General features: G+C 44.5%; 6 protein-coding genes across 10 annotated transcripts in view; 2 read left to right on the plus strand and 4 right to left on the minus strand.

Moving 5' to 3' along the window:
* The window catches only part of LOC310909895 (interleukin-8-like), a 3,303-nt gene extending 1,868 nt beyond the window's left edge, over positions 1–1,435 (minus strand). The window contains exons 1-2 of the mRNA XM_083862212.1: positions 1,243–1,435; positions 321–456 (exon numbers count right to left, since the gene is read on the minus strand). Of these exons, the coding sequence (XP_083718338.1) occupies positions 321–456; positions 1,243–1,303 (197 nt within the window). The 5' untranslated portion in view covers positions 1,304–1,435. The remainder of the gene's footprint in view (positions 1–320; positions 457–1,242) is intronic.
* Positions 1,436–4,012: 2,577 nt separating this feature from the next.
* BMP2K (BMP2 inducible kinase) lies at positions 4,013–140,674 on the plus strand. Of its 2 annotated transcripts, XM_083861581.1 has the most exons (16): positions 94,104–94,446; positions 113,201–113,319; positions 113,662–113,767; positions 115,758–115,900; positions 116,179–116,300; positions 117,307–117,388; positions 118,009–118,141; positions 120,338–120,441; positions 121,840–121,919; positions 122,729–122,889; positions 124,172–124,332; positions 124,936–125,031; positions 125,707–125,888; positions 126,687–126,844; positions 129,815–129,928; positions 139,243–140,674. In XM_083861581.1, the coding sequence occupies exons 1-16, from the start codon at positions 94,296–94,298 to the stop codon at positions 140,667–140,669; spliced, it is 3,339 nt and encodes a 1,112-aa protein (XP_083717707.1). In that variant the 5' UTR covers positions 94,104–94,295; the 3' UTR covers positions 140,670–140,674. The 2 variants fall into 2 exon arrangements, with proteins under 2 accessions (XP_083717708.1, XP_083717707.1); XM_083861582.1 differs by lacking the exons at positions 94,104–94,446; positions 113,201–113,319; positions 113,662–113,767; positions 115,758–115,900 and adding an exon at positions 4,013–4,016 and having other exon boundaries at positions 116,176–116,300.
* Positions 7,205–9,888, minus strand: LOC310910066 (interleukin-8-like). The gene is made up of 4 exons (XM_083862512.1): positions 9,808–9,888; positions 9,012–9,150; positions 7,964–8,047; positions 7,205–7,334 (listed from the first exon to the last, which is right to left on the minus strand). Exons 1-4 carry the CDS (start codon positions 9,869–9,871, stop codon positions 7,259–7,261), a joined length of 363 nt encoding a protein of 120 aa, XP_083718638.1. The 5' UTR covers positions 9,872–9,888; the 3' UTR covers positions 7,205–7,258.
* LOC310910095 (interleukin-8-like) lies at positions 12,866–14,739 on the minus strand (the record flags this gene model as incomplete). The annotated part of the gene is made up of 4 exons (XM_083862546.1): positions 12,866–12,896; positions 13,514–13,597; positions 14,367–14,502; positions 14,676–14,739. 4 exons carry the CDS (start codon positions 14,737–14,739, stop codon positions 12,866–12,868), a joined length of 315 nt encoding a protein of 104 aa, XP_083718672.1.
* RASSF6 (Ras association domain family member 6) lies at positions 35,740–51,490 on the plus strand. Of its 4 annotated transcripts, none has more exons than XM_083862335.1 (11): positions 35,740–35,866; positions 35,980–36,085; positions 44,410–44,488; positions 44,830–44,981; positions 46,747–46,838; positions 47,286–47,470; positions 47,575–47,676; positions 48,881–48,932; positions 49,435–49,553; positions 49,643–49,740; positions 50,433–51,490. In XM_083862335.1, the coding sequence occupies exons 2-11, from the start codon at positions 36,012–36,014 to the stop codon at positions 50,506–50,508; spliced, it is 1,029 nt and encodes a 342-aa protein (XP_083718461.1). In that variant the 5' UTR covers positions 35,740–35,866; positions 35,980–36,011; the 3' UTR covers positions 50,509–51,490. The 4 variants fall into 4 exon arrangements, with proteins under 4 accessions (XP_083718461.1, XP_083718463.1, XP_083718462.1 ...); XM_083862337.1 differs by adding an exon at positions 40,496–40,585 and having other exon boundaries at positions 35,787–36,085; XM_083862336.1 differs by having other exon boundaries at positions 35,856–35,870.
* Positions 140,675–146,688: 6,014 nt separating the features above from the next.
* On the minus strand, positions 146,689–151,775 carry PAQR3 (progestin and adipoQ receptor family member 3). The gene is made up of 7 exons (XM_083861583.1): positions 151,502–151,775; positions 151,256–151,418; positions 150,042–150,197; positions 149,118–149,315; positions 147,629–147,719; positions 147,199–147,347; positions 146,689–146,801 (listed from the first exon to the last, which is right to left on the minus strand). Exons 1-6 carry the CDS (start codon positions 151,684–151,686, stop codon positions 147,205–147,207), a joined length of 936 nt encoding a protein of 311 aa, XP_083717709.1. The 5' UTR covers positions 151,687–151,775; the 3' UTR covers positions 146,689–146,801; positions 147,199–147,204.
* Positions 151,776–227,637: the final 75,862 nt, after the last annotated feature.

The raw sequence follows: 227,637 nt of genomic DNA on the forward strand, positions 1-227,637 counted from the left end.
CTCCCTAATAAATGCAGGATTCAAAGTACATCATTAGGTTGTGTACTAAGAGCTGACAAGTCCATGAAATTCACATTCTACTACTAGAAATATTTAATATGTCCCCTGACAGACAAACAGTGGTCAGTTCAGGAATACATAAGGTCATAGAGACAGTGAAAAACATGGTGTTTCTCTTAAAACTGTCCCTCTCAAAATAAAAACCATGTCTGGCTGCATGAGGTCATCATGCTGACTGTGGTGCTTGTGAAGCCTAAAGGCCTGGCAGCAGTGGCAGCAGTGCAGGGGAAGAGGAAGGAAGCTCTTACTGAGGTACTTACATGACTTCAACATTCTTGCAGTGGGGGCCGCTCTGTGTCAGCTTCACATCCTGAATGGATTTCGGGGGAATGAACCTGGAATGAGTGGCTATGCACTGGCACCGGAGCTCGGTTCCCATCCTTGCCAGGGTCTTACCTGTGAGCAGAAAAGGCAGATTGGGGTTTGACAGGTAATATTATGGCCAATGTATAAGACATAAAGCATAGCTGTTATATTGTAGCAACATTCTCAGTTAAAACGTTGCATTTGTCCAAGCTGCCTAAATCCTCGTCCTCCTTGTAGGGAGTTACTTAGGCTTCAGGGAAGCTGATGCCCAAGTACTTTGGGAACTAAATTAACAAATCTTTTAAAAATGAACCCACATATTTTGTGGTTACTAACCATACTGACTACAGGGTATGGTTAATTGCACTGTTTTAATATCTGGATAAAAAAACTTTGCCACTCTGCAGAAGACAGAGCCCTAAATTTGTTCATTAATTGGAGATTTGCCCATGTTTCTGTGTTTATATTGTTTGCTCTCCCTTTCCAACTGTGTATTACTTGCTTGAGGCAGCATGGTCACTAAGCAACAAATAGGATAAACTGTTACTTGTGTGGGAAGGGAGAGAAACACTAAAACACTTCAGAAAAAAAATCTGTCTCCAGCCACTGAATAACCTGTTTCTAGACACAAACACTTCCATTGAAACAAAAACAAAGCAAATGCAAGTTGCATCCTTAAATTTTTTCCCACAAGATGTCAGTAACTCTTCAGTCCAAGGTCTACATGGTAGGTTTCTGACTGAAGAGAGGTGCTAAAAATCTCTCAAAAGAGACTAATCTGGTGAGACAAATAGAAAGCTACTCTGCAAGGACAAGCATCTCAGTTAATGCCCTGGCAAAACTGCACCAAGGGGACTTTTGGGAAGCTTTACTTACCTTGAGACACAGCTACTGAGATCAGGAAAAGAGCCAGCACAGCTACGAGTTTGCTGTTCATGGTAGGACAGGAGTTTTCTCCTGGGTCGTTTCGGTTAGTTCTGTGACCTTGCGTCCCAAAGGATTGTTGATTCCGGCTGTGTGTGAGGATTGTCGATTCCTGCTTATATACTGTTTTGTGCCCAGCCTCTGTACTCTGCTGGCACGGAGATTGCGTTAGAGGAGTTTCCCAGATGAAGAAAAAATGAGTCACATGACTCTTGTGAAACTTCTTCCTAGATGACAACGAGTTATTCTGCAGATAATGACACAATGTGTTAATTTATGAAAATATGTCCATGATAGTCACACATTCCAATTATTTCAGTAGATTTCTATATGTTGTGGTTTTTTTTCTGAAGCGTATCCTTATTTAATAATAGAACTTTGGAATGGTTTCAGTTACATTTACGTTATCACTTATAACTATTTTCTTCAGGGTTATAACTGTTCTTTGTAGATATATCAGGTCTTTACTTGAAATACTGAATTTCTTATTCCCGCTCACAGTGACAGCTTCTGCTTATCAGATATAAGCCCTCCGAGTGGAATTCAAGCAGTGCTGAAATTACTGAGAAGCTCTTTACTGGGTCAGGATTTTACCTCACTATTATTTTGATGTAAAAGATGTTGATTTTAATTATTTTTTCCCTCTGTTCAAGGGACATGATACAAAGTAAGTTCATCACTAATTCTTTGTTTCTAGTAAGGAATCCAGGCTGCAGCAGTCAAAGCTTTCTATGGGAAGTAGATCTTGAATTCTGAATGGATTTGAAAATCATGCCTGTACTTTTCATGTTACACATGTTAATGAATGGTAAACAGAGGATGCTTTATATGCAAACTAAACAGCATGACCTGCTGAACACAACTGACTGTGTTTCCTCTGTAAGTCCAGACATTTTTAATAAGTCTTTTTTAAATTTTTTTTTTGGTGACAGCAACCCTAGGTCCCAGCAAAGGGACACAGGAGTGAGAGTTAAGGCACTGTTACAGACTTCTGTTAGTGAGCCTTGTTGCATGAATGCTGAGCTTTTATTTGCTGTGGTGGGGGATAATATCTTGCAAGGGAGACAATTCCAAGAGAAGATGGGCTCAAATGCTGAACTTCTGCTAAAATGAAACCCAGCTGGAATGTGTGTGATTAGGAGAAAGCCTTCTGTTTCAGTGCAGTAAAAACATCATCCTTTTGACATGAAGACTTTTGCTGCTTGTTGTCTTCAAACTCAAAGCTTTGTGATTTTGGGATCTGTGGATTGAATGAGGTACCTCTCCCCAAATCTGGGGACTTCATAAAAACTCAATCATCTTTAGCATGTAAAGCATTTCAATTTATTTACAGTAAGAATGGAATACTTTGCCCATAATTTATTGTAATTTCCTGTGTACCATTTGCCATTAACTTGATAAAAAGAACTTTGTCATAAAAATTCCTTTGTTTCCCATATCTGTGTGGGCTGTCCCAGGAAGAGATCCAGCAGCTTTGTCTCTCCTGCCTCTTACTGAATATTAGACAAAAGATACTGATTCTAACTCCTGATGGTGCTGCTCCTTAGCTATGTCTCTAAGAGAACTTCAATAAAAAATACATTTAGTTCTCTGAAGGTGTGAACCAGGAGAAGGTTTTGCTAGGAACTTAAGGTTATATTTTATTGCTAATGTTCTATTATGATGTATATGTTGTGTTATATTAACCTGTGGTTCCAGTGGTGCCAGATTGTAGATGCTGGAGTATTAACCAGTTTACTTGGAAGGTTTTGCTGGTTTTTTTCTACCGATTTCTCCCCGTGTCTCCACATATGTATGCACACACTTAGAGGTTAAGTTAACATTTGATTAGAGATCCCACTTCTCTTAGTTACTATTTGCAGCCTTATTATATAATTTTGATGTGTGCTGAAATGTTATTAATATCTGAGGAAATAAAAGAGAATTCCCCTTCAAATTCCCAAGTGAAATCAGTGAGTGCTTGTGCTCCTGACCACCAGGCTCAGCTATTTCCTGCATGTGGCAGTAACGGATCTGCAAAATTCCCCAGGGCAGAAGTGAAGCCAAGAGCCTGCTCCACCTACGATAAGCACTGCCCCTGAGCTAAGAGTGAGTATCTGCCTAAAGAGCAGGATGTTTGTAATGGAATATAAATCCCTTTATGCACTTTTTCACCAATGTTACAGTTTCATTGGGATGGTGTGAAGGGGGAGTAAAAGACAGTTCAGGTGTGAAAATGTCGAGGGATGAGATCATGCCCAAAGACCAGGCACTCCTAAGCTGTGTTTCTGGGAGTGCCATGTTTTGCCCAAGTTCTCCCTACATCCCCTCAACACTGTGCCCAGGATCTAGTCCAGGCTTTTGTAATGGGAACTGCAAATCCCTTATGGAATTCTGGCAGCTTGTTTTCCTGCCAGCCATTGGAGATGACTGGTGCAAATGGAATTGCTGCTCCTTTTGAAGGATCACGTCACTGAGTGAGCTGATACTGCTGCGAGCAGAGACCTTCCATGCAAAACCCTGTAACAACCACGCTGGCAGTGAACACAACACTTACACAACAGTCTGGTTACTGAAATATTGCTGAAAAGGAAGCAAATACCTCCCATGCCTATGTTCTAAGGCAGGATATAGCTTGTGTTCTCCATGTCGCAGGATGGAAACTAGTGGTTTTATCATGACTCATCACATTGTCTAATGAGCACAAAAGTCAAAAGGGCATCTTTTAGGATCTTGACCGGGATCTGTTAATCTTTGCATGTAGCAAAAGATGCCCCTGCACAAGGGACACACTAAGGGAGATTCAGGTGTACTGAGGCTGAGCTTCAGTCCATTACTGGTTTGAGTCGCTCCAGGTCCAGAGGAATACTCCAGCTCCCAGGCTGTTAAATTTACTCTAAAAAAAATTAATATGTCTTGTTTTAAACAAATTCCATCCTCTCCCTTGAGAAGTTGTGCACACAAGACCCAAAAGCCCAGGAGGGAAAGCTTTTGCTGGAAATAAGGGTTTAACCCGTCTGTCAGTGCCTGCCTCCTATGTGTCCTCTATTCCAGCTACTCTCGTATGCAGGGAAAATCTCATTCTGTCTTCTGAAACCACCTCCTTTTCCCTACAAATGCCTTGGCATTCAGCTGCCATTCTACTCGAGTTGCAGAGAGCTGAAGGGACAAATACAGGAGCTGGGAAATAATCACTTCCGCTGCTCAGAAGCTGTGCCCAATATTGTGCAAACACTTGTGGAAGTCAGCAATGAGGCAAAGCTTAGGGAACAGACACGTAAAAAGCAAAATATCTGCTAGACATCAGAATTGCTATAGGAGGAAGTGTTAGCAAGGAAAGGAGAAAGGCTTAGGTCAGCTTGTGGGATTTTTCAAACTTCAGTATTTATAGGTGGTTATGTAGGCTGAGTCAGATCACAGCAAGTGCTGGACTTTCCTGAATCCCTCTGGAATCACAAAGTAGCAGTACAGCTTTTGAGTTGATTTACCTTTTAATATATGTATTTATAAAAACAGTAGCATAGTAGTTACTGCATTTTTTTTTTGATACATATTTCATCTCTTCTTGAAAATAGTTGATTCTGTATTGTAGCTTCCGCTTAAAAATTGTTATGGATTAAATGAAATTATTAATTTGCTCCAGCTCAATATGAAAATGTATTGAAAATATTAATATAAGGTATCAAGTAATATTAGAAAAGGATGCATTAATATTACTTGTAGTGTTAACAAAAGCGCTAGAAAATATTAACAAATAGACATACTACAAATAAAATTTATCCATCTGATATGAACAGAAGAGATACTAAATCCACCTAGAGAATTGTTAGGCACCAGCACCTGGGCTTTATCTGCCCTATAAGGCTGTATTTACTGTAACTTGCATTTGCCTCTCATCAGCTTGGCCAGAAGCATTTTTTGACTATGCAAGTAAGACCTGAAAGTGGGAGGAATTACAAGGTAAGTTTTAAGAAATTAGTGCCAAGAACTTTTGATTAAATTAGAAGTGGTCAGTGGCCATAACACACATCACACCTTCATCTCTGACTCGTGTAAGTGAAATCTGTTTGACATAAAAACTGTAATATGTAAATTTGATGATCCAATGGATCTCAAGTTGATATGCAGGTCAAATCTTGCTGTGCACCAAAATTTTGTGGTGCAGCTGCAGGAAGGAATAGTGGATATGTTCAGTCAGCTCATGGATTCAGATTTGAGTCCAGAACTGCTTAGGTGAGAGTGCTGCTGGGGGTCAAACTTCAAACCCCACCTCTGAACCCCACAGGGCACTCATGGCAATTTTGAGTCCTCCATCACTCTCACCATGTGTGTCTAGTCTGATGAGTGCTGCTAGAGTCTGCACTTCAGCACTTACTACCTCAGAAATTATATTTGTATGGCCAGCCATAAACAGCGTGAAGCAAATCACTAAAACAAAACATCTTTTTGACTGTAGAAAGAAAATAACAATAAATCAGTGGGAATTGACACATTAGCATTAATGTTTACCCATATAAGCCTTCCCCTGGACCCTGGAAAAACAAAACAGAATAAATATGCAAGCTGCAAAATCCTTTTTTAAAACAAAAAATGTGGTCTATTAGGGTATCAGATATAACATGGTATTCATAATGCCAAGGTCACAGGTTCAATCCCCGTAATAAACCTTTTACTTAAGAGTTGGACTTGATTCTTCTGGGTCCCTTCCAACTCAGACTAATCTGTGAACTAATGTGAGAGAAAAAAATTGACCTAATACTTTCTATTGTATTGAAATAAATAATGTGTTATTTCCTTTGGAAATATGATTTCTAAACTTGTCTTGGTATATATGTGTCTCTCTGCCTTCACCTTCCTGTCTGTGAGAGGAAACTGCAGCACAACAAATAGAAGTAACACAGGTGAGGTAGTCTCTGTTTTTATCTGCTCCCTTCTGAAAGCCGTAAGCTCCCAAATTTTACCCTGAGGCTCGGAACTGTTGATGAGACAGGAGGTAGTTTAGGTATCACCCTGTGCTTGCTTGCACCTTCCTTACACCCAGTCAAATACTTTTTAGTCACTTGTAAACACTCTTCATTCCCTGATCTGATATTCCTGTCATACACCTAGCATCATCCCTAGATTTCTCTCCTATGTGCTGATTGTCAGCCTAGAATGTTTTACTTCTATAGGAGCTTTGTAATTTTTTCCTATGTCAATCACTTTGGCTACTTCCTGCAGGGAATTTCACCTGGTAGTTTGTTGCCTAATCAACAAATCTCCTAAGGTCCTTCTGAAGTTCTTTATAGATGAGCCTTGTTTTCACATCTTCATTTAGTATCACCAGAGTACTTCAGCTCATGGCAAATGACCTTGCCACCTTGCCAGATCCCTTGTGGGACGGCCAAACCAAACAGGACCCCACACAAGGTAGTGTAAGAATCCATGGCTGATGTTCCATGTTCCAATGAAAGTTGATCTTTTCATTCTGCCCTTCATCTCTACGTATTCACCTGTTCCTTATCCATTGCCAAGACATGTTTCTTAGCCTCATTATTTCCAGTGTTTAGTGAGGGCTGTGAAAGTATTTCAGAAAGGCAGTTTGACTCTACCTGTGAGAGCTGCCACATCCATAGTCTTGTTTTCACCTTCAAACAACTTCAGCAAGTGCATGAGAGATGACTTCCTTCAGAGCTACAGATGCTTCCTTACTATGTGTTTTTCATGTGTTTGCTAATTTTATCCATTCTGTTTCTGTTTTAAGTAAGGCTATTTAGGGATAACTAATTTAATCTTGTTTATTCTTATCCTCACAATGCTTAAACACTTTTATTAACCTTGAACTCCTTGATCTATTGCAGATGGAAGTTCAGAGAGAGCAACAGCAAAGAAAATAAGGTGAATCAGCAACCACCTCAGGGAAAGAAAAATAATCAACTTTAGTAATGTAGCAGAGGGGCCCTTCTCATCAGAAATGATGGCATTCTCAGCAGCAATGCTTTCTCTCATTTCATATGCTTGCAGAAATCCAAGGTTTATTCTTCCTTGACTTTTCTTTGACTGGTGACTCAACATTGTCTCCGGCCCTGTTATTAGATTAAGTATAAAGTGAATTCAGAAATGAATTTAAAAAACAATTACTATTAATACAAGTTAAGGGAGAGCAATACGTGCTCACAACCCATTAATGACTTATTTTTACTGTACCAACTAATTGACATTTGTGCAAAGAAAAAAAAAAAAAAAAAAAAACAAAAAAAAAAAAAAAAAAAACCAACCAAAAAGTGTTCCTGCATGAACTGCTCCAACATAAATAACTTCTCTCTTCCTGTGTGCATACTAGGGATTTGACTGTCCCTGTCTACAGCAGTGAAAGCTCTTGAAAATGCTAGCTGCGTGTCTGAATTATACCCAGAAAGAGGAAGTGAGTCTTTGAGACCTTGAGTTTTGGAAGTGTCAAACACACAAAATGTGTTGTCTCTCAGCAGAGGTTTAGGGGCACCACAGCCATGGCCTTTTGGGTGGTTTAACACACCAGGATGATATCAAAGGAAACTATTTCACTCTTCAGGCATGTAGAAATATTGCTTTAGAGAGAACTGATGGAAAGAATTACTAAGGCCTGAAGAGGGTGAACATTTGCATGCCAAGAATTTAAGTAGCCTTTTAAAATGAGCTTTTAAGTGCAGGTGTTCTAGGAAAGGAAACAGCTTACCTGGCCAGCAGAGCCTTTATAGTGAGCTGGATCCAGGGTGCAGTGGGTTCCACACACACTTCCCTACCATTTTTCAGCATAGCTCTGCCGGGAAAGGAGCAGAAAAGTTAAGGCCAGGTGTGTCCCTCACACTTCTCCTAATAATTTCTGGAAATTTCTCTTATCCAGTAGATGAAGGGCCTGTTTGGTTTTGTCTTTTGTGTTTGGGGTTTTTTATGAATTATGTCAGTACAAGTGTTTATGCTGTAATCTTATAATGACCCTACTGGATTTTCTATTTGGTTTCAGTTCTCTATCTGGCTGCACTTTAGCAGATCTTTCAGGAACTTAATTATCTTGAGTTTTTTTTTTTAAACTAAATCTGGTTTAAATTACCAATTCCTGGTGAGGTGGAACGAGATGCCATGCATTGCTGCACAGAGGGTGTGATTGTACCACCATTATTTGCTTAAGTAACTATAGCAAAAGCAAACAAGCTTGACAGAGCCCTTCTGTTTACTGACTGCACTGGTCTGGTTCCTGTGACTAGCTCCAAGAGTGGTTTTAAATTAAGCTTGCTGTATCTTTTATTTTGTACCCACATGGAGTATCATCCGAATTCCCCACTCAAACAGGGAAATGCTCCATGTGCAATTCTGACACAGGAAATAACTTGGGGCCCTTCAAACTTTGTCACATGCAGGCCAAGTCAGAGGAAATTGTTTTAATTCGTGTCAAGAGGATCAAGTTTGTATCTTTGATTGATTCTTCATTGTCTAAGTCATTAATTGTGCCCTGTGTTGTGGGAATCTAATTCTCCCCTCTGATGTTGTTCATAAGTAAGATAATGGCAGGAAGATATTTAAAATACTGTCTGGAAGCTGCTCGTAAAACTGGCTGGGAATTAGCTTATTCCTTAGGATATAAGGCCTCATTCCTGATACTTGATGTCTCTGAGGCTTTGCTAGGGAAACATCCTGCCACCCAAAGTACATAAGTAAATAGGATGAGAAATGCCAACTCAGTTCCTCCTGTAGGAAGGAAGATAGTGTTTAGGAAAAGTACTTACATGATTTCCACATTTTTGCAGTGAGGTACTCTTTGGCTTAATCTCACATCCTGAATAGTCTTGGGAGGGATGAACTTGGAATGAGTGCTTATGCACTGGCAGTGGGAGCCTCTTTCATTTGTCTTCTCCAGGGCCTTACCTGCAGAATAAAATTCTGTTATGTCTAGGTAAATAATCATGAACAATCTCTTTATTTGCTCCTCTGAAGCAAACTGTATTCCCTCCTGTAGCCTCATTCTTGTTCCTCAGACACTCTGATTTGCTGGATGCTGACATAAAATCACCTGCATCTGCACAACACAGCAGCTGCATTTCCAGAGCAGTTGGTGTGCAGGTGCATTTGAATTTAAACATGGATTGCCAAATTTCTGCCATGATCATCTGCTCATATTTCTTATTCTTTCTTGCAAACAGGGTATTTCTTGCTCTGTCATTGACCTGTTTACCAAGAATAAAATCACAAAAAGGATAAAATTGTCATTTGTAAAAGAAAAGTTATATGGACATATTTAGGGGAAAAGGTCCTGTTTTAATTCAAACACTTTTTAAAATCTAGAGACAAGCATATATTGTGGCATAGGAATAAACTCATTTGCAGACAGAAGCGTATTTTACTCCTGGAAACATCCACAGCATTCTAACAGGTACAAATGATCCTTTTTACTTCCAAATGACAGTTTATTGAGGATGCTATTCTATTGCAAAAAGTCATCATGGACATAGTGTAAACCCACTTACATTTGCATGTGTATACTTATTAATTGCTTACATGAGTTTTAAGAAATCATTTTCTTACCTTTTGACCCTGCCATTGAGACCAAGTAGAGAACCAAAGCAAAAGCAACAGATTTGCCATCCATTGCTGTGCACGTTTTCTTCTTCTTGACAGAAGTCCTGCTCTGGTGCTGTTTCCCATCAGGTTTTATACCTGAAAGGTGCACTTCCAGCAGCCTGAGTGCTGAGAGGTGGGCTCTGCACATGTAGGTTTCCTAACACATGAGAATGTTGCATAAGAAATCCAAACCTCTGTGCAGTCCATTCAGTGGCACTTCAAACTTCTATAGTTTTTGCTGCTGTATATTTTCAATTATTCTTTAAATTGTTATTGTTAGGCATCACTTTCTGTTTGTACTCCTTCATGGGATATTTGCTTTAGCCAATAATGCTAAGCTTCCACTTGGAAATCAATACATTACCAGATATGCCTAGGAGCTAAAATAAAGGGACTTTTTTCCCTCTTCTGTGAATATCAAATTTCTGTTCAGCTCTTTGCATCATGCTTAAGTGCCTTGTGCAAAAACATTTACCCAGCATAATTATAAGAACTTTTCATCCCTTTCTTACACACTATATTTTGATATGAATCCAATGAAGTTATTTAGTCAGTGTTTTATGAAGACAAGACACAACTAGTTTCTCTTGTTCTCTGAAACGATTTTGTCTTTTTCAGTTTGGATTTAGATGTTTTATTCTGTACTGAGAAGTCTCTCTAGTCATTAAGCAGGAAATGACTGAGGTATTGTCACCAAAGTCACTTTAAACTCTTCTGAAACTTTCATCTGTCAGAATACAGAAGGAGAAAGTATCTGGCAGTAAGGGCTCTAATGGTACTGATTAAAATAAGCCCTTAGGAAGCTGCTTGTTTTTCTTTCTAACCTCGTGCATTTAGAATAACCACAGGTGTTTAAGACAGCAGATAAACATGTCATAAGTGACTTCTACTGACAAGGAAGAGCAGCTCAGTCTGGTGAAGGTAGACGCCAAGTCAGAAGAGGCACAGTGCCTCTCTTAGCAGTCTCCAAGAGCACTGAAACACATTTTTGGAAGCATGAGGGTGGTCATGGTGCTTCTAAGGAAGGTATTCTGTGACTGCACACAGAAGAGAGGTGTGATATGTTGTCATTTCTACCCTTGGAATCACATCTCACTGATGAGCCTGCAGAGAAAGCTGCAGATGCCTGGGGTGCTACAAGTGCAGCCATTTCTGACATTTTGGACAAAAGAACTGAGGAGAAAAGTATTTTCTTGGCCATGGTTCAGTTCCCAAGAACCTGACTAGGATTTTTCTGGTGGCAAAGGTTACGTGTATCCATATTACACTAAAACTGATGCCAGTCTCTTAGGATACATCCATACTTTTACGGCTGTGCAGATTGAGTGGTCCTTCCCTACCTCTCCCCATTCTTGGCTGATACTTGCAACATCCTCATCTCCAAATTACAACTCTGAAAGAAGGCAGCTTATAAAAATCCCTCAGGAAACAGGAAGGCTTAGACTTGTAAGACAAGTCTGAACAAAACCTGTCTCCTTGAGAAACTTCGACTCCTTCCCATTCTGAGGTCTAGCAGGCTGTGCAACGCTGTGCATTGGGACAGGGGCAAATATGGGGACAGGGAACAAAGTGTGGTCAAAACAGCTGTCCTCTTGCACAAGAACTTGCTCAAGCACTGCCAAAAACTTCCTCTATGTCTTGCACCATGAGCAAACATGAGCTGATTGTGCAGTGGAGTGGCTCCTTGTTGGAAAAGACCAAACCTAAACAAATATCAAAGTATTTGCTCAACTTTCCCATTTCTCAAGTGCTTGCTGCTTGAATTTCAACATTCCTCTGTAAATTGCTGTGCTGCAGGTGGATGTTAGGCCATATAATTGGAGCTCTGTTTATTAGGATTTCCCCTGATGTAGTCCTCCCTCCTGACTGGAATTAGAGAGAATGCTTAGTGATTTCCTTAATGTTTATCAGATTTCCCCGTTTATTTAAGTTAATGAAAACCCTTGTTCATTGCCATGTTCTCAGCTGCTGTGCTGTCAGAGCACCACACTACTATGATCCTGCAATTTCTGTGACTAAGTAGTATTTGTTCATTACTATCTGGGAATTTTATCATCCAGACTTCTGAAAACACTGAGTCTGACAAGAAAAGAGGAAGAAAGTAAATAACTTTCATAATTCCTGTGATTGTTAATTATCTACGCTTTACAGAGGCAACAACTTTCTGTTTTAATTTGCTGCCTCCCACAACTCAGACCCCCCTGTTGCCCATCTGGGAACCCATTTTGTGATACAAACCGTAAGAAAATGCTTCCTCTTTTTTTTCAGTTCTCTGTTCCAACAACAAAATTAATAACAAACAATATTGGAGTGAAAACATTTCAACAAGGATTTATTAGGTATGTAAACATAAAAATCTGCAATAAATAATCAAATAAATAAATAAATTTCAAATAAATAAATAAATAAAATTATTCTATAAATACATAAAGTGTTTTTTTATAACAAAAGATGGCATTAAAATACATGTTTATACCTTCACCACACTCATTCACAACAAATAATATCTTGAAAATTATGACACAAAACCTGATGCATCAGAATTTTGATATGTTAATTCTGGAAGTTCTCCTCTTCAGCCAGTAGCCCACTGTGAGTGGCAGTGACCCAGGTACAGTTGAAGTTACCTGTCTGTGCTTTGCTGGGAAGAAGTTATTACTGGTCTTTTCCTAAACTATTAGCAAAAAGGGAAGGAGTCATTTAATGAAAGCTCTGCTGGGCATGCACTGCACTGTTCCAGTTGTGTTTAGCAAAAATTATTCCGGAATCATCTCCATATTCCTTCACAAGACATTTTTTCTGCCTTCTTGTTGACATGGCAGTGGTTTCCTTCCTACATAATGAATCCTGTTTAAAAGACTAAAAGCACTGTTGTCAACTAACTACAAACCAGGGAATACATATTCTAAAAACTGTGACATTGTGAATGTAGAAGGCAGGAGGAGGTGAGCTGTCAGAAGTTAGGTAAGTGTCTTCCCTGTTTTGCCTCGCTGGAGGAGTTATGACATTTTTCTTCTTTGTTTTAGGACACTGTCTCAGGTTTGGTGTTGGCCCTAGAAAGAAAGAAGATGGAAAAGAAAGAAGATGGAAAAGAAAGAAGATGGAAAATATCAACCATACAACAGATAAGACTTGCTGGTGTCAGCTGAAATCCACTACTTTGTCCTTCTGTGCCCAAGTCCCTGAAAAGCTGTGACAGAACCCAGGAGATACTGGTACGTCATAACATTCCCAAAATGGTTCAAGAGCTGTGAACTTCCATAGTTTGATGCTTCACTTGACAGCTGGAGCCTGATTTCCCCCCTTCTTATCTATATGCCATTAATTTGAAAAAACTGATTGCTGCTTTCTAGCACTGCAAGCATGAGAAAACCAGTCAGTTAATGCTTGGATTTTCCGAGCAGTTGGGCTGCAGGTTTTCAAAATGCCTGTGCCTTAGGGGAGAGGAAGGTAACACATCCCAGAGATGTGTGGCACAGTAAGGCTTCAATAGCAAATGCTAAAATTAAGGCTCAAAGCAGTCACAGTGTCTGTCACAATTAGTGAACACAGAAGGTAATACCTGCCTGAGGAGACAGAATTTTGGAGCACTTCACACTATGCGTGTTTGGTAGTTCAATTAAAATACTGGTTTCCAATAAGCTGTGCTTATTGAGGAGAAATTACTCACTTGTCCAGAATTGCCTTGATTATCAGCTTCACCCAGGGAGCAGTGGGCTCCAGGCACACTTCCCTGCCATCTCTCAGGGTAGCTCTGCAACAGGGAAGAAAGGAAGGGAAAAGGGCTATTTAGTGAAATCCAAGGCAATGTCACCTTTCTCTCGTAACATCATTCTAGGGATACACTGACATGTTCCACTTTAAGCTCTATAAATTGAGGCTGTAGCCTAATATAAAGGGATCTTTTTCACTGGTTTTATATCTTCTCATATCTGTTTGTTTAATGCATTAAACTATCTGCAGGACTCTCTCTCTTTTCAAAACTGCTTTTTTTTTTTTCCCAAATGGCTTTGTATTTGTATATTGGTCTTTCGCTGAAGAGTTAAATCTTTCCACCTTGATTCAGAAATTGTACTGCCCAGTCCATAGTTATTTGGTTACTTACAGTAAAAGTTTTGGAATGCAACTGGAATAATTTGTATGCTAATGGTTGTTTTTCATTGACTTGAGTAGAAGTGTGATAATGTTTTTGACCTAGCCCTTAAATACTATGTTTTGATCTCTTGCTCAGCATGGCTCCGTGCATTTTCCCAAGCCAATAGAATTCAGAGTTCTAGAAAGTTCTTTCCTGTCTGATGACTGTGACTTTAGGTCAAAAATATTGCATGTGTTTAAAAAGTAGAGGCTGGCGAAACAACACACAGTTCACATTGTCTGTAGGAGCAGGGAATGTTGCTGTTCTGCTTTCTGAGCAGCTGCTTCTGCCTGCTGCTCACACTGCTCACAGAACACTTACACCCTCTCTAGAACAAAATCTGCTTCCTTCTTGTTAAGTAATCAGGCAGCTTTTGTAAAACACTTACATGAGTTCAACATCCTTGCAGTGAGGTCCACTGGGAGTGAGGTTCACGTTTTGGATGAACCTGGGATGGATGAACTTGGAATGGGTGCTTATGCACTGGCACCGGAGTTCAATGGCCGAGCGTGGCACTGCCTCACCTGGAAACAAAAAAAGGTGGAGTGTTTCACTGTTTTCACAGGAAGCACAACTTGGGGTTTTTGCTGACAGCATTAGCAGAGTCCTTTGCTACACTGGTAAGACAGCACAGTGTCTCCCCATCAGCATTTGCTCTGGCCATTAGTCAGGAGAGCTTTAGGAAAGGTTTCTTTACCTTGTGTTCCAAGTGCTGAGATCAGGAGCAGGATCAGGACAACAGCCACAGTCTTGCCAATCATGATGCAAGAGTATGTCTTCCTTGTGTGGTCTGGGCCTGGCTGTGTGGTGGAGGGAGCTCTGGCAGATCCTGGGGTGTCAAGTGCCTATGCTCTGGGACAGGCTGTGTTTATATCCTGCCTGGGCCAGCTGGGGCACTCCAGCATCACAGGTGGGTCATGCCCACGGAAACTCCAAACCTGTGAGATGCTGCTGTGCACTGAGTCACAGGTCAGTGGGTAAGCCCCTTTCCCTTCATGACCACAAAATTTCTTCTCATTAATAGAAAGCACTTTATTAAGTAATGACATGTAGAGTTGTCCTGCACTGAGCTGTGTGGAGTCTGTAGAGAGTTTGTAGTTTCTTGGGATAATTTTAATCTGTACTATGTCTCCCTTGTGACTTTCCACCACAGGTCAAAGGCATTTACTCTGTGATTTTCCATCTCTGTGTCTTTGGACTTCAATTTTATTTTTTTTCCATTCTAAGACATAATAGAAGTAGGAGCCAATAATCCTAGAAATTATAGGTACTAGGTCTCCTTGTCCTTATATTTATGTACATTAAAAAACCCCTTCATTACATGCTGAGATAACTTCAGCAGAAATACTTACAGTATTCTTTTGATTAATTCAAATCTAGCTTCATTGAAATAAGCAATAGTCCCATTAAGTCTCTGTAGTACCATTGAGAACACACAGAATATGTAAATATGATATGATGAGTTTCTTTGCCTAACCTAAGATGGATTTTGGTCTTCGACGATGAGTGCTTCTTCTGAAGCAAAAACCTCTTACTTATTTGCTGCTTTGAATTTGGGTAAAGGAAAATTCTAAAAGCTGCTGTAGAATCCTGCTTCTGAAATAAAGTGAGGTGCTTTTGCAAATTTAAATTTGACCCTGTAAAAAGAAGATTTCTTCTGATTATGATGAAAATAAATAAAACTGAAGATGGAATCATGAAGAAGGATTATTCAAAGTGTTCAACCATTTCTTTTAACAGTAGAGACAAATACCATAATACAGGTTGGCCTTATTTGTGTCAAACACTAAAGACTCCCATTACCATTCCTCTGCCAGGTAATTAGGAAGTCAAAGGAGAAAAGCATGGGGCCAGATATGAATGTAGGTTATTTTTCTCTGCCTGATTATGAAGGTCTCAGACTCCCATTACCATTCCTCTGCCCGCTAATTAGGAAGTCAAAGGAGAAAAGCATGGGACCAGATATGAATGTAGGTTATTTTTCTCTGCCTGATTATGAAGATCTCAGAGATTTACGTATGCTAGACTAAATTCCACTTACTATAACCATATCTATCGCTGTCCGTGGTTTATAAATGGCCTTGGAGCATATGATCTGAACAGTAGCTACTCCAGAAGCTATGGAATTAAGCACCTGGTTTTCTGTCACTTTATAGCTGGATTAACTAACAGATAAGCAGATAAACTAATTACAGCCCTTGCTTGTCAGATCTGAGGTCTGCCTGGGGATTGTCCTCTTCAACCATGGCAATCAGGTGTCTAGGAATGTGTAAGAAAAGATTAAGTGCCTTTGAGACTTATCCCTAGTAGTGTGAATCTGGTTTTATTTGCTGCCTTCTGATTATTTTACAGGATAAGAAGAAGTAGATATTGATCTTTATCCCTGATTTCCACTGACTTTATAATTCTGTAGGCCTTTACCGTGTCTCCAGGTCAATCTCTTTTTACCAAGTGCTGTCCTGCTGCCTGACAGCAGCACAGACTGGGTTGTTTGTTTCTAATTCTGGACTTTTTATTTTCTCTTCACACACTATTTCCATGCACAGAAAGCTCTTTACAGAAATGCAAGCTAGAGCATCAATGGAAAATTCTCCCGGCCTGCATACAAGGAGAAAATGGAAGGATGAATTGCATTGCCAAAGGACTGTGGCTTTTTTTTCAAAATAAATCCAAGAAACTGTTATTCTCCTTTAATTTCACTAATGATTTTCAGTATCTCAAAGAAAATGTTATTCTTTCTATGCTCTATATGCAACGAAGCTTTTATCCTTTGTCTTCTTTGTGCAAAACTTTCTGCTTGTTCGGTTTTAAGGAGACGTCATTTCTGCTTTCTTGGTCCAGACAGACCAAATGTTTGTGGCTCTGTGTGTTTCTACTCAAATATAAAGAAAGGGCTTAAGTGTTTTATGTTTATAAGAGACGACATAATTACAGCATAACAAATCTTGATATGGAGCAGTGGGAACAACTGAGTAGTGTTCTGGACGCTGTGCTTTGACTTGTAATTTAGGATGTAGGGAGCAGAGTGCTCAGGAGTGGCCTGCAAAAAAACTCAGAGTTGACAAAGATAAAATCTCTCTTGTGATTACAGAGAGAAGTCAGAAGAGATGAACTCTGAATGAAAAGGTCACATGTTTTACTGTAAACTGTGTGATTTGGGGCAAAGAGAGCAGCTGCTGTTCCAACTGATTTAAAAGGACCTTGTTTTGGAGACATGAGGCAGGTGAATTAAAAGCTGCTAGAATTCTAGTTCATCCACACTGACAGAAGAGAGCCATTGGTAAGCCTTAACTAAGAGTGTCATAAACGATATCTGGTAGCCTTCAGCTGTATGAACACTTTTTCTGTCATAAAAGTCATAAATGCAGTTATTGAGAAGCTTCAATTTTCTTGGCATGAGAGTGCCTTAACAGCTATCAAGCAATACGATTTCTGAATATTGATGCTTATCAGCAGTACACGACACACAGGAAGCAGAATGTCCTGTGTCCTGCTTTTGACACTGATGTGTGGTCCAACAGACCCTGTCCAAATCACATGGTAAACTGGTACATGCAGGATGTGCTACAGTAGGTATAAGATTTGGTAATTCCACTAATCAAGGCTTTCACATCAGTTATACTATAGAAAACAAAAGGCAGGAGTGAGGCTGAGGTATCCAAGTGAAAACACTGTAGTTTCTCAGATAATTATCTGTGTGCTCCTGCTCTTCTCTGACTTGAGTGCCCAGGAAATTTATGCTCGCATGAGCAGTAAGGAATTTCTTTCACCTGGGGGGCTCCTTGCAGTGCCCTGTCATCATTTCCTTCAATGATTGTTCATCAGTATCCTTAGTAATCCTGCCTCCTGCCTGGAATTTTACATTCAAACATGTAAAAAACGATTTAAAAATTGCTGAGCAGCTGAGTCGTTCCATGTGACCTGATGGGTTTTTTTGAAAGAGTGTTAGGTTTGACAGGAAAGGGTAGTCCTATTTTGCTTTAGATTTCCTTTAGGAAAACTATTCCTCTTAATTTCTTATGCTTCTGTGACCCTGTATGCAAAATCTCTTCATATTTTTGATCTGCAATAGGAAAATACCTCAACTTCTTTGTGGTTCTTTTTCCTGGCATTTGGGGTCTTTAGTGTCATCTGTGTTTTGGCAGTGAGATGGTCTCTACTGTGAACATTTCCTGAGGCAAGTTGGCTGATTTGAAAGGGTCAAATAGAGAATTAATTACAGTTACAAATGCCATAACTCTATGTTTCTGCCCTTCCCCTCCCCCCCCCCCCCCCCCATTCCTTACATAAATATCAACAAACTCCCCAATATTTTAAGTTTGCCAACTTTCACACTGGATGACTTTTACATGAAAAATATAGAACAAAGGGCTGCAATTAGAAATGTAACCATGAGATTCACTTTTAGTATCTCTTTTCTGATGAGCTTATGCAATGTCTGATCGGTCCTGTCCAAAAATATTAATTCTTTGTTTAGTTAATGTTTCTTGTTTAGTTAATTCTGCAAGCCTAACTTGTTTTGCTGAGTGCTCCATCTCAGGAGAGGCTCACTGAAATTTGTGTGGCTGCCTCCTCTCCTCTTCTGGAAACTGCTTGTGTTTGATATTTACCCTCATTTTAAAAAATGAAGCAGCATTTGTTCATTTTTACAAGTGCTGGGTGTGGAGTGGAAGGTCTTTGCCAAATCAGTCCTGCACTGGGCAGTTGTTACAAAGGTCACTATACAAATGGTTTAAGAAACGAGTATTAAGTAGTCATAAAATTGTACAGTCTTCTGAGTACGAGAGGCAGAGCTCTGCAGTACCACAGCACTACTTCCTCACAGCACAGGAGATGATGATCCCTATTCCTGTATTTTCCATGCAGCCCATGCTTCTTGCTGCAGAGAAGCACAGTTACAACATCTCTGCTAGTGAATGGTTTTTTCCACCTGCCCTGCTGGTGAAATCTCTGGTTCAGAGGCAGGAGAAGTGCTTTGGAGTTCTGTCTCGAGAGCATGTGGATGTGGTTGCCCCTGCTGCATAAGCAGCTGCTCCAGGAATACACAATTACATCACACACCTAAACCCATTGCTAGCACTTTTTTTTCTCTCTCCTGAATTTTCTGTTAGCCAGCTTGATTTGCCAGTGTTCATCCTGCTGGCTCTTCTGGGTCCTAGTGCTGTGCATTTAATACTCCATACTTGCAGTTGTACATCTAAAATTCACTAAAGGTGATGCTGAGCTTTGCTTCAGCAGTCCCTGAGCTTCCAGCAGAATTTTTCTGGTTGACTCAGAACTTGGTTCATATTTTTCAGCAGTTTGAAGGACTCCAGGATTGCAGTCCCTCCTTTCTGTGCCCTTTGGCAGATTCACAATACAACAAAAGGCATTTACTGATGGAGTTTGATGGAAAATATCTGTCTTTGTATATTCCTGGGTTTTCCCCATGTATGTAGTGACTGCATAGGAAATGAAATCATCTCCAGAAAGGGAAGTACTATTGGAGGAAAAAAAAGAAAAAAAGGAAGAAGAAGAAGAAATGGACAGGATGCTGCCTGAAACATTGTTAGGGTGTTCAGGCTACTCAGCATACAACGACTTTTTCAAAGAACAAAAGAGACCAGTTTAATTACATTAGTTGTGTTTTTAAGAAAAAAAACTAATTGCAGTAGGATTACTCAGGGACTTTCCAGTATTGCATCGGGTATCACCATGTATTGTCTTTCCTATTAGATAGATACCTTTTTTCATTAATCATCATATGTAACTGAAAACCTATTACAATACATAAACAAAAGAGTTACTCAGAAAAATATTTTATTCAGTGTGACAAAGCCAAGACTTCCAGGACTGAGCAGAAGGAGTAGTTGAGAATAGGGAAAGGACTGGAGAAGATACTTAGGAGCATCACTTGCTTATGCTTCCTCCCTAAATCCCCAGCCTCCTCTTTGCCTGCCTATATCCATCCCTTCAGCTGTCCCAAAAGTAGAAGACTGCATTCTAGGGTTTACCTCCCTGGGGGAGGAGGATAAAATAATGACAGCTTTTCCAAAGATACAGTATTTTCAAGAATTTAAGCCAAGCAGAATTAAGAACCCTATGGTACATTCCATGGGCATTGCAATTCTAATCACCCTCTTACTGGTGTAAATCGGGAATAAATTAAATCAGTGGAGACACATTTCAGCATTGGATATAGATCCAAAGAGAACAAGGTCTTGAACTCAGAGGCACTGAGACAGAGCAAAGCACAACAGCTATGAGGAGACAAAGAGGGTGCATTGGCCTCAAATTCCAACATTTACTTTTCCTTCTTGGGAGCACTGTGCTGGAAGGTAATGATTTTCAGGGAAATCAAACTGATTTTTCTTGTCATTGGATTTTCTGCTTCTTTCTTTCATTTCATGTTGTTTCATTCCTATATGAAATGGAAAACCTCAGAGAATAATTTACATTATATTGATCTGTTGGCAGTTCCTGCCATAGAGAACTTCCTTAAACTCCAGTGAATTTTGTAACACTGATCGTGAGTTTTCAGCAGGTTGAACAAATGCTTCAGGCATGACTTGTTTGCCTTCTAGCTTTCCTCACAGGTATGTAACAGCAATCCAGAATACTTGTGTGACAGGGAGAGTTTGAGAACTTGCACCTTGGATTTTCTTCAAGCACTCACAAGTAGCTCTTTAGATTTTTAAAGGCCTAGCGGTACAAAGACAGAATTCATACTTTTTTAAGCCTCCATAGATTGCCTGTAGAATTACAGCACCTTTGGAAAGCAACACTATATATGTATAAACTATCTCAGTTTTTATGAGAAATTTGAAATTTAAAATACCATTGTTCAGCAGTGTAAATATCTGCCTATTTATCTTGGTATTTATAGCTGAATCATATCTCCTCTGCACACTAATATCCTAATGCACTTGGGAGAAAAAGATGAAGCTAATCTTTAACTCTTAAAAAGAAAATGACTGGACAGTTTAAAGTAGTGATTTGTAATCACGTCCTACCCAGATCAATCTTCTTCATCAGAGGTAGATCCTATCTCTGTATGACTGACTTATGTCTCTGGGCCTGGTGTTTACTAAACCACCATCAGCCGAGATCTGAGATAGCTTGGACAGTCACAGTTAGAACTGCAAGTGTGTTTATACCTTTAGCAGTTCCTAAGGTGAGTTCTGAACTTCAAAAATTCCACTCTCCTTCTGCCATTCCCACCCTACCCTCTCTTCAGTGTTAGGCTTCAGTGTTTGCTATTCCTGAGCTTGGATTCTCTTTGCATTAAAGGCATAGTCTCCTCTTCGTTTGAGGAAAAGTATTTGTCATTTGGATTCAATAGAATGTGGAAATTACACTTGTATGTCTCTGTTTCTCCTACTTTCAGCACAGAGCTTATTTTCTCTCATAGGAGGTAATGTGCTTAGAACCCAGGCACTGACCCACTTTTATTTAGCATAAACAGGTGAGTTGCTGTTTGACTCAGAAGATCAGTCGATACCAAACTCAAACATCAGAATATTTAATGTAGACCATTGATATAAACCTACAGCAGGGAGTTTGGTTTTCCCCAGCATCTTTTTCCTGAAAGTCTGACAATACCTCTTTGTTAGGTCCAACCAGTTGAGGTATCCAATTCCAGTAGAGTTAATCAGGAAACTATCCATTATGAGCACAGGGCATGGAGCCGAATGTTTAATCACCCACAGAAAACCATATCCCTTCCCCATTCCTTTAAAGTGTAATAAACACCGGAGAGCTGGGAAACTAACACTCATTATGAGCTCTGATTCCAGCCACTGTTTTATTATTTTCATTTCCGAAGTGGCATGTGTGACTGCACGCCACCTGGCAGCCTTCCTTTCATAAGGTTCATCCCGTAAATCACGCATATTCTTCAGAGGACGTTTCTATTTCTCCTGCAAAACCCCCATGATTTCAGCAGCTTTAGAGGATAGAAACTCCTTGGCTAGTAAGATGTCCTCCAGAAGAGTTTCTTGTAGACTGTCAGAGAGTAAATATGAAATGCAAGACACCTAGGAGCATTTCTTCTTGGTTATACTACATGCTTCATTTACTTTTTGCCTTACATGAAGTTTTAAAAATTCTCTTCCAAGAAGATTTTCCCCATGTATTCTAGTTCTACTGTTCTACTTGAGGCATTTGGCCAAGTTCTGCTCCTCGAAATCCAGTAAGACTCTCAGAGCATGTTGACACAGCAGCTCCAACTCTTCTCCTACTGCACAGGAGCTTTATTGATACTCTTGTGTTGAGTGCACCTCTGGTGCTAATTGCACATGGAGTGTGATAAGTGACAAAAGTCTGCATGAGCGTAGCAGGCCTAGGAAGCTCCTACAGCTGGGACACAAACAGTTTTCAGGCAATAGTGTTTTAAGCAACCATTACCAGGTCTGCAGCAATGGTGGTGCACAATAATTAGTACATAAGGATTTGATTTCACTTTAGTGAGAGCATTGTGACAGTGGTTTTGATCAAAGAACAGTTACTAAACTACAGTTAGAACACAATTTCCTTCCAGCTAATGTTGCAAGATGAGCAGGATGTTCACTTGTTAACTTGAACGTCACTGTTCACCTTTCACACAAGTTCCTGAAGTACATCAGCGAGATGTGGGAAAGGGAATAGCTACAGATCACGCCTGAACTTGCAGCCTTTCTTATTATAAACTTTAAGTAATTAAGTTTCATTTTTAAGGTATAGAATTGGACAGGAGGCAGAAAATGAGTTCTGGAGTGCATCTGTGCAACCTCATTGAATTTTTTTGTCTTTTATGTCCACTTTCAAGATAGGGTCCATTTATCAACATTCAAAGCCCTGAAATACACACTCAGAATGAAAAAGCTGCTGTATTCTTTGTTGCTCTGGCATAAACAATCTTGTCATGATGGATAGTCAGATCCTGTCCAAGACTTTCTGTCACAGTAGAATTTTTCATCATGTACTTTCTGGATTGGGTGTTTTGTGATCTCTGTTTCCAAAGTTATGTGTCATGGTCTGAACTCATCCCAAGCACTCTGAAAGTAGTGCTGGTGATTCTGTATAAGCCACTGCATGTCCTATCCTTTTCACAGCCCATTCCAAAAGGAAATGCCAAATACCATGGTAATCATTTATCATGATTTCAAAAAGAAATTCCAGATGGAAAACATGTGTCTGGAGCAGAAGGCGTAAGAGCAAAGAAATTTGGTTTTTAAACACATTTTTTGAGTGCTTATGTGATTTTTTTTTTTTTGACAGTAAGAAACATAAACCAAGTGTCAGAAGTTCAGACAACTAGTTGCCTCCCTTTCTGAAGATACCAATAATCACATTTTATTCTTTAAGCATAATATTAGGAGAAGTTATGTTACACTGTTGTGAGCTCCTCGGAGTCCTCCTTTATTTGTTTGCCTTTATTTCTTCTCTGAATTAAAGATAGTTCCCATTCTACAGCTATTGTGTTGTTTTACTATGTTTTCAACAGATTAACCCAGAAAGGAATAGTGCTTCTCCTTAATATGCAGTCAAATGTATATCAAGGAGAAGCAGTCAGTGGAGGACTTTTGGGACTGACTTTGAGACCTGGGAATAGGATGGGCTGAGATTTCTGAGGTGCTTGTCATTACAGACAGGTTTCTTTCATTTCAATGCTGGTCGTTTTGCTTTTAGGGTGATTCTTCTTTTTTTGAGGAGGTCCATTTTGTAGTCAGACTCTAGGACACTGGTAGTGAAATAACTGATGAAAAGGTGCAAAGCTGCACTGCAAAGGTGGGAAGAAGAGGCCAGGACTGGAAAAGAAATAAAAACATCTAAGTGGCTTAGCCAAAACTGTATGTCTCAAGTAGTGTAACAGAAGAGCCTGGAAAATTATTTACTGTGATTCATTAGATGAAGCATCAGAGACACTGTATTAGCTGGCAGAAAACATTTGAAGGATTAGTGGCAATGGCTCTACAGCCTTTACGAATCAAGGCACTATGAATTTAAATTATACAACACAATGGAATTTCAAGGCATAATGCCATTTTTATCACAGAACTATTCTTACTAACATATAGGTCACTTCATTTTATGACAAGTTCAGTCATGTTTGCTCTTCCTACTAACAGCAATGGGTGTAAATTAAAGAACTGCTGGATATCTCCGAAGACATGCTGGATCCATGAACTTCAGCAGCAGTCAGTGAGGGTATGAAGCACTCAGTGCTGCTCAGGAAGCAGTCAGACCATCCCTACTGGGATGATTTCCAGTGCACATCTTCTATCCCAGCTGGAGCATTGCAGCTAGAGCATGGTGCTGCATGCAACTGTAATGGTACAGAGGGAGAACAAGAAGGCTGGAGGCACAGGAGCAGTTGCTGCCCAGGGGAATTGCAAAAGGCCAGTACATTGCACATGTGCTGTTTTTCAGGGCCTCATCCTCAAACCTGTGAACAAGCCATTGCTCATTTCAAACTGATTAATTGCTGGGATGTCCAAAAGGCCATTCTCATGTCATTCCTGTTCTTGGAGGCAGGAACTTGATAATGAGTTCCAGCAAGACAACCAAATCCTCCCCACATCCTGTCACTATGTCCTGGTATTGCTGTGTCATCCCGGGGCTCTGTGTGCAGCATCACCTCTGCACTGATGGCACGCACACAAGGACACTGTCATGCTGAAAGAGCTGTGGTGGTCCCTCTCTCAGCCAAGCAGGGCATCATCCTGCCCAGGAGCAGGAATTTTCTCTAAGGCTCGACCCAAGGATATGAAATCACTTTGAGATATGCCTATTTTCTAGCTAGTGTTACCCGGTATGGAATGTGATGATAACTTTCCACAGGCAAGTTAACAGTCTGGCCTTTCACATTTAAAGTTGTACCATTGAATAAATGGCCTGATTTTCCCATTTTTAATTACAGTTGGAGTTGTTGGGTATCTGGGAAAGCAATAATCAAGAGAAGTTCAGTATTTTACTTTCCAAGTGTGTCTGTGGAAGCATGAACCCATTAGAAATTTTCAGCCTTAGGGAAGTTCATTGTGAAAGAAAATTATAATGACTACCCAAGACAAGTTCAGTAAATAAATTATATATATTGCAGGTAGGTGATTTGGAAGAGGGATAGATTAAAAGAAAAGACAACCACATGCCTAAAGTGTTAACCTGGAACCACGGAGATTTCAATGCAGCTCTTGGCTTTGGAGCAGAGGTTTGTGACTCTGGGATAGTTGATTCAGCCAGGATTTGCCAAGTCCTCATCAAAGCTCTTACCAGAGCAAATTAATTACTGCTGAAGATGGAAGTTTTATTTCTTTGTGCCTGACTTCTCCTCAACACAATTACGTGGCTGGACAGATTGAAGGTACATGTCTCCCAGGAGATGGATTTGAGTTACTGAGAATAATTCCAGAATAATTTCTAGAGGTTCAGAAAAAGAAACACTAAAATATACACTATGGAGAAAACTTAGCAGCCTTAAGAAATTAATTATTAATATTTCAATATTTATATACATATATATGCATTTACAAAAAACAGGAGTAGAAGATTGCCATGGATTACATGGATTAAATCAAGAATTTGCACAATTCACAAACACAAGCAGTACAGATCTCAGGCAATATAAGTGATACTGGGTTTTCTTTCTTTCAAAAGTAGGGTTTGGGAGTTACCAAGCATACTTGGAAGTATGGATTTAGAAGAACTTTGAAAGAAACATCAACTTTATTCTGTATGTTTTGTGTGAAACAATACAAATTATGGGTACATTATCTTATCTGTAATGTTTCAGGCATTTTAACCCTTTAAAAAGAAATCGTGTAAATCTGTGATTCAGAAAAACAGTGTCTTGCTTTCTTCATTTCTGGGACAGATCTGCCTTATAATCCTTTGGAAAGGATTCAAGAAATATATTTCACCCTCAACACATTCCACAAACAAATAAACTATCACAGGAAAAAGGATTTGAGGGGGATTATCATTTCGCTCCACACCTTAGAGCCAGGAAATTCAGTCTCCAATGACACACTGGTTTCAGTGCAGCCCATTTTGTTTTGACAGAGGTGCCTGAAAGCAGAACTTCCTGCTTGAAGCTACACAGATATCAATCCTTTAATGAAGGATTTGCATGATTTATCTCTCTTCTGCATTATTTGACCTATTGTTGGGGATTGCACCCCCATCTTATTCATCCCACTGAAGTCACTGAGGTAATTTCCCTGTCTCACTTTCCTCTTCTGTAATCTGATAATTTTCCTCCCATCCCACACGCATTAACAAGATCCCTGAAGTAAAAACACGATCAAGACTTCCTGTTGGCATGTGATGCATTCCTTTCTTGTGGGCATTGTTTGTCATTCTTCAGGCTTCAAAGGTTTAGTGATTCTGTTTCAGAAGGTGTGAAAGAGGTGAATATAATAAGCATATGATCATTCAATGATCACGACAGTCCATGGGAATATTTCATTTCAAAAGGTTGAGGATGAAGCATTAGATGACCAGATACCAGTAAGAAGGGAATGGTATTGCAGGGTACCAATTGAGAATGTTGCTACTTACAGCAGAACTGAATTCACAGCATCCACTTGAAAGCATCTTTATGTGTCTCCCCTGCTCTTACATGAATCACAATATTTAAAATTTTCCACATTTATTTTCAATTGATTTTATATCTTCAGTGAGAGAGCACCCAAGAAATACTACCAGGAGTCAGTGCTCAAGTTTGTAGCAAGTGGGCAAATTCCAGCAGGTGGATATTGGGGCCTAGGAAGGACCAGCTGCTCCCTAAGGGACTGGGAGCCAAGCACCCGAACCCAGCAGCCTGGGCAGGCACCCCACTGCCCAGGCTCCTTCCCACAGAATCTGAGCAAGGAGATCCTGGAAGGCCCATAGAACACAGCCAGGATCAACTAAGAGCCTACATCACCAGGAAAGTTCAGGGCAATGAGGCAAGTCCCAGGTCAAGCCGGAAAATCAAGTTCCAGGTCAGGCACCCGGATCAGTACCATCCATGGCCAGGCAAACTCGAAGCTGAGACTGAGCCCAACACAAGCAGGCCTCCAACAAAGTTCAAAACCAAGAAAATTGCCAAAGCCCAAGCTGAAATGGGCTTCTGGACCCATCGGCTAGAGGGGATGCATGGAGAGGTCCCAGGAGTATGAAGATAAATTGCTAGAGGAGTTTGAGGGGTCATGAAAGGATTTAGCTGGAAATGCTGAAGGAGGAAAAGACTCAACGGACTTTCCTACTCCAGCTTCCTTCAGGTACAGACTGCAAACAAGTTTCAGCTTGTGATACCTTCTGTGACCTGTCTGCATGTCTGATTTCTTCTGAAATCTTCAGAACAGAAATAAAACTCAATCATTTCTGAACAGCAAAGTTAAAATACAGAAGTTTTCCTTCAAGTTACAGCACAGAAGAAAACCCTTTTCTGAATCTCCTGGCCTTCCATCTTTAAATGACAGCTGAGCTTTTAGAGAAATATCCCTGATTTTTTTTTTTATTGTCTCCAATACATGCCTCAATGTCAACAGGCCTTTACTACTTTCCTATGTGAGGTTCCTTGCTCAGTGTGAGACATGGAACAATTTTAAATCACATGTTCTTGCTCTAGGCTTGATTTTCTATCCCTTTGAAGTAGTGGCTGAAATTTTGTAGTGTGCTTCCCGGTCCATTTGTTGGCTGCAAATGCTTTTGGTCTTCCTGAAAACCTGGACGTGGTGTGATTTTCAGAGTGAACCTTCTCTTCTTTTTTGTAAGCCAGGTACATTTGAATCTCAGGTACTCAAAGTCATGTCAACAAGGAAAAACCCTTGTCCATGGATTTCACTATTCCTCAGGTTTTTAATATTAATACTTCAGTCACTAATGGGGAAGTTTTAGACTAAATTTATTCATGTTCCTAAGTGAGAGGTGTTACATAGAGGCAGCTCCTTACTATTAATAGGTACTGCACATTTTTTTCCTGGGAAATTGCTTTTACTACTACAGCAAAAAAAGGAAAAAGAAGTAGTTCCTCCTGTAATCACACACAATGAGATTACATGTTTTCCCACACATTTTGGTCTGGTATTTCTTTTTGAACAAGGTACGATACAATAGCAGGGCACATTGATAACAACAAGAAGTGTTGTCAGTGAAATGCATGAGACATGTATAAAAACATCAAAAATAAAATGATTGCATCTTGTAGAGGCTTTGAACTGCACATTTAAAAGTTTTCCCATTTATTTTCAAGTTCTGCCCCAACAGTGTCCAAACACGGACTTGAATTGTGTTCTTGAGGATTACTTTTTACAGAAATAGAACAAATTGATGCCCACGTGACTTTCAGAAATGATGACAAAGAGGTACTCATGATTTATTTTATGAGAAACAGATTAATTTCTGAAGTTACACTGGAAGTGACCTGCAGCAGCAAGTCCCTGCGTGCACGCACAAACCACCCAGGAAATAGCAAGCTGCTGACTGACTAACCAGACCTTTTCTCTTGAAGACAAGTGCTGCGTTGTGTTGTTAGTCTGTTTTGAGGTGTGTGCTTGTAACATTTTGCTGTGTCAGTTTCAGACACATCAGCCTGAACCCAGAAATTGTCAGGTTATCCTAATGGGTCATAACTGGTCAGAAGCTTAGTTTTTAATTCAGTAGCCAATGCAAACAGCGTCCAACAGGCAGGGAAAGCAGCAGCTGGGAAAAAAACCAGTATCTACACTTCCTGGAGATGACCCAATGCTGGTATGCCTCCCAATACCCGTATCTCAGACACTTTAGATCCAGTTGATAGGACCCCTGTTTATGTGATTGCAGTATTTGATGGGAGAGGACACTGTTTCCCATCTAGGAATTCATAAATCTGCAAGTGAAAAGGAAGGATATTTTCCTGTTCACAACAAGGGCAAAAGCAGCATCTTGTCCTTAGGACAGAATAGGCTACACTGGCCATGTCCATTTCTTGTTTTGTCCAGGGCAGCTGTACCTCCGTCCATCCTTTTCTGTTCTGCATAAAGAACAGAGTGACTGCATAAAGCGCAGCACAATAAAATATAACAACAGCGCTTCTTAGGGCGGGCTGGTTGCGAAGTTAAATTCTCCCCCGTGTATGTTTGAGCGAGGAGGTGTAGGACAGACCTGTGAGGCAGGGGTGTTCACGCTCGGAACACCTTTCTCCCGGGAACACCGAGGCTCATCCCGCAGGCACGGCGGGAGCGGTCCGGAGCCGCAGCGCGCCAGGCGGGTGAGCAGCACCCCCTCGTGTCTGCGAGGTACAGATAGCCCGACACCACAACCAAAATCTGCCCGTCAGGCTGGCCCCGGCATGCTCACAGAGCTCACTCCACCCGAGATATGTACGTACTTACCTACGAGAAGGTTTTGCTCTCATCTGGGAACCTCCTCTGGCATTTACTACTCAATGCACTTCATGTTTCTGCAATAACTTAAGACATAGCATTTTATGCCTGAAACGGCTTCCATTCCTGCACCTGGTAGAACCTGTGATCTCTGCACAGACCAGGGCAAGCACAACTTCCAGGTAACAATCCTAAAGACACTCTGCAGCGTTTCAGCTGATTGACCATCCTCTTGTTGGAGATGGGCTCTGTCACCCAGCATTCTGTGGTTTCCTGTGTGCTTTTTAAAAGCTAGGACAACATTATCTCAGAGGCTGAATCTGCATTCCCAGTGGTTCAGATTCTTCACTTGTAAGGACATGTGTCCTGGCTAGAATCAAGGTTTTGCCTATGGGGCTGAGAATGACAGTTTCAGACGGGTCAAATTACAAATTAGAAGCCACACCCTCCAAACAACTGCATAGGAAAGAATCTTTCCAGAATTTCAGCATCTCCTAAACAGATATTGACCTGTTTATATTGCCTTACACAGGCAGAGGCAGAGCTTGTAGTCCAAATCAGATAGTGGTTTGATATTCCACCGCGTTCCACGGGCCTCTCATCTGGATTTGTTTTTCCAAAGCACTTCTGTGCCAGAAGACATTCAGATGTCCTCAACAATCGAAACAGAATTTAGCCCCCTTAATTCCCATCAAGCCTAGCATAGTTTGGTAAACATGTGAGCCGAGCATGAAAGAGGGTTTGGCCCTTCAGATTAGAGACACTATTGTTTCTTCCAATGCCACTGAAATGCCACCCCCTCTGCCCTGGAGGGGACATATAAAAGCCACCATAAGCTCTAGGACCCTAAGAATTTGGGCCTTGAATGTCTGAATGAGAAGAAAAATGTGATCCATACAATCAGACACTTGGGAGAAGAATATGAATGTGATGCAGTAAGTATATAAATGAATTTATTCTTGGTAAAATGTGCTCAACGGCACAATGCTCCAAGGGGTTATTTGACACTGTAAGGGAAAAGCAGCATTATGGAAGGCCAGGAGTGACAGAGCAGGCAACTGCAGTGTCTGTGGGGTGATTTCCAGTGATTTCTAGTGAGAAGACTGAGCTGAGTTAAGGAGTGTCTGTGTCAGAGCATGAACTTTCTTAGAGACGAGTCACAATCGTCTCCACAACATATCCAGCTCAGGGCAGAACCTAAGTGAGTCAGCCTGGTCTGTTCTGCTTTGTACTTTTCCTTCCCAGTGCCCTCTGGGCTCATGTTTTCAAGACCAAATTAATAAATAAGTGCCATGCATGCTTCTAGATCATCTGCTCTAGTGTCTGTATCAATCTCTAATGCAGACATTACATAGTTCTCTCCATGAACAATTTTTCTAATGTAATGCTTCAGGGCTGTTGCTTGCCAATATTTACTACAGGAGCATTTTTTAGGTCTCAGATATGGCTGGTTTCACAGCTTCCTGGCAGTCTGAGGTATCAGTGGAGGAATTTGTGCTGAGCAGAAATCAACACAGAGAGCTGTGTGCCCTGCAGAGCCAGGGCACACAATGTGAAGAATGCCTGCAGTGCACAGGGGCTGTGAGCACAGGAGTGCGGGCTGCTCAGGCATCCTGCCACTGCCAGCATTCCCCAGTGCCTGCCAGCCTCTGGTCCCCTGTGCACAGTCAGAGCTAAAACAAGAGAGAGCTGTTCATTATTCTTTTATTGCACTGATTGTTACAAATGTAAGGATCACTGACACTTACTTCAGTGTGATTTGCTGCAGGGACAAACTGTCCTCTTGTCTGTTCAGGAGAAGCTTTGATGTGTGTAACATGTTTCAAACTGAAAATGTGTATTTATACCTAATCTAAATGGAAGTATCAGAAAAAAATTGACAGGTTATTTTGCAAGGATGTCCCAGATGTAGCAGCTGAGTCTGCCTTTCCAGGAATGATGGTAACCATTTCAGTTCAGGATTAAGATCCGAATCTTCCCCAGAAGTCTAGGAAGTGACTGGTCAGTTGAAGGGAGTTCTGGACAGGCATTTTTTTAAGAAATAGAAAACAGGAGACAGTCCACATGATGACTCACCTGCTTTAAGAAAAAATTGAAGAAAAGTCTTTGTAGATGGGAAAAGGGAGTCAGGGGCTACAGTCACATGGCCTCAACTGGTCATTTCAAAGGAGTGAGTGAGCATAAAAGGATCTTGTAAGGCATTGGTGGATGTTTGTTGTGTTGGGAAAGTCTTGATAGCGGCTGTCAAAAGAAAGAGAGACCAAGAATTTATATCTTGAAGACAGGATAATCCAGATATACAGCATGATTTACAGAAAAAAGAATCTGAGAAATTATGTTTTATGGACTTAAGAAAAATGTACATATGAAAACCTTGAGTGTGGCCAAGTCACATTTTCTAAGTGCTGTGCAAGGTGGCTGGGTGTGATGAGGTGGTGATTTAGTGATTCAGCTCCCGGCTGAGCTCTAATGAGAGTGACAAGCTGTATTACTGTAGCTCTTTGGGACAGGGCAAAGTTCTGCCTCTGGTTCTGCCCTCTATGTTATTTTGTAGCTCCAGGCAGTAAAAATCCTTGTGTGCCTCTATGAAGTCTTGTAGTATTAAATGGATGACTTCATGGGTGTGGATAAGCAACGACAGCCACGAGACATCACAAAAGCTGTTTCAGATGCTTAGGTCAGGCCTGCCCATCCAGTGGTGGCTCATGAGGATAATAACAGTGAGACGTGCAAACTGCTTTCCCTGGAGGCAAAGATCACTGTTTGCTAAGTTCCAGTTCTTGATGTGATATTTAAAACCATAGCCTTTAGTACGTGTGCTACTGCCAACTTCAGCTCTGCTTCTTTTCTATTCCTTAAAAATTTGTGGCCCTCAAATCCATCAAATGGTGTGTGGTGGGTCTAATGTTGTCTGAATGCCAAATGCACCCACTAGATTTATTCTGTTTCTGCTGTGAGATAAGAAGTAATAGGAGAGCAAAGCAGGCTTTAACTTTAAAGGGTATAAAGAAACCTTCTTTAAACAGAACTCAGTGTCTCATGTTGCTCTCCCCACGTGTCCCCAGCCCCTTTTCTGATTCGGGAGAGAACTGGTGTTCGCAAGTCTGTCTGTTGTCAAGCTTTATCAGTTAAAATAGTCTTTATAGAGCTCTGCAACGCCGAGAGGTCGGTCTCATCCAGGCTCTGAACAGAGAGATCGCCCGCCGTGTCCCTCGCTGTGGTTACGTGTTCTGTGCCGGCCCCGTAGCAGCCGTGCGGGCCGCGGGCTTTACTCAGCGCCTGCCTCCGTGCGGGATGCGAAACAAGAAAAGCCACTGCTGCTGCTGCTTTTGTCCTTCCGTCCGCAGCACAGCTGGCTAAAAAACTGGCTAAGCAGACAAAGTCCATGGCGAGTCGTGCCGAGGCCGTGATCCCGGCCGCCCAGTCCTGGCCATGGGGCCACTCCCGGCCCCGGCGGCTCCTCTCGGCGCTGGCCCCGGCTGTGACTGCTCCCGGTGCCGGTGTATCCCCACACGGACCGGAGGGCTGTGCCGGGGAGAGCCCAGCACCGCAGCAGAGCCCGGCCCGGCCCGAACTGACCTGCTCAAAGGCCGGGAGCTCAGAGAGCTTTTCCCGGGCTTTGTTTGACTCTAAACATGCGTGTTCGCAGAGGCGTATCCAGCTCCCCAATTGGTTTAACAGTATTCAATATTCAAACGAGCCCTGTCAGGCACGGAGGGCACTGCTAGAGGCTTCTTCTCCGCTCACTAAATGTCAATCAATGCAAAACCGGCACAGAGGGATTATCGCCTATGACCGGGCATGAGCCTTTGCGTGCACTGCGTATTTCATTATCTGAGCTAGTGTCTGTTACCCAGTTTCTGGTTTCTGTGCTTATCAGTTGTGCCTCTAGAACATGTCCTGGCACACCAGTATTGCTATTGGCGCTTGGGTGTGATGACAGGAAATAATCTTGCTAAGGAGTGGTAGGCTCTCTGCAGCCTAAATGCAGGTTTTAATTTCTTGGTTTGTTCCTATGATCATGCCACCCCTCTGGTAGCATTTGTAATTAGAATGAAAGAATCTATCACTTGTTTTTTAAGTTAAAGTCAGGGAGTTTCAGATGAGGCTCTCCTTTTGCATTAGAGTATTTAGCTCAGAAAATCCTGGAAGAATTTTCTGTCTTTGAAATTAATGAGTTATCTAGAAATAGATGTTTGCAAACAGGATTAGGGATTTTCCTTCTTATTGTAAAACAAAGGAATATTTTTGTGTTTATCAAAGTCCTTCCACTGAAGTGCAGCACGTGTGTGATGCTGCCATAGCAGTCTGCTTATTGTGATTGTCTACTGCAAAAATAGAACAGGAATCTCTGTTTTTCCCACTAGATGTTCTCTCCTATCTTTAGCAGTGTGTTTGTTAATGATTTGAGGCCAAGTTATGAAGTAGCTCAACTCCAACTTCCAATTACTTATTAACCTAAAATTACTCAGTTATTAATCGTGCAAGGAGCAGAAGTGTAATACAAGTCTCTAAAGACTCCAAGATCATCACATTCCCTGCCTGTTCTAAGGAAATTATCGTTACCCTTTCTTTCAAGAAGTGAAATAGTATTACCAAGTTGTGACTTGTTCATAGATTTCCAGGACATGCAAACTATGCTGATTATGAAAGACAAAAAAATAATTGTCTCTGCACATTGATTATTAAATTTCTATTAAAGAGATTGAAGCCTTCTGTTTCTTGGAGTTGACAGTAAAGTAGCTCCTGCTCTGTGGTCCTGAAGACCTGTTTCCCCATCCCATACCTGTTCCCAGCCTGACCAGTCCTACCCAAGTACTCATCAGGTAATTTTGTGTGACTCAGATGAGGTCAAAACTTGTCCATTGGTTGGAAGAGTTCAAAGGTGAGAGAAAAAATTAGAAACAAACCAGAGCCACGTTGCTCAGGCCAAGGTAAGGACCAACACACTTGGTTTTACTGGAAATGAGAACTTTAGGTTTTATTATAATTAGAGGCTTCATTGCTTTATTGTATTAATTTCTTTCTGACATCTTTGCATGAATCTAAGTACTTTAAGCATTGGGTTTTCAAAACTTGGTTATAAACCTTAAAAAAAAAAAAAAAAGAAAAAAGCTATCCCTAGAAACCTGAGGTTTTGAGGTTTTGTTTGTTTTTTCAGTTGAAAAGTTTAGGGTCAGGATGAAGCCTGATTTACCCCTGGGGGGGGGGGAGGGGGCGGGGAGGGGGGGGGGGGGATGGGAAACACATTTTGCTGTTGTAAGCCAGTAGTGTGGTCTTCACTCATAAAAATACTTGGGTACCTCCTGGTGCCCAACAGCTTCATGGTGTGAGTGTCCAGCAGGGTGGCAGACTTGTCAAAAAACAGATGTTCAATATTATCTTGGGTTAGAGATTTGAAGGGGTCAGGCTACTATTGCTCTCTGTTCCAGCTCTCTGCTCCCATCAGGCAGTGTGCTCAAGTATCTGAAGCTGAGACAGGAAAAATCAAACCTCTGGTTTTACAGCAATTGGGAAGCAATTGTGGATTTGTTCTCAACTGTCCTGGTTGAGATGGGCAGCTCCAGAGATGGAGCTTGGCATGAAGCTCCAAGCCTCAGCACGGAGCTTCTGTGCTGTTGTGAACTGAGTAAAAAAACCTTGCATGTTGCTTCCCTCCTGTTTTGAGTGATTCTCAATGTTGTAAATACCAATTAAATCCTTGTTCAATATTTTCAAGGTGCAAAGCCAGAAACTACAACACAAACTTTAATTCCAAATACCAGGTTTACTGTGGTGTGTCTTTGGCAGTGTGTCTGTCTCTGGAGAGAAGTATACCACAGGATAGGATGTGATCAGGAGTCAAATATTTGAGTATGTGAGTCTGTTCTGCCTCTCCCTAACATCAAATTATATCAGGCAAAAGTAACTTGATATAAATCAGTGCAATAAAATGGTTGTGAAGGCAAATTTAGGTTTGACATTTTTCATGCTCTTCTCCGTGGCCCAGTAACTTCTTGGTTTGGGGTTGATCTGATGAATGAATTATTTGCTGGAAACAGATGGGCAAACAGTAGGAACTGGGAAGGTGTGTCTTGGTTCAATTCTTTTTTCTAGCTTAAGCATCTGCTTATGCAATTTACTGCTGAGCAATTAAAGTAAGAGGCAAGGCTTTCCTTCTTACAGATGCAGCTCTTACACAGTAATATTCATAAGAGTATTATTATACAGTTCAGCAAAAATAACTGGGTGGGGTTAAGGGATCAAGCTGTGCTGTCACAATTTGTCGTGATATTCTAAATCTGTTTATCTATGCTGGGGCATGATCTGATGGACTGTACCAGTTATTCCCCCAAACACCGAAGATGGGCATGTATCTGAGGGAAAGCATACTTTATCCAATGGATTAGGAAACGGAGTAGGTTAAAGCCTAACAAGTGCTTTGGGCACAGGATGTTTCGCGGTGTGTCACCAGATGATTTCAGGCAGTCGGCAGGTTCCCTCCCTTTGTAAAGTTAGTGATTAAAGTGTTAACCGGAGCCTCCTGGAGGTGGAACCGTGACTAAAGGGCGGACTCCTGTCAGCGCTCGGAGAAAGGAAAGTGGTAGGTAAATATTCCCGACGTGCATCGAGGTGCGGGGAGTGTCCTGGGCTTCCAGCATTCCCAGTTTGTTGTGCAAAATACTAATTAACAGCTCTGTGGGTCCCGTGCGGCAGCAGAGGCAGCTGCCCGCCAGGGCCATGTTGCCATGCCTCTTTCAGGGCTCGGGGAAAGGTGTGTGAAACTCCTTCTGTGCTTCTCCTGCGCGGATCGCACGCCCAGGTAAGTGCAAAGGAAGGCTGGAGCTGTTCTGCTCGCTGTGTGAGCTGCGGGAGCGGGGGAAACAAGGTCCTTCGCAGCCACGCGGAACTCCGGTCGCACTCCTTCTGGGAGTCATTTGGGTGCCGGAGGGAAGGAGAAATTCTTGCTCAGAAATGCTGGACAGAAGTTCCTAAGCGGTTTGTGAGAGTCACCTGAGATGGGAGCGGGCGGCAGCAGGTAGTGCTGCTCCCCGGCGTGCCCGTGGCCACCAGCCCGCGGTGCCCTTCACTCCGCACCGGTGTCATTTAGAAGTGACCTTGTGCGCTCTTTTCAGCGGCGAAAAACGGCCTATGCCGGTCGGCTGCAAACAGAAGGGCGCTTCTGCTCCTAAAATGGGGTGACACTGTTTGGAAGGGATGTGTGCGAGCCCCGCTCCAGCAATGCCTGAGAGGAGGGAGCGTGTGCGTCTCCTGCGTTGTGCCTGGGAAAGTTAAGGAGCCATAGTCACAAAAACCAACTTACTGTTGTTTTTGTCAAATCCCATTCCGAGCCTGACTGAGCAGAGGGGTTATGCTGTGATTTGTACTGAAGGAGTGTTCTTAATGCTCTGTCCTGAACAGCTAATTATTAAAATAGGTGTGAAGAAATCTGAAAGCCCAAGAAAAAAACAAAGCCCCTTTTTTTAATGGGGAAAACACAGTTGTTCAGAGCAAGTACTTTATTTTAATTACCACCTTTTCCCTTGGTGGCGGGGACATCCCACACAAACAAAAAGAACAAAAAAAGGGAACATGAAGTCCCATAACTAGAGTATGTGACTAGTAAAGTTATTCTGCTGATACTGAGTCTATCTATCTGAACAAATCTTATATTCATCTTTATAGAAACCAGTCATGATTGAAAAATTTGGTAAATACCAGACACTTGTGAGTTTAGAAGATGACTTAGCTGGATATGGTGGTGTGCCTATGGTACAAACTTCGTGCTGTACAAAATATTCTATGTGTGTGTAGTTGATAGCTGGGTTAACAGACAGCTGAGCCTTCTGGTTTCTATAAGAAAAATGGAAGAAGTTGGCCCTATCCTGACTTCCTATGGATTTGGAAGAGCTCTGGGAAGCACTAGGTCAAAATACCTAGGGATCTTTTCTGAGGTTTGGGGTTTTAGTTTCTCTAGCACTGGCAGAGGTTCTGTGTAGCACTCTGCAGGCCCTGTCTTAATACATGGACGCACTAGAAAGCACATCCAGGCTGTTACACAAATTGAGGTGCTGCCTTGCTGCTCCTGCTTGGCTCTGGATCCCAGGCATCCCTCTCTTTCCAATCCTCCTCTGCAGTTGCCTTTTTTTATCTTGCCTTTGTCTAAAAATTTGTGTAGCCATTTGCTCTTAACTTTTGCTTTGTCATTCCTGCACTCTACTGTCCCTGGTCTGTCCCCTTAAGTAAATGACTTTAATATCACTGTACTCAATAAAAGGGACCAAGTCCTCTTATCAGCCTCTGCACTGACACTTGGACTTCTTCTTTGGGGAAGAAACCCTACATTTCAGGTAACATGAACCTTACAGACAAGTACAGCTCATTACCTTTGTGAGATCTGTCTTGTGCCCTGATGTATTGATGCTCTTGCAGCTTTGAAATGTGCACTGGTCTGTTTTCCCTTTGCTTTTCCTAGACTCCTCCAATACTTGCAGTCCTCCTCTAGAGATGCTCAGTTTGCAGCTGCCCTGGTTTTCATTTCCTCCTGACTTTCCCTTTGCTTTCCTTTCCTTCCATACTATGTATTTCGTGCTTCAGTCAGTCTTCCTGCAAGCATTAGGCTTCTACTTGGTTAAGTCTCAGGCCAGCAATTTAGTCTAGCCAAGATCCCACTTTCTAGGTGTAACCTATCTGAGGAAATTCTGCCCTTCTAGTCTAGTTTAAGGTAATGGTAGAGACACCAAGTAAGTCAGGAGATGACTTTGAATAAATGACACAGGCAGATACATTTGGAGTGTCTGGAAAATTAGCATGGTTTGGTTGGTTCAAATGAAATGGGAGCAATAGAAAAGGTATTTCACTTCTGTTTGCTTCCTCAAAAGGACTACAGGGAAGTGACATGGAAAGCAGCAAGATAGCAGGAGGTGATGGAAAATCTAACAGCTTTGTGGATTTAGGGAGCGCCAGTGCAAATATCGTGACATCTGTTGTGGCAGGTACTGGTGTCAGGGAAGTCACTGTGTGGTGGCAACCCACAGGTTTAGGGCTTGGTTAAAAATAAGCACTGTAAGAGGTGTACAGCCAGAATGTGCCCATGGGAAGGGTCCAGGGAGAGGAGATTCATCTCTGGAGTGAGCTGGTGGTGTGGAAGTGTTTAGTACAAGGCTGATAAACACAGCAGATCACATAAGTGAGGAAAACATAGTGAGAGTTGTGCTTCTCTGCCAGCCATAGGAGAGAATGCTTTGTCCTGGATGTTAGGCCTGTGAGGGAGAGAAAGAAAAAGGCATTAGTGAAGAATTATTCCCATCACCACCCACTCTTCCAGTTAGCTTTATTTTCAGCATTTTTACGGCACCCGACTGATTAAAATCTGTTCAAGGTGTTTAAGGCAAATAATTTACTAGGAGCCATCCACTGCATAGCAAAACACAGCGTTCATCTCTTTTTTTGTGTGTGTAAAGGTCACTTCTCTCCGTGTGCAGAGATCAGCTTTTTCTTTCAGATGAATCATTTTAGGGCCAAATACTGTAGAAAAGAGTGCAACAACAAGCAGTGAACCGGTGCTGGAGCTTTCCAGTGTCACTGCTCTACAGCTAATAGAGGTGACTTGGCTATCCACTGCTCTTAACATGTTGTTTCCTGACAGGTGGGAGGAAGCTGAGGTGTATGTTCAGTTATTCAGGTGCCAAAGTACACAAACTCCTCTGCATCTTGTAAAAATGGTTTGAAATTACACTGACAGAGGCAGCTGCTTCACTTAGAGCTCTTAAGTAAATGGCATAAAATCAGATTTCAGGGTGTGGCCAGTGGTTACTAAAGTAATTTCAGAGGGGTGGTATACAGCAGTGTATTCCTCACACACAAATTCATGTCTGTACAGAAGTCCCTGGGCTTGTTTGGCTTTCAGGTATGTTATTGTGTTGATGGATGTCACCCAAAGGACAAAGGGCGTGCTGCTCCTTTCAGTGAGCTCCTGACAGAGCACTGCTAGAAACACCAGCTGTTCAGATAAAGCTCATTTTGGTAGTGCACTATGGTTTTAGGAGTTATGAAATAACTTCCTGTATATTTTGTAAGGTGAAGATCATGATTTTTATATGCAAAGCTGCTCATTTGTCCACATACGTAGTTTTTTAGAAGATATTTATCTATGATTATGGAAAATTGCTGACATCTAAAAAAGCAGCTCAGTAGTGCAGTACACAGAGGTGAGATGATTACTCTTTGCCCAGCCATGATCTGTTCCCTAAATCAATTTTTAGAAGGCTGCTTGTCATTGGGACTATAGACAGTCAACTACTTTGCAGATATCTTTGACCAGGCCCTGTCCAATGCTGTCTGAAATCAGATTCAAGTCAATCCCCTGGCATAAGGGACAATGGACATTGAGTGCTGTGAGCCAAATTCCTTTGTCATCATGCCCAAATAAAAGAAATGGAAGTGGAATGATCAACTTCCAGTGCAGTCTTTGGAGATGTTACTGCTTTTCATGGGATTCTTTTAGGGTTTTTCCCCACAACGTGTGATGCCACTTGTTCAGTTAACTCTTCACTCCTCCTTTTATTCTGATACCCCAGGGTAAAGGAAAGAGCCTAGATTCCATAATTAAGCTTTATTGAGGAATGCAATGTTGAAGTCTTGTGGGTCTGCCTCATTGCCTGCATAATATGCTCAAATCCCAGTGTGGAAATCTGTAAATTGTATTTCCCCCTCCCTGGAATTACCATCTTGTTCTCTCTTTGCTATTCCACTTGGTTTCTTGGTGTGCTGCAGGACACTGCTAATCATCAACACTCCTTCCCTTGCCTAGTTTTAGGAGTCTGGATGAGAGTGGTTTGCTGAGTCACGGGGCGTTTCGGTGACCCTGGGTAATGCCCTGTCCACAGTGGACACACGGATTCTGGTACATGGGCTGATGTCTCAGACTGCTAACATCTCCAGCATAATCCTGGAGTTGAAGTAGTTTTAAAACTGCTTGAGAAAGTCCTGGTAGATGTATCACTTGGGGATTTAAAGTACTGATATATACTTGATGGGAACAGCTTATGGCTTTTTTTATTAGGAGTGGGAAATACTTTGGTATTAAGGCAAAGTATGAAATAGTCAAAATATGGTGTAGTGAGCCCCCAGCTTGAGTGTCCTAGCCAACTAAAGCTTTGTGCTTGGTTACTGTTCCATCTTTTGTAGTAGCAGTAGTGAATGTATTTACTTTTTTTGCCCTTTTGCTTAGATTCATCTCCTCTGAGTAAATGAAGAAAGTGACTATGAAGGCACAGCATCTGCCTTCTGTTTTCATCAATGAAGAGAAGTTTGTAACCAGGTAAATTACTAAAGCCCTGAATATTTAATGACTTTGCTGCTTTCTTTCAAGTTATTCCATATTTATTCCTTGACAGGGAATCCCGTAGGGAGCTGAGTCTGTAGCAACAGCAATCCATACCATTTGGTTAGTTTAACCTGTCTACAGAACAGAGGTGGCCTTTACCATGGAATTAAAATAATAGAGCATTAAACCTTTGGGTCTGCAGTTTTTGCTCTGTAAGGAGAACAGCCCTTCTACAGGATTCTGAGATAAAATTCCAAGTTAGGGAAGAAGACCTTCCTGTCTTGGAAATCTGTTGGAATTGACCATAAGTTCCAGAGGTGAGCTCTGCTTGTCTGCAGCTTGGAGTTTGGCAGCCCCAGATTGCAGGGGGTCTGCGCAGAAAGACTTTTGGGCTGCCAGCTCTCAGCTGTGGTCAGAGGAAGTGACCTACTTGTAAAAAAAAGCTTGGAATTGCAGTCTAACTGTCATTTGTGGGATGCTTCTCCACAGTTCAGTCTCCCTGGGAGGAATTTTTCCTACTGCTGCCCCAAACTCTGAGCCACCTGGCATTTAGCTCCATTCCCTTTCTTACAGGATTGTTTTTCCCCTGTTGGCAAGGGCACAGGAGCTGGAAGAAGAGCCTCTCTTCTCTCTTCATTTCCACTGCTCTTGGTCTTCCCATGGGAAAGAAACTACTTGTAGACCCAGCCTGGGATGGGATCTGCAATGGAATTTATTGTGCTGCAGTAGAGATTTGTTCCTGAATCCTGGTACTTTCCTATGTGGCCTAAGCAATGCTGTTTTCTCCCTTTCCAAGGAAGGGTGTCAGGGCTTTGCCCAGAGCCCACAGGCAGCAGATGCATCACTCCCTTTCTCTTCAAGAGTTGTTCCCTTTATACTGCTGCTAATTTGGGATGCAGTGCTTTTGTGTCAGAGGTAATTAATGTGTGTGAACTTGGCATGCAAAGGTGTTTGGAAATGTACCAATTGAACCAGTGTCTCTGGGGCTTTATTCCCCTATATGCTTGCCTGTTCATGTGATGAAATGTGCATCCCAGTTGAGACCTTTCTTCATGACAGCCATGGTTTAAACTTCCTTTGCCTTGCAAAAAGGGAAGTAAGTGTTTCAAGAACCACTGACATTCCATATACACTTAGGCTTGCTTCCAATGCAATTTCCAGACTGTCATCCCTCATCTGTACTTTGAATCTGCTGTTACACTACTTCTCTTCCAGTTCTATCCTGCAAATCTTGCTGATGGGGCAAGCTTGCTGTTTGGGAATTGCACAATGGCTGGATCAAAAGGCTGACCAAAGCTTGTGGGATGATTTGGCTGGCTGAACTGCTGCATCTCCAACATAACTGCCATAAATATTCACAGACTGTGTGTAGGGCTTGGGCAGGAGAGGGCACAGGTGAGCTGGGTTAGTGTTTCCAGAGAGCAGCCTGGGTTCTGTTGTGGTTTACCACTGGGGCACCTGATCTGGCAGCTCCTTTGTATTCTGCTTTTGCTGCTGAAGAAAGTGGTGAATCTGCAGTGCATGTTATGTTCCTGGGGTGAGTTGTTCTGCCAACAATTACGTGGGTTTGGTTTCTCTTAATGGCTGTATTTGGCTGTTGTCACAAAGCTGCTTGCAACACAACAGCTGCTGATTTTCTAGACACCAAACTCAGCAGAGATGGCATCTGTCTCTAGGTTAGGGCAGTAGGAAGATGTGTTACAGTAAGACTACTTCTAGAACTAAGCTGGTGCACATATTCCCTTCTGGGGCAAAAATAAGGATTTTTTTTTTTCTTATGTTACTACTACACAAAGATAAACAAGTCAGAGTTAGCTGCTGTTAATCACTCCCTCAGGGCTTTTCTAATTGCTTGTGTGGTTTGTCACTGTTTGTTCCACTAATGTAAGGCTGAAACCTGAAGGATTTACTTACCCGAACTTCTGGGGAAGGTAAGGGCAAGTTTTTCTAGACAAGGCAAGAAACTGTGAAAATCTTGAGAGCTTGCTCTGAGAAATAGAATCTGCTTCAGAAATGACCCTTACCACACCACTTACTGCTGTTAGTCTCTTATTTTATTTGCCTTTGCAGTCAGCGTAGACTAAGAGTAATAGGTGAGCCTCAGAGTGTGACCCAAGTCCCTTATGTATTTCTAATCCATCTTCAAGGAGCTCACCTTCCCAACTTCCTACTTGGAAAAAAACTTGTGAAATAACAGCTGTCAATAAAATGGTTGCCAAATGCTGTGAAATGCAAAAAGACTTGAGTTTGAAGCACCCCATGAGCAGGATCAGCAGGTCTGTCACAATACCTGTCAGACAGAGCTGCCTATCTGCTGCTTGTCTGATAATCATGAATTGCATCTGGAGCTTGCCCGTGTACGAGGCCAAGACGTGCTTAATCTTGCTTACCTGTAGCCAGCATGATCAGAACTGGGCTTGGATCTGATTTCTTACCCAAATCTGTTTGCATTCCCTTTTGGTGGGATGACCTGAATGTGGTCACTCACAGCTCACAAGACAAAGAACCTGTAATGAGCTATTTCTACCCAAAGCAAAGAAGGGGTTTTGCCACCAGTATTCCAAGGATTTAAGAGCAAAGTAAGTCAAAGTAGATGTTGAAAATCCTTGTTTAGATTCCAGTTAAAGCTGGATAAAGCTGGTTAAAAATATTTTTGTGTGTGGAATTGGAGTAATGTAAAGTAAATAATGTACATCCACAGGGAATCCAGTGAACCTTGAGTTTAGGAGTGCAGCCCTTGTCCTCATGTTACCTGCTAGGTAAAAACCTGGTTGATCTTTTCCCTTCTCACCATGGTAAAAAGCTCTCTAAAGCAACAGGACACTGTTCTTTTTATTAAGTGGAGAGGGGAGGGAAAGATATGCCAAGGAAAGCTTTCCATGTTCTGAATAGCTTCAGCAGCTCTCTGAGGAACACGTGGTGTAGAGTTTGCAAGTGCTGTGTGTTTGATCTGTGGGCCTAGAGCTCACACAAATGTGGAAATAAAAGGCACTATTTGGAAGCAAACCTGGTGTCTGCACACATCACTGCGAGGCAGGACATGAAACCACTGTAATCATTAGTCCCTAAGGAAGAACTTGTACACTTCCATGCAGTTGTTCCCCATGGTTAACCACCTTTGCTGGTGGGAATTGCTTGCTTGAATTACAGTCTCAGTCATCTTTAAATGCTGTGGGGAAGAGTGTTTCATTCTTGATGGCCTTGAAATACATTTCAATTAATGCTGTCATTGCTCAGCCCTCCATAGCCTGAGCTGCAGCTGGCTTTTTGTTTCCATGACTCCTTGCTTGTTTGCAGAAGTTCTCTTTATCTTCCTTCCTTTCTCCTGTCAGCAAAGATGTGGTGCAAATCTATTCTGTTTCAAGCAGAGAGAAATAGAAATGTTAGACATCCTGTAGGTGTTTGGAGATAAGAAAAGTATCTGCAGCAGTATTAAAACTGAATGAAAGCCATCATGCCGGGAAAACCAAGCGCAGCCTAGTTAAAATAACCTCCAACATTTATGCATGGCGATGTTGTTCTGTTTGCTTCCTCCTCATGACTGCTACAGAGGTGCAAAGTACAAGCTATTCTGGGCCAGTGTTATTAAGGTCATGTGGGACTAACTAATTAATTTCCTCTGGGTCTTTCAAGAAGCAACTTCTGAGCAACCCAATAACTTGACAAAACTTTACTCTCAGAAAGTGATGTATAGATCATTAATAAACTTGTACAAGGATGATGTGAGGAGCACAGTTACGGGGTGCTACTCTGCCATATGCCACCTGCATTTTACAGACATGTTAAAAATATTTTTTTCATTGTGATCTTTATTCTAGAGAGCAGCTCAGTTCTCTTCTGAAGAATTATAACTCTTACTATTCAGATCAAGAGAATCTGCAGCTGACATATAATCAGGTAAGGATTTAGGGATGAGAAACTCCACTAATCTGGACATCACAAATCAGTGCTCTCTTCTCCTCACAGCACTGGGCTCCAGCACTTGCTGTGGTGTTTTTATTGCATGACACATTCCATCTGATATAATAAACCAGAGCTGGTTTCCCGAACTGATCAGGCTGTTTTGGAAATTGCTTAAAACTGAGGTTACATGTTCTCCAAGTAACCTGTTCGAGGGCTGTGTCAGCCTCAGTGATTTTACTGTATTCCTGTTACTTAGAGGGGAGATAGATTATTATTAGTTGATTATTTTTACTCTGTTATTATGCAGCACTAACTATTTCACTGTTTTTCTCCAGCAAGAAGGAAGCACACCGTTCATTGAAGGAATCCTCTCAATATTCTGGGGAGTGCGACATCCTATCCAATTAAAAATTCAGGATGAGAAGCAGATACCCTCTTTTGTAACCATGAAGTCAACGGAGAATGTGGGGTTTTTCCCAAGTAAAGGGTAATGTATGAACTTCCCTAAGGAGGCTAGCTTTGCGAGATAGCTCATGTTGTGGCTTCAATGGATGTGGCTGGCTGCACTGGATATCCCAGATTCCCCAAAGGTCATGGTGGTGGCTGGGCAGCAGAGCCTTTCAACAGCTTCTGCTGAGTGGAAAGGTGTGTGTTTGTAGCATCTGTGTTTGGCCCTTAGGCTGAGGAGCTGGAGGAGGCTGCTGTTTTTCATGGGAACTGGCTATTCCTATATAAGGACTAGGAAATTGACATATATAAAAATATTGGAAAAGACCCAAACAAACCCTGCTTGTTTCCACGTACACCTGATACTGGTAGCCCCTGAAAGGCCTCATGTTGGTGCATACACTAGAGCATGAAGCCAAAATCTGGTAGGTAAGTGCTGAGGGATTGTCTGTCCCAGCTTACATTCCCAGGTATGTGAGATGTGGAACCATTGCTGCTCAGATGAAGTTCAAGTCAGGGAATGAATACTGGCTTTGTCTGTGCAAAATTTACTGTAAAAACCCCCTTAAAATGCCCACAGACCAGCTGTTCCAGCTGCTGCCAATGACATTTCATATCCCAGTGTGTTGTGCTCAGCTGATAGAGGTACTCAGTGTACTTTTTCTTTGTTTTGAACACTGTTTCCCCAGCCTTGGTTGGTGAATTTGATGAGCTGAATCTTGTAATACAGAGGCAGAGCCAATGTTCCCCCTGAATGACTCCCTGATAAATTTTGTATTGCAGAATTTATTTTTTAATTACTTATTTTAGATTGCATGCGGAACATGTTGGAAGTAGGGATTTAATTCTGCCACCTTTGCAGCTGTGGAGTTCCAGTAAAGTCTTCTTCCCCATTCTTGGCTGTTGAAATTCAGGGATGAATTTTGACAGGAGTAACTAGGAAAGAACCTGAACTTTAGGCAAATCTGGCTTTTGATTTACCTTCACCAGGTCTGCTGGTATGGGGTGCACGTGGCCTGCAGGGGAGTTCTTGAAAAACTTCTGACTGGTGGAAATCTGTATCCTAAAGTAAACATTTTAACTCATGATCCCAGAAACGTGGGGCTGCCCTGACATGCTTTAAGGTATGCAGAGCAGCTTGGCTGTCTGATCTTAAATGAACTTGGTAAATGTGTGGAATACAACCAAGATCTTGTTTGGCATGTAAATTGGGGATAGCTGAATATCGTTGGCAATACACACACACACACACACACACACACACACACACAGATTCATTTTTAATATTGAGCTACAGATTCCTTTAGCCTCAGAGCAGTAACTGGCTGAAGACCTTATGCTGAAGAGTTAAGGCAACGATTTATGGAAATATTGACATGAATATAGTTTTTCTGAAAGGCTGGATGGAACTTCCTGCTCCCTTTCTTAGTGCTGGTTTGGACAGCACAAGGGCCTGTATGTAATTTAACCTGTGTAACAGACCTGTGTTCTATAACTATTAAACAACAATATATGTTTTGTGTGCCTGCCTGGTAGTCTGAGTGTGATTCATCCAGGGCGTTGATGTAAAACAGATCAGGGATTACTTCACGTTGTTTAAGTTATGTCCTGGTTGATGTTCAACAGGTTCTGAATTGGATGTGCTACATTTGGGATCCTTGGTCATACCATATTTTCATATCTGATTTTTTAATGATTTAAACTAAAATTACCATGCTGAAGTCTGTAAGTTGAGCAGGGATAGGAATGTATTACATCACTGAGTTAATGAGCAGTCAATGATAACTACATGTTTGATCTTTCAGGGGACTGACTCGCTGGGGAGAATTTGATGACCTCTATCACATTAGCGGGGATACACTGAAGTCTCCTGAGGAACAGACAGATCTTGAGCAAAGTTAGTATTGGTGCTGTCATGTTAACAAAAAATTCTGTGTTCTGTGACAGTGCAAAAGGAATCTCACACATCAGGCCTTCCCTGCCAGCAAAGGGAAATCTCTTTGCTCTGTGTAACATGAACCACAAGCTGAGGAAACACCTAGGGTTGGTTAGAGCAAACGGTGCTGTGCAGGTGACTTGGTGAACAGCCTGTGATAATGGGCTGTTTCTTTTATCAAAGAAATCATTCCCAAGGGAACAAAACAGCAAACTACAACCACTGCAATCAGCCTATTCTTCACTGTATGCCTATGCCTTGTTCCTCTCCTGCTCCACCCTCCTCCCACCTCCCCAAATGATAAACAGTAAATAAAGCCCTTCACTGAGAGCCTCCTTCCTCAGAGGGTGCTGGCAGAGAGTGGCGAGCAGCTGAGCTGCACATGATGTGTGGTTTTATTCTGCCCAGGTTATCCGTATTACGAAAGTCACATACTGAAGTCCTGGAGGGAGCAGGAGCTCAACTGTGCCACCCTGCCCCGGACCAGCAGCGATGCCACAGCCGTGCGCAAGAGGACCAAGTTCCCCACCATAACCAGGACAGAAGTGGAATCTCACACGTTCTCAATCAATGGCCACTTCTACAACCATGAGGTAGGAAATTTTAGGCTTGGCTTTGTCACCTGAGGGATAGGGAACCCTGTCCAGCGCGTCTTTCTTTAACGCTCACGCCGCGGTGTGACTGTTCTTGTTCCCAGACATCAGTTTTCACTCCAGCTTTTGGATCGGAAACCAAAATAAGAATCAACAGCCAAATGAGAACCAGACAAGTGATAGAGCAGTTGCTTCGTAAGTTCAAGGTAAGTCTGCTGGCAGGGGGAAGTGTGGATGTGTTCTGGAAATGTTAATTCTGATGTGCACTCCAGCACTGCGGTAAAGATGGAAAATAACTGGGCGGGGGTATTGCATGGAGTAGCGTGTAAAAAAACAACCCACATGGGCAATTTTAAATGCTTGGGTTGGGTTTTTATGTTAGTGTTTCATGGCCCTCAGAGGCCAGAAAAGTTACACGGTGTGTGGCGATGGGAGAAACTGCAGAGCCGCTTCTCTCGGCTCCGCGCTCCCGGCGCTGCCCGGGCCGACAAAGGCCGCGCATTGCCCGTGGCGGTGCTGCCCTCCCGCGGACAGACCCGGGAACTGCGGCTGGCGTAAACCAGCACCAGTGTCTGGGACGTGCTTTCCCTTAAAGCCGGGCATATGGAGCCATGCGGAAAGTTAGAGTTAAAGGTACTGCTCAAGGTCAGTGCCATAAGTGTCTGAAACTTGTTTGTAGTGGTTTTTTCCCCCTTGGAATTTCCTTGGAACCATCTCCCCCCAACAGAGCTGTATGTGGTCAAAAATAGCTTTGCCCTTACTACTGCATATTTCTCAAATATCTTGACTTTGCATGGCTGCTTAGTGTTTAATTTGTACTTTAATGGTCTTAAGCGTCCCATTTAACTTGTCTAGAGACTTCACTATTGCAGAACTACTTCATGTAGTTAGTAAGACTTGGGAGTGTCTTGGAAGGAAAACTTAACTTCTGGGAGTAATAAGGAAGGAAATTACAGAGCAGAGTGTGAAGTTGTAGGGAATAAATGGCAAAGTTAGGGTTCAAAAGCTCCTGCTGTTTTCTTAATGTGGCTGTCAGGCACGAGGGTAGGTCACAGGGGTTTACCTTGATGGCAACACAAACAGCAGATCTACATGTGATGGGAGAAGTAAGCTATATGAAGTAGTTAAGGATGCTGCAAGTAAACCAGGCAGGAAAGATCTGAGGTTACAGTGTGTTGCTGATTTGGGCAGCATGGGAATGCAGGGGTTACAGCTGGCACAGGGACAGTGAACATGGCAGCACAGGTTCCTGTCTTATCCAGGTGCAGGATCTTTTAACTCTTCTACAGATTGGATCCCTGTCTTCGACTCTGATCCAAATCTCTGAGCGGATACACACAGGGAAAATGTTTTGAGAGGGAAGTGCTGGGAAGATCTGTGAGTCTGAATTGATTCTCTTTTTATTCACAGATAGAAAACAGCCCCCATGAATTTGCACTTTACGTTATCCATGCGTCTGGAGGTAAGCCAGCCACTGCTGCCTCATCACTTACTCTCTAATCATTCTCTGTGTGTGTGGGTGGAATGTGTCCCTTGGAGTAACAGGACTTGTTCCAGGCCTCTGTCCTTGTTTGTGTACTGTGTGTGTGGGGTGGTATTTTGCCTTCTCAGGACCCTTCAGAGATGTCTCCTCTGGAGAGAAAAAGCTGAATAATTGTATTGGGGGCCTTTCAGCTGTCAGCTTTGGATTGCATATGCCGAGTACAACAAAGTACTCATTGTTCAGTGGAAAAGGTTCACTTCCATAGGAGTTTACTCCTACTTTTTCAGGAAAAGGGAGATTTTATCTTTATTAATGGGAACTGAGGGAGAAGGTAAAAGGCACAATATTAGGAACTTGTTGGTATCTGGTAATTGCACTTAAGCCAGTATGGGATCCGTGTCAGGAAAAAAGGCAGATGACTGCAGGTGGTAGAGCCCCTGTGGGATATTCCATGTTTCATGTCATTGCTTATAAATTCCAGAAAAGAAGCAGTTGAGGAGTGGAGATGTTCCCTTGCTGCACAGGCTGCTGCAGGGGCCCTCTGAGAAGATTGCCAAGTTTTTTCTCATGGATGGGGATGTGGAAGAGATCAGCAGTGACGTACGTACATCCTCACTTCTTACAGTAGTTCATGGAACTTTTCTCAGTGACCATAGTTGGTAGTGCCTTTCTTGTCTTCTCCTTGTTAGGTTGCTCAGTACATTTCATTTCATCTTCCCTTTTTGGAATCGATTCTGCGCAGAATAAATGAAGAAGAGAAGCAGGAGATTCAACAGACAGTTGCAAGGTAAGCAGACATAAAATGAGGTGTCACAGAGTCCAGGGCAACCTGTACAATTGTGGCCTGGCTCATGAGTAGAACATACAGATGTAGCAGAGTGCAGATAGAACACTGTGATGGCAAGGCTGAAGGGAGTGGGAGGGTTTGTAATCCTTTCCCTATCCTGTTGCTCTTAAAGAGTCCAGAATTACTGACTACACACAGAGTGAGGTCTTCAGAAAATCTGGACTCTCAGGGTAACTTCTCTTTATTTTGTTTGCTGTTTGCTTTCTGAGCCTTTGACTGGTTCCTCAGTTTGTACTTGCTGCTGTGTATTCCTTTGGAAAGAATAAATGCAGTACACACATGGTACTGTTTTGGTTCTGTAGCATTTAAGCCATATCAGTGCCAGATGTCCCTTTAAAACTTGAGGTGAATGACAGGAATCCCCCTGCAGTAGCTCAAAACTCCCCACAGGTACAAGCCAGAGGGGCTCCCTTATTTGTGAGCCCCTGAGTCCTGAGTCCAAGAGGCTACAGCAGCCATAGATCTGTTACTGGATGATGGGCTGATAATCATGTTGAATCAAAGTGTCCAGAAGATGTTTAGAAAATACCAAACTTGCCTGCATTGGGAAAGTTTTCGTTGCCATTTGACCAGCTCATTGGAATTTGGGTTGAAGGTTTGCAGAGGTTATTTAAATGCATTCTCCCTCTCAGGTACGTGAGAGAGAGGAGATTGATCCAGCAACACCTTCACAGTCGAAGAGTTAAAAAAACAGAGACTACGGTGTGATGGGATGGCCCCTTGGGAACACCCGGGAATGGCCCCTCCTAAATGCCTGGGCTGCTGAAGGGCAGTCCTTGCTGGGCTGGGATTGAGGAGTGCTTCAGCCTCGGGGAGCGCAAACTGGGGAAGTCTCTCTTCACCACTAAACAACTGCAGCTGCCCCCACTCCTGCAGCACTGGAGTGCAGGCTGTAACCACCTAAGGAGATGGACTACAACACCTGGACAACAGATGCTGAATCTGACTTGGAACTTAGGCAAAAAAAATCCCCTGGAAAGCCCAAGGCTTTATATCCTGCTGATGTGTGACCTGGTACCAAGAGGCTGGCGTAGAAAAATACTGCAATAACCAATGTGCTGATAGAAATATGCAAATCAGGAAAATGGTTATCCCTCTGTTAGAGAAATACTAGCATTAATGTATTAGCAGAAAGCTTTTCAGTAGAGCCAAGTGGCAGAAGATACTTGTGTATTTAAGATTGCAGGTAGAATTTTCATTTAAGTTATAAAGTATCCATGCAAGATGCCTGAAATCCACTGCCTTCCGCCTGGTGGATGCTGAAACTGCCTAAGCTTTGAGCTACTGTTGAAAAACAAAAAACCATAACTGGGTTTCCCACTTAGGAACTGCTCAGCTCTTAGCAATGACAGGGAATTTATCACTGAAATACCTTGTGAGCTGCAAAGTAAGAACTGACTAAACACTGTTGGGTCCTGCAAGGCATCTCAGTGATTTTTGTAGTTGGAATAAATGATCGTGTTCCTTCCTATGTTTTCTGTTTGAAAGGGAATTGAGAAGTGCTCAGTGAGAGGCTGTGAGTTACAGGCATGGAGGGTTGGGCTCATGGCCTCCCTAGGGATGCAGTTTGAGTCCAGTCCAGCCCCACACAGGGCACAGCAGCCAACTGTCATATCCTTTCTGGCTGAGTTGTGTTGAATGTTAGAGCTCAAATTATAGAGATGTAAATAAATTAATTCTGTGCACAGTTCATTGTCCTCCTGCAGTAGTTGGTTGTTTTTACCTGATATCTGTGGCTTACCTTTGCTGCCTTTGTCTTATGCAGGTAACAAACACTTGTGAGGAAGGAAAGGAATGTGCAGAACATGTTGCCTAGAAATTGTGTGGAGTAAATCAAATTGTAAAACTTTACACTGCCCAAAATCATGTTACTGGGATGTGAATTCAGAAAGTAAACGTCAAGGTGCTGACTGAAGCTCCTCGGGTTGGAGCAAGTGTGTTGTTTCAAAGTTCAGTTTATAATCCTACCTAGGAAAATGGTTAGGGACAAGGGAGTACAGAGGGCAGAAATAAAAATAATTAATGGTTAAGAGTTAGGAATTAAATGACAGTAGCCTCCCAGCTGCAAATGAAAGTTCCTTGAAGCAGCAGAGCGTGCCTTGAAGTGGAAGTATTGGAATATTAAATAATTTCTTGCACAGCCTATATGGAAAAGAGGTGTTTCCAAGCAGGTTCTCCAATATTCTTTGTATGTCCAGTCTTCCTAAAATAAGCCCTTTTTTTCACCATCTGATGTCCAAGACTTGGATCCTTTTCATTTCTTTCATCTTGCTGAATTGGGACTGAAAACTGCTGGAAGAGAGGTCTGGGATAGGACACAGACCTGATGCTGTTGGCCAGGATTTTGGGGTGAGTGAAATCATGCTGTGACTGTTTTGTGGTTTGTTCTTTGTGTGTGCTGTGCTGTCTAAATGAACCATTTCTGAAATACAGATAAGAGCAGGGGAAGAATTTATTCCAAAGTATTACGGGACATTCAGGGAAACACAGCCAGGACACACAGGTGACAGAGGAAATGGGGCTCACTCGAGTTTGGACCCGAAGCCATTAATCCCAGAAACAGTGATTACAGTCTGTATCTTACCCGAATTTGTGTGTTTCCCTGCTGACCAAGTGCTTCAGCACTGTCCTGTCCTTTCTGTGACGTTTTACTTTTTTTTCTTTCTCACCTTATTTGAGGTGCCCAAGATAATCTTTCTCTGTTTAAAGGCAATGTTACAACAAGCCAGAGCAGCCTTTATTGTTGAGTTTACATGCTGTAGTTCAAGGCCAGCATTACAAAAATAATTATTCAGTGATTGAGAAGTAATTTACAAGTGGCTACAAGCAGATTTTTTCTAATTTCATCTCATTTGCACTTACACTCCATAAGCTTAGGATTTAAAATGCCTTTCTCTGTTTTGGTCTGTGACTACTCAGGATAATAAAATAACATTGCATACCAGAAGATGGTGGCCACAGCCAAACCCTGAATTTCCATTTCCTTACAGCCTCTCTTTGAATTAAATGAGGCTTTTTGTCACTTGGCTTGGTTTAAATGCTCCCTGTGCCATTTGTGTCAACACTTCTCCAGCGAGGGCCTTCCCATGAACTATGAAGCTCCTTATGCCAATAGCATTTTCTCACTCCTTTTGATGAGTTCTGGGCCCTGGAAAAAGGACAATATCTGGGAGCAATAGTGTCAGGAGGGTGATTGATATGCTTGTGACATGTTCAGTGAGGTGGCAGCAGCAGGTCCTGTCCTATGACCTTGGCAAGATGTACACAACACGGTGTGCAGAGCACAGACACATTTATCCCTGTGGATGCACATTTGGTTCTGCTGTTCAGCTGAGGTGGCCTTAGATTTGGTATTGGTTAGAAAAATACTGACATACAATTCTGGTAGGAAGAGTCAGTACAGTCCTTTGGGGATGTGCTGTTCAGGCATATCCAGAGGTGAAAAATGTTTTATTAATAAGAGAGAATTATTTCTAGTTTATCATTTTTAAGCCAAAATTTGGGGAAAAAAAGATAACAAAGCTTACAGGTCAGGAGTGGTTTGTTAAAGAATACAATAAAGAGAGGGACATGAGAGAAGCAGGGAAAAGTGGATTTACTGGAGGGTAAAGAGAAGCCGAAGCAGTTTTGGCATATGAAGTTCATCGGGCTGAAACAGAAGGGAAGGCAAGAGGAAAACAGAGGCAGGAAGATAAACAGGGAAAATGCTTTGATCTAAAAGCCCATCACACGCGCTCATTAGTGGTCACGAGAGCAGGAGGCTGGGTTCTGTTGGATGGAGGGAGACTGACTCAACCGATGTTGATCAATCAGGCTCAATTTTATTTGTTTTCTCGCTTACATTTATATTCTAAATAATTAGTTCATACATATTGCAAAAGCCAAGCTCCTGATTGGTAGTGACTACACAATAGCTTACTTCATGCTATAACAGCATATTGCAACAGTTGTATCGCCTTGTAATGTTGAGTTCCTCTTTTCTCATGATCTCAGTTTCTCTCCCTCATCCTCATGCTGGCCTTGTCCTAGCTTCTAGTTACAATATTAGTCTACGAGCTATTGTGTCCCTTATCCTCTACCCATTCCTCAGCTATCTTCTCCACAGGGTTCAGCTGAGCTCGGTTCGGCACAGCAGGGCTCGGTTCGGTTTTCTCCTCTGTTCGGCCGAGTTCGGCTCCCTGAGGGCAGCGCACGCCGGGCTCAGGCTCTGGGGGAAAGCGGCGAAAGCAGCGGCCCCTCACATTAAACCCCGGGCTCCCCTTACGGCTGTGTAAGCCCCCGCCCTTCCCTTTGGGCTCCCTGGCTGCCGGACGAAGGGATGGCCGGGGCCGTGAGCTATCAGCTTCCCCGAGGAGGGTCCAGCAGCGGGGCCGGCACGGAGAGGAGCGGGAGCGCGGCCCCTCCTCTCCCGGGGCAGCACCGGACTTGGATTCTCGTACAGAGGCCCGGACGGTGAAGCCGGGACGCCCGCACAGGTGTTCGGGGACCGGGCGGGGCAGGTCAAGGGGCGGGCCGGTATCGGGGCCGGGGCGGGACCGGCAGCAAGGCGGGCTCGGGCCGGGGCGGGCGGCGCCTGCGCGGGGCCACAAAAGCAGCGGAGGAAAGAGAGGTAATTATTTTTTCAGTTCCGCGCTCAGCATGGGGAGTGGCAGCGGCTACGCGAGCAGGTGAAGGGTGGCGGGAGTCGAGAGCCTTAGCGGGGGCCGGGGCAGTTCACGGCCCGAGCCTCCCCGGGCCGGTGGCGGTAGAAGCTGCCGCGGGCCAGGCAAGGAGTTCCGGGAGCGAGGGAAGCGGGGACAGTCCCATCCCGCTGCTCGGGCCGGCGGGTCCTGCCGCTCCCGGTGCAGGTTGGGCAGTGGCGGGGGTTCCTGCGGCTCTGGGCGAGTCCCGGAGGCAGCACGGGCTGGGAAGAGCAGCAGCTGCTGCCGCTGCCCCGGGGCTTTCCCCGGGGGCAGGTTTGGGAGCGGGTGAGGGAGTTTCCTCTGAGGGTGGTTGGGGACAGGGGGGAGGTTCCTCCTGGGGCTGTTTTTGGGATGTCGGGGACATGGTACCCCTGGAGGAGTGTGAGGTCTGAGCGAGGGCTTTTCCCCTGGAAACAAGTGTACCTGGCCGGGCTGTGTTCCCGGGCGGGGTGGGAGGTGTTGCAGCTCTTTCTGTCTGGAGGTGAAATAAACTTGAATAAAGTGATTCCCCACATCTGCTTGTGCTGCCCCACAGAGACACAGGACAGGACCCACCGTGCATGGAGGATGCCTCCATCCCAGTTCCCAAGCACTTCCCGTAGACTGGATATGAGGTGGTGGGTGGGCAACGCTCCATTCCAGCTGCCCACTACTGCATCACACATGGGCTCACGGAGTTGCCCAACTGCCAAGTGCCCTGTTTTGGATGCTTGGAACATGCTGAAGGTTTGGAGCCCAGAAAGGGACTAAGTCCTGCATTTTCCACAGTTGAAAATGGCGACTAAGTCCTCTGGGTTCACGTCTAAAAGCAAAAACTAAGTTTTTTTTTTTCTGAGCTTCCCAAACATCAGGTTGTGCTTTTGGGACCCAAAATCATCCCCCAGAACTTGGTTGCAAGGCCCAAAACTGCAACACTTAGGCTCTGTTCTCAGAAGGTGAAAACACAGACTAAGTCCTGCATTTTCTTGAAGGTGAAAGTTAAGTCCTGCATTTTCCCACTTCAAAAGAGAAAGACACTACCTCAATATTCTGCTTTTGGGGCTCAGAAGCATGGGGTGGGCAGTGCCTTTTTGAAGCTCAGAAAAAACCTAAGTACTGCATTTTCTCTTCTTGAAAATGGAGGTCCAGTCCAGTGTTTCTAGGACTCAGAAAAACGATTAAGTGCCACTTTTTGGAGACTTGGAAACAGCAGCTCAGCTGTTTTCAGCCCCAAAACAGTGGCTTGGGAACTTTGAGTGGGAGGGCTGGGGATACGAACCCTCCCCAGAAGAGGGGGTCCAGTTGCCTCAGTCCTCAGACTTAGGAATGCTGGCATGCACCAGGCTGTTTCAAGCATCTGAGATAGTTTCAGGAGCAAAAAGCACTTTTCAGCCCCTTTTTCCATGTACAACTGTTTAATGTGTACAACCACTACAACAGTTATGACTTAGATTTAAACAATAACTTATGACAATTAATAGTTATATGCAGTTGATGACAGTGAGTGATTTACAACTTGGCCAAAAGCCCAAATAGTTCCAATTAGCTGCAGCTTTAAATTGGCTTGTAACAAAAAGCAGCTATTAAGCCAGAGCTGGAAGGAACTGGAGCAGCCATCAACTGGAGCATCTCAGAGCCAGAGCTGGAATAAAAAAAACGCCATAGCCAGAGCTGGAGGCTCAGCAAGTTGGACTGGGTAATACCTGCAAGTGAAAGAAGGAATAGAAATCACCTGAGTCCGGACCTAAGCCAGCAGGGGGGGGGTCCATCAGCAGGAGCTGTGACAACCAGGAACAGTTCTTGTCCAGAGTGTCCATCAGGTGGAGCTGTAACAAGCACAGGCGTCCCTGAGGGAGAACTGAGTTTAGCTGCAGCAGGAACGTCTTATGGCTGGATCCGGAATTAGTGCACTCCGGATTCCGAGCCAGGCGCGGATGTCTCTAATCAGGAGCTCAGAGCAGCAGGGAGCCCAGCCTCTTTCATCAGGGATTGAAGCCGTGTCAAGTGCCACTCTCTGTGTGCAGGTGTCTCCCAGTCCCATCCCTGAGGGCAGAAGTGAGGCAGGGGCTCTCCTGGGGACGTGGTACAGCAGTGTCTCCTCTGTCTCTGCAAAAAGGGGGTCAGTCAGCATCCCCAGGGGGCACAGCACAGCCCCACAGGAGACACCTCTCGCCTCCCAGGCAGGGACAAACCTTCCCTCCCTGCTGCCCCTTGCTTTGGGCACAGACTGCCAGGGCTGTGCCCTGGGGAGGGGAAGGAGAAATGACAACGGGAGAGCTCAGGGCTCTGCCCAAAAAAATGCACATTTCTGCCCAGAACAGCAAAGGAGGAGGCACAGATTGCTGCAGCCCCTCTGCTCAGTGAGGGGCATTTTGGGAACCAGGCAGCAAACTTTACTGGGGCTGAGGGTGGGTTGTGGCCAGCACTTTCCCCTGGCCACCCTCAGCCTGCCCCAGAGCAGGAGTGGGGAGCCACGGACTGTGCTGCACATCCTGATAAACATCACTGACCCCAGCACAGCACAAACTCTGATCCCAGCCAGAACATGCCAAAGGGCACATTCATCAAACACAGCTGAGCCAGGCCCAACACTAAATATCAAATGAAACAGGCCACAAAGGGCCCAGAACAACCAGAAGCCCTCCAGGAGGGCGAGCAGGACAGGATCTGTTGAGGTGTCTTTCTCTGCCTCAGCTAGCCCTGACACCTCGACAGTATGAGGGTACGGCTCGGTAGCAGGATGAACCTCACTGACCCCGTGAGTTCTTGTCTTGCTTCAAGGAGTGAAGCAATGATGGCAGGAAAAAAGAGGAGGCTGTTCTGGGTTAACTGCTGGCTTTATTCATCAGGGTATCTGCCCCAGCAGACACCCCTCAGCAGAAGCAGCGGGCGGGGTAGAAGCGAGGGAAAAGAATCTTTTTTTTTTGAACCCCCGAATGCAACACCTTTTATTGGGGGGAGGAGCTCAGGGCTGGGTCTAACTGGGGACAAATCAGGGGCCAAAGGGGCATGGCTCTCTGGATAAATGACATACACAGTAACAAATTAATAACTCAGGTGGGGAGACAGCTGAAGTCTTGTCCAATCACTTGGGGTTTTTCCTGGAACATTCCAGACTTTTGGGAGAGACCCCAAAGTGACAGACAAGGCCCAGGGGCTGGATAACTTCTGATTGACATATAACTGGGGTTGGGATGAAACCAATGAGGATGGAACATGGGTGGCATGGGGCAAACCATTATAACTTATAAAAATGAACTTAATACAAAGAACAAATACATACATAAAACTGATAAAACCAAAACCACACCACTACAAGGATCGTCCCCAGCCTGTCCGCGACCAGAAGCCAAAGCAGCAGAAGCAGCACGCAGTGGGTGGTTGCTGATGGTGTGGGGAGAAGCCAACCTCGGGCAGCTCTGGTGCAGCACCTTCTCTCAGCTCCCTTCCCAGCAATGGCTCCCACAGTTGTTGGGCACAGCTGAATCCGAGCCCCCATTCCTGTCCTGATCCCCCTGCAGCCAGGGCATTGTCCAGGAGCACTGCCAGCACAGCCCCAAACCACAACAGAACAGGCCACACAACCAGGAACCACAAGCACAACCATTTTCTTCCCAAGGAACAGCTAGGCACAATGCAGAAGCAGGGCACAGCCACAACCCTGGCAGTGGTGCCAGCCCCAAACTGGCCAGCACCAGAGGCTGAGAGCACAGCACATTCTCCTCAGCCATAGCCTGGCACAACTTCCTCAGCTCATGTGCATCTGGGGTATTCCTTCCTTCCTGATCCTGACGCATTCCCCAAGAGCACAGCAGAGCTGCCTGGGTCAGAGCACTCACCTGGGCTCATCCTCCTGTTCCAGCCTCTCCTGGTGCTGTGCTGAGGCTGCCCTCCTCACCTGGGCTCATCCTGCTGTGCCACTGTGCCCAGGGCTGCTCCTGCTGGGGCCGTGTCCCAGGCTCAGCCCCTCGGCCAGTCCCCTGTGCTGTTTCCTGCATGGAGACAGTCCCTGGTGAGGAAGAGGCTGCAGCTTTGCCTCTTGGAAGATGCGGCTCTTGGCCCAGCAGGAGCTCCCAACTCACACCACAGGTCCCTGCAGGCAGCAAAATGCAGGGTGAAAGCAAACCCTGCTTTTAAGGACTGCAGTCAATCCCTGTGGGCCATTACCTGCCCCTTTTCTCTGCAGTGCTGGGCCACCTCTCTGAGCACACACCCCCCCCCCCCCCACCCCCCACCGGCTGCAGCTTCCCGGGAAAGCGAGAGGCCGCGGTCCCTCTCAGAAGCTTCTCCTGGGTAGGCTGGGCCCAGGGCTGGTGTAGAGGCTTTGCCTCCTCTCCTTCCCCCTGCTGTGGCTGCAGGCTCCGGCTGCCCCTTTCCAGCCTTGCTGCCCGTTCCCGAGAGAAAACACAAACCAACAGAGTGTCAGTTTATGCGGTGCTTTATTCAGGGCCCTGGGGACCTGAGGACTAATGTCTCAAAGTCAGCGCCCCGAGTTGGTTACAAAAGATGCTCATCTTTTATACCTTTGTTACAAGTCTTACTTCATCAGCCTACGTGCAGTATCCCACATACTTCACTCCAAACATTCACATTCATCTTCCAGGTAACCTTTCTAACGGCTATAAATTTTGCACGCTTGCTTTAGCTAAAATAAGGTTAATTTTCTAAGCTTAACTCCCACCATAGAAAACATTTTATTGGTAACCATGTAATCATATTTCACAAGTAATTTGTATACCTATATGTACTACATGCTCTACTGTCTTTTAAACATTGCTCCTTGTATCTGCAGATTCTCAGGCCTCATTTCTCAGGTTTGGTTCCCATGGGCCTGCACAGGAACCAACTCCTTAGCCTAACTACTGCTAACGGAGGCCTTATGGCAACAGCCTGACCTGCACTTTGGTGGCTTTGCCTCCCTCCGGGGAGCCTGGGAGCAGGAACCGAGCCGGGCTACTCAGGCAGAGCCTCTGGACAACAAGGCTCGACTTACCTGGAGACAGGGACAGTCAGGAAACCCTTCCCCAGAGTTTCCTAACTTCACAGGAACGACCCGGTGGCTGCAATTGCCCCATCCTCTGCGAGAGTCCAATCGGGGGAGGCCCATTCTGGGGAGCTGTGCTGAGCAGCCTTCTCTGCAGCTCCCCCACAGCTGAATCTCTGCGAAAACATTTGGAAAACACTTGTGTAGGTTCAAAGTTCCAGAGCACCGCCTGACTCCCTTCTCTACCGTGTCATATTTTCCTGCGGGAGAGGCCGCAGGCCGGGATAGCCCCGCGGTGGGAGAGCACGTACTCACCCTGGGCTCGAGCTCCGGAACGCCTCGTCCATCCCCGCAGACATCCAAAGGTCTCTCCACGAGCACAGTGCAGCCTGCAAAGGGGAGGAGGGGGAAACCGGCTCACAGCACAGGAGCCCAAGCCCAAACCCGGCCCCTTTGCCCTAAGCGGCGGCCCCAAGCACGCGCCCGAGCAGCGTCCAGCTCCCCATTACAGCCCAGCACCGCCGCGGGGACCGCGCACGCCTCTCCCGGGGGTAGCACAGCTCCAGTCAGAGCCTTCCCACCGGGAAGGCCGCGGGGTGGGCACGGCGCAGGCCTCGAGCGGTGCCTCGTCACCGGCGCTCCGCCGCCGCCCGGCACCGCCCGCTCCCCAAGTGCAGCTGCGGCCCCGAGCTCCCGCCGCAGCGCTCCCTGTGGGACTCACAGCGGTACTGCGGGGAGCGCCCCTACGGCGCATCCTGATAGACCCGAGCCGGGACCGTGGAAGGCGCCCCTAGAGCAGCCCGATATGCCGGGCCTGCCCCCCGCTGCGGACCTGGGGCCGCTGCCACGGCTGAGCTGCCACACCTACGGCTCCTTCTTGCTCGCTGGCCGTGGCACCTCTGCCTGTGACGAAGCCGAACACGGCGGCAGAGTGGAACAGCCCCTCCCATCCCCAGCCCTGTGTCGCCGTAGGGCCCCGCCAGCTCCCAGAATGTCCTTGTGTCAGCCCACGGTGGCACCCAGGTTTGGTCCCTGATCATTCTCGGGGAGAAGCAATCCCACCTCTTCCCCGAACGGCCGCTGCTGGCAGAAAGGCTCAGCTTGGAGACGGGGCAGCTGAGTGGCATTTCACACGCATTTCACAGTTCATGGTCTGAAGCTGAGCCGAATCGAGCCCTGCTCAGCCGAACTGAGCCGAACCACGCCAATCTCGGCCGAACCAAATCAAAACAGCCAAACCGAGGCGAACCTTACGAGCTGGACCAAACTGAACTGAGTTCAACCGAACCTTACAAACTCAAGCGAACCGAACCGAGCTCAGCCGAACCCAGCCTCCTGCTCTCGTGACCATTAATGAGCGCGTGTGATGGGCTTTTAGCTTTTCCCTATTTATCTTCCTGCCTCTGTTTTCCTCTTGCCTTCCCTGTGCTGTTTCAGCCCGACGAACTTCATATCGCAAAACTGCTTTGACTCCTCTTTACCCTCTAATAAATCTGCTTTTCCCCGCTTCTCTCATGTCCCTCTCTTTACTGTATTCCTTAACTTCGCTCGGTTCAGCTGCGCTCGGTTCGGCTCCGTACGGGCAGCGCGGGCCGGGCCGGGGCGCAGCGCGGGAAGGCGAGGCTGCGCTGCCTCACGTTAAACACCCAAAGCTCTCGGTGTTTTCCCGCTGCCGCGTCCCGCGGGCGGCCCGGCCATCGCACGGACACCAACGGGGGCGCGGGGTCGGGCGGGAGCTCATTAGGCAGTGACTGCATTCAGGCTAATTAATGGTCAAGAGAGCGGGATGCTGGGTTCGGCCGAGCTTGTAAGGTTCGGCTAAACTCGGTACCACTTGCTGGGTTCGGCTGAGCTCGGTTCGGTTTGGCTGAACTTGATGCTGCTCGCTGGGTTCGGCTGAATTTGGTTTGGTTCTGCCGAGTTTGGTTCACTCACGATTCCTTATGAGAGGCATCGCTGCTCTTCCCTGCTGCCTGGGGAACGGAGCATCAGCCAGGCACAAGCCTTGGAAAAACTCATGAGCAAGTGCTCCCCTAAGATGGCCATCAGGTGCTGGGAGCAAGAACCACCACACCAGGGTGGGTAATTCTTGTGGGGACAGGAATTACCCCAGGCAAAGCCTCCCCATCATGCCCTGGGGGAAAGGGAGCTTGACCACGGCACATCTGGGGACACAGAGCTGGACCTCATCCCCTAAACTCCCAGAATGAGGATCCCCTGGAGACCTGCACTGCAGAAACTGCAACAGAAACCAAAGCTACCTTTAAGCTAACACTAACAAAACCTAGAAATACAGGCAAACAGACAAACCGAAACCAAAATAAAAAAAGGCTGGAGGAAAACTCGAATCTCCTGGCAGGCACGGACCAAATTGACAAGCCCGAGTTTCCCTCATCCCAGCTGTGCCAGCTTCCCCAGCTTCATAGGGATGACAGCGTGCCAGGGCCTTCTGCAAGGAGCCTTCTGCAGTAGGCACCAGGAGAGAGGGGCAGGCAGGACACCTGGCATCACGGAGATGTGGGAAGCCAGGCCCCAGCAGGCAACAGTTATGAGCTGGGCAAAACCTTCCTCCTGGAGGATCAAAGTTTCTCTCAAAAAAATGGAAGTAATCCAGAGCAATCTGTTCTTCGAGGAGATAAGGAGGGGTGGGCACCCACATGGGAAATGGGGAGCAACTGGGAAGTCTGTGTGTCTCATCTCCTGCCTTGGTCATGGGAAGGAGTGGGGCTTGTCCTGGCAGTGGTGGTGTCACAGACAGAGGGGCAAATGTGGCTGCCTGTACTTGGATGGGACATAGCCCTGCTGTCCACAGCAGCTGCCCAACAGAGAACTGCAACAACTGAGAGTTGCAGAAGCTCAGAGCCAAAGGGAAAAAGTCTCCTTTAACTCTGGGAAGGACTGTGTGCCCTGCACATCTCCAGGAAGGTCACAGCCACTCACCAGCTGCCTGAGAATCTGTGGCTCTGTCAGACAGCTTCCCAGACAGCACAGCTGTCCTGGTTTGGAAAGACAGGTGTCTGCCAGGGAATGCTGGAGCCTCCCATGAAATGGAGAATGTAACCCCCTTCCCTCTGAATTATTATAGCTTTGATATTTAGGGGCTTTCAGGCAAAGATATGGGAATAGTAGTAACAGATCTTTACTAGGAATAACAAAATTAAAAATGTAATAGTACAAAAAAGCAAACAAACAAAAAAGAAAACACTGACAGAGTCAGAATACAACCTGACACCCTGTTGGTCAGGGTGTTGGTAGTAGTGCAATTAAGTCCTGCTGGAGTGACAGAAGTGGTTCTGTTGGAGCAGTGATGATCCTGTAGAAGGGTGTAGTTTTCTCTGAAGGTCCAGTGGTAGTGAGATGGGTCCGGTCTTCCTTTGGAAATCCAGTGGAAAACAGGCTGTCCTAGTGTTCTGAATCTCAGGTTTTATTCAGGTGGGAATGCTTGGCTTCTCTCACTGTGTGGAGCATTTCATAATGGGATGATGTGATTTTATCAGTCATGTGGTGAGCCTTAATGGCCCCTTAACAGAAGATATCCCCCAGAGGGAGGATGGGTTGTGAGAGAGATAAAGAACACTGCCCTACCTGGTTTTAACAGCTGGCCGCCCCCTCCCCCCAGAGTTATGAGGAATGGGTCATAGAAGAAATAAAGACAAATACTTCCCCAACTGGTTTCAACAGATGGCAATAGAATACATACATGTGCTTGCATATTGCATTGCAACCCAAGACAGCAGCAGAAAGGAACTCAGTGTGGCTGTGCCAGGGGTTGTGTGTGCATCTCCACAGCCTGGAAAGAAATCAGAAACAGGAGAGAACAATTCTGGCCCTTCAAAAAGAAAGGAAACTCAGTTGTGATTGAGGGACAGCCAGTTAGTCCTGGAGGGTGTGAGTCTTTAAAATCCAGCTGTGCACATAAGGCTTTAGTAGCTGAGACCTGGGTGTTTCTCTCTGGTTCAGCCCCAGAGTCCAGCTGGAAATAGGAAGCAGAGCCACAGTACCAAGCACCTGCCACATCCCTGCCACGGGTAATGAGGGCTGTGCCTGGGCATCAGCTGGAGCACCAGCGGGGCACTACAAAGCAGAAATTCACCCTTCTGCTGACAGCTGCAGCTGTGGACCAGTTTGGGCTGATGGATATGGTGCTTAGGGATATTATGAACTTGTTGGCAAGAAACTGCCACTGATGTGAAAAAACCTGGATATGAAATTGGACACGGTGACCTGAAACCGGGGTGGTTTTACTGTCTTGCCAAGGAGGTGTGGTGCACCCAGTCACAGGAAATCTCTATTACTCTGACCATCCTCTGAGACAGGCAGTCCCTAAAATCTCTGGGAATCAGAAAGCACAGGTTGGGAGGGAGCTGCCAAGGCCCAGTGGCCGTGTGCAGTGTCTGTGTTTCCCCCACTCCCAACGTGCCAGAGGGATGAAAAGCACCTTCTTTTCTTTTCGTGACGTAGGTTGTCAGCTCCCCCAAGCTCTGAAAACACAAGGGTGCCTGTGACCGAGAGCTCCCCGACTGACCCGACCCTGGGCTTTATTTCAGTTCGCGGAGCGCGGCAGGACCGCTGGCCACGCGAGCCCTGCGCACGGCCGGGGAGTCCTGTCCCCAGCGGTCCCTGTCCCCTGCAGTCCCTCTTCGCCGCCCAAGGACACATATCCGCTCCCGGCTCTCTGCCGGCTCCCTTCCTTCGCTCCCGGCTCGCTGCCGAAAAACTGCGCCCGGTCGGAGGGCCCCGGCTCGCCCTCCCGCCCGAAGTGCCACTGCTCCGGGACTCCCCGGGTCGGGCGGGTTTTACTGCTATTAAAACAAGTGGTCTTGTCGCTTCATCTCGCTGATGTTAAGTTTCGGTGATTTAGATCGGGTTGCCACGTACGAGACAGCAACAACTTCCTCCCCTCCAAACTCTCCGCAAGCTCTGCAGCCCCAGGAATGTTTGCTTTATTGCCCCATTCAACAGCCCGGCAAAGCCACAGTCCTCCGTTTCTGTGCTCCTCTGCAGCGTTTGCCGAGGCAGACCCCGAACGAAACAGGCCTGAAAATTAAATGTCCATGCCTGTACACAAAGAATCAGTCTCTGCACCAGGACCCCAGTACAGCCAAGGGAGGGAAAGCAGCACTGCTGGCTGCACCTCTTCTGTGACTGAGCAGAGGTTTGAGATAGCAAAAGCTGTCAAGCAGCAATGAAAGTCTCACTGTGTGTGCTAGAAATCTTTCAGTGCTAAATGCACATCGAACCAGCCTACTTTTCATGTTTCTTCTAATGAAGCATTAACATTAGTGTCAAAGCTTGTTAATGCAATACAGGAATGATCCAGTGAATATATATAATCCAAGCTCAGTTTGGGTGTGCTGTTATACTGAAAACGTGGGAGGGAACAGTGGCTGTCAGTTCTCCTGCTGCTGTCAAACACAATCACTGCAGGGCCTGGACTGGCCTGGAAATTTTCATTTTCATAGGAAAATTCCAGGGGGAGAGACAGAATATTTAAACAAATGAAATATTTGCATTGGAATTATTATTTCTAAATATCTATTTCTGATACATTTCTTGGGGTAATTACTCTGGATAGTATTTTTTACTTCAGGCAGTAAGTTAAGTGTATAAGCTTTGGCCCTGAACAGGTATCAGCACATTCTCAGAAAGAGTGTTAGCTTCTGTGCAACCCACTACAGAGGCCAGCAGGAGTGGTGCTGGTGCACATCTGAAATGAAGCACACTTTTACTCAGACTGCTTTGTGAATTTTTTATTGAGATGTTTCTGCACACCTTCTTGTGACATGTTGAATTTAGAGACGAGCTCATACAGGCAGGAACACTCTTCTGTCGTCACTGTCTGAGCCTTTGAAGATTTCAAATCCCTTAGTATTAAGTCCTAAAATTGTTACCATTACTTATGACATGGATGACACTCCATCAATTTTTTTAAGGAAGCCCTTAATACCACTGCAAACTGAAATAATTTCTCCAGAGCACAGTTTGCCCCAGCTGAGTGCTTCTGAATTCAAAAGTACTATGACTCCATAGAATGGCATAAGTCTCTTCTTCATCTTTGCTGAGAAAGAACTGGATGCCTGGTCAAAAATCCCACAGTCAATGTTTTTTCCTCATCCTCAAAGACACCCTGGATTGTAGCAGAGTTCTAACACAGTGGTGTCAACACAGAGCATTACAGACCACATACTGGCCAAACCTCTGGATAGGCAACAGGATTAGTGCTGGGCACCCCCACAGCTCAAGAACACACTGCTCAAAACACACTCTTCTGACCAAAAGAAGCCTCTCAATACAAAATTTGCCCTGGATGAAACCCTTCTCTGCAGAAGTACTCAAGTGGTAGGTAAACTGTCATGCTCACAGCTCACTCAGTACCTGGGTTCTCTCAAGTGGTGCTCACCTGAGGCATCAAGAAACAGCAAGGTCAGGCAGCTGTCATGGTTGTGTCCTACACCTCATTCCTTTTCATGTTCCCATTAAATGTTAACTACTCAGAATGGTGCTGGTTTCTAGCCTTGGCTCACTCAAGCCTGACTGGCGCGATCGAGACAGAGTGACATAGTCCTCATGTATGCACAGATGCTGTAGACCCACTTCAGACACCGATGAAGTATCCTCTGGGATCTTCCAAGTCCCCTTCTTGCCTCAAGAGTTTGGTATCATGGCATTTATTCCAAGTGCTGATCCTCACATCAGGATTTATTTGGAAATTCTGCAAATATAAGCAGCTTTTATGTTAGCTACATATATCCTTTAATGAAACTCTCCATTATGCATCATATCTCCTTAAGGAAGTTGGCATTGCTAAGATAATGAAGTTAAATTCAGGTGACCTGGGGCAAATCCTTTGACAAGTATGTGTTTTCATTCCTGTAGTCTAAATGAGAATCTTTTCAGGGTAATCTAAAATACCCCTGGACCTCACTTCCTTAGAAAAGAAATTGCAGTTGGTATTATAGTGACCTTAGGAAACAAAGCTTCATTTAAACTTAAAAGCATCAGCTACAATTAAAGCACTGCTTCATTTTGCTAGGATCTGTTTAAGCCACTGCCAGTCAAACCATAACAGGGGCCTCTGACCTGACATTTCTACCAATCAATTAACTCCAGCAAGCTTCTTAAGAATTTAGTCCTTTAGTAAATTAGGGGGGAAAATACCCAAAAACCAAACCAAAACAAAAAAACAACCAAACAATCCAAACAAACAAACAAACAAACAAGAAAACCAACCTCCAATAGCTGTCTGAGCAGGTTCATTCTAGAGCACTTTCATTATTATGAATTCCACTGAAATAATTACAATTATTACCCAACCCTCATCCCCTAAACCCAAGAACTTTTTTTTTTTTTTTTTTTTTTTTTTTTTTTTAAGCAAGTATCTCTACTTCTGCACATCAATTTTTAGGTCAAAAAAAAAAAAAAACAAACAAACGAGGGGTTCCAGGCTAACCCCAGCAAAAACTGATGTTAGAACAAATGCCCCCCCCAAGCTTTACTGTCTCGTGGTTTGACTTGTTCTCCCTCTAGGGCAGTCTCACACTTCTGAGCTCCACATGGCTCCTGTGCTGACAAACTCTAAGGAGGTACCTGAAGGTAAGATCTAGATAAACACAAGACTTATATCACCACAGTTTACTGTCATTTCCCTTGAAGAGCTCTTAAATGTTTCAGTAAGTGTAAAATTGCAACACTCTAACTGCTTTTTCATTAACCATCAGAATTAACCACTGCTTATTTTAAGGCGTTTCTTCAGGCAGTTGCTAACAGTTATTTGCCACATGCTGTGGTCTGTGCTTAAATATTATCTGAGGCTGTTCTGCCAAATACTGTCTGTGTCTGCCTGCAAGGTAAACACATCTTTGAAAGCATTTACCAGCCCTACGGTAGCTGTATGGCATTAAAGAACCATGACATAACTTTGGAGCCATGGAACTGGTAAAGCTTCCTCCGATCCCAATTTTCTAGCTGAGTTTTGCCAGCAAACTGCCTAGACCTCGGATTCTTCTTCAATAAATCCACTCATATCTGTGTATGACATTTTGCTTCTGCTTGCTTATGTGTTTGCCTCATGCTAGGAACTGCCAGTCAGATTTCACCAGCCCTGGACATGCAGTTGGACATTTAAAGACCAGTTTCCAGATTGTCCCAATATCTATTATCAGAGTAAAAAGAGGTGGAAAACCTTACAAAGAGATTTTGAAGCTGCAGGTAGAAGTCACAACAAACTGGCAAGCTAATGGCAATGCATTACTCTATCAAACATAAATCAAAGACTGTGGAGATGAAGTAAAACTGCCCACAATTCTGTCCTTGCCCACAGAGCAGCTCCCCAGCTGATGATGAGGGCAGGTTTTTGTTTCTCTCCTGTGGACCAAGCTGCAAGACCTAGCCTCTCACGGCTGAAGATTCGGTATGGTCACTTCCACTTCAGCTTGGGTGTTTATGCTCACAGAAATTCTCTAGAAATAACAATAGTTTTTCAGAGCTTCTTTGTTGCCTGTTTTTATAGCAACCTCGAGTATCTGTTTCTGATTTTATGCCTCAGGGTTATTTAAGTTGCTACTACACTGATGCTTTCTATAGCAGTTAAGGATGTAGGCTGTAAAGGAGCCCTTTCCAACAATGTGTTCCAGAAAACCCCTAAATCATCAGGCTGCCACAAAAGGGAAATACCTGTTACTGTGGTGGGAGGACATTCGAGTTATGAGGTTTTTGTTGTTGCTTGGTTTTGTTTTTGCTGGTGGCCTTTTTTTTTTTTTTTTTTTTTTTTTTTTTTGTTTTGTTTTTTTTTTTTTGTTTTGGTTTTGTGGGGTTTGTTTGTCTTCCCTTTTTTTTTTTTAACAAAACAAAACAAACCCAAAAAAACCCAAACCAAACCAAACCAAACCAAACCCAAAACTATAACAGTTACAATAAGAAGTCATGAAGTCTTCCACACCTTCCCACTTCCCCCCCACACACCCACCTTGGCATAATTTTATATCTCTGGGGTTTGGAATCAGTCATCTCCTATTTTCTGGTGATCTTATGACCATGTACAAAATACCAGACCAGATGCAGAGCAGAGAAGTACTTGCTTTCTCATCTCCCACTTGCCAAATCTGGTCAGGATTTCATGAAGGCACTCAGCACATCTACATAAACCCATACCCTGTGTGCAACCATGCCACCCAGACATGGGAATACTAAGAGAAACTCGAGACTTTGTTGCCTGAATTTCCCTGGCCGAGCTTTAGTGCACTACTAGCACAGGCTCTTTAGCAGGTGGCTGTATCCAGGGAGAGAAAGAGGCAGCTTTGCAGGCTGGCACCAGGTGGTGTCGCCTCACTAGAAGAAGCATGCTGGGAATGGAGCATGAGGCACTGCATCAAACTAGGAGAAACAGCTGTCTGCCAAAGCTCCACAATACTCCTCGGTGCAAGCCCCAGTTTCTCTCCTAGGTGAGAACATGTGCCTGCCCTTGACCATAGGAAGCCAGTTACAGAGCTCATGTCTACCACACCAGATAAGGAAAAGGATCAGCACTGCTGTCACTCTTAATCAACATCAAACCAATGCACTTACTTAAAAACAAGGGCAGGAGAAGCTCATCTAGTGATTTTTGTCAATGAAAGACTGCTTAGGAACTTCAATCATCTTCCCAGCTCCACCTGGGTAGCACAGTTTTTCCTGGTTCCAGTGATTTTCCAGTGGAGCCGAGTTACTCAGTCCAGCACTGCCCACAGCCTGCTGCCAGGCACACCCTGATGTGTCCCCAGAGTGCTGCTGGCAGGTCCTGTAAGCTCCTCTTGAACATAAAGAACAGCAAGGCACCAGCTGTGAGTCTCATTTCAGACACATGGAGCCCTTACAAGGGCAGGGCTGCCTGCTGGCACACAGCTGGGAAGCCCCTCACAGCATTCCAGAAAATACTACCAGCAGGAGCCAGGAAAGACTTGCTGGGACAGGTACCCATTTGGGCCAGAAAACTGCTGTCACAGGATGGCATGGCCATGGCCCCACTTGACAATGCAGGGCTTAATCCACACCCTCCTGTTTTAGCCTCTGCCTTGCTCTGTGGGGTGGCCTTTCAATTAAATCACAGCATCCTTCTAGAGGCTTTTTATTAAAAGCCATCTCCATTAAGTTCCCTACAGACCAGGTCTGTAAAACAATTACCTTCCCTTGTAGCAAGGGCTCCTGTATTTAACTCTGGACAAGATTTAATAAAACAAAATAAGTCTTGAAAAATCAGTGACTGGTCTGACTTCCACCTTGACAAAAATCCTTCCATATAGGGAATAGATTAAAAGTAACCACTGGCAAGAAATTGGCTGAAATCTATAGGCAGCAAGTGGGAAGATTAACATACTGCCTGCATTTTCCTGGGACAACTTGTTGGTTATACTGCAACAGAGATATCCTTTCTACAACTTGAGTGTGATTTAGATTTCTGCCTACATGCATTCTCTGTTAGGGCAATAGCTTTGGCTACCAGCATTGTCAATTAACTTCAGCTTGCAGAACTCAAGATAACAATGCTCATAAAAGAGCCATGAAAGGCAGTATGCACTGAGCTGCACAGGAAAAAAAAAAAAAAAAAAAAAAAAAAAAAAAAAAAAAAAAAAAAAAAAAAAGAGGTCTACAGCAAGTCTCGGACTATTTTAAAAACCTTCCATTCCTGCTGCTTTATTGGCTATCTCCCTAAATGTTCACCAACAGGTATCTTTTTAGCAGTGTTTTTCCAGCCATACAGGTCTATTTACTTCTGTATTTTCTCTAGCAAATCCCACTTACAACCAGTTGCAGTGCAATATCAAAGAAGCAATTACCTGGATTATCAGGGCACCAGGATGCAGCTCCCAGTTTCACTCCTGAGTGGACTCAGTGTTACAGCATTTAACAACTGTGTAAACATCAGTAGAATGCACTCATGGAATGACCTAGAGCAAAAACCAAGTGCTGTAGAAAGCTTACAGATGCAGAATCATGCTAGCTAGCCCGCTTCAGGAAAAAAAAAAAAAAAGGAGTTTCCTTAACAATTAGATATGATATTCTCCAAGCAAATAAATCCCAAATCTTCCCCCTTCCCTTAAGCACTTGACTGCTGACAGACTGCATGCTCTGTCACAGCAAATCATCCCAACTTGTGTGTGCTGCTTATTGAATATATGAGATTTCAAAAAATTTTGGCCTGTAAGGTAAAATGAATCAAAATTCCCTCTTTCCCACACCAAAACAAGGCTTCATGCCATTATTGGGTGGCTGTCAGCAACTTTTATAAGTGAGCCCTTTAATAAGATTGCAGAGCTTCCTGCTACTATTCAGCATAGTATGTTCCATTCTCACAAGGTGATGGGAATCTAGTGAATTTATCACTGAAAAAAAAAAGGGGAATTATTCTGCTTAGTGAATACTTTTGCTCCCTGTGGGCCAACATCTGGATTGTATTATCACTGAAGCCAAATCACAGTTCAGCCTAGAAAAACATAAGGGAGCTACCAGATGGATGTGTTTTGCAATCCTCTGCTGTGGTGTGAACTTCAGAAAACATGCAAATCATGTTTTCTGAATGTCACAGACAACCTTTACATAGATAATATCCATAATTTTCCACAAATTTTCTTTCCATAAGTCATCTGTTGTTTATAGTTCATGCTAAGGGAAATACAGCCTATCAATAAACAGAACAACCCACCAGCTATTGCTCTGATTCTCACCACATTTCTCCATCAGATAACTCACCAAGTTCATGTGTACAACTTTAAATGAAATAAATCAAGGGATCAAGTGAAAAAAAAGTTATTGCATCAAACAAAACTGTGAACTAAAAAGCTTTCAATATGTAAATAGCAACAGGATAGCTAAGTCCTCTGGAGTGATTACAGACTCATGTTGCATGCACCAGTCAACAAAGTGATGACAACTTACAGAGCAATCAAAACCTCACTTACAGCTGCACCTAAGCTTACAGTATGCTAAGGGTAAATACAGTGGTACCTGTGATGCCTTGTGAAAGCTGACCTGGAACAGAGACTAGACAGAGCTAAAAGAATAAAGTAGATATTTATTAAAACACCTTAAAGGATACACCCTGGGCAGTACAAGAGCCTGGCCAGGGCTACACCCGAGATGGACCCAAAATGGTCACAAAATGGATGACCGGTCATGAGGTCTCACACTTTCATAAGTTTTGGTCCATTTGCACGTTGAAGTTAATTATCCAATTACAGCTTCAGATTAGGAACTCCCATTCTTTTGTTTTCTCTCTTCAGTCCACCATTGTTTATGCTTCTGGGCCTGAAAACGTGTAATGGTTGTCCTTGGTCTCAAGCTGGAAAAGGATTTGTTTTGTCTACCTACTTTGTGAAGAGAGCTGACTAACACCTTAATGTGAGGCACAGAACTGCACACCTAAGCAGCACAGAAACTGAAAAACACGAAAGCTAAAACTTAAGGCTTCACCTGGCACTTTGTGCCTGGGATAACCTGGTTTTTCAGGGGTTTTACTGAAGCCTTTCTGTTGTTACCCATTGCCAGGAATGGGTGGCAGGTCAGCACTCAGCACTGCTGTCCAAAAGAGCAGCAGGGGCAGGTGAGCTGGGATGTCCAGCAGGCATGGATCTGCAGGCATGGCCATGCCCTCAGCAGGGAGCCCAGCCCACACTACTTCAAGAGAGCAGGTAACTGCAGCACCTAAACTGTAACAGGTCATTCAGCAGCAGTAAGACAACCCTGAAAAAGAGTCAGGACCGCAGGACACAGACTAAAAAAACGAAACAGCATAGCACTTACAGAAGAAGCCAATGCCTGAGCCTCAGTAGGATTGCTGGGCCAATGGGCAGAGGGTGGTTTGGGCAACTAGGGCGACCTGGTGCCCTTAGTGCTCTGACAGCTTCCATGTCAGTGTTCTAGTGCCAATTCTTCTTTTACTTATGAAAAGGAATGGAAATACAAAGATGTGAATTTAAGTCAAACCACCTGACCCAAATGAACACTTTCTGTATCCTAACAGTATGCTGCAGACCTCTAACATGCCATTCTTTATGTTTCCTGTGGAAAGGCAGCACCAAAATACAGCAGATGTACTGCCCTAGCCCTGTAATTTAGCCATGCTTCAGGAAAAAAAACAGGGCTACTAACTGAGCTGCAATCCAGAAGAATGGATTAAGATTTTCCTCTGTGGAGTTTGTGATGTTCTTTAATGCCTGTCAAGTTTCCACTGTGTGGAAGTAGCCCTTGATTTTTTAGTAAAAAGAGATGAAAATATCTTTATGTATCTTTGGACCATCATTAAGCTGCTACATTTAGCAAGAGATTTTCCCAAAGCACCTCAGAGGATTGGGAGATTCAGTTTCTCTTGGTTTAATTGAGTAGTCAAATCCCCAGCCACCTCTGAAAATTGTGTCTTTAAAGCTTTGATCGTGCATAGGTATCTCAGCTAAAGAAATGGTAACACTTTCTGAACTTAGGAAAAGAAATTACTCTATTCAAACCTCACTGGCAATCCCCTGGGATGGGAAAGGAAGCACAACCTTGTCTAAGTATGAAAAGAGGAAAGGTCTATGTAAAGAATATAAAAAAGCTGCAAGTGGCAGAGCACAGTAACCATAGATTTCTCTTTAAAGTCCACAAGTGTAATGCATTTCCATAAAACTCAGACTTCATTCACAAACCTTCTCTTCAGATTCCATCTCAAAAACAGAGCAAAACCATTTATGGAGCTTCTCTTTTATAATCTTGCTTTAGACATCCAGTGGGTGTTCTCGATCTTTCATCAGGTGTCCTGGGTTGCAGTGTAGGATGTACACAAAGTATTTATTCTATCACCATCTTCATGAACTGTTGAAACCAGGTGGGCTAGTGTTTTCCCAAGCCCCCTGCCTCTTCTGCTAATGACCTTTGGAGTGTCTTCTGCTAATGACCCATTAACGCCTGGCCCATGAGTCACAGGTAACTCTCTCCAGGGGTTATCTCTGCTTAATGGGCCATCAAGGACCCACTTCACACTTCTCATGCTATTGTGAGATGCTCTGCCCAGGGGGAGGAGCCAAGCATTCTCACCTGGATATAAGCTGGTATGTGGGACAGTGCAAGAGCACTTATCCACTGGATTCCCAGAGGAGCAGGGCTACCAGACCTTTCTACAGGATCACTGCTTCAGGAAGAGCACCTCACCTGGACTGCTTCCACCATCTTGCTCAGGTTGTATTCTGACCTTGTCAGTGATCCTTTGTGTTATTGCATTTATTTTATTTTATTTTTATCTTTTTACCTTTCTTCTTATTAAATTATATCTCTGACTTGGAGCCTCTCATTCATTTTGCTTTCAAACCACAACATCAGGGAAAGGAAGGTTTGCCTAATATCCCAAATAAGAAAGTGATAATAGCAACAACAATTAAAAAACCCCAGACACACAGTGTTCTGTTCTAAGATTTACAGAATGGAGAAGAATGAAAAGAATGTGTTATTTTCCTCTTCTGTCTTAAGAGGTGAGATTCCCCTGTGAAGGCACCAGAAAGTTTTCAGCTGAAAGACAAATGAGTGGAGAGTCGAGACTGGAACTATTTGACTTTTCAGATCTCTGCCCTTACAATGAGCCAACATAGCATGGATGGGTATCCTTTTAGCTCCTGCATTTATCTGACTAGAATGTCATGACCTCAAGCTCACCACATTCTCACTTAGTAGTAGGGAACATGAATATCTCCTTGAGCATGGGAACATCTTCCAGGTAGCTCCAGGAACTGCCTACAGGGTCTCCCGAGGGTGAGTGGAGTTCTGTACACCATGCTGGCTGGGGGCACCTCTCCTTTGGGCTCAGCAGCTTAGTGTCTTGACAGGCAGTAGCCATAACCAAGGTCTAAGTTTTGTTGGGGAAGGTCATCTCTCTTAAAGATAATCTGGGCACATTCAAGTAGTTCTACTCCTTGGTGAATGTTAGTGGGTAGAGACTTCCTCTAGGCTGTGTTGACATGCAGGCCCTGGACGGAAGCTAATAGCTATCTGAAGTTTAAGTGCCCAACATGCCAGTGCTGTGCTCTCCGGTCTCACTGGCTTCCCAGAATCCCCTTCAGATTTGTTCTTACATGGGGAAGTTTTCTGTGACTCACATCATGTTCTTTCATTTCCTTTTTTCAAAAGGAAATCCTTACTGTCAGTATTTAAGCAGTTTGATAATGCCCTGCTCCACTCAGGAGGGCTGACAACTTTACAGCAAAGCATTTATTAACCGGAAGTCACAGATAAATGGAAGGAAAGTTTTGTGTGGGAGGGTTTCTGTGACGAGAAGGATTTGTCCATCACCAAAAGAAAATGTTTCGATCTTGTATTTGGGAATCTGCACTTTCTTTGATCACAAATGAAAGAGCATTAACAAAGCAGAGCATGGACAGGATATTTCAGTGTTCATAAAACATGGGATTTTAGTAGTAGTATTCATCAAAGTGCTTTTTCCCCCCTGCCATAAGCCAGCTGTAAAGGAGCTAGCTGTGCACTGCCTACTCTGCTCACTTGGCTGTCTACTCTTGCATAGTGTGAATGCCCTTTCCTCACTGTCCCCCAGCCCACTTGGTTTTGTTTGGCCAAGGTGTCTTCTGGGCATTTAGTGCTGTTCTGTAGCTAACTTCTGGGCAGAATGACTTCTCTTCTCCAATACCAAATCACTGCCCCACAGCTCTGTGAAATAAATAACTGGTTTAGAGGATGTGGGTTTTCCAGCACTGGCAAATATTTCAGCCTTCCTGAAAGCTCAGAAGAAACCAGCAGTGTAGCACATGGGAAAAACTCTTTTGCAGTGGATCCTGTTCTGCCAGTGTAGAGTCACTTGTCAAGGACAATAGCTCTTGGCTGAGCATTAATATGATAGAGTTGGGCATGCTGCCAAAGAAAACACTCCTTTGTGGTCTATGCAACATTTCGCTGGCCTGTCATTTTGAGATCACCACTGACAGCAAACTGAAAACTGCCTTTCACCATTATTAGAAAGAAAAAGAAGACTACTCAGCAAAACGGGTAACAGGCTTTGCTGAAGCCCCAGAGCAACAAAAGCAGTTTGGGTGGATCATGCATGTGTGTGTATGTGTGTGTCTGGGCATGTGTGAACCTTACCACAGCTGCCCTCTGTGCTGGAGGAGCCCTGCACAGTAGGCAAGAAAGCTTTACCCTCTATAGAATGGAGGCTGGAGTGAGCTTCTTTACGCTGGCTTCTGAGAAAACTCAGAGATGATACTGGTTGCACAACACAAGGAGTCTTTCAGCTTCAGCGATGTTGACTACAGGGCTATCTTTGTACTCAGAAATTCTGCCTGTTTGTTGTCCATTGGATCATGAGATTATCTAAATTGGCTTTAAGAGGCTGACTTGCTTTTGCACAAGAGGCATCCTGGCATTTAACAAACTAAATGGGAAGTTACAACTGAGGTCCATGAGGTTTCAATTATTTCTTGAGATGTCAGAATTAGGAAGAACAGTGCTTATTGTTTCTCATCCTGTGTTTCATTCATGGGGAGTACCCTTGAATGCTAAGAGAAAGGCTGTCTGAAGGCATAAATGCCTGTAATGATTATAATTCACAGAGAAAGGAGCTGTGTGTCTGTGACCATGCAAGGCATTAGTGATATCTGTGCCTTACCTGACATCACAACCTGATACACAAGGATTGTTCTTGTCTCTAGACACTTGCAACTTCTGGTCTTTTCTTACTGCTCACACTTTTCATCTCCTAGCCCTTAAAAAGCAGTCTGCTTCCTCTCTAGTTACACAGGCACTATAAAATATGGTAAAGCAGATGAAGAGTACATCACTTCTAAATGGGACTGTTCAGATAAGTTCACTGTGATCCTGTTGATCCATTTTTTCTTAAATCCTTTACGTCAGAAGACTTTCTGAGAGCTCTGGGGAAACTAATCAGCTGATGAACTGAAGTGTTGCTGGGGCTTTTGAGGCTGCTGCCAAATCACATTCCCCTGTGTGGGATCCTGACAGAAAAAACCAGACTGGGAATGATGCTGCATGATGTAGCTGATCTGGTCACTGGACAAGCTGCTTCTAAAGTAGAAGAGTATGTGCTACTGAAGGACTATGAGCATGCCTCAATTACTTCTAGAAACCACCCAAAAGGACATAAGCACCCTGCGCACACAAAAGGAAAGTGTCTGTGTTCGGACTGCCACTTGGGAGCCTGGTTCCTCTCTCCAGCTGCTCATACAGGGCAGCACAAGCTGCAGCCTGTCTTCAGGGAAAGGGTCAACAGCCCGTGTGTGGCAGGATGTGAGCTTCAGACTGCTGAATCTGCAGAGAGCTAGTTTTCTTTCACCTCTCTAGAGCTGCATGGAGTTTCATAGCAAAACGTCTTTAAGATAGCATTGAAGCATTTCCTCTTCAGCCAGAACTTCCTGTTTTGCCTATGTGGTCTGTCCCCATGCTTCTTACTGCCCCGTCCTTTCCCTTCCCTGTCTGAAATGGATCTTGCTTTTTGCACCTCTTGTGTCCATGTGCTTAAGTGCATGAAGGGAAATGCAATTCCCTCTCTGTCACCAAAAAAAAAAAAAAAAAAAAAAAAAAACCACCAAAAAACCACACCCACCCAAAACCAAAAAAACCCCACAAAAACAAAACAAAACAAAAAAACCACACAAAAACCACGAAAAAACAACCCCCCCTCTCAAACACCAAATTCTCTGCATGGTTGAATATCAAGGTGGTTTCAAAGGATGAAAATAAAAAAATTCTGTGGCTTCCAGTAGATTTTACGATTTTGTTGTCAAGTCATTTTTTCCAGATATTTGATTGAATATGGGAAATCTATCATTATGAAGAGAACTTAATGAAACAAGCAGGTATTTGTGTCTCTTGGTGCATGTGTAACATCCTTCACCCATGCTTAACTGGGCAACTTTTCTTTTAGAATAAGTCGAAACACCTCAATGAGGTGAGACATAACATGCTAACTTGTGTGACCAGGAAACTGCCACTGAGGTTGTGCTAGTCAGTTTGTTTAGCCATGTCCTGTCCAGAAAGCATATCAAAACCTTAAAATGGAAGATTGTGTCACAGTCACAAAGAAGCTTTCCTGCTCTGATAGACTCTATGGCTCAAGAAAGGTGGCTACCTATGCAATGGAGCCCCAGTTCTGGGGAGGAATCACTTAACTTTGGCTACAGCTGCTTGTTCTTTAGCCCAAGTACCTTGGAATAGGAATCACTATTGTTACCCCAGTAACCTGTATACAATAGTGCTTGGGAGATCCAACAAACTGTTATGAAGGGATGAAAGATAATGATTTTGTACTGAGAGCGAAGAGCTCCAGGAATGAGAGCAGCTGGCACTACCAGTTATACAGGTGTGTTGCACTAGGGGGACTCAGTGATGTCATTAAGTTCTGATCTGTTCTAAATCATTAAAAATAATGCTATTCTCCAGAGAAGAACTCTGTTGGGGGGGCATTGCACTAACAGACTAGTGAGGTGACACTCCAGCCATGGGCTGGGTGACTTGTACTTCAGAGCAGGGTGGCTGTTCATGTTTAGAAGAGATTATGGCATGCTGTTACTTCCAGGCTCCAGGCAGAGCTTTGCTGTAACTGTTCTCTGGCAGAGGGACAGCCCGACTGCACCTAACACAAGGCAGAGATTTCCCTGAAGGACTTATGTAAGTGGGGAGCAAATGACTTGCACTTCAAAGTAACAATGCTTCAGGGACAAAGGTAAAGGAGCTCAGAGAGGCAATTGGAGAGTTAATCATAGCTTTGATGTGTCCTTATCTTATCAGGATATGCAGATATAAAGCCTCAGAGAGGCTGGCCAAGTAGTAAATTTTTGGTTGTATAAAGACTGAGTCAATGAGCCTTAGTCCCTTAAGGTGAACAAGTCCTGGAGGACTTTAATCTAGAGCAATAAAAAATTTAAATGACATTTCAAACTATGAACTGTAACTCCCCCATAAAACAGCAGACATAAGCAGAGGGGACCAAGGCTTGGGATACACATGTTGCATTCTTGGGGATATTTCAAGTCCTCCCAGCTTCTGAGGTTCAATGTCACTATCTCCAAACTCAAGTGGCTGCTCTTTGTAAACAAGATCCTGATCCACTTGCTTCAGTTCCTACAGAAGAGCCAGCTCTGAGGCTGCCTGCCTCCTATTCCTGCTACGCTGGAATTCAGCAAAGCACTTTTTCAGTACAGGGAGGCTTGTCTTTGGGTTTTGGGAGGCACATGCCCTTGCATCTGTTTGCTTGTTTCAGCCCTCCCAGGAAGAAGTGTTTAATGGGGAGATAATCATTGGAAGGCTTGAAGGCTTTACTCTTTTTTTTTTTCATTCCCTCTAAATTATTTGCTTAGCAGCTGAAACGAGGAGGTATAGTCTACCTTTGTAGCTTGCCGATGTTGCCACTTAATCTGAGCCTAGGTATGGGCATTGTGAGCTTTGCTGCCATAGAAGCCATCTGTCAAAAGTGTAATTTTGACAAATATTGCGGGCTTGGCAGCCTGATATGGAAGGTGCTATCACTTACCCTCAGACTTCTTACTTGAGCAAAAGAAAGGATGACTGAGCAGAACACATGTGAAAAGAGAATGTCCTAGTTGTCTGAATTCTTTCAGATCAGCTGAATCTTCCAAGTGCCCTACAAACATGGCCCGAGTGACTCTTAAAACAACTGTGTGATCAACTCCTGAGCATACAGTGCTTTCTCCAACTGCCTTGATCCTTGGCAGCTGAACTGGAGTGGCAGCTATCAGTTCCCCTGGGCATTGTGTTCTTTGCTAATCACTAAGCCCAACCAGTTCTGGTTATACAGGGCGTTGAGAGGGAAAGGCTTGATTCCTGTTGCAGTGCAAGGTACAGAGTCCCTGCCTCATAGCCTCTAGTTTCAAGATTTCTATTTCTGTCAGCTCGGGCTACCAATGGGCTTCACCAATTTATTCCCCCCCCCCCCCCCCCCCCCCCCCTTTAAATGATAAGGGAAAAAGGCCTTTCCTTCCAGTTTGCTGCAGTAGTACAGGCGGAATGAGTGGTATGGCACACGGGTGGTTAACAGTCTTGTTTTCCCATCTGCATGGGAAAATAACTGTTCCTCTCAAGCTATTGCTGTGTGCAATAGGCTGCTGTCCTTCCTGACTCTGCATCCAGTGGCAACTTCCTCCCTTCAGATAAAGTGAGTTTATCTACAGAACTCTTAGCAACTGGAGGAACAAATGAGAGGGGCAATCATGAGATCTGCTGATATGAGCTAGGCTCACAGCCTTGAAGCTGAGCATGCCTTCCCTCACAGGGCCCACAAGAACAATTTCCCCTTCTAAATGGCAAATCAGTGTTCTTGCACACAAGGCTGGCATGCAAAGGAGCTTAAAGCAGCCCTTTAAATGCAACACAGCAGAAATGTTAACACTGCCCTCAGCCTTGGTTTGTGTACTGATGGAGGGAAAAACAAATAAAGAATTTTGGGGCTTATGTTCTGCTTATTACATTTGAATTTTGTGACACATTTTATAGTACTTAAACTGCATTACTTTAACTACATATATAAGCACAAACTATATACAGATGAACTGTGCACTAAGTATCCAGGCCTGTTTGGTGAGGAGTCAAAGGACAGGGTTATGGATGATGGGACCTTAATTTAAATGTAGCTTTAAATTATGCTCTCAAAGACTTCCCTCTGTGTGTGTCTATTTAGAGGCATTTCAGCACTAGGTAAAGAACACTGGTTTTTAATTACAGAAGGGAAAAAATGAAATGGAATCTAGTTTTGAAATGCTACATCAGTAGGATAAATGGACAATGGATTAGTTTCTGAATCTACCTTTCTGACTGAAGAGTGAAGCTAGCAAGCATCTGTTCATATGGAGTTCAAATGCCACTGGTATCTTTAGGAGTATGATTTTAGGCCTCACTAAGCCAGGAATTTCAGTTTGGTTTTGTATTTCTAGAACCATTGTATTCTCTGTGCAGATCTTTAACACATCTTATGTCATTTAGCACCAAACTGATTCTGCCACCCCTTCTCTGTGAAGACTTGAGATGACAGTCCTTGAGACAGCTGTTTCTTCTGCTGTGCTAGAGCCTCAATGTCCTTCTAAAGTAGTAAGTTGTCTTACTTACTACTAAAAGATAACATACTACTTACTAAAAAAGGTAACATAATTTACTTGATGGAAAGAGGATGTAAATCCAGCGCTTAGTGGCATTCTGGCCTCACTTTGTCCGTCTAACAGACAATAGAGTGCCCTGATCCTCATTTTCTGAGACTGGGATCAAAAGTCGCACATGACATTTAGTGTAGTAGAGTGGATGACCAGTCTCTGCTCCATCAGGTGCTATAGAAGACAAAAAAGTAATTAGGTAGTAAGTAGCTCTGAGATTCCTGTGGCTGTGCTCCAACACTATCAAGTGTCTGCTGTTCTCCAGTGCCTGACAAGCTGAGAGCACTTGGGAACTACTAAAGCATCTCTCTTCATTGCCCCTAATCATAACAAAAGTGCAGGACCCTCAGGTCTTTGGGACACCTGCAAGTGTGAGTTCACCTTTTGAGCCATGCTTCATAAGGATCTTACCTCCGCTGGCAGTTGGAATAGGGACCCCCATGAGGTCAGTGTCAATTCAAAGTGGGAAGGAATCTAACAAGCGGCTTGTACTTGTTCTTTCTGTCCCGAGGTAAGACGGATTCATGAGTTATGGAAGAGGGAAAGGGAGGAGGAGGTAAGACATGCAAGCAGCTCTAACCAGCTGGAACTAGATCTCTCCTAGCTGGACAGTTACAATTTGTCAAACAGAAACAATGCTCAACTGTTTGCCCTGCGAGTAAACAGGACCTGAACAAAGCCTCAGCTGTATGTGTGTGTGCTTTTGAACCTCCTTGCATTTACTTTGCTAGCTGGTCAGTGTGTGGCTTGTATCTTTAATCAAAGACAAAAGGAGAGGGATGGGCAGGCAGTGACAGGCAAACAACCCTTCCACACACAAGGGGACCTGCAGTTAATCTGTGCCAGGCCTATGGTCTGTCTCTGGTGTATCTGAAAGATTTTGGTATGTAGTTCCACATGTTCATAAAAGCAGAGTAGGAAAGTAAGTTCACATGAACCAGGACAAGCTACAATTACCTCAAGGAGCTCTACAAACAAAATAGCCATGAGTGAGGCTTATAAGCACAGCTAATTCGGTTTACTAACATGGTCATTAGCACTGCATGGTGAGAGAGGGTGAAATGAGCAGCTTGGTGCTCCCCATGCATCTTTATGTGCATCTCAACACCACTCAGCTGCACTGCATCACCTGGCACCCTGGAGAGTCAACGTGAGTGACTGTGTAGTCTGAAATTCTCCCTCCATTTTGTACAAGGGAACATCTCAATTATTTATCTTCAGCCTAGTAAGTCATGGAGCTGGGATTGCTGATAGAAAATCCACTCTTGTGCTCTTGGATCACAAGACAGCTTCCTCTGTTCACATTGTGAAAGCTGGAAACAGTGAGGTTGATGCTTTATTTTCCAATGTCCTTTTCAACTGTGGAGTCTCAGAAGAGTAACAAGATACAGCTCATTTGTCACTGCTCCTAGTGATGGGAAGGAAGAATGAGGGGAATGTGTCCCATAGTTCCAGAGTGAATTGGAAACAGAACAGTGGAATTCTGGTGAAATGAAATAAATTAGTCTAATTAGCTTGTCCACTTAATTTAAATGATTCTCGTTGTGTCAGTTCGTCTATGTTAAATGATATGGAGGGGAAGAGCTGATGCGTGTCTGTTTAAGAGCATTTGAAAATCTCTGACATTAGAGAGGGAAAAGAGGTGGGATAGTGAAGTAGCAGTAGAGAAAAGGAATGCTGGAATTAGAAAAAGAAGTAATGGAGTGATAATGATTGGACAGTCAGTTTAATTTACTTGCACACATGAAGGATTTCTCATCCAGGTAGAGACAGGATGATGCTTCAGTCTGGATGCAGCTCTGAGAATAATAGGCAAAGGAATTGCCCTCCCCACAGGCACAGCGACAGGCTGTGTCATTAAGTCCCTGCAAACAGCACATTAAAATCCCCACTCATTTTCTGTCTGCTTTCCAAGATCCTCGAGGAAGCTGAAGTACTAGGTTCTCCAGTTACGCCCTGGCCACACTGTTGTGTTGGAGCCTTTCAGTGCCAAGATCTCTGTCACAACAGCAGTCTCCTCCTCAACTGCCACCTTTCAGTTTGTTCTGTCCACAGAAGATGATGCCAAATGGCAGCATAAACTGATCCTTGGCTCACAGTATTTGGCAAACTAAACCTGGAACTGATTAACCTTTATCTTCACTTACCTGCTTAGCAGCCCAGCTCTCTGAAGCAAGAGATTGGCACTGGCACCAGCAGACTTGGAAAGCTGACGTGGTATTGGCCCATATGGAGTCTATACTCAAAAGGTTTCCTTAGGGGTACAAGCGAAGTGCCTCAGGAAGGCTGAAGAATGAATGGCTTATTTTCTGATGTGCATGGGACTAAGCTTGACAATATCCAAAGGCAAGAGAGTTTTCTGAGGCCTTATATGATCAAAAAAGTCTGGGAACATTTAAATAGCCAAGGGCATGCTTTAATGGACTATAGAAAGTTCCCAGCACAAGTGAGACTAAATGGAACTTGTGTACTTTAACCAGGCACCCAAACTTAATACCTTGGACTTCAAGAAAGACAACCAAGGTGCTCATGCAGCAAACAAGTGGTCTTCACAGTGTACGTCACTTATTCCCCTTCAGATCAGCCCTACCCTTTAATGCAAGGTCGTTGCAAGCTGGAGTTGTGCAGATTGGGGATTTCGCTCAGCTAATTACTGCAGAAAAATCAAAAAGCTTTTGAAAACTTTCAAATTAAATTAAGTTATTGTGTCAGCTGAGAAACAGAGCATTGCCAGGCTTCTGTTATTGCAGAGAGCAAGAGTAAGACAGGGGAGGAGGGGAACACAGAGGAATAGCACAATGGCACCCAGTGGCGAGTCCTCCTGTGGAGCAAGACTGTCTCCTGGCAACGTGTGGCAATTGGTGGATGGAGCAAAAGGAGCCTGAATGAGGTGCCAGGGTCCATTTCAAGTGTTTTGGAGAAATTCACTATTATTGCAGACCTGTCTAGCTTATTAATAATGCCTTCTTCTGCTGTAACCCTGGCTGCTACAGCAGCACTGACAAGATGGGTATGCAGGGCACAGATCTGCCCATGGAAGAGCTGGGCAGTGCTTTTTGCTTGGCCCTCTTTTGGACCCATTCCTTGGCCTTTGTTGCCAAGCATTTGGTTGCCATGCCAACTTTTTAGCATTAAATCATAATCTAAGCACAGCAGGAAGTCGAAAGCCTTCTTAGGTCTAGCTCCTGTCCTCTCCCCTATGATTGTCCAACTGGTTGTGTAAGCAGGACTGGCTGGATGCTTTGATGGCTTGTCAGCAACAGCCCAGATGAAAACTTACCAACAGGGAAATGACAGCTCCCTTTGGAAACGGGTACAGAGGTTAATGGGAGTTATGCCTGGAAGATTTCTGCCTTCCCAGCTCTGCCACCTGTCTGAAACTAAGCCCTGCATGTCACTCAGCTTGCAATGCTCCACTGGCACAAGGTGCTGGTGAGTTGAAACAGGCTTTCATGTTTCAGGCTTGCTTTGCACTGCCTCATTCCCCTCACAGTAGGACTGTTTCTGGGCTATTAAAGACATACTAAAGGCTGTCAGGGTCGAGGTATTAAAACAAGAAATATGCTGTTGATAACAATGTGTATTAGCTCATTAAAATGGTGAAACGTATTGAGTGCACAGATCATTTGTATTATCCTCCCATAACAGGTCAAAAACAAGGTATATACTAATGCTGAAATGGCTCAAAATAAATGAGAGAAGTAAGGCTGTGTTTTGCAGAGAAGAGATAAGGCCTGAGTTCTCCCTCCCAACTGCTTAAACTGTTTTGCAGCAGAAAGTTTTTTGTTTGTCCCTTCAGTGAAGCTGAATACTCACAGCTTGCAAATTATCATTACATGAAAACACAGAAAATGGAAACAGAGTTTTAGACAAAACTCTCAAAACTCTCCCCTTTGTCAGGACAAGCAATTTGACTGATCTTGCCTAAGCCTTAGGATTCCCATCTGGGGTGTCAAGCATCACTGGGGAGCACTGCATACCAAGTCTATATTCTTTAAATACTTCAAATCTCACTCTTAATATTGGTGGAGGTTTTTCATAATTTCAAAAATAAATGGAAAACTTGTCTTTGCCTCCCTCTGGCACTGCAACACTGGTGTGAAGAGCATCCCAACAATACAATTACATTAGGTTTTAAATTTTGCTGTAGAGATTCCTTTTAGTCAAATATGGCTTGGGCTGCTCTTTACCTGCAGTATGGGGTGAAAGAGCAGCTCTGCTTGCTGTTTTCCTATTTGCTGCAATGCAGTTCAATAGCAATGAACATGATCTTCATGTCAATCTGTTGACTCCTTCCTCTGGAGCTTCCCATGGCTTTGATTGTGGATACTTAGAGAGGGGTGGGTGGAAACGTGCAACAAAACACTGTGTTTGTTTCCAATCCCAGTGAGTAAGCCCATGGTTGACCTTAAATCTCCTCGGAACTAGGGCTGTGGTTTGGAAATTGCCTTAGGATCTTCTGAAGTACCAAGAACTCAAAATCCAAATAAAATAGATACTTCTCCAGCAACACACATTACCTTTGGTCTCGTAAGAACACAATGATTTGTTATGCTTCTCTTTTGTCTTATCTTTATGTGACATTCTTGGAGATTTCTATCTCTAAGGCCTAAAAGAATCTTGATGGTTGTCTGCCCACACCTCAGGTAACACAGGAGGGAGACTACTAGGTGATTTCCATATCTGAGGTAAAAGGTATTGGCCTCCCAGGGAAGGCAGTATTGGCCTTTAATTGGAAGGCAGACAGCTATGTTATCTAGAGTGACTGATATTGCTTTCTCTTTCTGGCAGCAGATGGTCTCATGCAGCTTTCACTTCAGTTTCTGGAGGATTTTGTGCTTTATGGAGGAAAAATATCCTTTGTTATGTCAGTTAAAGAATGTAAGCTAGAGAGGTTCCACAGGTTGGTATTACTGACTCTTATCACTACAAACCACAAATCTCATGTGGGCTGTTCCTTGTGAATAGCTGCTCTGGAAATCTTATAATTAAGGGAGAGTTTTCTGGGCAATTATAAATAGTCCTCTTATATGACAGCAAAGAGAAGCTGAAGAAGTGAGTCCTAGAAATACAAAATTGGGTAAGCTAAGACATTTCTGCTTAAATTTCAGACATTTCTGAAAAAAGAAAAACCACCATCTTTTGGGATTGACTTCTGACTTGCTGTCTTAATAACAACTGTATACAGAGTGTGCTCATTTTAAGCACATTTGAGCCATTGATGTGGGGCTGTGGGCATCTTGGAACGGGAGGAGTAGGCTGATGGTGTAATGCTGAGTAAATTCTCCCATTGACCTGCCATTTTGCCTTCAGATCAGCAAGGATGCAACAGAGAAGACAATCTCTGCTTTTAGGAGTGGTTAAGTTCAGATAGGCAGTATTATCAAGGCTTTGGATGTAGGGTAAAAGATGTGATTTTTATTTTTTTTTTTAATAATAAAAAGAGGTTGCTCCTAAAGTAATTACATAACACTTGCCACAGAAGTCAATCAGAGTATATTACATTTACCCATCTGTTGGTTGAACATTTCTGCTCTGCTACAGTCCTGAATGCAGAAAATGTTGTCCATCCCTTGGGAACACTTGAGCATCCCAAATTACTTGGCTGAGGCTGGGTTCAGAGCTGAGTTACTGCTCTGTGACTATACTCTGTGCTGTCCCACAGCTGAGTCCAGATGTCCCTTGAAGAGAAGGATTGCAATGCCATTTCCAAGCTGATGGGCAGCTGGGGTGGTCAAAACAAGCCTTAGACCCTTATCATGTTCCTTATCCACAGTGGGAGTTTCACACTGTGCTTTATTGAATAGTTTCTCAAAAAGCCTATTTTAGTCAAGCAGTTGTTAGAAGGTTTGAAATGCAGTCCTAGTACTAAAAGATAATGTTTTTTAAAAAGGGAGGGGGGGGGGATGGGACACACACCCATGTGGAACTGCTTTCTATGTATCCCTCAAGCAAACCTCAGCAGCTGACAAGCAGAAAGTTTTCTTTCATTTTCTTTTAACTGTCAGGTTTGAAATGTGGAAGCTGACATTTCAGCTAGGTTTGCTCACATACATCCTGAAAAAAAAATCTTTCTGAATTAATTAGTATCTCTCACAGCTCAGATGACAGTGGAATAAAATTCGACATGCTGTTGAATAACAGTACCATGACCCATTCCTCGACAATGGGAGACGTAAAGTCTCACTCCTGTATACTGTGTTTCTTCTTTGCCTCCAGAAGGAGGGAAGCAGGAGACTCTCCTTTTGATTAGTCAGTGGCTATGAACACCCACAGAAAAGAAAAAAAAATAAACCCTTCATATACGGACTCTGCAGGGTGAAGCTTCCACTCAAAATTGCATAGAGAGCTTAGGCAATGATTTTGTTTGGAAGCAGGTGCTAGACTGAAGCTAAAGTTCATGGCCTGAATATCTCTTTAAGAAGTTATGCACATTACAAAATGAATGAACAGCTGACATGTTTCTGACTGTGGCTGAACTCTTTTGCCTCCCACATGTTGTAGTTCAAGGAGTTATTTCTGATAAAATAGTTGCTCTAACTTAAAACTTGTTTCCAAAACAGTATACCACATGCAAAGTGCTTTAAGATGTGAATCTGTCCACTTTACACTTGATGTAAAATAAAATTTCCCCATGGAAATGGTGTCTGGTTCATTTTAAAGTTTTTATATTCACCAGTGTGGACTTGATTACTGATGAAGGTGAAATGTGCTAAGTGTTTATGGAGATGTTTCTTTCTGATGATCGCTAGAAAAGTCCCAAAGGAAATGAATCTGGCCCTATTTCTTTTTGTGCCTTTAAGCTAAGGCAGGAAGCAAATGCTTTTCTTCTTGTGAAAAGTTATAAAACAATTGTGAATCTTTCCAGGGGTACTGAGCTCTGCAACAAGACCATTCTTTATGAAAGAAACTTTAATTGCATGTCACCAGTCGTAGCAGCACTGCTTTAGCTGACCTTCAGTTTATCTTCTGCCCAAAAGTGACATATTGATGTGTTGTGCTTGGCCCCACATTTACATTTGCATGTGTTCTATAGGAATAAGCTGGTTCTTTTCTCCCTCCCCCTTCATTCAGTGTTTAAGCTTCTGGATTCATCTGCTTCCTGTCCAAACACACAGAGTAAACCTCTGCAGAGCATTCTAACAGAAACAGGCACCTAAAAATACTGTGGCTCTGCTGCCTTCCCAAGTGTTACACCTCCCAGTGCACAAAAGTTCCAAATTAGCTGATCAGATGGTGCGTTGCTATTTTTCAACTGTTTTTGCTGTGTGTCAAGTCTTGACACTGAGCCAGTCTGAATTGGCAGCAGATCTCTGGAATAAGCCACAGGGAGAGCTGCAAAACAGAGTCATTTATCTTTGAAACAAAAGTCTTGAGGATGGAATGTCTGCTTCCCTTCTCTTTGGACTGGTGTAAAGCAGCCATAACTCCTCTGAAATTGAGAGCAGAATTACAGAAGGAAAGAACTCCTTCACTGTATGCTCTGGTACATGTGAAACTGCAATTTATGTGGTATACAAACATCTACTACTTCACTGGTGAGAGAGGATATGGTGAAAAACAAAACCACAGCATTCCTTGGGAAACTTTTTTAGATTGATTTGGGGTTTTTATGGTGCATGCTCCCTACATTGCTGGTGCAATTCCATGATCAGTGAGAGCTTCTCTAGGTTTTAGATGGTGACACTGACAGAGCTTGGCTAATGCAATTCCATATTCTTGACAACATGCTTTCTTGTCTCAAAAAGTAAGAGTTCAACAATTTGCAGGATGCTGTGTTATACTTTTTGGAAATTAGTCTGGATCATCTTTTGCCCCTTAGTACCCTAACAGCAATCCAGAGAAACTGCTGACGTAGTGATGTTTTGCTGGCTCACTGCTGGTGTGAGATCAGGCCAGGTGCTGAGAAATCTCCTGTGTCCAGGGCTGTTTTGAAACAATCTGATCAGGACTGCCAGTACGTACAATGCGGAAGCGAGAAAATGCTGAGGAAGTAAAATGAGCTGCTGAATGACACCGATCTCATCAGATCTTAAAGGGAAACTCCAAGGTTTCCAAAGAGTTGTTTTGAGCAGCTGCTGACTCAGAATAATACCCAGTCATCTAATATAGACTGATGCAGGCATGAAACCTACATTTATTCAATGCTTTGTCAAGCACAACTCCCACTGAAGTCAGTAAATGGGACTCCAGAGATACGTACTGCTTTCATTTTACAGAGAGGCAGTCAGAGGGATTTTTCCCAGCATCACCCAGTGAATGAGCAGCAGAGCAGGCTGTGCTGTGTCTCAGTAACGCGAGTGCAGCATATGCTGCTCAGAGATTTATAGCCCGAGTCTGAGCACGATGCTGTCTGATCTTCAGGATCAGTGTCAGCTCTGCTCCTTACTTTTCTACGTAAGAAATGTAACTTTCCCTGATGGGTTTATACACACCTGTGTGTTCATATACACACCCCAACAAACTGAGTACCAGAGGAAACGAAAAACCCCAAAGGCAATTCAAGACAAATTCACCCATAACCAAACTTTTAGTTGAAACATGTTCTGTATGTTAGACTAAATGTATCAGACATTAATAAAAGCAACTCTTGACTTTCTGGGGGCTTTATGTCATCTTTTGATAAACTTTAGCATTACAGGCAAATTCTGGTGACAATGCTGCATCATGTATTTAAAAAGAGAAGCACATAAAAATCTTACCTTCCTGTGCACCTGAAGGGACCTGAGCCAGGTTTACAGTTTGCTCTGAGGTGCTGCCATCTGTGTTAAAGCCTGGGCTGTGTGGCCACAGCATCCCGTTAGCACGGTTGTTTTGCCAAGTAGACGGGAACCAACAGGACACAAAGCACGACCACTGACAGGTGGCTGTGTTTTCCAGCAGGTAACAGTTTGCTCACCTCCTGCATGAAGAAACTGGGGGTTTCTTTCCACTCTTGAACAATTTTTCTTAATTTACAATATGAAATTAATCACTTAAGCTGCATGTTTTTCATTTTGATATGTGAAGGCAAAAATAATTGTGCTTTGTATTAGCAAGCCAAGATGGTAATACACTTCTATTGCCTGGGCTCATTTTTAGTTCAGGTTACAGAAATTTGTTTGCACTATATTGAATGGGTTGAAAAACTGTATTACAGATTTATCTCTGTCTCCATAACAAGTGTCAGTCTAGGCTGAGGGTAAATTTGGCCATGTCTAGACAGTGGTGTAAGACATGTCGGCATGCACTGACAACGTTCCATTCGGCAACATTGTTCAACAGGACAATGTTCCATTTGGATACAACATCAGTGAACGCATCTGGCATTGCTACCTACATCTAATTATCTATCTGAATGCTGACAGCAATATCAACAGACAAAAGTTTTTTAATATAAAGTGTGTTCATTATGAGGATGTGATTTAACCATCTGTTTGTTTGTTTTACTTGGTACTCCTTCCAGGGAAAAAAGCAAAACCTGGTTTCTCTTAGTCCGCAATGTAACTAGAACATCATTTCCGTGCCAATAGGGCAACTGAGTGGTATCCCAGACAAGAGAAAATAGAGTATGTTTTCTTTAAGAAATATCTGGCATGCTAAACAGAAGAACCTCTGTTTGAAAATCTGGCAGCTCACCTTAAGGCATTTCAAACCATGTGAGCAAGCACATTAGCAACTTCCTCCTGCTGGCAGTGCTGTGGAAGCGTACCCCAACAGTATGGACAGATAATGCAGCGCCCATCTGGAAAGCATGTAACAGCCTCTTCAGAAAACACTTTGCCTTGGAACAAATCCTATTGCTCTCAAAAAGCAGAAGACTCTGAGAGCAAACTGCCTTCAGAGAGTCTGTTCCCATGGCAAGAAAAGGAAGACCATTTGCTAAATGGTCTAATGACTAAATGACTAAAACAACATGATCCTTCTTTATATTTGCAGATTTCATGGTAGAGAAGTAAAATGATGCATACAATATTTTTTCAGCATAGGCAGCTGGATCATGGACCTGACAGTCTCACATCTCTGCAGGTTGTCTGCAGAAGCTGAAGAGCACCTGCATCTCCTCCCTGTGAGTCCCATCACGTTTCGCACTCCAAGCACATGTGAAGTATCTGGTGTTTCATGTTCAAGCAGTGTTCCCAGCTAGAGCTTTCCTCCATAAATCTTTAAAGACTTTACAGTGGTCCAGCTAAACACTGCACTGATTCTATAGATGAAAAAGCTCTTCACACATGGAGGTGAATCAGTCAACACAAAGCTGCCTTACTCTGCTCCCACGGACAGGTCTGAGACCTGTGGAAGGCAGGTGCTCAAGGCTGCCTGTGGGCCACGAGTCAGGCAGAACCGAGACTTTCAGTGCTCAGAAATAAAGCTATGGATACACTCTCTGACACAAGCAGTGGCTCTTGCACTCTGGGCATAGAGAAAACAATTATTCCTCTATTAAAAACCCCTCTGGACCTGCTCCAGTGACACTAACTGGGACGGAACCTTCAAGATGTGAGCTATGTGCTGAACAGAGCCAGGAAGTGGATCATTTATGTGCCATGTAGATCTGCCATTACACAGCTATTTAAACAGGAGGAACATATCTAGGCAATTTGACTGTGGAGCCAATGCTGAACTTTTCCTGCATGAAAACAAAGTCCCAGTCACCTGCTGTGTATGTCTCCACCACAATATTGGAACATTTTGCTTCTTCCTTCCTTTTATTCCTAGGAAGGAAGAAGCAGGAAAAGTTCAGTATTGGCTCCACAGTCAATTTTTTTTTTTTTTTTTTTTTTTTTAATGAAAGTTGAGTATCTCCTACGGTCTCATGATTCATCAATTTGAAGGTTTAAGAAAGAAAACATTACATAGGCCATCATCCTCGTCCCCAAATGATCACTGATATTCTGGCCTCGGTGCAGCCTCTACGTTATGATTCCCCATTTTCTCCACCTTTGTAGCTGATCTCTCCTAACTTCAGGATTTGTATTTCTGATTTTCTGTTATCACCATATTTTTCATCAGATCATCTACTGTTTTACATCAACCAGAAAATAACTGCTTGTGAGTACTTTCCAGGTATTAAAATTTGTTTTGTTTGTTCTTTAAGTAGTGCAAACACCTTTCTTATCTGTTTGTCACACTGCCAAACACGTGTTGCATTAAATAGTTGGGGTTTGCTGCACACTTTGCAGATGCAGGAGACCAAAGCATCCCTGCTCTGCCTGAACCAAATGAGAGGTTTCATCTCAGTAAGGGAGAACAAAACTGACTTTGGGTTTCATACCTTTAGTGAAAAACAACTCACAATTCTTACTTTCTGGAAATTAATATAGCTTCTAGAAATGTCACAACGTTGTTCTGCTCAGGTGAGAATTTAAATAAAAGAGAGGAGGCCTATTCACATATTAAAAATTATCACTCAGTTACCTGCACGGAGGGTCAGGCCTGTGTTTTTAAGTGAGTTGTCAAAATCCTCTCTATTATTGAACTTTTTGGCCTAACAATTAAATAAAAGAGACTCCTTAACACGAAGACAGGGTGCTAAGCCTGAGGTGAAAGGTGCTGTGGAACACTGTAAGGGAGTGGTGGCTCCTTGGAGATTCCTGACAGGAGACCAGTCAGCCCTGCAACCACTACACGCTGACAAGTGCAGCTCAGTGTGCACTGCTGAAACACTTATTTGCCAGCTGTGCCCAGGAATGGACCTCCATCTTCTCCAGGATGCCAAGACAGAGATTAGCAGTGTTAGTCCCAGTGTAACAAGAGGGCCTATAAATAACTCTGGTAATAATTCAACCTCTTACTTTAAAAAGAACAAGAACACATGAGTGGGAAGGGGATCCCAAAGCCAAATAAAAACTCACCGGGTAACCTAAAAGCCAGTCATACTCTGAAAGTCATCGTGGCTTTTAGCAAATGCATCATTTTTACTGAGGACCAGCAAAATCATAGTGGTCAGTGGCATCAAAGGTACATGCTATTAAATCTAGCTGCATTTTTTCTCAAAGAGAACACAAAATATCTAAGAGGCAGAGGCATATCTCACTGTAGGAATGCCCTCATTACTGCAATCCTTCTGCTTATGTCATCCCTCTCACAGAACTCTCTTCCTTTCATTTGCACTGAAAATACCTTTCTCTCCCAAGGAAGACTGCAAATTAATCTCTGTATGCTGTTGAAAAACTGATCTGCTGTTACTGAAAGGATAGCAGTGACCTCAGAAAGGGGACTGCTCATGCAAACAGCTTATCAGTGCTTTCCATATGTGACAGCTGGTCCCTTCAGTACAGAAACACTGTCATTTTCTTACCAACTAAGAATGTGGCAACACGATTTAAGTTGAAACTAATTTGGTTACCAAAACATCATCCTGAAGATTTGCACTTCGGACCTCTCCGAAGTTTTTACTGAACCAATGGTTGTGTGATATCCATCTAAAACCTACATGTTCTGTGGGAAAGGTTGTTTTGTTAAATTACCACTGTCAATGCCAAAAATTCAGCTTTGTTCATTCCTATGAGAGACTGATAAGAGTGTCCTTTAGCAGTTTTGGTCTTACTGTTTTCTTTGGTAAGGAGAACAAACAAACAAACAAACACAAAAGTATCACATTTTTATTTCGGGGGGAGGGGGGACTCCCAAGGTGTGAAATCAGTCTGGGCACTGTGAATCAGGGTTGGCAAATTCCCTGTTTTGTCAATGCCTATAAGGACACTGTACCTGATCAGTACACTTCAGCAGTGGGGAAATGTACATTTTAAATTACATTGCTGATGATTTCCTGTCCATTTTACCCCTTCTTTTCAGACACCCTCAAACCTCTGCACAGAGTATATGTGGAGACACACCACTGGAATTCATACTTGTCATCAATGTTTTTTCCACATATTTCCCAGATAAAGAGATTTTTAGGTTAGGTTTCTGAGGGACGTCTGAAGATCATGCAGTCAACCCCCTCCTGCCAGGGCAGGGTCACCTCGAGCAGGTGACACAGGAAGCACCCAGGTGAGTTTGGAATGCCTGGAATCGGGAGAGGAGACTCCACCACCACCCTGAGGTTTCCCTTCTGGAAGCACTCCACAGACGAAACACGCTCCACAGCCCCGGGCGCGCAGAGCCATTTTTACCATCGCGATCCTTACTACACTGTCTCCAGACCGCTTTGCTCCCCGCAAACTCCCTGCCCAGGGCATGTCCCGGTCCGGGCTGGGTGCGTGGAACACGATCGGCGCCGTGAGGGCGGCGAGGGGCCAGGCTGAGGGGGGAGTTCTGCGACGTGCGGGTGGCCCGAGACACGACCTCCTCCCTCATCGCCCCCCGCCATTCGCCCTCAGGCAGTGCGCGGGGTCCCAAGGGCGGGAAACCACGGCTGGGGGGCGGGGGGGGGAGGGGGAGGTGGTAGTGGTCGGTCTCGCGCCGCGCCTCGCTCCCGCGGCACGTGCAGGGCCGGCCGCACTTCCGGCCGGGCGGGCGCTTGTACGAGGGGCGGGGCTACGCCTGCGCCGTGAGGCCGCGCGCCGGCGGGGCGACCGCTCCCGGCGCAGCGCGCGGCGTCCCCTTAGCCGCCCCGGCCGCCCGGCCCTGTGGCCGCTCCTTCCTCTTTTCCCCTCCTCCTTCTTCCTCCTCCTCCTCCCCTTCAGGAGCCGGCGGCGGGCGAGGAGAAGCGGGTTCCGCGGCCGGCATGTGAATCGGGGCACCTCTTCGCCTTCGCTTGCGTCCGGTTCCTCCCCGGTTCTTCCTGGGGCTCCGCTCGCCATGAAGAAGTTTTCCCGCATGCCCAAGTCCGAGGGGAGCGGCGGCGGAGGCGGCGGGACGGCGTGCGGCGGCTCCGGGAGCGGCGTGGCCTTAGGCAGGACGCTGGCGGTCGGGCGGTACCAGGTGACCCCCGAGGAGCCGCTTGCCGAAGGTAAGAGCGGGCCGGGGGCAGCGAGGACGGGCCGGAGCCGGGCCCTCCCGGCCCCGCGGAGTCGCTCACCCGCGGCGAGCCGGTTGCGGGGCTTTGGGCTGTGCAGCTTCGGCCGCTCCCTGGGCCAGGGGCTCCTTAGGGCGTTCGGAGTTCCCCGGCTCTCTGCCTTGGGTGAGTGAGGCGGGGTGAGGTGTCACCGGCGCCTCTGTCAGCCTGCGTCTTTTGCTTTTGCCCCCTAGTCTGAAAGGGAAAAAAACCCCCCAAAACAAAAAAAAAAAAAAAAAAACCCAAACAAACAACAACAAACCCGACGGAATAAAATTCGTGGTCTTCCTTGGGGTAAGGCGGCAGATGGGTGTCACGGTCACGAGTGGAGCTGCAGTGCTGGCACGTTGTGCTGTGGAACCTCCCCTCGCTGCAGGGTGCGCGGCTTGTGCTTCGTGTGGTGAACTTGCGCTTTGTGTCGTCGGACTTCCACTGGGACCGAAGGAAAAGTTGTGTGAAATTTTGTAGCCATAGGGCTGGCTGGACTTTCTTAGCTATGCTGCTTCGCTAGATGCTGGCATGGGACACCATCAAAACAGCTATTTTTGAGTTTTGCTGTTTGTGTGTGTGAAACAGTGTGGTGTTCATCTCCCAGAGCTGGTAATTGATGTGATGTGTGCAGCGTAATTCACTTCCCAGGTCACTGAGCTCAGGGCTAGTCCTGTATATTTTACAGTTACTGCATGTTTACAACACGCTGCTTTGAATGTTGTGGGTAAAGTAATTCATCTCTGTCACTTTTGTCTGTGTGTTGCTTAGTCTATGCATAAGTATATTTGCATAAGTATACTAGTAAGCTTTCCCTGATCACGTGCATTTCTTGGTGGAAATTTAAGATATGGTTTTAACAAGTGCATGCAGAAAATATTACTAATTGAAGTGGAAACATATAAGTGGCACTTACATTTTCATTGCTGTCTAGAAATGATTTTCTTAGAAAAGTGGATTTGGTACTCAGTATTTAGAATGCAGTATTTTGTATTTGGGATGTGAAGATGGTGGCAGAAATTAGCCAACTGCATAGCTGGTTGCCTAAAGTCTGGCTGGTCCTTGCTGGGAACTACTTCTAAGTCATTATGGTATCACAGAAGATCATGTCTTGTGGGGGCTGATGGCAAGATAGAGACTTTAAAATTTAAAAAAAAAAAATAAATAAAAAATAGGCTCTTGAAAAAATTGGGGAGGTAACAGAGATGTATGTAGTGGAAAGGAGAGAAATTGCATAGTGCTTTGTTTAGTGTAGCACATCATTAAAAGTTTTCTCATAATGCTCTGTGTTTAGAGTCACTACAGATGATGTTTTTTTCCCTTCTGGGGTTGGCAGAAACAAATTGATAGCCCTTAAGGGCTTGGAGGCAGGGGAAGTCCAAATTCTAACACGTGACTGGTGTGTGGATTAACTTCCTACTTTTTAGTCTGAAAGATGTTTTCTACTCCTTTTTTTTTTTTTTTTTCTTCAGCTTTTATGTAGCCTCTTGAATATGGATGCTTAGGACGAGAACTGATAAAAGGTTGGAATAGTGCAAATCTGCTGCGTCTTGAGAAAAGTCTCCAAGCTATCCCTGGAGTGGGTCAGTAGGGAGGACCCAAAGGGGCCTGGAGGATGGGAAACTAACAGGTGATAGAAGTGCAGGGTTGGGGAAATAGGGACGTCAGGGAGGACAGGCCGGTCACTCACAGCTCCTCCGACTGCCAGGGAGCAGCTGGGCTGTGACAGGGTGTGTGTGTGCTGAGGGCGTGTGCCCCGCACCACTGCGGGGAAAAGGGCACCATGATTGAGTGTCCAAGCAGCACTTGGGTGCTCCCCACTGACACAAAGGTCTGTGGATCAAGAGAGAGCTTTTTATCCAGGAATGACTTGTTGACAATCCTTTGCCTCAGTAGCAATTAGTAGTAAGAATTGTGTGTTTCTGCTGTGTTTAATGCTGACATTAGTCATATTGGTACCTGTAATTAATGCTGAACACTTTACAAATCCCCTGCTTAATAATATTTCTCTTGGAAGGGGAGAGGAGAAAACTTTTTTCCCTGTCCTCTATGCACAAGGCATTTTTTTCTTTCAGTTTCTGAAACCCAGTTTAACTGAAGCTTGCGAACTTGTCAGGTAGTTCCTATTACTCAGTGTTGATGAAATAGCATTTAAAATGCAAATATCCAAGTTAGAACTTGCGTTATGAGGCATTAATGATAGATTTAGTTAATGAATCTAAAGAACTTAAAAAATCTATTTAAGAGGAGATATACAGTCTGTTCTGTATATCTCCTCTTAAATAGATTTGTTAAAAAGTCAGTGCTCTTTTAGCAGAGGTGTGGTAATATTGTATTTTTATTAGCTATTAGAATTAATAGCATTATATGTCTGTTTTATGCAAGCTTTTTAACCCCCACTCTCTTTGCAGGTTTTGCTCTGAGGAGTTTTAGAAGGGCAACTCCTGGCATTGCAGAGGATTGAGGCTCCTGGTAAACAGGACTGGCAGTAGTGATACTGAAAAGCTCGTGTTGTAATGACCTTCCTGGGCTGCGATGGTGGATATTTGGGTACATTTCCCATGTTGATACAGATATTGCTCTCAAGATGCTTTCCCGTAGTCTTTGACAAAATGGTTTTGTTGCAGTATTCTAAAGGCAGACGTGTGGAGCATCATAATCCAGTTGTTTGGATAAAGTATAATTCTATCTAAAGGAAATGCATCTTTTTGACTAAAGAAGCTGTAAAGTTGAAGAGATGTAGTTATTAGGCTGCTAGATGGTTTCTTTTGTTCTAAACACACCAATTCTGTGGTGACTTCTTGGCCTCCATAACCTAATGGTCAGTAGGTTGTTGGATGGAGCTATGTGTTTTTGCTTTTTATTTCTCAGAGATGGGGAAAAAAACAGTTAATTTGGTTTCAGGTTTGATGTCGAAAATTAATTCCTATCCATTTTGAGGGCAAGGTAGAAATATGTGGAATAAATGACTTGTCTTTCTGTCTTTCTGACCAGAGTATTTTAATGCAGCTGAAGTTTGGAAAGTAAAATCTAATAAAAATATGGGGGGTTTTCTGTTGAAAGTTACAGGTGGTGCATGGGGAACTCCAGTATTGCAAAAGACTTTACGGTTCAGAAATTGCGGTGAACTGGAAGTGGCCAGGTATGAAACATGCTTTAAAATTTATGCCAAGTGTCAATGCAGAACAGTTTATGTTGTGAAGAGTGAAAAGGAAAAAGAAAATTAGCAACTTCTCAAAATATTTTTGTCGTACATGGGGAAGAGATAGAAAGTTGTGGCTTAACATAGTGATGATACTAACTTAGTTGTTTGCCTTGACTTGGACTTCACTAAGTCCTTCTTGCTTAATAACTGCAGTAAAAGTGATTTTTCTGCCTACTTTAAAGGTAGGCATCAGAAGATGCTCATTTGCCTTACTGTCTTGATTGCTAGGCAGAGTTTGAGATGTTTAAACTGAATAAATAAAGATTTGCCAGGTTCTAAGTTGTCTTTGTACCACAAGCAGACCTAAGAGGTTATGGGAAGTGTTGTAATTGAGTATATGGGTATGTTTTTACAACTGCAGATGAAGCAAGAAGGAGAATTACAGCTGTTAAAAAAAAAAAGGGCAGCGGACTCTCCAGCTTGCTTCTCAAACTCAACTGCCTTGGTTTGGAAGCTGATTTGTGGAAAGATGGTCATCATCTGCTTTTTGTTTTCATTCAGAATTGTTTAATGGAGTCGTGGGGCATGTGCTGTTGCATCTTACAAAAGCAGAACAGTTCTGTGTAGTGTTCCCCCACAGCAGTACACTTGCCAGCTAGTGGATTGCTGAGGAGTGTGGAGGTGAGATGCTAGGCACCTTGAAAGAGAAGTGAGTAGTTCTGTGTGCCCCTTGCTCTCAGAGGTACCTAGAGGGGATGAAAGGTAGCTCTTCAGCTCTGGGCAGGAAAGAGTGAACACCACACATGTCTTGTGCTGTGACTTTCCTTCACCCTGGTGTATGTGGAAAGCAGCTGTGTGATAGTGAGTACAGTGGTTTGTTTTTTGTTGTCTGGGCTGATAAAGTGGTGAGTCTGGAGCTGTGTGGTGTTGAGCCTCTGCTGCTGTAGGTTAGGAGGCCGTTGCTTTTCTAAGTGACCTTGTGTCTAGGACTAGAGTTGCAGGGGAAAAGCCACTCAAGTGGTGTAAAGTTCATTTGTTAGGTGCTTCATTAAGTAGTTACAAGTTCATTAGTTCATGTTTGTATAATAGAATGTTTGCTTTGTTTAGTAAATATGGTGGTTCGAGTATAGTTTTCTGTGAGAAGGGGCCTCAAAGTAGAGAAAGCAAGTAAAAAAGCTTGATAACATTGGAAATGGCATGCTCTCTTTTATAATTTTTCTTACAGTGCAACCTCTTGGAGTCATTACTGGTGAACCACTTACAAAGCCCTGGCGCACTGGACAGGCTTGGGGGAAGGTGGCTTGATTCCTTCTGGGTGGTGTGCAGAGAAGCAAACAAATTCTCAGGAGGTTCAATAACAAAATGTTCATTAACCCAGAGAGGGTCAGTGGCTTTCTCCCCATTTACCCACTCCAGGGGTCAGCTTGACTTTCTCCCAGAGAAAACCTTTCAACAGGTCTGGATTACCACAGGTCAGTCAGCACCATTTTGGGCAGGAAGGAGGTCAGTCACTGCTATTGTAGTGTGGACCAGAGACTGACAGAGCCTCAAAGGGGCAGGGGGAGAGCAGAGGCTGCCCCAGTTATGCAGAGCTCACCCTGTTACCCAACACACTTCCCACCTGGTTGTTTTGAGCCAGTCAACCATTCCTCCAGTCTCTTATACCAGTGAAGGAGTGAGCTTCTTGTGAGCTCTGCTGTCCTACTTTAATTGTGTGTAATCTTTGCAAGTAACTTGGCAACTCTTATGATTTGGTTTGCCTCTTACATTCATACTGTTCTAGTCGAGGCCTAAGAAAAATGTCACCTTAATGGAAAGGAAACCAGGTCCTGTTTTGTGAGCTCTTGTGCTGTGTGATAGTTGTGCTGTTTATTTAAGTTCTTCCAAACCTCTCTTGAAATTAGGGTAGTCTTGAGTATTCTGTTGTGTTTTTTGTTTTTTTCTACCTTACGTCTCAGCAATAGCAGTTCAGTTTGTAATCCAAATAAACAAACTTTGTGTTGTGCATAAGATTCTTTGCTTTTTAACCTCCACCTCAATTAACCTCTCATACCATTATTTTTAGTCCCCAGAGTAAGGTATTGTGAGGATTTGCAGCTCCAGCAGCTGCTGTAAATTTGGAAGCAGGCTGGGCTGCTGTATAGCCAACACTGCTTCATCTCCTGTCAAGGTGGGGCTTGTTTGTTGTTCTTTGTTTTGGAGAGGTAAATACAGAAAGGTACCATTGTAATGGATCTGTGAACTTTAGTACTTCCAAGTGTTTCAATGTGGTGTGACCCCAGTTTTTAACTCTGGGAGAACTTATTTCTGTGGCAGATGTTCTGAATATACCTAGTGCAGTATTACTTCTGTTGTGACTGTGGTGTGCTAGTCTTCTCCTGTGAGGCAAGGTGACGTGTACAGTACTGGTCCTCATTAATTGGGTTGTTGCATATGACTTGCTGCTCTGTGGAAGCTGCTGTTTTATTTTCAGTTGTAGGCTAGTTCTGTTGTTTAGGTGGATTATGAGCTGGAAGGCTGTCTGGAAAGCTAACTTGTGGAATTTGGGTTGGGTTTGGTCACATCGACTTTTTTTCCAGAGTGTAAGATTTCTGAATCTGTTTGCACATGACTATAAAGGTCAAGCCTGTTATTCTGTCTCAAACAGTTGGCTTTGCTAATATTGGAGTAGCAGATAAGGTTTGTTCCAGTGCAAGATAAAAGGGAGAAAAAGCAGAGTGAGTACTTGAAACTGACTTTTGTTTTGGCTGAAAGTGTAATACAATACACATGAAGCTCTTCTACACTCCCAAAACAGGCATGGCTGCCTTACATCAAGTGTATATGCAGACTGGCAGGTGCTGAGATCCTAGACCAGCTTTTGATTTGTGGGTGGTGGAAGATGGGGAGCCTGTGCTGCCATCTGTGGGGGTTTTCTTGGGACTTCCTGAGCCTCATGAAGGCAGCTCACAGCGTGAAAAAAGAGCGTTGTTTGGCTAGGGCAGCATGGAGCTGTGTTCTGTGTAATGAGCAGGCAAACCAAAAGCAGTTTGGAGATTTGTATGTGATCATTGTCTTCCACCAGTATGCAGGTGTCTATTTTCATATAACATAGTGCACAGAATGAAAACTCTAACTCAGTTCAGTCAGTCACACATCTGGTATGCTGACAACTGTGGTGGCACTTGGACAGAACAGTTGCTCTTGCTGTGCTCTCCAGAGCTCCTGTGTGCCTCTGGGACATGGGCGGAGAAATGAACAGGTTGAGAAACATCTGTAGGCTGACAAAGGCATCTATTGTACGGCTAGGGCCAAGTTCAGCTCTTAGGATGCGTGGTCTAATGCTCTTTGATTATCCAGTTATTAGTCCTTGCATGCCCTGCGGACACTCCTTCCTGCATTGTGTGTCTATGGATAGGTTATGTTACACCTCTGTTAACTGCACACAGTTACGGTTTTTTTTGAGGATGTTATCCCTTTAATATTTGTGTGGCCAGAACTTGTTAAATAAAGAGGAAGTACTTGGGAATCTAGTAATTCTGAGCTAAGTTTTCAGGCTAGTGGCTGAGAGACAGGTGGTTACAGGAGAAGGAACTTGATTTGTAGCAGTATCATGTTAATATCAGACACAAACTCTAGCCATCTTTCCTTTGCCAAATTTTGAGGAAAGACAATGTGCCAATGCATGTCCCATTTACCTGCCTTTTTCCTTGCAGATGCATTTTGGTAAGGGATGCTAATGTTACAGTAGTCATAAGGGGAGGGTATGTGTGCAGATGTGTTGCAGGAGAAAGCTCTTGGACACCCTTAGAGGATAAGGCAGCATGGAAGAATGGAGTTTGTTAGCTGTGTCTGAGAAGGACATGGCATAGCTTTAAAAAAAAAGCTGTGCAGGATCTTAAAGATTTTTTTGGAGTGCTTTACTGGTTTAACTGAAAATTTATTTTTTCTTTTTTTTTTTATTAAATCTCAGTGTTTTGCACATCAGCATGGAAAAGAAAAAAGGTTGGATAAAAGAATGTTGTCAAATTCCTTTTCAGACATACATTAACTAGGAACCAGTAATTGTGGGAAGAGGTATATATATCTCTGGACTGTTGTAGTGTAGTAGCAGAGCTGTCAGTCAGTAACCCGTATATTACCCACAGGGAAGGGGTTCTCCAGTGGTTCTGTGCATGGAGAACTGAAGCTAACAGCAGGGATGAGGCTGGGGAGTGTCTAGGGAGCAGCACAGTCACTGGCTCGCTTGGCTTCTGCAGCAGGGAAGAATGGGCATGTTGTATTGCATAAGCAAATTAACTGTGTGAGCTCAGCTGCCGTTCCAGCTGTAGATGTTGGTTTGCTCAGAAAGTGTGCACATTGGATGGGTGTCTCACTTGCAGCTGAGTAGATGTCACTCTTGATTCAGAAGGGAAGTGTTGGAGGTGCTCAGGTTGTGCCACTTGCCTCTGGCATTGTTTTGGTTTATAGTGTTTTGTTTGTCTTGATTCTCCTAATTCCTTAACCTTGTGCTATATTTTACTTGCTGTAGTTATTTTTTGCCTCTGTAATATCCTAGCTAAGCAGGCTGCCACAGTCAAAGGAATTTGTGTTTGTAAGCTGAGCTGTGTTAACAGACTCTGTGAATGCTCTGTGCCTGCCAAAGGGCAACGTGAGAGTTGGGTGACAGCTTGGAGACCAACTCAGAATACAGGTAGGGTCAATCACTTGCCTGATTGTAACTTGATTGCTTCAGATGCTATACTTTTCCTAAGAATCAGTTAGATTTGCAAGCACCTATTACAAAATGGAAGGTTTCCCTCATTTGTGTTCACAGGCTCAGTTTAAAAACTAAACTGGATGAACAGCTGCTTCCTGATGTGTTTGAGATGTTTGCCTGTTAGTGGTGCCTGGAGCTGGCAGTCTAAGGGTGGTGGCAGATCCTGGTGGTGCCGAGCATGGTCACGTCAGCTCTGGGCTGTTGTTGCACTGCAGCAGACAGCTCGTCCCGCGTTTTCTCCTCTGGTGGATGGAGATGTGCGGTGATCCTGAAACCCCTGCTCTCCTCCACGGAGAGAGTCCGTGTTTCTCTGCATCGCTGTCAAGCTGCTGACAAGAAGGGAGTGTGAATTCCTCTTTTTCTGCTTTCATGGTTGTCTTGGAAATGGATTTCAGTCTCTTTCAGTTTTCTGTCTCCTGGTTAAGAAGGTAGGAACCTTTGCCTTCCTTTCCATATTCACATGTTCCTTGCTCACGCTTGTCTAGTTGATTACTTCTTTCTAGTTCCAGTGGGATGTCTTGGGTGGGTTCATCTGTGAAACTGAGTCTGACATCTGTGAAACAGAAGCAGGGTGACGGAAAATAGAAAAGTGAAGGTTGCCAACTGGAAATAAAAAACCCCCGGCTTTGATCCTAGGGGTCTGTCTCAATGAAATAGAGAATACTTATTTGGGTTTGATAGCAGAAAACGTGCTGCTTTGTCCTTGAGCATTAGGTGTTAAAACACTCTTGTCTAGTGGAACTGAAAATTGGCACACTTGGAGTGTTCTCCCTGTAAAGGTAGAAGAGACTACTGGCCTTACTGGTCTTTAGGTCTGCTTTGCTTCTGAGGCTAGTGGTGAAAGTACTGAAGAAATGGTTATAGACACTCAGGTGAGGGCGAGCATCTGAGCAGTCCCTTATCTTGCTCTTCAAGAGGTGTCAAAGATGGCATTGCCGTGAAGGGCATCACATCACTCTTGGGATATTCATTACTCCACAGATGGAGGAACAAAGATGAAAGGATTTGCTCTGAGTCACGAGTCTGTAAAAGAGATACAGGTAGAGTTTGGAACATCCTGGCTCTGTGATGGATTCTTCCTCATCCCTTCTGTAACTGCTGTGCCTTAATTGCCACATGCAAAACTAAGATAGGAATTCTGATGTTACAGGGCTTCAGGGGATTTTTTTCAGTCATGTATGTGTTGGGTTTCCTTCCAAACTTGCATGTTATTTTAGTGGGTGGATTTGTTCCTGTGGTGCCTAGAAACTTCAGCAGGCAAGTCTCTACCAATTATATACCAAAACATAGGCATGGTCCAATTCCTGGTTTATTTCAGTTCTGTTGAACTGACTCATTTTTTAAAATTTGTTACTCTGGCTGTGACTTTTATCTGTGCATCTTGTCTTTCAGTAGCAGTTGTAATGAGTAATTGTTGCAGAGTTTTTGCTTCTTATGAAACAAAAAATAGCTTTGAAAGTCAGTGATTAATATGACATTTTCTTATGTTCTTTTGCAATTCCTGCAGGTTGAAAAACTGAATGTGCTTTTATTTCAAGAAATGGTTGCTAAACAAGTTTTTTCTTGTTCTGGATAATTAACTTGCATATAACTATGAAAATGGTGCAGAGCAGATAGATCATTAAAGAATGTAAAGCACTAAATTTTACTCTGCTGACATTTATGTATGAGAACCTGACCTGAATACAGTGTGTGTTCATGAGACTAGAATAGGAAGAGTATGAAATTTAGTGTGTCAGCATTAGACATGGGATCAGTTCTGGTTTGTGTGTGATTTGCAGGAAAATGAATTGTTTGGAGAAAAGCAAATGAAATAATTGCATCCTTTGAGCCATGCTGTGTCTTTATAGAGCTCAGTAGCACAGTCTGCATCTATAGAATTGAGACCTTCAATTTGCAGTGAGTTTAAATGGATTATCACTTAACTTTTACTTCATGAGAACTTACGGAAGCAACAGGAGGAGTATTTGATCCCAGAAGGAGCTATCCAGAGTTGTCTTAGGCAATCTGAAGATACAAAAGCAAGTTTATGTTGTTTTGGCAACTCAAAAGGAAGCAGTATGCTGCATCTTATTTGGTTTAGTCTTGTAGTCTTCAAGTTCCATGCATCTTTGTGTGACTTTACAGTATTATCCTCCCAGCTCTGTGCTTTCTTCAAACTTGATTTCTCCATAAAACATTTTATGCTTTTCTTATGACTTGCTGTTTTGTTAAACTGACATAAAATTGTATAGCTGCGTTTTAAGAGGAGGCTTTTACTCAAGGACATTTTTGAGTTTAGATGGTAGTTGGGTCCAAAGACTTCCGTTTTCTGAGACTTTCCCAAACCCAGGAGTTTCCAGATCAGTTCATTTAATAAATAATTGCCTTGTTCTCAGTTATCACTATTGACTGTCTCCTTGAAACATGGGAGGTGTATGAGAGATATTAAATGATTTTGGTAATCTTGACTCTGCTATTTGGAATCCTGTTGCCATTGCAGCATAGCTTGTTTATTTAAAATTATCAAGCTGCTTGGACTGCTATGAAATTTCAGTGTATCTTTTAAAATTGTTAAATGTTACAGTGTGAACTTTGGAATCCCAAGCACAGAAGTGCTGCAAAGTCTTGAGAGGTGCTTAATATGCAATTTGAAGTATTCAAATGTAATCAGCATGTACCAGATAGAGGTTCAGGAACTGCCTGTCCTCATGCAGGTGCCAAGGCAGTATTGTTGTCTAAAATGGCTTATAATTCTATTTATTGGTGTGAGCTAGTTGGATCTCGGATGTTGTGCTCTTAAAGTTTTCTGGTCTCCTGTTGTTCTTATGCTAGGTAAGTCTGTATCTCTGCATACTCCTTTGGTATGCCTCAGTTTAAACATGCACCAGTATTTGCAGAAAGATAAGGAGTATGAGTTAAGTTAATGAAAATCCTTCTTAATTATTTATATTAGGTGTTACAGCACTAATTCCAGTCAGTCAGTCTAATTCTAGTCATGCTCCTGGATGAAATGGTCAGCAAATTGATCTCAGATGTGAAGGTGAGTGGGACCATAGGATCTTCCTAGCAGGAAAGAGATGGTCTTCATCTGGCTAATTTATGTGTGTAAGATGCCTTAGAAAAGGAGGAAGGCAGAGGATCTTGCTGTGACATCTGCCTGAGTGTGAAGTGGCGCTGGCATTGCGAACGGCTGGGTTTGTGTCTGCACAGTCTGGTGGCTCTTGTCTTTGTGTGGCAGCCAGCAGTGGCACTGCTCCAGGATGCCTGAGCCAGCCGTGGGCCCAGAGCTGGGCGCTGCTCTGGGGCCTTGTTCCCATGCCAGTCACTCGTGGGGGAACTTACAGAGCCCTGCCCTGCTCTGCCTCCCTGGTCTTCCACATCCAAATCACAATTAAATCAGCCATTTTAAGGAAAATGAAACACTAACTAGTGAGCAAGTAAGAGTTTGGTAAGGTAACCTTTGTTTCCTTAACTGGTTGGTAACTAATATGGTATGACAGTTAAGTTCAGTTACAAAAAGGTGAGGGTATTTGCATATTGGCCATATAATATCTACCTACTGATTTAACTAATTTGTAACTATGTTTGATTTTTTTTTTTTTTATTATACTGGACTTAAAATCAGGCTTTATTAAAAAAAAAGTAGCAAATGACACTTGAAATTCATCTATAAAACGAAGTAAATTCGTGCTCATAATTTCACCGTTGTAGAATGGTGAACTCTGTGCTTGTCAAGCTTTTATGCACAGATCATGTAATTGTTGTGGTTTTTCAGCTCACTCTTCTCAGGTCAGACCAAACTGCTGCTGGAGTTGAGTTCAGTGAACAAAGACGCGAGATGGGGAAGACATATAGAAGACAAAACTGCTGCTCAAAGTTTTAGGGTTTGGGATTTTTTTTGTACACTGTTTTAGTGGGTGCTTATTGTAGATGTCTTACCAATGTCTTGGGTAAGTTGAAAAGCTTTCTCATGAAAAGCACAGATGAGTAAGTAGAGGTTAACAATAATTTTCACAGTCAATAAATTGAACTATTGGTGATCTGCTGGTCGTGTTTTGTGGTCCTTTCCTTATAGACAGAAAGGAAGTATTACTTGACTTAAATACAAGCTTCCATTAACTATAGTTGTAGAGGTAAATGCATTAGGTTATTCTTTTCCAGTGAACAGAAAGAGGCAGTGATGATGTAATACATGAAAGTACTACAGTGGTTGTGAATAACTCTCAAACAGCTTGGTTGAAGATGGAAATACAGAGAGGTTTCTGGTATTTTTCCAGCCAGAGTATGAGAAGGCATCAGCTTTACACTAAGAAATAAAATGTTTTGGTTTGGGTGCATAAGATGTATTCCTTTCAGGATGTATCAAGTGCTTGGTTTTTTTGGTTTTGTTTGTTGATTGTTTTTTGGGTTTTTTTAAGCATGCATTAAATGAGCTTTTTAGTCAATCTGCTTTCATCTTCCTTAAACATAGATGACTGCAGGAATTGCAAGTGTGTTAGGAAATTTACCTGCTTTAAGAAATGGGTGTTTTTTGTTTCTCTAGCAGCCAAGTAGCCAAGGCTGTTGTGCAGAAGATGCCATGGAAGCAATAATCAAAACGTGGCTAGCAAGTCACTTGGATGTGGAGGAGCAGGTGGGACAATGATGGGCTGTACTGCAGGACGCAGAGCTCTGTTCTTTTTGCTGCTCACTAGGCCAAATCGTAAGCATCTCAAGTTTGGCCCTTGGGCATGTCTGGTGCATGGGTGTTAATAAATACAGAAACTTTTCACAAAAGTTGATAGCAGACCTTAGTTCAGTTTTCCCAGCTTACTCAGTAACTTCAGTGTCTTGGATCCCCCAGGCAGTCTCTGGTGCTTCTGTCAAAGTGTTTTTGTGAGATTGGCCTGCAGCTGATGCTGGGAGAACTGGAATCCAAGTGTATGTGGCTGTGGCAGGGTAACAGTGCCATTAGCAGAGGTGCGTGTGGCAGACCTGCCTGCTGTGGCTCACGGTGATGTCCTGCTGGGATGCGATTCACAGCTGTTTTTTTCCCAGTGTTGCTGTAGAAGCGGATGCTGATTTCAGAAAAACAGTGCTACTTGTCTAAACTAGCCCTGATAGGCAGCTTGTTACATGGTGAGAATTTGTGTGGGCAGTGGGAAAGGGAGCAGTGTCCCTTGGAATGCATTGTCTGTGTGCTTAGAATAAACTGGAGAAATACTGAACTCTGAATGCATGTGTAGGAATGGAGTATTTTAGAAGTAGGGAGCTATTTCTGTTCTTGGTTTGGGGAATGCTGAGCTCTTGAGCTTGGGAGCAACATCTGTCAAATGTTCTTTTGGGTGGAGCTGTGTCTCAGAGCCTCCTGTTCATGACTGACACTGGTGGGGTAAACTTCCTGAAAATATCCGTGCCCATGTGCGCACACACAAAAGCACAGATGTAAATGTAGAGAGAGGTGGGTGTATATATATGTTTGGTGTTAATGAATGCCGCCTTCATTCAGCAAGAAGGCCACTCTCCATTGCTTTCCAGGCAGTGAGCACACACACAGGTGTTACAGCTTGGCTTGGCAGCCACACGGCAGGGCTGGGGACAGGTCACGTATGGCACCTTCCTGGGCTCTGGAATGCTCAAGACTGCTGTGACTGGGGCACTGAGGCAGAATGTGGCAGTGTTCTGGGATGGTGAACACTGGATGCTCCTCAGTCTGGAAGCTGCCATGTGGCATGAGGTACCCACCAGCTGCTGCAGGAATTTGTGTTGCACTGCTGGAAAACAGACCTCTAGTAATGGGACATCCCCATATCTTTTCTGCAGAGGTGCTTCAGGAATGGGAAGATAGAACTGTGACTTCCTTCTCTGATGGAACTTGTGACAAAACCTAAACATTTCATCAAAAATTTTTCATAAGGTTTGAAAAAGGCATTTTAAGTTTCTATTAAAGGATACTCCCACAACAATCACACAGTGTTTGGAATCTGATAAGAAATTAGAATGTTTGAATTCTGTGTGTTTTTAAAGGTTTTGCTGTCAAAAACGGATAGAAAGCTGCACAGCTTAAAGAATTAAATTAATATTTTCTATGCAAAACTCAGATATTTCTTGTGTATGCTTTTAGTCTGCCACTCCTAAAAGTGCCTGCAACACAGCATCAATGCTAGCTGACAGAAGGCAGTGCCTCTGGGGGAAGGGACTGCTGTCCTTTGTGGGGAGGAGGGGGAGGTTCTGATAATTTGTACAAGTGAAACTATCCCAATAGGATGCCAATGGACATGCAGAGTTATGTATGTTGTAGCAGCACACTGTGAGAGAAAAGGAGAAGCAGGGTGGAGGAGGGGGCTCTGTGGCACCATAGCAGCTTATGAGGGTCATGGAAGGACTCTCGAGAGACAGAATGCTGGTGTGTGTTATACACGACATGAGGATGGGATCAAAACTGAGCTGCAGGAAACAGCTCTTGACATGGGTTTGTCTGCAGCTGTGGCAGAAGGTTGACTCCAAATTCCTGGTAAAACAGCACATGGATATATTGTTTGATGCAAGTTGGAAAAGGGCCTTTGCTAGTGCTCCATATGAAAGTGGATGGGAAATGAAGAGCTGTTTTTCTTGTGGTTGTGCTTTTTTGGTGGAGATGGACTAATTATTTTTGGAGTTTCTTCTTTATGTCCTTTGCTTTTGGAAAGTGGTTTCTTTTGTGTCTGAGTGCCACATAAGTTATCGAGGTCAGAGTTGGGGAGAGGGGGGATGTTTGTGGGTGTTTTTTTTGAGATTGGTTTGTTTTGGTGGGTTTTTTGTTTGTTTGTTTTTGTGCCCCCCCCTCCCCCCCCCCCCCCCCCCAAGAAAGATGCTTAAAACATTTGATAAGGTCTTACTACTCTCTGTCATTACAGACTTGCAGTAAGGTTTTATTTATTCATATTGCTGGGAGCCTGTTTCAAGGCATTTGTGCTTGAACAAGTCTTTGTATTTTGAGTGGATTCATAGCCCATAAAGTGGTTCTCTTCAGTGCATTGAGTTTGCAACTGCAGTGCTTGGAAGGCTATACAGTTCTGGAAGGTGGGTCAGTCCTGGAGTGAGTTGGCTCTGGCTGCATGTCAGCCTGATCTTGAAGATCTGTCTCTGGAATTAACAGGGAGCAGGCATGTACAAGTGGCCCAGGCATCAAGTGATGCTCAGAGTAAGTTAGCAGTGAAAGTGGTAAGTGCAGAAGTTTATTCAGAACACTGATAAATGTACTGAAATTATGATTGTATGAGAGAGTATCTGGAATGCCAAAAAGCCAGACCTGGTATTTTGAAGAAAATCAGCATGTGCATTGATAGCCATCTTGCTGCAAAACTGGGGAAAAAGGATTAGGAGGGTATGTGTGGATAGACAGATCACTTGAACCTGTTTCTCTAGCTTTGTGGAGAGGGACACAAGGCTATCTTCCTGACCAAGGTCATGTGAAGCTGAAAGCCTGTCTTGGCAGTGGGCTTCAATTAGAGATAAACTATCCTTTAGATTGTTGTCGGGCTTTGTTAACAACAGCTTGACACTGAATTTTTTAAAGAACAGCTTTCCACAGGGACTGTAAGGCCAGTGTGGAATTCCTGGAACTGTGCGGTAATGGAGGCAGTTGTGCTGGCCCTAGAACCCCTCTTAGGGCTCACAGCTTTGTGAGGCTTTGTGTCTTCAAAAACTGTCCTCCTGAACCCAAGGTTATTTGAGGAAGATTAGTTGAGGACGTCCCTAAATACCTAACTGTCCAAATTGTGTAGGCACATGAGAATGACTAGGATCTGTTGGATTACACATGTATTTCTTCATTCATTTCAGGTTTTGAACTGTACAGAAAAAACAAGATGTAAATACTGTATCTTTAGTATCTTTAAATATACTTTCATATAATCATTAGCTTTATCAAAACATATTTTTGAGTATTTATTTGTCTGAATGGAAATGGATGCTAAAAACTCAGTCACCTCTCCAAAAAAGCCAAGTTTTAATGGATTTGTAAGGAACCATTTATAGTGTAGTACCTGCTATTCCTGGTTCAGCTTTTACAGATGTGATAAGTGATTGCTGTGTGTTACTATAGAGCTCAAATCCTTCTGTGCCAGAAGTTCTGTACTGTTTGTCTGAGATTTGAATAAATAGTCAAGGGATTCACTACTTGGAGAAACAGTATTTGGTGCTTTCGTATGTTTTAAAAAAATCTCTATGATTTAAAAAATTGTATTGTTTCTATATACATTATATGTGTAATTTTATTCAGAATATCTTTGTTAATACTCTTCTAGATTGTGTCCACAAAATGGCTCTCAGCAGTCTGAAAGATGTTAAAGTTGCTGGAAGATTTTTCAGCCTTATTTTGTTCTACCTGAGTAAGCAAATAGAGTACTTAAAATTCTGACAGCTCCACTGTTTCCTGGTTGGAGTTTCAGGAATGTAATATGATAAAGTGTAAATGGCATGTTGAGGCCTGTGAAATTAGTCAAGGTCGACCTTAAATACACATAGGAAAAAACTAAACACATATGGCTGATGTAGAATTTCATTAAAAACAAACAAAATAACTAGCCTAGAAAAAAGCCCAAATCATTGCTGGTTAGCTGATAATAAGATCCCCAAAGTGCATTGTTAAGGTGACAGACAGTTTAAGGAAAGAAAGGTAAGAAAGATGTGCAAGCTTTTTAAGGAGTTTAATTCTGCTAAGTATTTATTGGCTTATATAACTGTAGATGCTATAGAAAGGCTTCTTACTACGTCTTCCAGGGAAAAGTGCAATGTGGCTGTCCTTTGGAGGATTTAAACTTCGAGTGACTTTGGTGGAAATAAAAGGCTGAAAGAGATGAATCTCCTTTTTGTTTTGAACAACAGACAGCAACTGAGCCCCACACAGCCCAGTGGTATGAGGGAGAGAAACAGGAAGGGGAGCAATGAGAAAACCCATGAGCTGATATCAGGACAGTTCTCCTAGTCGGGTCTTGCTCAAGGTTATGCCCCTTGACTCTGGGAGGAAAGGATTTTTATAGCGGTGGTATTTACTGATGGAAAACCATTCAAGGTCAAGGATCTACTTCTTGCCAGAACAGGACCAAGGCTGCTTTTTCAGTCCTCAGGATTCAACTGCTGGCTGACATCGCCACCTAATGGCAACAGCAGCACTTGGTTGAGAATTTAGAGGCTTTTTGCTACTTTCCGCTGATGGTTTCTACCTAATCACGTCTGCTTAGGCTATGTACCTCGGAACAGGTGTCAGGGAAACTTGAAATTTGGAGTTCTGTTTTGTCCTCCTGCTAATCAGAGAGAATTACAAGGCTATAAAACTGGCTAAAAAGTCAAGAAGTGATTATTGCCTTCTAATCACGAGTCTTTTGCTTTACCTGACTACTGCTTTGTCTTTTTGGTCAAATATTGGTGCTTGAAAACCAGGTAGTTTTATTGTGAGGATAGTAAAAAAACCTCTTCTGCTAAGGTCTGCACATTGCTCTGGCAGAATTCTCCAGGCTGGAGCCCTCTTGGATTATTTCAGTCCCAGCTGGAGTTCAGCATTAAGAACTGAGCAGTTAAGAGTCGATGTCCTGTGAATTTTTTAGGAAGGCTCTATGTAAACGAGGGTGAGGCTGTTGAATTAAACTTGACAGTAATTCTGCTTTGACAGCCTAGCATGTCATCTGACTAAATGAGAAGTAAGTTAAAAATAATAAATACTTGATCTTGACGAGACATTCTTTAATAAAACCTAGTTTCTTGAGTGGGTGTGATTATGTGCTTGTTTGCTCAAGCACATGAGACTTGCATCAAACGAGGTGCATTGTGCTTTATAAACATGGCTTGCAGATGCTGCTGGATACCATGAAACATGTGCATTTCAATTGCTTGCCTGATTATCCAAGTAGTTAATAGTTTTAATTTACATATATGTGTCCTGATGGTGTACCCGAGCTCCTGCCCTAGTGCAGAGTTCCTGTGGTGCTGGTTGGCTTTTGATCAGACAGCAGTTAAGGAAAGCAGGGATTTACATGAGCTCTCCTGTGAGCTGGATTTCCTGTAACTGTGGGAAAGCTGTGCATGTGAGCCTTGAGGTGATGCCAGTGTGGCCTCCTTGAGCAGTAGGCAGGACTAACAGGAGGCAGCTAAAACAGCAGTGTTGGGTTTTACTTTGGTTTCCTGAGCACAGGGAAGTACTTTCTGTGTAGTTTGTTTCACTTGTGGTGTATTTCCTGCCTCCATGATTCTTCTCTACCAGCGAAGAGAGAAAAAAACCCCATGCTGGGAAGTGGGCTTGACTGTGTGGTTCCCAGTTCATTGGACTAGGAATGTTCCTGGTGAGACTGGTTGTTAGAAAATGCTTAATTCTACTATGCATGTTCAGTGTGATTTAAATAAAAACACTTCTCTAGGGCTGGTTGCTTGCACTGTCTGGGGCTCCAGGGAGGCTGTTGAGGCTAACCTGAAAAGTCACATGACTTTTTCAGTGCCTCTCAATACTTTCTCCAGCTATTTAATTTTTTATATATTAGAATGTGGGTTTATGGAATTAATATACCTTCAATTGATTCAGGATTTTGAATTACTCTAAGTACTTCAGGGTTGATATCAAGCTGTAGTTGTTCTGTACTTTATGAATTCATTTGAATATGAAAATGCTTTTCTATTTCATATATTTCATAAAATGTTGTAAGAAAATAGTAAGACTTCACTCCTTTTGTCATGAATACTTGGTTTAAAATAAGTGAGTTGAGGTAACAAATATTTAGCTTCTGAAATGTTTGTTATTAGTCACTCAATGACCGACGTAGTCTTTGTCGCTCATCCTTAGGATGTCAGGATATTGACTAGAGGAAACTCAAATTGCTTCTTCTTTTTGCACTTCTGTTCTCCAGGTGGGTTCTCAACCGTGTTTCTGGTGCGCACCCCCAGCGGGACCCGCTGCGCGCTGAAGAGAATGTGTGTGAATAATGTGCCAGACCTCAATGTCTGCAAGAGAGAAATCACCATCATGGTAAGAAGGCCAGTATTTGGAACTGGACAATGTGTCAGTTTGTAGTGTACGCACATCAAATGCCTCCCCAGTGTTTCTAAACACTGTTGCTTTTGATCCTGTGGTCCTGATTTTCCACCAGTACTTAAAGTAACTAATGCTGGCTTTAGGGTTGGTGCACGATTAATTTCTGAAGGAATTATTCAAATATGCGTTTGATACCTCAAATCCAATGCATATGTTTGCTTTGGTCAGTACATCTGGTTCCCAAGCAAAAGGAATTTCTTCCAGTGCTGCAGTGGCAACTGAAAATCGCTCTTCACTTTCTCAGTACTGAAGTGTAATGTGCATTTTCTTTTTCAGAAAGAGTTATCTGGGCACAAGAACATTGTGAGTTATTTGGACTGTGCTGTCAACTCACTAAGTGCTAATGTGTGGGAGGTGCTCATCCTCATGGAGTACTGTCGAGGTAAGAGTCATCACCTAGGTTTCCAGAGGAGGAATGTTTGTACTATCACTGGTGACTTTACTTAAAACTGTTCCCTTTAATATAAGAGGTTAACTGCTATGTGTCACAGCTGGAATCCAGGCAGTTCGTTTCACTTTTCTGTTGGCACTGGACAAAACATAAAAGTTACACAAAGCTTTGTAATTAAATATGGTTACAAATAGGGAAATTAGTTCTCTACCTATGAAATGCGGTTGTGCTGTTCTGCTGGTGGTGCAACATGTACCTGGAACATAACTCAATAGGAAAGATTAGCAAACTTTCAGCACTCTTCTCCCTCTGCTATTTTTGTTTTAGATGACAACATTGAAGAAGCTTCACCTGGCTGGTGATTTGCTACAAATGGGCATAGTAAAGTTAAGGTTGATAGTGCTGTCCAAAAAGATGTTAGCCCTGTGTTCCTGTTTGACAATGTAACTTTGTTTGAAACAATACCTAAGTCAGGGACTGTCTATTTTGGGTTTTTTTCCCCCAGGTCACATATGTATGGAATAAACTTGCCAATGAGTTTGACTTGTGAAGTTTGTCTAAAATCTAGGGGTGCTAGCCTCCTAGTATGAGATGGGGTTAACCCAAGTAATTGGTGATACTGGATCAAGTGATGCAAGTACAAAGAAAATACTTTGAGCCTAGAAAGAAGCCATCCCATGATCTGTACTGATCAAGGAATACCTTTAGCTGAGGTGTATGTGGGTTTTATTTGCAGTAGAAGCAGTGAGCATTACAGCTTGTGCAGTCTGTGCCATAAGCATTTGAAAAAAACCCTAATGTACATTTTGGGGAATGGAATAAGGAGAACTTGAAAACTAATGGCTGCATTTTTGGCCTTTTTCCCTGCTTCTGTGGGTGAATCTCTGTACCTTTGTGGGAACTCCTCTCTGACTCCCTTTTTCCCTGATGATCCTAGTAAATAGCCCTGTGGATGTCAGCTGTTAGATCACTTGGCAGTGGTAGGCTTTCTGTGTTCTAAGCATCCTTCTTTGACAGAATGCCACCGAGGAGGCCCTGCTGCGTTTCTGCAAGAATCCTGCTTCATCCCTGTGTACAATGAGCATTGTGGTAGGAAGAGCTTAGTGGTGTCTGGTAAAATTACTGCAAGAAACAGGGAAGTATTGTGTCCACCTCACATGGAGGGGCCATGAATTGTGATGTGGGTGCGGACCCACACACAGGACAGCAGGAAGCAGCAGGTCAGACATAGAAAGCTTCTTTATTTTTCTGACTCCATCAGCTTATATACACTTTGTACAGAAAGCCAGGATTGGCTCAAGAAGGCTACAACCTCATGGACCTCATTGGTCACTCTTACCATCAGTCAAGTTCTCCTCTCAGAGAAGAACTATGCAAAACACATAGATAATTTCTAAAAATACATATAGTTTACATCAAGCTCTGTGAGAATCATGCTGTGAAGACTCAAACACATGAAAGGAAGAAAATGCAGGGCAACAAAGTATTGATACCCAATCTTAGAAGAAACCTGTGAAAAGGGAAAGGGATGTCTTTTTCATTGAAGGATGGGTTCAGGGCTTTGTTTGCCTCCTTCCCTGCCTCCCCTTTCTTCCTCCTTTGTCTCCCAGAAAGTGAGAGAGGGTGTCTAGAGAATGAATTCATGAACTCAGTCAGTTGACAGAGTTGGGGTTATGGATCCTAATGCAAGAGACAGTTTTGAGGGGACATATTGGTGTGATGGATGCATTTTTTCTGTTTGCAGCAGTTGGTTTCAAACATGTTTCAGCCACAGGGACAGGATTTTTTTCATTTGAGCCAATAATTTTTCTGTTTAGGGCAATACAGGAGTGTGCAGTTGGAAAACCAGGTTTGTTTTGTTCAAGTACAGTAACTGTGGAAAACTTTCTTGCATGGTATTTGTGGACTTAATGCATGTAACTAAGTCTTTACTTCTGTACCTGATAGGAATTACTCGAAAGAAATTTCTCCTATTTTTTAGCTGGGCAAGTTGTGAACCAGATGAACCAGCGTCTGCAGACAGGCTTCACTGAGTCAGAAGTAATGAGAATATTTTGTGACACCTGTGAAGCTGTTGCCCGGTTGCATCAGTGCAAAACACCTATAGTTCATCGGGATCTGAAGGTATGACCTTCACTGCAAGAAAATCGAGGCTAAAATCACTGATCTGCTTGAAAAGGATTGAAGATGTAGGAGAGGTTTCCATAAGACAAGTTTCTAGTTGGGAGCTTGCTGTTGGTGAAGCTAAAAACAAACATTAACTATAGGACATCATTTATTGCTAAAACAAAGTTTAGTAGTTGATTTTTACTGTTCGTATGTGAGAACATCAACTAATGCTTAACCTGGAAATTATTGTTTTTATATTAACCTCCTTTTTGTGCCTTGATTTTTCTTTCAAGGTTGAGAATCTATTGTTAAATGATAATGGGAACTACGTTCTCTGTGATTTTGGCAGTGCTACTAACAAATACATGAACCCTCAAAAAGATGGTGTTAATATGGTTGAAGAAGAAATTAAAAAGTAAGTTTACTTTTGGTGATTTGTCATAAGCAATAACTGTGCTTCCAGGAAACTCCATGTATTATAGTGTGGTGTGCATGTATCACGAATGAATTGAAATTCAGGGTGGATCTTGAATTAATTTTGGCATAAGTATAGTAAAAGACTGGAACTATTTGATAAGATTTCCTTGATTTATTCACAGATTGGTTTTCAAAACTGAGATTCTTAAAAATAAAACTGTTGGGAAGAAGCATGGTGTTGTGAAAGTAAATTGTTCAAAAATATACATTTAGCTCCTGGCCATTTTAGGAGTTGGATATTGTTAACTCATGGTTTTTTAATACTGCTAATCAAATACTTGCTAAGATATCAAAAACTGATGTAAATAAGCACCATAGTGGATTTATGTAGAGTCTCATTTGCAGAGATTTGCAGAGTATGGTCCATGTCCATTCTTCTAAGATTGATCAGAAAAATATTTCAACTTTTCTTAGACACACTCTTGAAAGCCTATATTATTTTGGTTTTGTCCTTCTGGGCTAACTGCAGAGGGGTAAATACAGGCTGGTTGTTTTCAAGTCAAGAAGTGATACAGGCTTTTTCCAGCTCTGAAGTATTTGATGTACCAGTTTAGCAGTTGTTTTGGGATGTTGGTGTTTTGAAATCTGCATTCCTAATGTTTCAGTGTCAGGTAGGCAGAGCCCTGGTAGGAGCAGTTAACCCCGGACAGGTTACTGGCTGCGTATGCACAGTCACTTGGGCAGAAGTCTCTGCTTTGGGGGAATAACACTAAAAGTGAATTTTACCTGACTTAATACTTACTCTTGTGTATGATAGCTCATAGTGCTCCTCCAGATATTATTTGTGATGCTGCAAATGCAGTAGTGACTTGGATCATGTAAGACAATTCTAGGCACATGTCTGAAATTTCTGTGATTGGTGCGTGCATGGCGGTTTGGGAAAACACCGTCTCAGTTCTGAGGCAAGATTTTTAGCTATGTCCTCTCTATTTTATTATTGCTAGGTACACTACACTGTCATACAGAGCTCCTGAGATGATCAATCTGTATGGAGGAAAGCCAATTACTACGAAGGCAGATATCTGGGTAAGCAAAAAATTGGATAGTATGATATATGGAACTGGTTAAGGAAAGGGGGATTAAAACCAGTATTGACTGGCTGAAAAATTAATTATTGGAAAATGAAATACATCGGGCAGCTATGGAACGCAGAACAGTAGCGATATCTTGGGTAGTTACACTTTTGTATATAAAATGAATCCCATGTTTGATTTTTTTCTCTTCTTAATTTAAAGGAAGGGGGATGTGATTTAGAGCATCTCTTTTTATGTTTGGTCTAGTTTCTGCTTGATAGCTCCCAGTGATTTCTTATGGGAACCTGTTGCCAGCATGATCAAGAGGGGTATTTTTATTAGTTGATGTGCAGAGAAGAAAATAGCATGAAATTTAGTCCAAAGTGTAGTGATATCTGAGTGATACAACACTGAGAATGCAGCTCTTGGTGTGTTCTGGTTTTGTACTTGGTCTGCTATAGGAATCAGTGGAAGGGCAAATGTTGTTAGAGCTGCCTTTGATCCATCAGGTGGTCACATCAGCTGTGTTCCAGAGTGCAGCTTCTACACAGCGTGTGAACGTCTTGTTAGTGTTGCCCTGTTGTAGTAAGGGCTTGCTCTCATAACCTCATAGGGCTCGTGTTTCCTTTACAGGCACTGGGCTGCTTGCTGTATAAGCTCTGCTTCTTTTCACTGCCCTTTGGAGAAAGTCAGGTTGCCATTTGTGATGGAAGCTTTACTATCCCGGATGGCTCACAGTACTCCCACAGCATTCACTGCTTGATAAGTAAGTACCCAGGCACTGGCAGCAACTCTTCCATCTCGTAAAGCTAGCAAAGCACAGCAAGTGCTGCTAAGCACCGTTGGTGTAAAGGCCTGCCACGTTCAGCTGTGCCTCTCAACTCCCCAGGAGCGTTGCTGAAGCTCAGGGAGCCTTTTGGTTTATCTGGGACTTAAGGATGGATTTTTTTTCCTTATGTGTCTCTAAATCCCAAAGGGATAGGGGGAATGCAAAGAGTGCTTCTATTTATTATTTAGCTCTATTCATACTTTTTGCCCTTAAGTGTGTATTTCCTGTGGAATGTCAGACTGTTGACAGTATTTTCTGTCCAAGTTCGACAGTTGTGCTTAGATAAATTTGAAGTGCAGCTTTAGCATAGCAACATCAGTGTGCTGAGATTAATTGCACTGGGGACAGTTTTAATAGTTGCATGATTTATAGCAGAACAAAAGTCTGGAAATTTTTGTGCAACCCTAAGTGTCAGACATGACAGTCTGGCAAAAATTTGGAAGCACAAAGTGTGTGAAGGAAAATTTTGGACAAGAAGCAACTCTGAGGCTCGTGATTTGTCTGTTTCCTAGGTACAGAGATGTGGGAGCTAATATTTATGGTAATCAACAGTATTGTCTTTGTTTTCAGCTTGGAGTAGGCTCACTTGAAAGAGTGAGATGGACAGCATACAAAAAATTCAAAAGGTTTGAGTAGGAGCTTTTAACTTATGGATGTGCTGACCACGTAGTTTATGCTTTTATATAATAGACCATCCCAAATCCAAACCACTTTTTTGAGTGCACATTCACAATTGAGAAACAGCAGTTATGGTGGTAAGCACTTGCCTTCTGCCAGTACTGACAAAATGAAATGAATTTTCAAATTACTTAAGTGTTTTCTCTGTCACAATGTTACTTTCTTTTAGAAAAAAAAAAAAAAGGTTTTAATCCTTTCTCCTAGGTATGAATGCAGATTTTTTAATTCAATGAATGGCTGTGCCAAGATGAGCAGTACTGACATGGAATATATGTGGGTGAGGCAGAATGCTTATATGTAAACTTCCCCTCTTTCCATTTAGAGTGGAAGCCATAAAAAGCTGCACTTGGTCATATAAAAGGTATTTCAGGGACTGTGGCTTCACCTCTGCTCTTTTACAAGATAGGGGCAGGACAGGAACAAGCTGAACATGCCCCACCCAATGAATTTAATGTTTCAGAATCAAGTGGCAGGAGTCACTTCAGTGAGTGTTCTGCTTCCATGTCATGGTGCTGTGACCGAGTGCTGGAATCTGTTATTTTGTAAAATCTGTTAAAAATTAAACTTGCAGTGAACTGTACATGACATGAAATAATAGCTTTGTGTAAAATTCTAGAATCTGTCTAAAATTAATTTTTTAGCCTATGGAGGAATTTTGGTAAAATGATGTGTAAGATTGGCTGTTCTACTGAACATTTGTGCAGATGTAGTTCATTCCACTCATCAAAAGTGAGAAGTTGTGTTTTCATAGTTTGTTCATTTTCTTCATAACAGAACATATTTTTAGAGGCTTAGTTTTTTTCAGAAAATACTTTTTATTGTTTATTTGGGTTCTCTGGTTATCTAGGCAAGATTGCCAGACTATGTATACTGTGTTGTATTGGAGACAGTACCAAGTAACTTTGATTTCTTGAAAAAACACCAAACCTTTTGATTTGGGAAGCCGGTGTTTGAGAGGGAACATCAGGAGTTGTGTGTCTTATCCGGGAAAGGTCCTTTTATTCATGAAACTGTATTTTTTTAATATGTAAAATTGTTCATAGTCAACAAAACCTACAGACAAAAGCCTTAGTATGATACAGTAAGATCTGTCAGTCTCATTTTAGCTACATTGAATATTGTATTAATCCTGGACAGTGTTAGTGCGGTGAGCTGATTGTGTTGTTTCTCTCTGCAGTAACTAATTCCTACTTCACTTTTAGCTCCCTTTTGCACAGCTGAGAATCAGCATACCAAGCAGCATACATGTTCTGTAATTGGTTTTGACCCTATAAACTATTTGACTTCACAAAACGTATTAAAAAACGTCCCCCAAACCCAAGACTAACAGTCTAAATGACTCTTATGCTGGTAAGCTGATTTGGTGAAACTGCTGGATTTTTTCCTTGCTGGTAGCATGCTGTCTCAACAGGCTTTTTGTGATCTAGCAATGTTAAGTCTTATCAATTTTTCCAGGATATATGCTTGAACCAGATCAAGACCAGAGACCTGATATCTTTCAAGTATCTTACTTTGCCTTTAAAATTGCCAAAAAGGAGTGTCCAGTGTCCAATATTAATGTAAGTACTCTTGAGTTCCTTCTGTATTTTCAGTGTGTTATGTAGGTATTATTGAGATGTCTCAGATGAGCTGAGAGATCATATGCCTAGTTCCTAAATATAACATTGAACATGTCAAGCTGATGTTGTGTACACTCAGTATTAAACCTCTATAAACAAAATATGTTTTTAATTTTGAGGGCATAGCTTTGTGGACTGTATTGATACCATACCAATACCTGGCTTAGGATTTTAGCCATTAAAAATCTCTTAATGCATTCAGTATGAAATTTAGAGATATTAACCTTGTTGACCATAGAAGGCTTAAAGTTGTAAATGGAGTGTCAAGAGCATTTATGTTTGCTCTAGATAAACCCTTTGCTTAGGCATCCTTAGCAATTGTGTTAGTCCATTGGAAGGACTCCAGTGAGTTGGAAAGCAAACAGAGCAGTACTTGAGTCAGCCTGCCTTCTGACCCTTGCTTTCCATGAGGGTCTGAGCGTGGTCTCCAAGATCACTTGCTTCACAGTTATAATTACATCTGCAGTGCAGTGGAATTTGGGGACATTTAACTAATGTTGAATATTATGTGGTTCTCAAGACAAGTATTGGGAAAAATCCGTCTCAAAATAGTTTGCAATAGGTATCGGTTGTAGTAATCTCTGTCTCCAGAGGCAGAAGAGTGAATTTTCTGAGATCCTTTTGAATTCCTTTTTTCCTTTATCATTGTAGAAGGAGGTTTTTAATAAATCTGAGTGCTGGCTTTTGGAAACACGGACTAAAATAAACCAGGAAGTCTTGAAATACTTCATAATTAACTGTCTCTATTATTTGTGACCAGATTTAGATTTGCATTCATTATGTGCATTTACTGTTAGAGATGAAGAACTTCCTCCTTTGCCCCAACTCCCATACTCCTTGTAAAACAGAGTCTAGGTGATGTGGGATTCATTTGTGAATGTGATTGCGGTGGGGATAAGGTAAAAGCCCACTGAAGCTTTGGTGCTGGCATGGTTTGCTGGAATTTGTGTTCTGGTGGAAGAGCAGAGCGTGCTAGAAGCAGTTTCCTCCAAGGACTGGGCTTTCCTTTACAGCTTGAGGCTGAAGGAAGTCTCTGTGCAGTCACACAGAACTGCTTGGAGAACATGTTGTACCTTCTTGTTGATAGCTGGCAGTGTAAATAAAGTGAAGCAGATGAAAAAAGAGTCAGACCAGTCAGGTTTAGCTTTATTTCTGCAATACATTGAGAGATATAGAGATGCTATTAAGTTCAACCCTTTTTCATCTACAGCTGTGAGTTCTACATGAAGCTTTGTAATGTGGAAGTCTTGTATCCAAGTAATCCTCTTTAATATGTAATGAATTATTTTTTTTCAGGATTTTGTTTTTTTAATTTATTTAAATTTTATTTTTCCCAAGAATTCTCCTGTCCCTTCAACTCTTCCTGAACCCATGACAGCTAGTGAGGCAGCTGCTAGAAAAAGCCAAATAAAAGCAAGGTGAGCACAGGATGTGGCTTTACATTTTATTTCTCCTAATATTGTTAAGCTACATGTTTGTTTAAAATCTGTTTTCTACACTTGTTAATAAATGAAATATTACCTCAGTAGAAGTCATTAGATAAACTGTGTTTCTAAGAGCTTCAGGTCTGTTTGGATTCCACTCCTTTGCTTTTTTAAATTTTACTGAGAAACCAGGGAGAGAAACTGGTATTTTGAAGGTAAATATTTTGGGTGAGTTGTTTGTTTGTTTTTTTTTACAATTTGAAAATTTTATGGAATAATACTTTCTTGTCATTGCTAGTAAAAACAAAACCAAAACCTTGGAAATTCCTCTCCATGCCTCTGATATCTGCTATCATCTAGTGTGTATGCACTTGAGGGTGATGTTGGATAAATCCTTCACTCTTTCACTCCTTGTTAATGGAAGTTATTTGGGTTTGAATCTAGCAGCATGTATGACTTTGCATTCAGCTATAATTATCATCTCCATTTGTGAAAAAAGAGAAACCAAAACCATGAGAAATTAGTAGAAGTAGAAATAATTTGACCTAACAATGTTTGTTTTCCTTTATCTTACTTATTGTACATACGAGCTGTAGTCTTGTTACTAATTGTAGGGTTGTGGACTCAAGCATGAGACTGGAATTTTAGGAAATGAATTTTAAGATACTTATGTGCAGAGCAGAAGTAGAGTAGCACATGATTAAGACGTAACTCAGCTATTAAGAGGTGTATTGTGTCAAATTTGAAGTACAAATAGTTGTCTTTTCATCAAGTATCTTACCTGGGAAAAATTGCCCTTTCAGAATAACAGATGCTGTTGGACCAACAGAAACCTCAATTGCGCCACGACAAAGACCAAAGGCCAATTCAAGCACTGCCCCTTCCAGTGTGCTGGCAATCCAGAGCTCAGCAACTCCTGTCAAAGTACAAGTTCCTGGGGAATTTGTTAATCGTGGGCAAAAAGGTAATTTAGTCTAAGGATGGACCAAAATAAAGAAGCAGCTGTGCCTCTATTCTTTTTTCTTGCTCTACTAGAGATAACATTTAAAACTCAGTTTTATCAGTCTTACTTTGTTATGTACCAAAACCCAAACTTTTGTACTTTCTCTAAAACTCTTAATGTGTGAGTTGTAAATTTGAGGTGTCACAAAAACTAAATGCAGATTGAGAGTGAAAGTGTTTTTTCCTTGTGCTTAACACTGGTTTTGGAATGAACTTGCCCACTGCAGACAGAAGTTCACGCTTGTTTTGGCTTGTGAATAATTCACAAAAAGTACAGAGCCCTTCGGTATCAAACTGGGTTTGTTGTAGTAGGAAAAATATTCTCCTGTCCCTAAAGAAGTCATAAGATAGCACCAGTATGTTAGTGTTATTTGTAGGCTGCAACCCTGTCACTTCTTTCATGACTGACAGATTCATTCCACGTGGCACTGTGGGTGCAGGAGGAATTAGGAGAGACTCAGTTGAGTGAAAAGGGTTTTTGAAAAATCCTTGTTCTTTTTCTCATCCAGAAGGAGTTATGACTCTGATAAATATTCACTTAAATAGTTGACTTTTGTACCGACAACACTTTCTAACCGCATCTCGTGCTGTTATGTGTCTGCTGCAGAAAAGGAAGAGTAGTTTCAGGGATGGTATTGGAAAAGTCTTAAAAGGCCACTGAGACTGTTCGTGTCCCAGATATAAGTACTTTTTACTAGGTGGGATCTGCAGAACATCCAACTTGAAAAGTTTCTTCTGTTAGGACAAGCAACAGATCTTTCATGGGCACTTCAGAATATAAAACACACTGCGAAGCAGAGAAATTTATGGTATTACCTGTCTCTCAAAAGGTGCAAAAGCAATTGAGTGGCAAAATTAATCAGGTGTTCTGTTTAAGGGAGTTTTATGGATGAGCTGATATTTTCCTTAGGGAAAAAAAATTCAAAATCCATTTGTGTTGAATATTGAAAGCTGTATGGTTTGAGATCCTGCAGTGTGTAGCTTAAGTGTTAGTAAAGCATAATTTTGAAACCCAACTTGCTACCATGAGACTGGAGGAAGCTTCCAGCATTTTGCACATAGAAATGGTTCATTTGCAGGCTTGGAATTACTTTTAAGGAAGTCATCTTGGTATCTGCCAGGTGTCCTGGTTGTCAGACTGGGAATAGAAGTTGATAGTGTCAGTTTGAGGTGAAAAACTGCCAGGGAGAGCTCTGACTGAAGGTGAGGGATCTGGTTGTCAGTAGTGTTCCTGTCTGTCACAGGAACCACACGACCGGGGAATGGACAAGACATCTCAGAGTCCCAAGGGACTACCCCACAGCAGCACAGGGTCCTCCAGCAGCTGCAGCAGGGAGATTGGAGACTACAGCAGCTGCACCACTTTCAGCACCAGCCTGCCATGCAGGATGCTTATATCCAGCAGGTACAGTCAGATCTGTTAGACAGGTGTCTGAGACTTGTTGTGTGTGTTAATAACCCTTGGAGTCATGTGCCAGTTCAACACTTCTGCCTGTGCTTTTCCAGCTGAAAGAACTCCTGTCCCTTCTTACTATTTCCTTGTCCCTTCATTGGCTATAATGTTTGTCCTAGAAAGTTGCTTGCCTAGTGCTATGTTCTTGCAGTTTGACCCTGAATTCCATCTTGCTTTGCATCACCACTGTGTGACTTCAAGGTTTTACCCATGTGTAAAGGAGCTTTGGATAAATATTAGGAGTGATTATGGTTATGGGTGATGATGTGCTTGCAGTGAGATGGTTGTATGTGCACCAGAATTGAACTTGTAGTCTGATTTTTTTTATTTGGTTTTGTTTAGAATTGGCTGGGGAGTGGGGTAAGGAAGAAGCTTCCAAACAGAATGATTGAAGTGCAATGACTGAATTGCAAGCTGGTTCTTGATTATATGATGTCTTAATTGAAAAATGCTGTGGGATCATAGATGTGATAGTCAGAAGAAGCATTAATTACAATACCTGCTTATTTCTGAGGAGGCATCGTTACTTTTTAAAGCAATTTTTTGTCTTTCCAGTATCACCAAGCAGTGCACGAGCAGATGGTCCAGCAGCAGCTGTTGCTGCAATCTGTGTACCAGCAGCAAAATGCCCAGTTACAGTATCCTGCCATGGTATGTCACAGGGATGGTACAGTCTTAAAATATGGCCTGTGCTTGTAAATCTCTTGTGTAGATGCAGTAAGAGAAGTGCCTGGTTGGTTGTACTGGGCCGTGGACATGGTAATTAGCGTGCAGTTTGGCATCTAAAATAATATTTACTTGGTGGGAAGCTAATCCAAACTAGTTTAACTGGAGTTGCACTTGTATTAACAATAGGATGGGATCTATCCCAAGTTTCATAAGAAGGTCTGTGCTCATTTGAAACATACTTGGATAATGCTTCCAGCACTAGCCACAGCAGCAAATACATGTTACTCAACAAAGTGACTGAAGATGGTGATGCCCAATTCTTACTTGAAAAGTAATAGAGCTAACTGCCATAGCCTGTTTTTTAAAGATCAGGAGAAACCATCCTGAAATGTTGTATTAAGATTTAAGAATAGAGTATAATGAAAATGCAATTAGCAGTGCTGCAGTAGCATATATTTGGGTTGCAATAATTACAAAAATCTAAGTGGTAATACGCTGGAAAAGAAAAGCAGTCTCACTGACCTGTTGATGTGGTTTCTCTGTGCCCAGGTGTTCTGGAGGGCAGTGGTGGGTGTGGGTGTGTTTGGCTGCAAGAGCAGCACTGATACTTGGCAGAAGAGTTTCAGAGTTCTGGTAACACGGCCCTGATTTCCCCAGGCGCAGCAGTACCAGCAGACTCTCCTGCAGCAGCAGATGCTGGCTCAGCAGCGGGCACAGCAGGTGCAGTCCCCTGAATATATCACTTCTCCACAAGACCTTGCACCAGCCTTAATCTCCTCCCCCAGGTCACTCCCAGTGCATGGTGGAAGAGTGGCAGATCCTCCCTACCCTACAAACAGGTGAGAATTGTGGCTCAGCTGAGCCTGAGGGTTACTCGTGGCTTACATTACTAGTTTTGTGGTCAGCACTGCCAGATCCTTTTCTCAGAAGTTACTTGCTTTGGTAGTAAGAGATTACTTAGAGTTGGACAGTGGGTGTTCGGTGATAAAGGATATTTTGGGAGCAAAGTGAGAATATTTGTTAACACATGAGCCTAGTACAATTTCTTAAAGTATCTGTTTTCCAGTATTTCTTGTTCATAGACTTACTCCAGGAACTGACTGGTAACCACTTCACTTGGGATGGTCAGTAGTCTATGTTGAATGGGGTTATGTGCATCTGAAAGGAGTTATAAACACCCTGTTGAGAGCAGCTTTGTAGTTGGCCTTGATGTACTAGGGCTGCTGACTCCTGTGCTCAGAGGTGCAACTTGAGTACCTAACATGATTTACACCTCAGAAGAAATACGGTCCCTAAACGGTTTTTTTGCTTAATAAAGGGTAATAAACGACCACTTCTGCATTGATTCTCATGAACAACAGTGTATGTAATAAAAAAAATCCCCTTCCTTTCCGATTTAAAAATAAAAAATCCTTACAGATCTCTCCAGTTTCACTGATAATAGAAACTGGGTTATATATTTGTTTAGGTTCCTATTAGGCTTCTTTTAGATTGGCCTTCAGATTTTTTGGGATGAGCTCTTAATGCATGTGTGCTGCATGTGTGTAGGACCTGGCCTTATGAAGTCTCATATTTTGACCCTGATAACCAATCCTGTCATGTTTCACTTTATTTGCTTCCTTGAACTGACTCTGCAGGTCAGGTATTCCTGATGCTGAAGTGATTGCCAATTACCCGAAGCAGAACATCAGTAACCCGCCTGATATGTCAGGCTGGAACCCATTTGGAGAGGACAATTTTTCCAAGTTGACAGAAGAGGAGCTGCTGGACAGAGAGTTTGACCTGCTAAGATCAAGTAAGGGACGCTTGAAGGCTTACTTTGCTTCCCAGTAAATGAGGGCTCTGTGATTGCTCAGCAGTTCCAACACCTGCTTGTCCAAGGACTGTGCAGGCTGTGTACAGAACATTCTTTCTGAGCATTTGAGGGCACAGTTGGGCCTGTCTTCCTTTCCTTTTCCTTTTTGAAAACATATGCAATAGGAACTCGCCATCTGAGACTGGTAGTTACTGGCTCAATTACTGCAGAAATGGTAGTATCATAGCTCTTTTACACTGCTTGTGTCACCTTCGTTGCCAAGAGGCTCTCAACAGCAGAGATATGATGTGAAGGGAAGAGACTTTTGGCTGCTCGCTTTATTCCTTTCCAGCTTCTTTCTTGCACACCAGAGCAGAAGATGGTGTGGGTCTGATATGTCCTTTGAAAATGCTTGAAAGAAATTGATCTATTACATTATGTTAATGTTTTGTACTGTCCTTTTTAAGTGGCTACATGTAAGAGCTGGTTTATTGTACTGACTTGGCAATAGTTGAATAAACTTTTTCCTTGTGAAGTCAGTTATCTTTATGGTTTTTACTTGGAATGACTTTCTGTTTTTAATTGCTGAACACATGCTTGTTAGTTGCTCTTCCTATAACAGGTTTTGTTGAGATCAGATTTATCAGTGGGACTTGGAAGATGTGACAATGTTAAAAAACAGATTGTATATGCTTAGCTGTCTATCAGCAAGTTTCTTGCAATTAAAAGTACAGTAAAGTTGAATTTTGAGTAACTGAAAAAATACTGCCTTCAGTTGAATGTTTTTCCTACTGATGTGTGTTTTACCTGTTAACCCTTTAGGAAAGTGACTGGGTGGGTTCATTTGTGAAACTCTGGTTGTTAGTTTTCCCCTTGTATCCTGTGTGGATCAAATCAAAACTCCTGTTTTTGAGATGGGAATGTAGCCTGCACACATTTTACAGTCAGATGTCTCACTGGCAGCTGGGAAAAATAGCTAATGTACTAGCTGAAATTAGGCATTGCTTCCAAATCCAAGTTAAGGATTCGATTCAGTAGTAGAATTGAATATCTCTAAGCATGCTTCTTCCAAATGCAGCCCTTAGGCTTTTGAAATAATGCACTTGTGAATCTGGAGCAGGTTAGTTTGTACCAAAGGCCAGCACAACACCAGCCACATTCAGAAGCTGTAACTGCTGGACTGCTGGTGGTACTTACCTAAGCTGGATGAGATTGATTTGGTTAAGCCACAAGTTTTGAACAAATGCAAGTTCCAAAGAAGATGATAACCAAGATACATTTTGGGCTCAGCTCTTCAAGGTAATTCAGTGCACAGGAGAGCTGAGTGTGGTAACACACTTGATATGGTGTATCTGAAAAGTAAACTAAACCCAACAGCACAGTCCTGCTCAGTAATAACCAGCATTTGGGATTTCAGTCATGCACGTAGAGAGAATGCAGAAATAACCCCAAATTACTCCCTTGCCAGCAGCAGATGGCAGCCTTGTCTGTATGGATGGGGGCTGCCTTACAGCTGCTCTGAGCTCCTGGGGCTTGGTGTCCCTCAGAGGAGCAGGAGCACTGGTGGTTTGTGTCTGTGTGTGCATGTAGATACACACGTCACAGCCTTCAGAGGCCTTTTAACTTGGCTTTTTCATACAGAGGGTGTTTTGCCAAAGATCATACGACCATACTTGGCAGTGTTAATGCCTTTGCTGCAGTCAAAGCAGAAATAATTATACTTCATGTTGTCTACTGGTACTTTTTCAGACTTGGCTGGAATAATGAGAGTTCAGGAGATTTATTGTAAAATTAAATCTTATACCTATAAAAATTGTCTTTAACTGCGTAAGACTTACTGGAATTTCCTTAGATATGTATTAGTGTTGAAGGCTGATAGATGTAGGTTATCTCCTGTGAGGGAAAAAGGCTGCTGAGTACTAAGTAACTTTTTTGCCACCTAGAGAAAAGAGAATTGCAGATGCAGATTTGATCAGCGCTTTCATTTTTCTGGTACTAAAACCAACTGCTGTCCTGAAGTTTATAACTCACATACAGTGGTGTGTAAGTTTGTGATGCTGACTAGTGTTCAAAACACAAATTCTTTCTTTCTCTTCTCAGAAGCCTATTTGGTATTGTTGATGCCTTATACACAAATTAAAGATGTTTCTAAATCTGGCAAATGCTTTTAAAGCTTACATGTTTATGACAGTAACACCTAAGTAAAGTTACAAAGTCTTTGGTAGAGGATGAAGATATTGCCACAATTTGTCATGTGTTGAAGGGCTTAATGTCAGTGTGTGCAGTGATGGCTACTGCTGGAATGATTAATCACTTGCTTGTAAGAGGGGATCTAATTCCTAGGACAGAATACATTGCTTATACTTGGTATTTTCCTGGTAAAATGATGCTGGTTGCAGTAAAGCATAGTGTGCAATTGGATGGATTTCTGAACTGAGCACCTTTGTGGGGAGCTGTGACACAGAGTGACAGATTGGAGCTCCTGGCTGTTGATGTTTCTCTGTTGGTGTTGCTGTGATCATCAGATGGGCCAGAAGCGACATCCAGTGCTGCATTTCTGACAGCATTGTGAAGAAGTAGATTTCTTAAACAGCTCCTGTAACCACTTAATCATCTGTGCAGAATTGGGAGCCGAGAAACTTAATCTACTTTCTCAGTGGGCAAAAAATCCCAGCCCAGCTTTCATAGCATTGCACAAAGGTTCGGGATCACCTTGGTGCTCCACCAGGGACAGGTGTGGGTGCGGAGCCTCCCAGGCACTCTGGCTGTCTCCTTGAGTAGGAGGGAGCTGCCTAGGCCAGCTCTTGTGCAGGCAAGAGCTGTGCTTCTTATGAGCCTTTGTCAAACCCCTGCCAGAGAAGATATTCCTCCCTCACCCTGAATAGTGCATAGCTTTGCATAGGTGTAAGTCCTGCCATTTTTATTTTATTTTACTTTATTTTTTGTTCTGTTTCATTTTGTTTTTTACAGACAGGCTGGTGGACAGTAGAGCATCTTCAGATAAGAATGTGGAGCCACATGCTGCTCCACAGACAAGTCCTCCTGAAGATCCCTTTGGTTCAGTTCCTTTCATTTCTCAGCAAGGCAAGTTCCATCTGTGACATGATTACTTCGTAGCTGTATGCATACATATCTGTAGGTGTATGTATCTGCTGGACTTTGCACAGCAGTTCAGTGACCAAAGTAATGGCAAAGGGCTCAGCTGCTTCTAACAGCACATGGGTTGAAGGGATGTGTTGGTGTGTTCATTACCTCCAGTTAAAACCACTTGTGCATCCAGCTCCTGGTGCCTGTGGAGCCTTGGGACAGACTGTGTAGGGTGTGGTTTTGCTGGGCCAGTGCAATGGGCCTCACCTGGGCAGAACCCCAAGTGCTTTTGCTGAAGGCAGATTCCTTGCTAAGGCCAAATTTTGCTGCTTCCCTGTAGTCTGCTTCTGACTTGCACTGTTTCTGTAGTTCAGTTGTGCAGCCAAGTGAAGACAGTAAGCTTCTATGCATTTAATGCACATTTTTGGTACAAGTTGACTCAAATAGAAACTTTTTACATTCCCTGTACATGGGGAAGGTGGGCATTCTTTATTGCTTTTCAGTTTAGCTTTAGCTATGTTTACCTTGAATGGAAGCAAAAATAATGTGTTATGTGAGCATTATGAGTGGGAAACTGCATCATCTTGCAACTTAAGCAACAGTTTTAACATTTGGTTGATCAGCACTTTAGCATTCATTTTGGTACATTTCACAAAGTGAAGCTTGTGTGGTGGTTGAATGGTAAAAGGAGCATCAGTCAATTCTGGAGCCACTTGGGTTTTGTTGTGAGTTATTGTGTGATAAAGGTGCCTTAGTATGACTTGTAAAGACTGTTCTTATGGAAGTTCAAAAGCTCAGGTAACATGCCTTAAAATAAAACAGCTGGGGTCAACCTAAGGTAGTATCTGTGTTTTCTTTCACTTCGGTCTTGCATTCTTGGAGATGCTCTGCTAGGGCTGTGAAGCAAATGCTCCACGTGGTGAAGGGTGGACAGGGTAATTCTGTTGTGTTCAGCAAAGCCTTTGATGAAAATCCCTCTACACCCATGGCTGCTCCAGTCCCTAGACCTGAATTCATTCTGCTCGTTTTAGGATTGTGTTCTTAGTTTGTGGTTTTGTTTTGCTCTCTCAGGACAAATATGCTTTCTGTCACCTTGTTCATATTCAGTAGTTCAGTGCCATGTGAAAGCCCTTTAAGTGAAGAAGGGTTTGCCTGGCATCTTCATTCCAGGGGTTGCTTTGACTTATAGGTGAGCCTGAATTCACATGGAAAATGAATAGGAATAGTTTACGCTCAATTTAAGATGGGGACCATCAGGTCTCAGTCTCCTGCCAAGTATTCATATCCTTGTGTCCAGAGGTTATTTTATTGTTTTTATCACCTGAGACCTTGGAAGAACATTTAACTATTGCTGGTTTTTTTAGATGCTTATAATATAGCTTTGGATTGTAACAAATGTCCTCACTGTATTGTATCATGTGCTTTATTTTTGTTACTTGGAATCCAAGCTCTAATTCTTGACATACTAAAATGGAAAAAAAAGGTAGTTGCTTCTCTTAACGGGAGGAAAAATCCCCTGAAATTCAGTCATGAAAAACCAGGCTGTTTGAGACATGTTCAACTGATAGCTATGGCACTGGGGAAAAAAATCGTGCCCTTTTCAATAGCCTTTTTCCCTGTGGACTTATAACTTGGCATTTGAACAAGAGTAAATACTGGCTTGATTTCAAGAAAGGTATTGTTAATTATGTGTTAACTGTGAATTGCACTTAGCAAAAAAATCAGGTACAATAAATCTTTAAATGTCCATATACATCTTTTAAAAGCTGGTTTGTATTCCCCACTAAACTGTTCTTGGTAATGTCTTGAAAAGAGGTGTTGCAAGACAGCTAAGAAAAGGAGAAAGCTGTTGACTTGGACATACTTAATTTCTGTCTGAGGGCTTTCTGGGGCAAACTTGACAAATGTCCCTCCCTAATACTTTGATTTCCAGATATACTTAACACTGTTGTGTGACTGTTCTTTCTGGTTTGTTCCTTGTGATGGTGAAACATGTAACTGAGAAGTAAACCACCTGTGTCCCTTACTCATGGCCTCCAAGATTGCTTGGCCAGTGGAACAGAGGTTTAACACCTAAAATTCAGTTCCAGCATTTGCAAGAAAGACTCTTGGATCTTGTTAAAGCACAAATTTCATTTCCTTATTGTAACATCGGGCCACAATGGGAGGGTGTTAGCACTGTTTGCCCAGGGCTCTGACTACTGAGTTCTGACTTGTTGAATTACAATGAGATGAAATGTTGACCTTATAAACACAGGATCTTTAAATAAAATTGACTTTCTTGAAAAGTGACAGTTCTTACTGAAGTTGTGTTCTGCTGTATCAACCACAGTTCCAGCTCTAAGGTTGGGGTTTTTTCTGCTTGGTTTTCCTTGCTCTGGCATAGGTCTGATGTATAAATTGTGTATGTGGGCTGTGGCTGAGTAGAGTCACCCAGAGGATTCCTCCTGTTTTGGAGGCATAAGGGTTCTCTGCTGAAAGCAGCTCTTCACTCAGTAATTAATTGACTGTCACCTCCTGAGAGAGGGCAGCAAGATGATGAACATCATGTGTCATCTTTCGACTCACCAACATCAAGTGCTGGTAATCCGGCAAAGTAAGTGTCACCAGGTATGTTAACATGTATCTGGGAAGGTGAGGCAAAGGAGCAGCAGAGGCTGGAATTAGAAGCCTTCGATCATCGCTGGAAGAGTGTGGGCTGCTGTGACTTGGGATATCTCCTGTGGAGCTGAGAGTGCACGTCAGGCTGGCACTGCTGCAAGGGTCGCTAGGAGAAGAAATCTGGAACTGGATGGACTGTAGCTGCTTGTCTATTAGACCTTCTGTGCTCATTTTTGTCCCGTGGGAATGAAGAGCCAGCAGCAACAGTTGTGTCCCTTGGCATACACAGAGGGAAAGGGGCGTGAAATGAGCTAACACGTGTTGGGTTCCTCTCAGTCTGGGGAATAGGGAAGCACTGTGGAAGCTGTCGGTGTCTCACCCTTGGTATGTATCCTATTACAAACATTCTCACGAGTAAACTTGCTACACATACTACTTTATGCCTGCATTTTTGTGGAAAACAGTAGTACCCTAAGATCTGAGATGACTGGAAAAGAAACTTGGCGTGGGAAAGAATTCCAGTGCTTGATCTGGTAGAAACAAACCCTACATTGCAAACTCCTTAATGAAAGAGAAAGAAGACAGTGCAATTAAATAGCCAGCAGTGGGGCACTTAGGCATTTCACATGTGGGAAACAGATTTGGTTCTGGAATGCCTGAACTGGATGGTGACAGTGGAAAAAACATCTCCTGTGATCAGCATTTTGGAATGGAAGTTTTTTGATTCAAGTATGTATTAACTAGCTTGTGCTGTAATCCCCTTTGTTATTATCAAGTATTTCAGAAGCTCAGGAAAACACACTGTGTGCTGCTCTTAAATGTAAGAAGGAAATGTCATGAATAGGGTACAGTTGGCTGGTGAGTTGTGCTCAGTGCCTTTGATTATCTTGCATTTATTCACACTAATGATTTGTAGGATGAAGCCAGCCTAGGATGGCCTTTTGCTTCCCTCAGTTTAATACTGTGATTCCCAGAAGAAATACAAGAAGGTAACACTCAAAATTATATGGATGGGCTGTGTGAGAGAAGTGGAGATGTTGGGAAATGTTGCCTGAAACTCTTTCAAGCATTTGGCTTCTGTGGAAGAATCTCCATGAGCTGTCACCTGGCTTAGATCTTGGGATAGGGTTCTGGATCAGGTCATCTTGTTAACAGTTCTGCTGAATGTTGTACAGATCATGCATGCTGTAGCATGTGATCAAGTCACTTGGCTTTTGTAGCCTCCATGGGTAACCCCTTCCGAGCCTCTGCAGGCCTGTTCTCTGTGCAGAGACTGAATAAAAGCAAGTCCAGTTCTGTAGCAGATTCCTTCTGACTCAGCAACGTGGTGGTGTCTTCAAATGGTCACTGCAGGTGTCTGTCTTGGAATAAGAGGGGCTTTGTGGTATGGTGTGTATTGTCCCAGCTGTGTGGATCTTGCAGAAAACCAGCCAGCTGTGTCTGTGTGCCAGACAGCAGTGCTGTGGGGATCATCTGGAGCCTCGTACACATCCCTGAGAATGCCGTGCTGCAGGAGGTGCTGCTGGATGTGCACTGTGTCACAGCAGAAACATGGGATGTCCTGGCAGAAACAGACATGGGGGATGGTTGTTCATTCAGTCATTTTTTGTGTATGGCTTCTAACAGGGTTTCAAACCAATGCAAGTTCTGTACCATGGGTGTGGAGTCCTGGGACCGCTGTGCAGTTTGGGCCTTTGAGACACAGCTTACTAGGACTTAAGAAGAAAATATTAATACCAGACCATAAGAAACAAAAAAGACTTGAGCCACTTTTACAACTTGAAAAATGCTCCTGCCAACAGTTCATGTTTCTTTGGCAGCTGATGTTGATTGTTTAAAAATGCCCAGTGATGTTTAAAGATGCAGTGATCTGGCTGTCAGGTAACTGATAATAAAACATTTCAGGTTTAGGTAACTTGGCAGAGTAAGTTCTTGTCAATATCTGTATTCATTGAAAGCTTTGTTGATGAGTAAAAAGAAGGCTTCTTGGCTGAGGTTTCAGTTATTCATAGTGCTTGCTGAATGGAAGTTCAGGATATTTTCCTGTGTCAAGATAATTTAAAACTTTAGCTATTCTAGATAGCACTTTCTAAGTAACCTGAAATTGTTCACTCATCATAGGTATACATGGTATGTCTGGGCTCTGCCAAGGGTCTGCATTTTCTCTCCATAATGATCTACCACTTTTTTTAAAGTTTTTTCAAATCTTGCAGCAGTCATGGGCACATTGCACTATTTTTTTATATAGCACTTTAATCTCTGGAGTAATTATTAAAAGAATGTCAGCAATAGCTACCAGGCACAAGTGTGGTGTTCTTCCATTTTTGTTCCTTTGGAAAATAAAGTTGATAAGACATGTAAATCCATTACAGTGCTGAGCAGCTGCTGCCCTGGTTGTTGTCAGAGAACTGGTGCAGATTTAGTTGCAGCCTGCTGGTAATCCATGGGCTGACATGTGGCAAATTGTTATGAAATGATGATGGCAGTATGTTCCCAATTCCAAGGGAGCCTAAAGCTCTTATGCCCCACTCTTAGGCTACCCTCACAATACCCTAAAATGAGGAACCAGCAGAAGGCATGTAATTACTGCAGTTGTTAGAGGGAATTCATCCTCTTATAATCTTGTGTCTCGAAAAAGAACATCGGAACAGAAAATTTCCTTGAAGATTGGGATCTTCTTATATGATTAAAGATGTTCCACCTGGCTCACATTTGAGCAAAGAACAATTGTTCCCTACAAGCTACAAACCTGATTAGAAGTGTGGTAATCTGAGCTGCACATTGCAAGCAGATGTTGCAGACCAGTGTGCAGCACTGCTGTATAAATGTGTATCCAAACATCTCTGCAGCAGTGTAGCCTGACAAGAGTGCATGAAATCAACATGACACAACACTTCAGTCTGGAAATCTGTTTGGCCAGAGCATTCAATTGTCATTAAGCAGGGGCTTTTCCCTTTTGGGGGATTGTTTCTGTGTATAGTACTCTTTATTTCATTTCCTAACTTAATTAGCAGTGAAAGAAACAGGGGCAACTGTAGTGTAGAAGACTGAAGTATTTCTATCTTAATTTAAAAAATTATAGTTCTAGGGAGGATATTTTTGTTTCTTCAGTTTGGCTTTGATTCTTGTCTGATGCAGTTTTATCCCTGTTCCTGGGGCTAACCTGAAGCCACTGCAGCTGCAAAGGTGGGTGCAGAGATGGTTCCCTCAAGGTTGGCCAGGTAGGGCTAAAAGTGTGCAAGGTGAGTGTCTTAGAGTAGTTTCTGCTTGGAGCAGGTGGCTAACCTGAAAACACACAGAAGGGTAAAGGAAGATACTTGTTCTTTCTTGACACACTGCAGTGTGAGAGCAGTGATGTGACCATTCTGAAAATACTCCTTGGAGTAAAAATGTTTTCTTCAAACCCACATATTGGGAGCAATTGCTTATCACAATGTCATCTGTTGTGAGCTGCCTGCTTTCCATTGACAGGTGACTGTCAATGTAGGGTCATGAGTGCTGCCTCTGCAACTCTGGTAATAGTGAGCTCTTAGTGGAGGTTTTGAGTTTCTAGTCACTGTTGGGTAATTCCCAGTTTGTACATAAAACCTAGACCCTGGTTTCCTGCTGCAATAAGCAAGTCACATTGGTTAACTGGCAAAGGTCCTGAAGAAGGAAGAGCCTCAGCTGAAGAGCTAGAAATTTGGAAGCCACCTTCAGAAACCACTGCTGAGCTGAGATGCAGTTATTGACTGCTGTGATGGTGTTAGAACGGAAAAACTGGCCTCAGCATTAGGATATTTTGGACCGTGTTTTCTCACATGAAGGGACAGATGTTTACAAATCCACACCCTAAGCTTCCCTTTCCTGTTTGCTTTTCCACATTCCTGCCAGCACTAAGGCTGGTGTGTGCTATATCCAGTGTGCTGTGGCATTGCCCTCAGTAGAGCAAGAGCCCACAGAAATGACCGGGGCCAGGACAGACTGCCACGGGCAAAGTAAAAATCAACACGTACATCAAACTTTCAGTATTCTTGCTAGCTGTTCAAGCACTTCCCCTGTGTCTGCCTCTGTCAGCCAGGAAGGTGCTCAGCATTTCCTTGAAGTGTGGTTCAGAGTTCCAAGTACATGGGGAAAACACCTGGCTTCTGGGTTGTTGTGGATGCATGTCTCCAAGCAAGAGATGAATTGTTCCTGGCTTCATCTGAGTTCCTCTGAAGATTGTACTTGTTAGACTGAAGAGAGGAAACCTTAGGGTAAAAAGGCTGGGTTGTCTTGGTGCCTGATTCCCAAGATCATTTGTATTGCCAGCAAGAATCACAATTCTGAACAACAGGTGGGTCTGTTGGGATACTGGAGCAGCCGGGGTGCCAGTGCATGGAGTGCGTGGTGGGAAACGTCCTCCTTGCTGTCCCATCTGTCTGGAGGGGTCTGAGGCTGAGAGCTGCACCTCCTGTGCCTCAGACAGCCTCTTAAGCAGCTCAGCTGCTCTTGGTAGAGGTTGAGTGTTCTGTCTCCTCACTACCTTTTACAGTTTGTTTTCTAGGGACTCTGACTATAGCAGTACTTAACAAGTAATATTTAAACCTTTTGGGAAGTCAGGTATATTAGATAACACCATGATTCAGTTCTTCCTTGAAAAAAAATTGCTTTATTAGTTGTTTACTGTGTGTTGAGATTAAGTGCAAAGGTCTAACCATTTTGTGGGACTGTAAACTCTTGTGAATATGGGAATAGAAAAAAGGTTTTGGGCCTTTTGTTGTGTGAGTGATGTTAAAATATCTAACCTAGAAGTAGTCCCTTTTTCTTTTAAATCTATTTGCATTTATGCTAACATTAGTGTTCCAGTAAATATTGGAAACAGCAGGATTTGGAGGCTGGGGGGTTATATAGCGCAATGTGAAGGCTGTACCTTTGGGAAATCTAAAGTAAGCAGCAGAATAATCCAGATTCTAATTTAGTGGGTAAAGCAAATATGTAGCATTTAAAATTACAGTAGATAAGAAGCAGTCTGACACCAGAAGGCAAGAAGAAACAGCTCAAAATCCTAATCACCTGATGTTTTTAGTCATTCTGGTTATCTTGTTTTTAAATCCTTACATAAATTGTATTGCTGCTGAATTTTTGTTATTTTAAGTGTAACTGCAAAGGAGTGAGGGAGCTGATGGATGAGAAAATCGCCGTTAATTCCCTTTAAAATTGGAAGAAATGGCTCTTGTAAACTGGAGCATAGAAAGAAAAGAATCTGACTTGGCCTGGAAGTTGCATGCTTGTTTCCTTGTGAAAGAAGAAATTAGCTGAGAAAATATTTTATATGTTGCAAGAACAAGAGTTATGAGCTGGATTCTGGCTGAAGATTACTTTTGGAGAAATAGTGGATGTATATAGCCATCCCTAGCTTTTTCAATCCTTTGAACACATGGAAAGGGTTAAATGTCAGTGTTTGTGTAACAAAGCCCTAAGTGGAAGACATCAATTTTGTTTTTGTGAGGTCAGTGGTCCAGTGCAATGCTGTGGGTAGAGTTCTCTAGTAACTGCTTGAACAGGAGCATCCCTGGCCCCAGCTGGTGTCAGGTGCTGGAGATGTGAGAAGCTCATCCCCAGTGCCAGAATGCCTGTGACAGCCTCTCTGGGCTGAGTGGCACACAGGCTTTGGGCAATGGCTCTGTGCCTGCCAGGAGGTGAATTCTCGCTGCTATTGCTGGTGTTACATGTAACATTATGCACCCTATCTGTGGCCAAGAGGATATTTCAATGGAAAATGTGCTTTTTCCAGTGGAGATTTGAGTATTTTGATTTTCCTCCTGGTCCTTCTCTTCTTGTAGAAATCCAAGTCAGTTACACTCCTGAAAACATCACCCACATCACGGGGCTCTGACACAGGGAGAAACTGGAATTGCTTAGTGATGAGAGAGGTACCAGTGCCACTGTGCAGCCTCCCCTGCTCTGGGGAGTGGTGCCAGTGCTACTGTGCAGCCTCCCATCCTCTGCCTGCTCTTGCCATCTCTTTTTTTGTACTGCTGCAAATTTTTTACTGCTTCCAGTGTTCCCAAAGCAGCTACACCACAAAAGACTCATCAGTGAATTGTTCTTTCAGTTCTAGTTGTCAGTGAATAGTGGGGATAAAGCTGGCAGAGGAAAACGAGTAGGTAAATTTCCTTGCTATAGAGAAATTGAGCTGACAGGTTTAGACACAAAGCAGAAAGCATTGCTCTCAAACTTGAGGAAAAGCAGGAGCTGTTGTGCCTCAGTTGCTGCAGAAGTTAGAAGGAGCTGTTCTCGTGACTAGAGGATTGTTTGTCAGAGCAGACTATCAAAGCAGAAGCACATCAAAAAATAGTTTGTCTGCTTAAAAAAATATAATATAGAAAATGAAAGTGTTTAAATTCTGCTGCCTTCTATTTTCCTGGAGAAGACTGGCTGTATAATGATGGGGTTTGAAAAGCTATCTCTAGAGATCAGCCGTGTCCATTAGCCCTTCTGTATGTCCCCTAAATAATAGTACTGTATTTCCAGACACCTTCTGCTTTAGAAATAAAGCTGGCAGCTCTGTCTGTTGATTATCTCAGTGTTGTTTAAAATGTCAGATCTGATTTTTAGCTCACTTCCCTCCCTAAGTACAGGATATATGTTTACATCATCTCATGGGATGTGTAGCTGTGGAGTGTCTGGAGTAAGTTTTGCTGTTGTATGTTTTAAGTTCTCATTTGCTTTTTTCTTTGGACCTGCAGGTTCCCCTGGAAAACAAGTGGATAATTCAGCCAGCAATCAAGGAAATAACTTGGGGACTCCAACAAAGGCTGGAAAAGTGAGCCATGCTTTTAGAGATCCCCGGGCAGGGAGGAAAACTGCAGAGGGACATGTCACAAAATGTGAGGAGTCAGAGAGTGATTTTGAATCTGATCCTCCTTCTTCCAAGAGCAGTGAGGAAGAAGAAGAACAGGAGGATGAGGAAGTCTTGCATGGAGAGAATGGAGACTTCAATGATGACAATGATACAGAACCAGAGAACTTAGGCCACCGACCTCTCCTCATGGATTCTGAAGAAGAGGTGGAAGAAGAGGAGGAAGAAAAGCAGAGCTCTGATTCTGATTGTGACCAAAGCAAGCAAAAATGTGTGGAAGGGCTCCTGAGCACTCGGTTCAGAGATGGTACAGGCAGCAGTGAAATCACAGAGCACAGTTCAGTGCCTGTGTCCTCGCCTGAGGTGCCAAGCACTCTGATCAACTCTGGCCAAGCATTTGATATGTTTGGAGCTGTGCCCTTTTTCACTCTGCAGCCTCAGGCAAGAGAGAAGATAGACAAAAATGTTTCTTCTCAGGTGGCTTTTCCCAACCTAAGCCAAGAGCAGGATGACTTTGATGTTTTCATAAAAGCTCCTTTCAGCAAAAAGGTGCCCCAGCAAGATGGGCAGGGGCCAGGGATGGAGCCTCTGCTCTCCCTCACCTCTCCGCGGGGTGTGGATATCTTTGGTTGCACTCCATTTCAGCCATCCCTTCTCCCCAATTCTGCTGGGAGTAGAGAGGACCTGTTTGGGCTGGTTCCCTTTGAGGAGATCACAGGGAGCCAGCAGCATCAGAAGGTGAAGCAGCAGCGGAACCTGCAGAAACTGTCTTCCCGCCAGAGGCGCATGAAGCAGGAGGTGTCCAAGAACAATGGAAAGCGCCATCACGGCACCCCTACCACCACAAAGAAGGGGCTGAAGCCCAGCTACCGCACCCCGGAGCGTGCCCGCCGGCACAGGAAGGCCGGCCGCAGGGACTCCCAGAGCAGCAATGAGTTCCTGACCATCTCGGACTCCAAGGAGAACATCAGCATGGCCTTGTCTGACAGCAAGGATCGAGCCAACCCTCTACAGACAGACGAGACTCTACTGGATCCTTTCGGAGCCAAACCCTTCCACCCGCCGAACCTGATGCGCCATGCCCAGCACCAGGGCTTTGGGGACAGCCATGGGGACCATGGTGCAGTAGTTGTGGCAGGCAGGCCGAGGCACTGCTCCTTGCATGGGGCTGTTCACGGTGGGGATGGGCTAAAAACAGATGACTTTGGTGCGGTGCCCTTCACAGAGCTGGTCATGCAGAGCGCACAGAGCCAACCACAGCAGGCACTGGAGTTAGATCCCTTTGGAGCAGCTCCGTTCCCTTCTAAACAGTAGAGGCTTCCAATGGGTTCCCTCCACTCCACCTCTCCAAGTCCCTTAATAAAGATTTAGTGGAGTAAGTTATGTGGTTAAAATGCCAGGGGCCTGGGTTGTACAGCTTGTTCAGGTTGAGGAGGCAGTGGCCTGCGTGTGTGATGGAATTGCAAATAATGGCTAATTCTGATTTGGGTCTTTTTGAGAAAAAAAAAATAAAATCAGGAATGTTGTTTCCTTATGGCAGATAGTTCCTGGAATGAAATGAAGAATTGGATATGAATCCCTGTTATTGACTTGGGGCCCTGGGACATACTGTCATTGTGCAGTTTGGTGTTGCCTTTTCATTCCTCTGCCATGTGCCCCAGTGGAGTGGAAGAGGCAGGGAGCACGTGGAAAGTGTTTTCCATATGTACAGGCGGCTGGTGAACTGTGGTGCTTCATCGTGTCTCAGCAGACCTAAGAACCAAGACATACTGATATCCAGATTATGTGCTGGAAATGGCCAAGTCTTTGCTTCCTAGGTGAAAGCTACCTTTATTAATCATAAGAATAAAGCAGCCACATCCTCAAGGGGCTGTGGCCCAGAATTCCAGAGCACAGCTATGGCTTGGAACCTTACAGACATCTATGCAGCTGCAGAGATGAAAGATTATTTTTTTGTGTGCCTAATGGTCAATTTTAATTTTTTTTTCTGTAGTAAGTGCCATTAATGTAAAATAGCAAACTGGTAATGTAGAGTCAAAACTAAAGAAGTAGATGATTTACTGATCTGTGAGAAGCCTGAATATGTAGGGGAGTGAGCCAGCAGGGACATGACTGGGATTGCAGCACTTAGGAGACTCCTCACACTGTGAGAGTGGCTGTCCTTGGGCACATATGGAGTGTTTCAGATGACTTGCAGAGTTGACTGTGAGGTACAACTGTTGGATTGATTTGATTACAAACTGGGATTTGTGTCTGTTTTCCTCTTGGATTTTTATTGCAAAGAAAATGTGTATTCACTCAGATGTGTTGGTTTTGTACTGCAACAGTTTTATGAAATGACTGTAACCTAATGCTCTTTTAAGGTTTGCTAAATGCACTGAGCTTTGGAGATGCTTTCTGCCCAGGCTGTGTTCCAGCAGGAGCTGGTGGCTGCCAGACCACTGAGCTGCATTTCACCCCACGGAGCCTTTCAGGCAGGACCCCTGCCCTGCTACCCAGGACCTCAGAGGCTGAGGAACTCTGGGAGGTACCTCGGTTGATGGGAGGAGGTGTGAACAGTGCTGAGCACAGGGTTTGCTTCCTTGCTGCAGAAGCTGGTGGTGTGTGTAGGCAGGACAGCTCTGCTGCCTCACAGCTTGTCCCAAACCACGGACACCATCTGCAGAGACAGTGTCCCTCAGGACAGCCCATGCCTGGGTTCCATGGCCATCCTCATGGGAAGGAGGTGATTCCTCGGGTTGTCTTACATTTCTGTTCTGGGTGTTTGCACATCACTGTTTGTGACTGGGTGTCCTCATGTCCCCCCATCACATGTGAAGTGAAATATTCAGGGATGTGAGCTTTTCCCCCCTGACGCCTCTTGCTGGCTATACAGGAGATCTGAGATCTCTGAGAGGTGGGATTTGGTCCTTACAATAGTCACTGAAAACACATTGAAGGCAAATCATGTGGCTCTTTGGGATCAGTTTGATAAAATGCCCCCTAGGATGTATGTGAGATTGTTTCCCTTATCCCTGGAATCCGAATGTAGCTCTTAGTGATGGTGTATAGATAGCTACCTTCATCTTCCTCAGTTTCATTTCTCACAGGATGTAAGTGGAATATTCCAGCTGTGCCTGCTTCAGTGTGCCTTTTCCAGGCTTAGAAGTTAAGCCCTTAGGAGATTGAGTAGAAATGTTTCCACACAGGACTTTATGGGCTTTATTACTGCTCTTCTCACCTGTTTGGTGCCAAAGGCTGCAAGAAGCACATGCTAGTAATTGTAGCATTTCTGACACTCAGGTTAATCGTCTTTTTATCTTTTTTTCTCTGTACATGTTTATGAGCTGCCTTTCTCCATGTCCGTCAGAGCTGTAACCTGCCTGAAGAGCTCTTGGAACAGAGTGAGATGATAAATGGGGCAGTGGGGTGGACACAAAATGAGATTAAAACTGTGGTCCTAAATGTGGCTGGTCCTCACCAAAGCCACGCTGTTGCTGCCTTCCCAGTTGGAAAGCAACGAGAAGGGTTAACAATGCACATGGCTCTGGGGCTTGGCTCCAGGGCCTGGGAGGAGGAGTGGGGGCTGTTTGACATACAGGGAGGAGGCTGGGCACCGGCAGGCCCAGTGTGGGCAGAAGTGATCAGGTAAATTAAAAACAGGAGACGTGTTCATGTATTGTTGATTAATAATGAGGGCTGCAGGGGGTTTTGGCAGAGGGTCTGTATGTAATTATATTGCAGCACAGCAAAGCTGAAGGGAGAGGGAAAGCAAAGGCAAACTACAGACTCCAGTGACTCTAGAGCTGGCATGAGTTATGGCCCATATTTGCCTCCTAATGGCCTTAACAAACCTGGTTCTTCACACTGGAGAACCAATCAGGTTTTTGCTTAAATGTAGCATTTTAGAGTTTTTTTATCCTTTCTCATGGTCAATGTGAGATTGGTGCACCCTGCTAAACTGACATTGCCTGGGGTATGTAGTTTATGCACAACTGAACCCAAGTTTAGGGTAATTTTCAGGCCACTATCCACTATTCAGAGGAGGTGAAATGTGTGACTGTCAGGGAATGGGATATCCTTTGACTTTTTTCAAGGTGTGTGGAGTGCAACGTGACCTTACTTGAAACCAGGAAAGCCCTTGCTGCAGTAGACACATAAGTGCTGCCTGTGGTAGCAAGAGGGCAAGGTAAGGGGTTGACGCTTCCCTTCCAGACAGAAATCGCAATGGATTATTACAGCTTCTCCTTCAGCATGCTGAGGGACTGAAGCACAGGCCTCCTAGGATCAGCGTCTCTCCCAAAGTACTAAGAAGCCCTTAGTGGTTGTGGTGAAAGAAAAAACAGATAGTTGTGTTTGTGGACTCAATGGGCTCTGAGGTGTGTAATTAATATAATTAATGCTTTGGCTGCCCTGTGTGTGGTGGGGGGCTCTGTGAGCACCAGTGTTGGAGGAAAAAGCTTATAATCACTCTGGGTGTCCCAGTTAGTAAAACCGAGTACTGTGAAAATAAGTTGATATATTTGCTACTGTAAGAGTTTATCTGGAGTTTTTTATACTATCTCGTGTATTTTTATATATGAGAAGTATATATAAAATATACACATGCTCGCACACATCACAGACCCCTTGGAGGTGCTGTGGTTTTGGTAACCCAGCAGCCACAATCATGTTTGTGACTTGAGTGAATAGGAGTTAAGCACCAATGGTGGCTGCTGTGTTACTGTTCCACAGTGCTTATTTTGAAAGGAAATCAAGGAGATTGTATTTATGGCTGAAGTTGTGACTGAGGCAGCACCTAGTATTAAAGAGCATAAATATTATTTTTAAATTGCTGGCATTCAGCTTTTAAGTGCACTTGCCTGAACTACACTTCCATTTCTTGTTAGACTTGGAGTTTCTAAAGCTTTTTTTGTGTACTACTAAAGCAAGAACTTTTAACTTTTTTTGTGAAGCTGATGTATATCATAAAATCCTTGGAATTGTTAAATAAATGAACCTGGTAACAGTGTCTTTGCAGGTCTCTTCAACACTGCATTGTGAGGTGTTCATGTGTAGGCTTTCATTTACTCGTTATAAGCAGTGTGCTGCTGCTGCTGAATTATTTTGTAGCTGTAAGCACAAAATGTGGCTCTCTTAAAAGTGTTTTAAGTTAGTTGTATTTGGTGCCAAATCATCTTGCTGTGCCCAACTGATTAAATATCTGTGGGTCATGTGTTATTTTGAATTCCTTTGGTCCAGTGTAACTCCTTAAAGCCTTCCTGCAGAAAGGTCGTGTATGATTCCCAATGCCACTGCTGTGGACTGAGCTCTGCACTTCTGGACAGAACTACAATGTGGTGTGTGCCCCTTCCTGCAGTTGTTTACTGGAACAGGTTTTTTTGAAAGCTCCTTGTATTGATTTTACTCTTGGGTGAGCTGAGTAAGAATGAAAATGGTCAAGAACACATACAGCAGCAACAGGACTCTGTTAATAAAGAGTAGTGGTAATAGGCTGCAAAGCTGAGTTCATCAGCAAATTCAGCTAGAGATTCTCCCCAAAAAAATCCTTGTCTGCGTAACCCACAGGATGTGACACAAGTTCCATGGCTGAGCCATTGACATCTATTGTTTCACTGCATGAGATGCAGGAATGATGGTACTCCAAGGAAAAAGCTAATGAACTGGAATTTATTTATAGGTTCAGTATGTACATCAAAGACCATCATGAAGCTTGATAAATTGTGTCAGGTAAAAATGCACAGCTTGGCAATCAGTTTCCTGATCTGGTGAAAACTACTGGAGCAGTTAAGAATTTCCATTTAAAAAATACATTAGTGAATGCTAAAAGTCAGTATTATTTCAGAGCACAGACACATTCTTTGGGTATTATTGTACACATAACACTTGAAAAAGACTTATACTCGCAAGTTCCTTGTCAGGCTTCAGTAGTAGTAATTAGTGCATTTGAAACTTGCTTGGCTGTCAAGTTTAAAAAAAAATCATAAAAAAATCAGTGCTTACACTGAAAGGCTTTAAAGGTCTGGGAGCTGAATCATTAATGCAGAGTCAGTTGTGCTGATAATTGTCTCTGGAGCTAAAAAAAAACCACCAACAAAAAAGCACCAAAACCACCCTCTGACCTAAACAGACAGAATCCCTGTCCAGCACATCAGGAGGAGTTACTATCCTGCCTTCTCCATGCCCGAGGAGTTCAGATGCCTGTCTGTAAGCTTCCACCTCCACTACAACTCTCCTTGGCACCCCTGACCAGAAAACAAGTCCTCTGTTCCTCTGCCTTAGCCCAGGGAGAGGCAGCTTTGGCCAACTAACAGACTGCCTGCCCTGAGAAAGTCACTGCACTGAGCCAGGCTCTCCCAGTGGATTACAGGGAAGCCCTCTCCACAAGGACATTAGCCAATTAGGATTAGTCCCAACAGCATCGTTGCCTCTAACCCAGAAGTCTAAAGGATTTCAGTGCAGTTTGGAAGACTGGCACCCCTGGAGCTTAATTGTGCTGGGCTGCAGTTACACAATAACCGAAGTATTTCATGGCTCCCTGGTGTTCATTTAATAAGAGATGGTTCCACGACACATCCTGAAACTCCAGACAGCCTTTGCACTTTGGCAGGATTGTGGCAGCAAGTCCTTTTGGACAGCAGTGTCTGTGAATGCAGTATCATCCTGCACACATGGAAAGGCCAGAGGTCAGGAATCTGCATCCCTAGCAGGTTCACTGATTGCAAAACAGCAACAAATACGGATACCCAGGCTTACTGCTACTCCTGGAATATTTTGGAATACCAATTCCAGACTACTGAAGGGATCTAGAGAGATTTCTTCAGGCAATGGCATGACCCTCCTTGGGGGAGGCTATTTTTAATGAAGATAGATCTAGGTGTGCTGGATGTCATGTGATCTTATCTCCCAGGGAATGAGAAAGAGCTCGTCCAGACCAGGACACAAATCCACTGAATTCCAGTTCATACGTTCCTGTGCCAACACTGAAGCATAAAAACATCTTCCATGCAAAGACTGAAGGATGAACAGCCGAAAGGGCTATGGTTTGGATCCAGGACTGGCTCCCACAGTTCCTACAATTTTACAGGCAGGCTGTCAGAAGCGTTCTCCTAACGGTGCATACCACCCAAAACCTGGTGTCCAGGCCTGTGTACCCTTGGCTGAGCCGTCTGTGTTTGCCAGGCAAGAAAACATCCTGCTGGGATCTGCATGCCAGGATAGCTCAGCCTCCTGCTGTCCTGCTCCAGGAAGAGCTTTTGGTGCTTGACTGCAGAGCAGGAACTGGCTGGGAAGGAAATGCCCCACAGATCCCAGGCACTGCTGCTGTGTTTGTCAAAGCTCGCAGTAACGCTTTGTCCCAGCAAGAGGGTAACAGTCCACGAGTTGGGAAAGGAACTGCCTAAGTCCTTGACAGCACAGCTCATCACATGAGGTCCACACCCTCAGTCACGAATCCTCTTGTGCTGCCTTTTGAAACAGAGCAGGGAAATGAGGTAAATAACTGTGCACATACTTGGCAACTTGTCTGATTTCACAACATCCAAATCAATGCTAAGCAGACTGAAAACCTGACAAGAGCCTGGAGGAAAAGCCTGATGGTTTGAGACTACAAGGGTTGTGACAACTGAGCTGGAAGGGATCTGGCAGGGCTAAGTCCAGCCTGATCTGAAACTGCTCAAGAGCCTAGCAGCTCCACAGAGCCTCATCCAGTGCAGCAGCACAGGTGACCAGAGTGCCTGGCATCACATATCTGCTTTTTATTTGCACCAGTCACAACCCACTCTGGGGCAGTGACCTGAGGTTCAGGCCAGGATTCCTGAAACCTGTGGTTAGGACACATCCCCGAGGATGGCAACAGCCGTACCTTGGCTCACAAGTCCACGTTGTACTCAGGGCAGGGCTTGCTGTGTCGGTACTGCATGATGTACATTGTGGACTGGTGCCACCAATACAGCATCACTACTGCCAGGATGTGCCACACTTGGTGACTCGAGCCGAGGTAGTTCAGCTGGCCTGTGGGGGAGAACAGGGGCATGGAGTTGAGCTGTTAAATTAGGCCACAGCGCCTGCAGTGCAATCAATCTGCCACACCCTGCCCTTGAGGGGTGACAGGGAAAGTTCTTTAACGAACTTGATGGAAATTGTCTGCCTCCTCCCACTCTTTTACTCTGCATGGGAAACATGGTCAGCCTGTTCTCTCCCAGGAAGTTCATGACCCAAAGCAAGGACTATGACACTGTAGGAAGCTTAACTGCAGAAAAAAACTCAAAAAAAACCAGAAGAAAATTTCCTACCTGGGAAGTATCTTTCTGGAACTTTGGAAATATAGAAGAGAAAAGCTACAGCAGCGATGAAGTACATGACAAATACTCGCGGAGCAAACTCCTGCAAAAGAAAAGGAAGCTCTCCTATTCTGTTAGAAAGCAGAAACAGAAAAAAATGTCCCTAAAGATAAAAAAGGAGAAGGCATGACAACACCAAATCTTCCTTCCCTGCCTGTGTTAGCCATGCATAAATCTGACTGGGGATGCATATGCCAAATTCTGGGAAAGCCTGAGTGGGAAGAAACCTCTTTTATTCCAGCCTCTTGCTTCTACACGCAAGATACTCAGCTCAGCGACAGCAGACATAGCATCTGTCTGGGAAAGGTCACTTGCCACTCCCCTGATGCGGCACAGAACAGCGAAGGTGAGCGACACTGCACTGCACATCCCACTTAGGCTGGGACTGCAGCTGCTGCATCAGAGCCCATACGACTGCTCACACTCGGGGGGTCAATAACCAGCAATTCAGTCACCAGCTGGATTTTATTAGCAAAATGTTGTGACCAAAAGTGGACCACTCTTCTGAAGTATGGAAACAAACTGTGTACTGTAGACACCATCCTGCTGCCCCAGGGGAAGCCAAATGGGGAAGTGTGGGGGCACAGCTGCTACTGATACGATTTTTAGAGGGCTAGTGTGAAATGTCCTGTATAAAGGCCACATCTACTTCCAAGTGGTGCTCTGCCACATTCCACAGCAGCTCTGGACCAGGCTGAACCCTCCCCCCAAGGGACAGCCATCCATCCAGGCCAGCCCAGGCATGTGCAGTTTGTGCACTTTTGCACTATGAAAATGAAGTGTTTCCTTCAGCACCAATCAAGGGCCCCTGGGTAACTGCAGTGATTTCAAGGTGGTTCATACTGGGGCACACTGGACTTCTGCTTTCATAGTGTAATTCCAAATGGTGAAACAAACAGGAAAATAGTAACATGGAAGAGCTGTTAGGGGATTGTGTAGGAGACAGAGGGCTGAGCAGGTAAATGCTGGTTTCTCCTGCCATCCTAGGGAACAGAAGAGGAGACAAATAATCATCCCAGTATCTCCTGGTTGCCCTCTGGAGCTGTGGAGGCAGCCACCTCTGAGCACTCAATGCAGCCTGACAGGCTCTTTCCTGTTCCACAGCCACCTCAGCTCCTGGGCCCCAGCCCTGGCTAGGGTGTGGCCTGCCTGCACAGACTGCTCCTCGCCCAGACACAGACACACCTGGATCCCACTTTCCTTCTCACCGTGCAGCTTTAGGGCAGCACAGCAGAATGAAGCTTCCCAAGCTGTTTAGCCCTTCTCAACACATTTCTCAGTGTTCCTGTTTGGATCATATTGACCAAAAGAATTCTGTCCTTAGAGGAATTTTACCTCCTCCTGCTTCCCTGTTGTTTCCCCAAGTGTAAGAGTACTCAAGGAAAACGTCAAGTAAAAAGCAAAAGGGAATCTTTTTTTTTTTTTTTTTTTTTTTTTTTACCTGTACAATGGATGCACCAACACCGCCATTGAGCCAAACCCAGTGGATGGTGGGAATGATTCCGTAGCCAGACACGGAGCAGAAGATGACGGAGCGCAGCTTGTGCCACTGCTGTGTGAGGTAACTGGGGTGGATCTGAGCAAAAAATACTGCCAGGATCATGGCAAGCACAGTGATCAAATACACCTGGCGCCAGTACTGAGGGCAAAAAGAACAAAGGCAAGTTTGTGGGTTTCTTATCACATGCAAAAGTCAGCTCTGGGCAGAGAATTTCAGTGACTGAGCAGAGCAATACCTCAACTTGTCCCTGCCACCAGTACCAGCAGTGGGTCTCAGTGCAGGGCCCTGTGTTTATCAGCTGGCTCTGGGGGGAAGCCACTCAGTTGCTTGGGGGTACCTGGCACCACATCCTCTATTCCAAGCACTTCCTGCACCAAAAGTTTCAATGCACCTGTGCCTCACCAGCCCAGTTCAGCTCCTGGACAGCCAGGTCCATGGCAGGCCTTGAGAGGGAACTCATTTACTCATATTCTATTAGATGGAGAGAAAACAAGGTTGCTTCTGCCTCATAGCAGCTACCTCAGGGGCAGTGCTGTTTGAATAAAGTACCTGTGATGGGAAACATCCCATGATCAGCCTAAGGCACTGGATACAGGTAGGACCTGTAGTTTCCCTACCTTGAGAGAAATGTAAATATTTTCTTTTGGCTTGTGTGATCAACAGTTGGAAATGAAAACTTGCAATTGCCTGTCTCTTCAGCTGGCACAGTTCAGCTAAGGTCAGAGGGACATGTTCCAGTTCCCATCCCTGTCTCCCCACTCCTGTTCTATTTGGATGCCTGAACTGAACCCCCTTCCTGCAACCTGGAAACTACAATGAGACTACACAAATGAAACCCTGCAATGACATGTGCTCCTGACTCACGTTACTGCAGTAGAAGGCATAGAACACCCCTGACACGTAGCAGCCCAGGATCCCAATGGAAATTCCCGCGTAATCCAGTGCCATCCAGCGCCGGCTGGTCTTCTCAGAGCGGTGACAGCAGAACAGGTGATATCCTACTGAGCAAAGCATGCAGACCTACACCGAGGGCCAGAGCAGGAGGGTTAATTCCTTACAGAGGAGCAGGGAGCACAGCAAGTTTCAGCTCTGCAGCTCGAGCGAGCGCCTGGCCCACGACAAACACGTATTTTATACATGAATATACCTTGGTGCAGGCACTTGTGATTCCTGCCAGCCAGCCATAAAGCTGCTCTGCTAGCAGGGAGGAGCAGCAGGACACTGCAAAACGTGATAACCAGTTGCACAAGTATGAAAAGTGGGCTTGTGAGGCTGAGTGAGCTGACAGTGCTCTAGGGAGCCACATCTACACCAATACAGAGGGAAGATGAATTCCACTGGGCCAAACTGTCCCAGGCAGAGCCCAAAGCCCAAATCTGCCCTGACAGCCCAGCACCCACTGTGTGCCTTTACTGAGGGAACACACAGAAATTTAACCCTCGATGCACAGGCTGCTTGTTTGCTCCTAGGCTGGCTTAAAATCTTTTTCCTAAGAAGTGTTTGGTTCTCTGTAAACCTTCTGCAGGAGGAGGGAGGAGCACTAGAGTAATGCTTTCCCAGTGAGAGAGTTTTCTCCACTTGTGGCTGTACAATGGCATCCTATACCCTGCAGAGAACACAAACAGTGCCTTTAGCTCTCTGTGCTCTTGCAAGGACAGTGCACTTCACGGGAACTGCAGTGGTCCTTTGAAGTGGTGTGAAATCGGATTTATTTTACAGACACATAAGAAGTCAGGCCACCAGCCCTTTTGTCTTCTCCAACCATCAGGCCACGGCTGATCTCTCTGCTCCGGTGCTTGGCCTTTTCCAGCAGCACGTGGTGCTGCCTGGAGCCTCATCAGGCCCCCCTCAAACTGCGGAAGCTCTGAGACACGGCCTGGACAAACGCACTTGTTTACCACTAACTCTATCCTATGCCAGCTGCGTTCAGTTTTCTCTAGCTTATTCCAGGCCAAATCCGACCCAACTCCAGCGGCTTTTACCTCGAGGGGCGATGCCACTCAAACCTCGCTGTCCCTAGACTGCCCCGAGCCCGCAGAGCGGGAGGGGTCCAACACCGCCCCGGAGCCGGCGCCCACCTGGAAGCAGAAGAGGCAGACGGAGCAGATGACGAAGTCCTCGCGGGAGGCGCCGGCTGCCGGCAGCACGGCCGTCATGTCGTAGATGCCCAGCGTGAAGAAGAGCAGGAAGCCGAGCAGGTGGCTCCAGATGTTGACGGTCTCGTTGGAGAGGATGAAGAGGCTGAGGGAGAAGAGACACAAAACGGGGCAGGAAGTGAGCGGCGACGGGGGCGGGGGAGGCCCGAGGCCGCGGGGCGCGCTCACCTCTTGATGCAGAGGCGGGAGGGCAGGTAGGCGCGGTATCCATCGGTGATGTAGGGGTTGTCCTTCAGGAACACCGGGATCTGCTCGTACGTGTAGAGCCGGATGCCGCGGGGCACCAGCACCGGCCAGTACTGGTAGCTGCCCAGCTCGATGTAGTGCGCGCTGCGCAGCAGCTTCTGGTGCATCCTGCCCGCCGCCGCATTGGACCGCCCCAAGCCGCCCTTAAGGGCTGGGGGCCGGGATCGAGATCGGAAGCGGCGCCGGGAACAGCCGTGATAACGTCACCCAGCGGCGCCCGCTGATGACGTCACCATGCAGCTCCGCCTCGTCCTGTGCCGGCAATGACCGCGAGGTGGCGCCCGAAAGGCGCCGGGTCCTCTCGGAGTTCCCGGACCTCTCAGGGCGCCTCGGAGTCCTCCGATCTCCACGACACCCCAAAGGCCTCAGACCTCTGGGACCGCCCGGGACCCCTCAGACCTTCGGGACCCCTCAGATCTCTCAGCCTCCCGGGATCCCTCAGAGTTCCCAAACCCCCGGGACCTCTCAGACCCGCCGGAATCTCTCAAGCCCCTGAGACCCCCCTCAGAGCCCTCAGACCTCCGGGACCCCCGAGGGTGCCTCAAACTCCCGGGAACCCTCGGAGCCCTCAGACCTCTGGGATCGCCCTGGACACCCCCTGAGGCCCCAGATCACTCAGGTCGCCCGGAGCGCCTCAGACCTCTGGGACCCTTCATACCTGCCGGTACCCTTCAGGGACCCTCAGACCCCCCGGGACCCCCTGAGGTGCTTCGGACTCCTCGAGTCCCTCAGACCTTTGGAACACGCTCAGGGCACCTCGGAGCCCTGAGACCTCTGGGGCCCCCTGAGGTGCCTTGCACTCCTCAGACCCCGGGCTGCCTCAGACCCCTCAGACCTGCCAGAACCCCTCAGAACCTTAACACCTGGCAGAACTCCCCAGGGCATCTCAGGGCCCCTCAGAGCTCTCAGACCCTCACAACCCTCTGAGACACCCTGGGGTGCTTTAGTCCCTCCTGGACCCCTCAGACTTCCAGGATCCATTGAGGTACCTTGGATACCTCAGAGCTCTGGCGTGCCTCAGACCTTCCAGGACTCCTCAGAACCTCTGAACCCGTGGGGATCCCCTGAGGCCCTCCCGTACCCTTCAGCCTTCTGTAACAACAGAGACATGCCTTTGAGCCAGTCAGGCGTTCCTCTCAGGTGTGGCCGAGTCTGCAAACCTCAGTGAGAGAGGCCAGGAACACACCTGTCAGGTCGAACAGCACTGAGGGCTGTCATTCCCTGTGGGAATTGCAATTGCACTGCGCAAGAGCAATCTCTGGTTAATCGAGATCATGATTACTAGCATTTTGGGGGTTTCTCTGTGTACTCTATGAAGTACCAAAAACATCTTACTAGTGAGGAAGACTCTTCCAAAAGCTTGCATTCCCTTGATAAGAAAAGTTGTATGTTGTGTACCAGCTGCTTTTAATGTGTTTTTTGCTAAAAAAAAAAAAAAAAAAAAAAATAGGAGGGGGGGAAACCAGTAATTCCCTAGGTATAATAAGACTTTCAGTTTCAAAGTTGCAGACAAGTGTGCCACAGGGTAATCCTGGTTCACTTGGTCCTCCCTGCCAGTTCTGTGCTGGGAAGGCCCCTGCAAAGATGTTTGGTCTCATTAAACTAAACGATATGAGGAGTGTGTGGGGTTTTCCCATTGTAGAGATGTGTAATGTGAAATAAAAGATGGGGATGGTGGGAGTTTAAAATCCACACTGACAGTCAAGGCCAGGTGTTCAACAGAACCAGCTGTGCTGCCTGACCCCCAGATTTGTGTTACACCATTTGGTTTCCCAAATTAAGTTGGATTAGGTCAGCAGCAGCTCTTGATTATTTGTACCAATCAATCATTCATTGAGATTTCTTCCCTTTAGTGTCCTTAGAGTGCTGTTGCTCCTCCCCCTGCAGACCTGCTGGTAGCTCCTCCTCCTGCTCAGCTGCTCTGCGCGCTGGGTACCTTTTCCCCTCATGTAACCCCAGGACCTTGGAGTTTCACAGAGGAATCCTGATCACAAAAATAATTGAGCAGGTTTAGCTTTAAGATACTTGCTTGTGTTTCAACTTCCTGGGATGTATTTGGAGCCTGACCCGGAATGGTTCATTTCTGTTTTACTTACTTTCTCTTTTCTCTTCCATACTGCTTCTCTGGTCCAGGATTTCCCATTCACCCAAGCTTGCAACTAATGAAGTTAGTAAGACTAATTTAGGAAAGAAGCACGGAGGAAACACATTCTGCAGGGAGCTCCTCAGTCGTAGCTGCTGTGGCAGGAGGAGAGAGCCCCGAATCTCGGTGGGTTGGGGGAAAACTGTGCACTTTTGTCAGCTCCTGCTGACAGACCCAGGGATTTCTTGTTTGCTCCAGTGTCAAACCACTTTTGTCAAGCCAAAAGGTGATCAGAAAGTTGATACCGAGTTAAAAACCTTAATTAATCTTAATCGTTCATTGTCTCATTTGCTTACCGAGAGCATTATACCTGCAAAAAGCACTTTGGTTCTAAGCCTGGTGAAATTTAAATGAACTCCCAAGTGCTTCAAGGGGTTCAATCGGAAGAAATCGGCACTGACAGTGCTTTTTTTTTTTTTTTTTCCTAAAGAAGCTTAATTGGCTGTTAAGTTAGAGCTTTGAGGTTTTGATAGGAGGAGTGTTATAGGTTAAATTAATAGGGAAAACTAAGAAACAATTAGGGCAGATTACAATTAATTATTTCCACTATTTATTTTGAGTTTATTGAACAATTGTGTTGTATGTGTAAGGGATTGAAATTAGCCATCTGTGGGAGGTAGCTTTGACCTAAATTAACCTTCCCGGGTAAGTAAGTAGCTTCCCCTAATTCCTACACCGGATCTCGAATTTTACTGGTAGATAAGATTATTTGGGATAAAAGATGAATGTGCTTGAGAGGTTTCATATATTTCTGTTGGGACTGGAGTCAGCTGTCCAGACAGAGGTAGGGAAGGCTTTCAGAGAGGTGGCTGAGGAGGTCACCCAGGAGCCGAACTGTCTCTGTTGGTCCTCTGCCTGCTGAGGAGCACATTGAGAGCAGGGAGCTCAGGGAGCAGCTGCAGGTTGTGCCCAGGGTGGAGGAATGGCCGGCGCCCTCGGCAAGGACCTGACCCTGTGCCTGGCCAAGGGCTCGGGGCTCTGTGGCTCCGGACGGGTGACCGAGCACTCCGAGACAGCAAGAGCCGATGGCTCAGAAGGAAGCTCCCAGACTCTGGGGTCTCAGCTGGGGAGGTGACAAACGCCCGGGGAATCCTTTGACCCAGGACCTTCCCAAGGCACCAGCTCAAGTTGCTACTGTGTGTCTGCACCATATTTAAACTATTTAGGGAACAAGAGGTGTGGGGCTCTGCCACTGAAAACCTAGAACCGAACTGGTGAGGGAAACATGGTTGGACTGTGTGGGATCTCAGGATCATTTTGCCCTGCTCCATTTATACTCTGGTTTTCCAGGGAGCAACCGGTGAAGAGTAATCATCCCAGACAGATACCTCAAACGTTGATGGCAGAATGTGAGCAAACACCAAAGTGGTTCAATTTTAAAACTGAAAGTGTGAAAATATTCTCGGTGCTGAGTTTTGAGGCAGTGAAACTGTTTTTTACGGTCCTACTTTCCCTATCTGTAGCCAGCCTGTCCCGGCCGTGTTGTGGAGCGGGAGGAGGTGGCTGACAGGAGGACTCGAGGCACAGGGTGGTTGGGGCATCCTCCCTGCTCATGCCCAGCTCTCCCTGCGGGTGTCAGCCTTGCTCCACGCTACCGCCCGTCCTGCCTCGGCACCTGGGCCTGCCTCCCGCCAGCTGCCTCCTCATCCTCACCCTCATTCCGTAGAGCTGAGCTCATGCCGGCAGGGCCGGACCCTGCAGACCCCCAGCAGTGCGTATCAGGGTGGCATCCGGTTTAGTCCTCTTCTGAAGTGCCCGGCAAAATGCCTCCTCCCAAGTTTTGTTTGGTGGGTTTTCCACATTACATGTAAGGAAACGGGAGATGCTCCGGGGCTCCTTTTCCCCACTGTTGGAATCTGCTGCTCTGGGGGAATTCAGCTTGCTTTGAATTTTCCAGAAAAGTCAGATTATTGCCCAGGAATGAAACCTTTTATCAGGCTGCTTTAGTTAGGAGAATGCACCTTGGAGTGTTGGTGGAAAGCACTGCGTGTCTTCCATTGCATTGTGCCTACAGCAGTGTTGGTGAATAGCTCGGGGTTTCTTTGCCTGTGATAAACAATTGTGTTTTCCCTGGGGACAGGAAGCAGGAGGGATATATTGGAATGCTGCGTGCAGCAATTTGGCAAAACTTGTGGATGAAGTATAGGCACTGTTTTATGGCCACAGAGACTGTGTAGCTGTTCATGTGCGTGGAGTGTCTGTGTGCACTGGGCCATGCATGATGTCAGGAGGGGAGATATTAAAGCCCCTTGTCATGTACAACACAGGAATCTTGTCTTCAGGTTTTGAAAGTAGCCACAGCAGCTGCGCAATGGATTCCTGGATGTTGGTATGCAGTGGAGTCACATATGAAAAACTAAGACTTGTAGCCTTGTAGGAGTCAAAGAGGCTTTGAAAGAGAAAGTTGTGTGTGTGTGTGTGCACGCATGCAAGAATAGAAATCCCAGGACAGCTCTGATCCACCAATTCCCTTCATGAGAGAACACTCGGAATCAAGTATCTTGTGTTTGATAATGTCTTTAGTACCAAGAAAGCTTGATTTCAAGGTTGTCTTCCCTGAAGGTCTTCTCTCTTCCCACTGTCCCCACTAGGAATTTTGTGGCCAAGTTCTCTGTGGTTTCCTGCAGCTCTTCAGTTTAGCAGCTTCCTGGAGTGCCACATGTTAAAAATGGGTGGAGATAATATTTTTCTCCTTAAAATGCATGTATGAATCAGCTCTTACAAGGGTAGCTCGAGGGGCCTACAGCCGGGTTCGCCCTTGAGGAGGAGGATCTTGGTCAGCTTTGCAGCTGGAAGTTCCTGCAAAGCTGGAGAACTCTTTCTTCGCCGGGGGTCTCCAAGGAGTTCTGATTTCTGTTGGGTTGCCTTGGGGTCTTGCCTTTTTCTGGGTATTTTTAGGTTACAGCGAGTTACAAAAAATTGTCTATTAATACTCTAGGGTATACACAGTTTAGTACTGTCTTTTGTGGGTCTAAATCTTACATGGATTAATTTTTATAGGGGTTTTTTGGTGTTAAAAAGAGTCTCAGAGTGCACTGGGATTCTTAATTTACATGTACTACGGGGTCGCCCCGGGGGAGGGTTATTTCGCAATCGGCACTGCAGCTCATGGCGGGAGCGGATTGGGGTTTGGCAGCAGCGAGATGGCCGCGCTACATGGGGAGCGGGCACCTTGGGGGTCTCGCGGTTTCGATGGGGGGGTGTGTATTCTTCTGGCCGTTCCGCACCGGGAGCGGTGTGGGAGCGGGACGGCCGCGTGGGTCAGGCTGGCTCAGCAGTTCAGGGGTTTCGTGGGAGAGCGGGGCAGATTCATGCCGGGAGGGCGCGCTGGCGGCGGTGCCTCAGCAGCGATTTGCCGCGGCTTTGGGAGCGGGTTCTTTTTTTGGAGCGGGCCGGGCCAGGAGTTGGGGGTGGTAGGAGCGCGGGTTTGGCGGCGACACTGGAGCCACACGGACTCTCTTCACGGGCTGGGTGCAGCGGCGGTGGTGGGAGCATGGGGGTGGGACGTTTGACCATGCTGCAGCACGGGAGCCTGGAGCAGTGGCGGGCCGCCCCCATCGGCCATGCCATGCCGGAACGGTGCCGGGAGCCGGGAGCCCGCAGTGGCGGTGAGCGAGGGTCGGGGCTGGGGCGGCCTGCTCTGGTGTCTGTGGGGGGTGCAGGCTCATCCGACGGCGGGCAGCTCGCTCTGGCCTCGGGGGGGGGCTGCAGGCGGCCTCCAGTGACCAAGCAGCCCCCCTCCCCACTGCCCCCTGTTGCCTCTGGTGTGAGGCTGGTGACCTGGTAAATCGGGGGCCACGGCGAACTTACAAACTGGCCGGACAAACCACGCGTGACACCAATATGATGAACGGTGGAATGCAATTTATTTCCCACGGGCACCTGCTTAAGTAACCTCGGTGCGCCCACGTGACTCTCGGAAGGGGATAGACAGCAGGGTTACGGGGCAGCAGCATGGAAAGGAGGAGGACCCTATTCTCCTCGTACATCACGTGATCTTCCGTGCGATTTTGCTAACTACATTTCCCCCCTCTCTATGATTAATAAAACTTTCAACTTATACAAACTGCATAAACATAACAACAACAAAGAACTGGAACAACTTGTTAGTAGAATGTGCGAGCAAGTTAAACTTGTTAGCCAATAAATGCTGACGTTGTTGTCTTTTCAAGCTAGCTGTCTTTGCTCTAAAAGCATAATGTCAATTCTGCTTAAGCGAGCTTTAACAAATTGGGTTATTTTGTTAAGCAAACAAGGGCCGAACACGAAGGCAAGCAATATGGTAACCACTGGTCCGATCAAGGTGGAGACAACAGGGGCAATCCAAGGATGTTGGCTGAACAGGGAATCGAACCAGTTTCGCTGCTGGAACTCTTGGCCACAGCGTATAAGTCTTTCTTTAAGTTCTGCCATGGATTGCCTGATCGGACTTGAATGGTTAACATATGTGCAGCATTCCTCGTTCAATGCAGTGCAAAGTCCTCTCTGTTGCATCAGCAACAGATCCAAACCTCGTCGGTTCTGCAGCACCATCTCCGACAAGGAGAACAGAGATTCTTCCAGTTTTAAAATGTTTTTGTGAATCTCAAGGAGGTCTTCATCAATTACTCGCTGGAGCTGCAACAAATTCTGTTTCTGTGTGACCAGCGAAGAGATGCCTGTAGCTGCTCCTGTTCCACCTAGAGTTAGAAGTACTGCCAAACTGACAGCTGTTACCAGTTCTCTCTTTTCGCGATGGCGTGCTTCGAAGTGGAGCATTACCTCGTCATCTGTGTGGTACAGGATCCTAGGGATGACAGCGACTTGAACACAGAAATCGTTAGTTGCATCAAACTGCCTGATGGAGACACATGGGGTGATACCTGTGGTATGACAAGCCCACACACTCCCTGGTGCTGGAATGGCCCATGACTGTTGTTGGTCTAGGGTGATCAAGGTGTTACAGTGCTGTTTGTTTTGAGTGGCTAGGGATCTGCTGCCAATGCACAGTCCGTACCCTGAGATCATTCCCAGAGTAATTCCCTTGCGGGAAGTGTCCCACTTACATTGTTTGGGATTGGCTCTTTTAGAATATTCAAACATTGTGCTGACACCTATTCCTTCGTAAAAGGGTGGTTTGGCGTCATTAGCACAACCAACATGACTTGGTCAGGTTAGGTTGTGAGTAGTTTAGTGACGCAAACGCAGCGTATAGCATTTGATCGAACAGACCCTGCGAGGCTACTTCGGGTCTGGGACTGGCTGGTACTGAATCGGGCTCTGCCGTTGCAACGAGCGTTTTCTCTTTTTGTGAGGTTATCAGCTCGTTGGGCCCTACTGCAATGTATCGTGTGGGTGGATGAGTTCTGATGATCTGTATAACTGTGCCACGGTCAGGGGCCAGGCGTATTGGGTCGTCTTCACGCCTGTACACTGACCACAATCTGCCTATCGCCCATGTTGGGTCTTGGGGTCGCAGTACTGTGACTGTGAGGTGAGAGCAATTTCCCGGGGATTTACCTTGGTATGTACTTTTTGATATACAGCCGTGAGGCCAACTTGTTACTTTTAGGAACTCATCCTCCCTTGGAGGTTTCCACCGGTTACCTGTTACTATGGTTTCACAACCCCAATACCTACAAAACCAGTAACCTGATTTAGTGCAATAACTCTTTCCGGGGTTGTGGCTTGGACACCAGTATGTCCCTTCTTCAATAACTCTTGCCTTACCGGATCGGTCTCTCGTAAAGATGTCTGTCAGACGCACTGTCCACGCGGGTGAGTTGGTTTCGGACTGACCTATCACATCGCCGGTGATAAAGTTCCTAAAGGTCCAGATGCTTGGCTGGTAGGGATGATTACCTGCGCCTAGGTGAACTGATGGCAGCGCAAAACTGATACACAAGAACAAAGCCGGAAGTTTGACTGGCAACCAGTAGTGGACAACCTGTGGAAAGACACTCGAAGGCAAATTGTTGTCTAGTCTTTTCACTGGAAATATTCGTGCTGCAGCCTCTGGCGGGTCTGCAAGTGTTGCTTGTATCTTTCCCCAGTCTGTTAGGGGCATGGACTTAGTCTTTTTTCTACGTGCATGCCTCATGGGCAAGGCTGTGTGCTTAAAGAAAATTGCTGGTGTGTCCTCTGTGTCTGTACAGAATCTGAATCATCACTAGACTCTTCACTGGTGTGGCTGTGTCCCTTATATTCAAATCCCTGTCCCTTGTATTCACGTGCCTGTTCCTTGCACTCACGTCCTCGTTCTCTGCACTCACGTCCCTGTTCCCTGCATTCACATCCTCGTTCCCTGCATTCACGTCCTTTGCACCACCCCTCTCGGACCAGCTTTGAGACCTGCTCGACCTCCTCCTCCTCCGAGTGAGAGGAAGTGGACTGGTCAGAGACTTCCTGTCTCCTGTGCTTTTTGCTCTGACTCCGCCCTCTGGGTTTCTGGTGGGTGGGTGTGCCACGCCTCCTGCTCTGCCTCCTTTCCAAGGGCATCTCTGCCTTGAAAGGAATGGCTGGGGAACCCGTTCTCCGATCGGGCTCCGACTTCTCCTCCCCTCCGCGGACCACACCTCCCCCTTTGTAGTCACAACCGCACGTGTCTGTGGCGCGACATTTCACGGAGCTCCGCCCTTCTTCTTCAGCCTCAGCGCCATGTTGTGGCGTGTATGGAGGTGGCCTTAAGTCTATTTGCCTTAAATTTGCATCCACAACGTTCTCCCTGGGGCTCAGGAGGCTCTCCGATAGGTTAGACCCGACCGCGGAAAGGAACTTTAGGACCAGGGATGAGGATCGCGATCACGTGTTAGTTTCAAGCGCCCGCCCGCTCTCCGCGCCAGGACTCCTGAGCACAGACCGCGAAAGGTTATCGGTTTCAAGCCCCCGTTCTTTCTCAGCGCGATCATTTTCAAACGCAGTCTGTGTGGCTGCTCCGATGCCCAGCCTGGGAGTTAACCTCAGGCATTTTTGAGCCGCAGCCCACGTCTCCTGCTCCTCCAGCGCTTTCTGCAGCGCTTTCATCACTTTGCCCCAGCTTTTAAGATTTTTGCTGGTAGCAGAGACTATAACGTCTCTCCACCAGGGTCGTCCGTAGCGCCCTGGTCGCCTCCCGTTACCAGCGTGTCACCCGTCGCCCGGAGCGCACATGCCCCACATGTCGGGGGGGCGCATTCCCGGGTTTCGGCACCACTTGTTGCCTCTGGTGTGAGGCTGGCGACCTGGTAAATCGGGGGCCACGGTGAACTTACAAACTGGCCGGACAAACCATGCGTGACACCAATATGATGAATGGTGGAATGCGATTTATTTCCCACGGGCACCTGCTTAAGTAATCTCGGTGCGCCCACATGACTCTCGGAAGGGGAAAGACAGCAGGGTTACGGGGCAGCAGCATGGAAAGGAGGAGGACCCTATTCTCCTCGTACATTGCGTGATCTTCCGTGCGATTTTGCTAACTACAGCCTCCCCCAGGGGGACCACAGAGGTGGCTCCTTACTGTTACATTACAATTCAAAATTATTAATATTTAAAATATTAATACACTTATTACATAACAATCAAGGGTTTCAACTCTTCAAATCTCTAACATATATTTAGGAGCTTTCCAATTTTCACTCCTTTCACCACAGACAGACCTGCTGACATCTGTGTGGGGGCTCAGCTCTCTTTCCTCTCCCCGCAGAGAGATGCCATGTGATGTCACTGAATTGACTTGGTTTGGTACGGTTCTTCCTATTTTTTTTTTTTCCTTTTTTTTTTAGTTTGGTTTTTTTTTTTTTTTTCAGGGTGCATTTTTGGTTTTTGAATGAATCCCTTTGGCTATCAGCTCCAGCTTCTGAATCTCAGCATCTGTCAGTGGTGCGATAAATTCTCTTTGATGATAAGAGAACAGCTGCCAATAGCAAGAGCAGGGGTAGTATTTGGGTTTTTTCCTGCGGTGTGAGGCCTTGCAGTCAGAGAACTGCCCTATGCACACAATGGAGAAGCACCTCTCCTGCCCAGCCCACTGTTCTGCTGCCAATTTAGCAACATCTTATCCCTTCACTGTAAGCAGATGCACACGAACAATTGTGCAACATAATAGAGTCCCGAACTGAAAGATCTGGACGTCATGGACAAATGGCTTTTTTCTGGATATGTTCTGAAGGTGGAAGGGGTATGGGGACAATAAAGAAATTTTTTTGAGAACTTAAGGGATTTTCAGGGAAAGAGAGAAGCTGCTTTGGAAAGATTCTTAATCATGTGGGTGGTGTTTCCTATCACAACAGTCTGCTCCCAGTGAAATTGGTAGAGGGAAAAAAAATTGGTAGAGGAAAAAAGTACTTTCTGTGGAGTCCTGAATTTTAAGCGCATCAGATTTGGGTTTTTTGTTTTTCATGTTTAAAGGTCTCTTTAACTGCAGTCTGCCTAGGAAATTTCATCACAGCTGGAATTCATGCCACAAGAGCAGGCATTTCAAGACTGATTATTTTGACTAGAGATATTTTGTTTCTCTAGTTGGAGTAAGTTTAGTTGATGTATTTATGATGAAGGTGAAACTCCAAGAATTGTGGACAACTTTGGTCCATTAGGTAATTTTGGAGAAGTATATGTGTTTGGGACTTTGCTAAAGAAAGAACTAGACCGTTCCTGTGGAAGTCTGAGGCTCCTCTCACCTGGCTGTAAATTTACCAAAGGGGATTGTGTTTCTGAGGCACTAAAAAGTCAAACTAGCCTTTCTGTAAAGTCATGCTGTGGGTTTTGCTGTAAAGCCTCGCTGGTGCTGATGGATGTCTCCAGGTATTTGAATGTTGTTCTAAGTAGGACCATAGACACACATTCTCATTTGGTTCTGATGAGGATTTCTGTGCTGAAATCAATTGGGCCTTTTCCAAAACTCCTTCCAAACTTTTAGTGTGCTTTTTAAGATGATCTATGAAGCACTGCTTTAATCCCAAACAAGGTCTGTGTATTGGCATTTGGGGATGATCTCACTGCACTTCCTTTTGGCTTGTTTTTTTGTCATCTGCCAAGATGAACACATGCAAATCATGTTTTTTTTCCTGTCTGTGTTGCTAAATGCCACAATCTCTGCTAAGTAGCAGTGGTGTACTTTGAGAACTGGTGATATCAAAATGAAGGTTTGCCTTGTCTCCAAAAATGCTCCACAAAGATCCAAGAAATAGGGAGGATATTATTGTCTTGCTTGGCTCACTGCATCCTGGATATTGTCACCTGCCTGCCAGATTGGGGTTTTCCCCTTGCTACTTTGTCTTCAGATAGGTTTTCCTCAGTTGTTTTGATTACTAAGATTGGAATTCCATGACCTTCTGAAAATACACAGATCATTTTGCCTCTCATATCCTCATTCTCTGTCTAGCTTCACTAAATCATGGAGACTTTTAAGTGCCGTGGAGGAGGCCGTGTATTAGAAGTGCTGGGAAGTTGGTGAAGAGCCAAGTACAGTATAAAAATTTCTACAATTGCTTTTAATCCCTTATTTTGTAATGTCTTGTGTTTGTCCACTTTTCCTGCTGGTAGATGCCCTAGTCCCATCTCCATGTGAGCCTGGTAGACCTGGAATGCTCCTTTTCAGCTATTACTTGGACTAAAAATTCTCTGCAGGGAAGAGAGGGAATGGAGTCAATAACCTGCTTTCCTACCTAATTTTTCCCTTTTTTTCATCAAATTATTTGACCATGTCATCTATTACTTCCACATATTTAAGCTAATGTGTTGATTTTTTTAAGTTGTCAAACATTAAGCAAGGTCCACAGAAGATTGTTTCCCAGTATTAAAAGTGTCTGTTGGAATTTTCCTCTGTTCTTCAGTTGCACCCTCCTTGCTATTTCCTTTCACAAATCATGCTGTGTACTGTATCTCATCAATCATACGAAACTCACCAGCATGTCCCACAAGTGGCTGCAAAGGACTTGGATTTGACCAGTTGTCAGAGTCTGTCTGTGGATGTGTTATGTCTCACCACTGTCTCCGATGGTTGGGGACTGAGACCCTGGACTTTGGAGGGGCCCCTCGCCTGGCTGAGGTGGAAAGTTGCTCCGCAAGAATGGAATGCAAGAACAATAGCAGCTGGTTACGGTGGACTGACTGACCGTACTACAAGCTTGTAGCTTGTCCCTGAGCACCCAACCTTAACACAGGTGCCTGCCTCGGCTCTGTGCCACTCGCTTGGATCTCTTTGGCTCCGTGCCACTCGCTTTGGTCCTCGCCCCAACCAACCTATAAAGACTCCGAAGACCCCGAACACCTTTGTGATCACCCCACTGGAGAAGGTCGTGTCTATGGGCATCTCTACGCCTTGAGGACTCGGCCCTCCACGTTGGTAGCTATAATCTCCTTCCCCTCTTTCCCTATCTTTCTCACTATTCTCTATTTTCTTTCCCTACTATCACATTGTGGGCACTAAATAAAAGTGCATTTTTTGTTTAAGCAAACTGAGTTGTCCCCTGCTGTGTATTTTGTGCTTTGAGATCTCCAAAACAAACCATCAGGTTCCCCGCATATGTTTGTGGACCCTGACATCAGTCTCAAGAATCGTGTTCTGCCTCTGCTCCTCCTTTCTCTGTGACCTTGGAATTACAGTAACCCAGTGTTCTGGGAAAAACAAGGCAGTGATTGAACTCCCTGTTTGTGCTCTGCACATTTGAGCCATGAAGAGTTAGAATTCTGCTACTCTTGCCCAAAGCCCATCTTGACTCTGTTTCCTGTTTTCTTACAGTCTGCTAAGCTGATGGATGCCTTCTGACGGTGTTCTGCCATCAGAGTGACTGCTGGAATGAAAGCTTTGTGCTCCGCGAAGACGCAGTGCTGGAGCCATAGTGGTGTCAGCCTGTGCAGTGTCAGTGGGGACTGATCTTACCAACATGTGAAGTGTGCTCTTGCCCCACCGAGATCTGATTCCTGCTGACGTGCTGAATGGCAGGAGTGACTCCTGAAAGCCTGCAGATGATCCATGCTGCCAAGCAGCCTGGGGATGTGGAGCTGTTTGCAGCTCCCCTGCCTGTCTTAGGGCCATGTGCCATGGAGAGCCATTGGGCTTGGCTACTCTGGGTATTCCTGGCAAGCTGGGACTTTTTTCAGCAGGCTTGCAAGGAGCTGAATGGCTGCAGATGCTTCCTCCTGACTGGAGCTGGGAGTTTGAAGGGCAGCTGAATTTGCTAATGTTGGTGCTTTGATGCGGAGTGTGAGAAATTGTGATGAGGCATGAGGCAGAACAGCTTGCTCGATTGCTGCTGGAGTGACTCCGCAGTGCTGACAGTAGTTAAAAACATGGCTTTGGTGCATAGGCTTAGTTAATATATAGAACTTGGAAGGCTGCTCGGAACAGCTATGGGCTCTCTCTGTCTGTCTCTTTTTAGTAGAGTCGCTTCTCTGCCCAGAACTGCACTTTAATTTTCAGTCTCTTTAGGATCATTAGAGAAGACTGACATTTTGGGAACATTTGTATCGTACACGTATGAATAACAGTATCTATGCTTTTTCCTCCAAGGGGGTGTGCAATGTGATCAGGGTTATTTTCCAGGATGTTAGCAGTGATGACATTTTTGTTGCAAGTATAAAACATGGTGTTCTTTTTGCTGGAGAGTTAGTCCAAAGCAAAGACTCATCTGAGACTAGAACCAGGACATACTGGACAGGCTGTGCTTTCTTGGGACCACAACACACAGGACCACACGGTTAACTTCCCAGAAGAACTTCTGCAGTAGAAAAGTGACTTTAACAGCTTGGCACTCTCTACTGCAGATTGAGTAGGAAGAACAGGTGACTCTGCCACCTGTGAGGGGTCTGGCTGGGCCCAATGGGACAAAGGCCACGCTGAACACTGCTGACACCTCACACCCAAGGTGTCATCTGGCTTGTGTTCAGGCAGCCCGGTCTGCCCTCATCCTCACCTCCTTGGCTATCCCAGAAGCTGTGTCAGTGGTTCAGGAAGAGAGACCTCTTAGTTGCTGCCTGGCCTTGTTGGTCCTGCTGCTGCAAAAAGCAAAATCCCATGGAAGCATGTCTTGCAGGCAACTGGGAAGGGCTGTGATTCCTCAGGTCACAGTGAGACCTGCCGCTTCCAGCCAGAGTGAGAGGGAGCTGCAGGATGGGCAGCAACATCAACCTGGCAGAACAGGTGACCTTGACTGCACATCCATCTCTCCGTATCCAAGTCCTTTCAACTTTGTCAGAGGAGCTTATCAGATAATTTTCTCAATTAACAATTGATGTGTCAGCTGTTTCAAAGGTGGGATCAGATGGGGAGCTCAGTCACTGATGTTGGCAATCAGTGGGTGGTCCCGCTGACTTCAATGGGAATACTCACTGGGGAGGGAGATTCACCCAGGACAAGGGGGATCCTTCCTGTGCAGTGCCAGCAGCACTCCTTACAGCATACAGATAGGGGACAGCAAACTTGTTTTTTTTGTTTAGTCTCAAAGTATCCATCCTTGTATTCTCCAGCTTAAGACAGGCATCAGCTCATGGAAGTGGATGCCAAATGTCCCTGGAGTTGCTGAAAGAAGATTTATCAACATTTCTCTCTTCACTACATTTCATTAAAAAAACCCCAACAAAACAAACCCCAAACCAAAAACTATAAAAAAACCCAACTAAAACCTGCAGCCTCATTATTATTTCAGCGTAACTTGTGCCATGAGGAGATCAAGCAAGCATGTCAGTTTGTGACTGTCAGCGTGAAGAGACCAACTGTGGCTCTGTGTGTGAGTGAGTTCTGGGCATGCTATGTCAGGGGCACTGGTGAGTTTCTTTCAGGCTGCTGGAATACTTTTTTTTTTTTTTTTTTTGAGGGGGGTGTTGTTTGCAGGGTTTTTTTGTTTGTTTGTTTGGGGTTTTTTTTGATGGACTAGTACATTATTAGGATGCGGACTTGTCAAACAGGCTTGCCAGGTTTTCAGCAGTCATCCCAAGTGGACTGCCTAAAAAAGGGCTGGCACTGCATCACATGGAATGACCAATGATATGTCATCTATTTTTAATGGGCAAAATGTTTTAATAAACATTATCCCTCCTAAAATACTGGATTTTAGAATAGGTTTTAGCCTTGAGCCATGTAGCTACCCAGCTGTGAATTTTATAAGGCAACAATCTCCACACCATTAGATGTTATGACTGATATGCCAGTGATGGCAGTAGCAAGTATTTCCACACATTAAAAAAGTTTCCAGTAGCAGTTAAAGGAAGTATGGCTCTACTTGGAAGATTTTCTGAGCTCAAAATTAAAGCAATTTAATAAAATTATGAAGTCAGCCATGTACTGTCTTCTAGTTAGCTGCAAGTTGGGTGTATTGAAGCCATGCTGATTGCTGCACCTGACAGCTTTAATCACATCGCCTGACGCTTTTGAACATCAACATTATTTTTCTTTTCCTGTGATTTCTACATCCTTAGCTACTCAAAATTCAGCTGAAAGGTTTGCATGATGGGGCAGGTGAGACCCCAGCGTGATCTACCACAGTTGTCTTGGTTCATAGGACATCCTGTTTGGGTTTGGCTTCTTTTCTGGATTGCAGCAGTTATCTCATTTTATTTAGAAGTGTTTGGGACCAAGTCTCAAGTTGAAAGGTGATCCAGTGATTCCTCTTTGGGATCACAAGTCACAAGTCCCTCCTATACAGTGACTTTTGTGCAGTGATCATTAGAATATGTAGCCTATTGAAGATCTGTTTTCCTTAGCCTAAACCTACTAGCAAGACAAACACCATCCCTCTTGAAAATGTCTCACCTCTTGTCCACCAAAGAGAGTGAAATCTGAGTGTTTGTGTGTGTCTGAGAGAGCTGATAGACATGAGCTTCTGATCTTTGTTGTTCTTTCTTGCCTCCTCTGTGAGCTGTAGTGATCCTTTGCTTACACATGGGACAAGAGAGTTTAGGAAGTTGAAAACAAGCGTTGTCATTTATGGGCTCTTTTCTGTCTTGGGTGGGATAAAGCAGATTTTTTTTTTTTTTTTTTTTTTTTTTTTTTTTTTTTTTGTGATTAAGTTTGGCAGTGGGGTATTTATTTACTTCACAGAAAATCCCTTTTTTTCAAACCAAAGGTTTATGGTTAAAATTCCAGTAGTCATTCAGAAATTCTGCACAAAGTCATCCTTTTAATAGTTTACAATGAGTTTCAAGCTGTAGAAGGTGACAGCAGGCTTTCCATCCTGTTCCCTTAGGACAGAAATAGAAATCCACAAACATGGATTGAAAAATCTGATGAGACCTGATACCAGGGTGGTGTTAATCCTTTGCAGCCTGCACAGTTCCATCCAGCACTGCTGCTGCCAGCTCTCTGGTGAGCTGATAGAGCTGTAGTGAACAGTCCAATGGCTCAGCTGTGTCCTGTCAGGTTTTTTTCTTCTGGTGTCACTAAAAGATACTCACATTTCTAGCAATGTAGGAAGGAGCTTTTCATTGCTGCTCGTGTGGTAATTTGTTTTATCAGCAAATAGGGAATCCATAACATTGGACTTTTAAGATTTTGTATGTCTCTGGCTTTGGTGGCTGAACCAGAGGACCCTTGAAGGGAAGTTAAAAAATTGCTTATGCAGTTTCACATCTTTTTTGCATCTAACTATAGAGGGTGGCCTTCTTTCCACAGAGGAATGAGGGAACAGAGGAACTGTTACTCCACAGTTTTGGTATTGTCTATTGGTGATGGCCGGGGAGAAGAGAACCCAGAGGTCCTGGGTGCTGGCTGCTGTAAGGGTAAGTGACACTAAACAGCCTCTCTCCCCCTGGGCTTTTTGGTCCAGAATATCCATCACAACAAAGGAATTAAAATACCTCAGACAAAGTCATTGAACCAAGCTCCCATTCAGGAGATTGTTGGGTTCACCTGGTGGTCTCGTGGTGCTCTTAGCAAAGGAGTGAAAATGACTTTGCCTGATGCTCTGGTGTAGGGTAAGGTTTTGGAAAGGCATGTCCAGATGCGCCTTTGGTTGTCTCATTTCCTGTTTCTCATACTTCAGAACAAGTGACAGCACTTCTCCAGCTTTGAAGTTCCTGTGGTGCCTAAAATGCTCCCAGGGATTTGTGCAGCCTTATCACCTGCACTCCTGAGCAGGCTTAGGGATCTGCAGGACAGGATTTGGCAGTGAGCAGCATAAAGCCTACCTGCAAGTTATCTCTTGTGATGGGATCTTATTTCCTGACACTAGCCATGTGTCACTCAGTCCCATACCACTCCTCTCCCTGTTCCTCCTGAGATGTCTGTAAGGAGCAGTTAGTTAAATGGAAAATAAATCTAATTCCTCTTGGATGAAAAATTGAATCAGGTTGAATTGCTGCTTGTTTTGCTTTGACTACTGTGTCTATTAGGCAGTGATTTCTGCCACTTTCTCCTTGCTGCTGTCACGCCTCATAAACTCCATTCCCAGGGACCTGATAAACTTGTGTGGCACTGGAGAGCAGCGTGACCTCCCTGCTGCAGGAGGGTGTTCCTGCCCCAGCTGCCCAGCCTTCCCCCTGGAGCCTGGGGCCGGGGGAGAGCTGCAGAGCTGGATGCTCTGCTCTGGCATTGCAGGGAAGGCCACAGCAGGTGATGGAGAACAGAGGGCTGTGATGCGGAGAAGAGGCTGGGGTTCTTCCTCTGCCCCCTTAGTGTCCAGTACATCCTGGGGTGAAGGTGAAGCAGGAAGAGGCAGCACAGTGACCTCATTCCATGTTTCTCTGTGTGCCAGATATCCCTGTGGGCTGAGAAGAGCCCTTTGGTCACAAGGACAGGGGCAGAGGCACCCCCTGTGTGTGGTAAGTGTCATCAAAGACCATCTCTTCCTCCCCAGCATGCTGAGAGGGACATGTAATCTGCTTCTTTCCTGGGGGAAGACGAGCTGGAGCAGCCCATCTATTCCGTGTGACAGTGCATGGTCCCCCAATCTCCAGGTGCCCTTGGGAAGCGCCGCTGCAATAGCGGGAGCGCAGCGCTGCATCTGCAGCACAGTGCTGGCACGGCCTGTGCAGGGATCTGGTTAAGTCTTGAAAGACTTTGTGGGTTATGACATTCTCCTAAATGTGCTGAGCTTTCTTTAACCTTTCATAAAACATTGTGATCTTTATGGACTGTATCATATTGTGCAGTAATGTGCTTTATTGTCCACAGAATAAGCTTTTCTTAAAGATAATTGGAAAGCTGGAAATGGCTGCTATCGGCTGATTTTTTTTTTAACACATTATTTCTGAAATGGGCCTGGTGTAATAATGACCCTATCTGTTCAAGATTTAAGATTTGTCTTGGCAGAGAAAATTGATCCATTTCACCTTTGTCTAATAGAAATTTTTATCTGGGATTATCTGTTTATGTAAATGAATGTTCCTCTGAAAAGAGAACTTGAGGGGGCTGTAAATCTCTGTGACACTTTAGTTTCATGGGGGGAAAATTGGAAAGGATTCTAGTATTTATCTGACTGAAATTGGTTATAAAAACAGAATTATCTTTGTGTACCTGCTGCATCTGATGTTTCCTGGAATTTGATTACTTTTTTGAATAATGCAGCATCACACTACATACAGAATTCACTGTGATTAGCCCTGAAATTGTTGGGGGGGGGGTGGTGTTTGCCAGCACTGTAATTATCAGGAAAAGGCAGCGTGTTTGGGGCAGTGGGATTCTGATTCCTGCCCTAATGGGTACCAATTAGCACAGTCATATTATTCAGAGGCTCTGAGGAGAGCAGGGGATATATACCACATGACTGTTTTTCCTTACAAGTTATGTGGGGCTTTTTTAAACTGAGGAGTGAACCTAATTACAGAGGAAAATGTCTTTGGGTAATCAGCTTTTGTTTACAGTTTGCAGAACAGGACTGTGAATGTAGCATTTAAACTAATATTTTAAACTAATCATCTTTAAAAGCAGTTTTGCCATTAAAGAGACAGCCCAGGGTTTTTTGCCAAGTTTTCTCTTGAGCTCTAGATGACACATCCTGGCTGGGCTAGATCATGGCTGGGATTGCCATTCCGAACACAGTGTTTGGCTTGTGCCTGCTAACCATTCGGATGTTTCTCTAAGATTGCTGCTGGAAGTACTGCCTCTTCTCTGGCACTCTGTGGCACTGACCAAGAATGGAGAGTGGAGGTGATGGACCTATTGCTGTATTTAAACAGCTGCTATGCAAGAAGATGCTACTTTTAGGATTATTTTAAAATTACCTAGGATGAAAACCCTATGTGTTTTCACATGAAGCAAGGCTACTTTGTAACATCTGATCCTTGCCCTCTGTGTCAAACCAAAAAGGATTTTGTAGGCATAACGACATGATGATGTCCTTTGTCCATGTCCAGATGGAGCATATGCACACAGAAGAATACACATCAGACATAAACACACATTTAACAGGTGAAACTTTTGGTTGCTATTGCTTAGCTCATCTGGAGCAGAGGAAAAGTGTTTTGCATCTAGGAGCCATCAAACAATGCACTTCAAGGTACAAAGCAATGCCCCATATTTTTACATCTAATTAAGTTGCCTAATTTTCAAGCATCTTTCAAAGCTCCTTGTTTGTTCAGAGCGTTCCAAAATCACCCCCCTGGCCTAGCTGCCCAAGGAGCCTGATTTGGGAGGTGGGTCATCTAAATCTTCCTGGGCTGATTGCAGTGGGAATTACACCTAAGGCTCTAATGAGGAGGGGATTTCTCCTCTGCAGGTAAAAATCATGGCTCCAACTGATGCTGTGCAGATGTGCACCAAGACTTCTTCAGCCTAACACAACAGTAAGCACTAAAAATATTTTTGAAAAGCTTTTGAAGCCAGAAGATCAGCACTTAACCATGGCTTTCACTCTGTTATAGTTCCAAATCTTAATGTTGCTCAATTTATTTTCATAAAATTTCAGACAGCAGCTTTCCCTGCCCAAGTTCTTTACTTTTGTGACTTTTTGCTTAACATTTCAGTCAGTCATTTCAGTTGGAAATATACATTATTACCAGTTCATTAAATCCAAAATGAATGAAGTGGAAAATTACAGAACTCCATGGATTACAGTGCACCCAACTCAAAATAGAAGTGTGTGATTAAAAACAAAATGGTCTGCATTTTAAAAATGGATTAATAGTTTTGGGCCCAGCTGGCAAAATATCACATGAAATGTGTTTTCAGACTTGGAGTAATGTAAAATAAATGCCACTAATGATGCTCAAGGTGGGCGTCTACAAGCACAGGACTTTGCAATATACAGGCTCAAAAAAAAAGCATTTGTAGTGTAAAGGGCTGAGATATAGGGAAGGCACTTGGACAATGTAGGGAGGAGGACAAGGCTTTGCTTTGCCTCAGCTGAAGTGTAAAAGCACTTGTAATTCTTGCAGAACTGGAGTATGGTTAGGCTCTGTGGCCTTGCTTGTTTGCTTTGAAGGTAATAGTGATGATAACCCTGGAAAAATAATCACAATTACTCTCCTAGGCAAAAGAATAATAACAAATACATTCCTAGATGAAAGCCCTGGGGCTTGAGAACAGTTTGGTTGGCAGCATCAACAGCCCAGCATTAGGTAGCATTGTACAGGTAAATTACCTCCTCCTTGCAGCACAGGCGGTTTGACAGAGGCTGCTTGAAAGAGGTGAGTGTATGTACAAACAGTTGTGTCTTTACTCTCTGCTCATTTCCCCTGGTCTGGGTCCTGTTTCACTAGAGGCTATGAGAAATGAGACTAAATGAGTGGTGAAACAGGTCTTTTTTGTCTCGTGTCACTGTTGATAGAGAAGTAGAAAATGAAGTTAGGAATGAGGCAACATGAGAACAGACAGGTTCTCATGTTGCAACAGAAATAAAAGTGGATTTCCTCGTGGCGTTTTACCAGATCTTCTGGGCTTTGGAACTATTCCCAGGTTGGGGTAAGTCTTATTGCTTCTCATAAGGTGCAGAAGAAGAGAACATTCTGCAAAGTCTAGCATAAAGTATATTAAACACTAGAAGAAGAATCAAGTTTGCACAGTTAAAAACTCAGCAGGATTTTTTCCTGGTTTGTCCTACAACAGTGTTTAACTGCTGCTCTTGTGCTGTGCTTTTTGTGCGAGCCAGACCTGGATGGAGAAAGGGACTTTTTGCTACACAGTGGACAGTTTGCAGGTTCAGAATTGGGGTTTCCTTACTTGTGTTGAATTTAATGTCTGTTTGGCTTGTGTGGCAGAGCACAGCAATCCTGCAGCCCTTCCTCTGTTCTGCAGCCTCCAAGAGCTGTTCCATACAATGGAGAAGGGAGGAAGGGGGAAAAAAAGGGCCATCTGTAGCTGCAGATGGGGATTTGTGGATGGGGTACAAGTTGCAGTCACTGAGTAAGCAGAGATGCCCAAAATATGTCACCTAAATTGACCAATCAGGCTGGGAAGGGGAGCATTAGCCTGTTTGGATGCGTGGTCAGACAGACCCACCCCAGCAACTGTGCAGCACGCGCAGGCAGCCAGGCACTCCATCAGCTTCCCGCTGCGCTCCACAGCCAGAGAGATGAGCTGCTTTTACCTGGCAGCTTGGCGCAGACCTCCCACTAGCAGGTGTCACTGGGCTTGTTCAGAACATGTTGCAAGAAATCTTTTCCTTTTAATGTGTAGGGTTTTTAAAGAGTCGATGTGAGATCTTTTATACTGTTTGTGAGCTCTGAGATGCAGTTCGGTGACCAAGTATTGTGATGCTGCAGTTGGTGAATGGATTGTGCTTTGTTTGGCCAGGTGACAACTAGACTTGCTCCAGTTACCTAGATTTCTTTAATGTTCTAGGAGATGACAAATCCCCTACAATGCTGCATTTATTGAGGAGGTTAATTCTTAGGAGGAAAGCTCCTCTTTCCTGTTCTTGGAGAAAGATTTTCTTGAGGTGGAAGCCGTATGCATTCCTGTACACCACATCTGCTCAATATTATTGCAAGCTGGTGAACCTTTTCTTTGCATTCCCTTCCAAAAGAACTCATCAAACCCAAAACCCAGCCTGCTGTCCATTGAAGTTTGGTGGTGGTTTTTTTTTTTTCTTTTTTTTTCTATTGAGTGTTCCAGGTTGCTGTTGTCCTGCTTCAGGAGAGGGTAGTGCTGCAGAGCTGGGAGGCAGTGGTTTGGCAGAGCTCTCTCTCAAAGCAGGCTGGCCAGTGCTGAAGGGACAGGTGGGTTCCCTGCACACTGATGAACTAGTCTGGATAGGCAGATGGGAACTGGGTAAAAAAAAAGACTTTACTGTGGCAGTATGAGTTCTCTGTATGAGGAAAACCTCAGTGAGGGTGATGAGTTCATGGAGTGGTCTCTGAGGTGGAAATTTTGCAACTAGGATCTTTTAAAGCCAGGGAACTTCCTATGAGGATCAGACATTTATCCCTTAGCACGTCTTTCATCCTGATATGCTTGCCATAGCCTATGCTCATGTCAAAAAAGCCAACCTGCGTCCCCTTAGAGGATGTTCTGAGGAGGCCATTGAGTCCTGTCCAGACTTGCAGGACAGGAGGTGGGACAAAGCTTGTAGCTGTGAAAAGCACTGTGTAGGATTGTTGATTGGTCACTGCATCAAAGTATGTCAGCTGGTCATCTCTAGCCAAAGCCTCATGGGACTCCCATCAATTCTGCAGTGAGGGATCTGTATCTACTGAAATGGAGTAGCTCTAGACCTCCAGGAGCACAGCTGAGGTCACAGCTGCTCTGGGAAGGCCATAAAACATGGTAACTTGTATGGCTGGTCCAATGCACTGCTTGTTGCTCCTCTTCACGAGGATTTTAGGGTGTCAGTGTATGCTAGCTTTCCTAGTGAGCTCTTGAGATCACTGTAAGAATTGCTGTGGAGTGGAGGGGGGGGGACCAGTGCAGCTCCTTTGGCTGCCTTTCCGTGGAAGCAGTGGCAAACAAGTGCCGGATGCAGCTGTAAAGCAGGAGCAAGGGGAGGTTCAATCCCAGGCTTGGGGTCTCTCAGCTGAAGGCTGAGATTCAAGCTGCCATGACTGCTGCTGAAGGTGCATTTGGGGTTTCAGACCTCAGCCCACAGGCTGCACTTAGGCATACTGCATTTGTTTGCCAAGTACCCAGGGCCAGGTTTTATTTTTGAGAGGGCAGTTGTGACCGTGGGGGTTCAGCCTTGCAAGTGTTTTTTTGTCTGTATTTCACGATGCTTGTTCTTTGATATGGGGCCTGGTGTTTTGTGAGCTGTAAAGTGTGGTGAGCCTGCTTATGCAGGACTGCAGAGCAACAAGCCTCCTTGTAATGCCTTTCAGGATGACTCCATAATTAACAGTGTCACTGAAAATACTCCCTTTTACTTAGGGGGTGAGTATAGCCTGCTTCGCAAATCATCCAGATAAAAGCTGTATGCACAGGGGGTAGCATTTTTTTTGAGATATGGTATCTTTCTCCATTAGCTTTAAAGCTAACACCTATACACTCTTGTCTGTTCGGGAAGCTGGCACAGGAGACTGGTGTGGATTCCTGGCTGCTCCCATGTTTGACAGCAGAAGTGTCTGTGTTTCTCTGGTTAGAATCAAAACTGTGTGACCTGGAGTCATTAAAACTTTATCCCTCAGTTATGTAAGAGCAGTGAAAAGAGAAACTCAGGTACCAGTATGCTTGGCAAAACAGGTCACTGTGACAGTACCTTTTGGTCGTGTTGGTGTTGCTGTCTGAACACTGAGAATGAGGCCTTAACTGAGATGCATGTCAGGGTTGTCAGGCAGCTCTCGCCTTTCCTTTCATGGAGGTTTTCCTGATTTCACAGGACCTGTGATTTCTGAGAGCTGGCACACAGCTGCCACCAAACTGTCTGCCTGCCCCAGCTATGTTTGGCCCCGCTGTCTGTTCTTCACATGCTGACTCAAAGTGGAGGTTCTTCCACCCTGCTCTGACTCTGGCTCCCTCCATTCACTACGTGTCTTTGCCTCTCTGCAGCCTTTGGCTGTGGGCCCTGTTCTACATCCAGCCAAAGGCTGCATCAGCTTCTGGGTGTTGCTGTCCCCTCCCACTCTTTCATTATCTGTACTACTTGCTCCAAGTTCCCCGACTCTGTGCTTTCCCCACACGTCCTCCAAATTCCGCCTCTGCTCTCTCCCCACTCCCCTCCCTCACCCAACAAAGTCTTAGGTTCTTCCTGCTTGTAATTTGTCGCTAATCAGCTGTCAGTGTTGGAGCAATGATGAGAGGTTCATCTCTTGCTGAGGGTAATGGCCTTAAAAGTCACCGAGTCAATGTCAATGGGATCGCTCCAATTCAATCAGAGCCCTGGATGAGGAATGGCCCCCGCTGACATTAGCACTCATTTTGAGCCCAAGCATCTGGGCCCTAGTAAATAACCATCAGTGGGTGGGTCCGGGGGACAGGTCATTAGCCCCACGAAAAATAAATATCGTTTCCCTTGATGGCTGCGAGTAATTTAGCTCAGACGAGGAAATTTCACCCTAGATTAAGTATGATGAGCCAATATCAGTCAGAGGAGGCCAAACAGTGAGAGCTTGATGAGATAGAGAGAAATTTATATGCAGCTGGCTGAATGCAAGATGAGTTTAAAGAAATTATGTTCTCCTCTGCTCCTTGTCCATGTGCAATGCTAGGCACTGTGTTCCCGCGGCTGACACCCCCTTCCCACGCCCCTGGGGCACCCCCAGCGCACAGACACACGTTTGTGGGCTGCAAGGCCCACCCAGTGCCATCTCTGCCCTCCCCACCAGCAGCAGCCCCTGCTCTCAAGGCTCCGGTGCCAATGGCTTTCACAAGCGCTGGCTCGGAGCTGGAGCAGCAGCAGCTCCTGGAGGGGCTGTGCCATGGCCGTGGGCTGTCTTGCCTGTTTCAAGACACTGATGGGCTCCATTGCACCAGCGGCCCTCGAGTCCAGTGCCTGTGCCTTCCCTCCTGCCACCCTCTGCATGTTTGTTCTGTGTGCTTTTTGTGTTTGTTACTTATTTAGCCCATCAATCCTGCACGTGATATGCTCAGCAGCTATTAATTCCACCCCTCCAGCCCCTCTTTATTGGGAGCACACATGGGGAGCTGTGTTTTATGTCTGCTGGAAACAGTAAGCAGACAGTGTCTCTCCCTCATTGGCCCAGCTCTGTATCCTGGAGCTGTGGCTAGAGGCTGGCTGAGGTCTGTCCCCCAGCTGTGGCTCAGAATACAGATCAGGCATGCTGCAGTAACCCGTGCAGCTCTTCCTCTTTGCAGGCTTTTCAGATGGACTCAGGAGGGACTGGGACACAAGTACAAGATGACCCCCATGAGCTGGAATGCTAGAGAAAAACCAAAGCAGGACAAGAGCAGACAGAAACCAACAGAAGGCACATGGAGGGGCAGGTTATTTTGCAGAAGCATGAAGGAGGGAATTAGGAGTGGAAGGAAACAAGACGCCTTCTACGGCTAGTGTGGGATTTGATTGTCTTTTGGAGGCCAGTGTCTTTGTGTTAGAGCACATTAACTATGCTAAGAACAGAATTCAGACTAATTATGTGATCTAGTTCATTGTCTTTTTCCTTGATTTTCACCTACCTGATGCATTTCCTTGTGCATGAATAGTCATCTGACTTCACTTATGTTTTCTGTTGACCTGGTGAAATATGTCAGCCAGGAAAGACCAAGTATTTAGCTTGTATGACAGAGAAAAAAGAAAAAGGTGGAGGTACTTTTTGATATAGATTGGAAATAAATATTTAATTCTGGAAAATGTTCTGAGATCTAAGTTTTTTATCCCAAGCCAATGTAAAACCCTGTCCATCTCTCTGTCGATTTGTCTTTCAATCTGACTGTTACTATATTTATTTTTAAATACTGAAAATTCCTGAGGTTTTAAAAATCAGTATTTTTTCCTGGTGATATGATGTCCTTAGCTGAAGAGCAAGGCTGCTCATTGTGGAGGGAGCAGAGATGATTTTTTTTCATGGAGGTGAAGCAGGACAGCCAATAAAAGTAACTGCAGTGACTGACCCGGGATCTGTTTTCAAAGTTGTGAAAATCTTTGTATCCTTCCTCCAGAACACAGAGGACATGGTTTTGACATACAGTGGTTCTTGGTGATGGAGTGAAGGTGACCCTCTCTCATCCCTAAAGCTTCTTTTGCACGTTCTTTGCCCCATCTCTTGAACTTCTTGGTGTAGTAGAGTTGCAGGTTCTGTTCCTATCACAGTAAAAAACATTAATAATAAAATTATGTGTAGTTTATATACAATAGCTTTTCCCCACCCTTGTCCCTGTTTTGAAAAAAATTGGTAGACAGGATGTCGTGGGCCTGAGCACAGATCCCTTTGGAGGGTGATGGTCTGTGTTTGGAATGACTGAGGTGGGTCTGGCTTGTGCCTGGCGTGGTTGGTGGCTCTGTGGCCTCTCCCACAGGCAGGAGCAGTGCACTGCCGCTGGAGGTGTGGGTATCAGCTCTCAAACGGGCCAAAATTGTACCTTCTCTGCAGCAGGATATGTGTAGCAGAATTTGGAGTTCTTTGCTGCGTTTTCCTACAACAAAAGGACTTTTCCTTACTCTTGCTCTTGCTGGGATGTTTCAATCTTAAGTGTTTCCTTTGTGCTGTGCATTAAATTCCAGCAAACCTTAGTGGGCTAAATTCTGACCTGCATAAGCAGGTGCAGAGTTACAGCTCCTTGGGTTAACTCTGCCTTTGGCCCCGGGCCCACCCTGTTGCCTTGCCAAAGTAGAAATTGCTAGTCCTGAGGGTGTGTTGTTGTTGTTGTTGTTGTTGTTGTTTTGTTTTGTTTTTGTTTGTTTGTTTTGTTTTGTTTTTGTTTTGTTTTGTTTTGTTTTTCCCTGCTGTGTGATCATTCTCTCTGACATAGTATCTGTCTCCTGATCTCATGTGTTGGTGCATGAGCAAATTGACGAGCAAACCATTGACAAAGTCCTGATGGTGAAGGGGCTGATGATGAATTGGGGGCCATTACAGTAGGTATTGTGCATGCTTTACCAGCTGACACCAAACTTCCTAATGCCAGTTTCTTTCTATGTGGGAAATGGATTGGATGCTGACTTCTCCTAATTAAAGCAAGTGAGGTCATATACATCCTAATGATGTATAGCCTTTTGTGTCTAAATGTGACAGACATGTGCTTGGGAAATTGCTTTTAATGCCTAAATAAACATTATGAACTCCATGGCAGATTTGAATCGCAATTGGAAGTGCTCAGCCTCTGGAGTGCTGGGCTGACGTGGTGACAGCCACTTGTGCTGCTGACCTCTGCCTGGGATCTTTGTTCCTGACACAGCACTGCCACTTTGTGTGGGGGCCCTTACTCACACTTCCCCTTGCTCTGGACAGGACTGCTTAACAAACATATGCAGCAGGATTGCTCAGGAGAGCTATATAGCTCTCCTGTAAGAGGAGGAGAGGACTGGGACAGAGACAAATTTTACACCAGAGTAAAATTTACAGAGTTTACACCAACAGCTGGGGCAAATAAACAAGCAGGTCTAAGAGAAATCCACAGGACACCACAGGATGGCTAAACATAGACTTTGAGTGCACCTTAGAAATCACAAGTGACTGCCATCAGCATCCAGGGTGGGGGGTGTCTCCACATGAACAGATTCTGCTCCCAGGTACTTAGGGAGAAATCTGGACTGTTTCCAGACAAGCAAAACCAGTCACTCCTCATTCAGACCACAGGCATAATGTTGCCCTCCTGCATTAAAGTTTCGAACACAAGGGGATAAGATCTATGTAGATATTCAAGGAGAATCTTTTGGGGATATATGCATATTAAATAATACACTTAACACTGGACCAAAGGCAATGTAAGTGTTGTGCTTTATTTGACGCTGGAGGCAAAGTGCTCAGTTTCCCAGGCAGCTTGCTCTTTCATATGTATTAGTTTCTATTGGTAGTATTCCCTGCAGGATTGTTTAAACTGGCTAAAGCCTTGCTTGCTATTTTCCTGTATTTTTTTAATGGTTGGCAGTACTCAGTGCTCACCAGCAGTCACACATACCTGCTGTGCTGTGCTGTGCCTGGCTTGTTTGTTCCCTGGGACAAAGCCTGTGTCTGAAGGTTGGAGCCTGAGTAAGGCAACTCCGATTATCTGTGAAAATTAGTAACCCTGTTTGTGGTGTCCAGAACAGTGGTGGTGTTGCAGAATGAGTACAGAGGAGTGGTGACCATAGGCACGCCTTGTCCTTGAGCTCTCATGATTTCTGGTCATGATTCAGCTAGGCACTTAGGTGTGTTCTAGGCTGTAGTATGATAGGAAACGTGCTTGGGGCTCAGCCTGTGAGGATGTGCCTTGCTACTGTACCACCCGAACTCTCTGAAGCACATTAGACTGACATCCCATAAAGCCCTGAAGCTTTACCCCAAAGAAGCTGTGCAGTCTCACTGGATCCCTTCAAACCCAGTGATCCTAAAGTCCTTCCCAGGTCCCAGGCAAGTGCTCTGCACATGTGTGTGTTGGAAGGAGACCTGAGCCTGTACTTGTCTGACATCCTGATTTTCCAGCAACATGTCTTGCTTAGTGTGTGGATGCCATCAATGGTGTCAGTAGAATCACACAGGTACCTTGAGTTAAACCTCGACAAAAAGATTTTTTGACACAGCAGGATGGGGGAAAGGTCTTGGGGTTTTCAAGTGTGAGGAACATCCAAAACCAAGGGTTTCTGTCAGGTCAGAGCCCATAAAAAATCTTTAAGGACGAAGGACGTTATTTAAGAAGTGGCTTATGTTTATCTTGCCTTCTAAGCCATGCTTAGATCAGGAAAGGCTTGGCTCCGGAAGGTGAGTATTGATGATGGCTTGCATCCCTAATTTTTAGTGTCCAGTTGCCATGTGAGTCTTCAGGACTGTACCCTGTTTGACAATTGCCATGTATTTGCTAGCTTTCAGTATCAATCTAACCGAGCCTTCTGTTGTTCAGAAGCAGTCTTCCCTTGGGACAGGGGAGAGAGGTTTTAAAATCAGTGCAGTTGGTAGTGGGTAATGGGCATGGTGGCATTTGTGGTGCAGGGCAGATTGGACCCCAATGTGGCTCAGGCCAGGAATGCCATTTGGGCTGCTTGAAGCACTGTGTTGAGGCCGGGGCTGGCAGAGGCTGGTTTAGCCTGCACTTGTGGATGAACACAGCATAAGTATGTGCATAAATTGAATTTGCAGCAGCTCTCTTCAAGTGGGTGCTCGAGGTTATGTGCTGGCATAGGCACCCAACTGGACTGAGACTCATCCTGACAGGTAGTTTCCCATGGAACAGATCAGCATATTTGCCTGTGTGTCATGGCCCAAATCCTTTAATGCTGCCTGAGCAGAGAGCGCTGTCTGCCTGCTCTGTGGTGGGGTGAGCGCCCTGATGCAGGGCCAGAACGATTCCCTTTGGCAAGCTGTATTTTCTCCTTTGAACTGATGGGTGTCAAACCCACAGTGGTGTCAAGACAGATGTGAAGTGCTCAGGGCTCATGGTAATGTATCTTCCCTGTTGTTTTATGTCGATAGCACACTGGCACAATTTACATCAGCTATTCTGCCTTACCTTGAACTGTAAGGCACAGCAGCTGTTTGGTTTATATTTACAGTGCTGTAAGTGTTTAGGCCATGCTTCTGACAAAGCACACACATATTTCATGATGCTCTGCAGCCTCATGGGCTCTGACAGACCCTTCACATGGACGGATGGTGAAGCACTGAGTGAGAGTCAGGGAGGGGTCTGCTCTGAAGATGGGCTGTAAATTGCTGTTGAAGTAAGATGTTTGTTCTCTCCAACAAGCAACCTATTTTCATGATCCTTGCAGGACCTGAACTGTCTTAAAATGTGTCAGTACTCTCTCAGATTTGATTACAGCAGACTGGTCTGCACAAAAGTTACCAGGGAAGTGGAAAGTACAGAGCCTGAATGGGTTTTATCTTCCTTTTCTCTTTAAGCCTTCCTTTCCTTTTCCCTTCCTTTCAACACTGTTTTTAAACAGTGTTAGAGTTAAAAATGTGGATAAAATCTGGGAGCATTCATAGCAAGACTAGGTGGGAACTGTGGTGGAGTCAGAGCTGTGCCTGGATATATTGCTGAATCCCAGCCTCAGCCCAGGTGAGCTGAAGCATGAAATGAAGCCTTTATTACCTCGGGATATGTGCTGTGTCCTGGCACAAGAGAGGGATATTGGTTGCAGGTTTTCTGTCCTCTGCAAATGATGTGACATCAATGCAGTTTATTTGGCACAAGGTGGGGATATTAGAAGAATAAACAGGTCTTGCCAGTAAGAGCTTCATTCCTAGGGTGATATGTAAGAGCATCAACCAATCAATTTTAAATGACCTGGCTCCCACAGGCATGGGGCTTTCTGGAAGATGAGGAGTGCTCGGGCAGCCAGAATAATAGCTCTGAGCTCTCTCTAACTTCTTGGGAGGCTGCAGGAATGCCCTGCAGGTGCAGGATGCTCCTGTCTGTGGTGGGTGCATTTGTCTTAGCAGGAATGAGCACAACATTTCCCAGAGAACATGGGAAGTAAGTCTGCCCTGCTGCAGGTTCCTGGTGTGGGCTTGAGGTAGGTCAAAATCCTCAGATGTATTTGCACCTTGATTCCCAAGTGGTACCCTGAAGCTGTCTTGAACAGTCTGGGTCCTGCTCTCTTTGGCTTCACACATACTTTGCCCTGCCACGTTCAAGATCTATCCAGGCAGACCTGCTCCATCTGCAAAGACTGTTTTTCCCTCTCTTTGAGGCATTGAAGACTGTAGTCAAAATAGATAGTGCTGAGATAATGTAGCTAGGACTTCCCTTTTGCTAACAGAAGCCAGACTGAAGGAACTGATAAGGAACTGATAAATCATGAGAACTGTCAAACTAGGGCTTCTGCATCCTGAATAATCAATAGACCCTATGAACACAATACAATCATAAATCAAACAGTCCTGGGAAAAACAGGATTTAGCTGTCACAAACACTAAAGGTTAAAAAGTCAGAGCTGAGGAAGACAATCTTACTTCATCATTTTGGGACCCCACCCCATTAAAAAGACCACCGACCCATTTCAAAGAACAAACTACGCATGCTTGATGGCTTTTTGGGTTAATTACCATACGAAGCGGGGAATGGGAGGTGTCAGAGCTATGAATATGCATTTGTAGTTTGTGTATTCAATACTCCTGAAGATAAAAGGCCCTGTGATGATCTGTAAATTGCGCGTGTGTTTCTGGGAGCTATCCCACACGCTGCCCGGCGTCGTAATAAACATACACTTTCTAACTTTAAACTGTTAGAGAGTCTTTGTCCGTCATAGTTGGATATTGGTATTAGATCAATGTCCATAGTTTTTTAATAAATCATCTTGTCAGGGTGTTGTAAGGATAAACACAGCAGAGATTGCCAAGTGCTCTTGATAATAGGAGCCATATAACTACCTGACGTGGACATGCTGCTCTTTTGTTCATATGTCTGGTAAGAAAGGTATTTATCCCTGCAGCATCCTCTGAGAATGGAGAGCTCCGTCTGGGCTGCACCTGATGCTGTCCCTGCCATCATCCTCTACCTTATTCCCACACCCTGTAACCTACCTATTAGCTCTTTCCTTCATGAGAATTCATTTACAGTGAGCACCACCTCTGCCTTGTGCGTAGGACCCTTCCCTCTCCCTCTGCAGAGCCCTATTGCACAAAAGCAAGCTCCTGGTAGGAATTTGCATTCCTTTTCTGTCCAGATGGCCCTTCCAAGCCCCACTTGACCTCTCACAAACAGGCTCTGGACTCAGAAGCAGGAATTAGCCAGCTTCATTCTCTACTTCACCACAAACTGTGCAGAGCTTGGGCAGGAGGTTGGCTTCAGGGGGAGGCAGTGTATTGGAACACATTGGAAAAGCCACTTCATGCGAGAAAATGTGGGGAAGTAAATGAGTGATTGCTGCCGTGCCTGGAGCTGGAACTTGCTTTCCAGCAGGGCTGGGGGTGCAACAGAGACTCCTGCTGAAACAGAGAACTCCTGCTGAAACAGAGAGCTCCCTCAGGTGTCTTGTGTAAGCATTCATTCCCAGGGGTCCCTTCCTCCTGGAGTGGGTAAGGGGACACTCCGCAGTCCATCTCTGGCTACCCCTTTGGTGTCTGTCCCTGAGAACTGCTTCTCTGGGCTGGGTGGCACTGTGGATACCCCTTGTTGTGGCTGTTTTGTCCGTGCCAGCAGTGGCTGTTTGGTAATGGCCATGGTAGGGATGGAACCCTCATGGAGGGTGGGAGGCACTGGCACCTCCAGGCTAAGTGACAAAAGCACACAGTTGAAGTTTTAGCAACAGAGGCCAAACCTGGCCAGCATGTAACAACATGTGCAGGTTTGGTTGTAACAATGACCTCATGTGCAGGGGTTGAGTGGTGTGTAAGCTCTTCCAGCCTGGTAAGAGTTAGAGACTGAACTCCTTCGAGCACCCCTAAATGGGGTTGGAGAAAAGTCTTTATTGGCACTGCCAGCAGTGTGTAGGTGCTGGAGTAGGGTCCTCCTGAGAGTAATTCTACTGACTTAATGTAATGCTATATTATGGTTGGGTGTTCATCTGTTTTGTTTCTCTATTTTCTCCTGTAATGAGTCTTTCAGTTCTAGAAAACTAAGACAAAATCAAAAAATGTAAGCAGTCCTACCCTAGCCTAAAATGCATGGCCATTTGATTGTCCTTTGTGCTTCTTGTTCTCTTGGACTCTCTTTTTTTTTTTTTTTTCCCTAAGTGTAAAAAAAAAAAATTAGAAAAGTATGACCTGGCTATTTTTATAAAAATAATCTTTTTGGTCACAGTTACATATTTCAGCCCTGGTTCTGTGCTGCTGGAGACAGCAGGGAGGCAGTTTCCATTTGCTCATTTCTCTTCTCTCATCATAGCAGAGTTTTGGATCCTGCCATATCTACTTTTCCTCCTCTTGCTTGATGACTGTTCACCTCAGCAAATCTTCATCAGTGCAAAGTTTTGAAATTATCACTTCAGAGCCTACTGTCACTTTTAGGGTATCCAGTTCCAGTGACATCTCTGTGGAATGCTTGTCACGGTAAACAGCAAGGTTTCCAGTAGATGTGGATGTAAATCCCAAATTTGACCAGTTTCCCCCTAAATCTCTGGGCTGGAATCAGGTACAAACTGTTTACTAAAGCTGTACCCGCCATTGTTCCCAGGCCGAGGTTTTACCTGAGCAGGTGCTACTAAACTGCGGGTTTCAGCCCTTGGCCCTACACTGGCAGCACTCTCAAAGTGCAGGTTATCAAACACAATGCAAATGCTTCAGACCAGACATTCTCAGATTCCCAGTGTCACTCTCAGCAAGGCAGAGCTGCCTCAGTATCAGCTGTAGGAGGAGCGTGCCTTTCCCTGAATCGCCGTCCAACGGAACAGCGAGATCATCCTGTTTGTGAAATGATGGTGTTTTAATCCACTGGAAAAAGCAGCTTGAGCTGGCCAAGTTCCTCTTCTTTCTCCCCCTTTCTTTCTCCCCTTTCCAGCTTTCATTCACTGCAGCTAAACTGTGGCCAGAAAGACTATGCAGACTGCGGTTCCAGCAATATTCTCTCCAGAACTGAGACATCCTCTGCTTTTTACTTTTGCCAGCAGCAAATTTTGAGGAGTGATTTATAAAGTTCAAGGCCTGGGGGCTTTGTAATGGAGACACTGACAGACCCTTAAGTGGAGCATTGTGGAATGCAATGCCAGAATACATCAAATAATATTCGTGAATCTGCCATAATGCTGGACATTATCACTCATTATCATTGTAAAAAAGGGGTGATTAAATGAATAGTTACTGAGAGACATTTCTGGTGACAGGAGGCAATGATGAGAATGAACCGACCTCAGTATACATTTAGAACTGGGAATAATGGGAAGTGGCAGGAAGCCAATAAGTGAACATGGCCCACAGCTCGGATCAATGAATTACTTTTTCTCTGCTTTACAGGAGTACATGGTGTTTAATGAAAAATCAATAGCCCTCTGTAACTCAGAGCTGTAATCAATCGTTTGACCTGAAGCTTTCCCTTTTTTCTTTTTCCCTTTCCTTCCTCCCCTCCCAGGGAAGGTGTCCTCAGCTGATGACACAATTCAGTTGAAAGAGACAGTACTTCACCAGGCTCACAGAGGAAACCTGACTAAGCCCTGATGCAGTTTATACTAGGAGCAATGTAGATATTTATATGGAAAATCTGGGGATGGACTTGACCAGCTGTTGCTGCTGCCTTTTGCAGAGAAGTCAGAGCCATGCTTATGGCAGGTAAGCCATGCTCGTGTCATCAGGCCTTAGGCCCCTGGTGCCTGCCAAAGATGTCCAAGGGGGATTGTTTGAACATCAGGGAAGGGAGAACACCAGTGTTTGAAGTTGGTGGGGAATCCACCCCAGCCAGCAGTGCCTGTTGACTTAAGAAGAAGGATCCATAATGCTGGGTATTGGGGTGTAGCCTGTGATGTGTTCCACGAAGAAGTTGCTGTCTGAGTTTTGTAGTGAAGTTGAAGAGATGTTGCTGGTAATGCTGCAGGGTCTCTGCAGGGTCTTACTGGGGTGCCCTGACAGCAGGTGTGATGTGGGGCTCATGAATGATTGCTCCTGATTTGCATCAGTGAGGACAGAAAGAAAAATCAGTAATAAACCTCTGCTCTCAGCAAGTCCCAGAAAGGGCTGATTTTGGAAATCTAAGGCTTTAAGAGCTGCTTGACTGGAGGGTTGGTTGGTTGGTTGGTTGGTTGGTTGGTTGGTTGGTTGGCTGGGGTTTTTTTTTTTGGCTGAGTTTTTTTTTGGTTTTGGGTTTTTCATGTCTTTCATCTCCCTTGCTGGCTCCTTGTTTTAGTCTTGTCACCAACTACCAGAATCAAAGATGGTCTCCAAGGGAAAGAAACAAAGCCTTGACAATGATGAGGACCTGTTTGCTGCAAGATTATTCCCAACAGCATGTTCCTGATGGTTTTACTCAGCCTCCTTCTGAATGCCTCAGAGACAAAAGGGCACCTTTTGCCATGGCAAGGCAGCTCTTAAGTGGAAAGGTTTTTGATCATAACCTGAGCTGTAAGGTGTCATCTCAGTCTGTTTTTTGGGTCTCTAGGCACTAAGCAGTTTTCTTTTTTGACGCATTGGAAAGATAAATGGGTTAAGCTAACATTTCCAGCATTTTGCTGCTTCCTCACTCCCCCAGCCCCCTGCTCCTTGTTGTAGTGCAGGAGGAGAAGAGAACAAGCATGTCTCCAGGGTCTGACAGCTCCCTTCTGCTGCTCTGTGTCCATGGCTGCTGCTGTGCCTGTTGGCTGAATGGCTGATTTTCTGGCACCGTCACAGTCCTTGGCGGGAAGCGCAGCTCATGCAGGATTGCCAAGCTACCCTTTCCAGGGATTGTGTGTGCCTTGACTCTCGCTTGGTGTCATGTGCTGCAGCCTTCTGAATTCTCTTTCCATGTGGCTAAAATGTGGGTGCCTTGGGATGTGGGAGTGAGGGGGTATGACAGGATCTGGGGGAAAATGCCGGGGTGGAGGCAGTAGGTTTCCCAAGGGGCATGAATTTAGTCATGCGTGTTTTGATCCGTTTCAGAGCTTTAGGTGGAAACTGGATGGGAAGAGAATGCTCCATGTCAGAACTGCACACGTCCTGTATCTTCCTCTCCTGAGAGTGTGGATGGCTTCCCTGTCCATTGACATGCTAGGACAGTGTCTGTCAGTGCCCTCTTCAACGCTTGGCTGAACGGGCAGGTATGGCCCCAAGGCAGGCTGACCTCAGGGGAAACTGTGTTCTGAGCAGAAAAATGTGTTCTGAGCAGAACTCCACAGCAATGACGTGCATTCCCACTCCTTCTCCTTCATTCTCTCACCAGTGCTTTGCTTTTAGTGACTGGTCTTCCCTGTGTGACGTCCTGCTGACCTCTTTGCTTGGAAAACACAGTTTGGGGTTGAGGACAAGCTCCTTGTACTTCTAGACTATTCCTGAGAGGTGCTGGAGGAGGAAAAGACCTTACTGTGCTGTGTAGGAATGTGTTGGTTCTTGGAGTTCTCTTTCCATAGGAATTTACAAGATGATTTCTTGCTCTATCCTACAGCTATTGAGATTTGGCATGAAGGGGATGGGTTTCACCCAGAAAGAACATGTTCTGGGATAGCTGAGCAGTGGTAATTTTGGGGTTGCTCTGAAACAGTTCCCGAACTGGGAGAGAGAACTGGATGCAGCACTCAGAACATCTAAACTGGTTTTGTATGTCATGTTTGGCTCTGAGGACACATTTATTGCTTTTATTCCTCTGTGATCCCAGTTGTGACACTGTTCTGCTGCTGTGGGTGCAAGCCAAGCAGTTGTCACCGTGCTCCTTTCCTGTCCCACGCCTCCCAGACCTTCACCTGGTCTGAAAGAGGACTAGCCAAGGGCTTTGGGAATTGGCTTCAGGAGGGATGATCCCTTAAATGCAAGGAAAATTGAGAGTGGAACTCCTTGCTGGAGATCTTGCTCACTCCCCACTGCCACATCTGTGGCTCTCAACCGGCTGCTCAGTTGCTGGCACACTGGGTGCAGCAGGAAGCAAAGATGCTGCTGGTAACAGTGCTGGGAGTCAGAGGATCCATGAAACTCCTAGTCTGGCTGATCAAACCTCCTCCTGCCAGTGGAGTGAGTGAATCCACAATAACCCTGCATTGCTGCAATGGCAGCTTGGCAGGTGGCTGCGGAGCAATGAGGAGCTCTCAAGCTGTGATAAAACACTGCATGGCAATGATGTAACAGCCACATCCCACCCGAGCCCATGTGCTGAACAAAAAGGACCAGCTTCTCCATGGGTGTAAACTGGGGGAGCAGCACCGACCAGGGTGGCTGAGGCCTCAGTCCTGGGGCTGCTCACCCAAGTCTCGCCATCAATCTCTGCAGTGCCATTTGGAGATGAACTTGTATTTTTACCTTCTGCTGCTTGTCTTAATTGATTTCTACTTTTTTAAAAAATACTGTTTGTTAATTCACATTGTGTCTTTGGCCGACCAATTATATGCATGGCCATATTGTGTGACTGCAGCAGTCTGGTGCGGCGCAAGGAGTGCCACATCATGTGAGATGTTTCATCTCCATGAGTAACCTCAGCACCGTGGCAAATGAATACACAAATACAGTACAGGCAGGAGAGATGAAACACATTGACCGTTGCCCCTACTCACCACTCAAATGTCATTATTTTGGAATTTTTTTCCCCCCTTTCTTGTTTTCCCAACACATTTTGGTCCCCTTTTCGCTTCTCCCCTTTTCCCTTAAGTAGAGATGACACAGATCAATACCTTTGATGGAAAGTAATAATCAGGCCTATTAAGTGACAAAGGTTTACTCTGTAACAGCTGTGCTGGCGGGAAAGGAGAGCTTGTCTGACTAATGAATCATGAAACAATCAGGCAGTAGCCATTTGTGTTTAGATCTGTAAATATGGTGTGGTTCAAGTGCCAGACCATCTCCAGCACTCCAGCTGGGGGCACAGATGGTCCACATTCAGCACAGCACAAGTGTAAAGAAAAGCCTCCCTCCTTCCCCCTCTCCTGCCTGTCCCACAGTGCCCCTCCCAAAGGAGAAAGCAGCCAGCTTGGGGATACACTTGTGCTGTGGGCAGGAATCCTGAAGTTGCCCTACCACACTCAGCAGCTCCCAGCAAAATGCCTGCTCCCTTGCTTGTCCAAGACACAGAAAAAAACAGGAAACCCCTCAAATCCTATGTGCTGTATAAGGAATCCTATGTTTTAAACTAAAACATTGGAGTTTATTCCTTGCTGTCTATTCCTTGGATTTCTTCCTTATGCTCTGCTGATACCTTTCTTTCCACAAGGCATCCTGATGTCCACTTGTTAGTCCTGAAGGGCAAGTGACTGACACAGCAGGAATTCAGAACTAAAACACAGGAGCAGAGCCTGGCTAAAGAGGGAATGAAATAAAGTTGTCAGGGATTACAGGCTCTTTCTACTCTCTTAACTTGAGCTGGGAGTGCTAATCCCTGTACTGGAGGTTGAGGCAGCCTCTTCCTCGGCCTCCTATGGCTGTCCAAGGCATGGGAGTGCCAAAGGCAGAAAGAGCTGAGTGTGCAGGTGAACCCATTGCCTGGGGTTGGTGCTTTTGGGGCTGAAACGTATTTTATTTCTAATATATATATTTCTGTCTTTACCCTGCTAGAGTTAGTACTTGAAAGCATTTGATAGATGTTTTGTTGTCTTTAAATCTCCTGATAGGGAGGTGGTGGTGGGACACCATTTTCTGGATTGGTCCATGGGAAGAAATGATGGATTGTTAGCACTGTGATCTGCTTTTCACACCCCTCCAAAGAAGGCAGTACTGCCAGAAAAGGGAAGGACTTGCCATTCTTATTTTGGTATTTATGTCTCCTAGGCATATCCAGTTAGCTACCATCTCTGCTCATTGTTGATTTCTTTTAGAGATTGTTATTCCCTCAGTAGCTTCCCACCTTCAAGAAATGTTCTTTCCAGTGGTTCTGGCCTGAGGCTCCAGCTCAGTCCTGTGGGGTTTTATTCTGTGCTGCATCTTCTGTGCTGGTCCCTGCTCACACAGCAGTGCACTGCAAATGAGAGTCAGGGAAGGCATTTCACCACGTGGTAATTTATGCTCATGTTACTCTTGCTGTATGTATAACTCTACAGGACACCAGCCAGTGAAGAGACACATCCCCAGTTTTTGGGAAGCACAGGTAGGTGTCTGTGCTTCCACTACTTGGTTCTGGCTCCTGCAAGGGCCCAGGAACATATAAACCCTGCTCAGGACAAGTGATGTAAAATATTGTGGGATTCTCCCCCATCACCTGCCTTTTGGGCTGTAACTTGCACTCTGTGAGTTGAGTTATGCTAAAGGACTATATACAGATCTGTAGGAATTTCAGCAAAAGAGAGTGAAGGCTGGCTTTGCTTCAAGTGGTTTTAACTCTGATCTTTTCTCTCTCTCTCTCTCTCTCTCTCTCTCTCTCTCTCTCTCTCTCTCCCTCTCTCCCTCTCTCCCTCTCTCCCTCTCTCCCTCTCTCCCTCTCTCCCTCTCTCCCTCTCTCTCTCTCCCTCTCTCTCTCTCCCCCCCCCCCCCCGCCCCAAAAGGGTTTTGGGACTGAAGTTACAGACCAGCACCGCTCAGTAAAGTCCATTGACCAGCACAGCTCAGTAGAGTCCATGGATCAAAAGTTCCTGAATGAATGTAGAAGCAAATACATAGTTTTTATGTCTCAACATTTTTGGAGAGATGTGTAAAGCACTGGAGAAACTACTTGAATTCAGATTACTTTAGAAAGAAAACTATTAAAGTGTAGAATGAGGCCAAGGTGAGCAAAAAGCACAGAAGAAGCAAGTGAGGACTGCCACAGATCACTACCCTTCAGTGGCTGTGGGCTGCTGGGGTGTCCCCAGTGCAGGAGAGGATGACTTCCAGTGCCCTGAGGGCTCAGTGCATGACATTCATGTTACGGGGCTTTTTTGCAAGCATTCTGAAGCCCTCAACATGGGTAACTCAGGATGACACAGTCTGAAATAGAGAGAAAGGACAAAGAGGAGAGGGAGCAGACTTTTTCATTCTCCTTTTGTTATAAATGCAACGGCAAAAATCGGATTAACAAAGAAACAATTTATTAATAAAACAATCCCAATCACCAATAAAAAGAGAAAACCACAAAATAGGATATTTGCAGCGCTGCGCCGGGTGGAGGAGGGGTATGCACACCAAGGTACAGGTCACCCAAATCCACCCTGAACGATTCTCAGTTCGCTGTTTTATAGGGTTTTTTCGCCCTGAGGCAGTACAGGTGTCCAGGATGGACCAAATAGTCCAAATTTCTTCTAGATGGCCTTCCCGGATTTGCCGAGTCCCGTGGATCCGTTCTGGGAAGGTCTTTTTCTTATGCGAATTGAGCCAGCCAGTCTTATGTTGATTCTGGTATGCATATCGTGCCGGGGTGTCGGGGAATTCTGCTTCACCGTTCAAGAAGGAATTCCCCTTGCATTGGACAGGATGTGATTCTTATCGGGGCTGGCTAGCGTCTTTGTTTGGTCTGATGGTCCTTGTCCTGCTTTTTTGTTTCACAACTGGAGCCGCAGAGACTTGGCTAGGTACAGATTTCTGCCTGCTAGGCTTTTACAGTTTATTAACACCATTATATTATACATTTGATTATTATTTTATTTACGAATTTTTATACCAGATTTATCACAGTCCGCCACCTAATAATTCATCAGATTAAAAATTCGTATCTTTTTGTTTATCTTGACCTTAACTCCAATTAAGGTCACAGTCTTCCCAGTCCTCCTGTGAGGATTCATCACCTTTTTGGAGTATCTGTCCTTCAAACCTCCTCAGAGCTGCCGCAGCTCTCCCATTCCCTTCACCCTCCTCTAGCTTCATTAGCTTGGAAATTGAGGAGAGAGTGGTTGCTTTTCCTTGTGCGGCTTCTGGATCTAGGGGAAGGGAGGCTATCTGCATCCCTTGGACGACTGAATGAATCAGTTGGATGAAACATGGGATCAAACATGGGAGGAAAATAATGCCTGCAATAGAACAGGTTATGAAGAACACTAATTTCTTCCACCACTCTCCTTGCCCAAAGAGCTGATCCCACCATGAGGCCTGAAGAATTGAATTCCACTTTTGGACTGGTACATGGGCCACCTTCTTAATTTCTGCGGCTAATCCTCTAATTGTTTCCCCGTAATCATCAATCTCGATGCAGCACTCTGACTCATTGAATCTGCCGCATACTCCTCCTTCCTCAGCCAGTAGGTAATCGAGGGCGAGCCGATTTTGATATACAAAAGCCCTCATTTGTGAATGTTGCTTGGCCAGAAGTTCTAAGGCATCCGAGGTGTAGTCTGAAACTGCCTCTACTACCACCTGCAGCCGTATCAGCCTATTGAGGAGGTAAATGGGCGTTCAATATCCCCAACTGCCATCGTTTGCCCAGGTAGCCGGCCCATAATACTTAATGATTCTTTCTGCGGGCCACTCCTCCTCCCTCCACTTTTGGTTGCCTCCGGCTACAGGTAGTTCTCGCCTTATTTCCCTTCTCTTCCGACTCAATGTTTCAAAGAGAGGGGCCCTTAGCAAATTACTTTTGGATTGGGGTAAGGTAAAGAAAAAGGGTCTAATCATACCTAGGGTGCAGGACCCCTTCCATTTTCTGGGAAGTTCACTGTATGCCTTTTTCCCACATATCCAATATATTCCATCAGGCGCTTTCCAGCCAGCATTTGTTCCAGCTGGTTCATCCCAGTATTCTTTCAGACCCATTAAGGCTTGGAAAGGATTAGCCCCAGGATTCTTGTGCCAACATAGTTCCATTGTCTTGAACCACTCACAATTCTTTTCTCGGATTTTGCTCCAATATCTGGAGGGTGGTTAAGGTTTCCAGATTCTAGATTTATCATTGGAATTTATTGTTAGTGTGTTTATACATGGTCTATAACCTACTAAGTCGGTAAACTCCTTCCCTTCCCTGCTGATACATATAGTGCCAATGATTATTTTCTCTAGAATCCATCCCTCTGTTTTTTTTATGGTTTTGGATATTTTTGAACCCTCCCATTTTAGGAGTTGTTCTGGGGCTAGTCCTTCTCCTTTCCAGGGCCACCTTTCAGCTGACTTCAATCCCCCACAGATCCAACAATTTGATAGTTCTAATTCAGTGGCTATTTCTTGCATCCATTCTATAAAGAGATTTTGGTTAGGAGCTGGAAATCCCCCATCACCATATTGTTTTTCTAGTTGTTCATATTGTTCGCTGAGCGTTTTCAATCTCTCCTGTTCAATCCTCCTCTTTCTGGCTTCAGCTTCCTGTCTCCTTAATTCTAAAGTTACCTGTTTCATTTTACTTTCAGGGTCCATCCCCTCCTCGTTTCTCGAGAAACAAAAGGTTTGGTCAAACTGTAAGCATACATGATTATCACCCCTTTGTAATAGGTCAAAAACGATGGGTTCGTTGTTAAAGGAACCTTCTTCCTCATGCTTGAGATTCCTTCCCTCCCAATACAACTTCCCACCCATGGTGCATATTTTTAATTTTGACTTATCATAGCACAGAGGATTTACCTTGAAATAGGCGAGGAAAGTAGATTGCCTTTTTCCTCCCACCCAAACAGTTTTATTACATTGACCACACATTTGAACCGGGGGCGGAATCTCGAGTTCACGCTTTCGTCTGACATGTGTGTTTGTTTCAGCAAGGACTCTCAACTGTCCGTCCTTAAAACTTGCCCCTGAGTGTTGTCACTGGACCCTCCCTTCCAATTCGCAGAGATAAAATCGAGTGCCATTGGCCCAACAATTACCTAGTTGTTTTCCCGGAGAGCAGTCCTTTATTGGTCCGGTTTTGGGGGCTGTTAAGCACCACTCACACTTCACGGGGGGATTCTCCCCTAGGAGTGCCTCTGGAAGGGCCCCCTTGGTCCAGCACATGGCTAGACTCAGGACAATCAGGATTCCCCACCGATATACCCCTCTGCCTCGCCCCTTGCCCATATGTAAACATATGGCGGAGTAAACCATCTCGGCAGCAAGGGTATGCTTCAGGGGCACGTGTGGTCCTTATAGCAAACCTTCTTTTATAGGTTGCCCACCTTGATAACTTAATTGTGTCACCTCTCCACGGTACCTTGATGGTCCTCCGGCACTCAATCGCCAAGATCTCTGCTTTGGCGTCCAATTTTCCTCTTATCCCCTTTTTGTAAATTTGATACCACTCAGGAGAATCTAACTTCAAAGGTCCGGCTCAAGTAGCAAGTATTAAGAGACGGCTAGTGTTCTCCTGCTCTTCAGTCAAACAGTTAGTACAAAGACCCCTTGGTCGATTCCCTCCCCAACAATGGGTGACCCAAACTTGTTTACAATACACACATTCAAAATGGATAAAAGGGAAACATTCACAGTCTGGGGTGATACAACTTATCTGACTTGTCATTTAGGATGACGCCGAAGCTTGATTTTTAGTTCTCCTGGAGGGGTGGTGACCTTCCAATCCGAGGTTCTCGAGTCCTCGATCTTTTTCACCCTTGACGAGTGAGTCCAGCCTTTTTCTGCAGTTCGGACTGCGGTGTCAGTGGTGAGCAGTACTAGGAATGGTCCTTCCCAATGCGGGGCGAGAGGAAGTTCCTTCCAAGTCCTGATCAATACTTTGTCTCCCAGCTGAATCTGGTGAATTGCAAATCCAAGAGGGGCACTTTGGGGAATAAGTCCACACCTTCGGAGCTCTTGTAAATTTTTGTTTATAGTAATAAGATAAGGTTGTAATTGGGACTTGGGGATGTCCCACCGGCATTCCGTGCTTGTATGGCATCCCATATAACATTTCAAAGGGGGACAACCCTATCTCGGAGTGTAGCATGGTTCTCACATTAAGCAGAGCAAGGGGGAGGCATTTCACCCAACACATTTTTGTCTCCAACATGAGCTTTGCCAGTTGAGATTTCAAGGTTTGATTCATTCTCTCTACCTGTCCCGAACTTCAAGGATGCCAGGGAGTGTGATATTGCCATCTGATTCCCAAAGCCTCTGATAATTGTTTTATGACCTTTGACGTAAAATGTGTCCCTTGGTCCGAATCAATCCAATCAACAATTCCATATCTAGGGACTATTTCCTCTAATAATACTTTGGAAACTGTTTGGGCCGTAGCCTTTGCCCTTGGATATGCTTCCACCCAATGTGTTAATTTATCCACTCTTACCAATAGGTATTTGTACCTCCCAACATTTGGTAGGTCGGTGAAATCAACTTGAATCCTTTCAAACGGTCTATATGAAAGGGGACGACCTCCCCAGGCCATTTGTCTGGATCTTGATCAATTCACCTTCTGGCAGATCACACACCCCTGCACCTCTTGCTTTGCTAATTCAAAAATTCCCTTGCATCCGAAAAACCTCAGGAACTGATCTGCCAACGCCCGTGTTCCCCAGTGAGTCTGCTCATGCAGTCGTCTCAGGATTCCTCTAGCTGCGTTCTTTGGAACCAATTCCCTCTTATCGGGTAATTTCCATTTTCCCATCTCCAAGATCCCTCCCATCTTTTTGAATCCCTCAATGTCCTTCTTGGAGGGGCATATTTGGATTTCGGGGTTCTCTTCCCCGGTCACCTCAGGGACGCTCACTGTGAGCAATGCTGCCCTCTTTGCCTCCTGATCAGCTAGGTTATTACCGCGGGTTTGGAATTGTAGTCCTGCGTATGTCCTTTTACATGGACTACTGCGATTTCTTTAGGTCCCCTAATTGCTTCTAAGATTTGCCTAATTATTTCCCCGTGGATCAGACTCTTTCCCTTCGTGTTTATCAATCCTCTCTCTTCCCATATTTTTCCAAACGTGTGAACCACCCCAAAAGCGTAACGGGAATCTGTGAACACGGTCCCCCTTTTCCCTTTCAACCTTCTGAGAGCCCTTAGGAGAGCATAAAGCTCGCAAGCTTGAGCCGACCATTCGGGTTTCAGGGGGCCCGATTCCACCACCTTTCCCGTTCCACCATCCACCACTGCATAACCCGACTTTCTCTTCCCTTCTACTACCTTTGCAGACCCATCCACGAACCATTTTTCTCCCCCCTCCAATTCCTGATCCTCCAAATCTGGCCTTACTTTGGTCTGAAGTTCCACGATCTCAGCACAATCATGCAACAATTTCTCGGAGGTGTCTCCAAACATAAATTGAGCAGGGTTCTGTGCAGAGGTGGTTTTCAACTCAAGACCGGGGGAGCTAATTAGAATGGCCTCATATTTCAGAAGCCAAGAGTCAGTCAGCCACTTCTCTGCCTTTTGTTGTAGGATACTTCTCACATCATGAGGAGTGTAAACCACCAAAGAGGCCCCGAAGGTAACTTTCCTTGCCTCCTCCACCAGAAGCGCCACTGCTACTATTGCCTGTAAGCACATAGGCCATCCCTGGCTCACAAGGTCCAGGATTTTTGATAGGAAACCTATGGGTTTTCTTTTTCCTGCCCATTCCTGGGTCAGGACTCCTTGTGCTGTTTGCTCACTAATGTCTACAAACAACTGGAATTCTTTATTTACGTCCAGGAGGGTCAGTACTGGAGCAGTCATGAGAATGTCTTTTAATTTCTGAAAGTCTGATTCATCCTGATCAGTCCACTTCACTCTATCAGTGTTCAACCTTTCATAGAGAAATTTTACCTTCTCACTGAAGCCTTCAATCCATTGCCTACAATATCCCAGGAGCCCCAAGATTTGACGTATTTGTCTTTTAGTTTTCGGGGCGGGTAATGCTATAATTCCCACCACCCTCTCAGGGTTCAATTTCTTTTTCCCTTGTGTCAGCCAATGCCCCAGATACTTTACCTCGGGCTCCATGAACTGCAGCTTGGATTTAGAAACTTTCAAACCCTTATTTCCAATGAAATTCAGCAAAGCCACAGTACATTCCCTCATGCTTTCCTCAGTGGGTCCAGCTATTAACAGATCATCCACGTACTGCAGAAGTTTTGTCCCTTTCCTCGGGGTGAATTGAGTTAATAGTTGTTCTAAAGCCTGTCCAAACAAATTGGGGGATTCCACAAATCCTTGGGGAAGCACTATCCATCTTAACTGTTGCTTCCTGTTGGTATCGGGGTCCTCCCACTGAAAGGTGAAGTAATCTCTACTTTTCTCATCCAAGGGGCAAGTCCAAAAAGCATCCTTCAAGTCAATCACACTATACCATACGTCCTCGGGTGTGAGTCGATTCAGTAAAGTATACGGATTGGCAACCACTGGAAATCTAGTCCTGGTTCGAGCATTCACTGCCCTTAAGTCCTGAACTAGTCTGTAACTTCCATCTGCCTTTCTCACAGCCAGTATGGGAGTATTATGAGGGGACATACATGGTGCTAGGGTTCCTCCCTTCAAGAGGTCATCGATTACCTGTTTCAGCCCCTTTCTCCCTTCCAGGGGGATAGGATACTGTTTGACCCGTATAGGGTCCTCGGGGTTCTCAATTGCGATGTGAATGGGGTCAATTTCTAGTCTCCCCACCTCTCCTTTAGAGTGCCATACTTCCGGATTAATGTCTGCTTCATCTTTTTCGGTGAACTTAAACATTTTTACCACCAGATCGGAGCTTTTTACAATGATGCTAATTCCTAGTGCAATGATCATGTCTCTCACTAGCAAATTGTAATCAGCTTCTTCTACTAACAACAAGTTTCCCAAACAGATTTTGTTTTCCGACTCAATTTCCACATTCTCTATCACCGGCACTCTAAAAGGGTCCCCTTTTGCACCAATCACCATAACTCTCTCCTCGCTGGCTATACAGCCCTTTGGTAAATGCTGTAAAGTGCTCCTTTCTGCCCCAGTATCTACCAGAAAAATTATCTCTTGTCGTTTGGGACCTACTTTCAATTTTACCAGGGGCTCGTTAGATGTTCTGGTCCCCAAGGTGAAGAGCCCCTGACACCCCTAATCCTCCTGGAAGATTTTCTCATCTTTCATTCTTTTCCTGCAATCCTTCCGAATGTGTCCCACCTTCTTACAGTAGTAACATTCTGGCTGTTCCTTCTTTGTGACTGGGGCCGTCCTATGGGGGCCCTGGGGCTTTCGGGGTAAGGTTTTATACTTACCCGATGCCTGCTCCTGTCTCTGGACCTCTTTTACAGCTGCTACCAGAACCTTAGCCTGCACTTTTTGCTTTTCATCCTCCCTTCTCATGTATACCTTTTGTGCTTCTCTCAACAATTCTTGCAAACTCTTGTCTTGCCAACCATCTATCTTTTCCAATTTTCTCTGGATATCCTCCCAAGATTTGGCAACAAATTTTGTCTTGAGCAATACCTCCCGTACAGGGGAGTTGGGGTCAGTCCCAGAGTATATCTGTAGACTTCGCCTTAATCGCTCAATCCATTTGGTGGGGGATTCCTCTTTCCCTTGACATTCACCAAATACCTTACTGATATTCTGGCCCCTTGGGACGGCTTCCCTTATACCTTGGATTATGATATTCCTCAGGTCTATCATGCTCCTTCTCCCGTCCTCTGTCTGTGCACTCCAATTTGGGCTAGTGCTGGGCCATTTTTGATCACTGGGTGACCCCTGTGGATTGCGCCGGTCCCAGTCTCTAATACCCACCTGCTTTATCATTTCTCTCTCCTCGTTGTTAAACAAAGACCTTAGGATTGCCGTAAGATCTTCATAGGTATAGATACTACTTCCTAAGAACTCATCCAACCTCTCTGCCACACCAAAAGGATCATCCAACAACTGTCCCATCTCCTTTTAAAAGGCTCTCACATCTCCTGTATTGAGAGGAACATTCACAAACCCGATAACCCCGGGGGCCGTCAGAACTTCCCTTAATGGAAGTAAACTGTGTCTCTCATTTTCACTCTTTTCCCATTCATCACCCATCAGCCTCTCTTTCAAATGTGTTCTGTTAGCAGGAGGGGAACTGATGGCTGTGGGTTGTCTCCCTTTTGTGGGCTGCAGGGGTGGAACCATCATCTGTGCGGCAGAGGGGATTCTCTCCTCCACTCGGGCGGACCCTGGTTGCAGCGGCAGTACCAGCAAGGGTGAGTGAGGCTGTTCCCATCTTTGCGTGGACGGGATCTTGGAGGGGATTCCAGTGGTCATGACGTCCACCGGCGGGGGCGCCGCCGACGGACCCAGACCGGACGGAAGGGGAAGGAGAGGGTGTGGCAGCAGGGAAACTGCCAGTGGGGACAAGGGATGGGAAGCCTGTGTCGTTACGGACATGGGGCTTCCCACTTGGGATACTTGTGCCCTCATAGGTTGGTTTTGGGGGTCCAAGGGAGCCATAGGCACCACTTGATCCAGAGAGGGCGGTGAGTCCGGCCCATTATAAGGGGGTGGGAGATGGTCTAGAGGGTCCCAGGGCTCGGTCCCAGTTCCGAGCTGCCCTTTCTGTTTTATCGGGAACAATCCTGCTTGGGTATTCAGCCAGAGCCGAGCATATTCCTTCTCCTCAGGGTCTGAGGGGCTCTTGTTTTCTACGTAGCAATTTAATTCATTACACGTCCATTTTTCAAATGTTCCTAACACCGGCCACATAAGGTGGCTCCTCAGCTCTTTACCACCCCACACATCCATGCAATAATAAACCATCCTTTCTTTGGATTTCCCTTTTCTCTGGGGGCAATCTCCCCAATGTTCTAACATCCAACCCAGGGGATTATTTTGGGGGATATTCATAGTTCCCTTTCCCTTATTGGAAGGGAGTTTTTCTGCTGTCTTTTTCTGGGGTTTGCTCTTTCTCTGTCCCATGTTTTTACAAGTTTTTTTCTTACCAAATCTCCAAATTCTCTCCAAGTCGGCTTTCTGCCTTTGCGTTGTGTCTCTGGTTTTTCTCAGGGGACTGGGGCCTTTCCGATTACTCACCCCTTCAGCGAGCTGTGCCGAGGGGTCCCTGATCGGTGCTCAATCTCTTTCTGGATTCTATCTGGACCCTTACCTTGGTCCGCTGGCAAAAAGGGTTTACCAATTCCTGAGCTTGACAGGATGTATCCTTCCCCTTTTTGCCCACCCCGTGATCGGTCCCTGTGACTCTTCCTAGTCTCAGGTCTTACGAGCGATATGAGAGAACTTTCACACGAAATCGCTTCCTTCGTGGTCGACCATTCCCCTCGCGGGAATACGGAAATGCGACCTTGAAGTCCACACTCGCTTCGTGATCAGATCACGTCTCACACACTCGCCTGATCACCCTGCTCAACACACAGAGTACTTACAGCTCTCTTCCTGCGTAGATGTCTTCGTGCACTTAGACGTTTTACAAGCAATTAAGCTGCGGCTTGAAGGCCTTCTGCCTTCCCGAGCTCTCTTCGCCCCTGGATCCATCTTTTCCCCTGTCCTTTTTGTGGTTTTCTCGCTCCTAAATTTGGTTCGGGTGTTCGGGTGGAGCCGCGGGGTCTCCCCACTCACCAGGCCACCGAAATCAGCGGGGGTACCCCCCTGGATCGCAGGTCCCCGCAGCTTCCTCCGAATCCGAGTCACGGCACCAAATTTGTTATAAATGCAACGGCAAAAATTGGATTAACAAAGAAACAATTTATTAATAAAACTATCCAAATCACCAATAAAAAGAGAAAACCACAAAATAGGATATTTGCAGTGCCGCGCCGGGTGGATGAGGGGTATGCACACCAAGGTACAGGTCACCCAAATCCACCCTGAACGATTCTCAGTTCGCTGTTTTATAGGGTTTTTTCGCCCTGAGGCAGTACAGGTGTCCAGGATGGACCAAATAGTCCAAATTTCTTCTAGATGGCCTTCCCGGATTTGCCGAGTCCCGTGGATCCGTTCTGGGAAGGTCTTTTTCTTATGCGAATTGAGCCAGCCAGTCTTATGTTGATTCTGGTATGCATATCGTGCCGGGGTGTCGGGGAATTCTGCTTCACTGTTCAAGAAGGAATTCTCCTTGCATTGGACGGGATGTGATTCTTATCGGGGCTGGCTAGCGTCTTTGGTCTGATGGTCCTTGTCCTGCTTTTTTGTTTCACAACTGGAGCCGCGGAGTCTTGGCTAGGTACAGATTTCTGCCTGCTAGGTTTTTACAGTTTATTAACACCATTATATTATACATTTGATTATTATTTTATTTACAAATTTTCATACCAGATTTATCACACCTTTCATTTGTTAAGCCATTATTTTGTGAGGACAGAGGAGCAAGTTTACCAAAACCCTAAGAAATACAGGGTTTTTGGACTTTATGTCCCACCTCATTTGAGCTGTTGAATGGTTATGTTATACAAGAAGGTGGATGAGGGAGAAAAGCTCCCAAACTCTTCCAGCTCGATCAGAGCAATCAGTAGACCTCACAAAGGTAATTATTATCTGATTTAAGGCCTGCTTCTCTGTTTGCAATGTTATTTGCTTGCAGTGACCAAAATGCCTTTGTGAACTTTGAGAAATTTAAACTCATGTAATAATGTCTTCATCTCTCTCTTGTCCGATAACCTCCTTTCCTTTCTTTTACTTTTGCAGAGGGAATTTTTTTTTCTCAGAAACTCGACTGAATTTTGCTTTTTGAAGGCATCTTTTTAGAAAAAGCAACTGGGGCTGTGCACAGCTGGCTCTTGAATATGGAGTTTCTACTGTAATTTTTCACTGCTATTATATTATTATCAAAGCCTGCCAATATGAGGTATGACAGTGAGTGCTCACAGCAGGGAGGAGCACAGCCTGGTCAGCAGAGGAAGGGGGCCACTCACAGTTGTGCCTCCTGTTGCAAAAGCCATAATAATTTAATCTTCTCACACTGGGGTCTGCATTTCTCTGCCCTGTGTAGAGCTGCTGAGTGCCTGGTTTGCTTTGGCCAAATCACGGGGGCCATTCCTTGAGCATTTGCAAGACTTCAAATAGAAGATCATGCTGGTAATGACTTCAGGGCAGGATTGGCAGTTATGTTTGTATTTTTTTGTCCTAGAAATAAATGATTTAACTACTAAAATGAGGCAGGCTTCTGGCTTTTGATTGTAATTTAGTTCAAGGTTGCGTTAAATATGTCACTAGATCAACCACTCTCCTTCTTTGCCAACCTGCTTAGCAGAAACTGGGGAAGGCAAATCAGCTCAGTGTTGATTCAGTGGATATGAAGTGTCACATACTGTAGTCACTAACCAGCAGCTGCATTATCTGGATATGGATTTTACTTTTTAGCACTGTGTTTGTTCTCCAATCCATCAGCATATAGCAGGATATGTTGCATGCCTCACTGTAAAGACAAATAACTTGACAAATTGGTCCATGACGTGTTTTCATTTCTTTGCGCAAATCTGCTTGATCATAGAGAAGTCAGGACTGTCATCTTCCTGGAAGACTGGCCCTTCCAAACCAGTTGTTACATAACCCCCTCTGAGTGCTGTTGGGATGTGCAGAGGAGGAGCTGTACAAGGTGAGCTGGTCAAAGTTGGCTGCTGAGCATGAATTCTCTGGAGCATGTGGGTTTCTCCCATCCAACAGAAAGCACTTTACTTTGTTTAAGCAGAATACAGGAAACAAAGCCCTAGGACTAAGCTGCTGTCTTCAACAAGGTACAGATTTGCCTGTTTGTAGTTTGAAAGGGGTCAGTAGCAAATTTTGGTTTACCAGCTAAACTAAAGCTATACATGAAAAATCACAGGCAGTGGCTTCTCATCCAAAAGCTGTACTGAGGCATTCTCTCTTCCTCTCTTTGTGCTCACATGTCTGTATCCAGAGTGAGAATATCTTGCAGAAAGGTGTACACCTGGAGGTGTTAGAGCCAGCTTTGGCCAAGCTCACAAACAAACAGTGCTAATTTTAAACACAGGCTGGAAATTCCCATGACCACAGGGGTCCCGCCCCTTGTTTAGCAGCCTGGTGGTCTGAGGCATCGGGGTCAGAGTGCATCTCTGGGCCTGTGTGTCTATTGTGTATCCTTCCAGCTTGGGCTGGAGAGAAGGATAATGCAGTCTGAGCAGTCCCTGCTGCTGAGCCCTTGCCACTGGCTGTGCCTGGTCATGAATTATCACAGGGAGCTGCTGACATTAGGTGGCCACCCAGGAACAAGGTAGAGAGGGCTCTCCCTTGGAACGTGGGTACTGGGAACAGGGTTTGGGTTGAGCCATCTTATGCGACAGGGTTAACACCCTTGATCTTCCTTTTTTGAAAGTTGCAGTATTTTTTGGCAAGAGGAAATCTAGGGATGAGAGTTCCTGTATTTCCCTGGGGCTGACCAGGGTCCGAGCAGCAGGGACACCAGCCCCTGAGTATACAAGTTGGCAATCATTTTATCAGGAAGGTAGGAGGGTACATACCACACAGACAGTGGGGAACACAGGCTGGCAGGACACAGGGAGATGGAGAGCATGGAGAGAAGCAGTCAGAGAGATTTGTCTCTTTGATATGCCTGTTGTCGTGGAGACCGGGAAAATATTTTGCTATTGTTCTTGTGAGTTGCTGCAGTCATCCATTCCCGTTTTCCTTTAGAAGTTGGTGAAGCTACAGCTGGGTACAGCTGGAGAAGAGAATAGAACAGCGTGGGTTGTTGCTGCCGAACAAGGGGGCTGCTTGAGGAAATTGAAAAGCCATATATTGCTTACAGAAAGGGATGGTATGCTCTTTTGTACCACTGATCTCAAGCCCTTGTTACAGTCTGAAAACGGCTGCAGGCAGAAGGTAGTTTTTAGCTACAGATGTTTAAGGTAACTCCAGTGTAGTCACTGTGGCTGCTGTATCCCCATATTGCCCTGTTCTGCCCCCAGTAGAGTGGTCTTTTGGGCTTTTTAACTGTGTGTAAGCTGTTTACAACTCAGTGCAGGCTCCTTCTGAGGACAAGTTTCTATTGCCAGCCACCACAAGGGATACCTGTACCTTGTGAACCTGTTGTTTCTGGCTACTGTGCTTGGCAGGACAGCAGACTAAGGGGCCCTCTGCTTACTGCATGGAACAGCAGGTTAAACTCACACTGAACTTCCTCCAGAGGCTGGCAGACTTGCATTGACTGTGTGCTTCACCCAGGTACACAAGAGGTAGCTGCATTCCTGTTGCTGCCTTTGCAGATCCCAGTTCTGAGGAGGCTCAGCAGGGTCTTCATACTCTCTGGTATTTCCTGTGGCTTTATGCTGAGCCGCTGCCTAACATGCTGCTGGCATGGTGGGGGTTAACTGGGACATTGTCTCCTGGTCCCACTATTTGTGCTGTGGCTTCCAGCACCATTTCAGACACTCGAGGATGTGAAAAGGATGGAGCAAAACCAATGCAAAGTGGGCTTGAAGTGGCTGCTCTCCTAAATGTCAGCTGCCCAACTAAATATAACCCCGAGAGTAGAATTTATGCTTTGCACTCCTTCGCTTTTTATTGTGGGGAGAAAAAAGCCAGGAGCTCAACGGGCTGTAACTTTAATAGGTCATTCCAGCCAGTGCTTACCTTTACAAAATCCTGCTAACGCTGGGAAGACAATACAGTGATCAAAAGCAGTGATGAGATTTTTTAGCAGCATTAACCGTCATGACCTAGCAAAATGAAAGAAAATGGTTTAACAGAACTGTCAGATCCAATATAGCTAATAAAGGCATAGATAAATGTTTATTACATACCGGAGACAGATCATTTCTGTACAGAAATTGAGGATGACCTTTACTGATAACTCTTATCTGCCTGATATCCTGAATAAGAAAAAGAGAGGGGGAGAGAGGGCTGCACTGTTGCTGGTGTTTATGAAAGGTGGAGAAAAATTACCATTCGCAGATGATGGGTTTTAGACAAGGCCTCTCAGTAAAATAAAGACATGGAACTGTTCATTCTGTGCAAGGGACTCCAGGCTCTGACTTGGCTGGATCAAATGTAATGAATGTGTCCAACTGGGACACTTTATGGAGACTTGATTTTCATACATTTTACGTATGTGCACACACACATTCTTGTATGTTTGTATATGAGTTCATGTTTAGGGCAGTACACAAGTAATGCTGCCCTCAGCCTCCTTCCCTCCAGCTGGGTTTCTGTGCTGAGCGCCAGTAACTGAAAGAAGACTCCCAAGGGAGGCTAGTTCCTAAAAACTCCTGCTGAAACTCAACAGCCAGACCTCTGGAAGAAATGGGAAATGGAAGCCATTTGTTTTGAACTGTAAATGGCATGTAAGCTTCTTGAGGCAATCTGCCTTCTCTGTTCCCAATCCATACAAAGCAGCACGTGAGGATTTGAAACAGGTAATTGCCAGTGCTGAACCTGTCAAGTGAGGCTGCAGAAGTCCCACCTGATCTGACAGCCAGGTGAACATGGGAGTAAAGGAGCAGACAGGTAAACAGGTTGCCTGAAGCACCAGGAGTGGGGTAGCAAAGTTCTGCTGTCAGGCAATCAAAGAACAAGTTAAATGCAGACTTTTTCCCCCCCCCCCGCCTAGAGTTCAAGCTCCCAAACCCTTGTTTTCCTGGTGTTCTCAGTGTGATGTAGAATTGATATGCTGAAAACAATTGTAGCCATGAGGGTGAGCCTCTTCCAGAAGGGAAACATCACCTGCTACCAGTCAAACAACTGCCTGGAATGAGATGTGAGTGAAATCGGAATCAGGTTTACTACATGCAGTTAATCATAAATAATGCTGTCTCGGTAATGGCTGCAATTAGTTATGAACTTCAATCATTGCTACCGTTTCCATGTTGGCCAATTATGCTGCAGGAATTACCAAGTAACCCATAGCACATTAGCTCTCTGTACTGCCATTGTGGGGAGGGCTCAGGTCACTGGCTCCTCGCAGGATGAATTAGCATGGCTCTCCCTGCACAATGGTGCTAGGCTGATTTACAGGGCTGGAAGCTGCCCCTTTGTCTGCTGGGGGTGTAGCAGCAGCATGCTGGAATCACAGCTTTGAGGGGAGACTTGCCCAGCCTCACAGGAACAATGGGAAATGCACAGCATTTCTGGCTGTGCAGGTGGTTTGCTAGATGCTGCCAGTAATTCTTAGGTTTGGGAGTGGTTCAAGAATAAGCTGGAATCAGACTTTAAATGATGCACTTTGAAGCTAGGAAGAGAAACACAATTAATGGGCTCACTTGACACTAAAGCGTAAAAGATGAGCAATTTCTTAAACTAGTGCTGATGGCTGATGAGAGGCTTAAAAGTTCCATAGGCTCCTACCCTAGAGCTGATTGGAATGCCTTTTGTTTTTGTTTGCAGAGGTGTGTACGACTGCTGTCTTCTCAGAGCATTACTGTATTAGTGTGGGGCATCACCTGGCTGTAAGCCTTAGCCAAACAAGGCAAGACAGTTTGTTCCTGCACTTATGGTCTTTGCCTTGATGCTCTTGATATTCTGTCACTTGATTTCTTCAGAGAACAACTGACTTGGCTCTTTATGTGAACTTTCGTTCATCAAGTTGTATGGAAAATACTATCCTTGGCTGCTGAAGGGCATTTCTGTGTTGGTAACCATAAAATCCATGGTAGCTGAAGTGTCTGAATACTTCAAAGCTTCTAGACCAGGTCCAGAGCCACACTGTATTATTTTGGGTGCGAACAGCACTCTAAAGGCTCTTTTTCATGAGATCTCAAGCTCTGAGTTCTGTTACTCTCATGGGTACTAAGCCTGTAGTTTGAAGATCTCGTACCTGGTTCTATGCTCTGGGGTTTCAGAAAGAATTATTTTAAAGCAGAAAATATTGGGGGAATTAGCTGTAGTTTTAAAATAGAATATTTTGTCAAAATCAAATTTATTTCAACAAGGAACTCACTCTAGTGGCTGAGAAGAATGCAAGGATTCAATGAGGTATGAATAGCTGTAAGATGGTACAATTACCACCTCAGAAACAATATATTTGTAAAGTTAATTCCTCTTGAACATGAACAATCTCCTTACACTTGACCCCTCTCTATTGCCTCTTCCATGCTTGAACTCTCCTTGAACTTTGTAGATTCATCTTGAGAGTACGATATGGCCATCTCTTTTGCATCTGGTTATTTTAGCTCCAATTTGCAGCCCTAAAATGGCAATTATGGTGATATATTGCTCAAGTCACCCGACATGGATGAGTATTGGGATCAGTGCATTTATGCACAGGAGTAGTGAATGGAGACTACAGCTATGATTTTAAATGACTTGATTAATTCTGAAACAACACTTCAGAGTCCATTACATCCAGCAGGTGTTGGGGTTCAGGCTGCATTCCCATTGCATATTCAGGCTGCCTTCCCTCAAATAGCACAAGCATGTAATCTTTATTGCCCCCTCTTTTTTTGTGTGTCCAGCATTCCTTTCCTCCCCCTTGCTCCTCCTTTCAGATCTTCCCTGACTTTTACAGCTGGACAGGAGGGGCAGGTTTGGAATAGAAGTGTCCCTGTTGAGGCTGTTGGCCTCTATCAGTCTGTCCCTTGTCCCGTGGGCAGTAATGCCAGGAGGGAGAAAACAAGAGCAAAGCACAGAAATCATCTCAGCTTCAGGGCTGACTGGAGCCGGATAAAGCAGGGAGCACCAGGCTGAAAACTCTTGCCATACATCACTCTGTAAGGACAGCCTTTTTTAAGGATCAGTTGTCATGGGGCTTTATTATATGCTTGTTGCCTTTATTGGAGTCTTTGTGGCCTGATCCCGATGTGCTCTGTGTCTTGTTTCAGCCAGAATAATTGCTGCAGTTTGGGGAGTTCAGCCCAGCAGAGCCGCGGGCTCCAGCAGAGAAACAAGACCCTATTCAGGGAGAGGAGTGGAACGACTGCTCCGTGGCCAGGGTCCTCCTTCCCATGAATAAGGGGACAAAAGTCTGGGGCTAATGAGCACGATGTTGGAGTGTTTGTTTTAAAGACAGTGGCTCATTCTGCAGGCTGTGCTCTGGAGGCAAGGGAAATTCTGTCTGGGGTCAGGAGTCTCCCAAAGGGAGGGGGTCCTGTTTACCCTGAATCTGTAGCTCTTCCCAGCAGAGGTGACACTGTGGAACCTGCTCTGGAGTCCATGGAAATCACTGGGAGTCTACATCACGGAATGTGCTGCAATAGGACAAGCACAACGCTTGGCGGAAGTGTATGGGAGGATCTATTGGAGACATTCATGGGGGGTGGAAGGGGTGCAGGGCTCTCCCTAAGGCTCTGTTGGAAGACATTCCTGGCTCAGACCCATTGAGGGATGATCTGTACAGAGCTCTGTAGAAAGCTCCGTGGGGATCAGATGAGAATAATCCTCAACATCCTAGGGGCGCAGATAAGAAGTAGTTCTGTAGTTCTTTACAGTAATTGGGGTTCAGACATCTGTGAACAACCTGTCAGGGAAATATCTGGTGTGGCCTGGAAATGTAAAGGATTGGGTTTGGGGGTTGTAGGGTTTGGATTTCATTGCTTTGGAAAAATACCTAGTTTATTCTATTTTTTTTCCCCTTGATGCTCCGTCAGACTTTTATTTCATTTTTAGCGTAGAAGGAAAATAGTGTGCCAGCCAGAAGCAGAGGTGACTGACAGGACTCTCTGCCCAGAGCTTGCTCTGTGCAGGGAAAACCATTCCTTTGGAAGCTGTTCCTGACTTGGGGGCTGGTTCTGTGCGGTCTCCCCACTCTGCACAGCCACCTCTCCTCCCACCCATGCTAGCAAGGAGGCTCCTGCATGGGGCTCAGGCAACTGCAAACATTCACTGCAACACCCAAACCAGGGGTTATTTATATTCCAAATCCCATTTTTCAGCACTGTCAATTTTTCCCTTACAGGCAAACAAAAAGACAGTTAAAGGGACTTTTGGTGACGTCCCCCCTGTTTAATGAAGCTTGGAGTTATGGGCAAGTGACTCGAAGTGCCGTTATTATCTGCATGAGCGGGTGAGGCCGAGGGTCCAGCAGTGTGCACAGAGCTCCCACAAATGTGCACATTGATCATGGCTAATCAGAGTGGCCTGGTCAGGGGGGCTGCAGAGATGCAGAGTGCTGAAAAAGCTGACAAATGAAGCAGCAGAGCTTTAGGTTAATGCGATATTCAAACAGAATGAGCTATTCAGTTTCTTAGGAGCTTGTCACTTTTCTTTTCCTCTGACATTTTGCCAGAGACTGCAATAGGGAGACAGGAGGAGTGTGAGAGTGCATGAGAGAGCAGTGTCCTAACTAGGGGGGCAGGAGGAAGTTTTTCAAGTGGTTCTAAAGAGCAGAAGGGAAAGGCATAAGGGAGTGCAATTCTCCCGTGTCCTCCTCATTTTGCCAGTGCCTTGCACTCTAATTTTAGAGTAGAACACTTTTTAGTTGGTCTTTTCAAAAACTGATTCTGCTTAGGAACCTTTGTAATTTCTGTAGCCAACACCAATCTGTTGTTACAGTGCAAAAAACCTGCTTAGGCTGGAGTGTAGCTAAAGAGGAGATGTTTGGGGTGCTTATCAGGCCAGAGCTGTGCTCTCCCCAGGGCTAAGTTCAGCACTGTAAGAGGTGAGGAGCTGTGTGGGACGCTGATTTGGTTGGTTGGTTAGTTGGTTGGTTGCTTGCTTGGTTGTTTTTTCAGAATCACTGCATTGAAGACTGCAGGCAAAACATATGTGTCAGAAGCAGCATTATTGCCTTACTTGGGCTTCTCATGACTTTCTGGCTTCTTAATAATAAATGTCTCCTGTGGCATTTATTATATACCTGAGGACTTCTGAGTATCTGTTAAAAATTCCCTATATTTCCAGAGCTTTGCATGCTGGAAACCTGGCTGGTAATGCACAACAATTGTACTTTAAGTGGCATAAATGGTATCTGCCAGCTCCTGTGTGGAACTGTACAGACCAGACCACAGGTTTGGGGGGTTTACTCCTGCCACCCCTGCAGGGCAGCAGGGGGCTGGAGGTCCCTGCTTTCAGCTCTAGGCTCTCACCAGAGGATAGTTGGGTTATAGTACAGTTGAGGCTGGTGTACTCTAAACAAAGTAGCACCTCATGCTCCAGGGAACTCTTAGCAAGAGCCTGCTTAGAATTAACAACTGGAGAGATTTATTTGGTGTTCTCTAGGTGAGAGGGACATAATAGTCAAAGGAGTGAGAGAGGTTTGAGGAATGCAGGGTCAGAGCTCCTGGAAGACCTTTGCCGATTCAGTAATCCTGTGGGCACACTGTGCTGAGCTCAGCTCCTAGGAGAGTACTGCCCCAGGAGATTCTGGGAAGTGCTGCAAAGCTTCCCAGGGAAAGTGCAGCAAAGCACCACGCACTTGTGCTTGATAACTTGGGCCATCCCTTCTCTGTGCAGCTGTTGATCAGGAAATCATCCTTGAAAAATTAATCAGATTTTGCTTTTTTAGTGGAGTTTCATGCCTCTCAGACAACTTTGATTTCTCATGTTTTACTTCATTTCTCCCTACTCGGTTTCCTAAACATTTTCTTCTTGGAAAATCTGGAAGTTATTTTCTTCCTAATTTGCAGTTACTTCAGCTTTTACAGGGGGCTCTGAAATGGCTGTTCCATCCCAGATGCAAGTAACTCTGAGTCCCCCAAGAGAACATTTCAGAGCTTGACTGGGAGAGTGTGTGAGGTTGGCAAGAAGAAAACTGTGTTATACCAGCACTTCAGGGAACAGGGAATTTCTCTTTTCTCGCTGCTCCCTGGAATAGTGTCACAATGAAGTTGGAATGAGAAGGGCAGAGTGAGAGGAGGAGAGGAACCACATGGCTGTTTGCCTGGTACTTTTGGAGTGCATGACAGCTCCAGTTCAAAAGTGGCAAGAGCAGCCTGGTAATGTCACCAGGCTGTGGCCTCTAAAGCTTGGGACAGCACAGCACAGCTGATATGGAGCTGACAGGAATGTGTAAGAGCAACAATGCATAACATAGCAGAGCCCTGGATTTGTTTTTCCCCACACACTGCAAAAAGCACAACAGATGGAAGGAAGACCTTGGGGAAACAGTCATGGAGCTGGGGCTCAGGACATGGGAATTCAGCCACTGGAGTGGTACAAGATCAGGGATAAGCAGATGATCTGCCTCTCCTTTGTTTTGCAGATAATTTCAAGATGTTTTTCTTTCTCTTCATCTGTTCTTCAGGGCTGGCACAGTTTCACATTATCTCCCTTTTAGAGAGGGGCTTTCTTCCAGCATCAACCTGTCTTGAAGTACAGAAGAACAATACTGACTATTTGTTAATGCCGACAGCGGAATTATTTAATCTTCCCCTGCTCTAATCAGTCCTGCAGTCTGCTGTTGCCTGCCGTGTGAGGTACCTTGCAACATTCTTCTACAACAAGCTCTCTCTCCTCATCAAGCTTCTGTCTCAGAGATGCATGTGAAGCATTTCAGGTTTTTCACCCTTTTATCAGATGCCTGACCTGTTCTGAACAGTGCTCAGCTTATGACTCCTTCCCAATAAACAAGTTTCAAACAAGCTGCCACATCAGATTTTGTGCAGGAATGACTGTGAGACAGCAAGGAGAGCCGATCATGCCAAATAGCGCTCTTTGGGCCAGACATCACTCTCCTTTCCTGCGGGAATTAATTTACATTCTTGGAAAAGCATGACAATCTCACTGAAAAGAAATGATATAATTTCTCCAGCACCAAGAGATCTGCTAGTTCTGTGGGGAATGGAGTGTATTTAATTAGGCAAAATATTCCTAGTGAGTTGTCCTGGAATGAACATTGTCCAGGGCACTTGGTTCTGCTGGAGTTATGTGTGATTTCAAATGTGAAGGGAACACCACAGCCACCTGGGCCACAGGTTCTTTGGTCACAGAGAGTGTCAGAAACTCCTTGACACTCTGCCAGCACTGTATGCTGAAGCCTAAGAATGAGGCAGTGTGCAAGTCGTGCTGGGGAGCTCAGTAGCTTAGAGCTGGGTCTTGGTGTTGAAAGGTCCTGGTGTTGAAATTATTTTGGTTTGGGTTTCTTTTTCCTCTCCTTTGTTCCTTTAATCATAATAATCAATGGAACTGAAAGAGTGAAGAAAAATGGTGATTTTATTCTTTTGTGAACTCAGTCCTTTTGACCAAAACTATTACCATCTTTGGGACACTTGCTGGCAGCTTCCACAAGAGATGCTGAAGCTCAGTGAGTGAATGACTGGGTGACACTCACTGTGTGGGCAATGGGTGCAAATGCAGGATCCTGTGCCCAGTGTTCCCTCCTCAGCCCCCAGTCTCTGTTTCTAATAACTCCTTTACTGCTGCTGAATGCACATTGCTCGATTTTCCCTGGCAAAGGGGGAAAGCATCCTGAGGCTTTGCAGTGTGCTGTTCTCTGCAAGGGTGGTGTGTCAGAACAAGGCACCTGGGTGCCAGCTTGTGGCAAGTTGTTGTAAATATTGTCCATCAGAATCCCAGTTCCCAGGTGTTTGAAGACAGGCAATTGCCTGAAATGTTCTCTACTTGGTGAGCTGGCCACTATGTGAGTACCTGTGTTGCCTTGACCTGGAAAGGGCAGGAACACTGGGAGGGATTATAGCTATCTCCAGGTGTGTCACAACTGAGTGTTGGCATCACTGTGCAGCTGAGCTCTGTGCACACTACAGGGACCCGTGACAAACAGTGACAAGGCTTTATCCCTCAGCTCGACAATCCAGTCTCCAGGACACTGTTGTTTGCTGATAAATATGGTTTTCAAACTTCATTTCCTATGGCTCTGTTCCCTCATGTTTTCAAGAGAGGTGTTCAAACTGGTTTAGTCCTGAGGTACCATCACAAATGTTGTCAATCAAGTGATGTAATTGTTCTTGTGTAGCCGTGGCCTCAATGACACATGGACCTTGTCCACTGGTGACAGTGCCAATAAACATGGCTTTGCTTTCCTTCTAGCCCCCTTAAATTGGAAAACCTTCCAAGATGATTGCTGACAGCTGCTCTGGTTCCTTCCTTGAAGAAGTCAGAAGAGTCAAAATGTGATTTTTCAATGAGTACATTTGCTCCTGGTTTGTCCTATGTGGAGGTGGCTGTGGAAGTTGCAGTGCATCCTCTAATTTCTGGGCAGTACCTTGTAGGACAGCCAACAAGCAAGGAGAGGGAAGGTAGGAGTTGTGTATTATTCTCTTGGAAAAAGCGAAGTGGTGAGAGGACCAGCCTGGGCAAATCCATCCTGCTCCAGCATTCCTATTTTGGCAAGTTTCTGTGGAGGAGGTAGTCTGCAATGTTTACACAATGCTCAGCACACTCAGGCTCTTCAGACACTCCATGGTCATGATAAAATTTTAAACATAGATTTGTGGTTTTTAAATTAGCCATGATTTTTTAAATTAGCCATGAGTACTTGGTGGTGGGTGGGTCTTGAACACCTTAGGGTGTGTTTGCTGTTGGTAAGACTAGAATAGGATAAAACAATTCTTTCAGACTTCATAGGGTTTAAGAAGACTTGATCTGTAATTTCCCTTTCTTGGATTTGAGAGTTTAATAGGGGGAAAATGCTTCAAACCATCTTGTAGTCACCCTCCTGAGTCATAAATATTTTTTCCTATCACTTCAGTGTCATCATTTCTCATTCCCAAGAGAAATAATATTCAGCAGTGAAAGCCAGGACCAAGCCCTTTGCTAAGAGGTCAGGGACTATAAGAACAGCATCCCTTGAAACAGGTTCTGAGGCAAGAGACCAGCATACAGCAATGTTTGCTCAGTTGTTTTTGGTTTTTGTTTATTTGTTTGTTTTGTGTGTGTGTGTGTGTGTGTGTGTGTGTGTGTGTGTAAAATAGCTTGGCACCAGTTTATGCTTCATGGGAAATATTTATTGTCTTATTTGCAGGAATTTTAGAATTTTAAAGGCTTGATCAAAAATATGATCTCTCTAGTTTGTATGCATACTTTCCAGTAACCAAATTAAACCCCAGCTGCTGTGCTGGAGAGAGTGAGGATGAGTCAGATCCTTTTTCTGAGGACTGCTCTTATATAGATTGCTCTTGTGCCCTCTTTGACTGGTGAGAATTTAATTACATGAAAGGAAAAGAAAAAAAATCTAATACTTTGCTTGGAGATGGAAAATTTTAAGAATTCTTATGGTTTCCTAGAAATGTTTAGGACCAAATTCTGCTCTCAGCTGATGGAACAGCAGTTTTGGTGTGCAGTTCAGTGGAGCACTAGGCTCTACCCCTTTTTCTCTCCTTTTCTCTGATACTGATGTAATTTAGCTGAAAACCTGATTTTCAGCTGGCCAAAGGAAGTAAACTCCGCCATGCCTTTTGACTGTACAGCTTGTGACTGTTCAAATTCATGGACTTCAAGATTCTAATGATTTTTCCAAAGCTATTTTTAAAAACTATTTAATTCTAGCATCAAAGAACAATATTGTTGGTCAAGTGAAATATTAGTTCATGTAAGATTGACAACATTATCTTGTTTGTTTGGGGGTTTTTTTGTTGTTTTTTTGTTTGTTTGTTTGTTTGGGGTTTTTTTGTTTTTGTTTTTGTTTTTGTTTTTTTTGTTTTTTTGTTTTTTGTTTTTTGTTAATATTTGGACAGGATTAGGCAGTGAAAATTAGAGTGTCTGGAATACATAGTTGAAACTACATCATATAGCATTAGTGCTCGTCTCAATCCTAATTCTGATGATTTTAATAAAGAGAATTCATGCTGTCACTTCTGTCCTTTTAGAAAACCCTGGATAATTTTTAAGGTGAAAAAACAATCTCCTGATATAATTTAAGGCTGCTTCATTGCAGTGAACCCAAAGGAAATGTAACCTACATAATTAGGATATAATGTCAGCTATGTAAATTCAGCCTTTGTGGTCAGCCTGCAGGATGGGATAAGGCTCAGAGAAATGCCTCAGCTGAGGGGGTTGCTTTGGGTATTTTTGCACAGCCTGGGACTGATGTTCTCTGTGCTGCTGTTTTCCCCCAGATACATCCTCTGCAGGGAGTCACTTGGGCTTTTTAAAGAGAAAGCACTTGGGAGCACCAAAAAACAAGGATGATAAACAGTGTGTTTGAGGTAATGGGCCCTAAATTAGAAATGTGAAACCAGAGATGAACATTTCAGATTAGGGGTCAGAAGAAAAGATAGCTGGTGGAGCTGATGACATCCCTCAAATAAACCTCCTGCACAGCACACGGTGCTCCCGTGTCCATCCCTTCTCTTGATTCCGTAGGTCTTGGCATGACCCCTCTTGTCTGCATTTTCCCTCAGCTGTGGCAACTCCTGCTGTTCCCAGAGCAATAGCCTGGTTCGGGTGCCCTGCAGTCAGTTGGACAGCTTGGCTCATGCTGTGGTGCTGGCACAGCCAGGCACGGCCTGACCTCCATCATCTGCTCCTCTCACAAGTTTTGGATCTGCAGTAGCCCCTGAGAGTGTTTTGCTCCAGAGCCCCAGTGCTGATCCAGGCATGAAAGTAGGGCCGTGGGCCAATCGGGTCCTGCTGGCACCTGGCACATGTGGGCCGAGGACTCGCACTTGGCACCCCCTGGCACCCGGCACAGCTCATCCAAGTGCCGTATACCCCTGTGCCATTCTGGGAAATGTCTCTATATGATGGAACTGCACACTGCTGTCAGCCTGGTGTGACTCTGCCAGCCTTTGGGAGGTGACCTCTGCTGTGGAAGCACTTTGTGTGTTTATCACGGTCTAAATTGAAATTGGACATTCAGATTAGTAGCTAGAAAATATTTTTTCACTGTTTAGGTGCTCAGGCACTGAAATAGGTTGCCCAGGGAGGTGGTGGACTCACCATCCCTGGAAGTGTTCAAGATGTATCTGGATCTGGCACTGGGCGATGTGGTTTAGTGGTTTAGGAGTTTCAGTGGCAGTGCTGGATAGATGGTTGGACTTGGTGACCTTACAGGTCTCTTCCAACCTCGTAATTCTGGGATTCTATGACTGTATCTCTTTCTTAATTCTTTTCCTGAATCCTTTTGGGAGGGTTCTCCTGGCCAAAGCCAGTGCAGAATCTGTCAGGAGTAGAGGCTCTGGCAGCGTGGACAGTGCAAGGCAACAGCACTGTGCCCTCAGGGCAGAAGCGTGTCCCACCCAGCCTGTCACCAGCAGCTTGTCCTCAAGCACTGGGCCAGAGGCTGGTTCAGCTTCTGGAGCAGAAGCCTATCCTGGATCCTAATACTCCTTACTTGAATTTTTGGTTTACAGCACTGTCAGGTTCACTTTACAAATGCTTTGTGCACTTCTTTGAATAGGCAGTGTGAGGAGGTATGTTTCAATCACTTGAAATGCTGTTTGTGAAAACAAAAATGCCCCTTTCCCATGGTTCTGCTCTCTTTTATTAATGAAATTGTATAGAGAAATTCCTTAATTTTAAAATTTATCATCTGAAGCCAAAAGAATATTGGATAAACATGTACTAGTTTCTTGCTGACTGCCTTCTACTTGACGTGTAATATCTTGCTTTTTAATTACATTTGTGAATCCAAGCCATAGAGCTTCAAGGCATTTTTAGGCTTCCTTTGTGTCAGTTTTTGTACTGCCTTCACTTGGTTTATTGATCTGAATTAATCTGTTTTGCGCTAGTTTGTTTGTAGTTTCCAGTATCAGTATGAAAAGAACATTGGGGATTTATGTCCCATGGAGTAATTTGCAAAGCAGGTGAATTTTGCCCAGTATTGTGCTAAGAGGTTTAAGTCTCAGTTTCTGGAGTAGTAAAATTTTTGTTTGTATTTGCCTGTTGTGCTTTCAGGTCAGTGATGTTTGTACTAAGGAACTTTTCTTCTAATGTGGTCTTCAGATATTTCTGTGATACTAACTAGAATTTTTTCTTATTATTTGTTCAGTTTATCAATATTATGTGTGTAAGAGTGCCAGGGAAGGATTTTCTGCCCTTTGTTCTATTGCAGTGTTACTGTTTGTTAAGACAATGGTAACTCAGTGATAGTAATTTGGACCAAGTATGTGTAGTAGCATATTAATCCTACATTAAGTGTACCAGGTTTGCAACTATCTACACCAGTTGTCGATGAAACCTACTGTGCAGTGCTTTCTGAAGAAAAGGAGTAGTTAATGTGTTTTTAGTTGGTAGATAGACGAATTGTTGAGGCTCTTGGGGTTTTGTCGTGTGTTTTGGTTTTTTGTTTTTTCATTGTGTTGTTGTTGTTGTTAATGTAGCTTTATCCTTTCATTGTGGTTAGTCAGCTGGCAGATGGTTTAATGCATTAAGTGGAGGTTGGGTAGCAGAGTGCATGTGGAGTGCACACAGGCACTCTGTTAGAGCTTCTCTTCCAAGCAATGTTTTGTTCTAACCATTACCCACAGGTGTGCCCCAGTCCGGTGCCTTTGGTGGCGATGTTGAAGGTGAGCACAGCAATGCTGCAGGGGGTGAGAGCTCCCCTAGCTGTGCTGAGTTCACATATTAGCAATTGCATGAAGGAATGCACCTGTGAGAGCCATCTATCCCGGGCCATTTGCAAGTGTCTCTGCTTCTTGCAGTGTGTGTAATGTATTCGAACCAGCTATGAATGCAGAGGTTAAAAACCAGCTCTCTGGGTTTTATATATAATAACATATATTTTATCTGTGCCTCAATTTGGTTCCAAGGAAAATCAATAGCTTTTAAAATGTGAGGGTTTATGAAAAAAAACCCCACAAAACCTAACAACAGAAGAAAACCAAACCTGCAAAAAAAACCCCAACAAACAACAGAACCTAACTTTACCCTGAAAGTACAGCATCTGATTCTAGGTGCTTGTAGTCCCCAATGATAATACTTTGCATGCTCTCAGGTCTTTAAAAAGAATTGGTTTCTGGCTGACACTGAAAGGAGCAAATGTTTGGGGTTTGTTGGTTTTAACTTTTTGTTAGTTTTTGGTTTGTTTCTTTTTTGTGTCATGTGGCACAACTGAAAAAAAATTAAATTGAAGCCTTTGGGAGTATTGGGCTTTTGGGTGATCCTGAATAAATGGAGCCCTTGGATGTTGTAAGGTGTGTAACAAGTTCTTCTGCTAAAGATTGGGAAACCATTGCACCTACTCATCAAAGAGAAGTTCTTTTACTGTCTCAGTCTCTTCACATAAGGAATGTTTGGGGTCCGGTAAGAGTCACATTATTGGGAAGGGGCTGCAGCACTAGTTCTTTACTGGCAGGGAAGCAGAGGCCTGGGGAGACAGACGGCAGCATATTTTGATACTGAGCTTTGGAGCAAGGAAATAATTATGACTTTATCAGCTAAATGTCAGTCATTCTGTCTCTTGCTGTTTTGACATGTTCAATTCTAGTGATTGGTGGTAAAAGAGATGAGAGTGTTAGGGGGGTTTGAAGGGAAAAATTTAATGGATGGAAACAAGGGGAGAAAAAAGCCTGTCGAAGACAATTTCTGGCAGGCAGTTGGGTTCCTGGTGCAGACAGATTGGCTGATGTTGATTGTTGACAGCTTCTGCAGCTTGCTAATTACAACTGTAAAAAATTCAGGTGAATGACAGGAACTTGAGATGTTAATTCTGCTTTTATTATTTTGCAGCTGCAACTGTTAGTTGGCGCTTGCTGTAATTGATGGACACTGCCAGTTGCTTAGACAGATGGGAATTAATACTGGTGTTCTCATTAGAACTCGCCATCACAGTCACGTTGGCTTTGGTCTCCTGCACTGGGTTGATGTGTGCAAGCAAGTGCATGTAGAAGGAGCAAGCATGGCTCCTGCCTGCAGTACTTGCCTTCCAGGGTATTGGAGCCATCCATCCAACACAGAGCGGATGAGCTGCTTGCCAGGTTAGTACATGCAAGAACAGGCCTTCTGTTTGCCCTGAACGTCTGGAAAAGGCTACATGTTGATAAATATTGCCATAATGATGTGGGAGTCTTAAGAGTTGTGTTAAGTTGTTCTGATTGTTCCTCATCAGAAATGCAGCTGTCATCTTGGCTGGTGTCTCTGAGTTATAGTCACCTGAACACCATGTGAATTGGGAACTATAATGCTGGTTGAAAGGAAAATGCTAGAGATAGGGTAAGTAAAGCAGTTAATAATGTCAAAGAGTAGAGGAAAGTAGCAGTGGGTCAGGATTTTTCCAAAGTGGAGGTGTAATCTTCTAGGTGGAAGAAATGATTAAGAGAGTTGTTTGTTGTTTGACTGACCTGCAAGTGGGCCTGCTTTTCATATGGATAAAACCCTGGTCTCTGAGTATGGATTTGCTTCAGCCTCGCAGGGTTGGGTTGCTAAGGAAAGAAGTGGCTCTGTTTGTCCCTCTGAGGACTTGTTCCTTCGTAGAGGTTCAGTCTGTGGGAGTGAAGCAAGTCAGCACATGCAAAGAGCCCTTCATGTGGGGAGGGAGCTGCAGATGTGTTGGTACAGGTTGCTTAAACCTTGGCTGGTTTTTGACCAGCAAGATAAGTTCATAAATTCCAAGCCCTCAGAAGCTTGCCTTTTTTTTTTTTTTTTTTTTTTAGCAGCTTGCCAATCACATGGCTTTGAGATGGTGAGGAAAATGCTTCTTTCCTGGATGCTGAGAGATTGCAGTGAGTGGGACTCTCATCCCTAGAGGCATCTCTGAGCTGTAGTTGCAGGTCGGCTGACAGAACACACGGCAGCTCAGCTGGAGGTGCCAGTGTCGCTACGTGCTGGTTTGTTGGTTCCGTGCAGGACAGGTCATGCACACACAGTGCCCTCTCCTCCTCCCAAGTTTCCTGCCATCAAATCCATGCCTGATGCTCAGACCCAGCAGCTTTGGCTGCTCTCTCAGCCTTGGGGCTGAGGTGTGAGCAATCAGGGAGCCCCTCCCTGAGCCCAGCCATGGAACCGCGGTGTGCGCGGCCGTGCACTCGCAGGCAGCACAGGAGATGTTTGACACTCAAGGTAGGAGTGTGTTGCCCACTGCTATGCCAATTACCGGATATTAATGGCAGGATAGCATGCATATGCCTAAACTGGGAAGCAGAAGGTTAATAGACGAACAGCAACAGAAGATCCCATTTATCAGTTTCTATTTATCTCTCCTTGGGAGGTGGCAGGTTTACAGTAAATACCTTCTGTCCTCCTAATTTCCTAATGATGGGGATAATGATGGAGAATGGTGAAGTCATTAACTGGGACAGCCTCTGTGCATCACTCTGTCAACCACATCTCTCCAAGACCTGCAATGAAAAGTGATAGGCCCCAGCTGTTCACCAGATTCTGTTCCCTTCCCCCTTCCCCATACTCAACCCCAACTGCAGGCTTAGCAATTAAAAAACAAGGGGAAAAAATGAGACCCAAAATCTGAAAGATAAAAGCCAGTCCCTTTCTCTGCCATGGCAATGACAGCCTAGTCTGCCCTGCACTTGAGTGTGGGCTGGCCCCCATTCCAACACTCCCAGTTAAGTGCAGTGATATCTCTGGGTCAGATGGTGTCCTTTGGGCCAGGTGTGCAGTCCTGGAGAGAGGAATATGAGCTAGCATGAATGGAAGGTGGAAGAAGATTGTGCTTCTGGAACAGAGGCACTGGGTTTCCTTGGTCCTGCCTCCCATTTTTGCCTTCTATGGAAGAACCTGTTCAATGCCTGTAAAAATGGCAGCAGTTCTCTATCTGACTCTGTGTGCTGGGATAGTGATGGATTTTGGGGCTTACCAATGGTCATGTGGAACTGTGTACAGGGGGTGGGCTCTGGTTCTAGATCCCACTGCTTGAAGTTCACAGGACAGGAAAGTGTTCCTGAAAGATGAACCGATGCAGGTAATTAATAAATGAAGATGCAGGTAATTAAATTATTTCTTTGAAAAGATAGTCCTTTTTTTTCCCACAATGACATTTCTATGTAGGTGACTCTTGAGGTTTTTTTATATTTGTTTCACATTTGAACCATGGCTGGGAGTTGATGGCTGTTTTCAGAGAGTTAAGGGAGTACCATGTGGCAGAGCCATCCAGCTATCCTGTAGGTGCTGCCTTTTGGTGCTGACTGCCACTTGCTGTGCCTGAGAGTCTTGCCTTCTGCCTGGGTGCATTCAGAAAAGAGACGCCTGCCTGAAGTGAGGTTTTCCTGTGCATCCACCGTGTGCTGGGCTCATAAAAGAACTCTTGAGCTGTGGGAGCTTTGCGTTAGAAGGGTTCATTAACTTTCAAATGTTTCAATTGAGAAATTTCAGAGCTCTCAGCGTTAGACTGGGGTGGCCGACTCAGCCAAGAGTGTCCCTTGACAGTCAGGTACAGATGTCATTGCTAGTCAGAGCACTGTAAGAAACCTAATAGTGTCCCAGCAAGAGTCATACTTGAGCTGGAAAGGATTAAACCAGATAGCCCGGAGGGGCTGTAAATAATTTTTATTGGGCTTTAAGAACTAAGTAGACAAGAGGAGCCTTTACCTTGTAGCTTGCTAGGAATTGTGCCTCCAGAGTTACAGAGTGTGTACAGTGGTGAAAGAAAGGATTCTGGGAGTGATCTTAATCTGAGCAAGTACTTAACTGTGTTCTGAAGTGCCTCAGGCCATGGAGGTACAAAGGGGTGTTTTTCTTACTGATGTGTCTTGTGTCTGAGCACAGAGACGTGAGAAATGAAAGGCAGTGGAAGACTTTCCTGTTTGGGAGACGTGATGTTAGCTAGATAGCACATGAGACAAATGGAATGTAAATGTTCCCTAAACACTTCCTTCTCCTTTATTTTCAAATCCTAAGTGCTTTTCTTGGCTGTTCAAACCTACCAAGTTTCTTTTTTGGGTGTGGTTTTTTTTTTTTTTTTTTTTTTTTTTTTCAAATTCATGCTGATCTCTTAGCTGAATGCTGGGGAGTCTTCTCCCAAGGGAGTGGAGTTGACTTAAACACCTCTGGTGTCACTTGGCTAATAACTTTGTGCCTCTGGTCACAGATTTTGAGGCTGGGAAAAGGAGAGTTTAATTTTGTGTGTGATGATTGAGGACCCTCTGTTTAGCCTTGTTAGCTTGGCACAGGCTTAGGGGCTGATGTTTGACCCTAAGTCTGTCTTCCAGCTTTGTTTTAGACATGTGAGGAGGTGCCAGTTCACTGGATTCCAGTCACCCCTAGGACAAGCTGCTGGGGCTCCTTAATGGTTTTGCAATGTTGCAGCCCTTGCTGAGTTGTTTTCTGGCCAGCTGGCCTTGCCTGGCTTCTCCTGAAGACAGGCTTGCCCAGTGTTCCCAGTGAGGCCAAGCCTTGTGGACTGCAATCCTCTTGTGTTGCCATGGTTCTCATAGGAGCTCCTAGCCAATAGTTTCCGATTCTTGGTTGTTGTTAATGTCTTAGCTTGCTCTAGTCTGTCTATTGCAAGCCCAGTGGTCCAGGGATGAACTCTGTACTTTTGTTTCTGTGGCCAGCCTCTCTGCTTTTGACAGCTCAAGCTTGACACAAACCAGACTAAATAGAACATGTGATATTACACAGCTGTTGGCTTCTAAATAAGGAAAAATCATATTAGTCCCTCTATAAGCAATCTGTATGGTAATTTCAGGAAAGCATGAGGTGGCTGTTTTCACTGGGAAGAAAGAGCTGATAGATCTTTTAACATACATTAACTGTAGGGAAGACTTTAAGAGCCTAGAAAGGAGGAAAGTTTTACTTCCTTGAGTAATGTTTGATGGGAAAAATAAAGGCAGAACCAACTGCCTATCACTGTGGAAATTTGTTTAGGTAGGACAATATCTACAGCACCAAATCCTGAGGAGGATGGATGCTGTTACAGATATTGCTGGTCAAGTGAAAGAAATGTCACTGGAGCATTGTAATAGCTATCTGAAATAATTTTCTCAATTATGTGTAACATACAGCAGTCGATGACTTAAAAAATTATCCTGACAGGACAAAGGCAGCAAAAATGTTAGATTTAAGACCATTTATAAGGGTGCAGGAGGTACATGCTAAGCCTCTGGCTATCATTGGTTGAAAGGAAGCAGGAGTAGCTGTTGGCAGTGAGCATTTAGCTCTTTACAACTTGCCTGACTACATCTGATTCTGGCTGCTGCACACAGTCACAGCTTCCAGAGGGAAGTGTAGCAGTGCTTCTGCAGGACATTATGGATAACCTAATGTTTTACATGGATTTCAGTGGACTCTGGCTTCCTGAAGTATGTTATAAAAGGAAGCTGTTAATGGTGTTTTCCTCGAGTAACTAAATTGTTCCTGCCTCTGCTGGACAATGTCCTGAAGTTTGGATTCAGTCAGAGGCATAGGCTCCAAGTGGCACTGCTTATTGGGGCTGCTCTGTACTGCTCAAGTATGGGAGAACTCATTGACAGCTCTGGAGAAATGTGAAATGAACGCAGGGGGTTGTTAAATAAGATGATGATGGCTGTTTTAAGGAGAAGCAGCTGGGTATCCAGTGTATCCCACTCCCTCAGCTCAAAAGCTATGTCCAGTGCTGCATTTGCTGTGCTCTAGGGTGTTTAAAGGGAATTCCAAAAACTATAGAGAGTCCCAGCTGGCCACCCACCATTTCTCTTCCAAAAAGCTGTTGTGATTTGTCTTGGTATGAAGGAACCTCCCACTCATGGGTGTCAGAACCTGTACAGTATGAATCTGCCCCTGCTGCCCTTGATATTGACTTCTGAAAGTCCTACGGTAAAGAGCTATTAACCTCTGGTAAAGAGCTAAGCTTTCACTAAGTCTTATTTCATTTATCGTTTTTACCTTTGATATTATATTTTCCTTACTCTGCATACGTCTTTCCTCCTTCCCGTCTTTGCTCCTGCTAGCAGAGGACACCTCTGCAGTTCTGTCCTGCTCCCATTTTTCTGATAAACCAACCATCCCTGATACAGCTCAAAGCTCAATGGACTGTGCATGCAGCGTTTTTGGCGTAAGCACTGTAAGAAATGGGCAGCACTGTGGTGCAGAGCTCTGCCTGCTCTCACTCAGTAATGGAGTGTGTGCTCACACCCTCTATCAGCTGCTGTTGGCTTGGCTTGCCTGCACAGGCTAAATGTGAACGTTTCTGTCACTTTTGCTGTTCTGGCCACTTTGCTTAATCAAAAAGCTGGAAGGAAAGCTCTCATTAGAGAGGCTTCCTCAGTTGTACAGAAGCCTCTGCTTGGCTAATTGACGCTTTAGAGAGCTCGTGCTTCTGGTTGGGGTTGGTCTGCCTGATGTGATCTGGGCTTGAGGCGGAATGAAGTGAGCAGATTTAAAATGATGTCTGAGCAAACATGATGGCTGGAGATGAACAGGGTTGTGTTCTGTAAGGGTGTTGCTCAGAGACTATAGAGTTTCTTGCTGAAGCTGTAAAATGCTGGAATGTGCTGTGGCTGGAGAGGTTGTTGGGAATGTGTAGGTGAAAGTGGGAGTGTGCAGAGGCTGAATTGATTGCTTTCTGCTTGAATGTTTAGTGGTTGGAGCCTAGGGCCCTTGTATCACGTGTTGGAGCAAATGAGAGTGCAAGGCAAGCTGGGCTGCAGAGCCTGCAGTCTGAATAGAGGAACCAGGTAAATGCCAGGGAAAAAGTTGTAAGGAGTAGGGGGACAGAGCTAAGGACTCTAGCTAATGTATTTGTAGTGCTTGAGGCTCTTATGCTTTTGCAGCAGTGTAGCCTAGTCCATTTTGTATATTTTACAGAATCTGTATTTTATTAATTTTTTTTTTTTGTAGTACATGAATTCATCATCCTAAAAGCTGCCACCTGAAAATGAATGAACAAGCAAAATTATTCCAAGGGACTTGTTTTAAAGTATATCAGTAGAACTTATGGCCTTAATAGTTGATGTCCTAGAGAAGAAGTGTGATGGAGGAGTGGAAAAAGAGCACTTGCTCTTTCAGGATATGGGAATTCTTCCTCTGTTGTCAGTGACTTCAGTAAAATCACACCTGAGCAGGGTTCTTACGTTGTGGGCCAGAGGCAATGGTCTTACTGCCATGCAAAATGTGAAGTTTCCAGGCTTGCTGTGGAGGGCCCTGGCTTGTAGGTGAATATGCACTGGATGTGGTGAAGAACCAGGAGACTCAAGGTCATGTGTTCAGCTGCTGGTGCTGAAAGCTGATCTCCATCCCAAGCAGAGTATCTGAGCAGAGGCTTCAAGCTGTCCAGTTACCTCCTGCAGCTTTTGAAGAATTGTGTTGCAAAGGATTAAGCTGTGTTTGAAAGAGTTGGAGTGAGCAGTCACTGCTGTTTGAGAAGTGGTGATCCTGATACCTGGGCAAGGTCTCTGTCATATGGCAGGGTCCTCCTTTCCTATGAGAAAGGAAATGGGCCAGCTACCAAGTGCCTAGAATTAGTAATTAGGCTGCCCAGAGAAAGGATGCAACTGGTGCAGGTCAGTTACTGAGCAGGGTAAAGATGGAATTTCCAAGTGGAGATGGAGGGAAGGAGAAAGGGGAAAGGTCAGTGGGGGTGTCCATTGGATGTTTACCAAATTCCCATGCAGCATTCCTTGTTGGGCAGGCCTGGTCAGATGTGTCTCAGTAGGTCTGGCCTGTCGGGAGTCAGTGCAGAGACAAAGGGACAGATGGGGAAAGGAGAGAGGATATAAGGGAAAGTACATGATGTCACCCAAGGGACATGTTAACTGTGAGTTTCTTTGTTACGAGTTTGATAGTGTATTAGTGCCTGACCTTGCAGGGAGGATTTGGCCATTCCCTCCTCCTCCCCATTTCTTTTGCTGTTTGTTCTTTATCTTCTTGCAAAGCAATAAAGATGCTGAAATCTGGAGAATCCCTATGGGAGTTGAACTCTTCAGATACAGCATTGCTCTGTGAAGAGAGTTGGAGGAAGTTGTAAGGGTAGGAATGAGGAGGTTTGTCAGGAAAGCTTGGGCGAGCCACTGAGATGACTGTGAGACAGCACAGTTGGGAACAGTGCTGGGTAGTTGCCTTGCTCGTGTTGTGTCAGAATCTTCCCACACCACAGCAGGTTCCAAATGTGTGACAGAACCGTGCCTATGACTGAAAGATTCTCTGTCATACATCTGCTGTCTATCTCCCACATATGGAGGGGACAGGGACCTTTGTTTTGATGGCAGAGGATTCTTGGGCAAGCTGTCTGCACTGATCTGAACAGTTGACTTTGTGGGCTGGAGATGAAGGTGTGAGGGCAGCGAGGCAGTCAGGAGGACTCTGGGGAGCTGAGTGCAGGTTTGTAGACAGGTCTGACTTGGCTGAGTAATGGCTTGTCAGGCAGGGGTGAAATCTGGATGAGTGCCTGGAATAGATACCTATGGAGAATTGTTAATTACAGAAAAGCCATCCTGAGCTCAGGTAGTCTCAGAGCCACATGTTGTTAGGGACTGGGCATGTGTCCTGAATGAGTGTCCCCAAGGGCTTGTTTTGTTCTGTGTCCCTTGCCAAGGTGTGTGCTGCTGGCCTCTGTCATTGTGTGCTGGGCTGGATGATTCTTTGGTGTGAGCTACAATAGATGTTCTTCTGAAAGAAGCTACTGCAGAAATGGTGTAAAATGAAGGGAGCTTAGAATTCTTAAAAGTACATAGATGACTTTTTACTGACTTAGCTATTTTTTTCTAACTCACTGGTTGTTGAAAGCAAGCAGAGGAAGCTTGCTTTGGTCTTTGGGCTTTAGAGAAGAGGGTCAGATGACTTTTCTCCTGACTTTCAAGGATCCTGGGCCCATGGCAGTGTTAAATCAAGGTGGCCTCTGCAAGGCAGAGCAGGTTAGTGGAGTTAGTGGATGGGAGTATGTAAAAGCTCATAAATTTATCGGAGCTAGTCATGACTGAAATGTGTCCTGTTCTGATTCCCTAAACAACTCTGAAAACCTTGATTCAAGACTTTGTTCTTACATTGTAGTTATGGCCTTGTCCCCAGCTTTGCAGTGGTCTTTCACTGCTCACCTTTCTGATAAGAGCTGTCTTTTCCCTAAAATAAGTGATCTGTAGCCCCATGAACCCCAGAGTAGGTGTGGCCAGGTCTGTCCATGGACTCCTGCTCATACATATAGAGTGCTGTTGGTGGATTATGTGGGTGTCCTGACTGCAGCTTTGTTTATTCCTTGTTACCCAAACACTTGTTCAGAGCCTGGCAATCTCCAAGGAGCAGGCTGCAGTAATCATGGCTGTGGGAAGGTGAGGAAGCCATGGACAGTCTTGGGTTGGAGCTGCCATTGTTAGTTGTCATTGTTTCTCTCATGTCTAAGTGAAACTTTTGTACCTAGAGTAGGATGTGGTCTGTCCTTTGTGAAACCTTGTGTGCACCCTGTCCCCGTGGTGCTGTCAAACCAGCAAAAGGGTATGTGATGGTTTTGTGTCTTGCAGCCAACAGGAAGGAAAATAGTGTCTTAAACGACAGCCATTAAATCTAGTAAGGAGACAATTTATCATGGATGTGGAGTCATATTTCCTGTCATCTGGGACTGTGAAAAGGTGCTCATGGTAATGCTTGCTTAAAATATGTTTCATGTTCCTAAGGACATTTGGGATTTTTTTCCCCCCCAGATGAAGATCTCTGTGTTGCAAAGGTACACTGGGATTTAACATATTAAGAGCAGTCATCTCATCCTAAAACTTGCCTCTGGCATTTGAGTGTATGCTTATGTAAGTAACTCTATATACTGAAAGTGAGGATGTGTAGTAAATTATGGACAGCTTCAAGAGCAAAGTGACCCAAGGTTGTCTAGTAGTTACAAAGTGGGGAAAATAACTAATGAAGTAGAAAAACACCCGGTTACTTAAATAATCATCTTCTGAGCTGAGATTGTTTTCCTATGGATATTCACTGAACTGCAATATGCATAGTGGGTTTGGAAGGAGGTGAATTCTTCATCCAAGACAGAAGAGAGAAGGTTTAGTACAAGACATGCTTAGTGAAGAAATATATTTCAGAAACTCTTAGAGGCCCAAAATATGAGATTCAACATAGGAGTTAAAATTCTGATCCATATCAACATCTGGAGTTACTTTTTTGTAGGAGAATATTCAACCCTTATATATTTGGAAGTTACTTAGATCAGGAAGAAAAAGTGAGGATCAGAACTCTTGAGCTATATCTGAATATGCCCAAGGTGAAGCATGTGTCAGCC

This window comes from Zosterops lateralis (assembly GCF_965231275.1).
Source record: "Zosterops lateralis genome assembly, chromosome: 5".
NCBI lineage: Eukaryota > Metazoa > Chordata > Aves > Passeriformes > Zosteropidae > Zosterops > Zosterops lateralis.

Excerpts from the sequence above, each read along its gene's own strand:
- LOC310910066 (XM_083862512.1), bottom strand. The coding sequence starts at position 9,871 with ATGGATGGCAAATCTGTTGCTTTTGCTTTGGTTCTCTACTTGGTCTCA. Across the intron at positions 9,151-9,807 it reads CTCAATGGCAGGGTCAAAAG|GTAAGGCCCTGGAGAAGACA; the intron begins GTAAGAAAATGA and ends TTTATTCTGCAG. Across the intron at positions 8,048-9,011 it reads TGCAAAAATGTGGAAATCAT|AGCTATGCTGAAAAATGGTA; the intron begins GTAAGTACTTTT and ends CTTTCCCGGCAG.
- RASSF6 (XM_083862335.1), top strand. The coding sequence starts at position 36,012 with ATGCCTCTTTCAGGGCTCGGGGAAAGGTGTGTGAAACTCCTTCTGTGC. Across the intron at positions 44,982-46,746 it reads GGGTTTTTCCCAAGTAAAGG|GGGACTGACTCGCTGGGGAG; the intron begins GTAATGTATGAA and ends TTGATCTTTCAG. Across the intron at positions 48,933-49,434 it reads CGTTATCCATGCGTCTGGAG|AAAAGAAGCAGTTGAGGAGT; the intron begins GTAAGCCAGCCA and ends TATAAATTCCAG.
- BMP2K (XM_083861581.1), top strand. The coding sequence starts at position 94,296 with ATGAAGAAGTTTTCCCGCATGCCCAAGTCCGAGGGGAGCGGCGGCGGA. Across the intron at positions 115,901-116,178 it reads TAGTTCATCGGGATCTGAAG|GTTGAGAATCTATTGTTAAA; the intron begins GTATGACCTTCA and ends TTTTCTTTCAAG. Across the intron at positions 126,845-129,814 it reads GTTTGACCTGCTAAGATCAA|ACAGGCTGGTGGACAGTAGA; the intron begins GTAAGGGACGCT and ends TGTTTTTTACAG.
- PAQR3 (XM_083861583.1), bottom strand. The coding sequence starts at position 151,686 with ATGCACCAGAAGCTGCTGCGCAGCGCGCACTACATCGAGCTGGGCAGC. Across the intron at positions 151,419-151,501 it reads TCCCGCCTCTGCATCAAGAG|CCTCTTCATCCTCTCCAACG; the intron begins GTGAGCGCGCCC and ends CTTCTCCCTCAG. Across the intron at positions 149,316-150,041 it reads ATGCCTTCTACTGCAGTAAC|TACTGGCGCCAGGTGTATTT; the intron begins GTGAGTCAGGAG and ends TTTTGCCCTCAG.